Source organism: Schistocerca piceifrons, chromosome X, assembly GCF_021461385.2.
Source record: "Schistocerca piceifrons isolate TAMUIC-IGC-003096 chromosome X, iqSchPice1.1, whole genome shotgun sequence".
NCBI classification, from domain to species: Eukaryota; Metazoa; Arthropoda; class Insecta; order Orthoptera; family Acrididae; genus Schistocerca; species Schistocerca piceifrons.
This window is the reverse complement of record NC_060149.1, coordinates 277,525,110-277,813,467: the sequence shown is the minus strand read 5'-3', so window position 1 is coordinate 277,813,467 and position 288,358 is coordinate 277,525,110. Positions and strand designations below refer to the sequence as shown.

At 40.0% G+C, this 288,358-nt stretch overlaps 1 protein-coding gene and 1 pseudogene across 1 annotated transcript; one reads left to right on the top strand and one right to left on the bottom strand.

Moving 5' to 3' along the window:
• Window positions 1-55,264: 55,264 nt before the first annotated feature.
• Window positions 55,265-201,176, bottom strand: LOC124722310 (annotated as a pseudogene).
• A 67,381-nt stretch (window positions 201,177-268,557) lies between these two features.
• LOC124722309 (piggyBac transposable element-derived protein 4-like) lies at window positions 268,558-270,412 on the top strand. The gene is made up of 3 exons (XM_047247490.1): window positions 268,558-268,576; window positions 268,667-269,108; window positions 269,152-270,412. The coding sequence occupies exons 1-3, from the start codon at window positions 268,558-268,560 to the stop codon at window positions 270,410-270,412; spliced, it is 1,722 nt and encodes a 573-aa protein (XP_047103446.1).
• The last annotated feature ends 17,946 nt before the right edge of the window (window positions 270,413-288,358 follow it).

The window sequence follows — 288,358 nt, the reverse complement described above, 5'->3', positions numbered from 1 at the left end:
ACATTACCTCTGAATGAGGTGGTTTTTTGTCCAGACAAATACCATGATGGAGATCGCTGGAGTATATAGTATCAGACCAACAGTGCACTTACACGTCGCCAACGGTGCAACCTCGTAATAAAATTACCCAATTTAGACTGATTCAGCTAACTAACATGGTATGAGGCCAGTATTTGCGAATCCCTCACGCCATTGCAGCTAGATATTTCTACAGTATTTGTAACGGATTCTGTCTCAATCCTATGTCTGAGGTTAGGTGATATATCCACTGGGCTATAGGCGATTGTTGATTGAGAAGGACCACAAACAGTAGACTGTGTGCTGATTGAGGTCGTAAGAAATGTAGACTAACTTTTCAGATCTCTAATGCTACGCTATCCGCCAGAAATGCTGTCTGGGGTTTGGAATCAAGTCTTTCCATTCAACCACAAACCTGCATTCGAACCTATGGAGAAGTCATTTAATGATTACAGCAACAAGTCAATCATATTTCTGGCACTCTCATATCTCGAAACGAGTCACCTTTATCGAACCTGTCTGCTACAGTAAAATTCCGACATGGTTTTAGTCAGTCCCTAAGCATCCTGCGTGTGCTGCCATTTCCTCAGCTTTGTGCATGTGATCGTTCCAATTTAAGTCGGAATTGTGTAGAAGTCGGCGAAAGCTATATTCACCACCTCATGTAACCCATGTAGAAACAGAACGACCTGAGTTAGTGCGACAGGACCGTGTTTTGACCATTCGGTGGAAATGTGCGCATTGTGGCGTGTCCTCAAACTAGATACAGATACTATAGATCCACGTCCATTCACATCTGTCTCCCCAACATGCTATCTTCGTTACTCTGCACCATACATCAGAGAAAAATTATGAACTATAAAAGCTCAACTAACTTCATCTGACAGAGAAAAAGATTATATTTTTAACGCATCTCTCTCCTGTCATATATGGAAAATAAATACCACATGTGTGCATGCATCGAGCACATGTGACGATCCTATTGAATATACATGTATTGATCAACTGCACAGACCAATTCAAAGTTCCATCACCTGTACTCTAGGGGGATGATCGTATCCCGTTGATTATACTGTAAGTCGCAAGAGACGCCCCCCTGTGGCCCTGTCTTGTTGTTTGAAACACTATTTTCTATCATGGTTTGTTCACTGCTAAACATTTTATTTTTATGCCACAATTTCGAGGTCTGTGACAGGTCCTAAACTGACATTAAGACGTTCTGACCCACGGCCTCCCACAGACAACATCACCCCAAAGTACAGTTATCCAAGACGTTGCGCTATGACGTGACTGACGTCATTCAAGATGGGTGCTGTGACCTCAGCTGATGATGCGAGTACCGTTACCCAAGATAGTGGGAAAGCGCCACACCCCCTTGCTAAGCCCCCTTGGCGGGAAGTTTGAATTTTGGAGGGAAGATAGGTCAACTGGGCTACCTCTACATTTAAACTCATCTGTCACAGTGACGGAATAGCTGATGGCTCTGTGTTCCATTTCAACTGATTCCTCATATTGGACTCATGTACACGATCACTGTTTCGGTGCTAGCAACCCCCAGAAGGTGTCACCCATCCACAGAACTCTTTTCCCAACTCAAACAAGCGCTGTCAGTCAATCATTATGTGGTAACCAACAGCCTGTCAGTGGATGGATGGGATGGAAAAGACACCGCAGATGTACTGTAATAACAAGCATCACAGTTGATAGCGTGAACAATTTTAGCAATTTTACAGTAGTTTCAACACTGGCCAATGATGTGACAGCATGTTTCCCCAATTTCAGTATCATAGCTAAACCACCCTTTCTCTACTTTGCGAGTATCATTGCTAATGTAGATAAATGCCTGTGCAGTACGTCAGTTCATTGTTAATTCTCGAACACATAAATCATCAAAGTATACCAGACAGCGCTCTACATATTTCTAACACCTCGAGCATAGTGCATAATTTATTATCTATCTCTATGCGGATGGGAGTCATAGAGCATTCACACAGTCTTAAGATAAAATTAGAGACTGAAATACCTCCCCGCACTGTATTTGACCAGCCTGCTCTGCAGCACCATTACCGATTCAATCTGCAGCTGACCAGAAACAGACCGCTGCATTCCACGTCTCGTGAATGAATGGAGCTTTCCGAGTCCTCACCCATCCAAGTGCACAAGATTTGCCCAGATGCACCCATGTCGAGGAGGTTAGCACCCCTTATCGGTGTATAGTAACAGATTTGAAAGTGTTGTGATGAAATAGTACAGCATTAAGAAGAACAAGAAACAGGTGATTTTTATGCATGATGGAGCTGCAGACGGATGGAGTTCGAAGCATTTTACGTAAATCAGCTACGCTTTCAACCCTAAAGCATGGTTCTAGAGTCCAGGACCAGAACTTGAAACGTATTGATAAGAAAGAACATAAACACCTGCACTCCTAAGGCTACAACGTTCCGTACATAAAATAGTCTATAATAGTAGATCGCTTGAGTTTCTGACCTATCAGTCATGTGGAATGCAGAGCTGTTAATATTCCAATGTAAGAAATATATTTCCAGCGCATGACATACATCCTTCTTGCAGGTTTCTCTACGATAAACTATGGTAACAAACTGTAAAACACTGGCTCTGTGTGATACATGGGCAGTATAGCTTTCCACAGATGTATACCATCCACTGTCCACATCCGATCACGGTTCAGAAATTATACTATACCCACATCAGTTCTATATAAAATGACCGTTAATAAATGAGAATACCTCTTACAAGGAAACAGATAAATGCATTGCAGCAGTGTCCGACATGTGAAATTACAAGTCAGATATATACATGGGGATTGAAGTGTCTCAAAAACACCTATCGCTAACTTAGTTATGAAACTGAAGAATCGACTTTACACTTAACATGCGACAAGGTAATGGAGTACATCACACAAATCGTTCGTTTAGAGGAATATGTCACAGTTCATCACACATGAGACGGAAGTCCTAGCCGCGCAGGATTAGCCAAGCGGTTTAGGGCGTTGCAGTCATGGACTGTGCGGCTAGTCCCAGTGGAGGTTCGAGTCCTCCCTCGGGCATGGGTGTGTGTGTTTGTCCTTAGGATAATTTAGGTTAAGTAGTGTGTAAGCTTAGGGACTGATAACCTTAGCAGTTAAGTCCCATAAGATTTCACACATATTTGAACATTTGAACATGGAAGTCCTATGATGACTGAGAGGTTTATTGTTAATGATAGCAAGTGGACAGTACTATAAGACCCACACAGAACAAACGGTTATATATGAGCCAAACGCCAGCTATGTCATGCGACTGATGCATCCTGACACATCAGCAGAAAAAATGGTCAAATGAATTGCGCCAACATATCCATTCCTCTCTAGAATGCATCATCAGTCTGCCATTAAATCGTACCTCGTTACAGCTCCATCGCAATCGACCACCCCATCCATTCACTGTTATCCTTTAATGCAGATGCTGAAGAGTGTAAAATGCAGTAGTCAAATCTCGTGTACCACTGTTACCTCAATAGACGTACAGTTGATTGTCGCCTCAACAGAGGACCCACAGTAGACCTGAGTTAACGTTCAAGTGTGGATCCGCCACACGTTATATCCGGAGCAATGTTGAGAAGTGGATCCACAATATGCTGTGCAAGGTATAGGGTTTGAAGGTGGATCTGCCACACACAATGTCAGGTTCCAGAAAGGTAAATCGTTTCAAGATATGAGAGTGCCATTAATATGATTCACTTGTTGCTGTAATCATTAAATGACTTTTCCATTGGATCGAAGACAGGTATGTGGTTGAATGGAAAGACATGATTCCAAATCCCAAACAGAATTTCTAGCGGATAGCGTAGCATTACGGATCTGAAAAGCTAGTCTACGTTTCTTACGATCTCAATCAGCACACCATCTACTGTTTGTGATCCTTCTGAATCAACCATTGCCTATAGCCCAGTAGATATATCACCTAACCTTAGACATGGGATTGAGACAGAATCCGTTACAAATACTGTAGAAATATCTAGCTGCATTGGCATGAGGGATTTGCAAATACTGGTTTCCTACCACATTCCTTAGCCAAGTCAATTTCTAAATTGGGTAATTTTATTACGAGGCTGCACTATCGGCAACGTGTAAGCGCACTGTAGGTCTGATACTATATACTCCAGCGATCGCCGTCACGGTATTTGTCTGGACAAAACACCACCTCATTCAGAGGTACCTCGATTTGTAAAACAGGTATAGCTTTTAACATGGATACTTGTATGCACCTGCAGAACCGAGACTGCTTGTGACAGTGGCATACAGTAGTTGTTGGGATCGAGTTTTTTAACATCTCGTGGCTTGTAAGACGAATAAACCTCTCTTTCTAAGACTTATGAGACATGTCCGCCCATGGTTGATTTCCTCTCAGTATTATTACGTATCGACAGCGATCAGTTATTGACGAAGTATTATACTGTACTTAGTAGTAGGGGGTGCGTGACAAGTTCGCATTTGAACATCAGGCTTATAAAATATGTGATTGTGTTCCGACATGCGCATAGGAAGCGACTACGTCCAGTCGTAAGGATTTTTTTTTTTTTTTTCATTTATTGAATTTCAATTCCCCCCCGAAGGGGGCGGGCTGGCAGCAGCTTAGTACGCCGCTCTTCAGCCGACAGATTTTGTGACAAAGATCAAGAGAACAAATAATAAAAAAACAGGCGATAAAATCGGAGACTTAGAGAGTAACAAGGCGAAAAGAAATCGTGGAACTTAAAACAACAACACAGGGATGATGACGCTAATAAAAATACATACGAAGTAGACAGGGAAAACAATAGACAATTAAAAAAACACGGCGACAGTCTGGATTCTGTTCGCAAAGGAAATAAAATTCACACCGAGCGACAGCATGGTTTCTGTTCGCAACACGAGAAAGACAAACAACACTGAATAGTCACTGGAACACTGCACTAAAAAGTTGGCAAATGTGACACCACAGTCGAGAGCAGGTGGGGGGAAACTGGACAGAAGATGGGAAAACAAAAAAGGGGGGGAAGGAGAGTAAAAGCGAAGGGGGGAGCCGGGAAAGGGGCTGAAGGAGGATGAGGACCCATAAGAGGGGTGGGGGGCAGACGCGACAGGGAGTGGGGTAGGCAGAGGAGGGGAATACAAAAGGACTGGGGGGGAGAAGGGAGGTAGGGAGAGGTTTAGTGGGGAGAAAAACAGGACAGAAGGGGGGGGAGAGGGAGCCCAGGGAAAGGACAGAGGAAAGGAGGGGGATTGAGGATCAGAGTTGATAGGAAGGATAAATGGAGGGAGAGAGGGCATCATCCGGGAGGGGGAGGTGATGGAAGCCACCTTGGGAAAGGAGATGGAGGGTGTAGAGATGGAGGGTAGGGGGGACACAACGGTGAAGACGTGGCAGGGGGCGGGGACGGGAGAGGAGAGGTGCAACCAGGGGGTGAGGGGGTTCAAGACGGCGGGAGGTGTAGAGGATGCGGATATGTTCGAGGAATAGGAGCAGATGGAGGAAAGGAATGAGATCATAGAGGATCCGCGTGGGGGACGGTAGGCGGATACGGAAGGCGAGGCGGAGTGCATGACGCTCAAGGATCTGGAGGGACTGATAGAATTTGGGGGGGGGGGGCAGATATCCAGGCAGGACTGGCATAACAGAGGATGGGACGGATGAAGGATTTGTAGGTGTGGAGGATGGTAGAGGGGTGCAACCCCCATGTCCGGCCAGAGAGGAGTTTGAGGAGTCGGAGGCGGTTGTGGGCTTTGGATTGGATGGAGCGGAGATGAGGTATCCAGGTGAGGTGACGGTCAATGGTGAGGCCAAGGTAGGTGAGGGTGGGGGTGAGGCGAACAGGACGTGCGCAGACAGTAAGGGAGAAATCCAGGAGTCGGAAGGAGCGAGTGGTACGACCTACGATGATTGCCTGGGTCTTGGAAGGATTGAGTTTCAGGAGCCATTGGTTACACCATGCAGCAAAAAGGTCAAGGTGATTCTGGAGAAGGCGTTGGGACCGTTGGAGGGTAGGAGCGAGGGCGAGGAATGCGGTGTCATCAGCATATCGCAAGAGGTGTACTGGAGGGGGGGTTGGGGCATATCTGCCGTGTACAGGAGGTAGAGGAGAGGGGAGAGGACAGAGCCCTGGGGCACACCGGCAGAGGGGTAGAAGGTGTGGGAATTGGCATGATGGACGGTAACATAGGAGGGGCGGTGGGAGAGGAAGGAGGCCACCAGACGGATGTAGTTGATAGGAAGGGCATAGGTTTGGAGTTTAAACAGGAGACCGGGATGCCAGACACGGTCGTAGGCCTTTTCGAGGTCAAGTGAGACAAAAATGGCGGAGCGACGGGAGTTAAGCTGGAGGGAGAGGAGATGAGTGAGGCCGAGGAGTTGGTCATCAGCAGAGAAGGAGGGTCGAAAGCCACATTGGGTGTTTGGGAGGAGGTGGTTTTGGTGGAGGTGGAGATGGATGCGCTGGGAAAGGATGGATTCCAAGAGCTTGCTGAACACCGATGTGAGACAGATAGGGCGATAGGAAGAGGCATCAGATGGAGGCTTATTGGGTTTGGGGAACATCAGGATACGGGAGGTTTTCCACAGGTCGTGATAGAAGCCAGTGGCAAGGATGACATTGTAGAGGGTGGCAAGGAGGGAAAGGAAGGAGGGAGGGCAGTGTTTGAGGTGGCGGTAGGTAACGCAGTCATGGCCGGGAGCAGTGTTGCGTTTAGTGCGGAGTGTGAGGCTGATGTCCTGTGTAGTGATGGGAGTGTTAAGTGCAGAAGGTGGGGTGTGGCCCAAGTACTGGAAGCTAGGAGCAAGGGGAGGAACAGAGGTATTCGTACGGTCCATGACATCAGGGAAGAGGGAATAATCAAAGTGGGGATCATCTGGGATGGAAAAAACATCAGAGAGGTGGGAGGCAAAGTGGTTGGCCTTACTGAGGTTGTCAGGAAAGGGACGGTCATTAAGGAGGAGAGGGTACTGGGGGGTGGGGCGGTTCCCAGTAAGGCGGTGGAAGGCAGACCAATACTTGGAAGAGTTGATGGGGAGCGTGGTGTTGAGTTGTGTACATGTCTGGCGCCAGGCTCGGCGTTTCTTCGCAACAAGCAGGTTGCGGATGTGTCGCTGTCATTGCCGGTGGCGGGTAAGTGTATCCCGGTCACGAGTGTGGAGAAAAGAGCGGTAGAGGCGGCGGGACTCTCGAAGGAGAAGGACGGCCTGTGGAGGCAGGGCGGGGCAGTGAGGGTGGATGGCTTTGGTGGGGATATGGGTGGCGACGGCGTCAGACAATGTCTGGTGCAGGAAGGCAGCAGCGCGAGCGATGTCATCAGGAGACTGGAGGATAAGGTCGTGGCCGTCAACCTGGGTGTGAATGGAATCCCGGTAGGCATCCCAGTTGGCACGGGAGTAATCATGGACAAGTTTAGGAGGGATGTCAGGGCGAGGAGCGTGGCGGGGATGGCGACCGTTAGAGATAGTGAGGAGGACAGGAGCATGGTCACTGCCAATGAGGTCAAGGACATCCGCGGTGATGCGCCCAAGGAGGTTTGGAGAGGCAAGGACCACATCAGGAGTGGTGTTGGATTCGGGCTGGGTGTGCTGAGGCAGGGGAACCAGGTCTCCCTGGAGAGTGGTGAGAAACTAATGCCACCGCCGGAGGTCGGCAGGATCACGGCTGTGGATATTGAGGTCAGCGGCAATCACGTAGGTGGAGAAGGTGCGGTCAATCTGGGCCAGGAAATCGTACGGGATGGGGGTGCGAGGGCGGACATAAATGGTGGCACAGGTGATGGTAAGGGTGGGGAAGAAGAGGCTGAGGGTGAGATGCTCGGCAGGATTGTTAAGGAGAGGTTGGGGCCGGACAGGGAGGTGCTTGAGGTGGCCTATAGCAACTCCGCCACGCACGAGAGGGTACGGGTTATCGGTGCGGTGTAGAGTGTAAGGAGCCGTGGAGACGGAGAGACGGGGACGAAGGAAGGTTTCATTTAGGACGAAGGCATCCACGCGGTGCTGACGTAGGGTGTGGAGGAAGAGGAGCTTGTGGGTGGGCAGGGAGTGAATGTTGTGGTACAGGATACGGTACGCTTGTTGTACCATGGGAGTGGAGAGTTAGACAAGGGAGGTGAGGGGGGTGAAGGTGAAGTGGGCCTGGTTGTGGGAGTATGTGGCATAGGTGGTAAGATGGAAGATGGAACGGGCAGCGAGGGCGATTTGGGAAAGAGTGTGGGAGCGCTGGAAGGGGTGGATGTTTTGGAGCACAATGGTGGTGAAACGGATGATGTCCTCAGCAGTAGGGGGAGGGCGGAGCGAGTTGTTGGGGTGGATGGGGTCATCAACAGGACGGACAGGCACAGTGAGCTCAGGGGTTACTGGTGGAGGTTTCGCTTTACACTTCGAGTAGGTAGGATGTGGTTCGTTGCAAGTGTTGCAGGAGGGGGGAGAGGTGAGGTTGGGGCAATGCTTGAGGAAGTGGGAAGCTTTGCAGTGGGGACAAGTAGGGGGGTTCCTGCAGGCAGAGGTAACGTGGTCGTTGTAGGTGAGACAGCGTTGGCAGCGGTAGGATTGGACGGGGGAACGGGAGGGGTCCACCTTATGGCGCTGATTGTAGATGAGGGCTCCCTCGGTGAGGAGGCAGTCAATGGAGGAGGAGGATTCGGTGAATATCCGCATGAGAAAAGTCGGCCCGGCATCATTGAAGATGCGACGGGCCGAGCGGATTTCAATGTCGGGCCGGGAGTTGAGTTCCGCCAACACCTCAGCCTCTGTGATCACGGGGCTAAGCTTCATGATCACAGCGGTGAAGGTTGGCGGACGCCGGGGAGGTTGAGGCTGACGGGGAGAGGACGGGGTGTGGTAGGTGGTGAGGGTTGCACGTTGGCCAAATTGGATACGGGGGATGCGGGAGAGAAGATCGGTGTGGAGGGAAGCACTGGGGGATTTGATGAGGACCGAGTCCTTGCGAGGAATCAGTTGGGAGATGGGAGCATTGGGGTAGTATTTCCGGATGGCGAGGGTGAGGGAGCAGGCATCAAGGAATTGAGGGTCAGGATTGGAGAGGACAAAGGTGTGGGTGGCAGGCAGGGCGGGGGCGGGGGTCGGAGCTGCGTCCATGGGGGTGGGTGGGTCACGGGGGCTGGGGGTTTTTTTGGAGGAGACTGCAGGGGAAGGGTCAACATTCGGGCGCTTTGAAGGTTTCGTGGGCACGACCGGGTGGAGAGGGGGCAGGGGTACGGGTTGCAGGGGGAGATGGCGGGGGGCAGGACCACCCTGAGCAGCGTATGACGCAGACGGAGGGGGCGTGGGTGTCACTGAGACTGTGGAACGTCGAGCAGAGATCCGTGCTGGCTTGGAGCCTGTCGGAGGCGGTGCGGGGAGCGGCGGAAAGTCAGTAGCTGTCGATGGGGCGACAGTGATAGGGGAGGAGGAGTTGGGGGTGGTTACAGCCGAAAGTGGTGCAGGGTGGGGTGGACAGGGAGAGAAGGAAGGACGGGAAGTGGGGTGGAGGAGGAGCTCCATGTGATGGTGGTTGGGGCAGCGGAGGGAGAGGTGAAAATGATAGTGGTGGTGGTGGTGGGTTGGGACATGGCGGCGGCGAGCGAGAAGGGCGGCGGCGGCGACCAGACGGCGACGGCGGCGACCGGCAGGCGGCGGCGGCGGCGGCGGCGGCGGCGGCGGCGAGCACCGGCAGGCGGCAGGCGGCGGCGGCGGCGAGCACCGGCAGGCGGCAGGCGGCGGCGGCGGCGGCGGCGGCGAGGACCGGAAGGCGGCCAAACGGCGGCGCAGACGGCGACGGCGGCGACCAGCAGCACCGGCAGGCGGCGACCAGGCGGCGACGGCGGCGGCGGCGGCGGCGGCGAGGGCCGGAAGGCGGCGACCAAGCGGCGGCGGCGGCGAGCACCGGCAGGCAGTATGGACGGCAAGCAGACGACACGGCAGGGAAACGGCGGGAATCTTCCACGTCGAAGGTGCACCCTGAGAGTAGCCCAGGCAGTAAAACTCTTCGATGAAGAAGAGAGGGAATCCAACCCTCGAATGGTCGTAAGGAAGGTATGGATTTGACGTGGAGTACTGTAATAGCAAGAGAAGAGTATGTCAAGTCATAAGAATGGGTACCGATATTTCTATTTCCAGAGCCACAGCCGTGAGCAGGACGTATTTCCGATACTTCACTCATTGTCGATTGTCATTTAACTGAGACCGCAATGGTAACATTTAGATGTAAGTACAGGGATCAAATATATATGTCAACGATTTCATAGGATCATTCTGTTTATGCGTGCTTGGCCTGCAGCGATAGTGACCTCTATGGGAATGATTCACGTTTCCCATTAATGGCAGGAGCCGTCCGAATGCAGAGGCCTGTTGGAATGTAGTTAACTTTGTCGTCCTCTAGATGACAGATTAGCGAACTAATACTTAGTGTGTGTTGAGCAGTTTTGTGATCGCGTGGAAAATTGAGAAGACTGAATAAGGACATGTGTTTGCGCTGGACCATTATTCCCTCCCATGTTGTTCAGTTGATTGCTTCTGCACATTTCGCGCCTTTATTTAGTTGTGGGAACATGGATTGTGGTGTGTGCATCTAGCAGGTGAAAGACATGTTTGCTGGTTCTCTAGAGATTAGTTTGACTTTGTAAGTTATAGGGATGATTTGGAATCTATTACAACACCGATATCGGTATTAGCGAGTGGAGATTTCCTTTATTTTTCTCTTGTCGAGTTTCTTTCACATATAGGTCTTCGCAGATGGGATAAGCGCTAAAGTTTCGGGTTTATAGAGAAATAATTTCCAGTCTCTATCTTCGGAATTCTGTTGCACGAGCGATCGGTAGGCAACTGCTGTATGCTTGATATCGAGAAGTACCGCGAAAATGGTATAATATCTCGCAGGGAAATATCTAGTAGTCCGAGGAGTATATACGGTGCTCTCTCTCTTCATGGTATATGTACAAATGATGTCAAAGGGATGTTTTTGTATGGTGAGGATATGAATTGTATGTTTACTACATCGACGGTATAATTGAGTAAGAGTCTTTCCGTATTTTACGATATATGGGACACTTTGCAGCGCTTAATTGTAATATGGTGATCTGTACAAAATACAATCACAATGCTCTATTAATTCACAACATATCCTTTGTGCCAGGACACAGGAGTGGCTGCAAACTACTTCGAACAAGAGTGTAGGTCAGGTGTGTACGGAAAGTTCTGAGAAAGCAAGTGCTCAAAGGCAAGTTGAAGCAGACCATCCATCTCTGGCAGGGGTGCCATCACTCATCTGCCACTGTGCTATTAGTACATCTCCAGACATGTGGCTGTAGGATACAGAAAATTCGGGAGATTTTTCTCTTCTGTATGACAGTGCTTCGAATTCTGCTTGCGCAACTGTTCTGATTTCCCCCCGACTGTGCTTAGACAGTGATTTCTTTCCAAACAACAAGAATGCTTTTATGATTAATGGTATTTTTGCATGAGTGCACAGGTCTTATAGCGGTGTGAACTTTTAACATTTCTGAAACGTATATTCGCAGCACGACGGACATTTCGCCGCAAAGTGTTAGCCGCGCTGGGTACACGTGCACGCTAGACGCAGCTCGCAAGTTCTGTTTGGATCCCGAGGAACGATGTACCCTGTGCTATTCTGGGAAGTATTGCAACATATCTCTCTCTGCGCTGGACCCTATACATCATCGCGCCGGCAACTGTACCTAGATAAATACGTATTTCGGCAGGAATTTCTCAGGTGTCAAGTATGAAATACATTCCGGCGCCTCATTCTTGTGGGACCTGAACGGTTGCGTTGTAACTTCATGGGGACCACTGATGCACTCCAACTCCAGTGTTGGTGTTGGGCGTCGGGTGGCGGGATGTGTTTGTTATTAGCGATCTTTTGTTTAAACTATATTCCTTCTACGTCTATATCTTTAAATGGTGATCATTGCGCAATATGAAAGTTGGTGGTAATAATATATGTTCTACATCCTCGGCGAAGATAAGATTTTGGAATTTAGTGAGCAGCACCTTCTGGTTAGCGCATTGTCTATCTGCAAGTGTGTCCCACTTCAAAGTTTCAATGAGATTTGTAATGCTCTCACGATGGCTAATTGTGAGTCACAAATCTTGCGGTTCTTCTTTCGACCTTCTGTCACTTTAATCAAATCCATCTCGTAAGGGCCCCCCATGCAGACGAACAATACTCTAAGACCAATAGGATACTGTGAATTAAAAAGCAACTACCTCATACATGTGAAGAATATCGATTTAATCAATTTACATAAATTTTTTATCTGAATGTGGTGTTACCAGTACAATAATTAAGGGGAAGCTGTGTGTGAGTGGGTGACATGGAGCAGAACAGTAGGTTAAGTGCAGAACACTAAGTTAATTTGAATAATTTTTATGTAAAACGCAGTACAGTAGTTTAAGGAGGTGGATGAGAGGGAAGAATGCGCGAGAAATGGCGTTCAAAAGCAAGTGAAATTCGAAAAGTATACCAGAAAATGGTGGGAGGAGATAACTAATTACTTAATTTGGTATCAAAGGCGGTACAATAGTTTAAGGAAATGAGGGTGACATGGAAAACCACTTAACAGAACAATAAGTTAAGTGCCGACAAAGACCCAAAGACTATGTTAAGACACCCAGAGTAACATTAGTTTATGCAACATGTTTGTTCCATGTAATTGCTTCTTGTAAGACCTAGATGTTTCCAAACAGCAGAGAATGATGAGCAAGAGAAATCCAACCCCCACAAACTGAATTTTTTATAAATAAACGATATATCCTTTCCATACATTCCATACATTGTGTAAATTGTTTAAACAATATTCCATTCAGAGCACTCGATTTCCCTCCAAATGACTGATCAACTGAGTTTTTTTCCCACCGTTTTGCGGTAGGGAGGAGTGACTGGGAGGGGAGGGGGTTTACCAGAGGGGGAGAGATTAACTAATTGATCAACTTAATTAAGTATTCAATCAAACTGATAGTAGTGCCAGTGGGTATTCCAGTAACTCAGGCCTGGAAGTGTACCTGTAGCAGCGAGGGTAGGTTTCCTGAGGGTGGGGAGTAGGAGAGGGGGGGGGGGGGAATAGGTGAAATGTGGTGACATGGAAAACCACTTAACAGAACATTAAGTTAAGTAAGACTTATGTCTGCCCTATGAAGGACAGGCTGAGTCTTTTTCCAGCCAATTCCTAGGAAGAGGAGGCAGTTGGATGACTTAGGTTAGTGGAGGTAGCCCAAGTGCCCTTTTTTCCCGCCATTTTCTTTGGTTAGTGGAGGTGTCCGTGGTATGTTGCACTGCCCTGATAAAAGTTGGATTTCCCGACATTTTCTGGGGGAGGAGTGAGGGGGAGGGAATTTACCAGTGGGTGAGAGGTTAATTAATTGATCAATTTAATTAAGTAGTTAATCAAATTGATAAGAGTGAGAGGGGCTATTCCAATAACTCAGACCTGAAAGTGTACCTGTAGCAGCGAGGGGGAGGGGGATGGGGGAGGAGGAGGGGGCAGAGGGAGCAATAGGTTAAGTGCCTGTTAATCAAAAGGAAATGGGGGTGATATGGTAAAGCACTTAACAGAACAATAGGTTAAGGACCTGTCAGTCAAAGGGGAACAATAGGTTTGCCCCCGAGTGCACACCTGCACCTGATGTAGGCAACCCGCACTAACAAAATGCACCAGAACATAGCTTGTCCCACTCCTTCTGTCAAGTCTGTTCCTCGTTGAGCTACTGTTCTTTTCAGTTTTCACAAGAGTACGTGTTGTGTTCAACCTGGCTCTTTAGAAATTCATGATTGGTTGGTTGATGTTATCCGTGTTAAACCTGATCAGGTAGATATTGTTTACTTATGATTTGTATGCATTCTTTGTGAAGTTTTATGATGCCATTCAAGTAGAGCAGCTTCCCCCTCGGGTTGGTTCTAAAGGGTTGTTTACACTTCGAGATGGTTCCGTTAGTCAAGACCTCCTTGAAAAGGCGGCACTAGAGTACACTCCAGTTAGAATTTATAACCATCCTACTGAAGTGGCCGATTCATTTCTTAAAACAGCATTGCTTCCGTTTTGAGTAATACGGCATATCCATTGGGAACGCTGGTCAGCACAACATCGCTTCCAGTGTTATAATGGTATCTGGACTGTGGACATGTGCGTTAAAAAGAACAATCCTTCCCACTTAACTGTTTGTGGTTACTGAATCCATGTTACGTATGCAGGACAAGAAGTAACATGTTTTCTCTGTAACGAAAGTGGTCATCTCAGATCTGATTGTCCGTGCCGTACTACTGTTCTGGTGTCGTCTTAACAACAACGTCTTCCTTTAACATTAGCAGACATAGTGTCATCGCAGCCAGCTGTCAGTCAGTCTCCAGCTATAAGCGATGTAGGGGCAACATTACCCCCAACTCTTCGCGAATTTCCACCGTTACCGGCGCGTCCATGAGGGGACGACGGCTCCTGCAGCGCAAGTCGAACGCCAGCGGACAGAGGACAGTACAGATTTCGAGAACGCCCCACTCCAGTCTTGTTCTTCTGATACGGCGTTGACAGAGGGTGTACCTTCTGGCGTTAATGAGCTGTCTACTGACGTTAATTGTGATTCCAGTATTACCAGGGATGATGTAGCTGCTTCTGTTGATACTGAAATTTGTGCTGAATCTGCATCCCCCACTTCACCCATAGACATGACGGTTCCCGTGAGTTCAAATGTTCCCGCAGAGACGTTGCCTGCTGGCCAGTCTTTACAGTGTTCCAGTGAAATACCACCCCTCCTCCACGCTGAGACGGTGGAGCAAAAGGATTCTGCGGGTTCTCTTCCTGATGATCAGGAGATGCAATCCGACACCGGCACTGCATTACCTGTCTCTTCTGTACCTGATGTTAAAAAATGGTTCAAATGACTCTGAACACTATGGGACTTAACAGCTAAGGTCATCAGTCCCTTAGACTTAGAACTACTTAAACCTAAGGACACCACACATCCATGCCCGAGGCAGAATTCGAACCTGCGACCGTAGCAGCTCTGCGGTTCCGGACTGAAGCGCCTAGAACTGCTTGGTCACAGCAGCCGGCTACCTGATGTTGCTGTTAGTCGTTCTGAGTTGTGTTCCCGATTTCCGGTGAGTGCAGTGGCGATGGCTCCTCTATCAAATTGGAGCTTGACGTGCCCCCAACCCTTCCACATCAAGAGTGTAGATTTTCACGGAGTGGTGTGAAACAGCGTTTTCAATCTGCAAGTGCAGCGGCGCGTCGTAAAAAGAAAAACGAGGATTCCTCGGCTTTCGGTGGAAAGGACTAGAATTCTTTCCACCGCCTCCGAACGTTGAGGAGAGCAGAAGGTGGTGAGTGCTTTTTCCTTAGTGTTGTTTCATTGACCTTACATGTGCTAACGGATGCAGGCATATACCTTTCTAACCCTCATTGTTAATACGAAATGTTCCCAATTACGGCTTGCTGCATTACACCAGTTTATTTACGATTCCCAAGCTGATATCGTGTGTTCACAAGAGGTATTATTTTATGCGTTTCGTCTTCCTGGATACTCTATGTTTTTCAATGTTGCGCCCGAAAATTCTACCGGTATGGCTTTCCTTTATCGAGATGGAATCCCGCTGATGGACTTCGCAACGCTAGATGATGGTTGCGGTGTAGACTGTAGTTTTATGACCTCACCTTAATTTTTCTTTACGCTCCATCTGGATCTGGTCATTCATTCGATCGCGCGCGGTTTTATAAGGAAGAAATAGTTTATTTACTCCGACGGAATCCGCGCAAGGTTTGTTGGGGGGGGGGGGCGATTTTAACTGCGTCTTACGTCGTGTAGATCAGATCCCCAACTATAAATTTTGTCGTGAACTTAATGATATGGTGACGTCCTTGCATCTCCAAGATGCTTGGGTATGCAGATATCCTACATTGGTGAGGTTTACGTTTTTTACAGCTACTTCAAGAAGCCAACTGGACCGCTTTTATTTATCTGACCCCATATGTAGTCAGCTTCTATCGATTGATGTAATTCCTGCCAGTTTCGTTTATCACTGTGCTGTTTCAATTACTTTTAACCACGTCCCGCAGCGGCTCCATCTTTCGCGCCCTTTATGGAAGCTAAACACTCTACATCTCACGGACCCCTCTCTGGAAGGCACCATCGCAGACGTATGGCGGCGGACAACCCAGTCCCAGGCGTGTTATTCCTCACTTCTAGAATGGTGGGTTACCTTTGCTGAACCCTGGATTCGAAATTCGCTCAAGCATTTTAGCTCTGAAAAAGTGGCTGAAATAAGGAGAACTAGGGAATTTTATTATGCAGTCCTTCGCGATGTTTATGATAATGCTCGTGATGTCCCCTTGAGAGTCGTCGACGTCCACCGTGTGAAGGCAAAACTTCTACAACTCAAACGTAGGCAAATGGATGGTGTCCGATTGCGTGCCCAGCCTCGTTCAATCGTACAGGATGAATTGACCTCTCTCTGTCATCTTCTTCGGCTTCACAAGCGATCTCAAAGGACGTGTCTTTCTACCATTAGTTCTCTAGATGGGCGTGAGTGGTCCTCTCAATCTGATATCATGCGTGAACTTTACCAGTACTTTTCCGAACTCTATACTGAAGTGGATTCAGACGGTCCACCGTCTGTTGATCTTACCTCCCTCCTTGATAGTGTTCTTACGCCAGCTCTCCAGGAAGAGTTTTTCTCTGTATTCCATCGCTATAATATACTTGATATTGTGGCTCGTTCACCCTCTCACAAATCGCCTGGCTTCGATGGCCTTCCCAAAGAATTTTATATTCGATTTTGGCCCCTGATAGGATATATGGTAACTTCTATGGTGAATGAAGTATTCCACGGAGGCCTTCTCCCGCCCAGCTTTAACGTTGCTAAAATTGTCCTGATCCCCAAATAGCCGGGACGTTTGCGTGTGGATCAGGTCCGCCCGATAACTCTCTTCAACTATGATTATAAAATAGTGGCGCGAGCGGTAAATGGCCGACTATTGGTATTGTTGGCTACCATCATCGCGAGCCATCAAAGTTGCCTTCCGGGCCGTACTCTCCTGACTCCCGTTGCTGAATATCGTGATTTAATTTAGATTGCTTCCACCATTCCCGTGCCAAGCGCTTACTTTTCATTGATTTTCACCAAGCGTTCTACCGCGTTAATCCGGATTCCTTACGCGAGTATTGACGACTGTTGGTTTTAACGATGCTGCACGACGGCTGTTTAGCTCTCTAATTACTGGTATTCGGGCGTCCATTGACGTAAATGGTTGTCTTACTTCCCCCATCGCGGTGTGTCAGGGCGTCCTTCAAGGGAATCCATTATCTATGTCGCTCTACGTGCTGTTTCTGGAACCCATATTTCGGTCTATAGTTGCTCGTTTGGGTGGCTGGTCGCTGTTGGGAGAAAGGTTTATCGTTCGTGCATATGCTGACGACGTTGTGGTTCTTCTCCGTACCCATGACGATATACTAATGCTGAAGGAAGTTTTGGATGCCTTTTGTCGTCTTACGGGAGCGTGGGTTAATGACCAGAAATGTCGTTTACTCAGTTTGCGAGGATCTGACGCTGTTGAAATTCCATGGGCTTTGAAGGTCACCCGATATCGATCGTTAGATGTTATAATTGACAGTTGTTCGCTAAATATGGCTACGATAAACTAGAAGTCTGTCACGGATAAGATTCAGGGAGCAATCATTGAACACGAGCGTCGCACCCTCTCACTTCTTCATAAGGTCCGGGCCATGGAAACGTATGTGTTAAGTAAGGCTATTTTATTGCACAAATCTTTCCGCTTCCCGCGATGATGTACGGCAAGTTGCAAAGTTTAACTGTCAGGTTTATCTGGCGCAACTCTATATTTCGCGTGCGTTGTGGGGTCATGGCGCGCCCCTGTCTGCTGGGAGGTTTGGGCCTCCTTGACATTCGGGTTAAGGCTTCTGCCTTATTCATCCGTCGCACCGTTTTAACATGTCTACGCGCCCCCTGTCACTTATAGCTTGCCTTCATGACTGTATCCGACCGGCGAGTTTTACACCTCCAGTAGATATTGGTAGGATTAGTTATAAACTATGGCCTGTTAAGGAATTTTTTTCTTGAAGTCAGTTATTTAGGAGTAAATATTCTTTCCCAAGCGAATCTCTCCCTCAAAATGCTGTTAAGCCGCTGGCCAAATCCTCATAGTATTCCCTCTGTGGAAGCCCTGTCGCCAGAAACGAATTGGAAGATTGTTTGGCCTAACATTAGTCTCCCGATTTTCCCGATGGAAGTGACGTCCTCGTGATACCAAGTTGTTCATGATATTGCACCTACCAACGTGCGACTTTTTCGTATTAGTCTCAATGTGACGGGTCGATGCGATCGTTGCCATGAAACTGATACATTTTATCATTGGTTGATCTCCTGCCGTCATGGCCATTGGAAATGGCTTCGCCGACAACTGGCTTTTCTCCTCAGGACGTCGGAGGCGGCTATCTCGGGGGAGATTCTCGTGCGTCCCGATTCAACCTTCTTTCCCCGATCGAAGAGCAATGCCATAGTGTGGCTTGTTGGTCATTATGTCCACTACGTGTTGGTGAGTGGATATGACGTAGATCCGTGTGTCTTTTCCCAATAATTGGCCATAGCCATTGGACGTGGCTCAGGATGCCACGTTATCATGAGCTTTTTTTCTAATATGCTGTATCTTGTTTTTCGTCGACAATGAGTTGGATGAGTTGAAATCCCCCTCTTCTTTATGGACACTCATGTTTGGATTTAAATGTTCCACGATGTAGAAGTGACGGAGGAAAGAAGATGTGGGCACGTTAAAATTAACGCCATATTCCTTCACATACGTTTTTCTGATTTAACCCTTTTGTTTTTTGTCGAAATGACTTCCTTTGTTTTATTTTAATTGATCACCTTAAATAAGTGCTTTGGAGGGGAAAAAAATGCAGTGGACAGGGTTTTGGGTTGGCATGCGGGAGGTCGAGGGTTCGATCCTGGGTTGTGTTGCATTTTTTTTATTTGGTAATTTCATTCCGATATTTAAAAAAGCTTGGAAATTCCTTCGTCGTAAAATTCGGCCGCCTGCGCCTTCAACCACGTGGTTACCTCTTTTGGGACAGAAAAGGTGTGATTTTTGTGGATTTCCTGGAAAGAGGCACTACAGTAAACTCTCAAAGGTGTTGCCAAACTCTGCACAACCTCAGAAGAGCAATACGAAACAAGCGCAGGGGAAAGTTGGGCTCAAAGATCTTGCTGATTCACGACAACGCCCGGGTCCACACGGCAAATGCCACTCGCGAAGTTCTCGAATCTTTTAAGTGGGAGTTGTTTCCTCATCCGCCGTACAGTCCCGACGTGGCACCGAGCGACTTCCACTTATTCCCAGCAATGAAGAAGTGGTTGGCTATGCAGCGTTTTGATGACGGCGCACAGCTTCAAGAAGAGGTAACCACGTGGTTGAAGGCGCAGCCGGCCGAATTTTACGACGAAGGAACTTCCAAGCTCGTCCATAGCTACGATAAGTGCCTTAATTTAAATGGCAACTATGTAGAAAGTAGTATTTAAGCGTGGCTTTCACCTGTATATAAAAAAATTTCAATACTTTATTTATTTTTAATTCCAAAACGTAATGTACTTTGTGGATAGCCCTCGTATAATACGTGTAATCGGATGAACTTTTATTAAATTTACAATGTTATTTGGCAGTCTACAAATTTTTATCATCACAAATAATATAATATTCATAACTATCGACTAGTAAACGACCAAACGCATAAAGTGATACTGAAAAATAAGATGGCTGAAATGGTTAAGGCAATTGCTCACAGCAAGTTGGAAATCCATGTTCCCGTCCTCGCCCGGCACTAATTTTCGTATGTCAGAAACAGTTGACATCATTCCAGATTCACAAAACATGAATCCATTTCATAATATTTGCAACTACTCCTGCTTCAATAGGCTACAAAACTCAAGTAATGACGATGAAATGAACTTAGATTTCAATGTGGAATCTGAAGAAATATATTGTTGTTGTTCTTCAGTGATAAATGTTAGTGGAAGTTCTGTTCTGAAAGATTGTGTTGATCAACTTGCTCTGCAGAACATTTCAGGAAGTAAACATTAAGATCAGTTAAATGCTCCACAAGCACAGACGTCAATTCTTCATTCAACTGAAAGTCATCATCTTTTAAAATCATGTGAGGAACAGGGAAAATGTAATTTAAATCTTTATCATCCAACATTTTCTTCCACAATGCTAGTTTCTTTCAAAAGCCTGGAATTTTGTTTTCCAGTTGCAAAATGTTGGACTGCTTACCCTGGAAGGATGCATGAACTGAGCTTTTCAAATATATCACAAAGATACATTAGTACTGTCAACGAACTTCTTGGAACTCAAATGTTTCTCTTGAGTAACATAAATATAACGTTCATCCCTAAGTTCATACACCCTTTTCGAGACATTCCAAGTGAAAACCAATGAGAGTTACTGTAATAAATTAGTGAAATTATCTCAGCCATGGGGCGCTAGGAGCAATGTGGCCTGTGGTACTCTGTCATCAACGGTAAAGACACATGTTGCCCAGAAGCGTCTCGTGTGAGTGCGCTTTAGAGTTCTGTGATGTCAGTATATAATAGTAAATGTATACTCGAAAATAGAAGCAGCTTTCACCTGCGTCCGGCGGCAGCAGATCATGGGTGTGACAGTGCGTGTGGTCCTAAACGGGCGTCTTTGTGTGGTTTGACAGCTGACGGCTGCATCACTTCGCGGGGGAACCGGGCGTGACAGAGGGTGCTTTCGCGTGTCTGCTCCAGGTCTGGAGACTGTGCTATGCATTATTTCGACAGTTTATGAGTACTGAGTGTGTCTACACATCACTGTGCTGCATTATTTAGGATGAGTCTGCAAGTGTGTACTGAAATTATTTCGTTAATTTAGGAGTTGTTTGCGTGTCTAGAGAGCGTTATTTAGAAGTAGTTTTCAGGTCTGTAAGCTGTGTGAGATGGCCACAAGCATGTCAGAGTGTTTTGTATCAGTGTGATAAATGTACTCCATCCATAAATAAAATGTTGCAAAATAAATAGAGTGCACTTCTTCCTTACTCCCCCCCCAGCAGCACAGAGCAGGCTGAGTCATCTTCGCGCCATTTTCCCCCTACAGACCACCCTCTTGGATTACGTCACTGGAGGGATGACAGCACCATCTGGTGGCATTACTGTGTGCTAGGTCAGTTAGACTCTAGATCTCGTGGTTGAGACACTGCCTGCAAAATAAAAACTCATGTTCAATACAGGCAGAGTCGTTTTCCCGCCATTTACACCCACCATACAGGGTTACGTCATGAAACGGACGATAGCGCCCTCTGGTGATGCCAATGTGTTCTAAGCCTCGTGGTGAACACACTGTTTGACGCCATCTTGGATAATGGTACTTGCGTCAGCACCTGACATCATGGCCGCCGTCTTGGACGACAGTGCCCTCTGGTGGTCGCACTGTGTACTAGGTCAGTTGGAGTGCAGACCTCCTGGCGAACACACTGGATGGTGGTGCTGCCTCTAATTGTTTAAATAAAGACTGGTGCATGATTTGGACAGTTGACGATTAGCAAGCATGTTTGCAGAGTCATTTAAATGGATTATTATTTTTACAATTTACGAGTTGTTTGGCTCTCTGGGCGTAAATGTATTGCATTATTTGCGAGTGGTTTGCAAGTCTGTAGGCTGTACAGTGCGTTATTTTTTATGGTTTACAATTAGCAAGCGTGTGTGCAGAGCATTATGTATGAGTTATGGGCTCTGAGCACTATGGGACTTAACATCTGTGGTCATCAGTCCCCTAGAACTTACAACTACTTAAACCTAGCTAACCTAAGGACATCACACACATTCGAACCTGCGACCGTAGCAGTCACGCGGTTGTATGAGTTATGTGGAGTAGTTTGCAGGTCTGTATGCTGTGGGGCATGTCAGAGCATATGTTCTGTATCAGTGTGATAAATATACCCCATCCCTAAATAAATTTCTCCAAAATAAATAAAGTACACTCCTTCCTCTCTCCATCAGCCTAGTGCAGGCTGAGTCCTTTTCCCACCAACCCCTAGGAGGAGGCGGCAGCTGGGTGACTTACGTTAGTGGATGTGAGCTTTGTTTCCCACAATTTTCTTAGGTTGGTAGCGAAAGGCCAAGTGACCTTTCTTTACTGCCAAAATTGAAACTTGGTGCCAGTTCCTAGAAAGAAGTGGCGGTCGGGTGACTAAGGTTAGTGGAGGTAGGCCAAGTGAGGTATCTTCCCGCGATTTTCTAAGCTTAGTAGAGATAATGGCGGTGTGATGCATTATCCTGTTGGAATTTGAACTTCCCATCATTTTTCTAGTGGAGGTCGTGGTCGGGTGACTGAGGTTAGTACAAGTGTACTCTCTTTCCCACAGTTTCCTTAGGTTGGTAGCAAAACACCAAGTGACCTTTGTTTACTGCCAAAATTCAAACTTGGCGCCAGTTCATAGGAGGAAGTGGCGGTCGGGTGACCTAGGTTAGTGGAGGTAGGCCAAGTGAGCTATCTTCCAGCGATTTTATTTGCTTAGTAGAGATAAATGTGGTGTGGTGCATTATCCTGTTCGAATTTGAACTTGGCGCCATTTTTCTGGGAGAGCGGGGGGGCGTGGTACTTTCCCACCAAAAGTCGCCATGTGGGATAACGGTTCCTGCGTCATCAGCTGACGTCATGGCCACTATATTGGATGACATCACGCACTGTTGCCAAGTCTAGACAACGCTATCTAGGATGACGTCATCGACACCGTCTTGGATACATCTGGTAACTATGCAGAGTGAGCCTGAATGGGCTTTATCCCAATACTAACAACACTTGCTAATCCAACAGATATCACTCATAGCTCACACGTTGTTCCTTTATTTCGAAATCAAATAAACCAAAACATTAGTTTTATGAAATCACTGAGAAACCCCTACTGTAAGGACACAACACCTCTAGGAACCATGACACAATGTCTGAAAACCCCTGGCATGTAACGAAACTTTACTTATGGTCCATATAGCAGGAAGACTACATGTTTAAATATGTAGGTGATTTTAGGATGTACAGTAGGTGTGAAATTTAGTACACAAAACTGTCACCTCCGATACGAACAATACCCGGTTGGGTATCAAGTTGAACTGAGCTCAGATAGAAAATAAGTTATGGTTGTAAAATGTAAACTTTCTCGGTCGGAAATGAGACAATTAGTCGAATGGATTTCACCTCAAAACCTGACGTTTCGTCCCTATCCGAGGAGGACATTCTCAAGGGGGATCGTAGCTTTTCTGAAGGTCCGATTTACACCCTGGCTCGCTACTGGCTACAGCAAAACTCCGCTTCCACACAGTGGCGTGACGTCACATGTTTTGGCGAGCGCTATTGGTCTTGTCGACTCCCGTCGTTCGCTGTTGCTATCATCCCATGGTGCAAGACTGGTACACATCTTCCTCAACATCGGAATCCAAAAGTCATTCAGTTTCACGCCTTGCTTCTTCCTACTGAAATTCCTGGGGTGTTTTACAATCTATATAGCCTCTCTGAATAGCCTTTCATAGTAACCGCTTGAGGCTGCCAGTACTTGAGTCCTATCAAAATGAACGTGGTTGTCTCCTGGCTGCAAAGCATGTTCCGCACAGCTGACCCGTCAATCAGCCCTTTCTGCAATTGCCCTTGTGCTCTTCTAGTCGTTTTTTGACAGTTTCTTTTGAAGTAACCACGTACACCGCCCCACAGCTACCAACTACACGGAATCCTATAAATTCCAGCCTTTCCCAGCGGTTGGCGAGCATCGTTAGCCGGTCAGTCACGTCCTTAATGAATGGCAGGAAAACTTTCGATTACACCGGCGCTTGAGTATCGCTGTGGTTTCTAATATCAAGTGTAGAAGGAGGCATTCGCAGTATGGACAAGGTTACGGCTGAAGAAATCCGTATAGAAGCTGTAAGAGTACTGTCTCGTACAAAGCCTCCAAATAGTAATTTAACTATGGGTGAGAGGAATGCCATAAAACGCATGAATGAGGACGCTAGTGTTATAACCCTCCCCGCCGACAAGGGAAATGCAACGGTTGTTTTGAATGTGACCAACTATTATAATAAGATTCGCGACTTATTAGATCCGCAAACATATGGGAAACTAAGTAAAGGCCCCAGTGACAAAGTTATTAGAACTGTTACACGGTTGATACAGAAGTCCTCTATAGAACAGAGAGCTCAGAACAGTCTGTTCAATTCAGTTGCGCCAGCACCAAGACTTTATGGATTGCCGAAGGTGCACAAAGAACATGTCCCTCTAAGGGGGGTAGTGAGTGTTATTGGTTAGCCCACCTATTCGATTGCCAAGTTCTTCACAACATTATTATGACCGTATGTGGGCCGATTGGATTCGTATATCAAGAATTCGGGACATTTTATCAGTAAATTAAACGGCATAGTAATACAACCGGACGACGTATTAGTTAGTTTTGATGTGGAGTTCCTATTTACTATGGTTCCACTCAATGAAGTTTTGCAACAGCTGAATCGTATTTCTCCTCCCGATGGTGCAGAACTGTTTAAATATTGCCTAAAAACAACGTATTTAAAATGGAACGAAGAGTTCTATGAACAGACGGATGGTGTCGCTATGGGGAGCCCCTTAAGCCCTGTTATTATGAACTTCTTTATGGAAAAATTCGAGGAGCAGGCACTGGAATCTGCGAACAAGAAACCGAATATTTGGTTCCGTTACGTGGATGATACGTTTATTTTGTGGTGGCATTGCAGGTAGGAACTGAATCGTTTTCACAAACATCTGAACGGGATCAATCCGAAGATTCAGTTTATGGGGAGGACGCATGCGGAAGATTAAGTTTTCTTGATGTGCTAGTTTTCAAGTCAGTAGCTTGGACCACACAGTTTACCGAAAACCCACGCACACAGACCGTTACCTACACCTGGATTCGAACCACCTCCCACAACAAAAGCGAGGCATCATAAAAATGTTGGCGTATAGAGCAAGGAAAACCTGCGAACCAGAGCTGCTTGACACAGAATTAAAACATCTCTCCAATGCATTGCTCAAAAATGTCTACTCGCTCGCTGAGGTGAAAAGAGCGTTAAGACCACCGCGTAGAAATCATAGCGATGCTCAAGCGCCGGTGAAATCACAAGTTTTCCTGTCATTCATTAAGGACGTGACTGACCACGTAGGAAAAATCTTGAAAAAGCAGAATATCGCAGTAATCTACATAACCATACGGAAAATACAAGATCACGTAAAATCGGCCAATGATGCTCGCCGACTGCTGGAAAAGGCTGGAATTTATAGGATTTCGTGTACTTGTGGGGAGGTGTACGTAGGTACGGTACTACAAAAAGAACTGTCAAAAAAACAACTGGAAGAGCACAAGGGCAATTGCAGAAAGGGCAGATTGACAGATCAGTTGTTGTGGAACATGCTTCGCAGACAGGAAGCCACCACATTCATTTTGATAGGACTCAAGTACTGGCAGCCACAAGCGGATACCATGAAAGGCTTTACAGAGAGGCTATAGAGATCGTAAAACACCCCAGGAATTTCAACAGGAAGGAGGAACGCGCGAAATGAAATGACATGTGGATTCTAGTGCTGACGAATACACTCCTGGAAATGGAAAAAAGAACACATTGACACCGGTGTGTCAGACCCACCATACTTGCTCTGGACACTGCGAGAGGGCTGTACAAGCAATGATCACACGCACGGCACAGCGGACACACCAGGAACCGCGGTGTTGGCCGTCAAATGGCGCTAGCTGCGCAGCATTTGTGCACCGCCGCCGTCAGTGTCAGCCAGTTTGCCGTGGCATACGGAGCTCCATCGCAGTCTTTAACACTGGTAGCATGCCGCGACAGCGTGGACGTGAACCGTATGTGCAGTTGACGGACTTTGAGCGAGGGCGTATAGTGGGCATGAGGGAGGCCGGGTGGACGTACCGCCGAATTGCTCAACACGTGGGGCGTGAGGTCTCCACAGTACATCGATGTTGTCGCCAGTGGTCGGCGGAAGGTGCACGTGCCCGTCGACCTGGGACCGGACCGCAGCGATGCACGGATGCACGCCAAGACCGTAGGATCCTACGCGGTGCTGTAGGGGACCGCACCGCCACTTGCCAGCAAATTAGGGACACTGTTGCTCCTGGGGTATCGGCGAGGACCATTCGCAACCGTCTCCATGAAGCTGGGCTACGGTCCCGCACACCGTTAGGCCGTCTTCCGCTCACGCCCCAACATCGTGCAGCCCGCCTCCAGTGGTGTCGCGACAGGCGTGAATGGAGGGACGAAAGGAGACGTGTCGTCTTCAGCGATGAGAGTCGCTTCTGCCTTGGTGCCAATGATGGTCGTATGCGTGTTTGGCGCCGTGCAGGTGAGCGCCACAATCAGGACTGCATACGACCGAGGCACACAGGGCCAACACCCGGCATCATGGTGTGGGGAGCGATCTCCTACACTGGCCGTACACCACTGGTGATCGTCGAGGGGACACTGAATAGTGCACGGTACATCCAAACCGTCATCGAACCCATCGTTCTACCATTCCTAGACCGGCAAGGGAACTTGCTGTTCCAACAGGACAATGCACGTCCGCATGTATCCCGTGCCACCCAATGTGCTCTAGAAGGTGTAAGTCAACTACCCTGGCCAGCAAGATCTCCGGATCTGTCCCCCATTGAGCATGTTTGGGACTGGATGAAGCGTCGTCTCACGCGTTCTGCACGTCCAGCACGAACGCTGGTCCAACTGAGGCGCCAGGTGGAAATGGCATAGCAAGCCGTTCCACAGGACTACATCCAGCATCTCTACGATCGTCTCCATGGGAGAATAGCAGCCTGCATTGCTGCGAAAGGTGGATATACACTGTACTAGTGCCGACATTGTGCATGCTCTGTTGCCTGTGTCTATGTGCCTGTGGTTCTGTCAGTGTGATCATGTGATGTATCTGACCCCAGGAATGTGTCAATAAAGTTTCCCCTTCCTGGGACAATGAATTCATGGTGTTCTTATTTCAATTTCCAGGAGTGTATTTATTGTATCTTTCACACTTTATTTTATATGTACTGGATTGGTCAAAGTTTAAAGTTCCTGTGTTTTATGATGATTACTCATTCCCACCTGTGTAAAAACATATTTGTAATTTGATTGTGCATCATATGTTTGTGATTTCATTAGATACATAATAAAACAGAATAGTGTATTGTAATTTAGTTCCCCTTGTTTATTTTTCAAATGTTATATCACCATTAATTTTCATGCATTGAGTTTTAAGTTCTTTACCATAAAGTTTTATAGTCAGAGTCAAAGTGTATGCATTGTTTTTCCACCACATTTGTAAGGGTGTCAGTTACCAGTTCAAGTGGAAATATGGTCCAAAAATTGCTGTAAAATTCATTTTATAATTTTTTCCTGACTCATAATAAAAAGAGGGCATCTATCTTGCACAAAGCTTTTGCATAGTAAATTCTTCATGTAAAATGTACTATACTCTGTCTTCCGTTATGCTCATGGTTTCACCTATTTCATTTATCTCTAACTGCTCATTTCCAATACTATTATGAGCACTTCCTTGATGTTTTCATAATTGCAGTCTTGTGTATCCTTCATGTTTCATTCTCAAGAGAAATATGATCACATTTGAATTCAGCAGCACTTTCTTTTAATTGTTAGAAATGAAGGAGTAGACACACAAACTTTCATTAACTTTGGATGGATAAGTGCTGTGAACAGCCCAAACAAAACAAAGAATTTAATGATGACATGATACTGCAGTTTCTTTGTATGAACAAAATAAGAAAAACGTAAGACTTTAAAAAGCCAAAAAAAAGAATCTTCTGCAGATCAACTTGACATTTGATTTATATTTCCAAACATGTACCATCACTATGACAATAAAATGTCTTTGATATGACAGTCATTACTGTGCCAGTATGAGAAATTTTCCTCTTTCCAATACCATTATGAGAACTTTCTTGATGTGAGACTAATTGTAACTCATATGGGAGCTGAACAAGTTAATTTCAACAAGAGAGATATACTATAGAAAATGAACTCAAGAGTACCCCAGAAAATAGGTTATCAGATGAAGCATGGAAAGTGTAGCAAAATGTCATCATGAATTAGGATTTTGAAAACAGTACAAGAATGGAACTTCTTGGAACAGCTTATGTGGTGTAAACTGTAAAGGGTATGCCTGATACTATTAACATCTGTAAAAATATGTGAGTGCTCACAATCATGCCATAAGCTATCATTAAAGTTGAAGATCTCCACTGATTCTGATAAAGAAACCTGCTCATCTGCTTGGGAAGTGTATGAAAGATAAATGGTTGTACAGTTGTTTAGAAATCAGAGTAAAAACCACAGTGCAGTAGGAGTTACAATACATAACTTAAGGAGTAAAAATTTCTGAATATGCGGTAGTTCAAGATGATCATAAAGTAATTAGCTTCCGTGTGACAGTATTATTTATGATCCAGAACGCTTTTTTCACACATCAGCAGCATATACAATGTTTTTTAACATCCTTTTGTAGATGACATAGGAAGCATTTAATTATATGTTACTTATAGATAATTTAGATCTGACAATACGTGAGCCTCTGTCATTTAGAATGATAGTATGAGCCACCTCACCTTGTATGAGCATCTGACAGCTTTCACCAAAATGCAAAGCGTGCTAAGATTACTTTCAAAGTCAACTGTGCTCAAACTTATTGGCACTCTACCTTCTCCTTATGGGATCAAGAAGAGTCCCCCCACTCCTCCATATTTTCGTACCAAAATGAGAGTTATTATGCTAAGTTATTCTGGGAATCTTATAACTCCATGTCCAAATGAATTAGAAGTAAATCCCATAATTCTTTTTTAGTCTGCTCTGACGAAATACAGCAAGTTTGGAATGTCTATGCTTCCCATCAATGTGTATTTGACACTGTTCAATATAAATTAAATAATTCTGAAAGCCAATCTAAGAGCAACATATAACTTTCTACCACTATAGTTTTGACATTTTAACCACTCATACATCTCATTATTTAGTATTGGGTTCTGAAGACACCGATGCCGAGTATCCTTTCATCATCATCATCTAAAAAGCTTGTCACAAGTGACCTATTTTGGAACTTCCACTTGTAGTCTGCACAGTGACCACACTTCATGCCAGTGAGTCAGTTACTGTAATAATGCCAGCACTTTTAAGTTTGTTTCACTATGAGAAAGGAAAATAGTGTTCAAAAGAATAGTTTATCAGCCACTGTAGACAGATGCATAATTGGACTATCCTGTTAGGTGTTTGTAACCAGCCTAATGCCCTCATGACTGGCAGCATTTAGAATGCTGATGTATGACGTCCTTTATAATCCACAAATAACAATGTGGTATTCTGTTTGGAGCCTTTTTTAATTCTTCTTGTATCTACAGGAGACAGGACCTGTCTTTTGTAATAGACAGTCTCCACACACTACTGATGGGGGCTTGTCCAGTTTATTCACAACAAGAGATACACAGGGTGAGTCATGAGTTTTTCGCCAGTTGCTGGAGATATTCCATAGGTTATTTGGAACAAAAAATTTAAATGCAGTAATGTGACCAGATCCACAGTTAAGGAGCTACAACAGAGTTCTGAAACATGGCATGGCATATGGAGCACTACACTTGTGTTCACAGGACACACGATTAGTCTTAGATAGGCAAGTGCAGCAAGTGGTTCATTTGCATAACAACCACATTACCGATACTGCAGTCACTGTTTACTGTTGTTATTTCCTGTGTATAGTACACTTTGCGATGCCATACAAGTTTTCATTGCAGGAGTGTGGAGAGATGGTGTACATTTTGGGCTTCTGTGATGGTCATGCAAAAGCTGCTGTTGCCAAATATCACCATCAGTATCCTAATTGTAGGATTCCGAGTGCCAAAACATTTAGTGGAACATATTGAACATTACTAGAAACTGGTACCCTTCCCAGTATTCGTATCCACTCTGAAAGACATCATGACATTCAAGAATAGGAAAACATTCTTAATTCAGTAGAGTGCTGTCCTTATTCAAGTGCGAGACACCTAGCTACCCGATTGAATGTTTCACAATCTAAGGTAAGTAGGATTCTTCATGAGAATGGACTGTATCCTTTTCATATGGACTGTATCCTTTTCATGTGCAGAAAGTTCACCATTTATAGCCACATTATTGTGCCAAGCATTTGCACTTTTATAACTGGGGAGACTGGCAGCTCTATCGCTTCATAATATTCAGTGATGAGGCATCCTTTACAAGAGATGGTATCAACAACATGCATAACCTGCATGTCTGAGCAGACAAAAATCACCATGTCCTGGTAGTATCTCAATTGCAACACAGATTCAGTGTCAGTGTCTGGTGTGGCGTTCTGTGTGACCAGTTACTGGGGTCGTTTATTCTCCTGGGAAATTTAAATGGTCAGATGTATGGTAACTTTTTATGAGAAGACTTACCGCAGCCTCTTGAAGATGTTCCTCCGGAAACAAAATGCCACATGTACATCCAACATGATGGGGCACCTGCACACTTCCACCACATGGTAACAGCTTAATCTTAATCAACAATTCCCACATCGATGGATAGGTCGCGGGGGCCCTATCAACTGGCCTGCCAGATCCCTAGATTTAAGATCCTCAGATTACTGCATCTGGGGCTGGATGAAAGACATCATGTACGAATTTAAGATGGAAACATGAGAAGAACTGATACAATGCATTTTCGATGCCGCAACATCAATAAGGAACAAGCATGTGAAATTACGAAATGCTACTCATGCGGTTCACTCCCGTGCGAATATTTGCCTTCAAATGCAGGGAGGAAATTTTGAACACTTGCTTTAATCCACTCTGAATGCAAAGGACTGCTATAAAATTGTTTAAATTAATTATTATGTGCATTTTTGTTAGTGAAATCCTACAATAAAAATTTTTTCTGCCATTTTCCTGAGTTTTTCAATTGCTGTAGCTCCTTAATTATGGATCTGATACATTACTGTATTTACATGTTTTGTACCAAATAATCTAAGGAATATCCTCCAGAACCCAGGGGAAAACCTCATGATTCACCCTGTATACACAGGAAGCTCCTCGGAAACAGTACAAGCTACCTTAAGTCCATACTCCAAAGCAAACTATATTCCATATCATATCAAAGTTCCGCTTATGACAAACAGAGCCCACAGTATTGACACATTAGCCAAACAAATGGCACATTCACAGAGCACTCCACACATCACAGCTGACTCAGACCAGTCTTGGGATGGCTTATATGCTGGATTCTGGGGTGGTCTTGTTAGCAGGCACCCGTGATGACAAGAGCCCTCTGGATAGTGATACCATAGCTGTTGAATAATGTTGCACTAGCTATTCAGTTTCTATAGAGAATCAGAGGGGGGGGGGGGGGGGCAGTTGCTACTACATCCTCAACCCTGCCTGACAAACAGCAACCACTGGTGGAGGAAGCACAAGAGCCTAGTGTGGAGTGTCAACCACAAGGAAAAGTGACAGGTCAATGTCCACAGATGTTAATGTGGAAGACTGAGGTAGGATGTAGGATGAGGCCCAATGGAAGATACATGAGTAAAGCAGTTGGGTGCCGACCAGGATGGTGGAGACGAAATTGATTTTGATAGTCCCATAGAAGTCCATGGGCCCATGGCGAACGGACACCATCCTGTGGATCCAGGTTGTGTGGCACTTGAACTGACAGGCCCTCACCAGGGTGCCCACCCCGAAGCTGATGCCTCAGTGAAAGTGCATGCTGGTGGTGGGCACAGCATATCTAAGAGAGTGTGGTGAGGACAGCCACGCAGCTGCTCCGTTAGGCTGTGGTCCTTGATTGGGGTGGCTCTTTAAGTTGCATTAGGTGTGATGCGGGATCTAATTTCCTTATGAAAGATAAAGAGCTTCATATGACTCTTGGAAGCTGGGTGGAAAGGCACAGTTTGAAGTGTTGTACCTCATTGGGAGTGTAAAACTGTTTGAAATCATAGGAGGAAAATGTCATCCCATTATCAGAAAACAAGGTGTGTGGGATGCCTTTTTCCAAGGTGGTGGTAGTAGTGACCTAAGACATGTTAAACACAAAAGGGAATTGAGGATCAATCATGAACAACCACATGGAGCCCAAAAATAGGCCAGCAAAATCTAAGAAGATATGCTCTCATCACAGCACCGCAGTGTTGTTGCAGGGAGAGAACTGCTTGGGAGGTGCAACTTGACGAGTTTGACAGATGGAACATTAGCAGGCCAAATCCATTATGTCAGAGTCAATATGTTGCCAGAATACATGTTGTCACACCAAACGTTTCATACACAACATGCCCCAGTGGGTGGTGTGCAGGAGGTGCACCACTTTCAGATGAAGAAAGAGAGGAATCAGGATGTGACAGTGGTCCTCAAACAGGACCCACAATGGAACCCCTTGGTTTAGGTGTTGGTGATGCCACCATGGTCTGTAGTAATGAAGTTCTCAGGCCTGGGAAGTGTTTTTGGACACCAACATTTTACAAAGTAAGCAAGGAAGCATAACATCGAATGTGTTCAGGTGGCAACTGCAATGTCTAGCAATGTTAATTGAAAGGTTGAAATGACTGAATACAGATTAGAATGACATTATAAACACCCAAATTCATGTTTGTCAAAGGCTGGATTGGGTTCCTTGAGGAATCAGGATGGTGCATCCACATTTGTGAGTAATGTCATTGCCCGACAGTGGATGGAATAATGAAAATTAGACAAGTACAGTGCCCAGTGTTGGAGGCAATGGACAGTCCAGTCTGGTAAGTGATGGTTAGGGCTAAATATGGAAAGCGATGTGTGATGATCATACAATGTAGGCTTTCACGGCTGGTGTTGTCTTCAGTTAAAACTTGGGGGTTGAGAGGCTGTGGTCGATGTATAAAATTTCCACCTAATGTTTCGTCTCCATCTAAGGGAGACATCTTCTGAGGTCATCTAGCTACTGCAGTAGCAGAAGATGGCTCCCGCAGATGGAGACAAAACGTTAGGTGGAAATTTTATACATCAACCATGGCCTCTCAGCCCAGAAGTTTTAACTGAAGAATGTGAGATGATTTGTTTACAAGCTGAAATTTCAGTCCTTAAAGAAATAATTCAAATGTTTGAACTGCATAAATGATGGCAAGGGCCTCCTATTCTATTTGAGAATAGCAGTGCTGAGAAATAGATAAGGCTTTAGAGGCATATGCAATACAGTGCTCAATACCAGCAGGGTATTTATTGGGCTGTCAGATTTGAGGATACTTTGTAGTATTTGAACTGTAAAATGCTGAAATATGGCATTGGCTGAAGAGACCTTGAAAGGTAACCAATTATAATGTTAAAGCCTCTACAGCATATTTAGCACTAAGCAAGCTCATGATTTTACATCCAAGGGGATTTGAAAACATGCCTCTGTGAGATAAAATTTATTGAATAAAGTCCTGTGACCTAATTTTGCAAAGCATTCAATTGGGGTTGGTTGGATAAGTTTCAACTTGTGCATGTATCATTACTTTAAAATCACCACAAAGTCTCAAGGTGGTGTTGGGTTTGCATATTGTTACCAGTGGAGTGGCCTATGACAATAGGGAATAGGTATTAACATGCCTTGATGAATGAGACTGTCCAGCTCTGTTGTGAGGGCATACTTTACAGAAAAGGTTACCACATGAGCTTTGAAAAATGCAGCTTCTCCCATAATCCAGGTGAGAAGACTTGAGTGTATCTATCACAAAGAGTCTTCAAAGTAGTGCAAGGCCCTTCAGATTGCATGGCATACACTGTTTCATGAACCATAAATCCTAAAGCATCAAAAGAGTACATCCCAAAAAATTGTTCATTTTGGGGTCACCTACCACCAAAAAATTTACTAGATGAGTGTCTTGGTTGTAAGTAAACTGGAAACTTTCTGGCAAAGGCACATGGTGGCATCCAAAGGTTCGAAGACTTGTCTTGGCTGCCTGCAAAGGTGACTACCCTAAATTTAAGTAACTGGGTTTGTTTAATAAGGACACAGAAACACTGGTGCCCAAGAGAGTATTTGTCAAGGATGCATCAAAGTACACTTGACAGCAGAAAAAGGCTGTGGTTGAAATTTGAATTACAGATCATGTTAGGCAGGAGCCAGTCACATTACAGGATGTACAGATCTGCTCATACAAGCAAAGAATACTTGTAATTGTGAGCGCAGTAGAACAGTCAACAACTTTTTGACACTTAGCATAAGAACACATCCCACAAAAACACACAAGAAAACTGTGTCGTCTCTCGTGTCATTTGTGGCATTGCAGACCTAGTGAAGGCACTTCATTTTGTAATGTGGAGTAACAAGTGGTAAGAATTACCTACATGTTGGCAGCTTTAGAATAATGCATTTGTAGATCAGTGGCATATCGGCAGTCTAGTGGGCAACTGCCTGGCAAAAAGGTTTGCTTTGGATCTGGGTTAGTGCAATTTTTTGGTGTTACTCCATTAATTTGTTTAGTCTATAGAAATCACAAAATTAACAGAACAAACAGATCACAGTTCTGATTAAGATATTTTAGGCCCTCAAAAGGGCACAGCATGTTGCTTCTTTACCACTTAATAGCCCATCCAGAAGCTTTCAACTTCAATGATTGTCCTCACACTGCAAGGAAGCGAGTCTGTGGGGTGGGTAATAAATCTTTCATTTTCTGCCATATCCTCCCAGGCAGCTAGGGTGACATAGCAAAGATCATCATGGTTTCATGGCATGGGGTCAGGCCAGTTTTTTGCATGGTCCAGTTTTGCCTCTTCCCATTTTTTAAATACAGTTTAGGTCTGTGGTGGAGGAGACTAATCCAGAAGATAAATCTCATGCTGTTCTACAAACCACTCCTGCACAATCACCGACATGTGTATCTGAAACAGATTACTCCATTAGGATATTTGTGTCACACTGATAAGACCAAAATATTACTTACAATATAATTATACTGGGCATCATTGAGTCAGCCATCGATCCTGTGAAGTATTCCAAGTCTGAAGGAACACAGCCAGCCCCAAACTGCCATAGATGATGATGATTCTAAGTAGTCTAGTCTCCCAAAGCCAGTACCATACCATTACCACTGATCTGGCTATTATAGAAGGAATGGCGTGCCTGTTGACCTAAGTTATCATGACAAACCATCAGTCTATTACTGTGTGATATTAATGAAAGTGTGTGAATAATTCTCAAGTATTATATCAAGCAGACATAATAAATTTAAGTTTCAAGTGATTCTCAATCATTTATAGCCAAAATTCCATTGCATCTTCTGTAGGAAATTAGCTGCACATCATTGAAATGTGTTTCGTGTAATACAAAGGAGGCTCCATAAACAACAAGTTGTTGAACCAGAACAATGTCTCTCTCATGGCAAAAAAGAAAAAAAAAATCACATGGATTCAGACATAAGACACTTTATGTATAAGCTCTATATGTAGTTTATTCAGTTACAGTGACCATTTATGAACTTACATCTGATCAGTTAACACGCACTGTATATACAGATAAAACCAGCATATTCCATTTGCAGAAAAGATTTTGTGCCTTCTTGGAACAGATCTGGAACACTAACAATATCAGTTTAATGCAGTTTTTGAAGTAATGTTTCCTTATGTGCATGGTAAACATAAATATATGCAACACTGCATTTCATTCACGTCAGTGCTGTGCTGTTTTTAAGTCTAGCTGAGATTTCTATTGGCCAATTTTTGTGGTTGCAAATACACATTTCCTGATATTTCTGAGAAGTCCGCCACTGGGGGCACACAGTGGGCATGTGACAAAGGAAAAAATGTTTGCAGCCAGGCAATGGTGCTGCTGCTGGCATGGCCCATGACAGATGGTATAGTTGTTTACAGAGTTGTCCTGATCCAGAGCAGCTAAGGCCCCTGCTGAAGGAAGCATAACATCTAGTACAAGCAGAGCAGAGAGCCGACTGCCATGACATGTTCTTCTGTCATAAACAAATTTTGGGCTGCACGTGTAGTTTTGTGGGTTCGCATTACTTGTATCAGAGAATTCTTCAGTATATGGTTTCTCACTGAGTTTAGCATAAGACGCACTTTAACTTCCAGGACTAAAGAGTCCACATAGTTCTGCCCACACAAACATTTAAAGTTGCAATTCCTACTCAATTCATGTATGTCAGTGGCCCAGTATACATAAGATTGATTGGGGCTCTTTTTTTGCTGCCAAAATTCTAATCTTGCTCCAGTAACAGTTTTTTATTAAAAATGTTCTTGGAGTAAAGAAAATAGTTTGGACAACACTAGTTCCACCAGATTCATTAATGGCTCCAATTTTTGTATGAAGTGGTACAGTGCAGGGCTGCCTGACAACAACATCACCTTTTGTCTTCCCGGGTCAGAAATTTGACAAGCCAAAAGAATAACTGCAGTAATTGGAGGTAAGCTTACTATTCTCCACATTGTCCATTAAATGGTGGAAAAGAAGTAAAAACAGATGGTTTGGGAGACATTCCTGCTAAATTCACTGATGTTTTCACTGACTGTAATAGAGCTGTCATTAGCTGATTGAAAACCTGTACTCTCACCTAATTACAAAAATGTTCACAGCCTGATGAACATTTGTTGGCAATGGGTCCCAAGCTGTCAATACTTTTGTTAAAAGTGGCCTACACTCATTATCGGTGAGTGTTCAGCCCAATTTATTCACGAGAGATACATACAAGACGTTCCTTGGTAATGGTACAACCTATCTTAAGTCTGTATCACAACGCAAAGTCTAGTCCACACTGTATCAAAGTTCCATCTATGAGAAGTAGAGTCCACAATATAAACATTTTAGTGAAACCAACGGTGCACTCATTGCACCCTCTACAGATCACATCACAGCTGACTCAGACTGGTACTGAGCTGGCTCATGTGCCACATTCTGGCATTGTCTCTTTAGAGGCCAGTCCTGATGACAACCACTCTCTGGATAGTGGCACCAGAGTGGCTGACAACAATGTTGTACCAGTTATTCGGTTTTCTTAGTGACATCCAGCAGCACCACTACATTGTCAATGCTCCATGTTTGCCTGCCAAGGCACTTCAAAACTCTCAATGGTTTTTAAGCATTTTGTTAATTGATGTCTGTGATATCTTGATATGATATGGAACAGGCCCATTGGTTAGCACAAATGATACAATTCTCAGTGAAAGGATACATAATATCTGAACAATTACTATAATGGTGTTAACTCATCTCTCTCAAAAATTATATTCATGAGATGTTCTTAAGCAAAAATACTTTCAGTTTGCTTTAAAACTGGATATTTTTCTCCATTAGCATCTTTAATTTATTATTTTTAAGGTTAAATAATTTAAAACTTTCTGGCTCAGTGTCAGCTCAAATTGTGTGCAATGGTGGTTTTTATTCACAATACTGTATATGAACCATCATGAAAACTGTAACACCTAGAAATAGCAGTCAAAATAAGGATTTGGAAAAGAATATGAGTAATAAGAGTTTGAAATTGCATAGAAATGGGGAGCACACCAGTCCAACAGTGCACTCTCTTTTGTAACTGGAAAGATCAGTACTGTGCAAAGCTAAATCAATGAAGACCAATCAAATGAAATGGAAATGTGAATACATTGCCAGTATTCCTCAGTGATGTCAAGGGTACAACAGTATTATAATGGCTGGTATAGAGCATGCTGCTATAAAAGTGACTTTTCTGTGGAAGCAGTGGATGGAGGAAGGTAGATATTGCACCATTCAGTCTAATCACAGCATGACCACCATCTTGTCTCCTTTTCGTAACCACCACACAGCTTGAGCCAAAAATGTGGGTGGATAACTCTGTGTCCCCAGTTTAACATTTATGATGAGGAATCTGAAAGCTATTTTCTACATCTACATGTGTACTCACAAACCACCATAAGGTACATGGTGGAGGGCACTTTGTACTGCTACTAGTCATTCTCTTTTCTGTTCCACTCTCAAATGGAATGAACAAAAAAAAAGTTCATACATCTCCTTAGAAAACCTAATTTCTTTTATCTGGTCTTTGTGGTCCTTACGTAAAATGTGTACTGGCAGCAGCAGAATAATTCTGCAGTTAGCCACAAATGTCAGTTCTCTAAATTTTCTGAATAGAGTTTTGAAGAAACTCCCGGGGTTCGCTTTTGAGTTCAGGAAGCATCTCAATAATAATCAAGTGCTATCTCAATAATAATCAAGTGTTAATTGAAACTACTGGAAACAAATCTAGCAGTGTGCCTCTGAATTGCTTTGATAGCTTCATTTAATGTGACCTAGTGGGGATCCCAAACACCTTGAGCAGCACTCAAGACTCAGTTGTTACCAGTGTTTTATGCATGGTCTCCTTTATAGATGAGCTACATTTTCTGAGAATTCTCCCAGTAAACTGAAGTTTGCCTTCCCACTAGCAACCTTATGTGCTTGTTCCTCTTCATATCACTTTGCAATGTTACAACTAGATATCTAATCTATGTGACTGTCAAACAGCACACCACTTGCATCCTCCAACAATTACTCAACAACAATACTTTCCCGTACACTACAGTGTCATCAGCAAACAGTCGCAGACTGCTGCTCACTTTCTCATATTGGTTATGGATATACAGAACAAGAGCACTGCTGAAGATAACTCTGCCTGTGATGAACACTCACCATCCAAGACAATGTGCTGTGTTTTATTACTTAAGATGCACCCACATATTTGGGAATCTATTCCATTCGCTTGGACCTTCATTAACAGTCTGCAGTGGGGCACTGCATTAAACACTTTCCAGAAATCTAGGAATATGGAATCTGCCTGTTGTTGTTGTGCGTACATGTTTCCCAGGATACTGTGTGAGAAAAGAGCAAGCAGTTTTGCATGAGCAATGTTTTTTAAATCCATGCTGATATGTGGACAGAATCTTTTCTGTCTTGAGGAAATGTATTATATTTGAGTTTACAATATGCTCAAGAATCCTGCAGCAAACTGATGTTAAAGATGTTGGTCTGTAATTTTGCAGGTCTGTTCTTTTACCCTTCTAATATACAGCAGTCTCCTGCACTTTTGTGAGTCATTTGTGAATTTGCATTGGGCCAAATACTGAAGGTATTCTCTGTAAATCTGAACTAGGATTCCAACCTGACCTTGTGACTCACCTGTTGTCAACACTTTCAGTTGCCAGGGATGCCCATGTCTGTGTGCTCCATATGGGAATCTATGCAACGGTCAAATGACGGAATGTCTGCACAATCCTCCTTCATTAATGATTTTTTCAATGTGAAATTTAAAACATCAGCTTTCCTTTCATTGTCTTCTATTGCCACACCAGAGTGGTCAACAAGTCACAGGATAGAAACCTTTGAGCCACTTACTGATTTCTTAGGTTCTCAGTAACATCTTTTACTAAGGTATAAGGATGAAAGTTGTGGTATGGTTTGCACATCAGTCTTTTTATGGCTACACGAATCTCTCCTAACTTTTGCCTGTCAACATTTCCACATTCTTTTTTTACCCAAGAATGCAAAAATCTCTCCTTCCTCCACATTTTTATAGATTTTGTTATTAAACTATGGTGGGTCTTTTCCATCCTTAATCAACTTACTTGGCATAGTGTCATTTTCAATCCATTTAAAGTTTGCTCATAATACCTCCACATCTGTAATATCAGAACTAAATGATGTCTATTCATTGTCTAAGTAGAATACTGGGTATATCTGCTTCCCTTGTCTACACGTTTGACTCACATATTACTAATTGGACATGACTGGGATATGGTTAGTCAGTAACTTGTTTCTCATGAACCTCCAGCAACCACTGTTGACACCGTGTTAGATCGGTACACAAACAGCCTAGAAGTGTCTCAAAGTCAGATATTGTGTACAGTTGCAGGAACTTACCCATTTCTGTATTTTCATGTACCTAATATGTGATACAAGGTCCATTTCAGTCACACATACCCTCTTTCATCTTGTAGTTTTCACAAACATGGATCCACAATTCTTTCAGTATCTTATGCAATCTACACTAGAATATGTTACCACCATAAAGAGACTGCTAAGTGTTACACGGTCGATATATCTAATTTAGTTGCTCCACAGACTACTACACATTATGGAATTAGAAAGAAACATAGATATCTCATGCCACGCAAGCACAAAATTTAAAACTTAATTAAGGCTGTGGCACTGACGAAAAAACTGGCCACTCATACACATTAAAATTTATGTATACCAACTTAGATAGAACATAAGGCAAGCTCACAGCTAATTACAGGGATTCCCCTTAGCTGCAAATAGAATACAATTAATGGAAATATGGGATACAAACATTCATAAGCAAAAAGAACCATATACTGGTGGGATCTCTTCCCAGGAATCTATGCAGCCACAAGAAGCACCTCACATGGAGTCTGGCAAGACCTTTTTCTCACATCTCTTTGGCATCAGGAAAGAATGCTGTGGCTAGGCTGTTGACTTCATAGACGTTACCAGTCACTTCCACCCTTTCAAGCCCCCATTGGCACATCACACACACCCTCAACAGCAGTATTCAGTATATAAGAGGTTGGCTCAGGAAGTTATATTATTTAAGCCACATCCCCTCCTGGGTGCAGTGTCCCCTATTTCATCTGCCATCAATTCTCATGTGGTTTAGTACACAGCACAAACAGAAAATATTTTGTGACCTCTGCAAAGAAGAAGGGCATCCTGGATGTTATGGAGAAATTTATCTGCTGGGGACAATACTGTATTGTCTATACAGCAAGGAGGGAATCAGAGGAGATAAGGAATTTTCACACCTGATTGCCTAATCGACTCTTGCACATGGAGGACTATGTTAAGTTCAGTACAATACAGAGTTACTAATTTGGTAGGTGACTCATGAAGGTACAGATGCATGTAGTTGTACCAAACTGTCTACAGTGAACAGGCGTTTTTTGTATTGACACTCAAACTGATTGATAAAGTTTCTTGCTTTCAAAACCCCAATAAAACGATTGGTAACCATGTGGTCAAAATTATTTACAAAGTACATTACAAGAGATATATTATGATTTACTGCTAGGTTGAAGACGATCCTTGCCAGATTTTAAATGGGAAGACGAGATGTTAAAACTTAACATACTGTTGATGACAAGGTTATTAGAAACAGAGTACAAACTCAGGCAGTGGAAAGATGGCAAAGAAAATCAGGAAACCATGGAAAACCTACATCTGAATGGCTAAAGGGGAATTTGAATGACTTTCCTCCCAAATGGAAGTCCAGTGTGGTTTTAAAAGAGGGGCCATGATAGCTTCTCTACACAAGGTGGGTTGTTTCCTCTCAGACTAAATTCTTTTATAAAACCTGAGGAGCACTACTTGTATGTTCTTTTCCACACTGAATCCTGCCTGGTCTTGAGGTGCAATTATGAGAGGCAGCCAATGGAGTATTAAGTTCCCGCATGTCTGGTGGTAGACCTCATCGTTTCTTGAGTTTAAATTTGGTTTATTCGTCTCCGTGGTTTGGTGGTAGGTACAAAAATTCAAATTTTGCCTCTCAAAGGATGTTGTGTCATAGAAATACTATGCCATCATCTGGGAAGTCTCTTGCGGTTACATTGTGAATGCCTTGTTTCTCAATGTGACTGTCAGTTGAAATGCCCTAATTTTTGTTTTAAATGTGCATTACTATTGAGAATGAGATTTTCACTCTGCAGTGGAGTGTGCGCTGATATGAAACTTCCTGGCAGATTAAAACTGTGTGCCGGATCGAGACTCGAACTCAGGACCTTTTCCTTTCGCGGGCAAGTGCTCTACCAACTGAGCTACCCAAGCACGACTCATACCCCGTCCTCACAGTTTTACTTTTGCCAGTACCTCGCCTCCTACCTTCCAAACCCTACAGAAGATCTACTGCGAACCTTACAGAACTAGCACTCTGAAAGAAAGGATATTGCGGAGACATGGCTTAGCCACAGCCTGGGGGATGTTTCCAGAATGAGATTTTCACTCTGCAGCAGTGTGTGCGCTGATATGAAACTTCCTGGCAGATTAAAACTGCAGGAGAGCTTCTGTAAAGTTTGGAAGGTAGGAGGCAAGGTACTGGCAGAAGTAAAACTGTGAGGATGGGACGTGAGTCATGCTTGGATAGCTCAGTTGGTAGAGCACTTGCCTGCGAAAGGCAAAGGTCCCGAGTTTGAGTCTCGGTCTGGCACACAGTTTTAATCTGCCAGGAAGTTTTGTGCATTACTATTTCCCACACTCTCATGTATGAAACAGTGTGGATACTGGTTTTCAGATACTCTTGCCACAAATCCTTTTTTATGTCTGTTTATCCTTCTGGCTCTACTGTCAGTATTTGAAAGACCACTAGGTTCTCTGTAGATTGACCGTTCTTGAACCTTATTAGTGTCAGCTGCCTCTATCCTATTGCAGCATGACAGTGCTAATTCCACTGAGAGGCAGGCTTTCTTCTGTGCTGTGCTGGAGATTTTGGTATGGATTTATTGGTAGCTATGTGCATTAGAATGGTTGTGTGTTCCTTCTCATCTTAGGCAATGTCTTTCTTGCATCTGTCTAAATCAGTTTAGGGAAACCAAAGACTACTTAAATCTGGATGGCTCGATGGAAGTCCAGAGCATCCTTACCTACTGTGTCAACTCACTTGGTACAAACTCTGTGTTGTAGCCTCCTGAAGTGCCAGTTCTTCCTAAAACTGAGCAAGGTGCCACAGTGGGCTCACATTCGGGAGCAAGGCGGTTCGAGTCCCCATCCTGCCATCCAGTTTTTTTTTTGTCCCTAAATTGTTTAACATAAATGCTAGGATAGCTCATTTGATCCCTTTATTAGGACACAGCCAATTTCCTTCCTCAATCTGAGCTTGTTCTCCATCTCTAATGACCTCATCATTGACAGGACATTAATTCCTAATCTCCTTTTTGTTCTTCCAAATGTCGATTACTTGGAGCACGTTGTTATTCGGAAGCCATTTAACAACTGGCACCCAGCAAAATCCCTCAATTACAATGTGCACTTTGCAAGATCAAATATTATCTAAAATTGCAGCACTGCTGAATGAGCTCTGTACACCCAACATTCCATTTCTCTGGATTTCACAATGCAAAAGGACTTGTAAGCCCCATGTCTTGCACACTTCAGCTTAGCTCACTCACTCAACCTTGCAACACATGCACATCACATCAGCATATGGCTTTTACACAGCAAAGTTACACAGCACACTGTAGGGATTAGAACATCTGTACATTTGGCTCAAATTATCTATTAGCAAAGATAAAAAGACACATTTCATTGAAACAGTTTGGAAATCTCATTAGAAGCCTATTGCCAGATAGAAGGTTAGTCTCTCACAACCCTCGTGGATCTACTCTTAAAGGCTCAATGCATCACATATGCAACAGCATGAGGACTTCATTCAATGGCACATTTACAATTTTGTAAATACACAGTATCCACACACAGCACCCACTAATAAGAAATTTCTTTTATTTCGTTCTTTGTGGCAATTCCCTGTCCCAGTCTCTTCTATGGAGAAAGATCAACGTTAGGAAACTTTCTACTGCATTACATTGTGGCATCTGAATATGCTAACATCTTACAACAGTAAATTCTATCAGTTTGCACATGGTGTCTCACTCATTGTTTGAGAATAGGCCTGCTTACCTTGCATCTTCCAAAGCTGTCTCATTGTCCTCACTGGCTTCAAACATTTCTATTTTTAACAGGAAAATTCAGTGGGGCTTTTTTGATCGCTATTACAGTCACTACAATAATGTTCCAAGTCTTCAAGGAAAAGGATGCTACCTTATTTAGGGGCCCAAGTAAAATAAGAAAACAATTATATCCATCAATATAACACAATTGTATGGGGCAGCCCATCAGAATTCTTAAATGAATATAATGATCACGAGGTCTGATAATACTATCTCAAACACCAAAAATATTACACAAAATTTTATTGTATTTGTGGTGTCACCGCCAGACACCACACTTGCTAGGTGGTAGCTTTAAATCGGCCGCGGTCCATTAGTACATGTCGGACCCACGTGTCGCCACTGTCAGGGATCGCAGACCGAGCGCCACCACAAGGCAGGTCTCGAGAGACTGACTAGCACTCGCCCCAGTTGTACGGACGACGTAGCTAGCGATGCACACTGACGAAGCCTCACTCATTTGCAGAGCAGATAGTTACAATAGCCTTCAGCTAAGTCAATGGCTACGACCTAGCAAGGCACCATTAGTAACATTGCATGTATCTAAAGAGTCTCACTTGTATCGCCACAATCTCCAGATGTACCAAAAGGATGGATTAAAGTTAAGTATTCCAGAAGCTACGTACTTTTCTTTATAGCATTCATTACGTATCCTGTTTCAGACCTCACGTCATCCTGCTTTAGCTTAGTGCGTGCCTTTCGGCTTCCTCTCATTATGTCTAGGCTGTCTTGTCTAGACACAACAGTATTCACTTATGAATCTTTTAAAATTAAATTAACATTTTGCAGATCCAGATTACCTGCACCTATATGCATACCAACGAGCTAGTGTACAGTGCACGGCAGATGGTACCTAGTACCACTGTTAGTCATTTTCTCTGCTTTTCCACTTACAAATAGAGCGAGGGAAAAAATGACAATCTATATGCCTCCAAATGAGCTTTAATTCTCTTATCTTGTCTTTGTAGTTCCCACATGAAATGTGTATTGGTGACAGTAGAATCATTCTGTAGTCAGCCACAAAGGTCAGTTCTCTAAATTTTCTCAATAGCATTTTGCTAAAAGAATGTCTTCTTCTTTCCAGGGATTCCCATTTGAGTTCATGAGGCATGAAACCTGCTAGTAACACATCTAGCAGCACACCTCTGCATTGCTTCAGTGCCTTCCTTTAAGTCAATCTGGCAAAAACACTTGAGCAGTACTCAAGAATGAATCACACCAGTGTCCTGTATGCAGTCTCCTTAGTGGTTGAGCTACACTTTCCAAAAATTCTCCCAACCAGAAATTCTGTCAAAGTCAAAGTAACCCAAAGACAATAGTTTCCTGTATACTATAGCATCATCAGCAAACAGTCACAGACTGCTGCTCACCCTGTCTGTCATATCATTTATGTATGTAGGGAACAAGAGTGGTCCTATCACATTTCACTAGGGCACTCCTGATGATACCACTGTCTATGATGAACACTCACAATTAAGGACAATGTACTGGGCTCTATTACATAATAGGTTCAAATGGCTCTGAGCACTATGGGACTTAACATCTAGAACTACTTAAACCTAACTAACCTAAGGACAGCACACAACACCCAGCCATCACGAGGCAGAGAAAATCCCTGATCCCGCCGGGATCCGAAACCGGGAACCCGGGCGTGGGAAGCGAGAACGCTACCGCACGATTACATAATAAGTCTTTGAGCCACTCACATGCCTGAGAACCTATTCTGTACACTCAGAACTTCACTAACAGTCGGCAGTGAAACACCACATCAAATACTTTCCAGAAATCTGGGAATGTGGAAGCTGCCTGTTGCCCTTCATCCATGGTTCATAAGATATCATGTGACAAAAGGGCAAGCTGGGTTCGCATTTGCATCACTTTCACTAACATGAAAACAGCTAGACTATCTGATACATGTTCACATCACAATGACTGGTGCAAGACTAGTATCAGGCTCTGACTGTTTCCTACCTGACCTCACAGGATGCACTTCCATGGTAGTCGATATTCAATAGTGATATAATTCATTTGTTATTGTCTGCAAGTCAATTTCTAATAAGTGACTTTTGGCATCAATTCTGATGTGGGGGTCACTCAAGGACAAATTATACCACTCTCTGAGCTTTCCCACACTCTGTAGTGGGTGAAGATGTGTCATTTGTAAAGTGGGTAACCTGTCTCTCTACCAGCTCACATGGGTATAGCAGTGATTGCAATTCTATATTATCATGTCCACAAATGAGACTAAGTAGTCACTCGCAATAATTCAATACAACACTTTAGCCCTCATTCACAACAGGATAATATGGCATATGTTCTGGACCAAACAATCTGCAAAAAGATACACTGTCTGATCAAAAGTATCCAGACAGCTGTTAGTGGACATTAAGGTGGGATGTGTAAGCCCTTCATCTTTATAATGGTTTGAACTCTGCTGGGGCACTTTCAATGAGGTGTCTGAATGTCTGTGGGGGGATGGTAGCCCTTTCTTCCTAAAGAACTGAAACCAGAGAAGGCAGTGATGTTGGACACTAGGGTTTGGATCAACACCAAATTTTAAATCATCCCAAAGGCAAAATTTCCTGGCAGATTAAAGCTGTGTGCCAGACTGAGACTCGAACTCGGGACCTTTGACTTTCGCGCCAAGTGCTCTACCAACTGAGTTACCCAAGCACGACTCATGACCCGTCCTCACAGTTTTACTTCTGCAGAAAGGCAAAGGTCCTGAGTTCTAGTCTCGGTCTGGCACACAGTTTTAATCTGCCAGAAAGTTTCATATCAGTACACACACTGCTGCAGAGTGAAAATCTCATTCTGGCATCACAAAGACATTCCACTGTGTTCAGGTTGGGACTCTGATCAGGCCAGTCCATTTCAAGAATGATATTATCCTCAAACCATTGTCTCACAGATGCTGCTTTATGAGAGGGTGCACTGTTATGCTAGGAGCATCAATCATCAGCTTCAAACTGTTCCTCTATCGTACACGATACACAATGGTGTAAAATGTGTTATACGCTTCCACATTTAGCATTTTCAGATGTGCAATAAAAGGACCACATCCTAACAACAAAAAACATTCCTTGCTGTAACACCACCTCCTCTGTACTTCACTGCTGGCACTACACATGATTGGAGGTAATGTTCTCCATGTTTTTACCAAACCCAAATCCTTCCAATGGATTGCCATTGGGCATAGCATGATTCATCACTCCAGATCACTCATTTTCAGTCATCCACCATCTGGTGACATCATTCTCTACACCACCTCAAGTATTGTTTAGCATTGAGTACTGAAATGTGTGGCCTATGAAGAGCTGCTCGACCATTGTACCCCATTATTTTTAATGCCTTATACACAATCATTGTGCTAGATGGACTGCTGGTACCAATTTGGAACTCACAAGTTACTCCTACTTATTTCACATCTTTTTTTTTTTTTTACAACCACCCTCTGCAACGCTCGATGGTCACTATCTGTCATTACATGAAGTCTACCTGGTCTTGGTTAAGCTGCGTTTGTTCCTTAGTGTTTCCACTTCACAATTACATCACCAGCAGTTGACCTGGGCAGCTTTAGAAGGATTGAAATGCTCCTGGTGGATTTGTTACTCACGTGACATCCAATGACTAATCCACACACAAAGTCATAGAGCTCTCTTGACCAATCCGGTCTGCTGTTACAGCTTCACTACTGACAACTTCATTCTGAAGACACGTACCAAAGGACAGAACCTGAATGCACACCTACATGCACACCAAACAAGGATGGAATTTTTTCCTCTGTCTGGAGGACTAGCAGCAGCCTTCTACATTGCAGATGCATTGTCACATGACACAGTGCTTGCTCATGTGTATAGATGGCAGTCCAGGTGTATCTCTGTCACTACTGTCAAACACTGCTACATCAACCACATTCAGCCCCCATTGTCTTGCCCTCACTGTGTGCCATCCACATTGTCAGAGCAAGACTATGAGATAAATGATCATCAAGGCAAAAATGTAATGTTGTTCCAGGTTTCCCACCACCACCACCACCACCACCACATTTTTTCTGTACTTCAGCTCATTATTGGAGGCAGAGATGGAAGAAGTCACAACCATCAGACAGGCTTCATCATAGTCATTTGCCACAGGCACCACGTAACTTTTACCCTATGCACACAATTAATTGCTAGGGACCGGAAAAATTTTCATTTTGCAGTAAATGCAAATATAGGTGTGAATTCTGCCTCAAAATGCGAACTTACCTAAGAGATGCTATTTCATAGCAAATTGTATCCAGGTGAACTGTTTTATTAGAGACAGTTTGAAATAGCTTTATTTTCTGTATATAAATACCAAAAATGTAACCAATATTTGGTCATTGGTATTGCACATCATGTGGCAAAGCTCAATTTGGGAAGATAATGTGTGCAAGAATGTTTTTGCACAATAAAAAATGCATGACTGCAGCCACATATTGGTGTGTTCGATGCTCAGGTGCCATGCCAGTTGTGGGTGGTTGAATGGTCTGTATGGTACATACACCGCATAATGCAACATTGTACTCAGGCATGGGAAATAGCATCTTAGAACAAAGAAGCATGTACATTTCTTTGTTTGCTAACATTCAAAACTTGATGTAATGCAGACACAAATGATGTGGCAGTTCTAGGTGTCAGGTATTTTGAACTGTGGTTGTGTCAAATACCACTATGGGTCAGGCCCTGAGCCACCTCGTTAACAGTAGTCTGTCAATCTCAACAAGCAATTGCGCAATTGCCATCCGCGAATGTTTTGTTCTGTGTGTTGCTTCTTGTTTTGTTTTCTTATTTTGAAATGAGTGAAGAGACTCATTCTGGTCCATTGATGGAGTTTGATTATGGCCCTCACAACACTAGAACAAATCAGCAATCACTGTGTCAATGTGTACATTCTGCTTTCACGAACTCAGGTGCAGGCTGCTGCACTGCGAAAGGGACGCTGGGATTGTTTCCCTGCATCACTCCTCTCCCCTCTGGAGGTCAAAATTCCAGTTTGTTTACATTTGTGGCCATCTGCAAATATATAGTGCCCGCATGCTGCACTATACTGGTTGGAAAACAAAACCTATCTCCTGTTTCAACAGCACAGAAACTCTTCCACTAACATTCGAATAGAGTTAATTTCACATCCAATTCTACACTTAGTTCCCTGTCAGTTTTAACTTTAGTGTCGTCAAGTATGGGCCGCACAGCTACGAATCCCCACGAAAGGGCATAATTAATATTCTGTAGATTTTGTAATCACTGAATTGAGTGGGAAAAGAAAAATAATACTGAGAAACACCTTAAATGAGACACACATTCAGTTCACTGGTGGCATGTGCAGATGCTTCTCGATAGAACAATCACTTGTTAAATCTTAAATACGCCAAAATATGGCCACAGAGGCCATTTCAAGTAGAAACCATTGAAGTTTTAGCAAAAGCAAACATTTCAAACAAAAATTTCAGAAACCTGTGCTTTATTTTAATAGTCAATTTGAAAGCACTATGGCCTTGTCTTCAATCATGTAGTGTGACAACCTTTTATATTTGTGTGTCTAACTATTTACAAACAAACAAAAAATGCAAATTTTGCCAAAAGTGGATGTGAATTTCTCCAAAAATAGATGCAAATTTTGCCAAACATAGGTGTTATATTTTCCAGTCCCTAGTCATGATATCAGGCATCAGCAGCAAATCCCAGGCAATCTCAACAGTGCTACAGCTGTTCCAAGCATTTCTATCAATGACATAATGTCACATGCTCCAAATTTCCAGCATCTACTTCCTCTTGAATGCTAACATGAAGTGGTACTCAATTGCCAATGGCCATCTTGAGACTTGACCACAGTAACCGTTTTACATTATTATGTCTCATAGTTTAGTTACACTAAGCCCATCACCAATCCTCTTTCAACACTGTCAATTTTATCCTACTTTTAAAATCAAACCTGTTTTAGATGCTATCTCTGTCATAATCTTCATTCAACTTGTAATAAATGGCAACAGCTAGTTTGCTTTGAATTTCTGGTGGAAACTGAAATAAATTGTAGCTCATTTTGAAAACTTTGTAATTACAGGGTTACAATATTTTGTGTACCAAGTACCTCCCAACCTTATTTACATCTTTCATTTGCTTTCCCATATGAACTTTAAAATCATCCATTAAAAATTTCACAACATTATCAACCATCTGGACTGTGAATTACATTCCTCAACTTCATCTGGATTCATCTCAATTGTGGCATTTGCGCTGATGACTAGGTTGAATTTCTTCTCACTTCTAGAGCATCCCTTAATTTGATAGTCACATCCCTTACTTATTTATAAACAAAAACAGCTGTCACCATAATGATATAGACTTCCTCTCACTACCCAATATAAATTTAAAAATTTTATTTTGCTTGTTCTTGAGATGTGTGATTACATTATAGAATGTTTCAGTGTAACATAGGGTGAAAACTGTGTATATGTGTCTATAACAAAACAGTAAATATCTTCCCACTACTTATGTTCTTTAACACTGGTTGTCAGAAAGTTTCTAAAAAGCATCTTTTAAAATAAACAGCCAAATTTCTCAATATCAATGGCAGAAATTATTCGTTTGTGACTACCTTAATTATCAATACACATCTAAAATATACTTCTGCATGTGGTAGCAGTTAAAAATAAGCAAGATACACCATAAATATGGGACACCTGAACATTGTTGAGATAAAAAAATAATTCAACAGTAACAGAGGAAATTAAATAAGAGACCCAGCTACACAAAATTTACATTTTATTTTGGTTAAAGGCAGTGTTGTTGCATACAAAATCTACACATATCTGATGAACAGCAGAATAGTTTGGCATTTAGCATATCACTCGTTATTTAAAAAAATGATGTCCATTGTGCTTTACACTTGCATGTGCTCCTGTTTGTAAACAGCATGCTAAGCATTCCTGATGAGAGCATAAGGAAAACACGACTCCAACAGATCCATCATAAGAAAAGGTGACTCTTGCACTATCTGCAACAGTATTAAAATAATGACCAATTGGATTTTCCAAATATATCTTTTGGTGCTACGCATAGCTTTCATCTGTATACACAAAGTTCTTACTTAGTAATGAAGAAATAGCTACTGAACTAGTGCATGGTTATGTACTAAAGCAGAGAATATTACAGTGCAATAGAATAGATACTTCCTTTCAAAGAACATACATGCTTAAAACACTTGCAGTCGGCAACATTTTGAAAATTGCAAAGGAAAAGCATCAAGGGAGCACAGAAAACTGGATTTGGAAGAATGACACGCTGACAAAAAATAAACATGTGAATGCTAAAAAAAAATAAAGTGAGTTACATGTGACATTATTTTGTACAGTTCATTTTAATTCCAATATGCAAATTTCTCTACACACAGTGATTGCTGCTTCACATTATGGTATTGCATAATGGTGAGTCGCTTCGTGATAAACTGCCAGTTTCGTCATGGCTAACCAGAATAGCCAGTTCCTTCTGACCATTGAAAGGACACCATGTATCTATGTTACTAAATGACTACCCCAGAGTCAGTTGCAGGCTGCCTATCTAATGGCTTCCAGAGGCATCCAAAATGTGATTTTTAATATTTTGCATAATTATTGACTGAATTTAAAAAATTAACTTACTATCATAATCCACTCATTAAGAGGTATACTCATATGTTAACAGCTTATCACACTAAGATAACTATTACACTTACAAACTGTGTATTTGTCTTGAGGCAATGTAACAGATGGCACACAAACACTCGGACTTTACTCATCCAATATTTAAGAATGAGAACACTTAACTCTTCCCACAAACTTTAACCTTAATTTCAAATCTTTACAAAACTTTTGCTCACTGACACCTGCCACAAAATGATGAATGGAAAAAGAAGTTTATTTCTTAGTACCTTTTCTCTGTTCATGCAGTAAAACTCCTGCATCAGATATGATGTTTTAATTTATTACTTATTTACTATCAACTTTTTGCAACACAATTTGAAGTCCGTATCCATACACACCACACTGCACAACACATAGTTCAGGAGATATGATGTCATAAACAGTGACATGCATGAAAAACTAGCTTTTCCTTAAACTGAAGTGCAAAATACTCACACAATATTCATCCAGTGATTCATGATGAGAACACTTAGGGACTTCCAACATACTATAAGCAGAATCTCAAACCTGCCCCAAACATTTTCTTACTTACATGCGTAACGTCAAATACTTAACACATTAACTCATTTGTAAAGTAAGCAGACATTTGAAGCTGTTTTATACATGACAGTGAGATGCTTTAATGAATCAGGAGTTTGCAGGTCTTTTCTAGATGAAAGTGTTCCCCTGGCACATGCATGAACCATTAATCCCCATTGGGCAACATGTGACAGCAGTTTTTACATATGGACATGATGGTAAGAAGACATGAATAGTAAAATTTGGGAATCTGAATGTAAATTAAGGGGACAGCTTGTAGCTGTGTATGACTAGAAACAACAGTTAGGTGATCCCCATCATGATAAACTACATTGGTTTTAACCTATATCTAAATAATGGTGTTTTGAAGTAGTAGGAAACAATCAGACTTCAATATTTATTTTTTAAGCATCTTCTGCCCATACTGTGTTTTCTGCTAACATTTTCAATTGAATTGTTTTCAACTATTTCAACTCATTATGTTCCGTAAACTAAGTTTTCTATTACCACTATGCTTTCTCCCTCTGACAAGATTTAGTTTTAATTGCCACATTTCTGCCTTTGAGTGCCATTAATAATTTAGTCTTCAGTGCGGAAAATTGTTTCCATTTCTAAAGTTTCTGTTCAGTCTGAGACGTTCTGTATTATTTTTTGAAATACTAATACTAATGCTTTCAGAGCACTTTCCATTTTTCATTAAACAAAAAATTACAACTCTAATTATTATGGTTGCAAGATGAAAGTATTTTTTAACACATTCTCCCCAAGAGTTCTTTCCTTATTCTTATTATTATTGCATTATACAGTCATGTTTATAGTTGAAGCAATATTACATAAACCCATATTTTCTCTGATTTTATCCATTAGAAATAGTTGGTGAAAGCTTGTGACTTTAAAAACAGTGGGGTTGGTTATAAAATATCTTTCTCTGTTACCAGTCATGATTATCTTTTTATCTGCATTTTGCATGACACATTTTGGGTAATGGTTACCATTTTCAAGCTTGTTTTTGTGTGCTGTGCCATTTATTTCTGATTCATGTTGTTCGTTAACACAGCTGTGCAAGTTACCTACCTGGTCAAGAAGTAGGTATACTGACTCCCTGTTTCGAATGGCCTCCTTATCTGCTTCTTGTCCAAGGCGTAACAAGCTTGAAGAAGCAAGCTGAAATATAAATTCCTTTTAGCATAAAAAAAGTAAAACATTAATGAAAATTGTAAATCATGAAACATTATCATCTTGAATGGTAGAGATATGGGGTGGGGAGGAAGAGAATAGCAAGATGAAGGATTAGGAAAGATTGCAATGGTGTTGAGCATGGTGCTGTTTACTAAGGGAGGCCATGGTCAGGGAAAGGGAAAGGGAAAGGGACTGCTATGTGTTTGTGTGTCTATGTTGAGAAAGCAGGAAGATCCAGAGTAATAGAGTGGCATAGGAAGGAAGATGTGGATGGATAGTGTGAAGCATAGTAATAGTAATAGTAGTAGTAGTAGTGTGAGGCTAGCATGAGGACAGTGAAATGAAATGGGATTAGGTATGAGAGGTGGCAAGGGTAAGCAGGGGCAGGCAGAGGGCATTGAAACCACGGACTTTCAGAATTTAGAAAATCTTTGCTGACATGGGGGGGGGGGGGGGGGGGGGGGAAACAACTGACAACAAATGTAAACAACAAATGTAATCTAAATGTCAAAAACCATTCTAGGTGAATCTGTCAGTATGAAAACAGTAATGGTGCTATGTGTGTCAATAAACTGCATTATTAAAAGTCCCTAGTTTCTCTTTCCTTCTTTGCATGAATACAATTTACATGCCACATTTTATGCACCATCCTCTAATCTGTCACTCACAAAGACTGAAATGTGGAATGAGGGTTTTGAAATCTTCCTTCCAGCAGTTCTGTTTTCTTTTGCATATTTTTTCTTCAAAGGAGGCAGTAGTGATTTCATTTATGGGAACAAATTGTTGGATAGTTCTCAATCTGCCTGAAGAGCTGAATTTGTGGGCCTTAGCATAAATTTTCCAGCAATCTTTGTGTTAGTTGCATCAGTAAAAAAATGACTTAGCAGAAAGACCACCAATGTGTGTAAACCTGGTAATTACAAATATTTGTGCTGGTTTCAACTGCTAAGGTCTTGGTAATGGCATTCAATTTTTTAGAATGCTTATCTGGCCACAAATGCAAACAATGATGTCACTACTTGAAATGGCATATCGGGTTGGTGATGTATCTTAAAGAAGAGCCCTAGCTGTTATGTGTTCATGTAATGATGGAGCATTAATAGTCAATAGGAATACTGCTGTCTTCTCCAGTTCATTATTCATTCTCTTTATTATGTTCTTGATATCTTTCCCTTCCTTATTTTCCAACATTTTTATTTATTTTGTATCTATAGAAATAAAATTCCTTCAAGAGGTAACACTTTATTATATTTCTGAAAGAGTGCAACTTATTTAAGACATGGAATTCTCCACATGATGTGGATACACTACACTAAGAGTTTCCATTGAAAGTGTTCCACAGTTAAAATGTTACATAGATTTCAGATTTCCGATAATACACTTCAGGTCTTTATTTAAATACAATGGTAACACCTTTTCAAATGATCCTTCCTCTCTTTTGATCATGAAAAATATATTCGGAAAAATATTCAATGGTCCTGTCAACATTAAGCTGTTTCTTTTGAGCTGATGCTCTCTTTGCTGAGTGAGTGTTATTGTTTCCAAGAAAGGTGCCCCTGTTGCTGAGAGGAATAAGGATTTGTGAAGTGAGAACGATTTTGTCTGTATTAGCAAGTAGGGAAATAAAGGCCAATCCAGAGACACCTATATTATCTGGCCAAGCCAATTACGACTGAATATATTATGACATGTGAGTGTGGCAAGGGTCACAAGGGATGGTCACAAATATTCATTTTGCCTCAACAGCCATCTACCTCATTCAGTCTGAGGCTTTAGTATGGAGATTTCTACTATTCTCATTATCTACACAGGTAAACCAAGATCCCTGATTCCTGTTACATACACTGTTTCACTGTCTGCATGATGGTTCCTGTAGCCTGTACAGAGCTCACGGTAACAGAGAATTGGTGGCTCTGACCCACACTATGAAACCTAGATTCACCAAACTCAACCCAGTAATTCCCCCCCCCCCCCCCCCCCCCCCACTTCCTACACCCCTCTCTAAGATACTTGACATCTGACCTGTCCAGGGGGCATCTGTACCTTATTGAATTACATGGCCATCGGAAGCATTACTTCCAGCCCCTAGCTGCTATAGTGGTAATGCTATAGCACATCCTGATCTGTCAAAAATCAATTATGCTATTTTACAGTTTAATCAACAATGAGGAAAAAAGTTTGGAGGTATGTAATATATATGTTAGATGAATGCTGTCAAAAAGTGTGCCGCTGCAAATCATAAGTAAACAATCTTTCAACAGTTTCAGCTATGTAATAAAACCTTAAATTGAACTTCTATGGACACATCCTGGCATAAACATCATTTTTACAAATAAAGGTTATTAAACTTATTTAAATGTAAACACAAACCATTCTTTTGATTTCGAAGGGCAGCTACAAGAGTGGGATCAACCTTGCAACTCAATCCTGCTGCAGATGCCATTTCACTAACAGCCTGAAAACACAAATTGCATATCTTTATTAGTGATGAGCAATGAATGTCTCCAATCTAATAACAAGAAAATTCATACAATCTTAATCACCGATGTATATTAGAAACAGCTGCATTAGATTACCCTTTAACAGGGGGTGTGATCCATTAAGCTCTGAAATGCTCTGTAGTAATTTGGGGTGTTTATTAAATAAAAAAGGTTTCATTTCTAGACATGAGAAATATCCATATCTAATTCTTAGGGCCCAATTTGAGTAAGAACACAGTGAGTGAGTACAGAATTGTGGACTGCCTTGTCAAGCTGTAGAATCATACATATGGTTCTGTAGCTTTCACAATAAATCATCAAGCTGACTCACTATTCAAAAGAATGATATATCAGTATCTAATACAGGATAGATCATATCGTGGGGAAACGATAAAGATGGGTGTTATAATGGGAAAATGATTATGTGTTCACAAAACACTCAAATATAGCACAACAATGGAATCAAATTGAGTATGTAGCTAACAGAGAAACAGTTAACCAGCAAACACAACAGTACTGAAACATGTTAACATTTAGAAGCTTATATCAGCAGACAGCCACTGTGTCATCCACACCTAACACATGCCTGCCAATGAAAGTTACACACAAAGTGCAACAAAAGCATGTTAATTAGGTGATTATAATTACAGTAATGTTTTTTTATGTGATAATGTCATTTTTCCCTTCACTTTTTCTCACTTCACATTCTGCAGGGCCATATGTTGTTCATCTCTCTTCCGTTCACTCCAGACACATCCATAACCACACAAACATAACACCACAATGTGCCATCACAGTCTTCTTAGACAACAGAGTTACACGTCTGACATGTCAGATACAGAAGCTACCAAAGAGGTGTCTAGTAAGAAGACTGGCATGAGGTTTTGAGCCACAAGGGGAGTAAGTACAGAGAAGGCCAGTGACGGAGGTTACTGCTGTGAGCAATTTCTACATAGCAAGAACTACGTCCTCTTGTCACACCCAGAGAGGAATATACTGCTGGTTTCTTGAGATGGTAATCTGCTTGGGGCCTGGGCACATTTGTCATGCCTGCACATTTTGCTTCGTGCCAGTGTAATTCTTCAACATGGTACTGCCTTTATTCTTTGCAATAGCAACACATATTATGAACTTTAACCATGTTGAGTGCTACTGAAAATTTCAAATCTGAGGCATTTCATGCATTTGTGAGAATCCTTGGGAATACACTACCAGTCACTTGATACTCTTTCACCTCCACATCACCATTCAGGACTACAATGCATGCAGTGTGGCTCGTAAATCAGTGATCACATGCTCCCTGTCACTTTAATAACTTAAAAACACAAACTTATAGACAAAAAAGTGTTCTTCTATGACTAACACAGAAAAATAAAGTACCAATAAAATTCAATGATAACAACATAATACAGGGTGTTTCTGTCATTGATTATACGTAATAATATGCTACAGGGTGTTTCAAAAAGATTTGTCCAATTTCACAAGACTATATCTACTATGCGAATACAGATAGAAACTTGGGGCGGATTTTAAGTTCAACATCAAAACCAGAAGTTTATCTTGGTACCATCCATAAGTAGCCAGTTTATATGATTGCAGGTAGGGGCCTCCCAGATGCAGCTACAAAAAATATGGAAACACCACAAACACAACACATTACTATGCCTAAAACAGTGTAGGAAAACTGTACGCATTGAGAACAGCTGTCAGTCATCTATAAATGGATAAATACAGGTCCTGGATGGGTTTCAAAGGCATCTTACACCATTCTTCCTGTGAAACAATGGCAAGTTCAGGTGACAATGATGGAGGTGAATAGCAATCCTGCACCCTTCTCTCCAAAGCAGACTACAAAGTTTCAATAATATTGAGATCTGGTTACTGTGGTAACCAGGGGAGACATGACAATTCATACTTGTGCTCAGAAAACCATTCCTGGATGATGTGAGGTGTTTGAACAGAGGCCCTGTTGTATTGAAACACTCCATCAGCATTGGGGAACAAACACAGTACTATGGGATGGACCCAATCAACTGAAATGCTCACATAGGCCTTGGCAGTAATGTGACCTTGCAGAGTAAACATGGTTCCCAGGGAATACTGCAATATGACATCCCAAATCATCGTCGCCAAACCCCTGCCATGTCTCACCTTCGTAAACTTGACCAGAAGTTGGAAACAATGTGAAACAAGACTAATCCGAACAAATGACTTTCTTCCATTAGTCCACAGTCCATACGCTACGGCTTCAGCGCCAATTTCCTGTTATGGGCAGTTGCATCACTGACTTGTGGTTTTGGAATTCCAGCTAGCCCTCCAGTTCCCACCTTAAGGAGCTCTCTTTGTGTTGTTATAGTGCCGATATGGTTTGCAAGGGCAAAATTCAGTTCTGCAGTGACTTTTGCAGCTACCATCCTTTTATTTTTCATCACAATCTTCTTCAATGCCCGTCCATCACGATCTCTCAACACACATTTTAAGCCGCATAGTGACTTAGCAGATGAGGTTTTTCCATTTTCCCTTTGTGTGTTATTAACCTTCAATATGGTGACTCTTAAACCACCAAACACTTCAACTACCTCTGTTACGGAAGCACCTAGCATACAAACACCAATAATCTGCCCATTTTTGAAGTCCTTAGCTCCATACAGCTGTTATGAATGCAACTGACACTTGCAATGTATTGAGGACACTGCATTATTGCCATTTCTAGTCAAATACAACAGTGCAGCCTGCAGGCTTGGCTAGCATTTGCATTTATGTTCAAGTATGCTTTTCTCACAGTGTTTCCATATTTTTGTCCAACCCCTGTAGATGACTCACTCACTCGCTCGCTTACTAGAATCACATACCTAGATATGTTGGAGAGCTGGCATTTTTCACAACTGAAAAAAAAGTGTTATTCAATGGGATGGAGCACCACTGCATTGGCCCCTGTATGTAAGAGCATTTCTTAGATACAAGCCCCCTCAGCAATGGATCGGCCATAAGGAGCACATGGCATGTGCAGTGTACCACTGGTCTGCAACGTCACCTGATTTTATTGTATGTGATTCTTTTTGTGGCGGTTTGTGAAAGACTGTCTATGTGCCTACCCTTCCAACAACTTTTGGTCAACCACAATGCAACAGCAGTGAATGCATTAACTCCAGCTGTGCTTGTAAAATTATGAGAGGAATTTGACTGTTGTCTAGATGTTTATCATGCATCTGGTGTAGTGCACATTGAACATTTGTAAAAGACAAATGAAAACTTTGATCCAAAACACACATTATTGTAAAAAGTATCTGAAGGTTGTATGCGCATGCATATAGAAGACACGTCCTTGCACAACCATATGGTTTGATTGAGAATAAGAATATTGTATTCATAAGCAAGACCTTATTTTCATTAATGTGGAAGATACAGACTTCTGAAATTGGACGAATCTTTTTGAAACATCCTGTACTACCTTTGGACATAAATGCACATAACCTTTCCAGTTCAATAATTCTCATTATCACTTTCATATTACAATGTTTCACAACTTTAAGTGATTCTATTGTATTCTGTTTACATAAAATGTAAGTCTTAAACTTCTTTTCACATCCCAGGGAGGTCTAAAGAATATGATCATCTAATGTAATGTAATGCAATGCAATAATTGTGATATCCACACACACAACACTAAAACATAAAAAAAGATCTGCACTAGCTTGTACTGAACCTAGCTTAGGCCTAAAGATGTGTGAAATACACAGCCATAAAACTAATTAATGATCTATCAATAAAAATTAAATGTTTGAGAGACAACTTTAATGTTTTAAGTGACCACTTAAGGTCTTCATCCTGAACAACTCCTTCCACTCTTTGTAATGTGAGCAGTACAGTTCTCAGTCGTTAAAATACTGTAGAAGAAATAACCAATATTAAACATGTGAGATCATCAAAACCTCTTGTAAAAAGCTGGCACATCATAATATTAATGTCCACAATTTTCATTTATTCACTTGATATTTGTACTAAAAGGATGAATGGTGACATGCAAAAGCTACAACATGATTCCTTGTGCATGGAAAAGTAATATCACAAGCTGTTTGTGAACATGGAACAAGTGCTGTATGGTGTTAAAGTGTGTTCCACACACAGCATCAAGTCACATCACAATCACCATCATCATCATCATAATCATAATCTTCATCACCACCATTGCCATAATCTGCTAGTTTCCGCAGTAACTACCATTATCAGTATAAACAAGAGCAAGATTTACTGGAAATGACATTCAGGTACTGAAGAGTATCCACAGACATTTGAAGCCATGTTGTCTACACTTGTTGCCACAGATAATGAAGGGTGGATACACACAGTGAATGCAATGATCAAGTTCATTTCAAAGATGTTCAATTGGATTAAGATCTATAGAATTTGGCCACCATGGGAGCACTCTTTAGTTTTGAACATGTTCTTCCAGCCATTTGCAGAAACTTTTAACCCTGTAGTATGGCAGATTATCTAGTGTTGTGGCTTGACAGCAATTCTGATGGGTCACTAGGGACTATGGATATCTGCTCCTTCCAGTGTGGGCTTCTACTCAACTACAGAGTCACCAAGCAGCGATACCCCCAGGAACTAGCACCCAGCACAGAGCTGATCAATTTTTTAATACTGGACTGGCAACAATAAATGATTAACTTGTCAGTTACTCTCAAGGTTGTGGTATTTGCCCTCAACAGTGATCCACAAACCCTGGAATGGCTGAAATCCAAATTTGGAACTGCGACTGGGACTTTATTACACTTCACTGGCTATTATTTTTGATGGTAAGCAGAATACTCTCTCTCTCTCTCTCTCTCTCTCTCTCTCTCTCTCTCTCTCTCTCTCTCTCTCTCTCTCTCTCTCACGGTTGAATACTCGTTTATTACTCTTTATTGTCTAGTTATTTGTAATGTCATATACCCTTATGACTGCATTTAGGGCAAATAAAGTATCAAGAATAAGAGATAGAAAAAATTATCTAACTGAAAGATATTACCCAACCAAGGGATGTTAACTACGGGTGAATATCAAAGGGCTTGTGATTGTGTCTAGGGCAAATGAAGTACCTAGAATAAGAGAGAGAAAAATTAATTTAACTGAAAGACAGTACTCTTCCCAAGTAACATATAAACTATGGGTGAACATAAAATCTGAGGACAAATTTGTACCCAAATCGAGCAAGCATGCCTTCTTTGTAGATGAATGGTACGGAAATTTTCTTTAGACTATAATACTGCATCCTCATAATTATGTTTTTCCACCATGGTCACAGAGTGATTATTGTCCAATCTTTCTCCCTGGATGTGATCAAAGCCCATCTGTCCTATGAAGTAGAAAACAAAACTCATCAGAAAATGCTACCAGTTGTTAACAACCAGCGGTTCAGTTTCAGTAGTGCAAATACATTTGTGTCTTTATACTGAGTTTTCAGAACAAAGTATGCAGCACCATTTGCTGAAATAGTGTCGTAGGCATTACTTTCTCCTGCTCCATTACGATATTTCGCTCATACACTGTAGAATATCGGTGAGCTCTCAAACCCCACCATAAATAATACTGTTAACAAAAGGCATCAATGGTAAGTGGAGCTCTCCACTGTTCAACATGGTTGTTGACTTTAATGACACTAATCTACTTATGACACACTTTTGCAACAGACTCATGCAAATAAATTTGATGTTTAAGAAATACTGCACCCTTAGGTCCACGGCCCAGGTGTTATCCGTTTCATAACCCAGACAAAATGCCTCCATTACCAAAGACAGCAGTGAGTGATATGCACAGAAACTGCTAGTAACTCCCTCTATACACCTGCTTTGTCACTAGATATCATGTGAGATACAGTAGATATCATGTGAGATATGTCATGAGCTGCTTGTTGCAGGTTTCACAACAGTGTCACTAAACAATATACATTTGACAAGTAACAAGGTAGGAAACAGGACAAAAAAATTTTTTAATAACACTTGCATAAAGAACCATGCATAATCAGAATGAACCATTTCACGAAACTGTCAATGACCAAATAAAAACTAAAACAGAAGATGTGTCAAGCATTTCCACACTGAATAATTGCAAAAATGTGACCACGTGGTGAAAATTATTTGCTTTTAATCACTGTATCTTTTTGAGTACTTCATTCAGTTTATTCTAGCACAAATTTAAATCTCATAATTTCAAGAAAGTCATGGATGCCCCACTTTGTATCTGGATTTTTGTTTTGGATGTGAATGGTAAGATTTTGTACAGTTGCTTATGAATTAAAAATACTCAAATATCTGGAAATCATTTGCAGGAAGTGCTAACAACATAACTATAAACTGAGTTACACTTATATGAGATAAAACTTGAGCTCAGTATCTGGGAATCTCAAACTAATGACACACAATAGTGTAACTACCTTAGAGAAATGATGTATCTTATGGAGATGTTGCTCTGCAACTGAATGTCAAGGAGTGCATGACTAAAAATATAACCTACACAAACAAGGAGAAAATTTCTCAACCTGGTAATGATTATTCTTAAAATTTTCTTACTTTCCAAAGTGGCTTATTTTACATCAATGCACTTTGCCAAAGTGAATAGATTTCATCTCTGGATTGTGATTTCAGGTCTGCAAAATACCGATTTATGGCTGTAAAAACAATCTGTGTAGCGATTAAACACTTCTAAGGTACAAAATTTTTTGCACTTAGGAATGTAATACAATATGGTGCATTTTCTTAATATTTTCATCTTTTGTTGTAGTCTTGTGATTTCCTTGGTGTGGATCATCTTCAAAGAGAACTAGAGCTACTTTAAAACTGAGTTGTCAACTGCTTACATGTTAAAAATTAAGAAGCAGCCTACATGTAAACCATCACCAGCTTTTAATTAATCTTTATTAGTGATAAACCATAGCACAGTATTTCAGTTTATCCATATGAACTAAACACCCATTTAGTTTTAAAGATCATACACATACAATATTCTGAAGGTCAAGTGGGGACTGGACTGACAATATTATGACACATGTACCAGCAAAGAAATATAATTTTGTTTACATCCATACTACACAGGTGCCTGGCTGAAAAAGTTGATCTTTATCTTTACTGACAGTACACACTGAAAATGCTGGAGAAGGACCTCAGTAAAAGAACAGGGCTCATGCGTGTATAAGCTATCTTTTTCATACACAACATTTACAAGCAGAATAGGAAGGGGTTCAAAAACATATCGGTTCCAAATATCCACAGCTGTACACAATGCAGATGCTGTGTTCTGTATATTTCAATGCATTCCACATCATGAGTAGTTTTTCTCACAAGCAAATAAAATAAACAACTCTGCACGTTTTCAACATTTGATAGGAATGGAAGATGTTAGTCTTCCAAAAACTTCCTGCTGCTGTCAACCAGCTGAAAAAAGATATTTACAAAGATAAGAGAAAAGGTGATGGGAAACAGTGAGAAGTCCGGACAGGAAAATGCCTTATGTGCAATATGATGAAGAAGAAGAAGAAGAAGAAGAAGAAGAAGAAGAAGAAGATGATGATGATGTTGATTATTTTTGTATACCGCCTGGAAGGCGGCACGTGGGTCTGCTCCTGAAAACAAAGGTAGGCCAAAGCCAGGAAGCAAGGAGGAGCAGGTGAGGTAGAACTATTGGCACTGCAGTGTGAAACTAAAATCACCTTTACTTAACTTTGCGTACAAGTAGAGGTTCGCCGACTGTGAAATAGAAACAATGTTGCTAGATCGTCTTCTTGGAATCAAATGGGTAGAATCTGCAGTGGCACTCGTAGAGCTCAACAAGGCCAGCTAGAGGGCGCTGTCGTCGGTGTCTGTCGTAGTGCCAACTTAAGAACTTGCACCTACGCTGTGGCACCGTAGCTATCGATACCACAATGATAATGATGACGATGAAGAAATGCAAGACCTTTTAAATGCATAGCTAGCCTGACTGGTGTGCCACCTCATCAGCCAGTAAATAGAGTGGTCACACACAATTTGTCTGTCTCATCTCTCTGTCTGTACTTAATATTTAACATTATTAAAATAACTTAAAATCCTGAACTTTCTGCACAATACAATTTATTTGTTGATCACAGTTTTATCAGAGATGAGGAAGAAAAAAGGTTTCCTTGAGTAAAATTATTTTGGGAACAATTTGCTTGGGCATTACTACAGATTTATTAATTTTAGATAACAATGTGAAAATATGCTGAAATCCAGGATAATTTTGCCAAATGAGCAATTTATTTTTCTTTAATTAGTTCCAGATCTAAGTCCATCTCCATGCTGGCAGTCAGTTTTAAGGTAATTTACACATTTCTCTTGAAGGAAAGTGTTCATCTAAAATATACAAAGTACAAATTGCTTTCTGTGACATATGCTGGATCATGAGACAGTCTAACAGGGTGCACAGAGCAACTTTCACTTTGTGCCACTATAATTTTTTCATGTTTTTATATTTCTACACAATTGTGAGAATCTCAATCCATTATAAAAATAATACTATTTTCTTTTTAAAAAAGAATATTTCAGTTTAAGCACTTACTTGTTACTATGTAAATAGAAGAAAAACTACTAACAGATCTGTTTTACCCAAAACACTTGACATTACCTGAACAACAGCAACTCTAACCATTGAGTCTCCACTAGGAAGATGGTTATAAAAATCAAGTATGGAGCTCAAAAGAAATGGTATTCTTTCTTCTAGAACATCTACTAAGGCTGATTGTGCTAACTGCCGAAAACTCAAAATCACCCCCACAATTGTCATCCTTTGCAACACATTGTCAACATCTAGAAAAAAAGAAGTAATATTTTTTTTAGTTTTTTTACATAAGCAGCTTACACTGAAAGTAACTGTACTAATTAGTTTTAATTATTAGTTATTAGAGATTTTTTTCACAATATTACAATACAAGAAACCAAAGATGAGATTTACTGTCACACAGATTTTATGTTTATTGGTACCAAAATTTAAGAGAAGTTATTTAAATTTACAGTATGTAACAGGATAGCAAAGAGTTTTTACATTTTGAATGACAATGAATCTATTAAATCAATAGCAGAACTTCTATTTTACAGGTTTTTGGCCTCAGATTTGAAAAGTAACACTGAGCAAGGTGGCACAGTGGTTAGCACACTGGATATTATAGTCTGGAAAAGAAGTCTCCTAAAATAACTAGCTTGTAAATTTTCTTTTACATTTTAAAGAAGGGAGAGACTAAGTTACCTTTTAACTCTTCCTCAAATTTAACAGTCTTTTCTATGCTTTTTATTCTGAGTAGTACCTAGTTTGTTTTCCTGGATTATCAATACGTTTTGAATATTTCCCAGACACTTACACCAGGCCTGAAGTTATGATACAAGTACTGCCACCACAGCATCAAGTAGTCACAACATAGCCAGCAGATGGACCAGAGTTGTAATATCATTGACGTAGCAAAAAGGAAGAGTCTCTGGGGCATGGGTGATCTGATGGCTTCACATTCAAGCCACACTTTTGTTGTTGCTTACGTGATTGGAACTGATGCCTTGGCAAAACAAGGATGGGCCAAGCCCGTATAAATGCTACTCATTTCTAGACAGAAGTATGCAGTCTGTCAGTCACCAGCTCCAAGTTGGAACCTACGCTGGTTTACGACTCTCCACGGATCAACTAGGCACCACCGATAAACTCTGCGGCTGCTACCTCCATTCCTGCTGTTTGTGCTCATCCCGATGCTGCTGATCTGCTATGAGCCACAAGCTGCCTCTAGTCTGTGTGGCCATCACTGTGGCTGCCATCTGCTGGTGGAATCACCATCCTGGCCAAGTTGCGCCACCATCACTTCACTGGCCGAAGGATGCTGTGGGCAGTCACCAACAACAAGCTGCTCACTGACCACAGCACCTTCTCACCAACTGTATACAGCTTATGGTCTGGAGGCATTGGCTTCTCCGAGAATCATCACAACTGTTGTTGTTTGATGAGCAATAAACGAATGTTTTAAGAATCCTGTTTTCATGACAAAATGTCAGGTGACAACAAGACATGCACTTGCTGCCCCTCCGCTACCCCACCGACGGTAGTGAACCAATGGCTTCCTGAACTCTGCCACCCCAGTTCCACCATTCACTGTAGTGGCCAACCAACCTCGGCCTCTACGTTTGGTGTCAGACACTAGTATTGACATCTGTAGCTTGATCCAGGACCACATCTCCAACCTCAACATGTATTTTTGATGGTATGAGTTTTTTGAGTGAGGTTTTTATTTTTGTGGTCTTTTTATTTTGTTTTGCATATGGTCATGTTGGATAGAATTGATGTGCATAGAAACATGAAAGTACAGTTTGTGAAACCTGAGGGACCTGTGAATTTGTCGCAGTTAAGGGAAACTACAGAGAATACTATTTACAGCCAGTGAGATGCCAACACTGTAATCTAGCGAGAAACGAACTATCTTATATGCAGTCTGGTGCAGCTACATGTAGAATTTGCCGACGTTATGGAGATGAGGCAAATATGTTCAGAATACAAATGGGCAATGATCTGACATAAGAATTAATATCTATTTTGTTCTTATGCCTGGGTGTTAGTAGTAGCTGTCCTCATTTGGTCAATTTGTGGTACACTTTAAGTGTGTTGTGGTTTTGGCAGATAGAATTTGCACAAATACCAGGGTTTCAAACAAGAGTGATGGTGCAGGAAGTGATTGACTACTTGGTGATAGAGGTAGAAGGCTGAAGGAAATTAATGCTGCTTTACCAAAATAAGTCAATACTTTAACAGCTGATGATGTGCATAAAGAGGGTGAACTAGCTTGGACAGTAGAGGCAAAAGCTCCATTCTGTGTACTTGTCTTTCTGTGGATTCAACTGCAGCTAATCTAGCAACCCCTTCTTTGGATAAAACAACAGAATGAGTCAGAATTTATTGACAATTTGGGAGTTGCTGGAGTCTGGGTGGTTGGTCAAACGAAATATGTTTGCACATGGCCCAGTTATGATTTTTGGGTGAAAAAAAAAACATATGCATTGTATCATGAGGATTTGAACAGGGCACATATATTTGAACAATGCAAGAGTAGATTCTTTCAGCACTACCTCAAGAAGAACCATTCCAGGTTCTTTAGGCAGCAGCTCAATGGTATGTCTCAGAAACGAAATGATTCAATGAAAACATTCTCAGAAACTATGTGCAAATGTATAAATTAATACGAGATGAGGAGATGGATAAAATTATCCAACAAGAAGCAAAGCACATGTTTTTGAGGGAGCTCCCACCCAATTTGCCAAGAACAGTATGGATGAAGAATCCAAAGGATTCAGCTGCTGTCACTAAGAGTGCTACACAACTATGGGAAATAGACATAGCAACACAGGTATGTGATAACCATAGTGTTTTTCTGTCAGAAGTGTTACAGGTGTGGATGTGTAGACTACATTCAGAAACAATGCCACTGACTGCAGAGCAGGATTGTAGCGCAATGCCATGAGTGTGGGGTGGTAGGACACTGCGTGCAGGATTGTCAGAATAAAAAGCAAAGAGAGTGACATCATAGTAAGAGTCCATTAAATGACAATGGGAATTCCTCACAGAAAGATGGTACTCCCAATAGAGCGCAATGCAACTAAGGTGCATGCAGAGGCAGAGTGTTATGTGGTTGGCATGGTAAACAGAACAGAATATAAGCTTTTACTGGACACAGAGGCTCATGTGTTGGTAAGTAGTCTACACCTCCTAGGTGGGAACAGATTTATTCTCTGCAATATAGATTTATGTGGAACAATGTGGCATCATTGGGGTCAGCACTGTTAAGTTTTTGTATTGTAACAAAGAATTTTAAGGAATATACAAAAGTATTGCCCCTTATTGGTGAGGGGTACTGTGCAATTGTGGGCTGGATTTCCCGAGTAAGCATCATGCAAAGACTGATCTATCGCAGCACGCTATCGAACCCAGTGGGACATTATTCCAGCTTCAAATGACTGCTGCAAATGATGCACTGTCAGAAGGTTCGCCAATCATGATGGTGGAGCCAAGTAAACTGAATGCACCATCATTAAAGTTCAGTTCACATTACCAGAGTAGTACAAGGTATGGGAAAGTGTGGGTGTTGACCTACTGATGACGTTTTATGTATTACTGAGTTGTTGGAACACAACTGGATACATCACAACATTTTATATGCAAGAGCATGGCATGCATGCATGCATGCAGGAAGTAAATGGAGAATATGTGGTTCCAGTTTGGGTCTGACGAAGTGGATCTGTCAAAAGGGTTAACGATTTCTGATTCGGACATTCTAAATGATGACGACAATTTAGATAGGGTGAGTGGAGACCTTTGCCACAAGCAAACCATCGAAGCATCTGCATTACGCAAAAAGGTACAGCATTGAAAAGGAAAAGAGATTTGCAGATTTGTTCAATCCTAGTGGACCAGTACCAGCGACACCCATGACACAGTGGGGAATAAGACTCATTTCTATTAAAAAGCGTACAGAATACCTTGGCACTTACATCCGTTAATGGAGGAATTCATCACATATTCTATACCAAATATAATGGAAACAATGGACAACCTGGGTCAATGTAATTATTTCTCCATGATGGGTTTAAAGAGTGGGTATCATCAGTTGGAATTAATTTTCGAAGACCAGTCAAAGCCCACATTTACTGTTCCTTGATGACACTACAAATATCTCCAAAGATCAGCCAAAGCCAACATTTACTGTTCCTTGGAGACACTACACGTATCAAGGGATGCCATCTGGGCTGAAGAATGCATCATCCATGTTTCAGGGGTTATTAGATTCAGTACTAAGAGAGTTAAAACCATATCAGTGTATGGTCTATTTAGACAACATTACATTATTTTCTAGGGATTTGGAGGTACACCCACAAGAGCTGGAGGAGGTATTTAAGAGGTTGTGTGTGGCTCACGTAACATGAAATATTGAAAAATGTCACTCTGCATCAACAAAAATGAATGGCCATGTGATTAGCCAAGATGGTATGAAAACCTACCAAAGATTGATACATGCTGTCAATGACTTATTACCACTGCAAACTGTGAAACAACTCCATTCATTTTTAGATCAAAGTACTTATTACAGAAAATCTGTCAAATGATTTGCTGAAACTGCTAGGCTGTTAATGCATTTGTTAAAAAAAGGGCGTAAAATACGGCGGACATTCGACTGTCATAACACAATTGAGAAACTGAAAGAGGCACTAACAACCAGTCCGGTGTAAATATTTCCAAATTACGAGAAATGGTTTATCCTGTCCTGTAATGCAAGCAACCTAGTGATAGGATGCATTCTAAGTCAGGATGTGAATGACAAGGAGCACAAATGGCATACAAACTGAGGCAGTTAAACAAAGACAAGAGGAATTACTCAACCACAGAGAAGGAAATGTTGAGTGTCATATACCCATTTTCATTGTCACTTGTCCATTAGTAAATTAAAAATATAACAGACCATATGGCATTAAAGTTGTTATTAGACTGAAAGATCCTTTGAGCAGATTAAATTATTGTGCACTAAAATTAAGCAAACGTGATTAGGAGGTAGTACACAATCACAGTGGCAAACACAGCAACATCGATGCATTAAGTGGCAGTGGTTGGTAGAAGCCTTTCAGAGAAGCAAATAGTGCAGACCACTGATGAAGACTGCCAATTATTTAGGATGTAGTCACAGTTCGCTATGCACCACGCACTACTGTAAAGGATGACGAAGTTCAGGTCACGCACTGTGGCACTCGCAGCTCTGAGGAACGAAGTGTTTAAGGAAATGCGCCATCATGTGTTTGCAAGTCATGGGGGATGAAGAATAACTGACCACAGAATCACTGAACAATACTGGTGGAGAACAAGGAGACAGGATATTGAACAGTATGTAAGGAACTGCATACCATGTGCGCACTGTGCAAGGAGGTACTTATATGTAAGGAGGATCCAGAACCCAAAAATATCTTTTAGATCACTCTTATCAACATCTACATCTGTACTACCAAGCTGGGAGTGCTTTATGTTCACTAGAAAAAAATTTAAAAACTGCAAATTACATTATCTTTTGTTGACTTTTACTTACAACTTACTTTTTAAAGAGACACTGATATGTAAGGAAGGTCCTGAAACTGCAGATATTGGATACAGCATTCACTGTGGAAAGTGACTTCACAGCTACAACTTACATTTTTGGTTTAAGTTTAACTGAAACATTTAAAACATTTATGGAATCTGATAGAAGCATTTATTAAATACAATAATTTTTTAAATAAAAAATTTTGAAATATAAAATAACTGACTAAATTATAATATTTTCAAAAGGCTGGCATAAAGTACTCCCTTCTTGGTATTGCGAGGGTTAAACACAAGTCAAAGTTGTCAGCATACAGTAAAGGAGAAATCATGTAATAAAACAATTTATCACATTACTGGATTTCACAATTAAAGACGTGACACCAAGCTTCCCTCAAACAACGTTGATGTAACATACAACACAGGAGTGTATGAGTATTCTGGACAATGTACACTGACACCTTGTGGCCAATTGCTCATGATAAGCTTCAATAATGAGATACACTTTATGCGTAGTTCAAATAACGTTGCAGTAATCTTCATAAACCTATGCAAACAACAAATAGCAGTATATGAATAACAGGAAGAGAAACAAAGTTCTGTGTACCTTTTTACTTTGTGGATGGTTCATACGGAGGTCACTTAACAGAGAAACAACCAACAGTATAATAATTATGAACTGTAACAGTAATAATTACATGCTGTAAAATTTTTGTACCAATTTTATTTATACAGTATATCAGCTTCTCAATATACTGGATAAAAAGATAGGAACATGTGGCCTTACGAAAATCGAGTACCTTTCATTTGTACATAATCATAGATGTAATATTTAAAATGGGATAAAAGTTACAGTAAAACCAGTATACAACAACAACATACACACTAGTGTCCACACACATTTCTCATTATTCTTCTTAGCAAATGCAGCAATGACAACATCCGAACAAAGAGAAAATATTAATATAAAACAGTAAAAAATAAAACAATAAAAAGGTAAAAGATGGGATTATGTACTAAACTGAGTTGGCCACTATTAGGTGTATGCACAAAATCCCAAAACCAGATTACATGGTGCCCCAAATCAGAAAGCTGGGAAAGCATACAAAGACAGACAGTCTCACAACATGCAACATGATGTTGATACATCCTTAAAAATCATCTCAAAATGTAAAGCAAAAGCCAACAAGCAAAAAATGAATATAAACCTAGTAATATTGAAATTAGGCATGGCATGGCAAAGGGTAACATGGAATCAAACAGAGAGCACAGGTCCAAAGTATATGGTATGATATGTAGAAGCAGAACTATATGGTACGACACATAGAAGCAAACTATGAGAATACAACATCAATGTGAAGGAGCAGAAACATTTACTGCACTCTCTGATATTAACAAACGAAACACAAGAAATGCAACATGGCATGTAGTATTCCATCAACATTCTAGAGGAATTTTCAGTTTTGGAATTCAGTTTGTTTAGGATACCAGTAGTCTGTAAAAAATATTGCACATTTTAATCTCCTAGAGAGTGTCTGAACATTCCCTTATTCAGTTTATGAAGGATCTGAATTCTACTGTCGATGTTTGGGGCCTCATGCCCTACTTACCATATCTGTATGCCAAAAGACAAAACATTACTACTACTTGTAAACGCATGTGTTGCTTAAACATGTCATTAATGATTGGGCCTGTATGGCTTACATAGCACTTCTCTCACATTCCATAGCTGATCCTACAAACACCCAAATGTTAAAATGAAGAAATTCTTTATGATTCATTCTAACTGCTATGGAAATCCATGTCTCCAATTTCTTATTAATTTCATGTTATATGTAATTCAGATCTGACATTCCATGGCTCCTTTTCCCATTTCATTTGTTTTTAGATTATGCTAGCTATTTTCCTTATGATTTTGTTTGAAATTAATACTGGAGGTGGTCCCTGATCCAAAGCTTCTTTACTTTTGGCTATCAAGTTATTAATTGTACTACATGCCAACACATAATCCACATTAAATTTCAAACCCCCTATCAAGCATTGTTATTTCAGCTGCTGCAAATTTTATGCCTTTCATGTTAACTACTCTGTGATAAAATTCAAAAGCATATTTCATTTGATGATGTACTGTGGTACTATCATGACTGTGCTGTCTTGCCTCTCACTGATGTGTCGATTCCTTTTTAAGCCTATGCATGACTACTTCACCTTATCATGAAATTGATTTAATTGAAGGTTACATACTTTTGAGACAAATGCTTTGAATTAGATTCACCAACTTGACTTTGTTCCTCTGATACTTAGCAACCTTACCAAAAGCCAAGTGAGGCAATACTCCCAAAACTTTATCATTACATTTTTTTTTCTGTGGTTGTTAAGAATAATAAATAGAAATATGTGTGGTATACTTCAATCCATCCAGTGGCATTGTGGCAGAATACTATCATTCAATCAAATGCTCATTTACTTGAAAATTGTCAGATATATTTGCAGAAAAATTAGCTAAGGATCCACAGTTTATTTTACTTCAATACACATACAGAAAAAAAGAATGATGAGTATCAATGTATTTTTTTTTTTTTTTTTTAGTACTCACACTATGTTAGTGCTAATGAGTGCAAGAATTATACGCTGAAATTTGACAGTAAACATTTTTGAATTGTTAGTAAAACTTCTGAAATATGAGAAGGTGTAAGCAAGTTTCTTTTGACACAGTTACACGCAAAGCTTTCATTGGAAGAAACATGTTAAACATAAATGCAACAATGGGTCTTTTTCGAGATAATATCAAGGACAACAACTTACGCTGCAATTTCTTGAACTGCTCTTTCATTATGTCTGGCTTGTCAAAATTAGTTCGCAGAGATACTAAAACATCCTTATTACCAGTTACCAATTTCTGAAATGGAAAAAAAAAGTCGGATTTAATGAGGCAAACAACAAAGTAAAATTATAAACCACAAATAAGTATCATTCACACATTATCATGCTGAAGTAAGTAATCGTATATCTATATTCTGACATAATTGTCGTAAGGAGTGTGACCAAAATATAACTTACATGTTTATTTGACACTACAACAGTGAAGCCATTGTCACAGTACATAAAATATTTTCTTTAAAAAATGTGGTTACATTTCCGGTTTCAACGAACTACAACATCATTTTCAAATGTATAACATCAGTTGGAGAATATACAATGGGAATTATGAGAGACACATTTCACAAAAATTATGAGAAATAATGAGACCAGGCAACTGAGGTAATGGTGGCACAACCAAGACACTACAAGTTATGCCCAAGCTTGCCCAAACATTCATTCCATGTCCTAATGTAGAAGAGATAAAAACTACGCCAGGGTAAAAATTGCCAAGAATTCTTGCTATGTGTCCTGCTGTGACCTATGTCTGATATAAATTCAAAAGTCATAAGTGTATCAAGTACAGCTATCTTCCATATGGAATGCAGCACATAATTTTTATATGTTCTGAAAAAAGAATCTCGAAACACACTGTACTTCCATGTAGGACTGACACACTAGTAACCATATATATGGAGAGACAACCTGAAATACATCGATTGCCTGTATGTTCACTGTGCATTTCAAATTAAACCACATGCTATGAAGTTGGAGGCACTTGATGTGAAGCATTAAAGAATTATGTATTCACTGGACTATGATATCCAATATTCAGATTCCAGATGTAGGTGACTAATATTGAGTCAGTTTTGTAACGTCTCAGATTATTATACATTGTACTGTATGGAATTGGGGACCTAGAAACGATGGAGAGGCTTCATCCCCGCCATAGCCCTCAGTGGTTCACAACCCTACAACATGCTACAGCATTCCGCTCACCCCAACGCCGCCTCACACTGAAGCCAGGGTTACTGTGCAGTTCGGCCCCCAGTGGACCCACCCGGGAACGTCTCACACCAGACGAGTGTAACCCCAATGTTTGCATGGTAGAGTAATTATGGTGTACACGTACGTGGAGAAAGTGTTTGCCCAGCAATCGCCGACATAGTGTAACTGAGGCGAAATAAGGGAAACCAGCCCACATTTGCTGAGGCAGATGGAAAACCGCCTTCAAAACCATCCACAGACTGGCTGCCATACCCGACCCCAACACTAATCTGCCAGGCAGATTCATGCCGGAGATTGGCATACCTTCCCACCCAGAAAGCAATGTATTAGACCGCATGACTAACCGGGCGGGCATATTATACATAGTCTTTTCTCTTTCTGAAAAATTGTGTGCCCTTCACAAAAAGGGATGAAATGCAAAATGTAAGGAGAGCAGCATTCAGAGGCAAAACATACTGGAGATGGCCAATACATGCATAGCCATTTAATTTGTCTTTTTACAAATAAAGAAAAGAGAAAAGGTAATGATATACCATAGAGTTGAGGTATGCAGTGCGTTTTCTGAAATAGTTAGCTTTGAAGGAAGACATAATCCAAAAGTTAAGGAAAGCATCTCAACTATACAGGAAATCTATTATGTGAATTCCACCCAGGACCTTCTATAAACATTTCTTGTTTTATAAGATGTTAACAGGTTATATCAACAGAATATCTATGCAAGGTGTTAACAAATAACTACTAACACCAGAAATTACTGGTTCTTGCTTCATAAAGAAACCTGACCCACTGCAGAAAACATTATGGAAAGAGGATGTGTAGTAACCTGTAACCAATTAATTCATAAATAAAAATAAACTGTAAATCTGATAAAAACTGTGATTTTGACCAAATGTGAAAAAGAAACCTGAAACACAATAATAAATTCTGCATGGCATGCTAGGACAGCTTTGAAAGCACCTACAATATAATATCCACTTAGTGCAAATACTCTCTCTTCTTAGGTTTAAAAACAACTGAGTGAATAAGTTACTTAAAAACACTTTACAAAAATTGTGTGGGAAAGACAAAACATGCATTTAAAAAATTTTGAAAAGCCTAACTTCATAAACAAATGTTGCTTTGTTTCACTTACGCCACCACCCCCTTTGTAGGCATATTATATTACACAAAATCGCCCAATATTTAGTTCTCCACTTCTTTCTCATGTGACTGTCGCTTGGATACTTATAACGGCCTCTCAGTATCAAGATAGTACCAGTATATGCAAACAAAAGATTTATCTTTTTGTGATCCTAACCTTATATAAGTTAAACATATTTGCCTTCCCATGCAACCAATCAAAGCTGATAAGGTTGGGCAAGCACTTACAAAATATAAAATGCAGTAATTGCACGGAGATCAAAATATAACAGTTGTTGAGTGACACCTGACCCCGACTACTCAACTCACTGATACTTTAATCCAATCAAGGTACAAATAAGGCAACTATGAAACAGAACTAACAAGCTATTTTACTTCCTTGCTAAAGTTCTGTACACCATCAACAACCGAACAAAGGAAAAACACATCAATCTGAGACATAATTTACTCTTAAATACTTATTTTAAGATGAACTGATGTATCATGTACGAGGGCTATCCACAAAATACATTACGTTTTGGAATTAAAAATAAATAAAGTATTGGAATTTTTTTTATTATATACAGATGAAAGCCACACTTCAATACTACTTTTCTACATAGTTGCCATTTAAATTAAGGCATTTATCGTAGCGACGGACGAGCTTGGAAATTCCTTCATCGTAAAATTCAGCCGCCTGCACCTTCAACCACATGGTTACCTCTTCTTGAAGCTGTGCGTCATCATCAAAACGCTGCATAGCCAACCACTTCTTCATTGCTGGGAATAAGTGGAAGTCGCTCGGTGCCAGGTCGGGACTGTACGGCGGATGAGGAAACAACTTCCACTTAAAAGATTCGAGAACTTCACGAGTGGCATTTGCCGTGTGGGCCCGGGCATTGTCGTGAATCAGCAAGATCTTTGAGCCCAACTTTCCCCTGCGCTTGTTTTGTATTGCTCTTCTGAGGTTGTGCAGAGTTTTGCAATACCTTTGAGAGTTTATTGTAGTGCCTCTTTCCAGGAAATCCACAAAAATCGTATTTCTACCGGGTTACTGATTAACCACGTGGTTGAAGGCGCAGGCGGCCGAATTTTACGATGAATGAATTTCCAAGCTTGTCCATCGCTACAATAAGTGCCTTAATTTAAATGGCAACTACGTAGAAAAGTAGTATTTAAGTGTGGATTTCATCTGTATATAATTAAAAAAATTTCCAATACTTTATTTATTTTTAATTCCAAAACATAATGTACTTTGTGGATAGCCCTCATATTTTCAGATGCTTCTGGGGAGAATAACACCACATATCACTATTTACATAAAAGCTGCAAAACTGCAGGACATTGATACATTATGCATCCCATTGGGCAGTGTATATTTAGCATTATCTCTATAGCACATGTTTTTGTACATTCTTCCAGTTTCATACTGCATAGAAAAAAAATTCTTTCACAAAGATGCAGATGAAACAGAAGGCAAGAGTGGCATCTATAAGGACCTGAAAATCCTTCATTTGATTAAAGAGGCAAAGGGGACGGAATATACAAGACTGCTCAAGACAAAGTATGGGAGAAAGATTATTGGTCATCAACCCACTGATGGTCACATGATTAGAAAGTGAAGCTCGGATTGGGCAAACACAGGGAAGCGAATCAGTCACGTCCATTTGAAAGGAACCATCTCAGCATCCACCTTAAAAAATTTACAGAAAGCACAGAAGACCTAAATCTGCATAGTGGATGAAACTGAGTCACATTCTTTCTCAACTGTGAGCGGTGCTAGAGGATTAAGTAGTAAACCGAACCAGAGCACAAGGTCAAGGGATAAATACTAGGCAAAGGTGAGAGGAAACTCAACTCTTCTCTCTTTGCTGGATATAAGACAGAGAAGGACAGAGAGATGCACAATTACATAAGGACTGAAAAATACAATCACCCAAAATTCCATCTCAAGGGAGACACAGCAGATTAATATGACAAGGAATTTATCCCCCCCTCCCCCCCCCCCCCCCCCCAAATTTGCTAGCAGAAGAAACATCAGGTGCAAAAGCTAGTGGTTTCATAATATTCCATTTATATCTGTTACAAAATGGAAATATCTTTACATGAAAATATTCTATTAATTCTATATCAAGTTCACAGTATAAGAAGCATTGCAAAAAGACCCAGTAGATTCAGTAACATTTGCATTATTCAGCTCACTTATATCTATCTGAAAATTCTAGACCATCATTGAGTTTAGTACTGATGAACAACCTCTAATAAAATGGTACTCTGCATGGCAGTCATCGAGGTTACAAAATTTCATGCAATCCACCTTTCTAGCACTATTCCAATAATCATACAGGTAAGGGAAATAGACGGATTGGAAGTTACTTGGCTTTTAAAATGCTTTTCAATCAGTACAGCAGTGACATATACAACTGAAAACAAGTTCATATGGAATATTTAGGTAATATGACACTGGACTGACTCATAACTAATGGGCCCAACAAAGCATGTTATGTGAGATTGCATGTCATGAACAGATACAACACTAAATTTTAGTGTTGCTCGGGGAAACGTGGCAGGGTGACTACCTTCATCTCATATATTAATGAGTTACCACCTTCGATTTCTACACGTGATTATGTGACCTGTGGGAAAGCTTCAAATGAGGTAAGGAAGAGAATGCTCTACATAATCACCCAGTCAAATGACATAGGCGAAATCAATTTTATCTCAATATTTAAACTGTTAAATATCTGGTTCTCTTCTGAGTTGAAAAACTGACAATGCAGTCCTCATATCCACTTTATAAACACGCTGACAATACTAATGTACATACAGCAACAGATTAACAGCCAAAGAGAAGTCACTCAGGCATCAGAGACATGCCGTCCCTGTATACCCTCTTCTAACAGAACTTACGATCACCATCTGGGCCCACAAGTTTAAGCAGCACTGACGAGAGTCCTGTGCAATATCTATTGACAACAGTCTACTTGAAACTGTTGGATACAATGCACAATATAAATTGAAGCTGCTACCACAGTTAAGTAAATCCTTTGACAGGTGGAGATTAATAACATTCTTATTGTCACAATCCCAACATGATGATGTGGCTGAAAAATTTTAGATACTGCAATAATCCAATGAGTGGCCCATCTCATTGCAATATTCAGCCATCATTGATCTACTGGTCTCCAGCAGCAGTGTGTATCACTCATGTTCCATTCAGGAACAATTTATGTTATTTGTTTGACACACAATAGTCCACTCTCACTCCACTCTCTTGTATACTCTTTCCCTGCAAAGTATCATGTCATCCTTCATGTAACCAACACCAGTAACCATTTTCATAAAAGACTTTCTCTTTATTTTTGTGAATATTTTACCTATTTTGATAGAAAAACTCATGTATGATATGAGGATCACATAACTAAACTTTCAGTATTCAGCCCATTGATAATGGAGATCAACCTTCAGCTTACAGAAAGGCAATGTTTCATGCCAGCACTCCTGAATTGTGTCAGAATAATCTGAGGAACACTTCAAGGGCATGAGGGTGTTTGTGTGGCCTTCCAGCTAACATGATTTCAGTCTTATAAAGTACACCTGGTATACCATGGAGGGAGATGTGCCTGCCTTAGCTTAAGCTTCTACCATTCTCTGTGAAATGTGCTTGGCAGTTGAGAGATTATAGATTTGAATAGCTTCCCAGAACCATTATAAAGGTGAAAGGGGTTACAACATACAAGTAAATTGCTGTGTCTAATTTGATTGTTCATGAGTGTATTCAGGAGTATGTGGATGATAGTTTAGCAGTGGACCGCATGGCAATGAAAAATATATCAGTTCTTGAACCATTTCAGTTCAATTGTTGTAAATATACGATTTACTGTGGAGATAAAAAAGGATGGATGCTTCTTAACTTGTTTGCCTTAGTTTGCTGCAAAAATGAAAGCACCCCACAACATGAACTCTACTGCAAGCCTACTCAAACTGTATCTGAAACAAGACATTTATCACCCCTTCAAGACACCTGTACAGAAGACATACATTACTGCTGTTAAAGGCCACCTATATGAGGAACTTGCACATTACTGCTGTTAAAGGCCACCTATATGAGGAACTTGCACATTTTAAGAGAGTATTTAATGATAGTATAATTGATACATGTCATACAAAATGTGTAAGGTTTTCCTGTTCAAACAGAACACAGACCAATAAGCAGAAGAGGACAGGTTTAAAATGATGGATTTCCTACTATATGCGAAAAAAAAATCCTAACAGATGTAAGGAGTATTTCTGCCAAAATAGTTCAGATCTTCACCAAACATAACAATAAAGTAACATTTTGATCAGCACCAATGAACACTACTTTTTTTGATTGCTTGAAGGATGATCTGATGCTTAAAAAGACAGGTGTATACAATATCTCACGTAAGTATGGTCTATAACATGTAAAGCAAACAACACATATTGTTCAAGAAGTGTGAGGCATATTGACAATGCAGTTTTGTGAAGCTTCGGATAAATCAGTAATGACCAAACACTTAACTGAGATAGCCTGCTATGTGGATGATGACAATATACAATTTTTGGTATCTAAATTCTTTTACTGCAATTCTGACGTCAAAGAGGATTTATAATATCATTGTATGAAGAATTTACTTAGCTGCACAGATGGTTTTGATTTGGATAATGGGTGGGATCTGCTACTTTCAGTTGTCTGCTCTTAAAGGCAATAGCATCTTCCTGCCCCCATTGACACTCCTGAGTTACTTTTCTTCATCTGTTAAAAGTCGGTGGCTGCATGTTCGTTGGCACAGTCAGCAGATTTATAAACCACATGGGGTGATCATACTTTAACTTTCAACTCAGAAGATGGTTAGACATTCCATAGCTGAGTTATGTGGATAAAAAATTAATCTGTTTCATCTTCATTCTTGAAACCTTACTGAGCAATTAGTGCCAGGAAAACTTGACGATTGACATGTAGTCAAATCTCGATGATATTTTATCCTTGTACAAAGGTTGACAAACAGTTAAAAATATAGAGAAGAGCAATGCAGAAAATGTTGCATAGGAAAGTGTAGCACTTCACTATAGCATTAACAAGGCCCAACTATAACCAACCACGTAAGAAAGATAACTGAGAGATATGAAATCGAATCACCATGTATGTTTAGTTTTGGTTAAAGTAAATGGCAGACTTGTTTCATTTATAGTATGATTTTCTATAAAAGGGATTGTTCATATTATACTCCACCAATGACACTCAATTATGACTTGATTGTGGGAGTTCATTTCAGACTGGATTAACAGAAGATATAAAGCTACACGAGGAGAAGATTGTTGGTGTGGACATTTTCTTCTGCAAGTATATAAACAGAAGATATAAAGCTACACGAGGAGAAGATTGTTGGTGTGGACATTTTCTTCTGCAAGTATATAAACACTTGATTCTGTAAATTCAAATGCCTGAGAAAATTCAAATGCCTGAGAAAGGTATTTCAACTTACAACATGAAAGAAGGGAAGATTTACAGAACTAATGACAGTCACAAAAATTATGAAAAATTCGAAGTGGTAGGCAAACAAAAAAAAGCAAGAAATTTTAATTTCAGGAGGTGTCTGCAAGTAAAATGCCCCTGAGAGGAAAAATAAAAAAGATTTTTTTTGTCATTATGTGGTTTAGGAATGGGGAGATTGGCCAGCTGCTGAAGAGAAATAACATCAAGTCAATCTTCTGACCTCCAGTTAAAACACACCAACTCATGAGGCCTGTGAAAATGCTGGATTAATCATGAGAGGAGTCTGCAACTACTCTACACAGAGAAATTAGTTGTAGCTCAAAACGCTTTGAAAACAAACATAATGCTGTGTTCAGTGATACCTCTATTATTACAAGGGATAACAGTCTCTGGGATAGCACAGTAAAAAAAGTTAAGAGAGATATAAATATCTAATAACACTCTCAATAAAGAAGGTGGATTGGATGTAAGTACAGTGTAGAACATGGCTATCACAATGTTAAAGATAACACACCTGACATGGGACAAAAACACTGTCTTATATTGTGATGGACTGAGAACCAGTGACGTTGCAGATGGTAACATGGCTATAGAAGGATGAGGCAGTCAGTTACCACTTGACAAAGACTGAGGAGCACTTGGCCAAAAGTTCATGGATGTATACTCACTGGATGTGGTAAGAAATCCAAGAATATTTTTTCAACTGAGAGCATATACTCAGAAATGCCACAAATGAGAAACATAAACAACAAAAGATGCTTAAACATGTAGAAATAAATTGTTAAAAACCATCTGTGAGTATCTAAAATAGGACCACATGAATAAGTATTGTCAGTCTAACAGTGAGATCCACTTTTTGTACCACCTCCACCCCATGGAAAATTGGAAGATGTCAAACTAGTGCTTGATCTTCTTTGTATCCATCAACAAGAAAATAGTAATATTCTGCTCTGGAAAACTTGTTCCACTCTCAAGAAGGAAGGAAGGAAGCTCCTGATTCACAGAAAACTCGTTGTGCTGCCAACATGATCTCAAGTTATATGATATTAGGGGAATGAACTTCCTACACAGGATGAAACAAATTCTCATATCATCAGTGAAATAAAGTTTTACAGTAATGAACCCAAACATTCATAATTGGAATACAGATACCTTTCACAGCCAGAAACTTCTACGATTTTTGAATGTAAGAGCTGCTGATGACACTACAATGCACACACTTCTTAAATCTGATTTCAATAAATTATATATTGAATAATTATGATTAAGAGAGAACAAATGCAGATAGTTACCTTCAGCTCTTGTACCTGACTGGCAATATGCCACATAAGAGTCTCATTCAGTAGTTTCATACCGTAAGGGCCTATTAATTCAGCCAATGCTCATAGCTCATTTATGTCTGAAAACTCTTCAGCATTAAATGGAATTGCACCTTCTGCTGTCAGGCTAACAAAAGCACGCTGAATATTGGAGAAGCAAATATTGCCTGCACTCACTCTTCTCAATAAAACCTCAGAATACCTGTAAAATGTAACAACAGGACTATTTTTAAAAACAAACAAAAATGCTAAAAATCTGTCTAACTGCTTAACATCAAATACTGAGGTATCTCGTTTTTATAAAACCCAGAGTATATTCGGGTAGATTAAGAAGCGACCTTCAAAAAAATAAAATCCTGCTTATATCCGTTTCAGCACTGATAGTTACGTGTTTGACCACTAGAGAGCATCTGGTGCTCCATATATAGCCTAACTGTCATGTTTTGGTTGAGATGGTTGCCGCTAGATATTGTCTTTACTGTGTGCAGCTGTGTATACTTGACAACAAAACACCAGCTTTCAGACTGTCTCCTACATTACACTTAAGTAATGCTTTCGAAAAAGAATCACTGTAGTGATCCTGAGTCCGACATTGAATTTAGCAGTTCAGAAAGCGGCAAGTGCTCACCAGTGGTATGAGATGCATACATCCACAGCCAGCTCCTCCAAGATTTATGTTCACAGGAAATTGTTGCGAGATACATGGTTAGGCTTCATAGCTACATAGAAACTAAAAAATGACTTCAAGTTTAAGGATATTTTAGTCAAAATTCAGTGCATGGTATACTCAGGATTTTATTATTGGTGATTTTCAAATTTTATAACATATTATATTAAACTTCAACAGCTGTCTTTATACGCCTCTATCTACTGTTCCGTTACAGTTTTTTTTTTTTTTTTTTTTTTTTTTTTTTTTTTTTTTTTTTTTTTTTTTCATTAATAAGAAAATATCATTCTTTGGAATATAATTTGCAAAAAAGGGGTTAAAACTGTACGCTTACAGGTTGTCACTGAATGTAAACTAGTAAACACTTTTGTACAAGAGTGAACTCTGTCTTCACTGACTGTGGTTATGCTAACAATTAAGAATTAACAAAGAGATACATTAATAAAATTCAGTGGGAAGACAGACTCTGACAAATGTCCTGGAAAATGATAAAGTATGTGGTGTTTCCATACTTAAGACATTTGGGCTATCATTGTACACTCTTTCACAATCCCAATACTAATTTAAAATATTATAAAACATAAGATCAAAACTTTTATTTAGCACATAGTATCTGTAATATTCAATTAAGTTTAACAGCCTTAAGATTCAGCATGTACTGCTTCACTTGTAACCTGAATTGTCATGATTCTTGTTTGCATGAGATCTGTAGATCTGGACCTGGAGTTGTATCATGGATCATAAGAAATACCCCCATGGCAATGCAATTTACATAATTCATGAGTCAGTCAAAACCATACCAATAAAGTTTACATAATGTAACAACATTCCTCTCCAGCAAAGGAAAAAAAAAATCAGCAGTGACAGAGGAGGAGAGTTTATACCAAGAAACCATTCTTTTAAACTTATCAAGACTCTAAAAAAAAAACTGGTGTAAAATGTGGGGAAAATGTAAATGACGGGAAATTACTTGCTAAGCATAAACGTTATAAAACATCAATAAGCAATTCTGTTATTTGTACTGACCTTTAATTTGAAATCCTTGGCCTTACACAAGTCTAACATTGCATGAACACACTGGGAGTTTTAAGAAAAATCATAATTATTGATTTATCAGTTTTTCTGGTGATTTTTTCCTGTCTTGTTTTCTAGTTCACAAACACATCCAAAAGTTCTGAGGTCTAAATTAAAATTTTAGCCAAAGTCCAAAAGTGATTACAAGGCCTGAACATATGTTACGTACATATATATGACACCAAACAGTAGGTAAGAATTATATCTAACAACGTATCATAAAACATGTTATGTTGTACGGTAAAAAAATTATTTTTAAGGAAAAATATGCAAAATGTAAAATAATAGCTGGGAATTGTTGGCACATTACTTATGACAGTGGAACCAATGCATTCTATAAATGTTGGCATGGCATTACCTGTATGAAGATAAGCAGTGGCACAATGAAATATAATTTTGTAGAATGTGATATTCAGCAGAATATGCAGTTAAATTTTAGTTGCACTGACAGGTCCCAAGGTTCTGTAAATGTTATCACGACTTTACCTGTATGCAGATATGTGGTGACATAATGAAATATAATTTGTAAGACATGATATTCAGCAGAATGTGCAGCTAAATTTAGTTGTGCTGACAGGTCCCAACCTAACTGACACATCATAAACCAGGACACATTTCATTAGAAAGGCCAACAATGTGACAATTATTTTTGTAAGTGTTATTGGTGCTCATTTCAATCACAGTTATTTAAGTTGTGCTATTAGGCCCCAATTAACCTCAGAAATCACTGCATATTCCAAAAAAAAACCTGTACTCTATGCACTGTCTGTTAACGTCTCACTGGAAATCCATAAAATAATATCCCAACAATTCCCACATAGTTCACACATTTTCATACTACTGCTCTAGGTTATAGTTTCCAACTTTTCTTCTGTTGGGACTATACTGAAGTTTGGCTTAAAATAGGGACAGCCAAGATTTCAGTATGCAAACTGTGCACTGGCATGAGTGCCACAGCTGTCAATCATGTTGCCTATCTGGTAACATCTACAATGGACTGATACGATCAAGCATCTGAATGTCACACACATATCTTACACAAGTGTTCTTGCTAGTTAGAGTCACCTGGAGTTTGCTATTTGTGCCGCGATGAACAATGTCACATTAGTAAAGATTTGTAGGATTGAAGACTAGACTACTTTTTGTTTAATCTGAGGTGGAAATATTTTTCTAAATTTCTCGATTGCATGTAGTCAGGAGAAAGGTTTCCTGCAAGCTGCAAAATTTTGTTCTTCCCAACTTAGATGCTCATCCAAAATTACGCCAAGATCTTTTACTGTTTTTTGAAATGCTAATTGGGTACCACTGACAAGTATCGGAGAGATTGATATACAATGAAAAAGGCACTGGACCAGGAACAGAACCCCAAGTGCCTCCAACAAAGAACAATTTTTCCCCTATGACTTCTCCGAAGCACAGCTGATTCGTTAACATTTGTTTTTTAAGTAGCTGTCGAATCACAGTATTGCACTGTTTGAGAAATTTAGTTGTTTCATTTTGGCACGTAATACACTGAAATCAACCATAATGAAAGCCTTGCTAAAATCAAGCAGTGTTAAAATGGTATCTTCACACCCTGAAACATTTTCATTAAGTGAAATTTACAATTATTAAACTGTAAAAGTGGGTGCCGAACTAACATTGGACACATAGAAAATCTGAAGTGGTCAGGGAGGGAGGAGTTGTAAATAGTAGGTAAGCAGTAATTCCATGAATGTAAAAGTGGTTTTATATTGTATTTAATTTGATCTTAAACTATACAAAATGTCTCACATTTGCTTCAAAACTGTTTAACCATAAAGTTGAGCTCCTGCTAATTTTTTGAAGTACATGCAGTTTTTATCTGCAGTTAGGAGGTTTCTATAGGTCGTGGCAAGCAATCTGATCATCTAGAGACAGACTTCCAGCCAGCTCATTTATAACTGAAGTCCTACTTAAGACTTCTAAAATCTTGGTTGGCCAAAATGTACTGCACTGGTCACAGCCGTGATTCACATGGCTACTTCAGTAACATGGATAACTGATGCTATATTTTATATTGTACTTTTTACCAATGAAAAAACAGCTACATTAAGTTCACAAGATAGAAAAATTTTCCCAGCACACTGTCTACTTTTAATGTATACATTTTAGAACATAAGTGTACTTGTGCGACACAGTGTCCAGAAGGAAATAATGTAAGTTATCGAGAGTCACTTCGTAAGTATTGTGAGACTCAACATGGAACAGCATTAATGTTAAAAACAATTAATTCCTGATCTGGTACACTTCACTTTCAATACTAGTAGGTGTGGGTTAGTGAATTAGTGGTTAACTATCAGACTATTATTCCCAAAGTCCTAGGATTTCTTTGTGTCACTATCATTTCTTTCACCTAGGGCAATGATTCACCAATGTGAAAAACAACAAGCTACACTGTGGTTTGAAGTTCACATAAATCTATAGACCCCCAAAACTGGCTGAGTAAGTCAGTTCAAAGGTCAGAGGAAGATCATACTACATATAAAACAATTATGCCTACACATCTATAGAAGCAGAACACCATGCCAGCCCCAGCAGACAGTGCTTTCAACTCCCAATGATGATAGTGAAGATAGCTATTGAAAGTTTGAGTTTTTGATTCGAAATGATGTAGCTTGTAAACCAAGAAGATTTTATTGAAGCATGCCACTGTGAAGGACTCCGAGGACACATGCCTTATTGTTTCTGCTTAAGTTTTAACAACTTTTATATATACGACCTGCTTTAGAGTCACAAAAGATAGCCATGACTGAATATGCAATAATATTATATTACTATTGTGCAAGTTTTGTGTTTTTATTGCAGGACACAAATTTTAGCCATCTGTCATCAATATGTTTTATGTCACTATGCAACAGCGAATAAAATTTGGTGATTAAAAAATAGAGACAGCTCTTTAAGGATTGAACATTCTGCATAGATTTTATGCAGAAATGTTATATGTACTTCATTGACAAATGCTTCTGTTTAAAAAAAGCTGACAAGGCTCATATCAAACTATACATACCACTGAGTGTATAGTGAAGCCACTGTTTTTTCACCATGACTATCCATATTTTGTGTTTGCTGCAGCAACGCATTGTTGAAGACTCGAGTAATGTCAATGTGCACTGCAGAAAATAATAATGATCATAATTAATACATGTGGAAAATACATTAAATGTCTCAATCAATAAAGTTGTAATATTAAGCATTACAACAAGTAAAATCCATAAATATACGTCAATGAAAAAACAAAATAAGTCAAATAAATGGGTAGAAGATGTAAGCTACATAAAAGTGAAAACATATGATCAAATGAACGAGAAAATTATCATAGTTAAGCTGGAAAATGAAGACAGTTTAGCAAAGTGCTAAAGTGTCTAAATAAGTAACACAAACAATGTATATTAGTTACACAAAATTTATGAAATTTATTCACAACTGCAGCATCTTTCTGACATTAGCTGTATTAGGTGTGAAGATATTACCTATTGGTGACACAGGACTTGAACATGGATTTCCTGCTTGTCAAGAGTGGTTGCATTAACCATCTCTGCTATCTGAGCATGCTTCCATGACCAACCCAAACTTCCACATGTCATACTGTCTACAATCCTATCGCTCACAACTTTACATGGATTTCCGCGACAGGGTTTCAAGGAGGCAAACGTATTCAATGTTAGTATGACGATCATCATTTTGCCCGTCCGGGCTTATGTTAGTATGACGATCATCATTTTGCCCGTCCAGGCTTGTAATACTTATTTTTAACAGTGTGTGAAGAAAAAGACATTGGCAACAATCTTGCAAATGTACTAAATTTATGAAATATATTCAAAACTGCAGAATCTGTCCGACATTAGCTGCATTGGTATAAGGATAACCTAATAAATTTAGTACAGCTGCAAGACCATCACCAATGTCTATTTCTTCAGACATTGTTAAAAATACATATTAAAAGCAACGATGGGCAAAAGGACAATCATAATAGTCTCCTTGAAACCCTGTGGCAGAAGTCCAAGTAAAGTTGTAAGCAATGGTGTCCTAGACAGTATGACATTTGGAAGTTTAGGTCAGTACTAAAAGCAAGCTCGGATAGCAGAAATGGTTACAGCGACCACTCACAACAGGCTAGAAATCCTGGTTAGGGTCCCAGTTCGAGACAAATTTTCATGTGTCACCAATCATACCTAAAATGTCAGAAAGGCTCTGCAACTGCACACAAATTTCATACATTTAGTACAGCTGAAAGCTCATCACCAATGTCTGTTTCTTAAGACATTTTTAAAAATAAGTTACATAAAAGGTGTGCCATGTGTTTATTCTAATGAATAAACATTTTAACCTAATACTTAAAGTAGAGGACAGAATAAATAATAAAAAATTAAAGAATCCCTCCAGAAAAGGAATTCATGAACTGAAAAATTTTAAAAAACCTTCAAGGATCAAACTGACATAAATAACATGCTCAGTCACAACTGAAGATGAAAAATAATGATATCCATTGTACATTTTTCAGGAGCTTCATGGATACATAATGAACATTCATACTCATTTTTACTGTATGGAAGAAATTGAAATCAACTGAAAAGAAAAGGGTGGACATGTGGACACTTATAGGGCATTGTAAAACACCTGTCCCAACTTAGCAATAACAATCTTACAAAGAGAACCACAGCAACAAGCCTGACATACTATTAACAATTAAATATTTTTCCCTGATTATTACCTGTTCAGTTTTGGGGAACTCATTCCGTCCATCTATTGGGAAGTGAGAGTTATATCCACTACACGAAAGTTTTATAAGACAAAGAAAAGATGGTATATTTTTTCTGCTGTTAAAAGCAGAAAAAAATCACTTAACTGGATAACTATTTTGAAGAGAGCTATAACAAATTGCAAACAAAGGAAGCACACAAGAGAAATGCTGTAGCAACTGCATTTCTGTTCAGCATATGACTTTGTGAGTTAGTAGCATCAATAAAGGAATTTAAAAAAAATAAGTAAATAAATTACTGATGACTGCTGCTGGCATATTGGTATAGAGGACATCATAAAACCAGTAAGTCACAAAACACCATTATGAGCACACTGACGGTCCTGCCCCGATTGTCATTTGGTGCACATGCAATACAACTGCCTCCATGTAGATGACTTGCATGGGAAATGACACAAAATAGGCCATTTGGCAAAAGTTTGTGAATGCCGTTGAGCTGTGGGACAGTTGTTGGAGGCTCTAGTTTACTCCCTGTCTCCAACATCCCACAAGCATCATGCAAGCATATTTTGCCAATGTTGGTAGTGGATAGACAATTGATTGAGTTTCAGGTAGACTGGAGTAACTGTCAGTCTAATTAAATTAGGTACGTACAGGCTCTTGGGTTGCCTGCATTGCAACAGCCACTATGTCAAGTTGTGCCTTATAGTACACAATGTATCCCTTTCAGTGCAGCGATTCTCCATCTCTGCACATTATAAGAACGTGGATCAGCAACTAACTTTGTTAGTAGTTACTACATCCTTGGTACAAAATATTTTTTGGATTAGTCATCTTATCTGTTTTTGGCTTCCAGATAATCGACAAAGTGCATTTAGTATCTTAAGTGGTCCCCATTCAAGATTTGGACTCTTTTCTGTAGTTGTACAACAAATTGTTTGAGAAAACCTTGGATTGCGCAAAATATTCAAGCCACAAGGCATCAGCAATACCTAAATTTTGTTGTCCCCGCCCCATTCCTTTCACAATGCACAGCAAGGTCAATGCCGAGTTGCAGTGTTAGCAGGATCTCAGCATTGTTTCTCCTATTTCATCTAGTTAGTGGGCTGCCCCTCTGAGTGTGATTCAGAGGTCAGACAGCACTGTATACCTGTTTTAAATATGAGGTCAATGCACAATGTGTTGCAAACATGTTTCAAATTGCACAGCTGGAGGAGGAGAGGAGGAGATTAGTGTTTAACGTCCCGTCGACAACGAGGTCATTAGAGACGGAGCACAACCTCGGGGTAGGGAAGGACGGGGAAGGAAATCGGCCGTGCCCTTTCAAAGGAACCATCCCAGCATTTGCCTGAAGTGATATAGGGAAATCACGGAAAACCTAAATCAGGATGGCCGGACGCGGGATTGAACCGTCGTCCTTCCGAATGCGAGTCCAGTGTGCTAACCACTGCGCCACCTTGCTTGGTGCACAGCTGGAGAAGTTGTTGGGAAAGTTGTCAGGAGGACAGTTTTTTACACTTATCGAACAGTGCGATTAATACCTGCAATTGCCATTGGATGCCACTTCTCAGAACTTTTTACTGTTCAATATCCCCTTGGGGCTTTACCAGTTTAATTGTTTGCCCTTTGGAATTTCAACTGCACCAGGAATTCATCATGGATATTTTGTGCAGGTGGATCAGGACATTCCCTGTTGCATCAACTACCTTGATGACCTCTGCATCATGCGTTCCATGTGAGAGGAGCATTAACAAAATCTGCAGACAGTTTTCCAACACCTTGTAGAGAACAGCCTTCATTGAAAACGAAAAATGTAGACGTCTTCCCCCAAAAGAGTATTTTTTTGGGACATGCTTAACAAAGACAGCTTAGTCCCTATGGACAAGCACATTGAAGCCACTGTCAACCTGCTGGTACCCAAGAATTGTGGGAGCTCTAGTCCTTGGGCAAGATTTCTTATTACACTAAGTTCATTTCCCAGGCTGTGCACATCTGCCATCCTATTGATTGGCTTCACCAAAAGGGTGTCAAATTCATGCGGTCTGTGGACTGTTAACAGAATTTTCAAACTGTGTGTGCACTGCTCCCTATTTGAATTCCTCTGTGCTGTGTAAACCATTAACCTTGGTCATAGTACGGTGTTGGTATGGTTCTGTTGCACAGGAACCCAGATGGCACCGAGCAGCCAATTGCTTAAGTACTGAAGACACTTTATGGAGTGAACTGTAACTACTCGTTTCTCCCCTCCAATGGAGCCAGCCGTGTCAGCATTGTCTTCTTCAGTGGTTGAGCCATTGCTGGAGAATCCTATGTCATGGCTGGTTTTGTGAAAGAGGCTGCAGTAGAAGCCACACCATTTTCAGTGACCTCTTCAGGAGGGAGGGATTTAGACTCTCCGCCAGCGGACATCAAGATGGATGCAGATGAGCTGGTTCAAATGGTTCAAATGGCTCTGAGCACTATGGGACTTAACATCTATGGTCATCAGTCCTCTAGAACTTAGAACTACTTAAACCTAACTAACCTAAGGACAGCACACAACACCCAGCCATCACGAGGCAGAGAAAATCCCTGACCCCGCCGGGAATCGAACCCGGGAACCCGGGCGTGGGAAGCGAGAACGCTACCGCATGACCACGAGGATGCAGATGAGCTGTCACAGTTATCGCAGCAGAATAGTGCAGAATGCTATGACAGAGGGTGTGTGTGAACATAGTACGGGCAGAGCTGCAGACACAGGTGTTTACTTGCTGGCAGCAGTAGGCCTGGTGTGGCAGTTCCTACGCAGACATCAACTACCTCGGACCTGCTCTATGTCTAACACTATACTTTTCACTCTGTGCTTAGTTTATACAGTAGCTCACATTGGAAGCAATATATTTACTCTGTGCTCATCTCTATGCAGTGTTCGGACACACTACTTCACTATGCACCGACTTGTACATTGAGTTTCCTTCCCTCTTCCTAGGTTCAGCTTCCCAGGCTTGTAGTCAAGTTATCATAAGCTAGTATAGTGAAATATTGTGCTGACAGTGATGGTTCCACAGCACTGTCACCATGTCTGTACAGAAAAAAAGGGGGGGGAGGGGGGGGGGGGAGAATATCTGACCTATAAATGTGGAGCAAAATGAGCATGTAGGGAACAATGTAATCACACTGCAATGCCAAAGATTTGCAATGTGAAGCTGAAGTAAGAAGCAAACCAGTCAAAGACTAGCTCATACAGTAACAAAAAACAACATACACAAGGGAACAAGGGAAAAATATACAAGAAGGTAATAATGAACACTTATGTGAATGATTTATTATAACAATTAATAAAATGAAAAACATTTTAAAGAGATTAGTGGATGGAAAATGAGTTAAACTCAACACTGGGGAAATCGAACAAAACACAAATTCCCAACTGAATTTTGAAACTTCAAGCAGCACTCATATGTTTACCACCCAAGTTTGAAAGAGAAACAACTATTCCTAATGCAAAAATTACAAAAAAAGAAAAAGAAAAAGTAGAGCTCTCATAAAGGTCTGTTCTTCATCTACTTCAAGGTAAACATATACGATACTAACAAGGGAACCTCCCCATCGCACCCCCCTCAGATTTAGTTATAAGTTGGCACAGTGGATAGGCCTTGAAAAACTGAACACAGATCAATGGAGAAAACCGGAAGAAGTTGTTTGCAACTATGAAAAAAATAAGCAAAATATACAAACTGAGTAGTCCATGAGAAGATAGGCAATATCAAGGGTAATATGAGCTCAGGAGCGTCATGGTCCCGTGGTTTGTGTGAGCAGCTGCGGAACGAGAGGTCTTTGGTTCAAGTCTTCCCTCGATTGAAAAGTTTTAATTTTTTGTTTTCAGACAATTATTATCTGTCCGTCCGATGCGATCACTTTTTTGGGAGTGATTATCACATCAACAAGAAAACCTACATCGGGCAAGGTAGAAGAATATTTTTACCCATTCGCCAAGTGAACAAGTTAGGTGGGTCGACAACATATTCCTGTCAGGTGATGCACATGCTGTCACCAGTGTCGTATAGAATATATCAGACATGTTTTCCTGTGGAGGAATCGGTTGACCTATGACCTTGCGATCAAATGTTTTCGGTTCTCATTGGAGAGGCACGTCCTTTCGTCTACTAATCGCACGGTTTTGTGGTGCGGTCGTAAAACACAGACACTAAACTTATTACAATGAACAGAGACGTCAATGAACGAACGGACAGATCATAACTTTGCGAAAATAAAGAAAGTAAAATTTTCACTGGAGGGAAGACTTGAACCAAGGACCTCTCGTTTCACTGCTGTTCACGCTAACCACGGGACTACGGCACTCCTGATCTAACATTATCCTTGTATTGCTTATGTTGCACATGGACTACTGAGTTTGTATATTTTGCTTTTTTTTTCATAGTTCCACACAACTTCTTCCTGTTTTCTCGATTGATCTGTGTTCAGTTTTTCAAGGCCTATCCACTGTGCCAACTTATAACTAAATCTGAGGGGGGTGCGATGGGGAGGTTTCCTTGTAAGTGGGATAGATTATAGTGTTTTGTACATGATGACAAGAGTGATCGAAGAACAAAATTAATATTACAATATTGTTAAAAACCATTACTCACCATAATTCTCTACTGTCTGTAGTACATTCATATAAGCTCCAACACTTATCAGAAGTTCTGAAGGTTTAGCGATTTCACTAGTATCTGGATTGTACATCACCATTCCTACAAGTGCCCATGCAAACCTTGTTTCCAAATGCTGTGTCAGATATTCACGGGGTGCAAAAGTGTAATCCCACACATTGATGGTTGAGCAATAGTTAATGGCAAAACATAGTTCAGTCAATGCCATGTGAAGTTTATCCATGCTAAAAATAAAAATTACAGTAACTCTTACTTTCTAGCTAATAATAGAAAAATTTAGTCAGTGGCACAAAAAGAATAGGCCATACAAATTGGAAAATACATTTAAATAAAATGTATTAATTTATAATAATTTTTGGACTTAAGTCTGTTGTAGTATAGCGTACTATTACAAATTACTTTATCACAACAACTTGTACCAGAGACTACATCATACACAATGTATGTTATTAAAGATCCTGAAATTGAATTTACTCGACAACTACATGCATGTTATGCCCTAAACCAAATAATTTTTAATGAGAAAGAAAGATATAATGTACTTTATAAATACATCTCTTGTGTATGGGAAACAACCTGATCCTATTGATCCATTAACCACATAAGCTCATGACACTGTTAACAAAATTGTTGTGTTTGTAAATCTTGTTATTGACATCCAACCATAAGAAAACTCATATTATGCCTTAGCGAGTAAGGAAAATGACAAGCAAAATGCTGACATTCCACACAGCTACCAACTTCTGCCTTAGAATTGAATCAAACACTTTTAGATTCTTCTATATGGTACTGAAAAATCATGAGTGAAGTACAAGCAACAGAATGTGAAAAGATAGCTCAAGGAAGAGAGGAACATTAGAGTTCAACATCCCATTAATAAGATCATTAGAAAAGGAGCACAGAATCTGATTGGAGAATGGAAGGGCAGGGAAATTGGTGATGTCCTTTACAAAAGAAAGGAAGGCACATCAGTGTTTAATGCCCTGTTGAAAACAAGGTCATTAACTTTAGAAAAGAATTATCCCAGCTGTAGTGCTGACATACTTAGGGAAAGCATGGAAAACCCTTATCACAATGACTGGCCAGATATTTTCCTGGCTGTCCTTGCACACAGGTCCTGTGTGCTAACCATTACATGACTTTGCTTCATAAACATGAAGATAACCATTAACTGGTTAGTGCAAGCACACAAACTGTATAGTGCAAGCATTGAGTTGCAAATTGGCAAATAAACATGTTCTAGTTTTTCATGGTTATATAAACCGCTCAATACCTGTATACATTGTGTGATTATCTCCACACATTCTATAGATAGTTTTCTTTAAATTTTGTATGGAAAGTTCTGATTGAGAATTACAAATTATTTAGGAATAAAGGAGACAACTAACCGAAAGGCAGAAGTACTGCGTCATCGACAGGTACACAGACACAAGGTACAGAGCTTTGCCAGCTTTCGGAATGAACTTCCTTTTCCAACCTTGTAGGAGAACACACACACACACACACACACACACACACACACACACACACACGCACATGTCTGTCTCCATATATCGTGCTCAGTCAACTGCCAGCTCTTTCCTGTGCCAGGGTGAGTGTACTGGGGTGAGGTGGGCACCCCTGTACACTCACCGTGGGCCAGGAAAGAGCTGGCAATCGACTGAGCACAATGTAGGGAGACAGGCATGTGCGTGTTTTCCTATAAGCTTGAAAAAGGAAGTCCATTCCGAAAGCTATTGACAATGCAGCACTTCTGCCTTTCAGTAAGTCATCTCCTTTATTCCTAAGTAATTCTTTTTATTTATTTTTTATTTTGTTATCCTGGTGGGCTAAATTAAATCTGTGCTCTCTTTAACTATATAGTGACCTTTGACTGTCACTGACCACAGCTTAATTAAGAGTCTGAATTTCAAACTCTGTGATCAAGCCCAATGGACCATATAATGCCAACTGGCTGCCACATCATTTTCTGCAAATGGTGTCACTGATATTGAGAAGCACATGGTCACATTATCTCAGCTGTTGACATCTTCCTGAGAACCGGAACCACAACTTTTCATTCAAACAGTTCCTCAATTGTCCTTTCCAGCCCTACCTAGTTCCCTCACCAAGGAGAAATTCCTGGCAGTACTAGAAATCAAACCTAGCTCCTCTGCATGGTTGTCACACATGCTGATTGCTTTGATACAGACACAGACAACCTATCCCCTGGCATGGCATAGCTAAACCCAGAAATCTGGATTATTAAAAACTTGACAGATTCCTTCTCATTAAATAGCTTCAGTTTAGTAATGAAAAAATTATTATCTACAACTTATAACTAGCCCTTTTTTTCTTTTTTTCACTGTCTGAGTTGGGTTCAAATTTTCAGTCTCCTACAATTCAAACTGTAATAAAAAACATTAGGATCTCAAAACTATGAAAACACTTTTGGAAGAGACCAAGATGTCTTTATAAATCTGAAACTGTCAGGGACTATTAAGAAAGCATATTATAAATACACCAAGGCAACAAAACTCATGAGATACCTCCCAATATCATGTCCAATCTCCTTTTGCCTGGCATAATGCAACAGCTTTATGTGGCATGGACTCAACACAAGTTGTTGGAAGTCCCCTGCAAAAACACTGAGTCATGTTGCCTATAGCTGTTCATAGTTGCAAAAGTATTGCTGGTACAGGACTTTGCACAATTACGTCCGGTAAATGTTAGATGGGATTGATGTTAGGTGATATGAGTGGCCAAATCATTCACTCGAACTGTCTAGAATGTTCTTCAAACTAATCACAAAGAACTGTGGCCCAGTAACATGACACATTGTCATCCACAAAAATCCTATCATTAAATGACTGCAGATGGTCTCCAAGTAGTCAAATACAACCATTTCCAGTCAATGATCAGTTCAGTTGGACCGGAGGACCCACTCTATTCCGTGTAAACATAGCTCACATCATTATGGAGCCACCACCAGCTTGCACAGTGCCTTGTTGACAACCTGAGTCAATAGCTTTGTGGGGTCTGCACCACAACTGCATCCTGCCATCAGCTCTTACCAACTGAAATCGGGACTCATCTGGCCAGGCCATAATTTTCCAGTACTCTAGGGTTCACAAGCCCAGGAGAGGTGATGCAGGCGATATCACGCTGTTAGCAAAGGCACACTCATCAGTTGTCTGCTGCAACAGTCCATTAACAACAAATTTTGCTGGACTGTCCTAAAGGATACATTCATCATACATCACACATTGATCTTTGAGGTTATTTCACACAATGCTGCTTGTCTGTTAGCACCGACAACTCTACGCAAATGCTGCTACTCTCCATCGTTGCGCGAAGGCGGTCGGCCACTGCATTATCTGTGGTGAGGTAATGCTTGAAATGTTGTATTCTCAGCACATTCTTGACACGCCAGATCTTGCAATATTGAATTACCTAAAAATTGCGAAATGGAATGTCCCATGCATCTAGCTCCGACTACCATACCGCTTTCAAAGACTGTCAATTCGAGTCACGCGACCATAATCATGTTGGAAAACTTTTCACTTGAATCACCTGAGTACAAATGACAGCTCCACCAATGCATAGCCCTTTTATACCTAGTGTACATGATACTACTGCCATCTGTATATGTGCGTATCACTATCGCATGACTTTTGTCACCTCAGTGTAAATACCCCAAGCTCACTGATGACTGACCTGTGTATGCATCATTTTAGGGTTGTAAACACTAACCTGTCTGCATATTAGCTTTGCAAGATGCCAGGAGCACTGAGTATGAAACAAATATTTTTCTGTTGTCATTTTTAAACATTTACATTTAGTTTGCTAGACCATTTGTCATTAGACTGAGTTTGGTCCATTCTTGTCTAGAGAAAACTTTCTACTGCTTACATTAGTTGGACATAAATGTGGTTTCCGTTTCTTTTAGCACTCAATTTTCATTTCATCCAATCTAGTTTACAGAAGACATTAAGATCCCATTTATTAAATTTTGTTGCAATATATTACAATCACCAATACAATATTTTTATAGCTGATGAAGTTTAATGGAAAATTATATCGTGTTTAAACTGTCAAAACATCATGAATAAATTACTCTACTGAGAATATGCAACTGTTCTTAGTGAGCCAATCTCAGTTCTCCAGTAAATCTCTTTTAGTTTAAACATATTTTCAAGTCAATATACTAGACTGTCTGTCAACAGAATTCCAAACAATTACAGGACGCATTTCTTCATATACTATGTTTGAGAAACTTTAACAAGTTGCAAGTCTCATGTAATTAAAAAAAAATTACAATTTTCAATAATACATATGAGGTAGCGATGGTTAATATTTCAGGTTTATTAAGTATTTCAATTAATGTTCTAAAAACTGGGATATTAGTAATAATGGAGTAAATAATGTAATATCACTTTACTGTGTTGAACTGAATTGGATCATGTTTCCAGTCAAAACACAAGCAGTTGTCCTTTCCAAATAGGTACTTTTTAAGTACTAGAAATGTGTGACATTCAAGACTATCAAGTTCTGAATTTTGTATGTCATAAAACATAAACAGCACAAAAATACTGAGAAAGACTATTCACATTAAAGACATTTTTCACTGATTTAATTGACTAGGAGTGACCCATATTCTTAAAATTATATGTGAAAATGAAACTACCAGCACGTTACTAACTGCCAGCAAAAAATATTTCCATCATATAAATGTGGGGAAAAAAAACCTTACGTGGTGAGTTCTTCTCTGGTTTTTCGATAGCTTTCAACTCCAGGTTTGGCTATTTCTGGAGAACTCTTCTTATTCTTGTCTTTCTTTTTTCTGTTTACAACCTGTGATATTAAAATTGCACAGTGTTTTGGAAGTAGCTGAAAAATAAAACGTAAACTTTGAGAATTTTAAAAAGTTAATAGGTTGTTTTAAATACACTAAGAAGCAAATTTCTAAGCAAAAGTCTTGGGAGATCAATTATCAACAGTCTTTCACACTTCCTACAAGACAAAGCTGGAATTTGATATAGCTTTAGATTAAATCTAGTATTGTTGAGAGAAGTTGCATCATTTCATTTCTTCAAGTTCATCATGGACTGTTAGTGAATCAGCTGTTGTAATCAATGTATCTGAGTCTTGTTCCAGTTTAATTAACTGTACTATTCTCGAGTTCACAGAACCTTCTTTTTACTAGTGAATGCTTTGGTTACTAATACTTTATTCCTAGACCTTTTTTATCACATTCACAACATATATAAACATATTTTTTTGCTTCTTTCTTGGTTAGTCCCCACATCTTCAAACAAAGTCAAACTGGACTCCAAACTCAAATCATTTTAAGAATTTGTGCACACAAGAGCATGATGAAGAAATTTTAATTGTTTTCTACACTGTCCAATCAGATTAGTGAGACTATCTGTCAGAAGCCTGAATAACCACCTTTCACAGTGCGGACTCCTGCGAGACATGCAGAAAGAGAGTCAACGAGGTTCTGGAAGATACCAACAGAAACACTGTGGCCATCTGCCCTAAGTTTCCATGGCACGAACAGCCTGATTGATGTGGTCCCACAGATTCTCTATTGTGTTTAAATCCAGGGAGTTCGGTGTCCAAAGGAGTACAGTAAACTCATCCTGGTTCTCTTTGAACCAGGCATGTACACTGCGAGCTGTGTGTGACATTGCATTGTCCTGCTGGTGATGCCATTGTGCCAGGGAAAAACAAAATGCATGCAGGGGTAAACATAGGCCCCAATGATAGATGCTTACTTATATTGAACCATTGTGCTTTCCAGAATGATGACATCACCCATGGAAGGCCACAAAAACATTCCCCAGACCGTAACACAATCAGGGTCTTTGCTTTCAGGTGTTTCACATTGCACACACCAAAGGCCATCTCTCCAATGGAGCATAAAATGTGATTCATCTGAAAAGGACACATGTCGGCACTCAGTGAATGCCTAGTTGCAGTATCGGTGTGCAAATTCCACACTTAATTGCTGATGAACAGCAGTCTGCATAGGCATATGAAACAGACACCTGCTGCAGAGGCCCATACATAGCAACAACTGAACAGTCATTGAAAAGACATTTTTGGTAGCTTCCTGGTTCATCTGTGGTGAGTTTCTCAACAGCTACATGTCTACTTGCCAGTAAACATTACCACAGCCGTCGTTCACTCCTATCATCTATGGCCCATGGGACACCACAGTTGCCTCAGTGCCGGTTTTGGATAGTACCTTTTTGCCATGCATGGTATACTTTAACCACAGTGGTACACAAACAGTTTACAAATTTAGGTGTTTCAGAAATACTTCCACATTTGGACCAAAAGCCAATGATCGTCCCCTTTTGGATGTCAGATAAAAGGCTCTGTTCCTGCATTATGGTACTGACTGTACTGTTTTTCCACAACATGCTTTATACACCCTCCAGTGCTAGTGCTGTCATCTGCCATTTGTGAGTGGCTACTGCACACAAGCATCAAACAAACGTGGTGGTCACATTAATGTGAATGGACCAAGTATATATATCTGATCCACTGTTCACTGTTGAATTTACTGCTAAATTATTTACATTCTGCCAGAAATCTCAATATTTTCTTTCTTTAATGTTGCTCTCAATTAACAAACCTACAGTAACGAAAATCAGATACACAGTAAATAATTTCCACACATTAATTATAGTCAAAACAATGGTTTATTACAGCTGAAAAATACAAAACAACTGAACTGTTAACTGAATGAACAGGATAGTGTTGACAGAATTTGATCAAGTACTGTTACACACGAATGAAGACAAATTTCATTAAAAATGAAGGGAGAAAGTTGCAGACATGACATTTGACAAAATACCAGGGGCACAGAAGATGATAGATTAAAGGCCAAAATACTAAATGTCTTTTTCCAAAGCTGTTTCACAGAGGAAGACTGCACTGTAGTTCCTTCTCTAAATTGTCGCACAGATGACAAAATGGTAGATATTGAAATAGATGACAGAGGGATAGAAAAGCAATTAAAATCGCTCAAAAGAGGAAAGGCCGCTGGACCTGATGGGATACCAGTTCAGTTTTACACAGAGTACAGAAAGGAACTTGCCCCCCTTCTTGCAGCTGTGTACTGTAGGTCTCTAGAAGAGTGTAGCATTCCAAAGGATTGGAAAAGGGCACAAGTCATCCCCATTTTCAAGAAGGGATGTTGAACAGATGTGTAGAGCTATAGACCTATATCTCTAACATCGATCAGTCGTAGAATTTTGGAACACACATTATGTTCGAGTATAACGACTTTTCTGGAGACTAGAAATCTACTCTGTAGGAATCAGCATGGGTTTTGAAAAAGACGATCGTGTGAAACCCAGCTCGCACTATTCGTCCACGAGACTCAGAGGGCCGTAGACATGGGTTCCCAAGTAGATGCCATGTTTCTTGACTTCCGTAAGGCGTTCGATACAGTTCCCCACAGTTGTTTAATGAACAAAGTAAGAGTATATGGACTATCAGGCCAATTGTGTGATTGGATTGAAGAGTTCCTAGATAACAGAACGCACTATGGAGAGAAGTCTCCCGAAGTAAGAGTGATTTCAGGTGTGCCGCAGGGGAGTGTCATAGGACTGTTACTATCACAATATATATAAATGACCTTGTGGATAACATCGGATGTTCACTGAGGCTATTTGTGGATGAAACTGTAGTATATTGAGAGGTTGTAACAATGGAAAATTGTGCTGAAATGCAGGAGGATCTGCAATGAACTGACGCATGGTGCAGGGAATGGCAATTGAATCTCAATGTAGATAAGTGAAATGTGCTGCGAATACATAGAAAGAAAGATCCTTTATCATTTAGCTAGAATATAGCAGGTCAGCAACTGGAAGCAGTTAATTCCATAAATTATCTGGGAGTAGGCATTAGGAGTGATTTAAAATGGAATGACCATATAAAATTAATCGTCTGTAAAGCAGATGCCAGACTGAGATTCACTGGAAGAATCCTAAGGAAATGCAGTCCGAAAACAAAGGAAGTAGGTTACAGTAGACTTGTTCGCCCACTGCTTCAATACTGCTCATCGGTGTGGGATCCGTAGCAGATAGGGTTGATAGAAAAGATAGAGAAGATCCAACAGAGAGCAGCGCACTTCGTTACAGGATCACTTAGTAATCGCAAAAGCATTACGGAGATGATAATCGCAAAAGCATTACGGAGATGATAGATAAACTCCAGTGGAAGTCTCTGCAAGAGAGACGCTCAGTAACTCGGTACAGGCTTTTGTTGAAGTTTCGAGAACATACCTTCACCGAGGAGTGAAGCAGTATATTGCTCCCTCCTACGTATATCTCATGCAGAGACCATGAGGATAAAATAAGAGAGATTAGAGCCCACACAGAGGCATACCAACAATCTTTCTTTCCACAACCAATACAAGACTGGAATAGAAGGGAGAACCAATATAGGTACTCAAGGTACCCTCCGCCACTTGCGGAGTATAGATGTAGATGTAGATTTATAATCTTAAAAGAAAGATTGTAACTTCAACTTGTCTTGCTCTGAACACAAAATGCTTATAACTAACAACATTATCTGTTAGTATTTAAAGGCCCAGTGTTGAAGACATATTAAAAAGTAAAAGTGGAACTTGCACTCTGAGGGTACTGTACAAACTTAATTATGTATATAGATGATAGTAATGACAATAGTAATAACAGTAATAATTAATAATAATAATAATAATAATAATAATAAATGTGTGTGGCTCAGGGGCCTGGTCGAAGTCTTTCTATCAAATACCACTTTGGCAACTTGTGAGTCCCTAACATACCCTAATTATTCAGCCAGGGAAAGTGGATCTACAGTTTAACATGGAATCTGAACCTGATTCAAACCAGCAACCACACAGTTTCCAGGCATGCCCTTTACCACTCGACCACCAGGCCAGATATTTATATATGTAGTTGATCTTTAGGTAGGGACAGGAAAATTTCACAAAAACAATAATGCAAAAAATAATACAAAATTAGCAGTTTTCAGTGAAATAACACAAAATCAATGATTTTTATGAGATATTGCAAAATTCGACATTTTACTGTATAAAAATGTTATAGATCTGCAGGCAGTCGTTTACTAATACCCATAACTGGCAGTTACTGAATGTTAAAATCACGGTTTAACTTCTAATCAAGTCTGAGGTTTATGTATTATCTTAAAACAACACTTCATTTCTGCAATATGTAGAACAAGCTTTGATGTCATGATGAAAGTAGCCCTGAATTTGCTGGAAAAAAAAATAAATAAATAAAATAAAAAATAAACTGACTAATAACAATGATTTTGAACAAAACATGGAATTTGGCAAAAAACACAGAATTGGGCAAAAACAAACAAGATAAAATTTAGGGAAAAAAAGCCACTGAATTTGGCAATAAATAACACTTAAGTTGGAAAAAACACCGACGTTGGAAAAAAAAACACTGACTTTGGCAAAAAACCACAGAATCTGGCAACAAACAACACTAATTCTGGTGAAAAAACAATATCTAATTTAGAAATAACAAATACTGAATTTGGTAAAAAGCACCAAATTTGATAAAAAAAACACCACCACATATGGTAAATAAGTGCCAAATTTCGTAAAAAAGGAACACCAAATTTGGTAAAACAACATTTTTAAAAAAGTAACACCGAACCTCACAAGAAAAAATATCAGCAAATGTGGGGAAAAAACCGAATCTGCAAAAAATAAACAAACACTGAATTTAGCCTTAAAATAAAACAATTCTTTTCCTATCCCTATCTGTAGGTTTTGATAGTGATTCTATATGTATCGAAATGAGTGACTTATGTGCCTGTATATTTGGATTGCATTGACTTAGAACCTTACATTTTTTGCACCACCAAGGGACAAGAGACCATATGTGACATAAATGTCAACCTGATACCACTTGCCATTCCTGAGAAACAAGTGTCTTACCAGTCAGACAGATAGACTAACAGACAACTATGTGATCCTTTAGGGGTTCCAGTTTTACCTATTGAGGTATGGAACTGTAACATTTACTAATAATGTAGGCGGAAGTTGGATCTTTGTTGCTTTCTGCAGTGCTATAGAACTGGGTCCCATTACTGCCATACATCGAGAGTGTAGACAACATTTGGGTTCTCATTTTGGTACCTTGATCAATGTCCTCTACTGTATAGGATGTCTTCAAAGATTTTACAATAATCTTCCAAGTATAATTAATTACTATCCTTATACATGAATTTCAGAAGAGTACAAAATGCAGGAAAAGATGTCCTTCAAACTATCTGGGTGCAGTGTCAACAACAAATCACTTTTAACTGTGACACAGTTATTCATTTCACAATACTACTCAACCACAGTTCACATCATTATGATATTGGAATAGATACAGAGTTTGAAGAAGTTGAGAAAAAGAATGCCAGGATTCACAATGTTTCAGTCTGACCGAAACAGTATTACAAAAATGCGATAATTTTTCTCATGTAGCTACACACCATATTAAATGGTCTACAACAAGTAATATTTTTCTTGGTGGCTAGTTGAATATAAATGTAAATGTAGATGTATTACAATCTAGAGAGCTCCTATAGTAATAGTATAATACAATGTTTTCTGTTTGCATTATAGGTGCAGATAAAAATGCCTGATATAAGCAATTTTCAAGAGATTATGTTAAAGTATACCCTTTGTCTAGTACCTTCCGCCATGGAAGTCAAACACGCGGCACAACAAATGGATGTGGTCAGCCCATAGAGGGCTCCACCTCCGCGGCAGCTATTCCGCGCAGCGAGGGCGCCACCACTAAGCCACGTGCAGACAGCGGCCAATAGCCGTTCCCTCCGGTTTCGTATACAGGGACCCGCTTTGCCCTAGTCCAGCCAGTCTGGTACTCGCTCTGGATTTCGTTTCTATCTCGGCGGTACTGCGTTCTGGTCATTGCTCGTTGTTGACATTTGCCTGGCTCTGGTTCCGAGTGGATTTACGTTTGGTGTTGTGGTTTCCACAAGCTTCCGTTGTTTATCTCTTCCTCGTTGTGTCGCTCATAGTCGGTTGTGGTCGGTTGTTGTCAGTTGTCGTTGGTCTGTCATCCGACTCGGCCTGTGTTTACCCGGTGGTGCATGCTCCACCGCCGGCGGCTTCCCCAAGGCGTTCCCGCTTTTAGTTGTGGTTACTACACTTTGTCCTTTAAGTTCTTGTAATATGGATCCAATGAGCAATTTCTAACCAGCTGGATTACATTGTAGCAAGTGTGTGTGTGTGTGTGTAGGGGGGGGGGGGGGGGGTTGCACGTGCATGGTAGAGAGAGAGAGAGAGAGAGAGAGAGAGAGAGAGAGAGAGAGAGAGAGAGAGAGAAATTCAGTACTCTTACTCTGTAGGCAAATGACATTTCTTCCTATATAAAGGGAGATTCAAGACAAAGTCATTTGACATGGAGCGGAAGTTCAGATTCAGGACAGATGTAAAGAAAATCAGCTAGCCTACACCATTTCAAAACAAAGTCATGGCATTCTCCTGATGTGATTTAGGGAAATTACAGAAGACTTGCATCAGGATGGGCTGACAGCAATTTGAATCACAGTCCTCCTGGATGTAAGTCCAGTGTCTTAGCACTGCAGCACCACACTAGGTTTCTCACCATATATTACTCGCTAGTTTCATCAGTGAGATATTACAGACACCTAACAGTGTTTCATACTCACTCTCACACAGATCATGGTGGAAAGATGTTGCAATATGAATTCCACAAGACACCTGATGAGTTAGGGAGCTATCTTGATCCATGACCACTCAACCAAAGAGATTGGTCAAAGCTGGGTCCAGCACACGCACATCTCAGTTTACGCCAACCAATAGGATTCTGACGCAACTGGGTAGTGATCAGAGTATGTGCTACCTCACTGAAGGTTCAGGTCACTTACAGGGTGTTGTACACGATAACAAAGATGCACATGATTGACAGTCGTATCGGGCCTCCTATTTTACACTATGTAAATACATTAATGATCTGCCTCAATGGTGCCTTGCTTGCAAGCAGAATGCATGTCGTTCTCCTCATAGTCACACTGTCATTGGCGTGTATAAATTTATATAAGGATTCACCACTCTAGATTGTTTTCCACGTTTCAGGGATCCAATGGCTTGGCTGTGCCCATATTCATCTCTGTGAACTGTAATGAGTAGTGGTACAGACACGATGGAGAGATAGTTTCTGAACAGCAAAGCAAAGAGGATATTCTAGATGGCATGGATGCTCACTGACTGCTATTCACTGCAGTGGTGGAAGCTTTGTTGCATCATGATCCATCTACACACTCTTACAAATGGCAGTTGTATCAAACACAGAAATTGTTTTTAACTAAGTTGCTACATAAAGTAATAACAGAAACAGAAACCTTTTGATAAATTTTTACTTCTGCAGTTACAATCTCACCTAAATAAATTTGTTAATAAACCCATGGGACCTAATCTTTACACAGTATCCAGTCCACCAGACTAATTGCACATATACAATGCTGAATAATGAACAGGACATGAGCTAAGACACTATAATAGCCAAAATAAATTTCCAAAACAAGTAACTTTTTTCTGATGAAAATTCCTAACACCAAAAGAGTGTGTGATATATGAAGCTAGCAAAGAAAATGTATTAAGTTTTTGTTATGTAATATACAGATATTTCATAATGCTACCTCTAATGAAAAGTACTAAACTACAAGTTTCAAGAAGAAAATACCTCAAAATTTACCTTATCACTCATTATGCACTGTTCATCACATATTGTTGTTATTATATTCTTTGCTTCTTTTGCCATTTCTTCCAAGAATAAATTTACAACTGACAAACTTCTCTCTCTGATGTGATGACGCTGAAACAAAAGAAACATTTAAAATATCACTCCTTCTTATCAAGACAGTTCAAAGTGAAAAATGACGCTAACAATTATTTCTGAGTAACTCAATATTTTAACTCCCATATCTATTAACTGCCAAACAAGAACAAATTTAACAAAACTGAACAAAGTAAAACTCAGTTAGTTATCACTTGGAGACAAACACTACAGCGAACTCTTTTTATTTCACTGATGGATTTCTTATCATTTTTAAAGACTTTTGAAGTTTCCCACCTCAAGGGTTTCTGACAAGCATTCACATTATTTCATCTTGCATAACTGGCCAATATTGGCTTTACAGTTCATTTTCAAGCACAGAAAATGTCAACATATTCTACAATTATCTGATTATAAAATGGTGGATATAGCTGACCAGTCAGTGAGTACATAACCTGCAAGTATTAGAGTAAAAACCATTAAGCTTATTGCATGCAGTAATAGTCATCTTCATGACTAATTTCATGTTACTATATGTGCTCACTTTCATTGTTGAACATCAACTGTTAATTCTGATACTTGCATGTTATGTGCTCACTTTCTGACTGGCTGTATCCTCCATTTTATAATCGGATAATTGTACAATACATTGAAACCTACGAAGTTTGGAAATGGCCTGTAAGGCCAAAATTTGCAAATCTTGCAAGATGTAATAAAGTGAATACTTGTCAAAAAATAGCTGAGGTGGGAAACTTCAAAATGTCTTTTAACAAACATACGGCTGAGGTGCCCCACATGAAGAAATTGGTCTTATCAGTTAATTTACAGAGCAATGTTTTATTCACTTTCTTAAATGTCATAACAATCAGTTTTCAAACTGCTTTTGATGGACAACCTGTCAATATCACAACCACTAGTTCTATTTGTCGCCACCAAAAACAAAGATACCAATATGTACTGACAAGAAGATTTATGAAGTGCTTGGTGAGGACAAAAGAAATTGGAATCAATAAGTAAATCAGCATTGGTATTATATGAAAAATTGCTCAATATGGTATACTACCTAAAGTAAATTGCTGCTTATAAAAACAGTAACACCCAGAAATGCCAGTCATGAGAATACAACTAATTATTCAAATTAGTCACGACGCAAATGAACTTTTATTTCCAGCAACAGACATGAATATTACGTAGTACTCTGAGAATACTGGTAGCGAATGAAACGTCCACATACAAAAACAGAAGTAAGATTTTGCTTGGGAGCAATTGTTTGCCTTCTCTTAGGACAGGAACTTCATAGTCATTTGTATCAAACGCTACACAAATTTTAGGGTGGAAACTGGTTGTGGTACATGGTAAATCACTCTCAGAAAAGCATGTTTCACACATAGTCAATCTGTGACGTACAGGGTGAACATAGATCCACAGAAGGAGCAGTATATTTTCTTTATAAGACAACTCTTAAGGAGAAAAGAGAGAGGGGGAGGAAGAGAAAAGGAGCATGAGAGAGAACGAGAGAGAGAGAGAGAGAGAGAGAGAGAGAGAGAGAGAGAGAGAGAGAGAGATGAGGGAAGGAAGGTGGGTTGGAAATTGTCTGGTTAAAATACATCACAGGATACTGTTGCAGTGTAAGAGTCTGTTTCATTGGCACAATGTATTTAATGTATCGCTGAACAGTAACCAAACTGCTAATGTGCGCGTGCATCCACCCACCTGCCAACCCACAAATGCACGCACACATGCCTGGGCCCCCACATAGTGCCAGCTGGGCACACAGTGCCCAGATTGCAGTTCAGCAGATGGATGGCTGTGTTATGTCAGATGGGATGCGTAGAGGGACACAGAGGTGGGAGGTACGAAGAGGTACACTACAGCGAACTCTTTTTATTTCACTGATGGATTTCTTATCATCTTATCTAGTGGCTTTGTGGAAGGCAGCCAATTTGCTGCCTATAAATGCATGAAGGAGGGATGGCAGGTGAACAGGCCAGGGCTTTGATGCACAGGTATTGGAGTAAGTGGGGAGTGGACATGTGAATTGGGAAAGGGTGATAGGACAGAAGTAGGGGAAGTGTTAGGTGGAAGGTCTGGATGTGTTGCAAGGATAACTCCTATCTGCATAGTTCAGAAAAGCTAGTGGTGTATTGAAGGATACTGATGGCCTGGGTTGTGAAGCAGCCACTGAAATGGAGCATATGGCATTCAGTTGCACGTGTGTCGCAGGGTGGTCAGCTTTATTCTCGGCCACAGTTCCATGGTGGCCATTCGTTCTGGTGCACAACTGGTTCGTTGTGATCCTGACATAAAGAGCTGTGAAGTGATTGCAACACATTTGATATTTGACATGACTGCTTTCACTGGTGGCCCTGCCTCTGATGGGATAGGGTAAGCCTGTTACCGGACTGGAGCGGGAAGTGCCAGGTTGGTCTTGCACCTGCGTCTTCCACAGTCCTGTGGCAAGAGGTGGGGAGAGGGAGTGGCATAGGGATGGACTAGGATGATGTGCAGGTTAGGCGAGCAACAGAACACTGCTTCAGAAGAGGTGGGAAGGATCTTGGGTAAGACGTCCCTCATTTCAGTACATGATGATAGGTAATCAGTGCCCTGACAAAGGATATTATTCAGTTGTTCCAGTTCAGGATGATTCTGGGTGACAAGGTGAGCACTTGTAACTGATTCTTGTTGGTGGTGACAGGGTTAGGGGTTTGTGAGGCTATGGGGTATGGCACAGGAAATCTGTTTGCAGACTAGGGTTGGGGGTAGGGCCTACTTGTGAAGGCTCTTGTGAGACCTTCACCATACTCATATTGGGCAAGGGAGTTCTTATCACTGCAGATACACCAACCATGGGTGACGAGGATGTATGGGAAACCACGCCTGGCCATCCAGATTTGGGTTTTCCATAATTTCACTAAATTGCTCCACACAAATGCTGGGATGGTTCCTTTGAAAAGGTATGGCTGATTTCCCTCCCAAGTCCTTTCCACAGTCCTAGCCTGCACTCCGTCTCTAATGACCTCGATGACAACGAGAAGTTAAATCCAATCTTTCTCCCTTCCCTTCCCTTCCCTTCCCAGCTCTATGAGAGGGATTTTTTGGTGTGGAAGGGATGAAAGCTGTCGAAACACAGGTACTGCTGGTGGTTAGTGGGTTTAATATGGACAGAAGTAATGGTGGAGCCATCAGAGTGGTGGTGGTCACCACCCAGGCACGCGGCAGGTGAAGTGGATGGGAGAGAAAGTGCTGAGATTGTAAAGCAATTGACCCAGAATCCATATCATGAAGATATCATCAATGAACTTAAACCAGACAATGGGTTCCGTATTTTGGGAGGAGACAAACGTTTCCTCTAGATGGCTCATAAAAAATTTGGTGTAGGAAGGTGCCCATTGCCTTGCCACAGATTTGTTTGTATACCTTCCTCTGGAAGGAGAAGTAGTTATGTGTTGGGATATAGCTGGTAAGGTGTATGTGGAATGAGGTAGTGGGCTTAGAATCTGAAGGACGATGGGAGGAACAGTGTCTTATGGCAGCAAGGTCATGGGCATGATGGATGTTGGTGCATAGGGAGGTGGCATCAACAGTGAGGAGTAGGGATCCAGGAGGAAAAGGGGTGGGAATGTGGAGAGTTGGTGAAGGCACTTGTTAGTATCTTTGATGTGAGTGATCCCACCCCTGAAGTCCAATATAGCCCCCAATCCCTACTGAAATCCTTAGGCCCAGCCCAGTACCTCTCCCCAAGTCCACCTCCCTCTTCACCCCAATGCCACCTCCCAAAACTCACCCTTTACACACTTCCCAAAATCCAAGAACCCAACAATCCCGGATGCAACATTGTAGAGGGTTATTGCACTCCTACTGAAAGAATTTTCACTCTGGTTGAGCAACACCACCCATGGAACACCTGTATCCTAGGCTCTCACAACAAAGATACTAACCACTTCCCTCACCTACTCTCCACCATTCCCAACCCTTTACCTGCTGGATACCTACCCATCACTGCTGACCCCACCTTCCTATACACTAACATCCATCATGCCCATGGCCTTGCCATTATCGAATGCTACCTCTCCCAGCATACTTCAAATCCAAAACCCACTAAGTTATTCCACATACATGTTACCAATTATATCTTGACACACAACTACCTCTCCTTTGAGAGAATGGTACATAAACAAATTCGTGGCACAGCCATGGACACACACATGGCACTCTCCAATGCCAATTTTTTATGGGCCATTTAGAGGAAACATTCTTGTCCTTCCAAAACCCCAAACCCCTTATATCGTTCAGATTCATTGATGACATCTTCATGATCTAGATTCAGGGCCAACACACACTGTCCTCATTGTTTTATAATCTCGACACCATCTCTCCCATCTGATTCACCTGGTACTTTTAAGCCCAATATGCCATCTTCCTTGATGCTGAAATCCATCTCTCTGATGGCTCTATTCACGTCTGTCCAAATTTAACCCACTAACCACCAATAAAACCTGCATTTCGACACCTGTCATTTCTTCCACACCAAAGAACACTTTGCAAAAAGTCTGGCCACCCACACACAGTACAGTACAGTGACGAGAACTCCCTGGACTGGAACAACTAAACCATTTCCATCGCCAGGGCTTTGATTATCTATCATCATTGCCTGAAATGAGGGACACACTGCACAAGACCCTTTCCACCCCTCCTAAAGTGGCGTTTTGTCATTCACCCAACCTACACAACATCCTAGTCCATCCTTATGCCACTCCCACTCCCAATCCCAATCCCTTACCATAGGGATCACGTCCCTATGGAAGACCCAGGTGCAAAACCTGAACAATCCACTAGCCTAGCACCTCCTCCTACACCAGTACTGTCACAGGCTTATCCTATCCCATCAGAGGCAGGGCCACCTGGGAAAACCACAATGTCGTACATCAACTATGCTGCAATCACTGCACAGCTTTTTAGATTAGTATGACAACAAACCAGTGGTCCACCAGACTGAATGGCCACTGACAAATTGTGGCTGAAAACAAAGTTGAACTCCTGGTGTCACAACATGCAGTTGAGCACAATATGCTAGATTTCAAGGGCTGCTTCACAGCCTGGGCCATGTGTATCTTTCCCTCCACTACCATCTTTTCTGAACTATGCAGATCCGAGTCATCCTTGCAACCCATCTTTTGCACGTGTATCCCTCCTGGTCTCAATCTCTATTAACCCACTATTCCCACACCCTCCACTCAACAGTTTTCCCTTCCTCTGTTCTATCAGCCCCTCCCAATTCACGTCTCCATGTCACCTTCATCATGTTCCACTCCCCACTGGCTCTGAAACTCGTGCATCACATGCATAGTACATGCACCTATCATCCCTCCCTCCTGCATTCCTAGCCAGAAAATTTGCTGTCTCCCTCAACCCCACTAGCTGCCCACCTGCAACTGCTCTTTCTGCCTCCTGCATCTCTCCGCCTCCAGCCACCCTATCTGATACAACCTCCACCCCACCATACACCATCTGCCAAACTGCAATGTGGGCAGCATGGACTGTGTAGGTGCACAGGCACGTGTGTGTGTGTCCTGTAGCTAGAGAAAAGGATTTATTCTGAAAGCTAGCAAGATTTCTTTGTTTTTTGTGCATATCTGTCAATGACTCAATGCTTCTGCTTTTTGGTGAGCGGTCTCCTTTAGGGGCAAAATAGTTATATTCTGCTAAAACTTTCCTAAATTTTGTACAATTCCGTAAAAGTGCTGATGGGCAGCTTGTGTTAAATAACAGTATGCAATTATTGTGTGAACTCAGTGACAGTCACTGAGTAATCCATGATGACTCCAATGTATAACTAACTCCATTCTGTTTCAGTCACGTGACTGCAAAATGTTGTAGCGTACTGTCAATGCACATGGCCCTAACCACTGACTCCATGACTGTAGGTAGATTCCCCAGTATGGATGACTACTTGGAGGCAGTAAAAACCAGACAGTTTCATGCCATCACACACTGTATGTGAAGTCCTTCAGTTGTTCATTACGCTCTCCCTGCAACAACGTACAGTGTAGCTGAAGAAGCTCTCACATTTTAAGTTCTCAGTCTCTTACAAAAGTTCACAAATTGTAGACATTATTTTGTAAAATGGCAGTCAGTTTGTGTTAGTCCTGTACTGTGTGCAGCTAGATGTTTAAAATTAAGCAGGTGGGTGATGTGATACATTCCATTTTTGTGTCTCTATGTCCATGTAAAAGTAAACTGTGAACATAACCATTTTCTTATGAATAAATTGTCAACCAAAATATAATAGAATGATAGAGACCAAGAGATTCCCTAAAGAAATGCAGAACAGAGCAGTTTAGGCAGACATATACTGCAGCTTCAATAGCTCTGCAGATTTTCTTTTGACGTATTATACAAGTAAAAGAAGTTACTATTTATATTCTAATAACTTTCTTTGCACCTAATATATGCCTTTCCTCTCATGTAATTATTGACTAATAGGTCAGATTACCTGTAGCTGAATCTATAATCGCTATTAATCTTTGTGCTGTTACATTTGTGCTCTTTGCATTCTGTGCTGAGTCGGCTATTGTTATGGTTATACTGCTCGCCTCATGCCAGTGCCTGTCCTCCCAAAAGGCATTCTGGCCAATAATTTTTCAAAAATTATCAGGTGAAAAAATTTGATTTATGGACAACCTGCAGTCTGATACATTCAATTGATAAAGAACTGAATTTTTTTTCATTATCCATCATACTTACAGAGCTGCATCAAATTAAGTATAACATTGCACAATATTTTAAACATTTTGCAGAGGTAAAAACATACTGTGTAAACCTTGTGTATGGGTGGTTTTAGTTCATACAGTGCAGTGATTGAAATGTAAATAAGATATCAAAATTTTATTAAAACTGAGAGCAGAAGGATATCTCATTTCATTGTATAGTTATTAGATTTTACACCTGGAGGAGGGTCATGCGCCATGCACCCATTCACATCCTGGCGCATCGCAAATCATGGTCATATAACCATCATATCTCATAAATGATTCAAGATATCAAAATGAAATTTTTTCACACAATGAGGCACATAAATTGTATGATAAATACTCAAAACGTGTTTATTCACTGAGATGTGGAGGTAACTCATCCGCAGCAGTGAGAGTTCGACAGCTCGGGACACATTCAGACTTCCATAGCACTGTAGGAAAACCCAAGCAGCGCATGTAGACATTTCCACAACACCTGGGGAACAGCATAGCAGTTCATGTGTGCATGCACACAGCAGTGAAAGGGTTAAGTGAGGGTTTCTGATCATATAAAAAGTACAATGGTCCATCAGCACATTTCTACAATGTTAACTGTAATTCAAGGGTTACTAGGCCATTAACCCCATGCTGATAAAAATGTACTTACTTACACTTCATTAATGTTAATACATAAGTTCACTGTAGTCCTTTAATGTTATAGTGCATCTCAAATTCTGCATATGAAGAACAAAAGTATAGGTCGTTGCAGTTCACTAAGGTTAATATCGATGTTTATTTATTCTTGTAATGTCACAATACCCTTAATATGGTACTACATATGAAATACAAGCCATAGTTTTTTATATATAACTATCAGTAAGAGTTCATAGATCACATACGGTTAAGCAGCACGTATCTGTGAAGACAACTGTAAACATCTACTGGATTCTCTGCTTAATTATTGACAGCTACATGTTCTCTGCATATTATACCAAATCATCATTGCATAAATCTACGATCAGTAAACAGAAATTAAATATCTAGTTCATCAGTATGCAGAATGCACATCACATAGAAACAGACAGAGTACTACGATTACTCAGCTGTATACATCCATTTCATCTTTCATAACAGGTTTTTTTGAGTCATCAGTCTTCTGACTGGTTTGATGCAGCCCACCATGAATTCCTCTCCTGTGCAAACACTGACATTTCACAGTACTTCTTGCACCTAATGTCTTCAATTAGTTTTTGTATCTATTCCACCCTCTGTCTTCTTCTACTGTTATTACCTTCTACAGCTTCCTCTAATACATGGAAGTTATTTTCGGATGTGTTAACACATGTCCTATCACCAGGTAACAGTTAACACTGTGCAAATGTGTTGTATTTGACTATTTTGTATATATGTATGTAAACTGTCAGTTCCATTATTCACTACAGACAAGGCTATTAAAAACACCATCATAGGTGAATGAGGCCTCATAATACAAACTGTACAAAGTTTGGAACTACAGTACTGTGGTGGTTAATCCATTGACAGAAGTGAATGAGGGGTTCTAAATCTCTTGGTCCCAATACCTGTACATGTTCTTTATGATAGGTGTGTAATACCTGTTCCACCTGTATGCTCCACACTGTATCCATTGAACTGTGTGTTTCATGTGCAAGTTGAAGGGTGCTTATTGCTGGGCCATTGGACACACAATCCAACATCATCTCCTCAAAGTCTGGTGTTTGGACTTGTCTTTTGTGGGAACTTTGGCCAGCTCTCTGTAGTGTGAATGACTGCATCTCTTGTAAATGGGTACCCATAGAGATAAACTTCTTCCAATACAAATTATGCCTAACAGAAAAGCGTTCTCTGTACATTCATGCTGTTTTATGGGCACTACCTCCTGCTGTACCATAAAGTAAATGCATGCCTGCCACCTCTCGTGATGAGTAGTGTTCCACAGATTATGCACTGCACACAGTAACACACCTCACCACGGGCACATCACAAGCTGTCTGACGCAATGCACAACTGACACCAGGGATAGTGGTGTGCATGAGGCACAGGTTAATGCACCGGTGCAGCACATGCAGTCATCACATGACACACATGCTATGAGCTAAGTTGAGTACAGTACATCTGTTTGGTGGTCAGGAGCATACGCTGTTTATCACCCACAACCTGTTCCAGTGTACAATAAAACACTCGGGATCCTTGCGAGAGTGTGGCAGAACTGCATCACGCACCACTAAACTACATGCATTGCGACTAGCGGTCTTCGCTTTGATGAATTATGTTGTTGTTATGCTGAGTATGCTGTGTATGTCCATAACACAATAAATGTGCATTTCTGACCATTAGTTCCCTACCTCAAAATAATCGGGTGTGGACTCACTATCACCTGTTTCAATCTGGCACAAAAGGTTTGAGACATGCTGTACATTTTATTTTTAGTGGGACAAAATTGTTTTTATGATTTCATTTTTGTCTTTGCCACCAAAGTAAGAGTGGCGTCATATACGTTGTTGTATAACAGTTGTATGTGAAAGTGTTAGATTTATGTTAACACATTTTTGTGAGCATGTTCATCACAATTCATTGCATCAATAGTCATATCAGCAAATTTATCTTGTGTATTCTGTTTATTATTGCACAGGTTGCCTGATGATTATTTCAATAAAAACCAGCAGCAATGTTTTATCAGCAGCAGTGTTACACAAAAAATTGTTTTCTTCAAATGTTTATGAGCTATGAAGCACCACCTGCACCAAATGTATTAATAAAGTCTTCTGTGGTTCCATTAAGTGGCTACATATTAGTCATGACAAGTAGTCAGAGTTTTATTGGCAGAATACTTAGAAGATGCAACAAGTCCACTAAACAGACTGCCTACACTACACCTGTCCATCCTCTGACAAGAGTATTGCTGTGTGGTATGGGATCCTTACTAAAGCACTGTGACTGCATGGCAGAAGTGCACGTGCAGCACTTGCTACCTATCATTCACTTTGCATACATGCACCTGGCAGTTTCGACACACAGCAGCACATGTCACACACTCACTGAGTGACAAGCACTCACTGACTGACAATAGCTCGTGGCTAAGTAAACACAAACTCTATACAGCTTCATCTCAATGTTGTGGCACTAATAAACTCACCAAGCACTGGAGTGCAGTTGGAAGTGGAATTTCTTTTTAGCTGTTGATTTTCCATGTTTTCTACAGAGAAAATGTATGCTGTAAAACTGAGATGTAGCAAGTATTACAGCAATGACTGAGTGTGATTATGTATAACTAACATTATAGTGATCATGAAATAGTAAATGTAATTGATTATTAATATAACCAAGTGTTGTCCGACAGAGCTGACAACATCTGTGATGATGCAGCCTGTAGTTCATTTTCTAAAATAGAGGAAGGGGGAAGAAAGGGAAACGAGGTAGGTATGAAATCACTGCTCCATGCTGCACAGGACACTGCAATGATTAAAGCTGAAAATTTGGGCTGGACAGGGACTCAAAACCAGATGCTCCATTACTCCAGAATGGTTGCCTCAATCATTTCGGCCACCTGGAGACATTTTCTATCCGACCCAAATTCTCAACTTATCACACACTGCATTGTAGCATCCCTCATCCATTACATCTCCTATACAAAAATACATGATTCCCATAGGGATTCAAATGACATTTGTGCACATTCACCGAAACATATGTCATAGAGCTGATTCACTTGATTACTATATTAATGTAACTGAGTTTTGTCTGTTCTGTCTGACAGATGGAGTTTAGTAACAGAGCTCAAAGGTCAGATAGCCTCCATCAGAGAGCTGCCAATCAGGCTCTTTAATGTGCCAGGTTTGATGCCACCAGCCCACCCGTGGAAACTCATGAATGTGGCGGACCTCCACTACGTCACCATTACTTGGCCTAACTGCAGATTTGTCTGCCTATAAGAATGTTGTGATTGAATTAGCTGGTTGCTACTACAGGGCACTTCACAGTGTACAATGGCTTCGGGCATGGCCACCTCAACAGAACCAGGTATGAAGACTCTGTGAGTTGACATGAGGTTGTGCCAACTGGAGACGAGGGAGCACATTCCAAATGTATCAGTTAAGTTTTACTGTAATTCATCTCCTTGTTATAACAACCCTCATCTCCTTGTTATAACAACCCTCAATTTCAATGGATTCCACACTACCTACCCTGCTAATCGAACCCATAATTCCTGGGCAGGATAGTGGTTACATCATCCTGAACAACCTAAGCAATGCTACCTATCTCTCAACAACGGATCACAGAAGTAGCCCATTATAAATGCTAATCCCAGATTCATTGTACTCTTACCCATTCATTACTGATAGTCCTCTGGAGCTTAACTGCAATTTCTCCTTCTTTTGAAATTAGCAAAGGATATTCAAAATAATCACTTTTTCAGTTGTGGCTTTTTCATTAGTGAAATAGATCATTACATCATTTTCATTAACAATATGCATGTCACACTAACATGCATGTCTAAAACAATCTACAGCTTATGAAATATTTTCAAAATTAAATAGCTGACTCTGAATTATTTGACATCAGCTGTATTAGATACAGATCTACTACCCAATAGTATCATATGAAATTATGTGCCTGGCTGGGATTCAAACCCAGATTTCCTGGTTATCACGAGCAGTCGCCTTAACCACTTTGAGATCCGTGCATGCTCCCTGGACCAATCCGAACTTCCATATGTCACAATATCTACATTCTTATGTCACAAATTTTCATATGTCACTACCGCATAGTAGATCTATACCTAATACAGCTGATGTTAAGGAATTAAAAGTCAGCAAATTTAATTTTAAAAATATTTCTTACAGCCATGGATCAACAATATTTTTTGTTCTTTGAAATACGCATTCAGGTATTACATGCCTAAGTGGGCATATGATAGTAACAACATTGGTCTCAATTCCTTGTTGTCTCATCCCCCATGTTGCAGGAATCCGAATCCAAGTAATGTTATAAGCAGTAAGTGACGAATTTAGTGGACTACGATAAGGATTTAAACAGGGTGACATATGCAAGTTTGGGTTGGTTCGGGGAGCATTCATGGATGACTGAAGTGGTTAAGGCAATCGCTCGCAATAAGTGGGAAATCTGGGTTCCAGTCCCAGACTGGAAGAAATTTTCATAGGTCACTATTGGGTAGTAGATGTATACCTAACACAGCTGATGTCAAGCAATTCACAGTCAGTGAATTAATTTAAAATCTGTTTATCCTTTCCAGAAAAATCAATTTCCAGAATAAAAATTAATAGATGGCGCTGGTTTGAATAGGAAAATACTCCCAAAGCACATATGAGGGAATGCTTGATAATGTATAAAGGTAGATAAACTCATACCCCTTAAGGATTGTTGGGAAGGCAAGTAGTCAACCATGCATTTCATGAGTTCACTAATATGAAGGCTGCCATTCCATTCATTGATGCAAGAAGCTTAGTGCCCAAGCAGACAGGGCCACTTAACAGTACACAAGTATGAACAGTCACTGCTGACAACTCTTTTACAAGAGATCTTTTGCTTGAACAAAACTCATTGAATGGTTTAGCAAGTTAACTACGGATCTCAGATGACCTCCTTGCACCATCACATCTGTGATGGTAGGGCATCACCAGATGGCAATGTGACTAGCAACCCTGCCACCGCTAACAGTGTTCTTCACAACTCACTGCACCTGCTTACTCTGCTCAGTTTGTAACCTGCTCATCAGTTATACTCTGTTTTACAACCTTAGTCAAAACACTTGACTTGTTTTTACTGAATACAGTGCTAGACTCTCTTCACAATATTTGTCATTTACTTGTCTCACCAATCTTGTACATTTTCTACACAGCTTTTTTTTTTAATCCTAAGATACTAGCTGCTTGTGCTATCTGACTATCTCACAGTTATGGTGCTATCATGGGATTATCACTATTGCCAAGTACATAGTTAACCTATTCAAATGTGCAACAATGTCACTCTCCCAAAAAGGCTCTCAGTGGCATTTGGCTTTGATGGTTACATCAATATAATTATCAAGCTTCATGAGTCAACCAGTAAATTTGCATCAATGAAAGAAATAATAATAAGAATGGCCTCTGGATTATCAAGATCATTTCCTATTTTAAGTAGAACTGATATTATTATTTGTCTTGCGACTTGGTTGTATATGGTAATAGTTTCTGTCAGTACTTCACAACCACAAAAATGAAAATTGTTTATTTTTCCACTCACACGTCACTGAGCCCAAAAGCTTGAATATTCTATTATGATGTAATACCTGGAGCCATAGGAGATATTTCCTGTTAAGCTATTTGATATTTTGTTTCCTATTATGTAATGACTGTTATGTTAACTGCTGACACATTTACATTTTACACTAGTATTTTTACATATACTACAATGTGTTTTTGTAAAATTTTGTGTTTTCCTGCTTTGCACATACACAATGGGTTAAGTCATCAATGACCCATCTAAACTGTTTGTCACATATAAAGACGTAATGATGAACACTTCCCCAGTTGGTCTATCCTCTCATCTAATTTACAATATATGCTGCACATTCTCATTTTCAGATCACTAAAATATGTCTACTGCATCTTTTTAATCCTTCAGTCATATTGTTTCCTGCATTACACTGAAATATATCACACTCAGGAATATTTTACGACAGTGAGAAAAAATCAAAACCTGTAACCATCTTGTCATAATTGCAATTCTGAATGTAAATAGTACCATATCTAAATTTCAGGTAGCTGTTAAGTATGATACATTCTGTGCAGACAGACTGAGAATACTCTGTGACAGTGCCTGTGTGCTCTCTGTCTCTCTACCGTGCCACACACTCCAGCCATAGCCTACTCTGATAACTGGGGGCAAGAGCTGCATCAGGTGATTGTTTCTGCTTTTGGATCTCCTTAGAAAAATTTATATGCTCGAAAAACTATTGCTGTCACTGCTTAACATAATACTTGTCGTATTTGCCTTATGCCACCAATACTGAACACTACAGCAGCTAAGGACTGTCACCATATCCACAATAACATGAAAATTATGCTAAACATTCTATGCACACCCTGAAGCACACATAACATACAGGTGCAGAAGAATGACACTACTGGCTGAAGTGTCGCATGGAACGCTGACCTTCCCATTATGTACTGTCCCTGATGCACCTCCTTATGTGCACACCACTATGGATCTGGGCCAAATCCTTTAACGATGAAAACACAAGTACATTAATTTTAATTTCATTTTACCTGCACTAAACAGCATACATTCTTTTTTGCCTGTTTCCATGTCACACACAGTTTCTGTGGAAGTTAATTTTTTCAGAAATTAAAAAAAAATAATAACAATTAAACTAAACTAAACTTTGCCTGAACAGGCCATGAAGGACCAATGGTACCAACCAGCTGCCATGTCATCCTCAGCCCAAAGGCATCATGGTATGCGGATAAGGAGGGTCTTGTGGTCAGCACACTGCTCTCCCGGCCATACGTCAGTTTATGAGACCAGAGCCGCCACTTCTCAATCAAGTAGCTCCTCAGATTGCCTCACAAGGGCTGAGTGCACCCCACTTGCCAACAGCGCTCGGCAGACCGGATGGTCACCCACCCAAGTGCTAGCCCAGTCTGACTGTGCTTAACGATGGTTATCCTGATGGGAACTGGAGTTACCACTGCGGAAAGGCCATTGGCTTATTCAGAATGAAGCAGTGGAAATTACTGGAAGAAACTGCAGTTTCATTCTCTGTCAACTAAAAAATTTCAAGATTGGATAACTAAACAATTCTCAAAGTTAAAATGGTCGTTTTGATGCTTTAGGTATTCTACATACTCTCCTCCCACTTGAGTACAGTGTACAGAATGTTCCTATAACCATGTGAAACTGTTAGAGAAGTCCTTCTCTGAGGTGCTGTTCAACCTGTGCAGCACGTTGGCAGGAATGTCAGTTATGTCATCAGAGTGTTGACCATCACATGAATTTCTGCACTTGTCATTTTGTGGTATTTAGGTTTGTACTGATAATACTACATCTCATCACCTATAATGATTTTTTCCAGAAAAGAATTGTCTGTAGTTTGAATTTCAATCACGTCATGGCAGGCATTCATGTGTTGCTTTTGTTTGAGAGTCAAGATGTGCAGAACCAACTTTGCACACAATTTTCTCTTCTTAAGAAATTCTGGAGAATGTATTGAACACTTGATTTAGAGATGCTATTACACAGCTATTTGTGACATGTTGACACACTACAGCCACATGTCCGCTACTTAATACTGCTTCCTCACAACTGACTGGTCAAAAACACATTTGTTAGTTCAGATATTAGTTTAAGCTGACGTAGCTTATATGCCAGGAATAAAATAAGTCTCAGCACTTTTTGGATGGATGGTGTATATTTTGTCATAAAATTATCACATACTGGTTAAGATCACAACTGTCTCAGCAGCAGTAGCTGCTACAACAAACACACGGGCAACATGTGATGTGCGTGCAAGAAATTTTTTCCACTCATTATAACTTCTTCTATTGCTGTTTTCTTCTAAATCTTGTTGTTGTGTGGGTGGCCACTGCATTTCTTATTTTTCTCTTCTTTTCTCCAAAATTCCCAGCAATATTACAAACTGTTCTGTATTTCATTTGAAAAGTTCCATTTATCTGCCTAAACCATCATTCTATAGATCATTTTTGCTGTTTTTGTGAGTAAATCCCTCCTTATCTTCCCCTGGACTGTCATGCTCACAATCAATCCTCCATGAATTCACTGATCTTTTTCTGCAATGGGTTGATATCACACTAAAAGACTGTACAAAATTAGGCAGACAAGAGTTCCAATTAAAACAACACTACCTCTAAAAATATAATGCAGATGTGCTGGTATCAAAACTGTAGCCTCATGCCCCACAAACAAAAAATTCTACTAACAGTGAAAATATTGTGATAAGTTTTCTAACCTCCTCTGGGCATAGTTCATGTGTGCAGCTTTGGAAGTGTCCACAAATAAGAGGAAAGGCCACAATGTATCGATTTTGTGCGGGGAATTCCAAACACATATGAAATTGATCTTCAAAGATTTTGCTGTAGAAACTGAAACAAGAAATAATATTTAGTAACTTTAAAGCACACACATGAAACATAAAGAACAATACAATTTACTATGACTATTTATGGGACTATTTATTGATTTCACCACTGCATATTAAGCTGGCACAATAGCAGAGATCTGAGACTTGCCCTGTTGAAAGGGCTTTAACATTTCATGTAGGTATTACTTACACTCTCAGTTTTAACATTATTTATTTTAATGCCATCATATTTTATAAGGTGTCAATGTTTACTTTCAATATGCTTGAAAAAGACAAAATGTTGAAATTGGAACTGGAATGTTTTCAACAGCCATAAGTAGAATAAGTAATAATTACATAATGGCTGTGGACCAAGTTCTCATCAAAATTTTGGGTCTGAAAATATGTTGACATCACATGCAATCTGTATCCACTCTTTTTAGTTCCATTTGCCTGATGGTTTATTTGTGCCTACTATGGAAGTATGGAAGTTGTAGGGCAACTTGCTCTGATTTCATACTTATTTATAGTTTACCACTCTAACTGGAGCTCACACTATGACCTGTCCCCATATTCTCAACACTTTTGGTACCATACAGTGATGCTAAATAACAACATATATCACATATGATCAATATGAGAAATTTTATTAGTTGTGTTCTGTATGAGTCAGAACTTTTAATTATTTTTGAGCAGTGTGGATTTTAAGCAATGAAAAAAAAAAAAAACACTCAAAATTGGGGCAAATGAGAAAACCACATATGGTTGGTTGTCATTCACCCAGGTCTAATTGCAAAACTGAGGCACAAAGGAAGGAAAAAAGTAAATACTAAGACAGAAAAATGAACATATGTCATAATCATGGCCTTGACTTGAGAAATCTTACAGCTGAAGAAACAAATCACAGTGTATGCTTACATAAAGTGAACCAAACATGATCTCACAGCGATGGCAATAAATGAAATAAACTGGTTATTCTCTCTACCACAATTTGTTGAGCCTTTTAATGCCATTTGCAAGACTTGGCATCTGTACTTTGTGCACTGCTTTGCCATGTCTCTTGCCATGCACTGGCTGCTAAATACTTCTGATGTATTAATCATTTCTCATTTTTTTAATCATTCCAGGCTTCAGACTGGCAGTGGGAGAGTTAAAGAGTATTTATTTGCAATATTTACTGCAGTCTAGAACAAATCGCAAAGCATAAAAGCAGAATCGACAGAAATCGCAGAATGTACAGTGCAATGTCATCTGTTGAATTTGTAGCAAATCACAAAGCTTGGTGTGAGTACCCCAAAAGCACTAACACAAAACTATCTACAAAGTTGCATACTATACATTGAAATGCCTTTTTTTTTATTACAGAAAATGACACTGTGTGGCGAGATACCACTAGTGATGTTCCAATTAGACAGGCATCATATTCCACCACAGCTAAATGATAAATAAAATATGTTTCAACAACTGCTGTGGTAGCCCACTGTACTAAGAGTGTTAAATATATGTGCCACAGTCGCAAACCATTAAACTACACAAAATTTCAATGAAACTTACTCTTCGAAGAATTCTCAAATGTTAGTCTGAAAAATTCTTGGACTGGATTTGGAAACAAATCAATTTTTCCACTTTAATTTCCACACAATTAATTGCTAAAGCTAGTAATTCTTTTATGAAATGCTTCTATGGACAGCTTCAATCTTACACATACTGTACTTTAAATGATTTAATGGGTTATGAGTGTAACATTACATATTAGGTTCCCAATGCTCACCCAATTTTGTAACGGTGATGGTTTTATTGTGCCAGACTTCACTGTTTATTACTGGACTGTCATCCATCCTGTTGCTCTCTACAGCACCAAGCGTTGACCAGCTACAAAATGGGATGAACAACAATTGGGGGTCATGGAGACTAAGATGCCAAGATGACCAGGTAGCATCACTGGACTGGATCATATCTCAAATGACACTATTAGTGAACATTTCAGGGTCACACCAATCCAGAAGAAAATGTGAGAAAGCTGTTATATTTTGCTGCTTGCAAAAGATGATACCATTGGAAAGACTGCATACACAGTGGAAGTCGCAGGGAAGAGACCCAAGGGTCAGCCTAGACAACAATGGGCTGACACTCTGTAAAATAACCTGAAGGCTGTAAATCTTCATACAGACATGATCCATGACCTAGCAAAATGGAGACAGCGAATCCACTCGGTGGACCCTGCCACCAGGTGGGACAAACCCTATTGAAAATGAAGAAGAAGGATTCACTGTTTAGGGAATCTCTGGCCTGCAATCTGTAAGTGAAGTCTGCTTGTTTATTACCCTCTTTTTAGGATAGCTCTGGTCTGAAATCTGCAAGAGAAGCCTGTTTCCTTTAATATCCTCTTCTTCTGTAAAGTTTGGAAGGAAGGAGATGAGGTACTGGCAAAAGTAAAGCTGTGAGGACGGGGCGTGACTTGTGCTTGGGTAGCTCAGATGGCAGAGCACTTGCCCGCGAAAGGCAAAGGTCCCGAGTTCGAGTCTTGGTCCGGCACACAGTTTTAATCTGCCAGGAAGTTTCATATCAGCGCACAATCCGCTGCAGAGTGAAAATCTCATTCTGGATCTATCACACGCATGTACGATAGGGTCCATGTCTGGAGAACATGCTGGCCACTCTAGTCAAGCGATGTCGTTATCCTGAAGCAAGTCATTCGCAAGATGTGCATGATGGGGGCACGAACTGTCATCCATGGAGACGAATGCCTTACCAATATGCTACCAACATGGTTGCACTATCAGTCGGAGGATGGCATTCACATATTGTACAGCCATTACGGCGCCTTCCATGACCACCAGCAGCATATGTCAGCCCCACATAATGCCATCCCAAAACAGCAGGGAACCTCCATCTTGCCGCATTCGCTGGACAGTGTGTCTAAGGCGTTCAACCTGACCGGCTTGCCTCCAAACACGTCTCTGACAATTGTCTGGTTGAAGGCATATGCAACACTCATCGGTGAAGAGAACGTGATGCCAATCCTGAGTGGTGCATTCGGCATGTTGTTGGGCCCATCTGTACCATGCTGCATGATGTTGTGGTTGCACAGATGAACATCACCATGGACATCAGGAGTGAAGTTGTGCATCATGGTGCCTATTATGCACAGTTTGAGTCATAACACGACATCCTGTGGCTGCACGAAAAGCATTATTCAACATTTTTATGTTGCTGTCAGGGTTCCTCTGAACCATAATCCATAGGTAGTGGTCATCCACTGCAGTAGCAGCCCTTGTGCGGCCTGAGCAAGGCACATCATCGACAGTTCCTGTTTCTCCGTATTTCCTCCACGTCCAAACAGCACCGCCTTGGTTGACTTCGAGACCCCTGGGCACTTCCCTTGTTGAAAGCCCTTCTTGGCACAAAGTAACAATGCAGACATGATCAAACCGCGGTATTGACCGTCTAGGCATCGCTGAACTACAGACAACACGGGCCATGTACCTCCTTCCTGCTGGAATGACTCTAACTGATCAGCTGTTGGACCCCCTCTGTCTAATAGGCATTGTTCATACATGATTGTTTACATCTTTGAGTGGGTTCAGTGACATCTATGAACAGTCGAAGGGACTGTGTCTGTGATACAATATCCACAGTCAACATCTATCGTCAGGAGTTCTAGGAACAGGGATGATGCAAAACTTTTTTGATGTGTGTATTAAAAGCAAACTAAAACATCAAGGAATGTGACTTTTCCATGAAGCAGCTGGGAATACACCAGTGTTTTCAAGAAAAGTCAGTTGAAAGTTAGCAAGAACTGGACTGAAGAAAGGGAGGAGACACACAGAAAATGAACACAAAAATACTAGGTGTGAGGTAAGACTCAAGGAAAGACATAGGTGAAACAATGTCATCCACTGCTGGCAGAAATGATAGAAGAATATCATGACCAACATGGGTATCATGTACAATGCCTATAAAATGTTAGCATTACTTTACACATGGGGTAACTTGAAAAATATAAACATGTAAATATATGGTAGAACAAACTGCTAATGTTAACTTCAGTAAAAGACCAATAACACTAATTCCATGGGCTCTTGCACTCTGCAGTGTACACTGACACAGTTCCCACAAACCCATACCATTGGCATATGACAGAACTTCTAGTGATCTGATAGGTCAAAGATAAGAAGAAAAATAGAAAACAGATAAAAATAGCAATGCACAAACAGAAAATGAAATTTCTTATGGTCCAACAAGCAATTTCAGAAGGGCAAATCTTCTGGATTAAATCCTGAAGTGATAGCCAGTATACACTCCTGGAAATTGAAATAAGAACACCGTGAATTCATTGTCCCAGGAAGGGGAAACTTTATTGACACATTCCTGGGGTCAGATACATCACATGATCACACTGACAGAACCACAGGCACATAGACACAGGCAACAGAGCATGCACAATGTCGGCACTAGTACAGTGTATATCCACCTTTCGCAGCAATGCAGGCTGCTATTCTCCCATGGAGACGATCGTAGAGATGCTGGATGTAGTCCTGTGGAACGGCTTGCCATGCCATTTCCACCTGGCGCCTCAGTTGGACCAGCGTTCGTGCTGGACGTGCAGACCGCGTGAGACGACGCTTCATCCAGTCCCAAACATGCTCAATGGGGGACAGATCCGGAGATCTTGCTGGCCAGGGTAGTTGACTTACACCTTCTAGAGCACGTTGGGTGGCACGGGATACATGCGGACGTGCATTGTCCTGTTGGAACAGCAAGTTCCCTTGCCGGTCTAGGAATGGTAGAACGATGGGTTCGATGACGGTTTGGATGTACCATGCACTTTTCAGTGTCCCCTCGACGATCACCAGTGGTGTACGGCCAGTGTAGGAGATCGCTCCCCACACCATGATGCTGGGTGTTGGCCCTGTGTGCCTCGGTCGTATGCAGTCCTGATTGTGGCGCTCACCTGCACAGCGCCAAACACGCATACGACCATCATTGGCACCAAGGCAGAAGCGACTCTCATCGCTCAAGACGACACGTCTCCATTCGTCCCTCCATTCACGCCTGTCGCGACACCACTGGAGGCGGGCTGCACAATGTTGGGGCGTGAGCGGAAGATGGCCTAACGGTGTGCGGGACCGTAGCCCAGCTTCATGGAGACGGTTGCGAATGGTCCTCGCTGATACCCCAGGAGCAACAGTGTCCCTAATTTGCTGGGAAGTGGCGATGCGGTCCCCTACGGCACTGCGTAGGATCCTACGGCCTTGGCGTGCATCCGTGCGTCGCTGCGGTCCGGTCCCAGGTCGACGGGCACGTGCACCTTCCGCCGACCACTGGCGACAACATCGATGTACTGTGGAGACTTCACGCCCCACGTGTTGAGCAATTCGGCGGTACGTCCACCCGGCCTCCCGCAAGCCCACTACACGCCCTTGCTGAAAGTCCGTCAACTGCACATACGGTTCACGTCCACGCTGTCGCGGCATGCTACCAGTGTTAGAGACTGCGATGGAGCTCCGTATGCCACGGCAAACTGGCTGACACTGACGGCGGTGGTGCACAAATGCTGCGCAGCTAGCGCCATTTGACGGCCAACACCATGGTTCCTGGTGTGTCCGCTGTGCCGTGCGTGTGATCATTGCTTGTACAGCCCTCTCGCAGTGTCCGGAGCAAGTATGGTGGGTCTGACACACCGGTGTCAATGCGTTCTTTTTTCCATTTCCAGGAGTGTAGTTTGTTGGCTGCTTTTCAGAATTTTCATTAGTTATCAATACCCATAGTTACAATACAACCAAAATATGACTAGTTTTCCAAATGAAACTTTCTCTGTGATAGAGTATGCATGAAATCATCCTCTGTGAAGGATAAAAACTGGGTGCAGGAATGATATTTGGAACCATAACTTTCCCTTTGACAGCCAACCATGTCTTACAAAATGACTTGCAGATTCAAACCACTAGTATCCTTCTCCTACTTATACAAATATCACCAAGACTCCCTCCTGCAATGCTCTGGTACTTCACCAATGAACACATTCTCCCCCCCCCCCCCCCTCTTTTCCCCAGGAAAAGATATACCTGAGTGAAGTCCAGGCCATTGCTATCTCATTCCTTGCTATTCCCTTTCCCCATGGATGCTACTTCCGAAAGACATGCACAGAGACCCTCTGTAAAAAGGCAGGCTGAAACTCTACACTGAATTATGAGGCATGTAGATGGATCATGCATGAATGGTAAATATCTGGGTTCAATTTGAAGTTTTATACAGAGTTTTCATTTTTCACACAAATTAAATGTCAGCGTGTGGGGGCTTTAAGCAATGCAAAGAATATCCTTGTGTTACTTCATGGGACAGCACACAGTCCCAGCCAGGAGGCAGCATTGACCACAGCAGACAGATAATGCCTGCCTAACTTGTATGAATGAAACATTCTTTGCTCACTTCAGCACAGCAGGTGGTTGACGTGCTACACTGCATGAGGGAGCGAGCAGGCCACATAACCTGTGCAATATCTTCCGTTTCCAAGAAAACATCAACAATCCATGCTCTATGACATCAATACAAAGTCTGGGCCAACAGCACCTCTCAACAACTGCAAATGAGGTCCCAAGATCTCATCATGATACCTGGTAGCAGTTAGACTTTGCTGATTTACCCATACAATTTCATGAAGAGGTGTTCATCAAGTGGTCAACATAATCCCTGCCCACACAACAAGGATCCTCCTAAATATCAGTCTCTTTCCACAATATTTGGGTCCCAAAATCATGTTCCATGTTCCCTCCATATGTGATTCCATTGAGAATCACTCTCCAGACTAAATTGGGACTCATCTGTGAAAACAACATTGGCCCACTGTTCAATCGCCCAGGTAGCTTGTTGAAAACTCCACTCTACAAGTTCCTTTCTGTGAAGACGCATCAGAGGTAGACACACAGCAGGTGTCCAACAATAAAGGCCACTCTGCTGAAGCCTTCTGCACACCATTTGCCCTGATATAACACGTTCAGTGGATGCTGGCGAGCTCACATGCCAGTTGTCATGCAGAACTAAGGTGGTACTGTCATGCTCTCGCAGCCAAATAATGGTCCTCTCTTTTGAAGTCACATGTGGTTGGCCCTGCCCTGGTCTTCAGTATACAGTTTTGGTCTCCACACACTGTAGCCACATCCAAGAAACAACAGAATGATTCACACTAAGCCATTGGACCACATCATTTTGCGACTGTCCGACTTCCTTTCTATCTCTGGCCCTTCGCAGCAGAGAGTCTGGTAGGCATCTTCTCTGTGTCATATCGTACTGCCTGCAACTGTCTGAACAGTGATTGTGGATGTGAGACTACCTGGCAAACACTATCCCGTTTGATAGGTGCCCTGACGTCATCGTTGGCATGGTTGTCCATTGACTGGAATGCCATCTTCCATGCAGAACATAATCATATGAACAACTGTTGACAATTTGTATGATTAGATCATGAATTAGACACAGGACAGGGAAATAGTGGTTTGTTGCTTCAATTTTGGCCACCAGTATAGATTGTATGTAGCACACTCACTTCTTTTCTTGTACACAAATAATACAGCCAGAGTGAAATATTCATAACATCCATTATGTCCCATAAATGTTTCGAGATATCAAAATGAGTTTTCGGTAAATTATAGTATGCAAAGAGGGGACTATTTTGCCATATGGTTAACATGCATAGCTAGAAATTTCTTGTCTACTGTGATATACGAGTAACTATAGATTTTTTTCAATTAAATAACATAATTTTTTTGAGGGTCATTGATAGCTAATGAAATGAGAATTAGTGTGGGTTTGAAACAGCATAAGCGAAGAAATTACATCTTTATTTTCATATCTAGAATAAGCTTTTTCATAAGCTATTGAGCTGATCAGTCCTCATTTCCTTATTTAATAATACACTATTTCAAGATTTTTTCATGAATGTATCTGTTAGTGAGGTGAAGCTGTGTAAACTCTGCTGTGTTTCAACATCTCAAACCGTTTAAGGTACAAGTGATGTTACGACAATTTCACTCTGGCTGCATCATTTGCATGGAAGAACAGGAGTTAGTGCACCACATACAATCCGCTTTCTCGAGACTGGAAGTATATATAGATCTCCACTCATGTTTAAAGAAAAATTCAATATCTTAATTACATTTCATACGCAGCAACGTATGACTTAACATGTACTGAAAGTTAAGTCATAATGACTCCTATTTTTCACTGCAATCTATCTGAATTTCATGTAGTGTGACATTTAAATTCGAAATATCACAATAGCTATGTCCATAAACTAAATGCTGTTCACTGTGAATATGACAAATGAGACTACCGCATGGGAAAGAATATATCTATTTTTTAAGAACAGTTTCTTCAGTGTCATGTGAGAAAGCTTGCAGGGCAGCCAGAGTGCACATGATGTTCTACTGACACTAGCACTTCTGCATCCTGACTAGTGGGCAAACCATTGTTTACTGTGTTCACCTTCGAGCACACATAACTGCATTTGGTCATACATGGAGTTGGCACAAAGACCAGCAGCTTCCTCTGTGTTCTCAGACTAACAGTAGGTTCCAATATGAAATACGCATAAGCCAACGTACCAGGAAACAACAGTAAACATTTGGCAAGAGACTGCTAATATCTCATGCACAACTGGCAAATGCTAACTTACTTCAAGCGGAAAGGTAAATTTTTATGAACAGTATGGCTTATCACTCTTGCAAAAACTAGTTCTATTATGGAATTGATATATTTTCCATTTCACCACACACAGAAGTAATATATATTTTTGAGCAGCATCTAACTACTGCCAGCCTAATTTATTTTTTACAGCAAAAATTGAAAAAAAAAGAAGAGTAGTATGTTCCCTGGATGAGGAGGTTATCAGGTAACCCAGTAGCACGCAGCCATGTCCTACCAGCATTTGAGCCAGAACAATTTGTGACGTGGCACACAAGCTAGCTAAAAGAGAGCACCATGCACCAGATTATGGATTATGACACTTTGGTGAGCTACAAAAGCTACACTACACCTTGAAACAGAATGTATACAATAAAACAATCATTCAGAAAATCATAAAACGTGGTATAAAATCGAATGAGACAATGAAGAAGAAGAAGAAGAAGAAGAAGAAGAAGAATCACAAATCCCTCAATTGCTATCATTCCAAGCCATATAAGCTGTAGGTGGGATTCTCTGCAACATGTTAGTCTTCCACAGAAGCAACAAAATTTGAGATATGGTGGAGCCACTACAGCAGTTGATAACAGTTGAAAATAAGTTTATGAATATGTGACTATACACTGGTCTACGTCAGTGATACAGAACAACCTAAGAACACATTCCCGGCAGAGGATGAGCTTTACATACAGATTGGTCAATGTAACAAACTGGTGAGAAACAGCACACAGCTCATACAATTTATAGTAATGAATGAGATCAGAATATTCACAAAAAATCCAAAAAAGTTCACCAACCAACATTTACTAACTGCCATCTTGTCCGGCAGCAATTGCACTAACAGTCTACCAAGTTCCCAAATATATTTATACATATACTGTGGTAAGCACATCATTAGAGGGAAAAGGAACACTGTCTGCGACAGTGCTCCATTACAAAGCAACAAAGCATATAGTGTTGTGCTACTGTCTGGTGGGCTCATGGAACAGGTTTACCTTTCTTTTTTTTTTTTTTTTTACCCCATTCAGCATTTTTTCGGTATCTGTAACACTTTCAGTCATTTACAGTAAATACACACAACACAGATTCATTCCCTGCGACACACAAAGCAAAAAATTCATTTTTACAAGTGTACATGACATTTTCAAATTCCGCTATCTGCCAGAATTTGAACCTATAAGCTAAAATTAGTCAACCCAATATTTTTTTGAGAACTGGAGTTAAATAACAACAACACAAAGAGGACAGATTGCTACTCACTATATACAGAAGGTGCTGAAGGGTGACACACACATCGAAAAAAGACTGCTAGATATTAATTAGCTACTGGAAGAAGTTCTCCATCAGAAATAGACAGAAGATAAAAAAATCTACTCACCAAGGAGTGGCAGGAGAACAAATGTATAAAAGGTATTACATATGCAAGCTTTTGGAGCCAGTTGCTCCTTTCTCTGGTGGAAGGGTTGAAGCGGAAGGGAGAGGGGTGAACGAAAAAGACTGGTGAGATTTAGGAGAACACTGGGTCAGGGGAGACTTACTGGATGGGATGAGAAGGAAAGATAAATTGTTGGGGACTGAACGGGCAAGATTTGAATATTTGAGAACTTAAAGATGGAAGATAGACTAATATGCTAGACAGATATTACTGCTAAAACATTGTGCATGAGTTAATAAGAGCAAAAAGCTACTTGCATTTTATGTGACAGAGGGGAGAGGAGAGGAGGACGGTGAAAAACAGACAGGTCAGAAAATGAAAGATGTAGAAAACTAAAGCAGAATGAATAGAGGAATAGTTACTGTGAAAAAATACTGAGACCAAAGAAATTAATTTAAACTAAGGCCATGTGGGTGGCAAGAACCAAGGGCATGTTGTAGTGTCAGTTCCGAACTATGGAGTTCTGAGAAACTGGTGTCTGGCAGAGGAATCCAGATGGCACGTGTGGTGAAACAGGCACCATGGTCATGACTGTCATGTTGCAGAGCATGTTCTGCAACAGGATATTGTGTGTTACCGGTATACACCCTCTGCCTATGCCCATTCATCATAACTGATAACTTTGTGGTAGTCATGTCGATGCAAAATGCCAAACAGTGTTTACATAGCAGCTGGTATATTATGACGTGTCATTTAACAGGTGGCTCTCCCTTTGATAGTATATGTTTTGCCAGTTACAGGGCTGGTATATGTGGTGGTAGGAGTGTGCATAGGGCAAGTCTTGCAGCAGTGATGGACACAGTGGTAGGAGTCATTGGGTACAGAGAAGGGTGCGGAAGGAGCACAGGGTCTGACAAGGCTACTGTGGAGATCAGGAGGGTGACAAAAAGCTATTCTACATGTGGTGGGCAAAATCTCTGACTACATGGATCTCATTTCAGGGCATGATTTTAGAAAGTCACGGCCTTGTCAAAGTAGCAGATTAAAACATTCAAGACCAGGATAATACCGAGTGACAAGTGGTGTACTCCTAAGCCATTTTTTTGGAGGGATCATCAGTACCAAGATTGGATGTGATGGCCCAGGAAATCTGCTTTTGAACTAGGCTGGTGGGGTGACTACATCCAGTGAAGGCTGAGGTGAGAATGGTGGTGAATTGCTGTATGGAGTCAGGATCTGAACAAATACATTTGCCTCGAATGACAAGGCTGTATGGAAGGGAATGTTTGACATGGAAAGGATGGCAACTGTCAAAATGTAAGTACTGTTGTTTGTTAGTAGGTTCAATGATACTGTGGTTTGTTGGTAGGTTTAATGTGAACAGAAGTGCGTAGCTGGCATTGAGTGAGGATAAGTTCGGCATCAGGGAAAGCAGCATAGGATTCAGAATAGGACCATGAGAAATTTAATTGGGAGAACGTATCGAGAGATTCCAGGAATTTTAACGGGTCAGCCTCACCATGAGTCCATATGGCAAAGATGTCACAATGTATCTAAACCAAACCAGAAGTTGAAGGCTTATGGATCCCAGGAAAGCCCCCTCCAAGCAACCCATGAAAAGGTTGGCATAGGAAGGGGCCACCATGGTTCTATGGCCACACCCCTGATCTGCTTGTATGCTGCCCCTCAAAGGTGAAGTAGTAGTTGGTATGCATAAAGTTGATTATGGTTAGCAGGAAGGATGTCATAGGTCTGGAATGAAGTGGTCACTGACAGAGGAAATGTTCAGCAGTAAATAGATCATGTACATGGGGTATGTTGGTATACAGGGAGGTGGCATCAATGGTGACAATCAAGGTGTGTGGTAGGAGTGGGACGGGCACAGATTTCAGGCAATCTACAAAATTCTTGATGCAATAATTTACCAACAGCCGTATGTATTGTAGAAATTTATTTTATTTTATGAACTTCTATGTGCTACCAGTTTCGGCATTAGATTGATGCCATCTTCAGGCCTCACTCGTCATAGTCGTAAAATCGCAATACACAGAAGGAGCCATATAACTGGATCCGTGAATCAATCGTTCTATAACAGCTCTTGGTAACCAGGCAACACGAAATGATTCGTATCTTTAATATAGAAGGGAAACCTCTGTACTATGGCTTGCAAGTGTTGATCAACTAAGACAGATAAACATTTGGTGAGTGCTTTGAAGCCAGGCACTATAGGAAGGCCAGTATGATTAGGTTTGCGGATCTTAGGAAGAAGGTAAAAGGTGAAGGTACATGGTTTGGATGGGGGTAAGGAGTTCTATGGATTGAGATGTTAGCAATGGCGATGAGCCTGAGGTTTCAAGGAGGGACTGCAGGTCAGTTTGTATCACAGGGATGTGTTCTTGATGGCAGATGCTGTAGGTCGATGTGTCAGACAGCTGGTGCAGACCTTCACAAACATACTCTTGTCAGTCAAGTACCACAGTGGTAGATCCTTTGTCTGCTGGGAGGATAATGATGGATCCATCAGCTTTTAGCGAACACAGATCATGGAGTTCTGCAGAGGACAGATTAGGGACATGTTGTAGGGACCTGAGGAAGGGCCGTGAAGCAGTGCTGGATGTGAGGATTCTTGGAAGTTTTGTAAGGGATGATTTTGAGGTAGTGGTGATGGATCAAGATGGGATCGTGGTCAGAAGTGTTCAAGACAGGGTTCAATGTCAGGTTTATTGCCGGAAAGGTTTTGGAATTAGGTTGCAAAGTGATACTTCCAGCTGACAATATGTGTGAAGGAAAGTGGATTCTCACCAAAAGCCAGCTACACGTTTCCGTTCACATTAAATCTACAAACAAACAAGAGTACTTACATTTTGACAGTTGCCATCCTTTCCATGTCAAATGTACCCTCCCATACAGCCTTGGCATTTGAGGAACATGTATTTGTTCAGATGCAGAATCTTTAGAGCAATATACCACCATTCTCACCTCACCCTTCACTGGCCGTAATTACCCACCAGCTAGATTAAAAGTAGATTTCAAGGGCCATCACATCCAATCCTGGTACTGCTGATCCCTTCAAAATCCAACTTAGGAATACACCTCTTGTCATTCAGTACTAATCTCCACAATATCCTGGTTTTATTTTCTTTTATTTACACGTCAAGTTCAGTAAGATCAAATTGAAGAGCAAATCTCCAAGGTCATGGAACGTGTCAGTACATGAAATTATATACTAGCAACACACAATATACTGTTGCAGAGCATGCACTACAACATGACAGTCATGATCCGTGCCTGTTTCACCACATGTGAAATCTGTGTTCTTCCCCCAGGCACCAGTTTCTTAGAACTCCGCAAGTGGGAACTGGCACAACAACATGTTGGTTCTTGCCACCCACCTGGCCTTAATTTATGTTAATTTCTTTGGTCTCAACATTTCTTCACAGTAACTATTCCCTTCTTCACTCCATTTTATTTTTCTATGTCTTCATTTTTCTCACATGTCCGTTTTTTGCCATCCCCTTTCCACCGCTGTCACATACATTGCTTTTCGATCTTATTAACTCATGCACAATGTTTTAAAAGTACTCTCTCAAATCTTGCCCAGTGCAGTCCCCAACAATCAATCTTTCATTCTCATCCTGTACGTTAAGTCTCCTTTGATCTACAGTTTCTGGGTGACCTTTCTGAACTCTAAACCTTTTCCTAAACCTCAGCAGTCCTTTTCCTTCACCCTTCTTCTTCCCCCTTCAACCCTTCACACATATATATTCACTGTCATCTCTGGCTGCTATGGCCCGACTGCGATTCTGTATCAGGTATGCAATGATCTTTGCTGGGGCTGGTAGTGGTGGTACAGAAGAAGCATGAAGCAGGGACGGGGAGAAACAGCAGAGTAGGGGTGGGGGAAGATGCTAGTGCTGCCTGTGGGAGTATGCAGGGACATGGACAGGACAAGATAGGATAGCAGGCTTCTAGGTGCAGCATCAGAAGGCTGCACTGGAAGGGGCGCGTTAAAGGAGAGATGAGGGAAGTAAAGAATTTAAGGGGGGGGGGGGGCAGCTGGCAGGATAGAAGGTCAGTCTGATAGCTAATAGCATCTAGCAGTCTTTTTCAGTGTGCCTTTCTGCCATTCAACAGCCCCTCTATATGGTGAGTAACAATTATCCTTTGAATATTTCATTATTCCATCCCGAATATTTCACTGTTTCTAACTGGTATTAAATGTTCTTCTTCTCACTAATTAAATGGAGTCCTGTCTGCAGTGTTAGTTCACATAAATTACTCTTCGTTGTGACTCACCAATCATTCAAAGTGCCGCTGTGCAATTACACGCCTCCTCTACATGCGGCACTGTCTGCCAGCCATGCAGCAGCTGCGCCACCTAAGCAGCCAGCCGAGCAGCGGCCGCTAGACTAGGACTCAGTGCTCATTCGAATGCTAACGTGTACACATGTCTTACTTGTCGACTTACTCTGTGACTTATATGTGGTGTTGTGTCGTTCCGAAATATATGTGTTAAACTTGAAGTTCTAACAATTGGTGACGAGGTAGTGGATTTTTCCTTTTCACCATTGACTCACAGGGCTCCATGGCTACTGTCGAGCAACTATTGCAAAATCTCCTTGAACAGCATACGCTTCTAACAGCGGCGATTCGCGATTTCGTCGCGGCGTCAAATGAGGGGCGTTTCTCGTCGTTGGCTATACCTCCTTTTCCTCCTTACGACGAGATGGCGGAAGACTGGTCTGATTATGAAAAACGTCTTCGACAGCACTTCTTGGCATTTCATGTCACGGACGAACAACCATGTACGTCTCTGTTCCTATCCTGGATTTCACCTCAAATGTATCGGTTGTTGTCGCAATTGGCTCCTTTGAAGGATCCTGCGTCTTTGTCCTTTGCTGAAATGTGCTCACTTCTGTCTGTCTAGTTTCAAAAGCAAACGCATGTGGTAGCCTCTCGTGTTGCCTTTTATCGTTGTCAAAAAACAACCAAATCAATCCTATCGCGCTTGGGCTGCTGAACTTCACGGCCTCAGTCGGAAGTGTCAATTTGTTACTGACGTTCACAATGAATCCTATGCTGATTCCATGGTACGGGATGCTATTATCCGGTCGGCGCCTGACAAAGAAGTTCGGCAACGTGCCCTTCAGTTGGCGAATCTGACTCTAGATGAAGTTCTCTCAATTGCGCAGTCTTTTGAAATTTCTCGCGCCGCTGGGGCGCAAATAGAGGTGTGGGTTGATGTCGGGGAAATACAACCTCTGTGCGCTGTTGACGACGAGTGCGGCGCGTCCCCGCCGGCCGACGTGGCCGCAGTGCGCTCCCACGCGCAGCCTCGGCCTAGCCATAAACAACCCGCTAAGAAACTGCAGCAAACCCCCGGCGACTTCCTTCATGTCCGCGGTGTTTTACGAAACATTCACGCGAGGATTGTCCCCAACGTTGGGCTGAGTGTCACAATTGCAAAAAGAAAGGTCATGTGTCTTCCGTTTGCAAATCCGACCGCATACATGATGTTCATGAACATGACGCTGATTCTGATTCTGATTCTGTGTTGTCTGTCAATTGCACTTCTTGCCTTTCAGGGAAGTTATTCCTCACTGTCCAAATCCTTGGTCGAGATGTTCGCATGCAAGTGGATACCAGTTCTGCTGCCACTATAATTAATTCTCAGACGTATCTTTAATTCTCAGACGTATCTTCAGCTGGGTTCTCCACTCCTGTCCCCTGTCACTCGGCAATTACAGATGTACAATAAACAGAAGATTTCTCTCTTGGGACAATTTAATGCTGAGGTATCTTACAAATCCGCCGTCCGCACTGTTCCCATATTTGTGGTCGACCAGAGCAACACAGAAAATCTTCTTGGTTTCGATGCCTTTCGTGTTTTTGGGTTCTCCATAGATGACTCTGTCAATATTGTCTCTGACGCTATTCCTTATGCTCAACTGGATTCCTTGTCGACGACATTTTCATCCCTTTTTTCTCCTGGATTAGGCCGTGCAAACGACTTTGAAGCTCATATCATGCTCAAACCCACTGCTCGGCCCAAGTTTTTTCGGGCTCGGCCCATTCCTGTGGCCCTTCGTGATCTGGTAAAATGGGAGTTGGATCATCTCACTGCTTCAGGGGTCTTGCTTGCTGTCACTTCCAGTGAGTGGTCCTCTCCTGTCGTCGTAGTTGCTAAGCCAAATGGTGATATTCGTCTCTGTGGCGATTTCAAAGCCACTGTAAATGCTCAATGCCCCATCGACACTTACCCTATGCCCCATCCTGAAGAACTGTTCACTAAACTTGCTGGAGGCCAGTATTTTTCTAAAATTGACCTGTCAGAAGCTTATAATCAATTTCCTCTCGACGCTGCTTCCCTGCAGTTTCTCATCCTTAACACGCCTTTCGGCCTCTATCAATACCAACGCTTGCCATTCGGGGTTGCTAGCGCCCCTGCTCTCTTTCAGCGATTCTTGGAACAATTATTGCTCCCTGTCCCTGGGTGTATCAATTACATGGACGACATTGTTGTCACTGGCTCCACCACTGAAGAACATCTTCAAAATCTCCGCACACTTTTTCATGTCTTACAGACTGCCGGTCTTAAGTGTAATCTTCAGAAATCACAATTTTTTCAGGCATCTATCACGTACTTGGGGTTTCAACTCTCTCGGGATGGTATTCGTCCGCTTCAACAAACTGTCGCTGCGATCGATGCCCTTCCTCGCCCTACATCTGTTAAGGAACTGCAGGCCTTCTTGGGGAAAATAGCATACTATCACAAGTTTTTACCATCTGCAGCTTTGGTGGCTCAGCCGTTGCATTGCCTGTTGCATAAAAACGTGCCTTTTCACTGGTCCGTGTCATGTGAAGCGGCTTTCCAGAAGTTGAAGACTATGCTGAAACAGGCCCCGTGCCTGGCTACTTATCGACCTGGCCAACACCTTGTTCTTGCCACAGATGCCTCTCAATACGGGGTCAGAGCAGTCCTTGCACACCGTTTTTCTGACGGTTTGGAACAACCCATTGCTTATGCCTCGAAAACGCTCACGGGTGCCCTACAAAAGTATTCTCAAATTGAGAAAGAAGCTTTGGCCATCATTTATGCTCTTCATAAGTTCGGTGTTTTTCTCCATGGCTCAAAATTTCATCTTGTTACGGATCACAAACCACTTGTTTCCTTGTTTCATCCATCAACGTCACTTCCCGACAAGGCTGCACACTGCCTCCAGCGTTGGGCTCTTTACTTGTCCCGTTTCAATTATGAGATTCATTTCCAGCCAACGGCTCAACATGCGAATGCTAATGCTCTGTCTCGCCTTCCCATGGGTCCTGATCAGGCATTCGATAGGGACGAACTTTTGTGTTTCCATCTGGATGTTGCCAAGCAGCGGGTTGTGGACGGGTTCCCCATCACTGGGGACAGGCTGGCGGCTGCTACGGGTTCTGACCTTACCCTCTCCCGGGTTTTACGCTGTATTCAGAAGTGTTGGCCAGATCGCCCGTCCGCTAAGACTTCTGATCCATTGCGGAACTACTACACTTTGCGCTACCGCCTCACGACTAGGGATGGTGTTATCCTCCTCTCCACTGACAATGCTTCGCCGCGTGTTGTGGTACCTGCGTCTTTGCATGCTTTGCTCTTGCGCCTCCTTCACCAAGGGCACTGGGGTGTGTCTCGCACAAAATCTCTGGCGCGCCGTCATGTGTACTGGCCTGGCATCGAGCCTGAAATAGCACACATGGCCGCTGCCTGCGGCCCTTGTGCATCACAGGCCGCTGCCCCGAAGTCATCTTTGTCACCGTGGCCCTCGCCTGAGAAGCCCTGGGAGCGCATTCATGCTGACTTTGCGGGACCCTTTTTAGGTACTTATTGGCTCCTCGTAATTGACCCCTACTCTAACTTTCCTTTCATTGTCCGTTGCACGTCGCCTACCACCGCGGCAACTACCAGTGCTCTCGCCCGCATTTTTTCTTTGGAAGGTCTCCCCTCTACTCTTGTTACTGATAATAGTCCGCAATTTGCCTCTTCCGAATTTGCGGATTTTTGTGCTCGTCACGGCGTTATGCATGTCACGGGCCCGCCGTTCCATCCACAATCCAACGGTGAGGCTGAACAACTGGTCCGCACATTTAAGGCTCAGATGTGGAAACTTCTGACTTCTTCTGCTGCTGATGATGCGCTTCTCCAGTTTCTGGTGTCTTACCGTTTCACCCCCATGGGCGACCACAGCCCAGCTGAGCTCTTACATGGCCGACAGCCCTGCACGCTACTTCATCTTCTGCGGCCTCCCACCTCACAGCCGCGGGTGCCTTCACTTGGCCGCATCTTAAGATACCGTGGCAGACGCCTGTATGAAATCCAGAGGGACACGGGTGTTGCAGTGCGTCATTCGGACCAGCTTCGTCTCGGGTGCCAGCAACGCCTGTTCCGAATGCCGCCATGCCACCTTTGGCTCTACCCGACGCTCAGGATCTTGGCATCTCTCAATACTCACAACGCAGCCCTCTCACCGTCATTGCGATGCCAGCACCAGAACGGATGCAACCAGGAGACGTGCCCATGCAGGAACCGGAGGACCATCCTCTGTCAGAGCAAATCTACTCGCCTCCTCCTCCAACAGACGCCGACACATCGCCCATGTCTCCTGTCATATCAACTGGACTTGCTGCAATGGGCAGATTGGTGCATGGGGCCCCAGCAGATTCGACCCCTACGTCTCCTGTCATCTCGACCCGTTATCATCGGGGACACTTCCGTCTGTACGAGAAGCCTCCTCCTCGAGACTTTACAGCGAGTCAAACAACGCCTATGGACGTTATCCATCTTCAGGACACCTCCATCAAGACCAGTGCAACAATTTCAAAGGGGGGAAAAGTGTTGTGACTCGCCGATCATTCAAAGTGCTGCCACGCAATTACGTGCCTCCTCTACGTGCGGCGCTGTCTGCCAGCCATGCAGCAGCTGCGCCACCTAAGCGGCCAACCGAGCAGTGGCCACTAGACTGGGACTCAGTGCTCATTCGAATGCTAACGTGTACACATGTCTTACTTGTCAACTTACTCTGTGACTTATATGTGTAGTTGTGTCATTCTGAAATATATGCGTTAAACTTGAAGTTCTAACACTCTTGTTTGTTACTGAACACTCTAGAAAGCCACTTCCACTATTCCTATTTAATATTTAATACCACAGTTTTCCTCAGTGAATTTGTAGAATAAATGAAAAATCTAAATCATTATGGGATATTATGAATTGAAATGCATCTTTAGTGTACATACAGTGTGCCAAATAACACCATTTAAATAATAAATAATGTCACTGCATATTTTACTTTGCAGTCTGTTATTTTAGTTTTGAGAAGATACTCAATTTTCACACAACGCAATCTAATTAAAATGTCTGTAATATTAGTCTTACCAGAAAATTGATAAATCAGATGTTTCAACCAACATTTCATCAAGAAAATCAACCATTTTTGTGTGGAAGACAATAATGTCAATCAAGGAAGCGAAGTCTTTATTTTCTTCAAGCACTATTGGTGATTTACTGACTGATGTATAAGCTTGTAATCTAAACCAATCAAGCCGAATTGAACGGAAATCAAACAATTCATTTTCCTCAACTGGAATAGAATTAAAAAAAAAAAAAAAGATATATTAGTGATGTTAAAAATACTGTGTGAAATCAAATACATTTGCAAAAACAAATTTATTTCATAAAATTGATTTTCAACATGAATATTTTCATACAACAGTAAAAGTGATCCAATGGATTATTAATTATCAATGTGAGCTATTTTAAAAATTTTACTCTGTCCATAAAGAGAGAAGGATGAATGATTTAAATACACTGCCTGCCAAAAAAGGTGAGGCATTCAGAAGCAGAGGAGAAAACAAAATGAAACTTCACAGATTGAGACAATATTTTACGTTATTTGATTACAAACTTGGGTCAATTTTACAAAGAACTTGGCAGTATAAGCCCATTTATCAGTATGAAGTTGCACCACCTCTGCCCGGGATGCATGCACTAATTTGGTTGGGAAGGGTATGATAAGGCAAACTGGCCCACAACTTCTGTGACTGGTCCTCGATATTGCTGACACTGGTACTAGGACATAGATGACAGCTGAGCTGGTCCCACAAATGTTCTATCACTGACAGATCTGGGAATCTTGCCTGCTACGTTTGTACTTCAGCATCACACAGACCGTTCATACACACACGCCATGTGTGGATGGTCATTGTCCTCTTGAAAAATTGCATCATGATACAGTAACATGGGAAATAATACGTGAGGACACAAGATGTCCATAACATACCACTGTGCCATCAAAGTTCCCTCAACCACAACCAGCCATGACCTTAAGTCATACCTGATGGCTCTCTACATCATGATGTCAGAATCATTCAAACGAAATCCCTCTAATCAACGTACAAAATCTGCTGAGTTCTTAATGTGATGCACCCACAGACCTACTAGTGGGCTCAACAGAGTATCAAGGAGTTATGCAACATGGTGTGTTGGGGCACCAATGTTACTCACAACACGCCCATGAATGACACCAATTTTTAATAAGTTTTGATGTGGTCTCTCTCTTAACTCACATTCCTCTGCCCAGTTCATTATGGTTAATTGCACTTAGGTTTGGCATTGAATTACTGAATCTATTTCCACAGGTGTTGATTTCCTCTTGCTTTTTATTCAAGGACCCTATCAACAGACAGATGGAGCTGTTATGTGGAGCCCATTGTCACTAATTACTGACAATTTGTTTATAGTAGAGTTCAAGGAATTCACCTTGGAGATGGTGGCATTGATACCTGTGTGTTTTTTCTGATATGTAGATGGACTTTTGTTGTTTGGCCTCTTTAAAGTGAGAATTTAAATGGCTTTTTAGAACATAGAATCCAATCCATCCAAATATTAGCTTCAGAATGGAGGTGGAAAAGAATGGCTGCCTTCCCTTCTTTGATGTGTCGGTTAGGAGGAAAGCTGATCGTATGCTGGGACGTTCCATCTATGAGGGTGGTTTGAAAAGTTCTCGGAATCACCATGAGAGGTGTTGCCTGTAAACATGTGCCACGTCAGTGCTCTTGACAGAGAGCTCTGGTGGTGACGTGGCTCTGCTGTTGTTCCCACATAGTGATATTTAAAGATGGTGAAAATCTAGATCTGAGCAGTGATTAAGTACTTCGTAAAGAAAGGTATGAGAGCAAAGCACGTTCTTGCCAATTTCCAGAATACAATGGCGACTCTGCTCCTCCATACTCAACTGCTGCCAAGTGGACAAATGAATTTAAATTTGGTCAGGAGAGCTTACATGATGATCCATGTAGCGGTCGCCCAAGATGTGTCACTACCGCAGAAATCATTGCAAAAGAGCACAAAATGTTTATGGAGGATCGCTGATTGAAAGAGCGTGAAATTGCTCACGTACTTCCTGGCAGATTAAAACTGTGTGCCGGACTGAGACTCGAACTCGGGACCTTTGCCTTTCGTGGGCAAGTGCTCTACCAGGAAGTTTCATATCAGCGCACACTCCACTGCAGAGTGAAAATCTCAATCTGGAAACATCCCCTAGGCTGTGGCTAAGCCATGTCTCCGCAATATCCTTTCTACCAGGAGTGCCAGTTCTGCAAGGTTTGCAGAAGAGCTTCTGTGAGGTTTGGAAGGTAGGAGACGAGGTACGGGCAGAATTGGAGCTGTGAGGATGGGTTGTGAGTCATGCTTGGGTAGCTCAGATGGTGAACACTTGCCCATGAAAGGCAAAGGTCCAGAGTTCGAGTCTCGGTCCGGCACACAGTTTTAATCTGCCAGGAAGTTTCAATGAAAAAATTATCTACATGATGGGTGCTACAACTCTTGATGCTGGATCAAAAACTCATGATAATGGACATTTCTGAACAATGTTTCGCCTGCTTTAGGAGAAACGAACAAGATTTTTTGCGGTGGTTTGTGACCACAGATCAAACTTGGGTGCACTACTATATCCCAGAGACAAAACAACAGCCAAATCAGTGGAAACGTGCTGACTCTCCACCACCAAAGAAAGCAAAGAGAATTCCTTCGACGGGAAAGGTCATGGCATCAATGTTCTGGGATGCAAAGGGGATTTTGTTTGTAGACTATCTCCCCACTGGGCAAACAATTACTGGAGAATATTATGCTAAGCTCCCGGACAAATTGTAACAAAAGATACACGAAAAAAGGCCGGGTTTACCTAGGAAGAATGTCATCTTCCATCAAGACAATGTGCACCCACACACACATGCCATTGCCATGACCAAATTTCACGAACCTAGGTATGAATTGGTGTCACACCTGCCATAGTCACCTGATATGGCTCCATCAGATTCAAATGGTTCAAATGGCTCTGAGCACTATTGGACTTAACATCTGAGGTCATCAGTCCCCTACAACTTAGAACTACTTAAACACAATTAACCTAACAGCCTGAGGCAGGATTCGAACCTGCGACCATCGCAGTCGCATGGTTCCAGACAGAAACACCTAGAACCACTCGGCCACAGCGGCCAGTGGCTCCTTCAGACTTCCAGCTCTTGCTAAAACTGAAAACTTTTCTTGGTGGACGAAGATTCACTTCAAATGAATTGATAACCGGAACTGACAACTATTTTGCAGGAATGGAGGAAATTCATTTTCGAGATGGGATCAAGGCATTGGAACACTATTGGACCAAATGCATTAATCTACAAGGAGACTACATTGAAAAAAAAAATTAAGTGATATAAGTACTTTTCTTCTATTCCATTCTGAGAACTTTTCAAACTGTCCAAATCCATGTCATCTCAGACCCTGAAAGTTCTTCAGTTGATTAAGCCAATCTTGAAGTTACCTTTCATCAAATTGTTTAAAGTGAAAGACAGATCTGACGCATGTTGCAGTATCGACCTACTGTGAAATAGGTGTGTGATGATGGTAATGAGACAGCATCCAAGTCGAAAGTCTGTTTGCTTACACACGAAGCATTTCCAACAGGACTGTCATATTCTGATGAAATATGATGTGAAATGTGTTTTTCAACCACATAAGGGGCCTTTTAAGATCCGTAAAGGCAGGTGTATGCCATGTTTGTTGCAGTTGTGGCATGTTGTATATTAGTCAGACCATCAGGACCGCAGAGAACCTGTGTACTGAGCATAAGTGTCACACATGCTTACAACAGCCAAGCAAATCTGCTACTGCAGAACATTGCCTTGGCACCAGTAATAATGTGTAATAGAAGAACATGGAGAGTCTGGGATGCACTGGTTGCTATTGGGTTACTGCTATTAAGAAAGTAGTTGAAATTAAACTAACAAGTGATCATATAAATAGAGATGGAGGTTTTTGCTGAAAATCTGCATGGAATCATGCTCTCTCCCTGGTCACACAACAGAGGGATATAGTTAATGATTGCCTCACTGATTGGTTATTTTATGTTGATCATCTTTGGCTGCGTTAGTGTTTACTCTCTCTCTCTCTCTCTCTCTCTCTCTCTCTCTCTCTCTCTCCCTCTCTCTCTCTCCCCCCCCCCCCCCCCCCCTCTCCCTCTCTCTCTGTGTGTGTGTGTGTGTGTGTGTGTGTGTGTGTGTGTGTGTGTGTTTGTGTGTGTGTGTGTGTGTGTGTGAGGGGAGGAGGGAAAGGGGGGGGGGGTGGCACGCACAGGCAGTACTATGCTCTGCATACAAAGATTTTAAATTTTCTTGTGCAGCACATTATCATTGCATTTGTGCCTTGAAAATGTCAGTGTGTGCAACTGTCGAAATATCGACAGCTGTCAAAGGCATCAGCCAACTGTTATTTGAGCATTTTAACTCCAGAAGAGTCTCATGCTTCAAAACATTAATTCACTCTCGTGGTCATTTTACCTGCCACAGAGAACTGCAACTCTAAATCATTTACATACCTGCCAACGGTGCATTCTTGTACAAAGTTATGTTGGCATCCATTCTGGGTGCTGCACTTCTTTTTGTCAGGCATGTATTTTGAAGAGAACTGATGGTTTGAGAAATAACAACACATGAAGCCTCACAAAATTCTATTGCAGGCTAGTAGGCACAGCCTTCAATTTTGTTCCTTTGTTAAAAGTCATCTAACTTATACTATATCCACATACTGTCAAGAAGTTCAAAATAGCCATTGCATATTAAAACAGATAGGTTATGTTTATGCTTCTCTATATTTGGTTGTTCACAACACTACTCTGCAGGAACATTCACATTCTTCTTTTTTATAATATTCTCAGCTGACTCGATATCATTAACAATGTACATATAGGACATTCAACCAACTCAGATGATGACATCAAATGAAATGGACAAGCAGTTATTTGAGATGACACTGGTTCCAATCCCTGCCCATTATGCAGTTTTGCATTTGCATGGTTTCCCTAAAGCACTTATGGTAAATGTGGGGATGATTCCCTTTTTAATGTAAATGGCCAATTTCCTTCAACATTCTTCACCAAACCAAGCATTTGTTCTACGTCTAATGACACTGTCATTGATTGGCTATTAAATCAAAATGCTCCTTTCTTTGGATGAAGGTGATGATAATCTGAAAGTATATATTGAGCAACTCATTGTTGCAAGTTTAGCTCTAAAGCTACTATTCAGTTACAGAAAGAATATTGATAAGTTTTTTAGAAGTATACAATAGCATTCAAGGTTCCCGAAAGACCTAAAGGTTAATTTAGTAAAACAGTCAAATGGTATGCTCATCACTAGAAATTCAACACTATTTGTATTTTTTATGTATATCACTGCTGCTGGTACAAAGCAACATAGCATTTTTTTCAGGGAGTCATTCTTCTGTTTAATATTTTTATAACTATGACTCCAAATATTTCAGAGACATTCCTCTGTCTCACAGTGTGTGACAAATTTGTAAATTTTGCTTCTTGCCTATTCCATTTCATTATGGAACATGTGTAAAAAGAACATGCAACACTACAGATGGAGTAAAAGCAAACACTAGCACTGTTTAGTGGCATTTAGTGGTAGCCGACCAGGAACAATGTTCCTTCGATCTGTACCAAAACAATTGTGCAACACTGGTTTCGTGTTGCCAAGATGTTAACATTTTGCGAACATCAGTAGTCCAGTGCTACCTGTGAACAATGTTGCAGAACATGCTTCAAACTCTCTGTAAACGCATCTTTAGTATGAAGTGGTGACAAATTCATTTGTAGACAGGCTTACTGTGTACCCAGGAAGACAATCATTACAGTCTATAAAATATTTTAGTAGCATATGATTAGCCAAATGCAAACAATACCTTTCTCAACTTTTTAAAAACATCAAATTGTAAAATGTCTATTTCCATATTTTTAAGTAATTTCCTGTAAATCCATAATTAAGGTAATAAATCTGTAACAATTATGGACAATCCATGATAGCTGGCAGCCAAACATATATAATATCTCTCTCTCTCTCTCTCTCTCTCTCTCTCTCTCTCTCTCTCTCTCTCTCTCTACCCCTCTCTTTGCCTCCCCCTTCTTCTTCCTACTTTCTAAAATATTCTGAATAAATGGCATTGTCAAGAATCACATGTGTCAACAGAAGAAGGCACACTTGGATAATCTGAAAAGTAAATAATCAGTTTGGTTTGTTTGAATAGTACCAACAATTCCACCCAAATTCCACCTCACAGGCAAGTATCCCAACCTTGATGAAAAGTTAACCATGGTAAAGTAAGCATTTAACCTTGTTCTACACAAAATTCTGATGCAACAATCTTGATCAAAGTTAAACAGGGAGACAGCTGTGGTTAAATTTGATTGTGGTTCATGCACGGTTTTCTCAAGATGACCAGGGTTTCAGAAGTATAAGGTGTTCAGACAGTAGTGTGTTTCAATGTACTGAGAGAGAGACTTAAGGCATCACTTACCATACCCAATACTTGGGATGAACCCAGAAAGTTTATTAATTTATGACTAAAACTTAACAGGAGTAGAATTAAATTTTGCTTTCACATGTGATCACATTGCCTGTTTTTCTCTAACAAGAGGACCACATGACAGTCAGATTTTTTTAATTTTTTATTTTTATTGTACGTGAAGTTCAAAAGCAATTCAATCCAAACCTCAAAAATATTTCAGAAAATAGACTTCTAAATTGTTCGGCCATGAGTAGTATGCTGAAATGAGGTAGATAATTTTTGACGAGCAACGTGGCTCTGTGATAGCGTGCTTGCTGGCTGTGTGTGTGTGTGTGTGTGTGTGTGTGTGTGTGTGTGTGTGTGTGTGTGTGTGTGTGTGTGTGTGTGGGCGGGGGGGGGGGGGGGTAGTTTCAAGAATTACACAAAATATTTGATTCCAAGCACGTAGCATTGCACAACATAAAAGGTACATGTCATAGTACCACAATTTAGTACTTCACACCAAACTCACCTTGTTTTACGGATAAGTTAGCAATTGTGCTGCACATTGAAGACAAAATAATGCTTTCATCCTCTGTACAAACTTGCAAATTCTGTACCATTTGATTTAAAGCAATAGCATCAAACCCTGATAGGTACTGCACATAGTACCTCTGCATTACTTGGCTGTATTTTCGAACAAGAACTACAATGAAAATAAAACATAGTGAGCTGACATAGTATGTACTACAGAAACTGTGAAATAAGAAAGACTGTACTTTAGGAAATTAAATTAAAGCTTTCAACTATTATTAGGAGGATAAAACCTCAGTAAAAATATACCTTAAGATATGAACAGAAATGAAATTTCAATGGAAAAATACATCTCACAGCACAGACTTATAACACTATTTGAATGGGCAAAATCAGTGTAACACAGCTGATATCGGAATCGACCAACGGAAATTCCAAGTTGGAAACAATATAAGGAAAAGATAGATTGGCACTCACAGTAAAGATGACACTTTGAGTTGCAGACAGGCACAATGAGATGACAGTTACACATTAGCTTTTGGAGATCAGGAAACACACACATATTCATTCACACAAGCAAGAACACCTCCCACACACATGATAGCCATCTCCAGCAGCTTGGACCAGAATGCACCATCATCTACAGTACACTGCACTACACTACATTACACTACAACCGACGCTACCTGGATCTGGCTGGCCAGTAGAATTTGTGCATACAATGGACTGATTGGCCAACTTCCATGCTAATTATCTCCTAAATGGCACAATGTATCAAATTTTTTCTTAACAATTATTTCTCAGTAAAACTTATCCTGAAACACACTCCCTAGTTTTTCAGACTGTTTCTGACCATCCTGTATACTTAACAACAATACATACAGAGAGAAAATGAAGAAAAGGAAATGGCATAATGAATTTGAAAATTGATAAGAGTAAATACTGCAGAACCTTTTTAATGAAAAACATACACAGCGTATCTATAGTGGTGAACTGGGTTCCCTGCAACTCATGTTCCATGGACTTTGGTTTCCCTGTCCACTTGAACTTGTGAATTTAATTGCTCATAAATGTGACTCCTGTGAATTGATCACTATGTTAACTCGCCTTTTGGGAAAAGCAAAGGATGGAAGGGGCGGGGGGGGGGGGGGGGGGGGGGGGGGAGTATAACTCAAATCTTTCTGATAAGAAATGCAATGAAACCAAGATTCTGGCTGTCCACAGAACCCAATGATGTTTGGTGAAGTCTGCATTAATCTAACAGATTTACAGAATTGTCAGCGTTAAATAGTGTTACAGCTAAGATCAAGATTTTCCAAGACATGGGTGACAGAGGGAAGACATCATCTGTGCAGCAAATGGAGGCTGCAGAACGTGAAGAAAGTTCAGTGAAGTACCCATATACAGCAGAAAAAGTAATCAACTTGTCAGAGAACCTAACACAAAAAGATACAGTGTGGAGAAGAAAACAAGTGGGAGGGGGGTGAAGTATATACGATAAAATTAGGTGCCAAGAGAGATAACAGGAAGTCAAAATGAACAACCAGCAGCAAATGAAGAAGAGGAGAAGAACACTGGTGACATCAAAGGCAAAAGAGTCATCATGTAAGAGGGATTCCAGTACATTCTTGTGCTGCCTTTCAGTTGAATTCACTGAGAAGTCTGGTGATGCTATCACACAACTTAAACAAAAATGTAATGAAATGTGCAACTCTTCTTGGAACCTTCTTTATCACTTCCATCAATCCAACTTGACAGGGGTACTACATTACCAAAAATATTCCATAAATGGTTGAGTGAAAATTTTGTATGCTACCTGCTTTACAGGTGAATACAGTTCCTTATGATTCTTCAAATACATCTCTTTTTGTATGCTACCTGTTTTACAGGCGAATACAGTTCCTTAGGATTCTGCAAATACATCTCTTTCTGTCATCTGCCTTCCTTATGGCTGTATTTGTGTGACTCTGCCACCATAAACAACTTCACATAGATGCTCCCCATACCTGACAATTGTGCCTGATTATAAGTCTTTCCAGAAATCAAGAAACATAACACCAACCTGGTCTCCAGAATTCACAGTCTTCTGGATCTTGTGAACGAGTACAGCAAGCCAAGATTCATGTATTTTCACATGATTAGAACTTGTGGAGCCCATATTGACAGCCTCCAGAGTTTTCCAGTGTCCAAAAATTCATCATACAAAAGCGCAAAAAGATTCTATACTTCCCAGCAAATGTATGTCAGTGATATAGGTATGCAACTTTCTGCATCTGCCATGTGACCTTCTTAAAGACTGGGACAACCTACAATCATGTGGGGTGTTTTACTGGTCTAGCAACCTATAACAGACAGATCCTACAAGAGGGGTCAGTTCTACAACGTACGAGGCATGTTTAAAAAGTAACGGAAATTTTTTAATTTCACAACTTTATACATCAGATTAAAAAAAAATCTCTTGTTGGTACACATGTTCCTGATGTATGTTTGCATTTTCAGCTGTTTTGAATATTTACTTTATTGTTGACATTTGAAAAGGTTGTGTTTGTTTTCGAATGCTAGGCGAATTTTTATTGCATCAAATTTTGCTTGAAAAATGAAATAAAGTGCAGCACAGCACTCAACATATTGACTGTGGCTTTTCACAAATTTACTATGAGTAAGATAAGAGTTTACAAGTGGTACAAATGTTTCAAAGAGGATCGAGAAAATGAAGATGACGACTGCCCTCGACACTTTAGCACATCAATTACTGATGACAATGTGGAAGCAGTAAAGAAAATGGTTCTGGAAAATCACTGAATCATTATCAGGGAGGATGCTGATGATGCCCATATATCCTTTAGTTCATGCCAAGCAATTGTTTTGGATGTTTTTGACATGAAACGTGTGACAGCAAATTTGACAAGTTCAATCACATGTGAAGATTCTTCTCACCGTTTTCTTCGATTACAGTGGGATAGTGGATCATGATTTCCTGAGTTATAGTCATATGATCAATAAGGAATACTACTTGGAAGTTACGTGATGTTTGCATGAAGCAATCCGAAGAAAACGATAATCAGAACTGTGGCAAAACCACTCGTGGAAGCTGCATCACAATAATGCTCCCACTCACACCTCAATGCTTGCTCATGATTTTTTGGCAAAAAACAAAACCATTATTTTGCTTCAGTCACCATATTCATTGGACATGGCCCCCTGTGACTACTTCCTATTTCTGAGGTGAAGAGAACCATGAAAGGATGTCATTTTACCACCACTGATGAGATAAAAACAGAATCGCTGAAGGAACTGAACATCATAATGAAAAGTGAGTTCCAGAAGTGCTTCCAAGATTGGAAAAGGGACTGGTACAAGTGTATTATATCTGAGGAGGATCAGTTCGAAAGGGACAAAGTAGTAGTTGTTGTTGATGATGATGATGATGATGATGATGATGGATAAATGAAGATTTTTGAAGAACAACAATAATTCCCATTATTTTTTTATCAAACCTCTTATTCTATATATACTGTAATAGGTATCCCACTGGTTCTAGTGACCTTTCCTCTAATGAGCAATTACAGTTGGTTTTCAACTGGGTCCTGTTATTCAGTTCGTATAATTCCCTTAAGCGAGATAAAAGACATGCTCTTGACCTTATCCTAGTAAAATGATTCGAAAGTACACTGCACTTAGATGCAAGCAAAACAGAAATTTAAAGCCATTCACACACATATCTAGAAATCACAAATCAGAGACAGAAGGCACTGTTAACATTTTTTTATGGTACATAATATATAGGTCAAAAGGTAACCTCTCAGTTCTTCCATGTGAAAAAGCAGCTCTGGCAACTACCTATCCACCAGGTCTTCTGCAGTTTTTCCTTTACTCTTTTGCTGAGGTGGGTTGTCATTATGGCGCAAAAGCCAGTATACTTCATCCCTTGCTAGGCAGAGGCCAATGAAGATTAACAGTGCCTAGAAGCAAGAATTCACAGAAGTATTAACAAGGAAAAAAGTTTCATTACTTAAACATTAAAATTAAATACACTGTCAGCTTCTGAAACTAAATAATTCATGTCTGTATACAGCTGACAACAGTAATGAAGTATGAGCACATTTTTAAGACTATCACTAAGCCAGTCACGAGAAATTTACAACAAGAAGTACAACAAATGTGTGGTTTATAAAAATGTTCTTTTCACGTGCCCACTCAGTATTGTCAGTTCTAAAATTAATATTAGTATGGGTAACAAGATATAAGTTATAAGGTTAAGAATTATAAGTGCCTAACACAAATTGACAAAACACTGCTATGAAGCCCATTTTACTGAAACAACTTTCTTGTTTCAGTTCTTATGCATGATAGGCGAGTCTAGAGCAGTGCTTCTGGCACATTAATCTGCACTAAGACTTAATCAGTATGAGTGATGGATTATGTTTACATGTGAGCGAAAAAACTGCACGTGGGTGAGTGTTTGTTGCCCACATCTTGCAGACATACCTCACTTGTTGATGGACTCTTTAATGCTTTGTGTGTTTGTTTTTTGTCATGAACTGTATACTCTATCTACTTTTGAGTCTACCAATGTGCAGTTATTTCATTATTCTGTAAACAAATACAGTGGGTACAAAATCATCAAACTAGCGGCAGCAACACTAGCCAACGCCGTATTGCAGGAAAAGAAAGGCCTCAGATACCACACCACCTCCAACCTCTCTTTTCTGGTCTGCTAGAAAGTGTAGATGTCTTTATAACACTTATCTATATGTTTGCTTATTAGTTCATATCCATCCAAAAGGTAAAGACCATAGAGAACATTAAAATGTTGCAAAATTATCTTTATATACTGGATTTTCTGTATCAACTAACATTTTCTTTCCAATAAGCATATTTCACCACTACTACAATATTCGTTTTTATCCATATCTACAAATTACCACAAAATTATAAAATACAAATAATTACAAATCTATTGCAATTATAACAATAATTGAAGCTATTTTATCAACAAATGCTGATGAAAATCATCTGGGATGAGTTGCTTAATACAAACAACAGCAGCAACCATGTATTTTCTGCCAGAGAACCAACAGCTGAATGAAAACAAAGTTGGTACATGTTGTAATGTAATCAAGCCAGTGGTATATTAGGAATGTTAAGATACCAGCAGGTATCGATATCTTCATCTGCATAAAGAAAAATTCATATTAGAAACTTCATCCATAAAAATAAATTATATTACACCTACATATTCATATTTCATGCATTTACAATGATGTTGAAGTTTTAACAGAAAATTTTGTAAATTCAGTTGTATTAATTCTACGAATCATATGCCAGCAATTGTCTCTGACAAAGATGTACGCTTCAGCTTCTTCATTGTGTAGAGACTTGGCAGGAAGTGGGCATAAATGAAAGTTGAGCCATTTTGTGAGGCTGCAGAAGGCAGATTTATTATTTCTTTGGTTTGTTCAAACAGTGCTGTCATAATATGTATAATGTCATAGAATACAAATGTTTAAAAGCTCAGACACTTTACTTCATTTAGCATTTCAAAAATTATCAGACTTTCACAACCATTTCATCAGTTAATTTTCTCTGTACTAGAAGAAAACCTGTGGACATTATCATGCCTCCAAAGAAGACAACAATGCCAAAATCAAGATAATCAAATACATAAAACTACATAGTTTCATATGTGGACATGCCTTTTGATGCAACTTACTTCAAAATAATAACTAACATCTGGTATGAGGAAAAGTCATTGGATGTGCACCACTGAACAAGAATATTACAAAGTGCAGATCCACTTTCCCATCTCTCTCCATGCACAGTTTTCTGCATACTCAGGATTTTGGAACCCATCAGATACTACACTCAATTGACCACTGAGGTCAGCAACTCATTTGTAACATGGCTGGCAACTGATTTATAAGTTGCCATCCCATGTCCTCTTATCATGAGTAGTTCAAAATGGTTCAAACAAGAAAGTTGCACATGAAAAATGGGTTTACATGAAGCAGTAACTCAGAGTATATCAAAAGGGAAAAAACTGGATATGTCCATCAACTGCCTGAAATTATCTGGAAAATCAAGCAGTCTACTGGTGTGTAGGGTGCTCATATCAACAGTCACATGCAATGTGTAACTCAATTCTAGAGCAAGTGCAAATTTCAGGCATTAGCACCTTCTAAAAATCAGTTCTGTTTCTGGGATACTGGAGCCATTGTAACAAGCAACATCCAAGTGCACAGACATTTAATTCATTATTAGCAAGTTCACTACTTCTTATGTTGTTCTGTGTAATGCTATTGTGGGCAATTCTAAATCCTCCACTGAATATACCTTAATCCTTTCAGATTAAAAAATGCAACATACTACGCGCAAAAGCTAATAGTATTCTTAATACATTAAGGACTTCCTGGGAGGACTTCCTGGGAGATGAAACATTTGTTTTCTATCCTTTTCCATCCCCCCTGCCCCCCCCCCCACCCCCAAGAAGAAAGTGTGTAACCATCAATGTCATTTTTCTCTTCATTAACTCATCTGCTTTTGCTCCACATGTCCACCCGATTTCAAGCCATGATTTAAGCCTCACGTAACATGCATAAAAGATGCAATGCAGCCCTTATGTATGTAAATGTTAAGCTTTAAAGTGTTACTACCACTATACAAAAAGTGGACAATGGTATTAAATGAAGAAGCACTAGAAGAGACCATGGAGCATTTTGGATAATACACTTTAGATGAATGAGCAGTTAATCTTTTTTTTTTAGGAGTCTTTTGTTTGACATCCTGCAGGCAGTGAGAGACTGGACACTCCTTTGTGGCTTTCCCAGCGGAATCATCCTGGCATCAATGATTATGAAAATCACAAGACATGTACTTCAGGAAGGCATACATAGTTCATATCAAATAGAAGCTAGGTCTTTTCAGCAGACAGTAATCTAGTCGACAGTTTTCCATTCACGAAATTTTGAGTTACATTACAAAAGATACTTAGAAAAGTACTAATTTTTTACTGTTTTGGAAGCAGGATTAAGATTGCATCTCAAAAAGTTGAAATTGCAAACAACATTAACCATTACACAAAAGTTTAGAATTAAGTTATTTTGGACACTAAGCTGAATCTTGTTTGAATTTCAGATGCCACAGAGATATGGGTCAAGTGGTGTGTGTTCTTGTTAGTCTGGGAAGCAAATGTGAACCTGGGCTTAAGATGTTGACACCAAGAATGTCTTCTGCAATGATCTGTACTATATCCTCGGAAACAGGAATTACAGCTCTCCTCCCCCCCCCCCCCCCCCTTCCCCAGGAATCTCTCTTTCTCTCTTACACACTTGTATACTACTTCAGCAGTAAAGAGCTCAAGCCAAGATATTCTACTGCACACTCCAAAAAGCCTCCAAGTTCAGAACTACTTTTAAACCTTCACATTAGTTACTGCAAGTCCATCACAGCAGAACACCACTCATAAATCAATTACACTGTCACCACAGAAATTTCATTGTCTCATAGGAATGCTACAGTGATGTGGTCTACCATGAACCCAGTGCTACCACCTATATTAAAAGCATTCTAATGTTACATAGCTAATAATATAGCAACAATTCAACTTGACGATCATACACTTTTGTAGCTTTCTCTTGGAAGAAAATGATTGACAAATTGAATGTGGTGACTGGGACATAGTCATTTGTTACCTCCCAATGAAGGAGATCTGCTACGCAAAAAAACACAGTGACTGATGATGATGATGATGATGATGATGATGATGATGAAGAAGAAGAATGAAGAAGAAGAAGAAGAGGAACACCACAGAATTGCATTCCAATTGCACTTGGGAAAAATTCACAGCAGTAGTGAGAACTCAATTGACACAAAAGTTGATCATTTTGTTGATAGTGGCACATAAAATAATCACATGGAACCGGAGGTCCTGCAATTCGCTTGGGTCATCTACTTATAGTAAAAAACTTCCATCTGCAGTAGTAAGACAGCATTTCTGTGGAAAGTTCCAGGCTCAGAGGCCATGGTCAATGTATAAAACAATTTACTAAGATTTCATCCCCATCTGTAGCAAGATACCTTCAGAGACAGAACTGGCAATTGCATTGATTGCTTAAGAAAGCCCTGAATTTATACTGCATTATAAATCACATTGCACTACCATTTGTCGGAGTGATGCTGAGCCTGTGATTATCTCCAATGACACCATTCTCAATAATAGTGATCAATCATTTAAGCTGATTTCCTGGTGTGAAGTTGGTGCCCATATTTCATCTTATTTAACTATTTATTCTTTCTGTTAAAATTATCATGTTGTTCATAAATTTCTATTGCCTCTGAACAGGTGCACGTGATAATGTGTTCTCTTGGCTATGATGCTTGGACTTCTAAAATTTTATTTTGTTGTCTCTACATACCAAAGCACATCTTTTGCAGTTCTGAAGGGATCACTTTAGTTTCCTAATAGGTTTCAAAATCATTTAAACCCCATTTTACCCAATTCCATCAGTAATCCTGACAGTGCAAGAGAAAAAAAAAAACTTTGGAAGTTATTATTCCTCATTAGTCCTGTAATTGTCTTTTTGTAGTCACAGTGCTCATTCACCTCCTCACTGGAGTAACCAATTTTTTAAATGCTAAATGTAAGTAAATGAGTTGTTCTTGTAAGTGAACTGGCTCATCAAGTGGCCAGATATGTAGCCTCATCAGTGCAACCTTATGAAAATAGAACTGACTGAATGACATTCACATGGACCAGAGTTGTTGGCAACTTCAGCATCGACTTCTTGTTTACAATTATTCCTCTGAATGCAGCTATTTTCAATATATAAAATACTTATTTCCAGTGAATTTAGTAGCTCTGTTTGGATTAGAGGTGGGTGATCCACTCCTAAATTGACTAAAAGAGCTTGAGCCTTCTACAGAGTGAATGATCAAGGACTCAAAAAACAATGAGCTGTTGCCCTTCATGTCTAAAATACCACTCCTATGAAAATTCTAGGGCAGGCTGCTGCATCAGTGGGCCCAGACTTAGCTGCAGAAAATATGCTACAGATGATGTGTATGTCTTTATTTATATACCTAACTGTTGTGTGTAGGTTTTGCCATCCATGAAAATAACAAAGTTCTTTAGAACACTGCATTAATGCAGAAAACATTTTCTTCCTTTTTTTCTGCTATTGGTTTGAAGATACAGCTTGCACAGAGCTGCCATGGCAGCCCATTTGAGGCTTCATGGTGAGATACAATACTCTGCAGAGAGGAAGCAGTTGGCAGCTTACTTAGGAGCTAGCAAGCTGCAAGGAACTGACTCCTCACTCCTGACTCAGGAGTCACTCTGTTCTTTGTGATATTGACTCACTCACTGATTTAGTTCCCAGCGGTGGCTCACTGCTCCCATACCATTCCTGACATCACAAAGAGCAGGTCACAAGGCAACTCTGAAGACACCCCACCACTCTTTGTACTCTTGGCTGACTCACTGATTCACCTCACAGCATGTGCTCTCCATTCAATATTGGTCCTCCATATATGTTCATTAAATAATAATGTTATGTACATTACATCATTAAATTTTACACATATATTAGTGCATTTAGAGATTACAGAATACACTTAATGTACATTTGTTCTCATTTCAAGTTTTTGTTACTGAAAAAGTGCTTTTTAATAGTAAGCATTTTAATTTTTCCATCCAACATATTTTAATATTTCAGAATATAAGTCAACCACAACTCCTTCGACTAGAAGAGATTCAAGCTGTATATGTATCATTTTACCAAACTGAGTAAAAAGAGGAATATGTCATTTCTGCCAATAGATAACTTCCTGTTTTCCTGGCTTCTCATCAGACCTGAAGATATGTCCAAAGTCCAAGCAGCCAACAGTAACTTTGGAACAATGTGGGTTATGAAGCCAACGCAAATGATTTTTCTGCAGAAATCTGAGAAATTGTGCTAGTGAATTGTCCTCACTGAGGTCTGCTTCCACTTCAGATGACTTTCCCTTACAGAAAACTGAAGTGACTCTCAATCTGTATTCAGTCTGCCATTTTCATTCGGTTCCTATCAGATTATCATTTATTTTCTTTTGTGACACCCTCATCCTAAACTTATTTTCATTTTGCAACAACCCATAAGTAAACCTGTCAGTTTATTACATTAAATAAAATTATGATATTAATATACATACAATTTTCAAAAATTCATAAATATGTTTTGCCCCTCTCTCTCTAATGCCCAGTTATTCAACAAAATTAAAAACGACTTGACCACCGCAGGCAACAGTGGATGGGCAACTATAAATAATAGTTTCTATACATTCATGGCGCATTTTTATCAATCATAAGGCTCAATTGAAGTTTTATTTTCTAGAGTGCTCCCAATATGAAGAAGGAAACACAACCCTTCTCAAATTTGAAATGTTATCCCAAATGTAACATCAAGTTTAAATTCACTGCCTTAATAACGGAAAATGCTTCAAACATGAATTCACTGGATGAGATTTGAAAACCTGAGAGTTTTCAAATATCATCCAGTGCAGTCCCCGACAACCAGTCTTTCCTTTTCATCTTGTCTGGTAGTCTCCTCTGACCTGCAGCACTGGAGACTTTCCTGAAATCTACCTCTTAGTAGACATCTCCAGTCATTTTTCCTTCACCCCTCTTCTTTCCCCTTCAACCCTTCTGCCTGAAAAAGAAGCCATTGTCTCCAAAAGCTTGTCTAATTACATTTTATTTATTTATTTATTTATTTATTTTATCAATCCAATTACCTTATACAGTACACCTGTATGAACTGACACCTTCCTCTCTCTTCTGTTTTAGTTGGAGAAGTTTGGCCTTCCTCCAAAGTGATCATGAGTTTCTCATGAATGAGTTGAAAATGTTGCTTCAGGTGGTACACCTTCCATACCAGTAAAATAACATTAAAAAAGAGCCACTGAAGACTGGTTTGTGTTAAAAAAGAACTTAATATTCTTCTCACTGTGGGTTGAAGCGAATGGATTTGATTGACTTTTGTTTCGAGGATCTTAACTCCTCAGCGTCTCACTAACTTTGTCCTACAGCGAATACAAAAGAGACTTCGATACCGACAAGACTAAAGACATGAAGTGGTCAGGCCATCCGGCAACAAATGAGTGGTGTTAGCAGAGAGGTGGAGGGGGAAGTGCTGGCTGATAGTGCCCATGAGCAAGCAGTGTGGGAACTAACGAGGCCGCCCACACCCGCAATATCGCGTTTGTCCACCCTTGATATAAAGCTTATAATGTGCCTATAAAATCAGGGCCCCTTGAATTACATATGTAGTTGCCAGTTTTTATCTCTAAAGATGCCTCCTGAAGATGGGAGTGAAATGCTATTACACAGTTCTATATATTGTCCAATGGCCACACAGCTTGGCAGTTTTAACATGAGCAACATGGGCAGTGAAAACCTGTGTTAATAGGACAATAGTTAGTGCAGTGAGAGAGATATAGCTGCTGATGGTAGTGAACTTAGTCACGTGACATTGAGGTATCTTTTACTGAATGAATGGCAACTGGCAACCAAAGGCTATATTAATTAAGGACAGATTTAGTCAGATGGTTACACGTTCATCCTATGCTAAGAACTTCTAATCTTAGGTTTGGGATACAATAGATTCATCCAAAGGTGCTAAGAGCTATGACACCCACTGGTTGCTATACACTTGTAATTACAAGCTGGCAATTGGTAGCTTGGTATTATCAAGCAGTAGGCACACAAGGTACCATTAAGCTGGTATGCATGTGACATGACCAGCCCATGTGTATCAGCCACAGAAGAGCGAGGAGGAAGAGAAGGAGAAAGCACAAGTCCCACATCCTGCTGCAATTCTTTACAATTTAACATCATTCTGGAGAAATGTCTGTTAAATTCTCCTACTTCTTTGGTCCAGAAAACTATCAATATGGTCTTAATAAGACATATTAATCCCACTTTGGATCACAGTGTGTCTGTAAATCTGTGGTTATCACCAAGACTCACACAGATCTATATTAGTAGCAATCAATGCTAACCATTAGCCAATGAAATCACTATTGTCTTATATTCTTTTATTTTAATCTTACTGAATATCCTTCATATAACAGCTCTTTTGTTCCATAAACTGTCTCCATTTCTTATCTTACTGATGATCATGTACCCTAGTCTGATTATTACAAATTTCACTTCATGTTCTTGTTACATGCTCTCATTTTAACATTGTCTGGATTCCTGAAGCATAAACTGGAACAGACATATAGTAGGCCCAATAGATTACATCACTGTTTTCCAGTCGATCACCTCTGTTTTCAGTTATGCACATGACATTTAGAAGTAATATTTTCTTTTTATTTCTATGTGACTTTTATTCCTTCCACTTGCCCACTACTTTTTTACAATATTCACATCTGCTCACACCCAGGAATTACTTTCCTGATGGTCACAGTTTCCTGACAGCTGCAGCAAAAAAATTCCTTTCCTTTCATCAAACTCCATTCTGAATTCTTAGATAACTACTTTTGATTTCTGTACCTTGTCACAGCACTTTAATTTCTCTATTCCCCTACATCAAAAAGTCAACAACAAATGTCATTATATGCACAGTTTCTGACACATTGGTTCTAACATCCATTTACAACAACAATGGTTGGTGTGTAAGAGCTTATTTCCTGGTTATAAACCATATATTTACTCTGATATCTGTTCCTTCTTCACATTTGAAGCATAAAACCATGCTATTCTTTAGGACAGATACATAACACCCACAAAGCAATTAAGAACTATTTGACCTTTATGAAATACACTAAAGCTGAAACAGCTTGCTGAGTTACTTCCATAATATAATACACATCAAATTATAGACTTAAATACAGTCTTGTGCTTTAACAATACTGAGTGAAAATTTTCAGGCAATATTTCAGACAGTCTAACTAAACCATGAATGACTTGTCTTACTCTCCTTTTCTCAAATATACAGAACAACAGGTTAAGGCGTTTGTACAAACTATAAAGGAGTGGGAAAGGGTGTGGGGAGCACAAATATAAAGCACACATCAGCAAATAACATTAGAAAATGCAAGATGCAATATTTCTTAGTGTGTTATTGCCACCACAGGTAAGACGACAAGAATGTGAGACAAGTAGGTGTTTGAACTACTTAACCTTTGACACCTGACTACTCACTTTTTCTTCATAGGCTTCATCTCTAAGCCAATACAGTAGGTAAAAGGGTTTGAATCAGTGAAGACTGATGTGCTTGATGCCCTTTCTTTCAGTCACACTGTAATAACCTAAAACGCATGATATTTTGCGTTATGTGCAACTCAATCTTGCATCAACTCATGATAAAATCCTTCTAAGACATTGCACTGCTACAAAATCTCATAGCTGTTTCTTAAAAAAGACATAAAATTACTCACACACAAAACACTGTATTTAAATTTTAATACAAAGATCTACACCTTTTCTTCTATAAAATGTTAGTAATTTTTTGTTGTTGTGCCAGTGTTTGTTTGTTTGTGTGTGTGTGTGTGTGTGTGTGTGTGTGTGTGTGTGTGTGAGAGAGAGAGAGAGAGAGAGAGAGAGAGAGAGAGAGAGAGGAGAGAGACAGAGAGAGAGAGAGGGGCGGGGGGGCGAGGGAGGAGGGAAAAAGAGTGTGGTGAGGAGGATGGAGAGGATAAAGAGAGAGGGGATGAGAGAGTTTCACATAAGCAAAAATGCATATGTTTATGTACATGCAGCTCAACATACATTTGTGATACTTAATAAATTATGAGACAGAATTGCTGGCCTGTACTTACTTTCAGGAAGCTAAATGTTTAGTACTGCCAGTCAATACATATCAAAGCAAACAAGATGGCACTATCCATGGTTTTGGAACTATTAGTTCTTTCCTCTGGTAGGAGAGAGGGATAGATTGTGAAGTTTAACAAGGTAGGTCACTCAGACCTCAGGATGAGAGGGGCCCACCTATAGCAAGGATGAGGGTAGACAAAGATGAAGTGGGAGAGTAGGAGGCCAAAGAGGTCAAAAATGGTATACTGATAAGAACTGTGAGCTTCACTCCAGAGATGATAAGGACAGAGTGAGAAGTAATAATAGATTAGGAAGAAGAGAAATGAATAGTGCAATTAGGACCTAGGATATTAGGAAAAAAGAGAAAGAGTTGAGGAAGGAGAACAAAGCTGAAAAAAATAAAAGTAATAAAGAAAACAAATAAGACATAATATATAAGAAAACAAAAATGAAAGAATAAAAAGTAAAATGAAAAAAGATTTTTTATTGGGGGGGGGGGGGGGGGGCAGATGGATGTGTTATTGCAGATAAAACGATAATTAAATGGACACCCTCGCTGCAAACAGGCGTTTATATACTTCATTGGGGACATGTTGAAAATGTGTGCCCCGACCGGGACTCGAACCTGGGATATCCTGCTTACATGGCAGACGCTCTATCCATCTGAGCCACCGAGGGCACAGAGGATAGTGTGCCTGCAGGGACTTATCCCCTTGCACACTCCTCATGAGACCCTCATTCCCAACATGTCCACACCACTAAAAGTGGTATATCAGGGTGTATACGTGGACAAGGAAAAAAAATTCCCGGATTTTTCCCGGATTTCCCGGTTAAAAATACATTTTCTCCCAGATCAAAATACACTTTTTCCGTGTTAAGTGACAGTATACTCTTCCTCGGTACTGTAAAAGTCATCAATCCTTTGAATGTTTATGGTTTTATATACCAACGTAGAATTTCCAGGCACCTCAGAAAACGAAACTCAGGGGGAAAAACACATTTTGAAAGACCTTTGATGTGCAGCAACATGTACGCTGCATATTTTCGTATTACGAAGGTATAAATTTGAATTCCACCAAATAACGCATGTCACTTTCTGAAGCACTGCAACTGAGATAGCGATGCGCTTTTGTAAGCATCATAGCTCATTCACGTGATCTCACCAGCTGATGACAGCAATAGGACATGTGATGTAGTCAACCAATAGCAATATCACTCTTAAGTAGTGCGAATACACAAATAAGAAAAGTTAATGGCTTAAATTAATATACACAGCATTCACATATAATATTGGTCTCGAAGATTAATAAGTTGGAAGAGAAGCTACTCTTGATCTTTTTTGCACGTGTTGTACCTTAAGATACACACACAAATGTGCCAGTAAAATTTTTAATAACGACGCAAATGTTTCATCTTCTGGGCTCGAAATACTTCTAAATGGTCGTCCTCAAAGAGTTGATTTTTAAATGAGAGTCAAACGCTTTGTGATTTAAGAAATTCATTGTACATTCTCGCACATAATTCATCTTGCGTAAAAGGAAACCTGCTTTGAATGTAACGCTTTTCAAACTACCATTAGCAATATTTTCCCACGAGCTGTTAGAAATAGGTTCGTTTCAGCAGTTGCAAGAAAGTGCCAGATAATGCGTCACCACGCTTGTGCAGCTAGGATGACGCAATAATCCCATATGTTCGTATGTGTAAAACATTAAAAGATCTTACATTATGTCATAAAAGAAACAAGACATCAAAGGATACTTCAAGAGTGTCGGGATTTCGTGAACCATACTAAAGTGCATAATTCAGCTTAAAATACACATCTGCATGTAAATTTTCTTGGAGTACCAGTACTCATGTTTGGTTCTCTATTATAGCATAATTCCATACGTGCACTTCAAATGCAGCGAACAGTTGAAACTAGCCAATAGTGTGAGATTAAACACTTTGTTTCAAATAAATTGACTGCCTCAGTAGAAAGGATTAATAAAAGCTAAATCTCTTTAGCAAACCGCAAAAATAACTTCATTGTTCTGTAAGGCGATTACTGCTTGATTGTGGAAACAAAATCTGAAACTATTCACATATTTTAGCCTGCCGTAATTATACGAACATATTTTAATTCATTTGATAGGCCCCCCCGCCACAAAAATCCCTTTTGTTATCATTTAACGTGAGAGCAATAAATGAAGAGGAACAACAAAATCACTGAACGTAAACACAGGTCACGTGGAGGGGACCCACCTCCCCACCACAACTCGGACTGCTCTGTGCATCAGCCCCGGATCTACAATATTTCCGAACCAGGGCAATATTAAGTAGTAGTGCCCAGTCACACTTGTGTAACCGGAAGCGGGAGAAGGTACTACTCATACGCGACTCAACTGCACATGCACAAGAGCCCGCCTGCAACTGCTCAAACGAATCTAATTTAAACAGTTGTCACGTCACGCTCATAGGAGGCAATTTGTTATAAAGCGTTGCATAGTGTTTCTAAAGCCTTTGACACACTTTACTGTTGGCAGACACTTGTATGAGCACTGTTTTGTTGTTGTATACGACACATTTCCTTTGCAACTTAAGTTTTATTTTCGTTTTTTTTTTCCTCCCATACATGTTTTGTTGCTGCAGTATCATTCTGCAGTTGTGGGATACAATAATATCCTTTGTTAGAGTATTGGTTCTTACCAGTCAAAATCACAAAAATTTAACTGAAAACTAAAACAAAGAAAAATTCCCTGAATTCTAAACAATTCCCGAGTTTTTCCCGGTTTTCTCCCGGATGGAAAAATTCCCGGGTTTTTCCCGGATCTCCCGGGTCGTATACACTCTGTATATAAATGCCCGTTTGCAGCAAGGGTGTCCATTTAATTACCATTTCATTCTAGCAAAAGCTGCATGGTCATCAACGGTAACTGTTCTTTCGGGAACAGATACTACCGTCATATATAGTTAAAATATGGCTTCCCGGCCATTGGCCTTCTTGTGCAAACGCACACACTATGCCTGAACTCGTACAGGACTTGGTAGATTACTCTGCCATGAGTAATGAGTATGATGGGCAAACATCTATTAGGCGCACTACGAATGTAGTGGTGTGGACATGTTGAGAATGTGGGTCTCACGGGGAGCGTGCAAGGGATAAGTCCCTGCAGGCGCACTATCCCCTGTGCCCTTGGAGGCTCAGACAGATAGAGCGTCTGCCCTGTAAGCAGGAGATCCCGGGTTCCAGTCCCAGTCAGAGCACACATTTTCAACATGTCCCCAATGAAGTATATAAACACCTGTTTGCAGCGAGGGTGTCCATTTAATTATCATTTCATTCTAGCAAAAGCTGCATGGTCATCAACAGTAACTGTTCTTTCGGGAAGAGATATTACCGTCATATATTGCAGATAAAGTCCAGGAGGGTGTTGAGATGCAAGGATATGTTGGAGAACAAGTTCCCATCTCCAGAGTTCAGTGAAACAAGTATAGGGTGGGAGGATTCAAATACCCATGTAGTATAGGAAGCACTGAGATCCCTCGAGTCATGCTGCTGAGCATGCTCAGCACCTTGGTACCCAATCGGACAGTTCTTGTATGGCCATTCATGTGCTCAATGAGTTTAGTAGTGGTCATGCCTATACATAACACTGCACAGTTGACACAAGTTAGCAGATAGACAACATATGTAGTTTCACAAGTTACTGTGCCTTTGATATTGTAGGATTTATCATTTGTGGGGCAAGAGAAGGTGGTAGCGGGTGAGTGCATGGGGCAGATTTTACAGAGGAGACAATTGCAAGGGTAGGTATCTTTGGGTATTTATAATGTTTTGGGAATATCATATGGTTTGACTAGGCTGTTACAGAGTTTAGGAGGGCAGTGGATGGTTTGGGGAGAATATGAAAGAGAGAAGATCTCATTTCAGAATTTAACTTGACAAAGTTATAGGATTGACAGAGTAAAGTATTAAGTCATTCAAGGCCTGGAAGGTACTAAGTGACAAACAAGATGCGTCCAAGTTTTTTGGTTGTGGGTAATTGTATTAGTTGGAGGGAGAGCGGAGGATGTTGCAGAGGGAATTTGTTTGTGAATGGTATCTGAGGTATAACTGTAGTGAAGGAAAGCCTGAGAAGTAATTGCTGTTGGTGTAGATGGATTTATTGGTGGGGCAGACACATTTGCTGCAAATGTCTAGGCTGTAGGGAAATGACCATTTGCTGTGGAAGGAGGAGCGACTGAAGTTTGAAATGGTGGAGGTCAAAGTTAAGGAAGGTGGCTTTGGAAAAGCATTAGGTGAATTCAAGCTGTAGAAATAATTAAGTTTTTGCAGGATGCAGAGGAGTTCTTCCTCACTACATACAGACCACAAAGCTGTCATCAATAACTCTGAACCAAGTTAAGGAGCCAAGTTTCTGGGTGTTGGGGAATGGCTCAAGAAAAGATTGGCTTAGGAAGGGCAATCCTGCTTCCCACAGCAGTCCCTGATTTGTTTGTACATTTGCCACTAAAAAGTGAAATAGCTATGGATAATGACAAAATTGGCTTGGGTGACAATAAGATGATTTTCAGGTGGTTATTGGGAAAAGTAGTGTTCTAGGGCTGTGAATGTTGGAGGTTTGTGGAAAGTGAGGTCACATCGATGGTGACAATGAGGTACCAGGTGCCAGATGAATGGGAATGGATTTGAGACATTCCACGAAGTGACTGTTGTCTTTATGTAGGACAGGAGGCTCTGTGTGGTGAGTTAGGGGTGCTGGTCAACCCAGGGCTGAGATGAGTTTGGTGGAAGGTTTTGAGGCCAGCTACTTTGGGACAGCCAGGATGGTTGTTTTCATGTATTTTGGGAAGTAGGTAGAAAGTGAGGGTTCATGGATCAGAAAAGGTAAGGAGTTCTATGGAAGTAGTTTAAGTCATTGTGTGGGGGCTAAGGTTTCAGTATTTTCTCTATCCTAGTCTGGATGGAAGGGGAATGGGACTATCATTAACAGTTTTGTATGATGAGGTGTCCAAGAGCTGATAATGTCCCTCTGCCACATAGTCCTCACACTCACGTACTACAGCAATGGAGGCTTTGTCCAGAGGGAAAAGTTGATGGAGCAGCATGCCTTCAGGACATGGATAGTTCAGGAGTCAGCTTGAGTGAGGTTTGAGATTTTGGTGGTATTTTTCAGGAAGGATTAAGAGGCAGTGCTGGAAGTGAGAAATTATGGTTTTGGGCAAGAGGAGAAGGATCACTCTTGGATGTGAGACAGGGCCTGTCTAGCCAGAATTCAACGCTCACTCTGTTCATTGTTAGTTTGGAGTGGGTGGTGAAGTGGTATTGCCAGGTAAGGTTAGGGGTTCTTCAACTAGGGCAGTGTGTTTGAATTTTGTTGTGGGACTGAAAGTTAGGGCTCTGAAAAGAATGGATGTTTCAAGATCAGGGAGTGATCAGAATAAGAGATAAAGGACTGAATGGACATCAGGGTTATGAGGTGTTGATGATTGATAACAGTTACGGTTGGGGGTTGTGGGAGATGTGTTGGGACTGGGATGTGGGCTTGTTGGCTAGGACGGGGGATGTTGGTGGCAGTGTTGTGGATGGTAGTTGTGGAAGCAGGGGAAAGAGAAACCTTTGTTGAAATATTTGATCAACTGACTGGATAGCTTCTTTAAGTAGCATGAGGCATTTTGCTCATCTTTATTGCTGGCTTCAAGAAGATCTGCACTGAGTATGTTAGCACAACCAGGTGGAGGATTTGAAAGAGAGGCAGCAGTTGTTGGGAATAGTGGTTGGCAGAGGCAATATCTTGATCAGGGATAAGGTGCATAAGGAATAAGGATTGATCAATCTGGAATTTAAAGAGGTTTGGTGGAAGGATGGGTTGCAGCCACAGATGGGGACTTTTAATGCAAGGTCTTTGGGAGCAATGCCAAAGGTTCTCACTCAGTTCTTGCTATCTTTGGAGTGAAGTTGGCACAATGCTTACAGCCTCTAACCTCCTACTCTCTTTAACGCTTCCCCCTTCATCTTTTGTCTAGCCCTATCTTCACTAAAGGTGGTCACTCTCATCCTGGGGTCTAAGTGACCTGCCCTTCCTTTTTAAACTTCCCTAACCTCTCCCTCCCTCTTACCCGAGGAAGGAATTAACAGTTCCGAAAACTGGGATAGTGTTGTCACTTTGACTTTTATTTCTGCCTACAGTCAGTATTTAAAACTCTGTCTCCTAAAGGTAAGAATTGGTTAGCACGTCTGGCTCATAATTTATCTGTGATAGTTATGCAGTTAAATAAATTTACCTTAGGACCAAGTAATCCTGGCTGGTCTGTAAGTATCAAGCCGAGTTCCTTTAAAGTTGTACGCAGAAACTTCCTTCTTTCTTGGTGTCGGTGTGCCCTGCATCACAACATTTTTATGTGAGGAAATAAAGTAATAATTTATTCCTATAAAATGTAAACTTACATATCAGAACGACAGCAGATTAAAACAACAGATGGATAACCCATTTAACAAAGCCTATAGTGAAATTAAAGTACATATATGAAACAATACTAAAGTACAATGATAATGGGTAAAGTCTATTTTAATGCACTACTATAAAATATAAATTACATAACCATACAATAAGTTTAGATTTCAGTCTAGACAATTCACAAATTTTAAAATGCTTGCCCTGCAAATCCCATTATCAATTAAAATAGAGGGCATGTACCCAAATAAGTTTGGTTCTGTCCTCCATAAAATCTGTTTCATTAAAATGGAGCATACGGAAATGTATATTCTACATACATGACCAGCAAATGGCTACTTTTGCCGGTGTAGAAAGCTATGCTTCAGAGAGCATTTCCTTATACTGATACAAGTCAGTGCCACTGCATCCCAAATCTGTGGCTGGAAGGAAGGAAGAATCAGGTTTAATGTCCCATTGATGACAACATCTATAGAGATAGACCATAAGCTCAGATTTGAGACTTCTAGGGAAGGAAATAATCCATGTCCTTGCTCCTGTCTTCCAGTCACAGATACATATGCGGCCTGTTTCCATACAAGGCACTGACCTCTGAAACACAGCTTTTTACACAGGCCAGAGCACCCACTTGCTTTTTGTGAATGTGGAATATGCACTTCAGCATACCACATCTTAACAGAACACATTTTAGATTCTGATGAGAAGGCAGAACCCACCTTATTTGGGTATGTGCCTTCTATTTTAGCTGATGATAAGACATGTGTAATATGTATTTTAAAATTTATGATCTCTATGCATTTAACAGCTTGTTTACTAGTACAGCTCTTATTGTCTGTATTAAGCAATTTTTTGAGCAACTGTCTGATTTATAAGAACTTGCAAGCCTCTCCAATGTTTAGTGTATTTAAAATGATGACAGTGTGTCAAAGGTTCCATCATTTATTTTAATATCAATAAGTACACTGTATGTCATGCATAACATGATTTGTTATTACTAAGTAGCACAGCAAGTATGGCCCTATCTTTACAGGTAGGCTAAAGCACATGGACTTGTTTATTTGGCATGGCGTGAATAATCTCTAATGGATCAAATGAGCCACTGGGAGAATTTTTGTTAAAAACCGAAAATTGAAACAATGGTAAGTCCAGATTGGAATATCAACAATTATGAAAAAGATAAGATTGCTATTCACCATAAAGACAACACATGGAGTTGAAGACAGGCACAACCTACGATGACCTACTGTCCCCACACCCACCACCAAACAGTCTCTGCCTGCTCTGTCCTATCACCTTCTCCCAATTCAAATTTCCTCACCCTCATTATGCACTACTCTCTGCCAGCGAACCCACCAGTCTTTGCCCCTGGCAGCCTTATTCTGCCGTATTCTAGTCACAGCACACTCCACCAGAGATATCTCTTCTCTACCCCAACTGCGCCTTGCTATACCTCCCCCTTCCCTGCCCCATTACAGATAGCTGCTTTTGCTCAACGCAACACTTGCAGTCTGGTCATGGCAATTGGAGACAGCACTCATGTGCAATTAAGGTGTGCGTGCTTGTGTTCATCTGTGTGTGTTTTTCTTTCTTTTCTGACGAAGGCTTTTTCCGAAAACTTAAGATTCCACATTCTCACAAGTGGCTAGGGAAATGAATATCTATTCAAACAAAGACTAGCCCTAGCTAGAACGCACTTTTTGCCCTAACAGTCATACCCGACTGGTACACCTTGAAACTGACTCATCCCCGCCCCCTCCTCGATTACACTTAATAAAGAGGAGCTTTTACCAACATCTTAATCCAAACAGTTACGCAAAGATCACTGTTCTCTGTGACATAACAATACACTGCCATGCCACAATGTATGGTGGTTCCTAAAACATTTCCAGATCCTACAGTTACAAGATATGTTGGAGCTGATCAGTTCTATAGCCCAGGAACCCCATGTTCACAAAATCCATACCCATCCAAAACTAAATCCATACCCATCCAAAACTTGTTGAGTTCCCTGCAATGATCACCATTTGGCATGACCCAGGGAACACACATAATTAAAGAAAAGCATGTTTTCAGTACTAATCATTTTATGTTTTCTCTAAAGATTCGCTTTCAAAATTTACACACTTTTGCAAGCATTCAAATCAATTTTTGAAACATTTTTTCACTCCGATGTTAGTACCCAAAAACATGGTTATCAAAGGATACAATGACTTCTTGAGGTGCATTTTTTGTTTGACATAAGAGAATGAAAAGAATGAGTTAAATGACACATCAGGTGAATATGAGCAATGATTCAGTAACACATAATGGCAACTTTTCCCCATCAAACAATAAATTGTTTGACATGCCATAGTTTTTTCCAATTTCAATGATGACTTTTGCCAAACAAATTTTATACCATTCAGCATTAACTATTCTTCAATTCCCTAAAGCTATGGTCATGACATGTGCCTTTGTAACCAAAGAAACAAGTTATAATTTTCTTGGAACTGCTTCACGAACAAATCACTTTTATTGGTTTCAGTTTATCTTGAAACACCCAAACTGCTGATTACTGCTTATTCTCCAATTCTTATGAATAGAGCAAGGTTCCATCTCCTATTGCTATATTGTTTACATATTTTGCATTTCCTAAGAGGATTTTTTTGAATATTTCCTAACACTAATTGACATGAGCATATTTCAAGCTTCATTTAGATTGTATGGAATTCAGTTTCACTTAAACTGTGTGGAATTCATCAGGGACAGCTCTTTTTCACAGCTAAATGTTCATGCAAATGTATTGCAGTCTTCAGTATGTCTAAGGATACCTTTTTCACATCAATTATGCTGCATTCAGCATCAATGTCTTCTGGAACAACAACCAATTTTTGTTGGCCTTCACACAATTCATTATTGATGGAAGCAAGGCCACAAAAAAATTCTGAAAGTCAGTTGGAAACTGTCTTTTCTTAAGGTGATTGATTACACTGTTCTACATACAAAAAGAACTTTTTTTTATATTTTTGGAGAGAAATGCTGTGATTCTTATAGTATTTTCCCATGGTAGGTATGTCTTTGTGGAACCTTTCTCAGTGTTTATTTGATACATCACTGCAACTCTCTAAGAAGAAGTCAATGTGAGAGTACAGGAAATGCACTTTCAAAGACATGTTGCAGCCAAGATCCTAACAAGTGTCGGTCACTTGATTCACTTCCTTGTTATTTGCAGCTCATCTTCTTCTAAGGAAGTTTTCTGATACTTCATTGAACTTGAACTTATCCCGAGGATTGGGCTGGGTTATTTTGGGGAGGAGACCAGACAGTGAGGTCATCGGTCTCATCAGATTAGGGAAGGATACAGAAGGAAGTCAGCGGTGCCCTTTCAAAGGAACCATCCCAGCATTTGCCTGGAGCGATTTAGGGAAATCACAGAAAACCTAAATCAGGATGGCCGGACATGGGATTGAACCATTATCCTCCCAAATGCGGATTCTTCATTGAAACAGTGCTATGCTTGCAATTCTTCATCAGTCGGGCATGTCTCAAAATTTTGATCTAGCTGAAGCTCCCTGATCTGAGAGCCCACAAATACAGTTTTTATTATTGCTGAGGCCAGATGAGGAAATTTTTCAGCAAAGTGTGCAAACCCACTGCCAGTTTGATCCCTCACCTTTAAAAATCGTTTAATTAATCTGATTTTAATGTGAAGAGGTGGAAGAACAATAGCTTCATGAGCTACCCGATTTTGACACTGAACATTTTTTTCACCCACTTCCCAATTTCATGCGGGCCATTTCTTTTTTAGAATTCTCTCTAAATTTCAGGTGAAAGTGGTTTTCTGCCCACCATCTAAGACTGCAGACCTTCTGGGATCAGAGATGGACAACTTGTCAGTGTAGACAGGTGGAATTTACAAAATACCTTGCCAATGTGGCATGGTTTATGTAAGCCAGACCAAGCATACTGTGGAGAAACATTGTACTAAACATCAGCACCGCACTCACCTTTTGCAGTCAAGCATTCAATGGAATATGATAAAACAATAATTCTGGCCACAGTAACATCTTTTTTGGATTCGATTATTCAGAAATGCATGGAAATATGCCTGAAAGAAAATCTGATGAAGCGTGACAGCAGCTACAAGTTGGATAGTACAGAGAAGACTATTATATCCACGATCTGCTCTAATCAAAGACAACAGAGAGCACAGATGACCACAGTGAGTGGCAAACCTGAGTCAGTTGAGTTCCACAATCCTGCCAGTAAGGATGCTGCCTCCCAAGTAGTTTGGTCAGTCTGCCACCACGATCTTAATGCATGTGCAGAATACTCACAAGCACACTAATAAATTGTGTTGGGGGGGGGGGGGGGGGGGTGTACGCCTTTATGTGTCTTCAGTGACTAACCTTAGGATGAGTGGCAGATGCCCAACCAAAATATCATGGAATGTATTTCATGACAACCGGCTTCAAGCCCAAAATTTCTTTGAACATATTTTATATGGGTATCTTATACTGCAATAGTTATAGCAATATTATTTTGCTCCTTTGTGTGTAATGCAAACTGAGAAAAAAATATTTACAGTAAAAATTAAGACAAAAAAAGCAAAATAGTGAGGGAACTGAATGCTGTCGATATACACCATCTTTAAGTACACCCAATTACAATTTGCTAATTGTAAGTCCCTAAAATTCAGAAGTATACAAAAATGACACTTTTAAGTATAATTCAAACTCATGTACCTGATCCTGCCATCTTGATTCAATTTTCAAGATTTTCCAGAATCCTCCTAACAGGCTTTGGTAAAGTCTTTCCCATTCCTTGTCCATTATTATTATTATTATTATTATTATTATTATTATTATTATTATTAAAAGCAAAATTGGATAAATTCTTAAATTCTGTGTCATTATAAGATTACTAGCATTCTTTTCATTGTTATTTTCACTTGGTATTTAAATAATTCAACATTCACGTTATGACTGTAATAAGTTGTGGATATGATGCCACTTCATCTAAGACTACATGTAATTGACATTACCCCACTTAAATAAACATAAACGAAGATTTTACAGTGGTCTAAGGTGCATAAAAGATTTTGTTACAATGTACCCAAAAGGCAAGACTAGACCAGCTCACACTTTTAATGCACAGAACGAAACTGTTCACTGCATTAACAACGACAGGTTGGCTCACTCTCAAATCCACATATAGTTTTAGGTGGTTCACCACACCAATATAGGTAAATTTTGCCTGGTTTACCAAATAAACTAGCACACCCTTCAACGCCTTCTCTGATTACCAAAACTAATGCATGTTAAAACAATAATTTGTATGAGGAAAGTTATACAGACAAAGAAATGTGTACCACATAGAGAGATATAGAAATATTCATCACTGCGAAGCAATATTTATTGACTCACAGAAAGTCTCCTATTTAGTTCCACTTCATTAGATAAAACATCCACTAATGGAATATCAGAACAGGTTGTGATTGAATTGAAACAAATGTATCTTTCTTAATGGGAAGACATTATAAGAAGTGTGACTGGCCTATTACTGTTCAGTACATGATATATATCGCCCGGCAGACAATGTTAGCAGTTCTCTGAGGCTGTTGGAAATAATGCAATTGTATACAGTAAGGTCAAGTCATTTGAAATTTGTTGTAAAATGTGTGAATGTTTATAAATAATCAGTGCTGATATGAAATTTGACACCTGACTTTCAACATTAAACAAATGTAATATAACGTGGGAAAATTTTAAGGAAATGTAATTTACTCCTGACAGAGTTTGATTGAAAACCCTTGTTTGAACAATTCTTAAGTATTGCTCATTATTCTGGGACCCAAAGAAAGAAAGAAAGAAAGAAAAAGAAAGTAAGAGAGAGAGGTGCACAGTTCTTCATGGATTTGTGGAACCTGCATAAAAAAGTCACAGAAGTGCTCAACAAACTGTAATGGGAGACAGTGAAAGAAGCCACTGTGCATCATGGAGAACCTTATTCTCAGAATTCCAACAGTTCTTGTTCCAATATGAGTCAAGAAGTATACTATTATCTCCAACACATATCTGGCATAATGATCATGATGGTAAACTTAGAGAAATTGAGGTTTACATAAGAAGTGCTGACAATTAGTCTATGAACTTCCATCATGCTGGAATAATTGTAGGTCAGAAACTTCTGTTAATCAGTACAACGAAAAACCAGCCAGAGTTGCAAATTTCACTTTTATTATTCACTTGATGACTACTTTTGGGTTGGGACCCATTTTTAGATCATCGTAACAGATAGTCAAATTTTTATTTCTGAAAATGCAAAAACCATGTCAAAAATGTGAATACGAACAGTTACAGTGCATAGTTATCTATATGTGCTGCAACTGTTCATTTGCACAATTTTGACACATTTTTTGCATTTTTGGACATACCAATTTGACTATCTGTTACAGTGATTTGAAAATGGGTTCCAGTCCGAAACTAGTAATTTACTGAATAAAAAAAAGTGAAATTTGCAACTTTGGCTGGTTTTTCATTGTACTGACGATTATTCTTCCTGCACATCATTTGCAATTGAACAGAAATGGAGCAAAATGGTTTTGGTGCACTATTTAATGTCCGCCACACACCATACAGTACAGATGAGGAAATCAGCTGTGCCCTTTCTAAAGGAACCATCCCTACATCAAAAACTGAGTAGGACAGCTCTCCAACAGCTTCTGTGAAACTGCAAATAACCACTTGTCATAGACAACACCCCAGTTTGCTACCAGCAATTATAAATGAAAATTCTTTAAAATATCAATTACTCACACAAGAAAAACATTATTACATCACTCAAACAAAAATGGTCAACAACAAGAGATTCAGTCTCACCACTGATGGTCCATGTAATGTTCAACAATTTCACGATTTCTGCCAGTAGAATACTTCACACTAATTCAGCAGGTTACAGTCAATCAAATTTATGGGAAGAATATTAAGGAAGTGTAATTTACTCACAAAGGAGATGAATTACAAAATCCTTATTTGATCCAGCCTTGAGAATATGTCAGTGGCCTAGACCCCCACATAGCTTTAAACATGCTGTATGCATTCACATATGGATAAGACTGTCTTGAAATTTATCTGACAGGAAATGTTTAATAGCAGTAAAGAATGGAAAGTGAGTAAACCCCAAATTTGAGTACTAAAATAAGAAATTACAGTAGCAAAGTTACCAACAGCTATGTAATACTGTTACCAACTCATAACTTCAATGATATGAAAAACAACAATTGTTTAATAAGTGCCATCAAAACACATTTAAGTGACTTATGAAACTCACGCTTTCTGGACAGCTTGATTATAGCGCTCTTTTACTTCTGATATTTTCTTCCCATATCCTTTAAGAGTGTCAAAATAGCTCTGAATGTAGGAATGAATGTACAAAACTTCATCTCGGAATAAAGCTATTACCAAGCTTGACTCCAGAGCACTCAGCCATAGCTTATTTGCCTTTTCTTGGTTGACGGCTGAATGGCATAACATGAAGCCAACTGAAAAAAAAGCAGTACATTACTGAAAAATATAAATTTCAAGTGTGTGTTATAAACTAATAACTTTAACCTGATAATATACAGCAGATTTCTGTTTCATGATACACATTATATTCCTTTTCTACAGAAATTTAAAGGTATACTTCCCAGTACTTTACATAGAAAACAAAAGTTTTGAACCACACTGCCATCATAAGAACTATATTTATATTTACAGTTGGCGGCAACTTCAATCTATGCTCGAGATATTGGCAAAAATACATGCTAAAAGTCAGTGGTAGGCATCAAATATCACCCAAAATTGTACTAAATGCCTTCTCAAAAATTATTTTGAATAATTAGTTCAGGTGCAAACTCAAGTGTAAATGGTTGTGAAAACATTCTTGACCCCTTAGCAATACATAATCATGAGATTTATAGATGGCTCTTGACACTGTTCCTCACAAGCAGCTTCTAATCAAACTGTATGTCTCTGGAACATCATTTCAGTTGTGCAAGTGGATTCATGATTTCCTGTCAGAAAGGTCACAGTTTGCAGTAACTGACGGAAAGTTGCAGAGTAAAACAGATGTGATACCTGGTGTTCCCCAAGGAAGTGTTACAGGCTACCTGCTGTTCCTAATCCATATAAATGATTTAGGAGGCAATCTGAGCAGCCCTCTTATATTGTTTACAGATGATACTGTTATCTACCATCTAGTAGTCACCAGAAGATCAAAACCAATTGCAAAATGATTTAGATAAGATATCTGCATCATGCAAAAAGTGGAAATTGAATCTAAAAAATAAGAAGTGTGAAGTCACCCATATGATTACTGAAAAGAATTTGTTAAATTTTGAGTGCATGATAAATCACACAAATCTAAAGGCTGTCAATTAACTAAATACTTAGGCTTTATAATCACAAACAACTTAAATTGGAGCGATCACGCAGAAAATGGAGTGGGGAAGGTGAACCAAAGAAGGCGTTTTATTGGCAGAACATATGGATGATAGAACAGCTCTATTAACAAGACTGCCTGCACTATGTTTGTCTGTCATCTTCTGGAGTACTGCTGCATGGTATGTGGTCCTTACCAGACAGGATTGTAACAGATATCAAAAAAATTCAGAGGACGACAGCTCATTTTGCAGAGTAGCCATGTAGATGTAGCTGAATTTAATTATATGTAGAAAACGAACCTCCATCCATTTCAAGTGACAGATCCAGATGAATTTTATCTTGTAGCTCTCAACCTAGTTGGATCCTGCTTGTAGCAGTATACAGCAATTCTGATTGTTTTTACCTCTACAAGCATTTCGTTAACCCACTCGCTCAATTCCATTATACAAATTAGTAAAGTAGGTAAACTCAACATAAGTGATTATTTTTATACGTATTGTTTATACACATACAGGGTAGATCAAAAGATGCATAAATACTTTGATAAAGATAAGCTTACATATTATCATCAGTATTACAATGGCTCAAAGTTAAATAATTACAATAAGTGTTGAAATTGCAAAGCACCCGCCCCCAAACACTTCTGAGCATGATGCCGTACATTCAAGGACACATCTGTAGTAGCTACAGGAATTGCCTGACAAGCTGTTTCAATTTCATGGCACAATTCTGCTAGAGTGTGTGGCTTCCTGATGTACACTACATTCTTGAGGGTACTCCACAAGCAAAAGTCTAATGGTGTCAAACCAGGAGAATACGCGGGGAACTCAATGAGAACCCTTCATCCAATACAATGACGCAGTGCATTGTTATTCAGCTAAGCATGCACGTCCCTTTGCAAGTGGGCTGGATCGTCATCCTGTTGTAAGAAAAAACGTTTATCAGCAAACAAAGCACGAATGGATTGTAAAATTAGTGAATCCAGCATCTTCAGGTAACTTCTACCAGTACCATACCTACAAAAAAGAAAGGTTCAATCAGTCCCCTTAAGGATAAGTCCTGGAACACTGGCCGCTCGCTTGACATAAACATGTGGATTTTGCGGGCCCCAGTACTCAAAGTTATTCCCGTTTGCGTGCTGTTTAATTTAAACTGTGCCTCATCAGACCACACCACTTTGGAAACAAAATTAACGTCACATTCAACCTACACATGGAACCATTTAAAAAACTAATTACTTCTATCTTGTTCATTCTCAGTCAATGCATGTAACAACTGCAGGATGTAAACCCTAAATTTTAATCTGTGCTAAATATGACTTACGCGTGCCCTACTCATGCCTGCTTCATGTGCATATTGTGTTGCCGATTTTTGTGGAAAGTGTGTGAATGTCCTTCACCTGCTGCTGTGCGTGGCTGGCCTGATCTTCCCTTATGCATATCTATAATTGTTCCAGCAGTTTCAGATTTATCACGAAGTGAGCAATACTTATGTGTGTTGGTAGTTCAGTTCCATATTCTTGCCTCCAATGTCATCGTGCTTCACAGATGCTCTCGAACTTCCGATACCATTTGAGAATGCTATTTCGCTGCTTGAATATCAGTTGTGTTTGTACTGTGGCCTCACTGTGTACACTGACACTGACGCATCACAACACTACAGCCATCTGTTGCTCAACCACTGTACTACCTGTTCAACCCATGTCCATTGTGATTTCAAAGCATATGGTTTGAATAGCCAGTCTTAAAAGTGTGTATATTTTTTTTTATCTTGTAAATAAACTCAAACAAAATTTTAAAGTTACTGATAATACACAGAAATTCACTTTTAAACATTTCTCCTTATATCGGCAGCATCTATCACACAAAAATAGTTTCAGTTGGTTTTTACAATTATTTTCAGTATCTTTCAGTACATTTAATTCACATTGGAAGTGGTCAAACATCATCACAGCAGTCTAATATACTCCTTCCTGCTGAATGAATGTACAAGGCAGGCAATACCTAAGGGCCAAGATTAAGGTTGAACACCTAATTGGAAAATATATTGCTGATCACAAATGGTCGGCTACAAACCCTGTTTCACAGTTCATATCTGCACCTTACTCATCCTAACTTCAATTTTTCTTTATAATTTTAGTGTGCTTTATAATTCTGTACGTCTATCCTCCCACATAGAACTCTCTCATCAAGTCTCCCTCTATTCCAGCCTGCTCCATCCCTCCTCCCCCCCCCCCCCCCCCCCACCTCCTCTGAATTTCCATCTCTTACACCACCACCATATAATACAAAATAAAACATATGCCTGCACCAGGGCAGGCTTTCTCTGGTGTCAAACTCCTATCACCTCTCCTCGGTGCCCCCCCCCCCCCCAAATCTCTCTCTCTCTCTCTCTCTCTCTCTCTCTCTTTCCCCTTGTCTCTTCCTTGTTCACATCATCTGCACCAAATAACACAACCCTTCCCTTCTGAAGGACCACTACAGCAGGACTATGTAGCCTTGCATACACGTGCTATCTCTATGCTCTGGGGATGATTTCTACCTTTTTTGGCTGTAATATGAAGTCCGATTTCTTATTTGTGAGTCTGTCTACTGCTCAACACCTCCATAATACAGCGAGTGGTTTCTCTACTCCTTTCATTGTTTATGTTTCACCTAGGATTTTATAATATTATATTACTCATTTCTGAGCCAGCCATGGTTACTGGCACTTACTTTCATTTGGAGTGTTATATTTATAATTGATACTGTTGTTTAACAATTTTAAGTGGTTGTTGATGACAAGTTTTAAAAATAAGAAATCCCTTGTGATGATGTTTTCAGTTTTCCAAGTTGTTATCTATGAATGGAAGGGTGTACATCGCATTTTAGACTCACTATATGTTTTTATGAGGGAAAAGCTTTGTCTTTTATAAAGAACTGTCCCAGAGCAGCATTCTTTATAACATTTAAGGGCGACAGTATACACTTTAATATAACTATCTAATATTTTGCTTGACAAAAATCAGCAAATGCAACAATAGTTGGTGAACCTAAGTCTATAAGATGATGATAACAGTTCTAAAATTCGTGATAATACACATACCCAGGAATTTTAAACATTCAATTTTGCTTATTGCTTTCCCCCTGGCCTACTATTCACAATTAAGTAAGTCCTTCTTTGTAAACTATTCAGTGTAGCAAATTTTTCACTTAATTGATAATATATTTTGTAGTATATATAGTATTATTAAAAAAGGGAAAGTCCAATATGGAATAATAACAATATTATGAAAAGGATAGACTGCTATTCACCATGTAGAGGAGATGTTGAGTCGTAGACACATACAACAAAAAGACTACTATGTATTTTAGCTTTCAGCCAAAAAGACTACTATATATTTTAGCTTTCAGCCCCACTGTCTCTACTGGCCACTGTGGCCACAGCAACCAGAGACTTGGCCAAACGCTATAACGTATAGAAGTATTTTTGTTGTGCCCATCTCTTCTATATGTTGAGTATCAATCTATCCTATTCACACAATTGTAGTACATATTACGATAGATACAGATATCTCTCCCTCTGTTCTCTTATATTCACAGAGATTCAGAGAGGTAGATACAGATACCTCTCCCTCTGTTCTCTTATATTCACAGAGAATCTTAATTCTGTTGATTGTGATCTGTCTATTGGATGAGGATGTTAAGCCCAGTGGTCCCCTTGACGCTATTCGAGAGGAATAGGCTACATACCAGCCCTGTGTTTTACCCTCTTCCTCCTCTTATCATCATCTCATATCATCATCATCATCATCATCATCATCATCACATGACACAAACACAACACCACACTATACACACATCCATTACACTCACCTGCATTCAATATACACAAATATGATGCAATACTCACATATCCACAAGGAAAAAGGCCATTGTGTGCAGATGAAGGAAACCCTTTCTAACTGCGCAGCTGTGGCTCTCGGCCAACAATACCATGTGACTCTACTTTAGCTAGCCCAATAGATTTGCATAGCACTCACCAGTTGTCACTTTAACCTCTGCTAGGTAATCATTAGGAAGAAATCCTTTCACATCACAGAAAACAATGACCATCCTTTCCATCAGATGACTTACCCTTTACCTTTTCTTTTACAGGCTCACTTGCTTCGTCAACTAGTTTGACTGCTGCTACTTTTCTGTTGTGACCTACATATAGTTCATAGCAACTAACTGGAACACAAAACCTGTTGGATCCTGTTTAAATGGTCCGACCATTACAGAGGATGTCATTTTCGCATTTGATATTGGTCAGTATTCAATGACTGCAACACCAGCCTTGCACAAAGCTTTCTCTTAACTCTTTGTGTAAAATGAACTGTACTGTCTCTTCTCATATTAATGAGCACCTATTATTTCAAGCACTTTTAATCACTAATTATGCTCTACAACTTCTTGATGTGTTCATCAGAGATAGCAGTGTTGGGAGATCCTACATGTTGACTGTCTTGAAGGCCACATTTAAACTTGTCACTTACTTCTTAACTGTTCAAGACAAATCAGCAGACTTCTGATAATCACTAGCTTTGTGTAAATTTCTGTTTATGAGAAACAATTAAAAACAAAGAATTTTATGATCACAGTATATTCCACTCTGTCATACTGAATATAGCTCAGATATCATGATTACTTCAAAAAGTCATATAAACAAAACTACACTGGTGTCCAAAATAAAAGCAACAAATGGAAATTTTGCAAGATAGCATTTATTTTGCCACAAAACAGTATAAACAGATGATAGCAAAGTAGAAACAACATAAAGAATACGAAACATAAACAAGTGCAACATACATAATAGCAGACGAAAATGTTGTTCGTTTTTTTTTCCAACTTAACAGATTTGCACACACATTTTGACAACTGGTTAATGTGCTCACTATGGCGTGTGACCACCTGTGGCACCAATATAGGCCTGACATTGATGGGGCATGCTGTGGATAATGACATCAGTGCCATGTTGAGGTAATAATGCTCAGTCTTCCTGCACAGCTGCTCGCAAGTTTTGGAGAGTGGTTGGTGGATGTTGACACGATACAACCTGTCTCTCTAGTGCATCCCAGATGTTCCCTATGGGATTCAGATAGTGAGAGTCAGCAGACCGTAACATGCATGCAGTATATTCTGTTTCCAAGAAAACATCAACCAATTATTCTCTACAAGGTCGAGCACTATCGTCCATCAATACAAAGTCTGGGCCCACAGCACCTTGCAACACCCGTACATGAGGTCCCAAGACCTCGTCATGATGTCTGACAGCAGTTAAACCTTTCCAATTCACCCGTATAATTTGATGAAGAGGTGTTCGAGTGGTCAACACAATGCCTGCTCACACCATTAGCGATCCTCCTCAATATCAGTCTCTTTCCACAATGTTCGGGTCTCAAAATCGTGTTCAGATGTAAATCTGTCGAGAATCACTCTCCAGACCAAAACAGGACTCACCTGTGAAAAGAACATCAGCCCACTGTTCAACAGTCCAGGTGGCATGTTGACAACTCCACTCCAGACATTCTCCTCTGTGAAGATGCATCAGAGGCACACACAGAGCAGGTCTTCAGCAATAAAGGCCACTCTGTCAGGGCCTTCACTACACTGTTTGCCTCAATGCAACACATACATTGGATGCTGTGAGTTCAGATGCCAGATGCTGCGCAGTACCTTAAGACGGTAATATTGTGCACCTACAGCCAGATAACAGTCCTCTCTTCCTGATGTCCCATGTACCCAGGTCTTTGGGATACAGTTTTGGTCTCTATAAACTGCCACCACATCCGAGAAATGACTGAACAATTCACGTTAAGCCATCAGGCCACATGAGTCTGCGACTGTCCTGCTTCCATTCTTCTCATGACCCTCCATTGCAGAGACTCTGGTAGGCATCTTCTCTGTGCCATACTGCACCAACTGGGACTGTGCACACAGTGAATGTGGATGTGGATGTGGGACTACGCAGCAAACACTACTCCTTTTGATAGACACCTGACGTCATTGTTTGTGCGGTTTCCACAGACTGAAATGCCATCTTCTATGCAGATTAGGTACGAATATCTGTTGACAGTTTCTATAATTATATCGTGAATTAGACACAAGGTAGGGAAATAGTGGTTTGTTGCTTTAATTTTGGACACCAGTCTATTTCCCAGATCAAGTTCACATGAGTCATGTTACTGGAAAACATGTGTCTTCTCCTCCCTCCTACACCCACCCTGACAACACCCACACAAATCATTGATATCGGTGTCATCTCTGCAACAAAATGTGAAATCTTCTTCCGGCCTTTGTACCTTTGGAAAGCGTCATCAAACCTGCTCATTCCAGTTCGTAAATTTTGTAAACTATTGTTTCCTCTGAAACAATGTTATTTGAATTTGCTGTTTTTGTTAACAGAAATGTATTCATGATGGTCATTCAGTTATACACAAGCAATCAACATTGGAGTTTGTTTTTTATACTTTTCCAACCTTTTGATTTTGCATTTCTTGCTTAATGTAACTCAAATGAATATTAATTATTATTGACCTACATTAGTTTGAATTCACTAACATAAACATATTTACTTCACTTTATCCTTACATTACATATTTTGAAGAATAAAAAACAAAGTTTTAATCTCTATCACAACAAACTACTACTCCCAATACATATTTGGTATGTAGCAATCTCTGCCACTTATTTGAAGTTTCAGAGGTGAAAAGAACACTAAAACCAAATATTTTCATCCTCATAATATGAAACAGTGCTATAAAATGAAATGATTCAGTGTACAGCAAACTATGGAACTAACAATGTAAAATACGCATTAAGACTGACACCACAGCACTACTCGTATCGTACAGCTACTAATATAGAACTAAGAACTAAATCTGACGTTAATGTTCACTACAGCTACAGAAGTATAGACATGTCTAACTGTATGTGTGCCACAGAAATTGATACCACAGCACAGGGTAGCAACTTCAGTAGCAAAAGAACATAGGGCATACTGAGGTAGTGCACCTGCTACGCGGTGGTTTGTACTCCAACACCATGTTTTCTGCACAACCCATTGTGCAACAAGTGCACCATGGTGGTAACATATGTTACACTTTCTCTACAGTAATTTTAGGGGCACTGTTCTCCATTAGGATATCTTGCTGCATAATCTGTCTAGAGAACAGTGTTCACCAAGTACACAGAAGTACCCCAGGGAGAGGGCGCTGTGCATGTACAATGTTCTTGTAACCATCAACAGCCGTAAAAGAGTTCAACATTTAGCAAATCTTCCTGAGCCATCTCTGAGCAAGTCTCAGCCACAGTTCTTGTGGATGTACCATCATGTATTTGCCCCCAGTACAGGATTCCCATGAGGGTCCAGGCAAGTTCAGGAGGAGGAGGAAATTAGTGTTTAACGTCCCGTCAATAACGAATGAGGTCATTAGAGACAAAGCACACGCTCAGATTAGGAAAGGATGAGGAAGGAAATTGCCCATGTCCTTTCAAAGGAACCGTCCCGGCATTTGCCTGATTCGATTTAGGGAAATCATGGAAAATCTAAATCAGGATGGCAGGATGTGGGTTCTCCAGAACGTCAGTCCTGTGCGCTAACCACTGCTCCCCCTCACTCGGTAGGCCATTTCACTTAGCATTATTGTCCTAGAGGCAACATAAAACCTCTTGGTGGAATCCCCCGTAGGCTGGTAATGCTACTGACCATAGCAGACTCACAACAAATAAAAGCAATGGTAACACAACTTTAGTAAATGACAAATTGATATAGAATTGTACGATATAAATTAGCATGCCACTACAACACTTGGCTTGAATCACTGACACATTATGTGCCAATTTAACATCTATAAATCCACTTCTAAATAATAGGAAGCAATTTATACACGTTATGATGTTACAAATTCACTGGCTCAGTGACACATGTTTTATACAACATTATACTGAAGAAGTGTGTTTATTATCTATTCCATTACTCCACATCATAGAACACAAAACTTGACATTGTAACTCTGTAGTATAGAAATACATGTAGCTTGGCACATATCAAGAGCCTGAACTTGGCTGTAGATTTCAACTTTAAGTAAACTCTTCGAGTCTATAATTATTACTTTTTACAAATACTGACATATCCTAGTGAAGAAAATTAGCATGAGTTACACTGCTAACTGAAACAACTGACTCTATGACTGCAATATCAAAATCACATGGAATTTCAGTTTGCTTTATGTTTGACTACCTGTATGCAACCTACAGTTTGAGCAGCAGTCACTTTTTAGAAACTTCACATTATGAAGTCACCAGCTACAAAAACTGACAATTATTGCCAGCAACAAAATAAGAACCAAGACAGGTATATATGTCAACAGTCACACACTAATATGCACGTTTCTTCACTACAGCCATCTGTTATTAAATCAGCTGTAATGGTTACACAAGAAGCCAACATAGATGTTTGTATAACATATGACAGCATTTCTCTTATTTCCTATTTTAATGCTGTCAGTCTGTTGAAGTCACAAAGTAAAGCAATTTATTTATAAAATAACTCAAAATTTCATTTCAGTCAGTAAATAATAGGCATTGACCATGAAATGTATAAAATAAAGACTCAGTAATACCAAATAGTTACTGTAAAACAAGAATTAGGCACAGGAATTCAATATCTGATTCTTGCCTTAAAAAGAATAATTGCTTCAGATGCATAAGAATTAGGCAATGCAATTATGTTAATTCTTACCCCTCCAACTGACAGTTTTACACTGTTGAGAGGTGGACTGACATTCTCAAATTCTGTTTCGACTTTAAAATTCTGTTTGAACTCTGTAATGATAACAAATACTTTTCTGGTTATTAATAGCATAATGCTGCACTTGAGAGCTGTGTCTAAGGTTTTATCACATTGGACATGGCATACTGTAAGTTATAAGCATATTTATGTATAAAATTGATTAAGACAATAACTTAGAACCTTCCAGAATTGAAACACAAAATGGATAATGAGTAAGCAAAAGGAGGAGGGACAAGCACATGCTACATCTACATCTACCTACATACTCCGCAATCCACCATACGGTGCGTGGCAGAGGGTACCTCGTACCACAACTAGCACCGTCTCTCCCTGTTCTACTCCCACACAGAACAAGGGAAAAATGACTGCCTATATGCCTCGGTACGAGCCCTAATCTCTCTTATCTTATCTTTGTGGTATTTCTGCGAAATATAAGTTGGCAGCAGTACAATTGTACTGCAGTCAGCCTCAAATACTCGTTCTCTAAATTTCCTCAGAAGCAATTCACAAAAAGGATGCCTCCTTTCCTCCAGAGACTTCCATCCGAGTTCCTGAAGCCTTTCCGTAACACTCGCATGATGATCAAACCTACCAGTAACAAATCTAGCAGCCTGCCTCTGAATTGCTTCTATGTCCTCCCTCATTCTGACCTGATAGGGATACCAAATGCTCGAGCAGTACTCAAGAATAGGTCTTATAAGTGTTTTATAAGCGGTCTCCTTTACAGATGAACCACATCTTCCCAAAATTCTACCAATGAACCGAAGAGGACTATCCGCCTTCCCCAGAACTGCCATTTCATGCTTGTCCCACTTCATATCGCTCTGCAACGTTACGCCCAAATATTTAATCGACGTGACTGTGTCAAGGGCTACACTACTAATGGAGTATTCAAACATTACGGGATTCCTTTTCCTATTCATCTGCATTAATTTACATTTATCTATATTTAGAGTTAGCTGCCATTCTTTACACCAATCACAAATCCTGCTGTCCAAGTCATCTTGTATCCTCCTACAGTCACTCAACGACGACACCTTCCCGTACACCACAGCATCATCAGCAAACAGCCACACATTGCTATCCACCCTATCCAAAAGATCATTTATGTAGATATAAAACAACAGCGGACCTACCACACTTCCCTGGGGCACTCCAGATGATACCCTCACCTCCGATGAACACTCACCATCAAGGACAACATACTGGGTTCTATTACTTAAGAAGTCTTTGAACCACTCACATATTTGGGAACCAATCTCATATGCTAGTACCTTAGTTAGGAGTCTGCAGTGGGGCACCGAGTCAAACACTTTCCGGAAGTCAAGGAATATCGCATCCGTCTGATACCCTTCATCCATGGTTCGCAAGATATCATGTGAAAAAAGGGTGAGTTGCATTTTGCAGGAGCGATGCTTTCTAAAGCCGTGCTGATGCATAGACAGCAACTTTCTGTCTCAAGGAAATTCATTATATTCTAACTGAGAATATGTTCGAGAATCCTGCAACAAACCGATGTTAAGGATATTGGTCTGTAATTTTGAGGATCTGTCCTTCTACCCTTCTTATATACAGGTGTCACCTGCACTTTTTTCCAGTCACTCGGGAGTTTACGTTGGGCAAGAGATTCGCGATAAATACAAGCTAAGTAAGGAGCCAATGCAATACAGCACTCTCTGTAAAACCGAATTGGAATCCCATCAGGACCTGGCGATTTATTTATTTTCAACCCATTCAGCTGCTTCAATGACTTAAGTGAAGACAGTGACTATTATCTCAGGGTAAACACCAATTGTGAGGGAATAATTGCTGCAAAATCTATAAAGACACAAGCAGCTCAACAATTACAAATACCTAACATAACCACAATGTCATATCATGGCACTTCATTACAGCTATTACGCCACCATAGAAAAAAAATAAAAATAAAACAAACACATACACAAAAAATGGTATTTTCTTTTAGAATTGGGCACAAACAGCAGAGGAGCTGGTGTCAAAAACACAAAATTAGCATTTTACAAATGTTTTAAGGAAGCTTTTAAGACTAGCAGAATTAAGACATCACTACAGAAATTGAAAGTCCTGATGGAATGTAAACAATACGAGTAGAGGTAACAACTCACCAAATAGTAGGCATGTTGCATCATCAAAAAGCACATAAATGAGACAGAGAACTTCTCACACACACACACACACACACACACACACACACACACACACACACACACACACACACACACACACACCTGTATAGTTACATTGCAAATTAAGACATCTTTAAAGAGGGCCTATTATTTTCATTGTTGTTGAAAAATTCATCACAGGAGATTTCGCAACTGTGTTGAAATTTAAAATTTACCCTTTATTTTAGCATCTAATTTTGATCAATATTTGATCATCTTCAGATCTATGTAGTTCCACAAGCAACGAACTATCACCATTCAGCATTGTTGGGAGATTTTACGTGTGATATTGTGATGTGTACTTCTGTATGGATAGGACAGTTTGCTTAAGTATATACATAGATCTGAAGATGGTCAAATATTGATCAAAACTAGTCATTGTAAAAATAAAAGTGCAATTGAGAAACTGAAATAAAGGCTGAATTTTTAAAGGGTGTACTATTTTTTGAATGTCTTCTGCAATTCAAACTGAACTAAATACTAATTCCAATCAAACCCACCTCCAAGAAATAGTCTACATGGGTTATAAATCAGAATAAATGACATTGGAAATGTACCAGTGTGCTAACTTATATTTGATGCAGCCACCCGTGCGTTGGCTGCTAAAGCTGCAACATGTCGCGAATGTTTCCAACAGCAATCCATGGAGACAAAACTTATGCAGTATCATAATCAAATCATTTCATCCATGATCATCTCAATCAACACTTCCTGGTAATTCTTTTTCTGCATGGTCTTACAGCATTTCTTGCAAGAAGTGACTTGGTATAATGTCCACTGGACAACATCGGAGTTGATGGTAGTGGGCTCAATTCTGTTCATTATGTGGCAGACAAAGGCAAGTCTCCAGATTAGTAGAACTCAAAAAGTAGTATCATAAATTGATGTTTTGGGGAAAGGAAAGTATTACTATTTATCACAAAGTTTCTTGTTCAGTACACAAAATCAAATACTCATGATATTAAACTCGATTTCAACATAATCTCTGTCCAAAGTCAATGTTACTTATTTTCAGGCTACACCAATAAGAAATGGTATTTTGTTTAAGTATATAGATGTCATACATTCTTCATTTCATAAGGACACTATAAGCAAGGCGAATGCACTTAAATACAGGTACAACAGCCTTTGGGGAGAAAATGAATTTACCATATATGAATCAATCAGATATACCAATCTTCCCACAATGTATCAGGTCCCCCACAGCATTAAAATAATTACAACACAGTCCATAGTATAATCAGTTTTCAGAAAAGCAGCCACCGGCTATTAAGTGCAGTATGAACATGAGACCAATTTCACTGTCAACTTGACAGCCATAGAACACCACAAATACACATTAACATGTTTGATGTCAAAAACTTATGTCGTCGGTCTCACACTATACATAGCAGACAGTTCTAAGATAATAGGCTACTACAACATATGGATTAAAAGAATTCTGGAAATATTGCCCTACATTATTGCCCAGAATACCAAAGCATGTCATTCAACAATGTGACATGGCAGCACATACAGAATGATTTTTACGCAGCAGACACATAGTTAGCTCACATGCCCAAATTCTCATTTATCTTCCACAGTTGCCTTTCCAGATGAGATGTGAATGATGAAATCTAAATTTCTGCATCACAGTTGAATATTACAAACAAACAACGAAGTGTGAAATCATGGCCTGTGCAAGGCAAATCATACGATGAGGATTTGAACTTACTCCAACTCCTGAATGATTTTCATATTGTTTCCTTCCTCTGTATTTTCCATGATCAGGAAAGTAATGAAACTAATTTCTCTTTATCACTGCTAACAATAAAATTAAATAGACTCTGAAAATAAGGACACTACATACAATGTTAGAGCACAGATTACATTGGAACTGCAGTATGTAATGATTTTCAGTTTCAAACTGAAATAGAAATCACATCAGAAAGAACAAGGAATGCAGAGAGGTGTTCCTTTTGTTCCTTTTTGTCTTCCTCTTCTTCTTCTTCTTCTCCTCCTCCTCCTCCTCCTCCTCCTCCTCTATCACACACACAAATGGTTTGCTTTTATTCAAATATTGCTCCTAAATATTACTTACATATTATCCATCTTTCCATTGCGTCGAGAGACAGATATTCACAGGACATTGACTCAGTTTGTGCAGATTTTAAAAGTTGTCCAGGATTTGCTACAAGGCTCAGTTTTTGATCAGCCCTGAAACACCACAGTAATGTATGCACAATAATGACAAAGCAATCTCTCCAGATCATTTGACTACTACAATCAGCCACTTAGGCATAAAATAACATACAAAATATGATAAGTGCGAGTAAAATGTAAAGAGAGCATTTGAAGTAGCAGGTTTGCGAAACAATAAAGTGAATATAAAACAGCAGAAAACTTGCTTCATATTCACTACAAACAAATGGATATTTCTTTGAAATGCATGACACAGAGCTATATTAACACTTCTTTATTAATACTGGTTTCAGTATTGTACCATCTTCTCATATCTGTATCAACCAAAACAGAGCAAAACCAACTACAGAAAAATATCGATACACACTGATGGAAAAAAATCTCAATGCCAAGGAGTTGTGCAACACAAACGAAAACTGGTAGGTGTGTGTCTACATCTGAAAGATGATGTGTATTCATATTCCGTGCCAGTCACACACGAGTGGCACTGTTGCGCTGTCTAGTACCACTATGGGGATGCAAATTAGGTTTGCTTTAAATACATGCTGTAACAGTTGTGAGCATTAGTTACCTTTAACATTGGACATGGTGAGTTCATGTCAGTCAAGAATGCCTTTGAGGTGACAAAGATGCCATTATCAACAACTCACTGAGTTTGAACGATGTTGTGTAATAGGGCTACAAGAAACTGGATGTTCCTTCTGTGATGCTGCAGAAAGACTTGACAGCAATGTAGCCACTGTACACATTTGCTGGCAGCGGTGACCGTGAGAATGTACGGTCACAAGACAACCGGGCTCCAGACAGCCATGTGGCACTACCGAGAGGGAAGAGCATTGTGTTCGGCCTATGGCTCTAGTGCATCATACTGCATCTGCAGCAGCAACTTGAGCAACAGTTGGCACCACAGTGACAGAATGAACTGTTACAAATCAGTACCTTCAAGGAAAAGCACTGAGCCAGACACATCTACATCTACATCTACATCTACATTTATACTCCGCAAGCCACCCAAAGGTGTGTGGCGGAGGGCACTTTACGTGCCACTGTCATTACCTTCCTTTCCTGTTCCAGTCGCGTATGGTTCGCGGGAAGAACGACTGTCTGAAAGCCTCCGTGCGCGCTCTAATCTCTCTAATTTTACATTCGTGATCACCTCGGGAGGTATAAGTAGGGGGAAGCAATATATTCGATACCTCATCCAGAAACGCACCCTCTCGAAACCTGGCGAGCAAGCTACACCGCGATGCAGAGCACCTCTCTTGCAGAGTCTGCCACTTGAGTTTATTAAACATCTCCGTAACGCTATCACGGTTACCAAATAACCCTGTGACGAAACGCGCCGCTCTTCTTTGGATCTTCTCTATCTCCTCCGTCAAACCGATCTGGTACGGATCCAACACTGATGAGCAATACTCAAGTATAGGTCGAACGAGTGTTTTGTAAGCCACCTCCTTTATTGATGGACTACATTTTCTAAGCACTCTCCCAATGAATCTCAACCTGGTAAACGCATTACCAACAATTAATTTTATATGATCACTCCACTTCAAATCGTTCTGCACGCATACTCCCAGATATTTTACAGAAGTAACTGCTACCAGTGTTTGTTCTGCTATCATATAATCATACAATAAAGGATCCTTCTTTCTATGTATTCGCAATACATTACATTTGTCTATGTTAAGGGACAGTTGCCACTCCCTGCACCAAGTGTCTACCCGCTGCAGATCTTCCTGTATTTCGCTACAATTTTCTAATGCTGCAACTTCTCTGTATACTACAGCATCATCCGCGAAAAGCCGCATGGAACTTCCGACACTATCTACTAGGTCATTTATATATATTGTGAAAAGCAATGGTCCCATAACACTCCCCTGTGGCACGCCAGAGGTTACTTTAACGTCTGTAGACGTCTCTCCATTGATAACAACATGCTGTGTTCTGTTTGCTAAAAACTCTTCAATCCAGTCACACAGCTGGTCTGATATTCCGTAGGCTCTTACTTTGTTTATCAGGCGACAGTGCGGAACTGTATCGAACGTCTTCCGGAAGTCAAGAAAAATAGCATCTACCTGGGAGCCTGTATCTAATATTTTCTGGGTCTCATGAACAAATAAAGCGAGTTGGGTCTCACACGATTGCTGTTTCCGGAATCCATGTTGATTCCTACATAGTAGATTCTGGGTTTCCAAAAACAACATGATACTCGAGCAAAAAACATGTTCTAAAATTCTACAACAGATCGACGTCAGAGATATAGGTCTATAGTTTTGCGCATCTGCTCGACGACCCTTCTTGAAGACTGGGACTACCTGTGCTCTTTTCCAATCATTTGGAACCCTCTGTTCCTCTAGCGACTTGCGGTACACGGCTGTTAGAAGGGGGGCAAGTTCTTTCGCGTACTCTGTGTAGAATCGAATTGGTATCCCGTCAGGCCCAGTGGACTTTCCTCTATTGAGTGGTTCCAGTTGCTTTTCTATTCCTTGGACACTTATTTCAATGTCAGCCATTCTTTTGTTTGTGCGAGGATTTAGAGAAGGAACTGCAGTGCGGTCTTCCTCTGTGAAACAGCTTTGGAAAAAGGTGTTTAGTATTTCAGCTTTACGCGTGTCATCCTCTGTTTCAATGCCATCATCATCCCGGAGTGTCTGGATATGCTGTTTCGGTCCACTTACTGATTAAACGTAAGACCAGAACTTCCTAGGATTTTCTGTCAAGTCGGTACATAGAATTTTACTTTCGAATTCACTGAATGCTTCACGCATAGCCCTCCTTATGCTAACTTTGACATCGTTTAGCTTCTGTTTGTCTGAGAGGTTTTGGCTGCGTTTAAACTTGGAGTGAAGCTCTCTTTGCTTTTGCAGTAGTTTCCTAACTTTGTTGTTGTACCACGGTGGGTTTTTCCCATCCCTCACAGTTTTACTCGGCACGTACCTGTCTAAAATGCATTTTACGATTGCCTTGAACTTTTTCCATAAACACTCAACATTGTCAGTGTCGGAACAGAAATTTTCGTTTTGATCTGTTAGGTAGTCTGAAATCTGCCTTCTATTACTCTTGCTAAACAGATAAACCTTCCTCCCTTTTTTTATATTCCTATTAACTTCCATATTCAGGGATGCTGCAACGGCCTTATGATCACTGATTCCCTGTTCTGCACTTAAAGAGTCGAAAAGTTCGGGTCTGTTTGTTATCAGTAGGTCCAAGATGTTATCTCCACGAGTCGGTTCTCTGTTTAATTGCTCGAGGTGATTTTCGGATAGTGCACTCAGTATAATGTCACTCGATGCTCTGTCCCTACCACCCGTCTTAAACATCTGAGTGTCCCAGTCTGTATCTGGTAAATTGAAATCTCCACCTAAGACTATAACATGCTGAGAAAATTTATGTGAAATGTATTCCAAACTTTCTCTCAGTTGTTCTGCCACTAATGCTGCTGAGTCGGGAGGTTGGTAAAAGGAGCCAATTATTAACCTAGCTCGGTTGTTGAGTGTAACCTCCACCCATAATAATTCACAGGAACTATCCACTTCTACTTCACTACAGGATAAACTACTACTAACAGCGACGAACACTCCACCACCGGTTGCATGCAATCTATCCTTTCTAAACACTGTCTGTGCCTTTGTAAAAATTTCGGCAGAATTTATCTCTGGCTTAAGCCAACTTTCTGTACCTATAACGATTTCAGCTTCGGTGCTTTCTATCAGTGCTTGAAGTTCTGGTACTTTACCAACGCAGCTTCGACAGTTGACAATTACAATACCGATTGCTGCTTGGTCCCCGCATGTCCTGACTTTGCCCTGCACCCGTTGAGGCTGTTGCCCTTTCTGTACTTGCCCAAGGCCATCTAACCTAAAACACACTGCAGCATGCGTTCCACTCACCCCAAATCACCACCCTTTGCTACTACAATGGTGTCAAGTGAAACCTAATTGGAGGGCAGGGTGGAGGTCTGTTGTGATGGCCTTGTGTCGGTTAGGGGAAGGCCAGTTGAGGGCCTGCAACCAACCTGTCTGCACACTAGACACAGTTGACCTACACCTGGGGTTATCGTCTGGGGTACAATTTTGTATGAAAGTAGGGGCACTTTCATGATTACCCCATGCACCCTGACTGCAAAACTGTATGTCAATCTGGTGGTTCTACGTGTTGCACTGTCTTTCATGAACAGCACTCCAGGGGTAGTTTTAAAACAGGATAACACCTCACGCACATATCGCTGCTGAAATCAACATGTTCTAGAGACTGTTGACATGTTGCCTTGGCCTGCTTCATCACCAGATCTGTCTCCAATCGAGTACATGTGCAACACCATTGAATGACAACTCCAGCATCATTTACAAATAGCATTAACCACCCCTGTATTAACTGGCCATGTGCAACAGGCGCACAACGCCATCTGACAAACTGACATTCAGCACCTGTACAACACAATGCATGCACATTTGCATGCTTGCATTCAACATTCTGGCAGTTACAACAGTTTTTAGTGTACCAGCACATCACATTTGCAATGGCTTATCTTGCACTTTCATTGACCTGTGATCTGGCAATTTACCTAGACACATGTGCACCCGAAATTTCATTATTTATGAAAGACAATATTATCTCACATGTCATAATAATTTATGTCATGGAAAACCACATATTACATACAAAATCTTCACAGTTATGGATGTACAGATTGGTAGTGAGTGCTTTAATGCAAAAAGAGTATGAACCATTAGAATAGTAGATAACAACTGTCATGTAGTAAACACACGTACATAATAGGTATCGACAATGGTTAATACAAGCAGTCAATGAAGCAGAGATGTATCTCAAGCTAACTCCATATAGTCGATTTTACAATATTCTTGGGCTCTTTAAAGGATATAAATGAGACTTGGAACCAGCAGAGGAATGCCGTGACAAAACCAAGCCACTGCCAAATCCGTTGCAGTTGGCGAGGGTAACATGGTGTCAGCAGCGTCACAATGCCTCTATGACTACAGACCGCACTTGCCACCAACGTGTGCAGGAGTACTGCAGCCCAATTACAACAGCTGGTGGTAACTGGCACATTCCAGACAATTCAGCATGTAACATTAACCAATGTAAACAGCAGAAATCAGCATAAAAAAGTAGTATTTAATCACAGCCAAAGCAGTTCGTTTGGCCAACTAGGCACTATGTGACAGTCTGTGTCAATTGTACCCATCACCGTAGCTCTGCTGCCACTGGGTTGCAAATCAATGACCGTCACTTTTCTGCCCAGCCCAGGTGGTCAGCACTCCACTAGGTGCCGGTCCTGCTCTCTCATCACTGGTTCACGGTCAACCCTCGTCAACACCATCAATGTGCCAGTGGGATGCCCCAGCCTGCCGTAAAGACAGGAGATGATCCTGGCTGGCATTGTTCCACACTGCAGAGATATGAAGCTTTGTACCACATCTGTATCACCACTGCTGAGTCGGTACACCAGCTCAACATTCCACTGAGTAAGCAGCTCACATCTCTGCAACACTGGCCATTAATGTAGCTGCCATGCTGTGGGAAACAGTATGTGAAGGAGGGAATGCACTACAATGACTTTATTAACCAGAGGGAATAATTAAACACTTGTTCATGTTCATGGAGGAGTCAAATTGAATGATCAAATAAAGGACTGTGTGTATGTGCACAGCTGGTCTGACTGACACTTTACCACATATCTCCCCTGTCTCACAAACCATCTATGGACCCTACTGTACTCACAGGCAGACACAAACCTATCCTGTCCTGCATGAATGGCTTGTGTTTTGCACCAGTTTTCCCACAGCTATCCCACACCTGCTATAACATACATAATTACTGCTGTGCTTCGTCTACTAAAAAATAAAAATATGCTATAACTTATCCATTTCATTGGTTGTTGAGCTCCGTGGCTGTGGATTACTTTATTTTAAGAAGTGCAGAAACCAGTCATATTTTTACATATTCTTATTCATACCAATACTTGTATCAGTCTTTCACCCATTTCCAGTTGACGTAATACTTATTCAGTCTTCAGATGTAAACTGTTAAAACGTTGACAGCTGCAGCATCCAAATTGCTCTCAGTGTTTTAACAATGTACAACTAAAGAGTGAATATAATTGGATAGATAAAAAATCTACTCATGAAGCAACAGCAAGAGAAAACTCTTATAAAAATGTTACGAAATATGCAAGCTTTTGGAGCCAGTGGCTTTTCTTCTGGCAGAAGGGTTGAAGGGGAAGGAGGAAGGGTGAAGGAAGAGGACTGGCGAGGTTTAGGAAATGGGCAGAATTATGGGAAAAGTAAACCAGAACCTCAGGTCAGGGGAGAGTTGTAGGATGGGATGAGTAGGAAAGACGGGTTGTTAGGGGCTGCCCTGCACGAGATTTGAAAACCTGAGAGCTTAAGGGTGGAACATTGTGCTGTGTCATCCAAACAAGACACAGCCAGGGAAAAAGCACCACAAGTGCAAAGGTGCGAGCTGGTGCCAGTGCCATAGAGACTCGCCATTTGCGTGAATTCCACTGGCACCACGGGCAGCGCTGACAATGAAGATATCGGCTTCACCTTGGCCAATTTGTGGCCGAGTACAAACCGCCAATGGTTGGGTGACAACAGAAGGTAGAAGAGCAGCTCTCGCCCACTTGGTTACAGATCATCACCCAGGGCTGACAGACAGGAAATGTCATTTAGCGAGTTCTTAGAAGTGATCAGATAGTTGTTGTAAATTGCATTTGCTATATACTGTGAAGTTTACCTATGATTATTTGTACTTAGCCATTGAGGGCCTTTTTTGTGTTATATTACATGCAGTGTTGAAGACTTCACTATTCAACAAGTCACAAAGGTAAGCAAACTTTTTTAACTCATTTGTGTGACTTAGTTACAAATTTGTTGGAGTGTTGTAAAACCATTCTCCTATCCTGTTACCTGACATGGGGCACAGCTGTGTGAGAGTGGCACAGAGAAATTATCTTAGCGGTGTACTGCACCAGACGCCATATCATGAACTCACAAACTCAGCCTACCATAACAACAGTGGCAACTCAGCGTCCACAGCAGTATCAACGAGGCCTTTACAAAACTGGTGACAAGGGTTTACAACAGATAGGGTGATAAACAAGACAGAGATTACTGACAAAACAATACCCTGTATCACAGCATGCTCTACAACATGACAGTTGTGACCTAAGTGTGTGTTTGACCACATGTGCCATTTGGATCCTTCCCCTTGACACCTGTTTCTCAGAACTCCACAGGTGAAAACTGGCATTATAAAATGTCCTTGGTTCTCACCACACACCTGATCTTAATTTACGTTAATTTCTTTGGTCTTAACATTTCTTGTCAGTGACTACTCTTTACTTCATTCCCTTTTAGTTTTGTATATATATTTTATTTTCTGACCTGTCAATCTCCCCTCTCCCATCCCTCCCCTCCCCCCCCCCCCCCCACCCCCCCACCTCTACCACATATAAGCACTTAGCTTTCCACTCTTATTAACTCCTACACACTGTTTTGTCAGAAAACTCTGTCTTGCATGTCACCCTATCTTCTACCCTTAAGCTCTCAGGTTTTCAAATCTTGTCCAGTGCAGTCTCCAACAATCAGTCTTCCCTTCTCATTGCATCCGATAAGTCTCCCCTGACCCGGGGTTCTGGGTGACTTTTTGTAACTCTTCCTATTTCCTAAACCTCACCAGTCCTCTTCCTCATCTCTCTTCCTTTCCCTTCACCCCTTCTGCCACAAGAAGAAGCCACTAGCTCTGCAACCTTGCACATTTCTTAACTTTTTTTTTATATGAGTGTTCTCTTGCCATTGCTTGGTGAGGATTTTTTTTTTATCTATCCAGTTATATTCACTCTTCAGTTATACGCCAGTAAAACATTGAGAGCAGTTTGGGTGCTGCAGCTGTCAATGTTTTAACAATTTAATCTGAAAATTGAATAAGTATCACGCCAATTGAAGATGGGTGAAAGCCCGATACATATATTGGCATAAATAAAAATGTGGCTGGTTGCAGCATTTCTCAAAATAACTAAAATATTTTGAGACATTTTGTACAATGGATTCAATGTATCAAAAATGATCAGCAATAACAACAAGTTTGGCTCATGGTTAACAAATTCCAGGTTTATAGATTTCATGTAGCAGGAAATCCAAGAATTTTATATAAAAAGATGCCATCATGAGAAACTTTGATCTCATGTTTGATCACCATTTTCTTTCAAACTTTCATTGTGCTGCACACCACACAAGCTAGACGCTACGTTTCTGATGCCTCATTTTATATCTAATGTGTATCTCAGTTACTTTTTAAGTCAAATACAGCGCAACTGCAAGTGGGAGATGATCAACCTACACCGCTGCAACATTAGTCAAAGCAAACTCTCTCATACACATTCTAATGCCATATGTGAAAGACATACAACACAAAACGTCTTGGGCCAAATCCTAAAGCAATGGATATTAATCTATCACTTAGCCAATTAAGCTGTAATGCGCACAACATAGTTAATAACAAGGAATGTTCACATATTCGCTTATCAGAATCAAAAATAAAACTGTTAAAAATTTAGAGGAGATGAAAATATGAAGAAACAGTGACAGTGATGGTACTGATCAATTGTAATGAGCAAGAAAATGCTTATTTTCTAATGTGACAATACAAAGACAGCAATAATCAGAAACACAATAGGCATAACACAAATTAATACAACGTAAAAATTTCTACTGTTGAAACGAAACTAATGTACCATCCATTAATGAAAACTGTGAGTAATCTTTATCCAATCTGCATGCACAATTCACACTCACACGTAGAGAACTGAAGCGACAACTCATAAAAAATGCTTCAGCTAAACAAAAAGTAATCAAAATTTGTGCATCTGTTCAGTACATTTGCAGTGAAAATAGATATTACTGTTACACAGACTTTTAAAGTTAAAAAAATGAGAAGTAGTAAGAAACACAAAGAAACAAAGGAATTTAAGTGGTGCCAGACCCAATTCCTGTAAAACTGAATAAATTGCAAGATGTGTTAGAAAAAGAGTTAGCTCTTTTCATACAAAGTTACTAACCTCCACTTCTCTGCAGTCACATTTCGATTCATATAAACTGCCGACAGCGACATAAGAGCACTGCAAAGCAGTTTTGAATGAGGCACAAATTCTTCGGAAAGTTTCTTAATAGGTGGATCGTAGTCCATTATCATTTGCCCTAGACGAGGAAAACTGGCATCACTGTTGATAAAATAAAAGATATTAAGAAAAATTATATTAACCGAATACACAACATTTCACTCTCCATAAAATTCATACACTTAAGACAAAATGCAAATGCTGACAGAACATAAAATAAAATTACATCTCTCTTAGCCTTTCCCCTCCCATTGTGGATCTTACATGTGGTTCACCATCAGGTATTCTCTTTTTTATTTAGCTGTGAACGCAATTATGGAGTGAACATGATTTCCAATGCCACATGTAAGGATAAATCTCTTAGCACACTTTCTCAGGATAATCCTAAAATGGTTAGCACTGACTGACTTCGGAAGAGCTGCAGGGAACAAACTATTGATTTACCATGTATCGGTATGTTTGTGAATTACAACCAAACAGAAGCCTAATAACTGACTAATCTGGAGCAACTTATATGACTGGACTGAGCTACTTGGTAAAGCAAAAAGTCTATTAACACAAACATCATTAAGTAACATACACACTATTCAGTTCTTAAAATAAATACACTTGTGCACAATCTAACACTATACACAATGAGATGTGAAGCTTTTTCTTTCTGGTTAAGAGGTCACTCACAGATTAGAGACCAGTTACCACTATTTCAGCTTTCATTTCTGTAAGTACACACTGCACTTATTTAATTTTACCAGTATCATTATATCAAAAACTCTTTGTATTAGCAAGTATGTAAAATTTTAATAGTTGATTAATTTCAACTGAAATATGTACTTTTTGAAATAGCAGAAACTCCAAATAGGGTATCAACTATGTAGGAAAAGATAAATTGCTACTTATCATAAAAAAGACATGTTAAGTTGCAGACAGGCACGATTAAAAGACACTTACACAAAGCCTTTGACCTTCACCAGCAAAACAAAAAAAATTGCTGATGAAGGCTGTGGCCAAAAGCTTTGCATTAGTGTCATTTAATTGTGTCTGGCTGCAAATTAATATGTATTTTTTGCGATTTTTACCTCATCATCATATTCTACAAGTAACCTGACAGTAAACACTTCTTCATATGTCTCTTTCTTCCCTACCCTCCTCATTTCACTTTGAAGGTGGTTTGCCCTCTCAAATATTTTGAACACTTTATGCATTTGACAATATACAAATAATATGCAAACACTTTCAAACTGCAAAAATCAGTGAGTGGTATCATTATACCATGAAAGTTTCGCATGAAAGTCTAAATGAAAACAAGAAATTATGGTCAACATTTAAAATGACGGAAGTCATCCATCTTTTAAAACTTCTGTTCCTTACAAGAGTAGCACTCATATGACAACACTGAACCTCTAATTTACATAGTAGGGAGTTCCTTCTTTGGATACTAAGGAAAATGTGTTAGAAGAATGGAAAACTGGAGAAAAATATGGATAAGATATTTCTACCTTCTTCTCCCAGAGAAGAGGCTTGTGGCTCCAAACACAGTATAGGTCACTATTTGCATTTGTAAAGCATGAATGTCCTAAGTAATTTTGTCTGCCTGTCCAATCAACTGTAGCTTTACACTTAATTCATAGTGAGATTATTCTGGCTAGTATATTCTCGTTGTTCTGTTTGTTGTACCAGGATTTCATCTTCTGATCAAAATTCTGTTGGAGTGTGAATTTTTCTGAATTAAGAAACAATACCACAATTAGCACAGAGCTCAGTCATGCTGTGTGGTTAAGGTTTGGTAAGTGTTCACCTTTTCAGCACTGTCTTAATACCCAACATTGCCATAATGCAGTCGAACATAACAGAATCTTCATGTACAGTATCTTACAACCAACATCTCTCAATGACTTTCCAGATGTCCTGGGATTTCAAATACTAAAAAATGATGTTATTGTACACTGGCTGATTCTTGTAGCACTTTAATCAATGTAGTATGGAAAACGAATAGGAAATTTCATTTCACAGAGAAAGTCATCAAAATGTCTGTTTGTACTGCAGAAAATTACTTGAGAAGTGTAAAAACAATAAATCAACCTTTGCTGGTGAAGCATTTCATGGGCAGCATTAAACAATCCAAGAACAGCTCTTCTGTCTTCCACTCTTGACAAGAGCACCATTAACGTCACGTACGTAACAACTAGTTCCAGGTATGCATGTGTCAGCTCAAAGTTCAGAGTCTGTAAAATAATTCGAATTTCAGTTATAAAATATCTTTTTATAAGTAGCTTTAATATTTTTAATGAGCATATACTTACAATATCAAGGTGCACCTGGCACGCATCCATCGTTGTCAACAAATCACAAACATTATCTCTGAAGTCCAGCAGATCCACAAATGTATAATAATACAATGAAAGGGATTTTATTATATCATTTCGAAGCTGGTTGATAGCTTGGAGCTGAAAATTATTTTAATTTTGCATTTAAAAGGAAAGCATACATTATTTATACAATATAACATTGATGAAAAGTAGTTACTATCCAAAGTGGAATTTACACAGTGAAATTACGATGAACTACAAAAACAGTAATGAATGCTGAAAAAGTGTGTATGTAACTTTGTTATGCTACAATACGATGATACATGTACATGTATACAGTTCTCACAATATTAAAAATGGTAAAATGTAAGTACACAAATATTTGCATTATAGAGTAGCAGTATTCTGTAATAAGATTATAGAAATGAAATTAAGATACAGACGAATGATAAAAATAATGGTACAAGAACTGTGACCAAACAAAATTGGACTGGATTATTACACCGAAGATAGTGTGAAAGTTACACTCCATCTTCATTTATGCAGTCCAAAAACTACAAATAGTGGCTGACAAGTACATGCCAAGTTTCTTGCCGTTTGGAAGTTTCTTGACACTAACAATTAATTAATAAGACACACTTATAGGTCTGCTATTAGACATGTGACTGAGTCAAAAGATTTATTGTCAGGTAAAACACAGTACGCACTTTTAGATGAATAATCATCAGTGTGATGGAATAATGGCCATGCCTAAGGGAAATTTCAAAGCACCCTTGCAACTGATGTAATTTACAGAACATCAGAAATATTTTTACAACGTTTGGGATGTAGCCCTCATACCCAGACATGGGAAAAATCCACATAAAAAAATATATCTAAAAGTGCCTAATTATTTTAGTTAATAACAAAATAATAATTTACAAAGACCTCAAATCACGACAAATCTCCTCCACTTTCTTCTATACACATGTGCATTCATTAATTGACTATCCCACCCTTCAAATACCCCCGGAAAGTGTCAAATGGTTCTGCAAGCTCTCATGGCACACTGATAAAACGTTTCTGCATTCGGAATGTCTGCTATAAAAACCAAGTGTTTTAGGGGGAGAGGGGGCCAGAAACAAGAATCCAAAGAAATGCAGTCAGTGGAACTGGACCTCCACAATGTGTCCATTTGTCATATAATCCATTGTATATCAAACAACATGACTATAATGTAGTGGCGCTACATCAGACAAAAAAAAAAGTACTTGCTTTTGTGAGCAGGGGCAAAAATAAGGAAGGCAGTTATGAATAAAGTCCTTGTAGATAGCACCTGAAAGACATGCCTGGAGAACACAGGGGACTATTATTCCAGTCCCCACAATATGGATACATCAGTTGCCTGTATGGTGACATAATATTTATCACATGCTGCAGCTATGTGTTATGCACTGATGCGTGGATCTACTGTGTCAGCCTACAGAAACGTTCTTTTTGGTCAGTCATGTGATTGATTCATGGTTTATCTCGATCCACAGTTTGGGGTATTAAAGAAACTGTTTCAGTAATAAGACAATAAAAACTAGTAAAAGTTGGAAACCCATTTTGATGCATCAGTGTAGCCTCACACTCATTACCATTTGCATAGCTGTACATAATAACCACATATCTCATCTCACAAAATAAATATCCTGCTACAGTTTGAATGAAAACTTATTAAATAATTCAATACAACTATGCAAGTGAACTATTCAAGCCAGATTAGCAACGAATGTACCAAACGTCAAAATATCACAGCAACAACACATTGCCATCAAAGATACACTGAGTGTATCAGCAGACTTACTTGTACCAATATTATCACTTGATTATTGAACAAGATTGCTGGATTTTTCCTTGAAATGCACTTAACATATACTTACATTAACAATACAAAAATGAAGGATTTTAAGACTTTTCTTGGTATTTTGGCAAGGAGAATTTGTGTGCAAAGTTTGCAAACGTATTTATGATACACTCTGTATGCACAGAAATTGCTAGACAATGTCATTAGCTAATTAAGATTTTTCAAAGATGATGCCACCATTCATAGTATTGTTCCCCTGTGAAATCAGGAAGATCTTCAGGAAATATATACCTTGTGAATCAACTGACATGTGACTCTCAACAGATTCAGTGAAATTTAAGTTAGCAAATAAATAATAACACCATGAACTTTCTTAGTATGGTATCACTGAGTTACCCCTAAGACACATGATGTGGCTAATCAGAACAATAAGAGCCTCAATAAAGTTTGACTGACTGGAGAACTTAGAAATGTTTAGCTGAAAACGGAAATATTACAGTGCAATAATTTTTCCAATACTAACTACAAAGTTACATGTAAGGATCTCTGCTAACTTGTCTTTGCTGGATATTATAAAAATGTTTTGTTTCCCTCTCATACCTTTCTCTACACAAATATCTCACAATAGGAAACATTACAGCTTATGCAGAAGTACAGACAATTGTCAACCATATGCAAAAGACATGAATGGAACAGTAAGGACAATAAATAGCATGTATACAATTGACAGCAAAATAATTGGACCACTGTACTCAAAACGTCACAAAATTTGGACCATATGGCAATAGCAGCAGAAAAACTGGTTGGTCTGCTGTGTGTCACCAGACAGAGGAAGAAAGTCACTGATATGGGAAATGCGAGATATCTCATGCTCACTTTGGAATCCCCTATGCAATGTGTGCTATGGATTTAGCTAACTGTCAGAGGGTGCTCCAGAACTTCTAGTGGTTGCGAGACAGTTATGGACCTGACGGGATCACTGCGACAACAACTGGATACAAACATGTATGAGCCAAAAAGGCTATAAAACTTTTACAAGTGTGTTTATAAGGGCTCACTGTCTACCATTCAAGCTTAACAGTGTGATTGGAGATAAATAAGAATGAAAGTCTCATTACACCTACACTTTTTTCCCCTAAAACTAACTATTCTAGCCTTTTTCAAGCTGATATTCTAACTTTGTACATTTTGAAATGAGGAATAAAGCCACAAAATCACCTTTGATGAGATTTACGGAATCTTAAGTTCAAGGAAATGACTTGCATCAATTTCTTGGGGTGAAAATACAAAATGCAGTGTTCAGATCCCGATGTCCTCATTTATTTTATAGTTTCCATGAACGAATTCACTAGAAAGTAAAGGGTGGCAAAATTGTGGAGTTTGTTTAGCCCAATTATGCAATCAGACATAAGAGTAACGAAATACCTGACCTTAGTGAATATCAGCAGTGCTGTAATTCAAATATGTTTCTTCTTCAGAAAGTAGCAATAGATATGGAGTCTTACGTCAGAGTAAGGATTCAACCACAAAAGAAATTTTTGATAGTGATTCTTAAAACAAAGAATCAAAAATGAAAATCATTACCAGTTCAGCATAAGAAATGTTATAAATTTGTACAGCTACACCTAATAGTTGTTATCTGTAAGTGTTTAGAAGCAGTGATTACAATTTTCCTATAAATTAACAATGGCCTTCTCCAACCAACAGTGAACTCATAAAGGTATAATGAGTGCTTTTGGACCTACAAACAGCTATTAAATGCATAATGAACGGGCAATATTATCAATTTAGTAACACTGTCTTGCTGAATCACTTAGTTGCCAGAAAATAGCAACTGTAAGAAATGAAGTCTCTTATGGACTTCTAGAAATAAATTACGCCTACAATGAAAGACTTTGTAGCAGAGTTAAATGTTTGTACCTCGAGTTATGATGTGGTTACAGTTAATGTGTTTTCATATTCAGTATATTTCACTAAATGCAAACCAAAAATTAGGGTAAATAATTAAAGCAGTAAAAATCTGGTCTAGTTAAGTAAAATGTATCAAAATTTATTATTAACACCTGCAAATCTCATCCATCACATGTGCCAAACTATTATTTCACTTTCCATGCCTATTACTAACATGCATGGGTACCATCTAGAATGATGTCAAAGCTGTGAAATTCTACCACTGCTATGATGAAGTCCCCAATTTCTTCATGGAGTTTATATTATTACTCTAGTTTTCATCATACACAGTTTAAGCGTTTGACTTGAATTCTGGAGCACGGTATATCATGTGGATGTTCCTGGGATTAGTTATAAACACATTAACAGACTAACTGCACCTCAAAGGATAAAAAAGGGGAAGACGAGGAAGAAGATCGTGAGATGAGCTACTATCACATGGTGGACCACTGTAACAACGTTCGCACGGACACAGTAAATCAGGAGAAGTCAGGAGAGGCCTCTAAACAGCAGAAGAATATTAACTGCACGTAACAAGTGTAACAAATACACACAGACACACAAATAAAACACTGGATGTCATCTCTCATGCTCTGCGTTGAACTCAAACTGGTGACCTCCAGTTAAGAGTAATATGCTTGTGGTGGTGATGGTGGATGGATGGCCGTAAATGAGATGTTGTCGAAGAGGATTATCACTTTGTCAGGCATAGGGTTGTGTTTGTATCACTTATTGAAGATGTTTAAAGCAATTTTCTTTGATCGCACAGTCTGTTCTCTATTGCTTGGCTATCTGCAGTCACATCAGAATAAGCCGACACCTGTGGTGGGCAGACAAAGTGATTTACCACATACATTGTCACATTTCTTGCAAGTTTATGCATTTTTAAGTATTCTAGATTCACACAACAGTCATTAAGCAGCAATAACGTTTACTGCCAAAGGCTAAATAAATTCACCTGAAGGGTTACGGTGGAAATGGAAATTGCCTTCATATCACGAACTGTGGATTAAATATAACTCCACATGAAAGTAAGAATCTCAGTATACGCAGGGCCTATTCCTAGATTTGATCTCCAGACCCCATGAACACATGGTACTCAGGCTAAACCAACAACATCCTCACACACATTACATATATGTTTATTGTGGCTATTTCCAGTAGACAGGATTCATTCTTCTTTTGTTTAAGAATTCAATGTCGGAAACACATGTGTGACAATGGTTCATATTCTCAATATGGGTATTTGACAATTAGACCAAACATTCATTCACTGGGTTTTGTCATTACTATTATCATTCACTAAATATGCAAAGAGACAAAACAAATATTCTAAGAAAATAACCATGCCGCAAACCAAATTCAAACAAATAACTTCCAACTCAGTTTCATCTTCTGCAACAGGAGGTTGGACAGACAGGCTTTTCTTACTCGCCCTTGGGCGGCACCCCCCACCCCCACACACACAATACATGATATCCATTTGGCATTTTGTTATGTTATAAATATGTGACCCTCAGTTTTTCAGTTAAGCAAAATTTGATGTGTAATAGTATCAAGAGAAAGAGACAGTTTGATGTTCCCGGGGGATAATTTGAAGGCGTTATTCTACATTTACAATAGCCTCCCATCTCTTCTGACTGGTTTTGGACATGCTGTAAAGGGCTGAAATCAAGTGACTTCATTTCCAGAAAGAGATTTTCACTCCGCAGCAGTGTGTGCGCTGATATGAAACTTCCTGACAGATTAAAACTGTGTACCAGACTGTGACTCAAACTCGGGACCTTTGCCATTTGCGGGCAAGTGCTCTATCATCTGGGCTACCCAAGCATGACTCATGACCCGTCCTCACAGCTTCAGTTCTGCCAGTACCTCATCTCCAACATTCCAAACTTCACAGAAGCTCTTCTGCGGACCTCGTGGAACTAGCACTCCTGCAAGAAAGGACACTGTGGAGACATGGCTTAGCCACAGCCTAGGGGATGTTTCCAGAATGAGATTTTCACTCTGCAGTGAAGTGTGCGCTGACATGAAACTTCTTGATCTGTCTCCGCAATATCCTTTCTTCCAGGAGTGTTAGTTCTGCAAGGTTTACAGAAGAGTTTCTGTGAAGTTTGGAAGGTAGGAGACAAGGTACTGGCAGAATTGAAGCTGTGAGAACAGGTCGCGAGTTGTGCTTGGGTAGCTCAGATGGTAGACCACTTGCCCGCGAAAGGCAAAGGTCCTGAGTTCAAGTCTCAATCGAGCACACAGTTTTAATCTGCCAGGAAGTTTCATATCAGTGCACTCTCCGCTAAAGAGTGAAAATCTCATTATGGAAATATCCCCTAGGCTGTGGCTAAACCATGTCTCAGCAATGTCCTTTCTTCCAGGAGTGCTAATTCTGCAAGGTTCGCAGAAGAGCTTCTGTGAGGTTTGGAAGGTAGGAGATGAGGTACTGGCAGAACTGAAGCTGTGAGGATGGGTTGTGCGCCATGCTTGGGTAGCTTAGATAGCAGAGCACTTGCTCGTGTAAGGCAAAGGGTAGCTTAGATAGCAGAGCACTTGACCGCAAAAGACAAAGGACCAAAGTTCAAGTCTCAGTCCGGCACACAGTTTTAATCTGCCAGGAAGTTTGATTTCATTTGTCTATCACTAATTTCAGTGTCAGTGTTATGCATTTCTTTTACATCTCTCTGTAAAACAAAGAATTATATTCATAAAACAAAACATTAGATTAAATCTAGGGACATAATTTACATGCTCTTCACAAGTTGTGGGGTTCAGGATTGGGTGATTGTCTGAAAATCTTGTTAATTGCCTCCTCTAGTCTGCTACAGATGAAATTAAGTCATCTTTATATTTAACAAATTATTCAGTGCCTCTGAGTAAGAAATCAAATTGTGTATTAAAAAAATTAAAAATTTGTTAGCTGAAACAAAAACTGTTGGTATTTACAAGTGCATAGTGCAGCAATTTCATAAGTATTTAAACTTTAGATCTATGGGGTACTGAACAAGGGTTATGAGACAACTGCAATGTAGAGGTTTTCTTAAGATTTCCTTGAAAATTTTCTACTGGCTGTTTGCAGTTCGGTTACAGAGAAGGAAGAAAAAAAAAAAAAAAACATAATATACCAGTGTTCCAGCCAGACTGGAATAGAGACCTAATGCAGCCTTTGGATCTGATGGTGGCCACATTACCACTGAGCTAGTGAGCAACCACTGTATTTACTACTCTCTCATCATCACAGTGATGGCTAAGATAGATAATTCACAATGTAGCAGACGAGATTAATTGTATCTTCCATGTAGAACAACCTTCCTGGACTCAAAATCATAATTTTGATAACATCACTCAAATTCTTTAATGAAAATGACAACAAAATACCAAGTGAATTTAGCACAATAATTCTGTGCTATTCCAGGAAGTAACTTGATGACTGAAGAATGCCAGACATATTCCATAATGTTGTTAACTGTACTAGTGGCAAGAAGAATACATTTCCACAGCCAATGCATTTCCTGAGCTGGCTTGGAAGTGAGGAGCACAGCTTGTGTGTCTAAGACACAACCACTGAGTTGACTGAGGGCCAAAATACGAAGCGTAAAAGACAATGACTTTTACTCCCATTTCTGTAACTAGGCTTAACAACTAGAGCCTAGTTACCGTTAGTATTCAAATACACAGACTGCAAGCCGAAAATCATACATCAATACCTGTCAGAATTATTTCTGTTTTCCTTCTTTATGTGGACTGTAAATATAAAAGCTTATGTGCTGGACACGATTCACTTTTTGAAGCATCTGCAGTAGTTTAAAGGTAAACATTTTGTTTAGGTAACAATCTTTTGACCATTATAGACGTAATACAGGTTTTTCTCAAGAATGCTGTCATTAGCACTGCACCCAAAACAGAGGAACACAAATGAAAAATAACAACACAGCACTGACTGCAAAACACAAACATTCACAGATAAATTTGTTAGCTACAAATAATATAAAGCCTTAAATCAACAAAGAGTGAACTGTGAAAAGAAACAATGTGCACGACTGAGAAAGCCTACTGCAAAGGTATAACGGGAAGGGGGGAGGGGAGGGGGGGAGAGGAGGGGGGGAGGGGGAGGGGATTTAAAAAGGTACACAATGTGCTGACAGTAGAGTCTTTAATCTGCCCTTCTAAACTATAACTGTCATTCAGTCTATAATAATTGAAAGAATGGAAGTAACCTCTACCCCTAATAATTAAAAAACAATCCCTCCAGATTCTTTATGCATAAAAGTAGGGCATGATGAAAGAGCTACTCAATTTGCAGTATGCTTATGACAGGGGGAAACCAAAACAGCAGTAAGATGTTCAACTAATTGATAATGGGGAACATCTTCAATGCAAAACTTCGCAGCAGGTAAAGTTTGTTCTTAATTCACTGGTTGATAGATTCACGATAACGATGATGAAAAAGTTGAACATTGGAGTAGTATTTCTGCCCAGCACCTTGCAGCAAAATTAGGGAGTATGAATGGAACTGTACATATTGGCATTGGGTGCTGGAATGTGTAGACCCTATCCAGATGGTATTAACTCATTATGCCAAACTGCAAAAAGTCTGTACATTCAGTCACTGTGAGCCAGATTATAACCCACACTTAATTTCTGTCAGTGAAAGAATTGCCCAGCAGTGTGTGAAGAGCATCTACAGTTCTGTACCTCTTACACAACACAGACCAATCATGTGCTAAGTATTCACCTTTCTGTAGACACATTAAAGATATTGCTTACCACTGGTAGCTAAATTCCAACCCTTGAGGTGTTTGACATGTCCCAAACCAATCAAAAAGGCAGCACATAGCTTTTGAGCACATTTAGTTTTCTTCAGATATTATTGCTCATAATCGTATTTAACTGAAAAATTTAGAGTCATACAAATAGAGCAAAACCAGACCGACAAGTAGACATGGAAACTAGTGATTTCACAGCTGACATCACCATGGACAAACTTGAAAAACATATTAATAAATCAAAATAATGGTGGAGCAACAGATTTCGATGATATTGGATAAGAATAAAGTAAATATTTCAGCAGTGAAACAAAATTAATTGCTTCTGAAAGTTATTTGATGATGATTTGGGCCATATTAGCGATAAGTTCACTAACCACTGATGTGTGTCTTGTGATTATTGTAACTGTATGACAGTTTTAGTTAAAAATGACATACTGAAAACATTATTCTCAGCATATTGTGTTCCTGTTTACATTTCTTACTTTCATTTCTTTATGCCTTTTCAGTAGGCTTTTTCAATCTTGCTCACTGTTTGTTTGCACAGTTCACATTTTATTGGTTAAAGGCTTTATGTTATTTGTATCTTATGAATGAACTTCTTGTGGATGTTGTGTTCCACTATTTTGGGTATGGTACTAATGGCAGCATTCTTAAGTAAAAGCCGTATTAGGTCTATAATGATGAAAAGATATGTTACTAGCACATAATGTTTACACTATAACTACTGCAGATGTTCCACAAAAATGAATTGTGTCTGGTGAATGAGCCTTCCCTTTTATAGAACATGTAAAAAATGAAAATAAAAATAATTGTGGCAGCTACTGGTGTACGATTTTCAGCATTTAGTTGGTGCATCTGAGTACTGTTGGTAACTACGCTCTAGCGTATGCCTAGTTACAGAAATGGGATTAAGAGTCACTGTTTATATTTTTGGTATTTCGACCTTCAGTCAACACAGCAGATGTGTCTCAGGGACTTAAGCAGTGCTCTTCAGTTCCAAGCCTGCTCAGGAAACAAATCGGTTGTGGAAACATCCTTCCTGCCTCTAGTTCAAATGGTTCAAATGGCTCTCAGCACTACGGGACTTAACATCAGAGGTCATCAGTCCCCTAGAACTTAGAACTACTTAAACCTAACTAACCTAAGGACATCACACACATCCATGCCCGAGGCAGGATGGGAACCTGCAACCGTAGCAGTTGCACAGTTCCGGATTGAAGCACCTAGAACCGCTCATCCACCGCGGCCAGCTCTGCCTCTACTATCATTGGCAACATTGCAGCATATGTTTGGCAACCCTGTGATTGTCATGACACTTCCTGGATGACACAGAATTATCATGCTAAATTCACTTGACATTTTATTGTCATTTCCATTAAATACGCTGAGCAATTCTCACTTAAGGTGTGACACCGAGTTATCAAAATTATGATTCTGAGTCCAGGAAGCTTTTGCCTCGAAGACAATACTTCTAATCTCGTCTCTTATAATGTGAATTGTCCGTCTTGGACACCACTATGACAATGAGGGAAAGATGAATAACACAGTTGTTCACTAGCTCTGTGGTAACGATGTTTTTCTTTAAAGCAAAGCCTGCATTACCTCTGGTTCCAGTCTTGGTGGAGATCAGCTTTTTACCTTTCCAGTGACAGAGCTATGTGTAGCCAGATTGAAGATCAATATGGAACTCTTAATAAAACTTCTCCACTATCAGTTTCCTCACTACTTTCGGTATGGTACTCCATAGTCTAAATAATGGAAAGAGTGAACTGGAACCTGTGACTTGTCATCTTCAGTGCACAATATTTACCACAAGACCAGCATATTATAACAGCTCAAGTGGGAAAAAACACTTCGTCTATTGTTGCCAGTTCATGCACTTGGTACTTACTTTGAGGGTTAGGTAATTTCATTGACACTATAAGTGAGTGACTCGAACTTAGTTTCTGTGGCAGCCAAGTTTTACGTCAAAAACTGTACATAATCTGTCTCATAGCCATCAGAAGATATGAATTACACTCTGTCAATCAGTCAAATAAGCAATCTTTAGCACACAGGGCATAGGTGATTATAGAGGGGATATTGGCTATCATTCATTTTCCGAATTAACAACATGCTTTCTCTGCCTGATGTCATACCTTGGTCCAGTTTTTCTGCTGCTGGTACCAAATGGTCCAAATTTTCTGCCATTTTGTCTACAGTGGTCCACAAATTTTTTGCTGTCAAATGTACAAGGCACCCTTTACAATACTTCTAAGGATGGCTGGTTATATTTTAACGTAGATTAAGTTAAACTGTAGTTGCCAGATCAAAAGAATTTCTCTGAAGGGTGAAGTGGGGAGTAGAGAAACAGTCCTTCCCCTTACTTCCCTCTGGCCAGTGGCAGCCTATGCTCGGTTCTATTGGCCGTTCAAAAAAATTTCCTTGCAAGTAGACTTTATTGTCTGTCTTGCTGGGTTGTTTTTCACTGCTTGCTGTTTGTTCTTAGATTACAAGTGTTTCAGTAGTTCCTTGCATAGCCATCATCATTTACCAGATCCAGTTCCCCATATGTGATATACTAGTTCTTGCTTGCTTACATGGTACCTGTGTTAATAAACAATTTATGCAGCAGCAGCTAATGTTACCATAGCCACACAAATTAAGAATTCCATTGATGTTATTAACAAAGTATCAGTGTGCTTGAAAGGCATGACACATTTAATATATTTATGTCACTTGAATCTCATCTCCTTAGTCATACTTCCAAACTGATATGAGTACAATTCATGAAATCATTTTTTGAGCAGCACATACCATTCTGCTCTAGACCACATCACAATACACACCTGACTGGCTGCAGAATTCCTGTTGTGTATATTCTTCTTATAAGCAAACAGTGCCTATATCTATAAATTGTACCCCTTTGTCCAAAGTTGGGTGTAAGGCATCTATTAGCTACATAATTTATCTCATTTCTATGTGTTTTGTGAATTACATGTGGTACAAAAATCAGCTACTATGTGTGTGTGTATAAAAAGGTTCTAATCCTAAGGTCTTTCGCTGAAAGATAAGAACACCACTCAAAGCAGTTTGGGAACCTGAGGACATAATACCTCTCGTGAAATTTCCCTTTATAGTGCATCCAACGTTGCCTATGGTTCTACTGAACACTGGTAATATAGTAAACTGTTCCTACAGTCCATATGACAAGATAAGATCCCTGACAGTTAAAATGGGTTTGGCAGGCTGCGTGCCTGCCACGATCAATCACATAACACAATTTTGTTTACAATTTTATGGCAACGCCTTGGTGTTGCTGCATTGTTAGGCAGCTATGGTTTTCAGTCAGTGTTGCAGCAGTTGTTTGCATGTCACACACGAAAGCTTGCAATGGAACTTTTAAGTGTCATGGGTCTCCTCCCGCTATACAGATTATAGCCATGAAGATTTTATTTAGCTATCTAGAGGATACATATTTGAGAGCATTTTAACAAAACAGCCATTGTAATGCTTTCACATTATATGAGAAAGGAATGTTTACATTAGCGATGCAGTGGACTGAGTCAACAAAGTTAAACAGAAAGAATAATGACATGAAAACTATTAATAATATTGCATATCACATATGGTCAAACAGACTGCTGAAATTCTAATACAACGACAAAAAATGAGCAAATGTTTCTGCAGCTAGAGACAACAATGCAGTTATACTGTCCATTTGGGTGAACACTCCCAAAAAATCTTACATAAAATAATATGTCTGGCATTTAATATTCTTATAACAAGTTGTTAAAGAATAAATTTCATGAAATAACAGATATATTAACACAGGCAGGTTATCAGAAATGAGCTATACACATTTCTGTAAAAGCATCTACTGTGTAGAGTATGTGACTGTATAATTATTTCATTATAAAAAGTACTTAAAAATAATTTAGTTTTATGTACTACTCTTCTGAAGTTCATGCTTTATGCAAGGTATACACATACATTGTAGACTAGGCAGATAAGAATGTTAAGTGATTAATCGTCGGCCATGTGCTCATGATCACAAAAGTGAACAATGATAAGGAAAATAGTAGCAATATTGTTGTGTTTCCTATACTTCACAGAAAATGCTTATTTTCTTCCTGTCACCTATCACAAATCTTGCCCCCCCCCCCCCCTCTCCTCTACCATTTTTCAACACTTCCCTACCCCCTCTTCTTCCACACATCTTTCCCCCACCCCACCATACTGAAACAATTCTTCCCATTCCTCCACCCCTCTATTTTTTTATCAGACAAACCACTGGACAGTGGTTTACATTTAAAGAAATGTGCACAATTCTAAAAATATCTTGTGTTACTAGCCAACATCTGGAAGGTGGGAAAGAGCAAACTTGTTGGTCCCAAAAATAGGCAGATAATGTTCATTAATTAGCTGGAAAAACTTACAAGTCAAGTATTTTCATTAGGCTGGGTGGGAAAAAGCCCTCCAATTTAAATTACACCTAGTAAAGCCTACATAACCTGGAGTGTTTAATCAGGCACTAAAGTGGAACACTTATTCCTGAAATTCTAGTCTTCACATAAACAGTTAGGTGCAATTTTATTATTATTATTATTATTATTATTGCTATTATTATTTGAATTTGGAACTCAGGACCACATAAAACAGATGATTTATTTCCTTTTGTCTGCTTCACTACATTACTTTGCTATTACTTTCTGTTGTTGTCTTCTTGCTTCTGTCAATGTTCCTCCTCTTTTGTATTTTCTTTGGGACACTCTTTATTTTTTGGACCTTTTCCCTTAATTCATGTCTGTTCTCTATGTATTTGTTTGTTATTCCCAACTTCTGTAGATATTTCTTCACTTCTATAAACCATGAAATTTGAGTTTTGCCAATAAATTTGAATACTTTTTTGTCAGCCTCTTGTCAGCCATTCTTTTTAAGTATCCATAATATGTATCCTTCACTTTCTCATTGTATCTACCATATCCTCAGTTTTTTCATGCACCAATCTGTTGCTTCTCAAGTTCCACATCCCATTTTCATACTTTGGACCCAAAATTTTTCAATTTATTCTTCTTTATTTCTTCTTCAAATTATTTAAATGTCTGACTGTGTATATTATGAGGTATACTGAGTCACAAATATATGCAATTTCAACCATAACACTGTAATGCTTTAATTTTGTATTAATCTATAAGGATTTTTTATTATATTTGTTCATTTTAAAATTGAAGACCATTACTATTTTTCTGGCTTCTTTGTCCATAGCATTTAGCTGAGTTACTTTTCCCAAGTATTTAAATTCTGAGACTTCCTTCATTTTTCCATAATTTGTCTTTGTATATTTTGTGCACTTTTAGCATTGGTCATGTACACAGTTTCTCAAACAAAATTTGTAATTCAGTTTTTCTGCTTCTTTGCATACTGTAGGTCCTCTGCTAAGACTGCGAAATCATCAGCTAAAGCTAAGCAGTCAATTTCAAGATTCTCTCTCTTTTCTCCTACTTTTTGACTTTATTCATTCCCTCTTCTTCCATTCTTTTTCTCCAACCTCATACCACTTTCTACAACACACAACTGAATAATAAAGGATACAGTCCATCCTCCTATATCACACCTGCTTTAAAAATGTTTTGATAATTCATATAATATAATCCATACAGTAATGTCAGATTATGCACATTACATTTACTTTTATTGTTTTATAAAAGATTGTTTTGATAAACAATGATTTTCCAACTGTAACTTCAGTCAATAATCTTGAAACTTTGTTCTCCCCTCTACCAGATCATTAGCTATCATTTTAAGGAACAGTACCATGGCCACAAAACTATTCAGAGCTGATTTTCATAAAACACATCAACATTTTATAAAAACACTTATTGACCTCCATGATTTTATGGATAGGTATCTTTACAAAATCTTGTAAAGGGCGTATTGTGTTGTTGTTGTTGTGGTCTTCAGTCCTGAGACTGGTTTGATGCAGCTCTCCATGCTACTCTATCCTGTGCAAGCTTCTTCATCTCCCAGTACCTACTGCAACCTACATCCTTCTGAATCTGCTTAGTGTATTGATCTCTTGGTCTCCCTCTACGATTTTTACCCTCCACGCTGCCCTCCAATGCTAAATTTGTGGTCCCTTGATGCCTCAAAACGTGTCCTACCAACCGATCCCTTCTTCTAGTCAAGTTGTGCCACAAACTTCTCTTCTCCCCAATCCTATTCAATACCTCCTCATTAGTTACGTGATCTACCCACCTTATCTTCAGCATTCTTCTGTAGCACCACATTTCGAAAGCTTCTATTCTCTTCTTGTCCAAACTGGTTATCGTCCATGTTTCACTTCCATACATGGCTACACTCCATACAAATACTTTCAGAAACGACTTCCTGACACTTAAATCTATACTCGATGTTAAAAAATTTCTCTTCTTCAGAAACGATTTCCTTGCCATTGCCAGTCTACATTTTATATCCTTTCTACTTTGACCATCATCAGTTATTTTACTCCCTAAATAGCAAAACTCCTTTACTACTTTAAGTGTCTCATTTCCTAATCTGATACCCTCAGCATCACCTGATTTAATTTGACTACATTCCATTATCCTCATTTTGCTTTTGTTGATGTTCAACTTATATCCTCCTTTCAAGACACTGTCCATTCCGTTCAACTGCTCTTCCAAGTCCTTTCCTGTCTCTGACAGTATTACAATGTCATTGGCGAAGCTCAAAGTTTTTACTTCTTCTCCATGAATTTTAATACCTACTCCGAATTTTTCTTTTGTTTCCTTTACTGCTTGATCAATATACAGATTGAATAACATCGGGGAGAGGTTACAACCCTGTCTCACACCTTTCCCAACCACTGCTTCCCTTTCATGCCCCTCGACTCTTATAACTGCCATCTGGTTTCTGTACAAATTGTAAATAGCCTTTCGCTCCCTGTATTTTACCCCTGCCACCTTCAGAATTTGAAAGAGAGTATTCCAGTCAACATTATCAAAAGCTTTCTCTAAGTCTACAAATGCTAGAAACGTAGGTATGCCTTTTCTTAATCTTTCTTCTAATATAAGTCGTAAGGTTAGTATTGCCTCACGTGTTCCAACATTTCTACGGAATCCAAACTGATCTTCCCTGAGGTCCGCTTCTACCAGTTTTTCCAGTCGTCTGTAAAGAATTCGCGTTAGTAATTTGCAGCTGTGACTTATTAAACTGATAGTTCGGTAATTTCCACATCTGTCAACACCTACTTTCTTTGAGATTGGAATTATTATATTCTTCTTGAAGTCTGTGGGTGATTCGCCTGTCTCATACATCTTGCTCACCAGATGGTAGAGTTTTGTCATGACTGGCTCTCCGAAGGCCATCGGTAGTTCTAATGGAATGTTGTCTACTCCCGGGGCCTTGTTTCGACTCAGGTCTTTCAGTGCTCTGTCAAACTCTTCACGCAATATCTTATCTCCCATTTCATCTTCATCTACATCCTCTTCCATTTCCATAATATTGTCCTCAAGTACATCGCCCTTGTATAAACCCTCTATATACTCCTTCCACCTTTCTGCCTTCCCTTCTTTGCTTACAACTGGGTTGCCATCTGAGCTCTTGATATTCATAGAAGTGGTTCTCTTCTCTCCAAAGGTCTCTTTAATTTTCCTGTAGGCAGTATCTATCTTACCCCTAGTGAGACAAGCCTCTACATCCTTACATTTGTCCTCTAGCCATCCCTGCTTAGTCATTTTGCACTTCCTGTCGATCTCATTTTTGAGACGTTTGTATTCCTTTTTGCCTGCTTCATTTACTGCATTTTTATATTTTCTCCTTTCATCAATTAAATTCAATATTTCTTCTGTTACCCAAGGATTTCTATTAGCCCTCGTCTTTTTACCTACTTGATCCTCTGCTGCCTTCACTACTTCATCCCTCAGAGCTACCCATTCTTCTTCTACTGTATTTCTTTCCCCCATTCCTGTAAATTGTTCCCTTATGCTCTCCCTGAAACTCTGTACAACCTCTGGTTCTTTCAGTTTATCCAGGTCCCATCTCCTTAAATTCCTGCCTTTTTGCAGTTTCTTCAGTTTCAATCTGCAGTTCATAACCAATAGATTGTGGTCAGAATCCACATCTGCCCCTGGAAATGTCTTACAATTTAAAATCTGGTTCCTAAATCTCTGTCTTACCATTATGTAATCTATCTGATACCTTTTAGTATCTCCAGGATTCTTCCATGTATACAACCTTCTTTCATGATTCTTGAACCGAGTGTTAGCTATGATTAAGTTATGCTCTGTGCAAAATTCTACAAGGCAGCTTCCTCTTTCATTTCTTACCCACAATCCATATTCACCTACTATGTTTCCTTCTCTCCCTTTTCCTACTGACGAATTCCAGTCACCCATGACTATTAAATTTTCGTCTCCCTTCACTACCTGAATAATTTCTTTTATCTCGTCATACATTTCATCAATTTCTTCATCATCTACAGAGCTAGTTGGCATATAAACTTGTGCTACTGTAGTAGGCATGGGCTTTGTGTCTATCTTGGCCACAATAATGCGTTCACTATGCTGTTTGTAGTAGCTAACCCGCACTCCTATTTTTTTTATTCATTATTAAACCTACTCCTGCATTACCCCTATTTGATTTTGTATTTATAACCCTGTAATCACCTGACCAAAAGTCTTGTTCCTCCTGCCACCGATTTTCACTAATTGCCACTATATCTAACTGCAACCTATCCATTTTCCTTTTTAAATTTTCTAACCTACCTGCTCGATTAAGGGATCTGACATTCCACGCTCCGATCCGTAGAACGCCAGTTTTCTTTCTCCTGATAACGACGTCCCCCTGAGTAGTCCCCGCCCGGAGATCCGAATGGGGGACTATTTTACCTCCGGAATATTTTAGCCAAGAGGACGCCATCATCATTTAATCATACAGTAAAGCTGCATGCCCTCGGGAAAAATTACGGCTGTAGTTTCCCCTTGCTGTTCGCAGTACCACAACAGCAAGGCCGTTTTGGTTAGTATTACAAGGCCAGATCAGTCAATCATCCAGACTGTTGCCCCTGCAAGTACTGAAAAGGCTGCTGCCCCTCTACAGGAGCTTTGTGCTCATGTGCGGTGTAGTACGGTTGGAACTGGATACAGTCTTTCTTTCTTTCCTTTTATAGATTTTTTCTTTTGTTTTGATTGTTGGTTGACAATTTTGTAAGAGCCTTAACATGAATAACAATGAAAGAGAAAACGTGCAATATTAAGTGCGGCATTTCGTAAATTATCGAAGGAAAGGCGTGGACGAGAAGCCAATGTTCTAAATCCGCTTGGCAGAGTAGGTAAACTTTTCGCAAAAAATGTTGCTGGTTCGACTTCTCGAGTTCAATTAGTACAGATGATATTTCTGGCACTGCAGCTGTTTTAGAAGTAAATACAGACGAAACAAAAGTTAAAAATGAAGAAAAGCAAATTGTTCCTGATTTCGAGTTTCACGAAAAGCTAAGTGTCGAGTCTGACGTTACAAAAAGAAATAACCTCGTTAGTGACGATCGTGCAAACTGGTGTGTCAGTGAATCAACAATCGACATTCTCTTACAACGTGGCATTAATCAAAAATGTAACGGTGACTTTTCTAATTCAAGAAGATCAGTAGGTGATAAAAACAGATATTTGAACAAAAATGTATTTTACCGTAAACTTTTAAATGGTGGATCAACTTTGCGTGATTTTCTAGTATACACCTGTAGCACTGGTGCTGTTTTTTGTGCATCGTGTAAATTGTTCGGAGGTAAGGCTGCGATTGCTACTAATGGTAATACAGACTGGAAAAATATTTCTAATATTTTATCTCTTCTTGAGAAGAGTTATCACTCTTAACAAGATAAAAGTCACTTGGAACAATAGATAATCATTTCGAGTCATATGTTCAGACAGAAAAAATATACTGGCGTAGTGTGTTGAAAAGGGTGTTTAAAGTAGTGAAGAAGCTAAGGACTTCCCCTGCGTCGACACACTGAAAGATTCAATTCGTTACATGATGGTCAATTTATGATGTCTCTTGAACTTACAGAAGAGTTTGATCCTTTTCTCACAGAGCACATTGAACGATATGGAAACCCAGGGCAGGGACATGCAAGTTGTCTTTCTTCAACAATCTGTGATGAAATAATAGAGCTTCTTTCTGAGCTAATACAAAGAATTATCATAAGTGTAATAAGACAGGCCAAATATTTCTCTATAATACTAGATTCTACAGCGGACATTTCGCATATTGATCAATTATCTTTCATATTAAGATATGTGAATGAGAATGGTGAACCTGTTGAACGTTTCCTTCTGTTTTTACCAAACCCGGGAGACAAGTCCGAAAACTTAGCTGAGGCCGTACTGAAAGTCCTGTCTACAAATTCCACTGATATTACTGACTGTAGAGGCCAGCCATATGACAACGCAAGCAATATGTCAGGATCCTACATTGGTTTGCAGACACGCATTAAAGAACGAAATCCGAAAGCGCATTATGTGCCTTGTCCAGCACATTCTTTGAATTTAGTCGAAACTAGTGCTGCAAGCTGTCGGAAAGCATGTTCATTTTTCAATGTAGTGCAAAACCTTTATATAATTTTTTCTCTGCTTCTACACAGCGCTGGGACAAGGATACAAAACGGTAAAAAGTTTATCAAAAACACGTTGGTCAGCAAGAGAGGAAGCGTGTGTAAGCCTATATGAAAACTGGGAGGACGTTATCAATGCCCTCACACATATTGTCAGTAGCACGTTTGAAAAACCGCTTGTGCAAATTGAGGCTTCGGCTTTATTGAATCAACTCAGCAGACTAGAAACAGTATTCATGATAACAGTTTGGAAGGACATACTCCAGAGATTTAATAGCGTAAATCCGAAATTGCAAAGTGTAAATATTGATACTAAAATACTGCATGAATTATATGAATCGCTAGTAGGATTTGTTGCATCTACTTTATGAAAATAAATCCATGGATATTGTGACTGATAGAGACTACAAATGCACCTATTAAAAAAAAATACGAAAACGCAAACTTCATGGTGACGAAGAAGCAGACTCTCAAGAAGTTTTTCTGACTGGAAGGGAAACATTTAGAGTCGAAACATTTCTCCCAGTACTCGACAACGTGTACGCCGAATTAGTGAGGAGAAAGGAAAGCTGTAGAACACTGTTGGACTCCTTCACAGGTTTCAGTAACCTTAAGAACAGTTCACCTGACGATATTGCTGAACGTGCAGCAAAATTCCAACTGTCACAGGACACAGATTTAGGGCCTTTCTTCCCTACTGAACGTGTACATTTCGCGGAACTTTTGAAATCTTCTGAGATTAGTGATACACCAGTCTAAGTGAGTAAATTTTTACGAAACGAGAGGTTACAGTCCGTGTTTCCAAATGTTGACATTGCTCTTAGAATATTTCTATGTCTGGCACTTACAAATTGTTCAGCAGAACGCTTGTTTTCGGCTTTTAAAAGACTGAAATCGTACCTACGTTCTACGTTGAGGAGAGATTGAACGCCTTGTCCATTCTTCACATGGAAGCCGACCTTCTAACTGATAACCGTCTGAACTATGAACGTATAATCAACGAGTTTTCTGCCGTCAAAGCCAGTCGCAAACTCTGCTGACTGGTGAGTTTGTTTATTTATTGCCGATGGCAGAACGCGGAACTAAACCTCGTTTACGTGACCGAAGGCGCCCGGCAATACTAAACAATACCCGAATGGCGCAGACCGCTCGGTGCTGTACGGTCAAGTCATACTGATACCGTAGTTATTACATCTGATTCGTATTCTTGGCGTCTGCTGAACTGTACAGTTATCGCGGAAATATACTTTATCGGAGAGTAAGCTCAGATGAAAAAATGTTAATAAGTAACGTAGTTCACTTCTGTCTATACATAGACTACGTAAAAGCTTTGCTAATACCGTTAGAAAGAGCTATGGTGAGAGCAGCAGCTGCAGTACAAAACTGTTCAGCCATTACATGGGTTAAAGGTATTGTGTACACTTATTATGCAACATCTACGTAAACAGACCCTAATGCTTTACACTTTAACTATTAGATTATAAAACAAATTTGATTTTTCCACACTAGTCTGTAAAATTATGTAATAACAAATCCAGTTCTGTGTTTGTTCGTCTGTATTTATTAGTTCGTGCACCGAAATCTCTATTTCGTTTTCATTTCTTACGCTTTCCTATACATTCACGTATTAATACCGAACGTGTTTCTTTTATCTGCTACACATTCAAGTTATTAGATAGTAAAACGACAGTTTAATTTAAATTTTGAACGCATCTCTGTAAAAGTACGTATTTTCTAATGTATGACACGTTCGCTTCAATTTTTAGATCGTAGCACAATTTTTTTTATTTCATTTTCAACGGTTTCGTGAAAAGAACGTATTAAAAGTGAATGTATAAAAAAAACCGTTGTCTCCTACACGCTCTGCTGAATTTTTAGGCCATAAAAGAAAAGTTATTTTCCTTGTGTTCGTTTCTGTTGTCTTTAGAAAGAAGAATGTGTTAACACAATGCAGTTTTATCCGCTGCCGTACACCAAGTACAGTTCAGGAGCCATATCACATTTTGATTGACTGAGCGCGACTACACCGCTGACGCGTCCTTCAGAACAGCGAATAGCAGAGCACGGAAACAGCTCACAGCCCTCCCACTCAACACGGCAATTGTGAAGTGATGGGATAATAGTTATTATTTAAAACATGTTTTTTTTTTGGGGGGGGGCATATAATATGGTGTGCCGAATGGAATGAACAACCTAACGAGTACTGAATATGGATTGAGAGTAAATCAAGGAAAGACGAAAATAAGAAGTAGCAGAAATGAGAACAGCGAGTGACATAACATCAGGATTGATGGCCACGAAGTAGACAAAGTTAAGGAACTGTACTACCTAGGCAGCAAAATAACCAACGATGGACGGACCAAGGAAGACATCAAAAGCAGACTAGGACCAACAAAATGGGCATTCCTGGCCAAGAGTAGTATGAAACATAGACCTTAATTTGAGGGAGAAATTTCTGAGAATGTACATTTGGAGCACAGCATTGTATGGTAGTGAAACATGGACTGTGGGAAAACTGGAACAGAAGAGAATCGAAGCATTTGAGATGTGGTGCTACAGATGAATGTTGACAACTTGGTGACTGAGAAAGTTCTGCACAGAATCGGAGAGGAAAGGAATATGTGGTAAACATTGACAAGGAGAAGGGAGAGTATGATAGGACATCTGTTAAGACATCAGGGGATGACTTCCATGGTAATAGAGGGAGCTGTAGAGGGCAAAAACCGTAGAGGAAGACAGTGAGTGGAATACTTCCAGCAAATAATTAAGGGCGTCAGTTGCAAACGCTACTCTGAGATGAAGAGGTTGGCAGAGGAGAGGAATTTGTGGTGGGCCACATCAAGCCAGTCAGAAGACTGATGACAAAAAAATTCGAAGGAAACAATGTTTTCAGTGATATAGACTTAGGTTTCAGATCAGTTTGGGGCACACTTAAAGGCAATTTTTTATTTCTGTTATAGTTCATCAACCAACTGAAAAATATACCATTGGTTCCAAGTAAACTTTTGTATTAGCAAAAGCTTTTGACCCAGTGATCCACAAAAATATTATGAAATAAACTGAAATTCTATGGCTTTACAAAAATTCCTGTAGACTTTAAGCAATAGAATGCAGAATCTTGATTTAGTGTAGAGTCCGTGCATATATTACTGACTTGCCGTGTGACATATTGAAATCGGCTACTTACAAATAACATCAGAAACAGTAGATATCTTAAAATATGAAGTAGATCAAACCACTGGTAAAGCTGAAGTTTGTTGTAATGAAAGCTCCCTCCGAGTCAGAAAGACAAACAAACAAAAGGTTGGTAATGGGTTACAAAACCTAAAAATTAAATGGGGGCTGCAATGGAAGAAGCTTTTGACAACTTCCACAATGAAACTCTGTCTTGAAAAATGGCAAAAAATCCTAAGACTTTCTGGTTTCATGTAAAGTAAGAGTGGCAAGATAAAGTCTGTATCTTCACTGCATGATACCAAACGTAGTGTAACAGACAAAATTACCACTAAATCAGAGTGACTGAGCATGGTTTTCTGAAACACATTTACCAAAGAAGAGGAAGTAAAAAAGTACAGAATTTGAGTTAAGGAAACATTCAAATTTCAGTAATTTAAAAACAGGTCCCGTTGGTACAACCTTGCAACTTAGATAGGAAATTCATTTTGCACACATTGGATTCTAATGAAGTTCCTGTTAGAAAATGCTGCTGAAATAACTCAACTTTTAGTTATCCTATACAGCTACTGGCTTGATGAAATATCTGTGTCTGGAGAGTACAAGGTTGCACAGATAACATCAATACACCCAACAATAGAATCAATTCACAAGCCTATAGCCCCATCTCATTAACACAGATTCACAGGCACACTTCAGAACTTATATTGATTTGAAATATTGTGAAATAGCTAAAGAAAATGATATATTGTCACTCAACAACCACAAATTTATGAAATATTATTCATTTGATACACCAGCTGGCTCTCTCTTTGTAAGTAGGAATGAAATGTAATGGTGGGGTTCTGAAACTGATTTCATATTCTTAGATTACCAGATAGGTTTTGACACTGTTCCTAATGACTGCAGCTAGTTATTTCAGCGGATTCATATTTCCAGTGAGAAAGATAACAATATGCCCTATATGTTAACTGACAGAAATTCAGTTAATGATTTGAAAGTTATATCTGGCAGTCCTGTAGAAAGTGTGACTGATTCTGTTGCTGTTCTTGATCAATGTAAATGATTTAGGGGACAGTTTGAACAGTTCTTGGTGTACCTTCACTCATGACATGCACAATTTCAGAGATCGCATGTCCACATAGTTCACAGGCCCACTTATAGACGCCACCTGTATCAGCCCCCTGGCACACTCTTGTGAGCCACCAAAGAAATATTATTTAAGCAATTGCAAACAAGTGCTCAGTCTATTCTGCACCCTGTATTACTGTTTTCTAGTCAATGTGTTCAATGCTATACACAACCTGTACTACATTGTATCTTAGGTGTTGCTCACTGTGTTCCATAAATCATGTTTGTTCTTGCTATAGCAGTCCTCTTGACAGTTTGCAGATGTTGGTATCATTTACCATCTATTTAAGTCAACAAAAGATCAAAATCCATCCTAAACTCATTTATACAAGATATCTGCATAATTTTAAAAGTGCCAACTATCCTTGAAAAATAAAATGTATGAGGTCCACCACATGGCTAAGAGAAAGCTCTAGAATTTGTTACACAATAAACTATGCAGATTTAAAGGTTGCTGATTCAACTACACTTAGGAACAATATAAACTGGACTGATTTTATGAACAGTGTTGCAAGAATGGTGAAACAAGGACTGCATTTTATTGGCAGAATGCATAAAAGCTGGAACAAATCCACAAAAGAAAGAGCTTTTATTATTCTTGTTCATCCTCTTCAGCATAGTACATGATCTTTATCGAGTAGGTCCAACAAAAGACGTACGAGAAGTTTAAAGACAACTGGCTCAACTGTATCATCACAGAATAGGGGAAAGTGTGTCACACATGTGATGAATGAGTTGGCATGCCAATCATTAAAGAAAGGTTGTTTTCATTGTAGCAAATTCTTTTCGTGACATGTCAATGGATAATTCACTTCTGAGGCTTCTAAAATATTCTGTGACCTCTCACCTTCATTGGGGAAGCAATAATTGCAACACTGTCACTGAAATGAGAGCTTGCACCAAAATACTTAGATGTTCATTTTCCCATGTGCTATTATAGAGTGGAATGGTAGATGTATTTGAAAATGATGCCTTGCACCCTCCACTAAACACTCAAGACTGATTTGACAAATAATCATGTAAATATAGATACTGATGGGCTTATATGTTGTATTGAATGATAACATAATGACTGAACAGAACTTCTTGGGATAATAATTGATTTCAAAGAGTGTTTGCATAATCACACCCACCAGGGTAGCCGAGAGTGCCAACGAGCTGCTTCCTAGACTCGGGTAGGCACGCCAGCCCCGGATTGAATCCGCCCGGCAGATTAACGATGACGGCTGGTGTGCCGGCCTGCCTGATGTGGTTTTTAGGTGGTTTTCCACATCCTACTAGGTGAATACCTGGCTGGTCCCCCTGTCCCCTGTCCCGCCTCAGTTACATGGCTTGCAGACATTTGAAACACATTCACACTATTTCACAATTTACACTAGACGCAGACAGCTGGGGTACACTACTTCTGTCCCGGGGGGTATGGGATGGCGGCAGGAAGGACATCCGGCCACCTGTTAAAATTAAACATACCAATTCCGAACTTAACCCTGCCGACCCTGTGCACAATGCTGGATAAAGGCAGTAGCAAAAGAAGAAAGAAAGAAAGAAAGAGTTGGCATAATCACATAGAGATAACTGCATCTAAAATTAACAACAGCGTACTTTTTCTGGCAAAAATATACCACTTTGCCAACATTTCCTTATCAGTCATTAACTAATCATTGATACACAGTCATATACCATATGTTACTGTACTTTTGGGGTACTAGAAGAATAACATCAATGGTTTTAAACGACAACAGAAAGCAGTGAAGATGATATGCATCATGGCACCCATCTCCTGAAAACTCTGAATTAGCTCTCTACCATCATTACCAGTATTTATTTTACATTGTGTGATGCTTGTTAAGGGAACTACCATAGCCACTGATAGTGGGACATGTGCTGAATGTGCGGTAGCAGCAGTAAGTATGACCTAATACCATTCCATTGTAGCTATACAATAATGTAAAGGTGTTTTCTATAGTGAACTTTTTGGTGTCAAACTCAACTTTGTGTCAAACTCAACCCTGAAAGCTCTCAGACTTCATTAAGAGAGTTAGGAAAGAGGACAAGAAGTTCTAATTTTATTTCACCAAGCACAGATCAAAATTAAGGTATCTTGTACATTTGAAGTAAACTTTCATCTGAATCATATTTATATACTCTAAAATGATACTTTAAAATATTGCAAATGAGCACCATAATTTTATTTCAGAACAAATCACTGCAAACATGTGTTGTACTACTCAGTTTCATTTACGCAGTCTTAAAGTTAAATAACACATTTTCTGCATTTGCTACGGAGCTCCAAAGTAATGGAATACAAGTGACAAGATTAATAACAACATACAAAGCAAATCTGAGGCAGCATCAAGTTCACATTGTTTAAAACACAATTATGATGAAGAAATTATACATTTCATGAAAGCAATTGATTACTACAATAAATATTTTGTGTAATACTTTCTTTACAAATTTCATTTTACAGGTGGATATGTTTATTTTGATTTAGTCAACCAAAATGCTGCTGAAAGTACAGTACATCTAATATCTCCAGTGATTGAGGCAACTGATGATTGGCAGCTGTGTTTCAGCTTTTGGTTTGCTGCATTTGGCCAGGGTGATATGGCAGAACTAAGAGTGGTCAGACAGGATAACAATACTTCTGGAGATTATCCTCCTGAGAAGGTAATGAAAACCCATTCTGTTGTATGCATAGTAGTAATTTCTGTGGTCTCAAAGAGATTTAAATTTCCCATTAGTAAGTGATAAATACAAATACTTATAATACATAATTAATGTTCCATTCCTACTGTTTATCTTGTCATGTGTATGAATTATTGTACAAATGAGGTGAAAGTTTTCATCTTATATTTCAAATAATATTTGTTTTTGTCAGAGTTGTGGACACTATCAGCAGGAACATTGGACACTACTAGAGCTGTATGGACACCAGCACAGGTCACTGTGGAGGCTGCATCAGATTTTCGAATTGTGCTGGAAGGGCAAGCAACAAATGGCGGCTTTGCTGTAGATGAGCTTACATTTTCAGATGGCTCGTGCAGCAGTAAGTTATGCAGAAAAAACCTGCTTGTATAATAATCAATCTAGTGAATTCTGAAGAATCCTTCCTTTGTAATCGTATCATCAAATGCCTTGACACAGACTTCTCTTTTGACATTTAATACTCATTGCAGTTATATTTTCTATCCTCAGTTCAGAAAAAAGTAGTCTAAAAGGTATTTTAATTGATTCATTTTAATATTTTCATCAACTCCAAAAAGATAATTTTTGAAGGCTTTATATGCCTTCTTGGCTCCAGAGTACATTGTAAGTTTTTCCATCGTAAGCTACTGCATTTGTTCTCCTCTGTGAACAGTGGACAACTCTGCTCCCAAAATTAATTATGTTCTTCACAGACTTTAGGAAGAAGCTGGTGATTTCTGGCTCATGAATAGCTGCCCATATTTCCCATATTTTGCCAGGTCTTTACTAGCTGCTGTGCTGTGAACAAATTTGGAATTTAAAATAATTCACCTAATTAATTTTGAAGAGAATATAGGCAACCACTAGTGTAGAGGACATCAAAATTAAGGGAATGCTTTCTTCAAGTTTGTGCTTAACATTTGCACTTCCTAATTTTGTTCATTTATGTAACTTCTGTTTCCACATCTTCTCAATGTTTACTTTCTATAAATGCAACAAAACTGTATCTCATTATATATATTTATTTACTACCCTTTTACTTGCAGCTTTATCAGTAGATGCACACAGTACATACATTACACATCTCCTCCGGCCTGGCCTCTCTCTGACCATGTCCTCCACTCCTTCCTCTGACCACCTCCTCCACCTCGTCTCTCTGACCATCCCCTCCTCCCTCCACTCTGTCCATTTCCTCCTCCCTTCTCTCTGTCTGCCACATAATCCCTGGCAATCTTGCAGAGTAGATGTAGCTGTCGGGCTCATGGGATACCAGGATATGGCTGCCCAAATCATTACCAAATCCCCACCTTTTTTCACGCCTGGGACATAAACTCAGCCAGAAATTGGAAACGGTGTGAAACAAGACTTATCTTACTAAATGATTTTTTTCCATTGCTCAATAGTCCTGCTTTTATGTCTCTGGCACCATGTTTTATTGTTAAGGGCATTCACATCACTAAAAATAAATGTCGTGTGACTAGGGTCACCCATCGGGTAGACCATTCGCCGGGTGCAAGTCTTTCGATTTGACGCCACTTTGGCGACTTGTGCGTCAATGGGGATTAAATGATGATGATTAGGACAGCACAACACCCAGTCCCTGAGTGCAGAAAATCTCTGATGCAGCTGGGAATTGAACCCAGGCCCTTAGGACTGACATTCTGTTGCGTTGACCACTCAGCTACCAGGGGCGGACATTCGTATCACTGATGAGTTGGTTGAAATTCCAGCTCATCCTACAATTCGTTACTTCTGGAGGTCCTTTCATGTTGTTACGTGTTGACATGGTTCATGACTGTGACATTCAGTTCTGCAGTGACTTTTGCAGCTGTCGCCCACTTAGTTTTTGTCACTGCGTTCCTCAATGACCGTCTGTCATAATCATACATCACACACTTTCATCCACATTGTGACTTACCAGATTATCATTTTCCCTGTATCCTGTATCTTCAGTATAGGCATTGAAATGCCAAACACCTTAGCCATCTTGGTTACAGGAGCACCCACCATATGAGTACCAACAATTTGTCAGCATTCAAATTGACTTATCTCTGACATAATACACTGAAAACTACACAGAACACTGTTCTGACCATGACTGACACTTGCAAATACTGATGACATTGCACAGATGCCATTTATGGTCAAATACAACAGTGTAAGTTGCAGACTTGACTAGCATCTTCATTTATGTTCAAACACATTTCTCATAGTGTTTCCATACTTTTGTGCAACCCTTGTATATAAGGATTTACTTATTTATTCTTTGATCATGGACTCTAGCTGATCATTTTCAGCTGGGAGTATTGTACAATTTTATAGCAGACAGCTAAGACAGATGTAACATCTGTGTTCAAATTGCATTTAGCATGTTATATTAAATCAAGGCTTAGGTCTAATACACATTGAGATGACAAAAGTCATGGTATAGCAATATGCACACATACAGATGGCGGTAGTATCACCTACACAAGGTATAAAGGGGCAGTGCATTGATGGAACTGTCATTTGTACTCAAGTGATTCATGTGAAAAAGTTTCTGACTTGATTATGGCTGCACAATGGGAATTAACAGTCTGAACATGGAACAGTAGTTGGAGTTAGACACATGGGACATTCCATTTCAGAAATTGTTTAGGAATTCAGTATTCTGAGATCTGCAGTGTCAGGAGTGTGTTGAGAATACCAAATATCAGAAATTACCTCTCACTATGAACAACGCAGTTGCTGACAGTGAACACTTAATGACTGAGAGCAGTTGTCAGTGCTAACAGACAAGCAACACTGTTTGAAATAATCACAGAAATCAATGTTGGGCATACATTGAATGTATCCACTAGGTCAGCGTGCCAAAATTTGGCATTAATGGGCTATGGCAGCAGACAACCAACGGAAGTACCTTTGCTAACAGCATATCATCACCTGCAGCACCTAACCTTGTCTTGTGATCATACCACTTGGACCACAGATGACTGGAAAACCATGACAGGGTCAAATGATTCCTGATTTCAGTTGGCAATAGTTGATGGTAAGACTCGAGTGTGGTGCAGACCCTATGAAGCCAAGGACCCAGGTTGTCAACAAGGCACTGTGCAAGCTGGTGGTGGCTCCATAATGGTGTGGGCTGTGTTTACATGGAATGGGGCTGGATCCTCGGTCCAACTGAACTCATCATTGAGTGAAAATGGTTATGTTCATCTACTTGGAGAGTATCTGCAGCCATTTGTGGACTTCATGTTAACAACTTTTATGTAGGATAATGTGCCATGTCACCAGCTCACAATTGTTCGCGATTGATTTGAAGAAAATTCTGTACAATTTGAGTGAAAGATTTGGCCATTTCATTGAAAATTTATGGAGCATAATTGAGTGGTCAGTACATACACAAAATCCTGCACCGCTATGGAGGCAGCACGGCTCAGTATTTCTGCTGGGGATTTCCAACGACTTGTTGAGTCCATGCCATGTCGAGCTGCTGTACTACACAGGGCAAAAGGAGGTCCGACATGATATTGGAAGATATTTCATAACTTTCCTCACCTCAGTGTATATTCAATAAATGTACAGTAAAGAAAACTAGGTTAAACCTTACAGGCACATAAAGAATTATTACATATATTCTGTTACAATACAACATCAATACTTAGTTTCATTTTTAATACTCGCTCATTCTGCAGTTGAATTTCTGTATTTGATACAGTTTTAAACAATTTTCAAAAGTTTTTAATTCGTTTCCTTCCTTAACTGGGAACGGTAGCTTCTTAACCTGGCGGTGCATGCACCTGGAAACAGGACGGCAGTACACGCAGCGGGTCTCACAGACCCTTGCAGTTTCTATCTTTCTGAATTTGCATTTAGATGTATATTATGGAGGGAAGCGTTATTAAATGAAGTAATATCATTAAAAATTAGTTTAGTCAATATATTTAAGGGATAAATTTAATATTTTGGTCAAAAATATTTACACAAATGGAGATACATAAAATTCAGCTGTTACCAAAATAATGTATGTATTCAATCAGATATTTTGTCGATACAGCCTTGGCACACAGTAACAGAATGTTCAAGGCAAATGTATTTCTTGCAGTTCTTACAAATATATTTAGTAATCGTGAAAGCGTTACGGAGATGATAGATAAACTCCAGTGGAAGACTCTGCAGGAGAGAAGCTCAGTAGCTCAGTACGGGCTTTTGTTAAAGTTTCAATAACATACTTTCACTGAAGAGTCAAGCAGTATATTGCTCCCTCTGATGTATATCTCGCGAAGAGACCATGAGGATAAAATCAGAGAGATTAGAGCCCACACAGAAGCATACCGACAATCCTTCTTTCCACAAACAATACGAGACTGGAATAGAAGGGAGAACCGATAGAGGTACTCAGGGTACCCTCCGCCACACACCGTCAGGTGGCTTGCGGAGTATGGATGTAGATGTAGATGTAGATATATCTCAATTTTCTGTTTTTGCTTCTGCAGTCCACACACCATCTTCACGAAGCTGCAGTTGATTCTACTTCAGAAATTTTCACACTGCAAAGCTCTCCAATTCTCTCAGTTATCTTCCTTGGCAATATTTTTGACATTACTCTTTGCTGAAGATGATCATGCAGAAGTGCAAAAGAAAGCTACCTCAAAAACTCTGTTCTTCTCAGTTGTTCTTTCTGATTTGAGTTGAAAATAATAGCAGCATTTATCACAGCTGTGTTCATGATGCTATAAAAAGTATCCATTGGCCATCTTCTTGTGTTTCTAGCTACATTATATGTTGCACTCATTCCATCTACAACGTCAACTCCACCCTTAGTAAGGTTATAGCAAGTGATAATTTCTGGTTTTCTATCATTCTCTGTATTTTTGTCAATATTTCCATTGTGGTGCATTGTTGACAGTAGTAATACCACTCTATTTCATTTCGGCACATAAGAGACTAAGGTGCAATTTTTATGAAACCCAAACATAGATGACTTTTCTTTTCAGTTTTTAGTGTTAATAAATCCCCTTGGGACTTGTCTCTTGTTCTTCCTCAGGGTACCAATGATGGTCGTCTTCTTCGTAATCAATGTGTTTGCATGCTCATAACTTGTAAAATAATTGTCGCAAGTTACGTTGTGGCCTGTATTCAGGATAGGTTGGCAAAGTCTCTGAACAGGTTCAACTGGTCTGTTGTCCTGTCTGTAAGGGCCTTCAGGCTGTTGCCCAACATAGACCTCCATGTTGAATGTGTAAAACATTCTGGCATCCACTGCTGCAAAAATCTTTACTCCATACTTGTTTGGCTTATTTGGCATGTACTGTCTGAATCTGCATCTTCCATGGAATGCTTCTAGTTTTTTATCAACTGTCACGTATTCAGAAACTGTATAAGCCTTCTGAAAATTTTCAGCAATTAGACTGAACACCTGTCTTATCGCCGCCATGTGATCTGTTTTCTCCCTTTCCATTCTCATTTGTTTATCGTCAAATCTGAGGCATCGAAGGAGAAAACGAAATCTGTTTATGCCCATTGTGAGATGAAATATTTCAACTCCTGTTCTATGTTCACCACAAATCTTGTAGACTTAGTCGATGGGCACACATTACACCAGTGTAGTACAATAATCCCAATAAGGCCTTTATTTCAGTTTTATTAGTTTGTTGTGCATCTCTTTCCCTTGAAAAGTTTCCCTGGATACTTTGAATGTACCTATTAGTGCAGTCAACGAGTATGTGTATAATGTTTTCATCAAAAAACAGTTCCCAGCACTGTAGAGGATTTGTAGCACTTTTTGCTGCACCTTTCACACCTGGTAAGTGAGTTATGATGTTATGACAATGTGTGCGGGAGTTCTTTGGCAGAGCATGTGAGTTCTATGCTGTTCTGTCTTTACCGACAAACACATCACTGTCGGCACCACAATCACTGTCTTCTGATTCATCACTCGACGCTTTTTGTTCGGTGCCAGAATCACTTTTCCACTCTGGGTCCTGGATTTTTTCAAAGTTGATTTCTCCATCTTCAGAATCACCAGCGTCACTTTCAGCCATTACTTTTTCAATCAAGTTCCTAATTCTCTCCTCCTGTGCCTCGTAAGAATAAGCCATGATGCAGTTACAACACTTACAACACACTAAAATAAGGTACAAAGCACGAAAAAATCTGCTCTACCACTAAACTAAGTAGATACCACAAATATGCGTGCACGTGAATAACCTTGGTGGAGCTAACAATAAACTGACACAAGTACACATGGCTAGCCTGTGAGACCCTAGAACTCTTTGTTGTGAGCTAACCGGAAGTGCTATTGTAGAAATAGCAGATACACCACACCAAACGACTCCTATTACACTCACTTAAAGGTACTGAGAAGATAGCATCTTGGAAACAACTTTCAGACATTGCATTAATGTGAAAATATTCTCCTTGGTCTGACAGACCACCTGCATGTACTGACGGGTTAAGAACCCTTTTGCCTGCTCCATCTGGAGCACATACTGTCAGTTTGATATTTTGCTGTGTTCTGTAATAATTTTCCTTTCCTCATGTTGCATGTTAATCTATGTCTTTATTTAGAAGGTGTTTATCACTGGCTGTCACTGCCATAATATTCTTTATATATGAGCTCTTGTGCACCATAATGTTATGAGAGAGTACTCACTGTATATGTAGAATGTTCATTTTAACTGAAGACATTGAAATATCTCTAAAAGTACACATTGGATTGAGAAAAGTTATAACTCCAATTTGTTTGTCTTGGAGGGGCTTTCCAACGATACTACACTCTACCTACCACCCCACCCCATGCATGGGGGCCGGGATACAACTTTGAAATCTTTAGTGGGAATCTCCTTTTTCTAGTAGAGATTGATTCCACAGCAAAATCTACATACGTTTTTTCAGAAACATTTTCTTCATTTGGCCACAGATTGTGCTGTAATCGGGGGAATAGAAACAGGTGCAAATTGTAATTTACGACATGCTACTCAATGGCTCTTGAATATCTAATGGCACATAGAACCCCCACCTCCGTGCTGTGAGTGTAGACAGACCAGTGTTTCATAACTTCTGACTGGAAACCCCATTTACAGCATTGTATTCCTCTGATATATCAAACAGGGGACTACTTGATGTGCCACTGCACTCATGTAGTGAACTGTGATGTATCATAACAGGCAGTACACTGTGACCAGAGGTCAAGTATAATGTAGACAACAGCTATAAACATTATACTTGGACTGTGTTTATTGCCTGCACACCTACCTATCATTTAGAGAACAGACATGTAAGTGGATGATGAATTTTGCAACTACAGAAGAAAAAATTTGAAATGATCCTGATTGACAGAGAATTGTAGGGGAAATGTTGAGGCTGCTGTTGCCTTGTGTGCCAAGTGTTTTCCAGAGAAAGCTCACTCTCATTCATTCTTTTACAAGGTTTAGGATGCCTTTATGTCTGATGGCAGCATGCAGACCGACAAAAGGACATGAAGCAAATGTGTTACAGAAGAAGCTAATGAAACAGCTGTAGTAGTGGCAGTGCACAACAGTTCGCAGATAAGCACCCGGCAATTACACCATGATCCCTGTATATTGGTAGGTAACATTGTTACAGTACTGCATTGTCACATTTTATTGATGGCACATTGAATGGGCGCAGATATCAAACATTTTTGGAAGAGGAACTGCCAGTTCTACTGCAGAACATTGCCCTGGACATTGGATAACGTATTTGGTTTCAGTATGATGATTGTCCAGCGTATTACGCAATTGAAGCACAGGAGGTATTAGATCATGTTTACATTTGTCAATAGGTCGGCAAAAGTGAACCTATTAATTGGCCTGCTAGGTTGCCGTATTTCTTTCTGTGGGAATATTTAAAAGATAAGTTGTACCAGCAAGTGCCAACAGGCCATGAGGACATGGTGGACCGCATCAGAAATGCCTGTACTGACATTCCCACAGATATACTTCTGTCCTGTGCATGGTCATTTGAAAAGTGAATCACTAAGTGTATTGAAGTTTGCGGTTGCACGACATTTTAACAAAGGGATATGTAGCGCAACGTTCATCTCGAACCATGGCTGCAGTGACACGTCAAGTAGTCCCCTGTTCAATACATCAGAGGAATACAATGTTGTGAGTTGGGTTTCCAATTAGAAGTTGTGAAATACTGGCCTATCCTACTCTCGCAGCATAGAGGTGGGATCCCATGTGCCATTGGATACTCAAGGGCCATTGAGGAGCACGTCATAGATTATGATTGTGTACCCATTTCTATTCCTCTGATTATAGTGCCATCTGTTACGAAACGAAAAAAATGCTTTAGACAAAACATATGTAGATTCTGCCATAGATTCGTAATGTGCAATAAAAATGTGGATTCCCACTGAAGATTTCAAAGTTTCCCTCTGCCACCCACACATGGAGTGGGGTGAGAGTGGAGTGTGGTATCATTGGATGTCCCCCTCCTAGACAAACAAATTTAAATTATATCTTTTGTTGGTGCAATGTGTAGTTTTTGAGATATTTCAATTTTTCAGTTAAAATGAAATAGTAAGTGCACTTTCATAATATTATGGCATATAAGAGCTTGTATACAGGACTTTCTGGGTCATATACAGGGTTATTACAAATGATTGAAGCGATTTCACAGCTCTACAATAACTTTATTATTTGAGATATTTTCACAATGCTTTGCACACACATACAAAAACTCAAAAAGTTTTTTTAGGCATTCACGAATGTTCGATATGTGCCCCTTTAGTGATTTGGCAGACATCAAGCCGATAATCAAGTTCCTCCCACACTCGGCGCAGCATGTCCCCATCAATGAGTCCAAAAGCATCGTTGATGCGAGCTCGCAGTTCTGGCACATTTCTTGGTAGAGGAGGTTTAAACACTGAATCTTTCACATAACCCCACAGAAAGAAATCGCATGGGATTAAGTCGGGAGAGTGTGGAGGCCATGACATGAATTGTTGATCATGATCTCCACCACAACCAATCCATCGGTTTTCCAATCTCCTGTTTAAGAAATGCTTCTGCTTTAGCCTTTTCTGTAAGATTTTCCAAACCGTCGGCTGTGGTACATTTAGCTCCCTGCTTGCTTTATTCATCGACTTCCGCGGCTACGCGTGAAACTTGCCCGCATGCGTTCAACCGTTTCTTCGCTCACTGCAGGCTGACCCGTTGATTTCCCCTTACAGAGGCATCCAGAAGCTTTAAACTGCACATGCCATTGCCGAATGGAGTCTGCAGTTGGTGGATCTTTGTTGAACTTCGTCCTGAAGTGTCGTTGCACTGTTATGACAGACTGATGTGAGTGCATTTTAAGCACTACATACGCTTTCTCAGCTCCTGTCGCCATTTTGTCTCACTTCGCTCTCGAGTGCTCTGGCGGCAGAAACCTGAAGTGCGGCTTCAGCCGAACAAAACTTTGAGTTTTTCTACGTATCTGTAGTGTGTCGTGACCATATGTCAATGAATGGAGTTACAGTGAATTTATGAAATCGCTTCAATCATTTGTAATAGCCCTGTATTTGTTATACAGCTCATTGCTCTTTTTCCAAATTTTCTCTTTAAGTGGCCAGCTTGTGCACTTCCCCATACATGAACTGAGGGTCAAATATAGAAACTTGAGTCCATTGTACCAGGTGATCAAAAAGTCAGTATAATTTTGAAAACTTAATAAACTACGGAATAATGTAGATAGAGAGGTAAAAATTTACACACATGCTTGGAATGACATGGGGTTTTATTAGAACAAAAAAAAAAAAAGTATTGCTAGACGTGTGAAAGATCGCTTGCGCACGTCGTTTGCTGATGATCATGTGCTCAGCCGCCACTTTTGTCATGCTTGGCCTCCCAGGTCCCCAGACCTCAGTCTGTGCGATTATTGGCTTTGGGGTTATCTGAAGTCGCAAGTGTATTGTGATCGACTGACATTTCTAGGGGTGCTGAAAGACAACACCCAAGCCAATGCCTCACCATAACTCCGGACATGCTTTACAGTGCTGTTCACAACATTATTCCTCAACTACAGCTATTGTTGAGGAATGTTGGTAGACATATTGAGCATTTCCTGTAAAGAACATCATCTTTGCTTTGTCTTACTTTGTTATGCTAATTATTGCTATTCTGATCAGATGAAGCGCCATCTGTCGGATGTTTTTTGAATATTTGTATTTTTTTGGTTCTAATAAAACTCCATGTCATTCCAGGCATGTGTGTCAATTTGTACCTCTCTATCTACATTATTCCGTGATTTATTCAGTTTTCAAATTTATACTGACTTTTTGATCACCCGGTACATCCTTCTGAGAATTTTATCATCTAGTGCTGGACACAATAAAAATCAAAATGTGCCAAACAGTAATTGTAGCAAAAATCATCATTTTCTGTGGATTTCAGAACCAATAAACCACAAAAACGACATGCCAAAGACAGTTTTGCCCATAAATCATGCTTCATATTTCTAAACAACTAAAAAAGCAGAATTTAGTATGTTATATTAGTGTTATATTATATTCAATTTTCCTGTATTTACCTCTTTCAGCACGACCTGACATTGCAGATACAAAGCTCCGAGAGAATGAAAATCTGTAATCTGCGTTAGCCGGTCCAGTTTTATGCACCTGCATAAAAATTAACTATAAGACAACAACAGATGGTTCTTTGAGAAGAATATAAGACATGTTCCAGAAAACACATTGACAGTACTTCACAGAGGACCCAGGAATTACAACCAAGACTCTGCAAATCAAAGCAGATGCCATCTGTAAAGAAGGTTGCTGTGAAAGTTGGTGAATAAAAATAGTGTGCAGACAACGCCATATTTGTAACTCATTGATGTTCTATTAAACTAATTTTAATTGCAGAATGTGGTGATACCAGTACAGGAAGATCCATTCTTTGTGGGACCTTCAAAATAAAGAGAAATCAGTCGAGTTTGTCTATATTAGAGCAATACTTTTCATATTCAAATATTTACAGCTATAAGACGTATTCAAAATTTACTTCCCAAAACTTGTCTGCACAAGATCATTTTCCATGATCCTTCATTCTAATTGTGGTGTTTTTATTATATTTCTCTACTTCATTTCCTCAAACATATTCCCAAAAGACTATGAATGTAAAGATGAACACTAATTTACCTCTGAAATTCATGCACTTATTTCAAATTTCATAACTTGGAACATGTTTCGTTTACTCATATCATTCACATATAAACTTTGAACTAAGAGACTGACTTCCATGACAAGAAGTACCTATAAAAGTTATGTAAAAAAGTGTTTTCAGCTTCTAACTGTATATGTATGATAATAAACAATCACAAATAAGTACAATACGCCACATAATACTATGGTGCATAGTATCTTACACAATATCACATTCAGAATTGCACATACAACTATGATTAATTACATAAAGAAATGAAAAATATTTTTACATGGAATACTTAGTTGACATTCACATACAAACACATAGTAGTTGTAACATTTCTGTTCAAAATTTTCATTCAGATTATAGCAAACACTTGGTTGAAAATACAACTGATTTTGACTATGACATATAGTACATGAATCTAATTATTTGCTAATAGGTTTTCACAAGTACTTGTTTGCATTATAATAGCACTTGCTCATTAAAAATTTGAACACTGCTTCCTTAAATGAAGACTTTTTTTATTTATTTCATCTGTGCCAGAAGTTTGTTATACCATGTAGTACCTTGAGTGTTTGTTTGTTTTTGTGCTAATGCTTGTTTACTCTTTTTATATGGATGTCATTGCACATTCTTGTATAATACAAATGCAGATCTGAGTTTGTTTTGAAATTGTTTATGTACCTATTTGTATCAGTTACACTTTTTATATTTAGAGGCGTGATAAGACTAGAATATATAGCAGTTAAAATAAGTGCTTGAAGGTGTTAGCCTTGAACTGTTGGTAATTATTCTAACAGCTTGTTTTTGTGGTGTGAAAGTGGTGATTAGGTTTGTCGTATCATGGCCCCAGAAAGTGAGGCCATATGTAATAGCAGAATGGATGTAAGCATAATAGACGATTCTGCTACACTGTCTACTACACACAATATTTGTTACACATTGTGTGAAGCAAGCAGAAATTAACTTGTTAGTGAGACAGAGGATGTGGGCTTTCCAGTCTAAATTTTCATCTGTGTGGACACCTCAAATTTTGTAACAACTACCCTCACAACTTCTTTATTTTGTATTCTGAAGTCTAGATCATTATGTGATGATGTTTTCCTGGAATGGATGTAATTAATTTTTGAAATACTTTAAGTTAACTTGTTCATTTCAAACAAGTTTTGTAATACTCCAAAACTCTGGTTGCAGATGTTGGTAATACCTGGTTTATATCAGTTACAACAAGAAACATGAAAACAAAAATTGTTGTCTTTATTTACTGCATGTTTTTTGTGTGATCATCATTTTCACTTTACTCATGATCATGTCTGTATGTCTTTGTGTATAAAAGTGATACTAACCCATTTATAAATGTCTGTCATTAAAAAAATGTTTTCATACATCAATAAAACTGTTACCATAACTATAGTTTCATTAAAAGAGGACCTGCATTATCAAAAAAATTAATACTAAAATTAACCAAACAGGGGCAATACTGAATATACACAGCTTTTCAAGCATAGACTAGGAACTGTTACAAATTGAGAACGAAACTACACTGACGGGAAAATAATTGAAAAACCAAAAAGTTGGTAGGCATTTTTCTACATCTAAAAGATTATGTTTACTCAGATTTTGTGCCAGTCTCATAAAAGTGGTGCTAGCTGTGCCACTATGAGGATGCAAATCAGATTTGCTTTAGATACATGTTGTAACAGTTGTGAGTGTAAGTTACCTTTGAGATTGGACACGGTGAGTTGATGTTAGTTAGGAATGCCTTTAAGGTGACAAGATCCCATTTTCAACACCCCGCTGAATTTGAACAATATCGTGTGATAAGGCTACAAGAAGCTGGATGTTCCTTCTGTGATACTGCAGAAAAACTTAGCAGGAATGTAGCCACTGTACATCACTGCTGGCAACGGTGCTTACGGGAATGTACGGTTGCAAGAAGACCAGACTCTGGTTGGCCATGTGGCACTACCAAGAGGAAAGAAGACCAACGTGTGCAGCATATGGCTCTGGTGCACTGTACTCCATCTGCAGTAGTAATTTGAGCAGCTGTTGGCACCACAGTGAAACAATGATCTGTTGCAAATTGGTTACTTCAAGGACAGCTCTGAAACAGATGCTCTGTCGTGTGCATTCCACTGACCCCAAACCACCTCCACATGTGACTTCAGTGGTACCAAGTGAAAGCTCATGGGAAGACAGGTTGGAGGTCTTTTGTGTTTTCTGATGAAAGCTGATTCTGCCTCAGTGACAGTGATCGGCATGTGTCGGTTAGGAGGCGGCCAGTTGAGGGCCTGCAACCAATCTGTCTTGTGTGCTAGACACACTGGACATACACCTGGAATTATGGTCTGGGGTGCAATTTCATATGACAGCAGGAGCCCTTGCATGGTTATCCCATACATCCAGACTGTAAATTTGTATGTCAGTCTGGTGATTCAACCTGTTGTGCTGCTGTTCGTGAATAGCACTCCATGAGGTATTTCCCAACAGGGTAACACTTGCCAACATACTGCTTTTGTAACCCAACACGTTCTACAGAGTGTCGTCATGTTGCCTTTCGCCTGTTCGATTAGCAGATCTGTCTCCAATCGAGATCATAGGACAACAACTATAATGTATTTTGGATATTCGAGAATCCAGCTGGATATTCGCGTCGTTCTCACACGATATTTCAACAGCGCACCTCGCTGTCTTCTTCAGGTGCTACCTGTTGAAATATCGTGTGAGAATGATGCAAATATCCGGCTGGATTCCCGAATATCCGAGATGTCAACAGATTGCCAGGAAAGCATGAAGAATTACAACTCTAATGTAATTCACAACCATTATTAACTGTCCCTGCATTGACCGACCAAGGGTAACAGGCTTGGAACACCATTCCACAAATTGATATCCAACACTTGTGTGACACAATGCATGTATGTATGCGTGCTGGCATTCAACAATTTGGAGTGTTACACCAGTTATTAGTGTACAAACATTTTACATTTTCAGTGGCTTATCTAATGCTTACATTAGCCTGTGATCTTGCAGAGTTAATCACTTCAATCTGTTGCCTAGACAAATGTATCCCTGAGATTTTGTTACTCCATGTTAATTATTTTTTGGTGTTGTAATGTTTTCTCGTCATTGTATGAACAGTTTGCCCATGTCATGAATAACTTCTTGCCAATGGTTAGCAAGTTAAATCAAACATTTGTTGGTGCATGTAAATATTTAGAACACTTGAAAATAAGTTTTCTGAGATAACTACACCCCTTGCAGCTACAGGTAGGGGAAGGGTGGCTATATTGCCACACTAAGGGAACATGATGTTTTTTTTTGCCAATAAGTAAAAATTTATACAAACAAATAAAAGTTAGGCATTAGTTAGCTTAAATATTTATGTTTATGTGAAAATTTTCACTTTTTCTGTATTTCAGTTTCTTTTTGTGAAAAAATAGTTTGAACTTACTCTGGAAAATGGCCAGTTTTCCCTATTGAGTATGGTAAAATGGCCACTGGGTGACCACTATGCCCAATATAAAACATAACAGTTTACCTGCCTTTTGTGAAATGAGTATTTTTTCAAATAATAGGAACTTTATCATTCTACAAAAAGATTTAACAATTTACAGTTTATTTTAAAATTATGTCCTAAGTTGAATTAAACTGTTTATAAAATGCATTTTAACATTTCTCCACAACACTTCTTTGGCTATTGTTTTTTACAGTTTATTTACAGAGATGAAAGATGAACTCATTGTGTTCTTCCTCACAGCCGGCACAAGCCTTGTGTGTCCAATTTAGACAGTCTGAGCACCTTATTCAGCCTTCATTTTCCCTGGACTTTGAAGATAAGTCCCCACAATACAGGCAATCAGTCATTGATGTCAGAGCCTTGAAACAAAATTCATTCTGACACTTTTGATTTCTTTTTCTTGACCTTCTTTCTTCTTTATTAACTTCTTGTTTTTGTACTTCTTCCTTTTTTATTCGTATTTTGGTTTTCTTCAGCCAATCTCTCATTGCTTCCAGCTTTTGCTGTTACAAGAACAATTTTGTAAGGAGTCGAAATTAAAACTGCTACTGAACCTTTCTTTTGCTTATTTTGTCATTTGTTAATGTTTACTATTGGGATTGGGACAATTATCATGATGGCTTACAACAAATGAGGTTGACCTGCTGCACGTGGAGAGTGGGCGTACAACAGATGTGTTGGGCTTTTGTGGGTGAATTAACTGCACATGAGGTGCAAGGATTTGATGAATCTTGAGAGATAAGAACAAACCCATTGTTGAGGTCTCCCTAATCTATAGTAAATGCCTTGCTGCCATCTCCAGAAAGTGCGGGAAGTGCAGTGGTGGGTTGAGGGTCTGCAGATACATTATCAGTCTCAGCAGAACAAGTTTCTTGTAGACCTGTGAGACCTGACTGTATTCAACTGGTAGGCATGTAGCAGATTTAGATGGATTGTGAACTTCTGTGGTTATAGCTGCTGCAAAATCCTAATTGGTAAATATGTACCTATTGATTGGTAGGATGCTACACCTTCCAAATCCACTTACATCAACAGCAGGAGTAGCTGCTCTTAAAAAATCCTCCCCAAGTAGGCGAGACACATGATATTGAGTTACTTGCCTACCAAGGCCTTTTCACAAGAATCTCTCAACAGTCTGAATGCAAAAGGTGTTGAAAGGCCCCATAAAAGATATGCCCAATGGCTGCAGCTTGCGGCTGCACTGTTACAAGATGCAAACTACAGTTGTTTGGTTTTTCCTAGCCTTTTCAATGAATTTGAGGGTCTTCATGTGCATAACATGTCCACCAAGTATTAATACTATGGGGTCGTCCTTTGCTGGTTTAGCATACTTCAAAAAAATTGTCAAACCATTGTGTAAATATCTCACTTTGCATCTACTCTGACAGGTGAGAAACAAAAGCTGTCCCAGGTGGAGAACCATCTTAAAGAGCTCTACTTTCATCCACTGTCCAGGAAATTTGAAGAAGAAAGGAGGGATAAAAGTCACTTCTGCAGATATACAAATTACAAACAAAGAGAGAATGACTCTTTTGTTAGATGTAAGGGAGCCAACTTGCCCTCTAACTTTTAGTACAAAAACCTTAGACAATTTAGATTGTACAACCAAAAGTCCCATTTCATTGATGCTGTAAACCCCATGAGGAGGATATAAGTGACTTTTCTGAACATCCTCTAAAATTTCAAAGAATTTAGTAACATTTATTGCTTTCAGAGAACAAATAACACCTACCTGCAACAAAACACAATGTATTCAGTTTCTGACATGGAGCTCCTGTAAAACCAACATTTTATTTTCCCAAGTCCATCAAACAGTGAAATCATCTGTTTTAATCTCTTAGGACTGAGAATAGATGGAAGACTTTCTTGATAGTATCACATTCAGGCCTTGTGCAAAAACTGAACACTGTTATCTCCACTATAATGTGATCCGTGTGTCTAACACTGAAACACAGAGGCTTTGGAAATATGTCATATGTATACTTCTTGTGGATTTTTTTAAGAAACTAGTAATTTGATTTAATGTCCATAAATTCACATTTCCAAAAGTCTTAAATTTTAAGTTTGATGAAAACCACACAGACTGAAGAGCAAAAATGACTGCAACACATGGAAGTCAGTGATGCAGCTAATTCTAATGTGTGAAAAATTATGGGACTACGCCATGGGTGCAGAGGAGGATGTAGATACATGGACAATTACTCTTTTGCATGAGGACAAATCTCTATATGCACATATGGAAAACATAACAAAGGCAAAATTAGCTCAGGACACCCTGGAAAAATTGGTTGCTGGTAAGAATAAAACTAGGTTAATGGATCACTAGGATGGTCTGTTGGACACCACATTATCCACATTTGAAGGAAATACTTAAAATTACGTTTCCCATATTCTGGATTCAGCCAAAAAAACTACAGAGCATGAGCAATCCAGTGGATGATGGACTAATTCCACTCATTATGCTGAGAAATTTACCAAAAGTTTGTCTGCTTTACTGAATGAGCATATAATCCAGCACACCAGATGAAAATTTCGCAGTGGAAAACATGAAAGAAAAGTTGTTAAATGGAATAGTGAAAGGATAGTTCAACTTGGACAAAGATGGTGGTGAGAGTGCTTCATTCACAAAGGATTGCAAGAAATCAGAGCAGCAGTTTTCCAAATATAAACAAGAAATTAAGAAAATAAAATGTTTCAATTGCTTGAATTATGGTCAACTCAGATCATCAAAGAAGGATTCAAAGGGAGCTGACAAGTCATTGTTTTGTGCACTGTGTGTCAGATTTCAACAAGAATGAGTGGATCACTGACTTGACTTCAAGAAAGGTGTGGTTTCGAGATTTTGTGCCAGAAAATTGCAAACAAAAAATTGTAGTGTGCTGATAATGTTTAACTAGAAAGTGAAGGGAAAGAAAATGCTATTGTCAGTTATGTTATTCTTGTCCCTGGCTTTTCCAATAAATTTTTGTCGGTGTCTCCTTTGGTTAAGAGAGGCATAAATATTGTTTTTGACAAAGATACATGTAAAATGCTCAAAAGGGGTGAACTACTTTGTAGCTGATTGGAGTCAAATGGCATCTATTAACTAAAAATGTTCAGCCTGTGTCAGTTGAGCATGCTCTAGCTGTTAGTAAAATTAGTAACTTGGAACACTTAGGATAGAGTACACTTGGTCATGTCAGAGTTGACACAGGACTTAAATCATGTTTACAGAGTGGAGGCATAAAGTTGGAGTGTTGTGATTCTGTCTTTTTGATAAGTGTAACTCATGTGTGCTTGATAATGCGTCTAAATTTTCATTTCCTATGACTGGAGCACAGAGTGCACCTGAAGTGTTTGGCTTAGTGGGGCAAATATCACATGGTTTGGTTATGTACATGTATTTACTAGTGGATGACCATTCTAGAATTCTGTTATTTTCTCAAGAGTGAAGATCAAACATATAATTTTTGCTGTGAGTTTAAAACTTGGGCAGAAAATAGGATGGCGCAAACAACAAAACTGTTTGAACAGACAATAGCACTGGCTTTGTGAACTCCTAGGTTTGATTCATTTCTCTGTGAGAATGAGACTGAGCATCACATTAGTGTGCCCACAGTTCAGAACAGTATGGTGCTATGAAAGGAACCAACAAATCAATTTATGAGATGGCATATTGCATGTTATTTGACTCTGGTCTACCTAGCATCTAAAGGGCAGAGGCATGCAATACAGTTGCATACATAGAGAACCATGGTCCTCATAGAGCACTTAAACTACTCCTTCCATAAATCCACAGGAGTTGTGGAATAGTAAAAACATCTTTTTTAACAGTCTAAAAGTATTTGGTTGTCAAGCCTTTCCTAATATACTATATCAAAATAAAAGGGAGTGGGAGACCAAGACTGACAAACTTATCTTTTTATGTTATGATGAAAGGACTGAAGGTTACAAACTAACTGATCCACAGAGACCCAAGAAAATAGTCAAAGGCAGAAATGTCATTTTTCTGGAGAATGAATGTTCAGCTGACAATATCAGGGCACCACCTTTAAGTGAAGATTATTGTGTGTTGCGGCCAAGTGAATGAGGTGCTGAATGGGGTGAGGCAGAGGAAGTAGTGGAAGTCATCAATAGTGGGAGTGATACTGCAGGCACTGATCACGACCTGGACTATATCCCAGATGCTAAGTCAAGGGTAGACATCGAGAAGATTCAGATGGTGCTGATGGACCTCAATGTTCCAGAAGATGACTGACAAATCAGAAGGTCAGCCCATGTAGTCAAACTCAAAAAGTACCCAAATTATTTCACCTGTGTAAGTGCAAGTGGTGTTTCTCGCTCAGGAAGAGATACTTTAAATCTGGAAGATGCCATGTCAAGGAGTGACAGTGAAGATTAGATAAAGGCCATGGAAGTGGAAATAAAGTGCGTCCAGAACAATGGTGGTTGGGGACTTGTGGACCCAATAAAGAGTAAAAGTATCATAGATAACAAATGAGTATTTAAGTTGAAAAGGGGTACCGATTGCACAGCATGCTATAGTATTAGACTTGCTGCTAAAGGGATTTATTCAAATGTTTGGTATAGATTATGATGAAACATTTTCATCATTTGTGAGCTGAAATACTCTTAGATCTCTTGGTAGTTTAGCTGTAAGTCCTGATTTTAAGATTCATAATTTTGTATCATAAAACTCCCCCCATGAACCATGGACCTTGCCGTTGGTGGGGAGGCTTGCGTGCCTCAGCGATACAGATAGCCGTACCGTAGGTGCAACCACAACGGAGGGGTATCTGTTGAGAGGCCAGACAAACGTGTGGTTCCTGAAGAGGGGCAGCAGCCTTTTCAGTAGTTGCAAGGGCAACAGTCTGGATGATTGACTGATCTGGCCTTGTAACAATAACCAAAACGGCCTCGCTGTGCTGGTACTGCGAACGGCTGAAAGCAAGGGGAAACTACAGCCGTAATTTTTCCCGAGGGCATGCAGCTTTACTGTATGATTACATGATGATGGCGTCCTCTTGGGTAAAATATCCCGGAGGTAAAATAGTCCCCCATTCGGATCTCCGGGCAGGGACTACTCAAGAGGATGTCGTTATCAGGACAAAGAAAACTGGCGTTCTACGGATCGGAGCGTGGAATGTCAGATCCCTTAATCGGGCAGGTAGGTTAGAAAATTTAAAAAGGGAAATGGATAGGTTGAAGTTAGATATAGTGGGAATTAGTGAAGTTCGGTGGCAGGAGGAACAAGACTTCTGGTCAGGTGACTACAGGGTTATAAACACAAAATCAAATAGGGGTAATGCAGGAGTAGGTTTAATAATGAATAGGAAAATAGGAATGCGGGTAAGCTACTACAAACAGCATAGTGAACGCATTATTGTGGCCAAGATAGATACGAAGCCCACGCCTACTACAGTAGTACAAGTTTATATGCCAACTAGCTCTGCAGATGACGAAGAAATTGAAGAAATGTATGATGAAATAAAAGAAATTATTCAGATTGTGAAGGGAGACGAAAATTTAATAGTCATGGGTGACTGGAATTCGAGTGTAGGAAAAGGGAGAGAAGGAAACGTAGTAGGTGAATATGGATTGGGGGACAGAAATGAAAGAGGAAGCCGCCTGGTCGAATTTTGCACAGAGCACAACATAATCATAACTAACACTTGGTTTAAGAATCATGAAAGAAGGTTGTATACATGGAAGAACCCTGGAGATACTAAAAGGTATCAGATAGATTATATAATGGTAAGACAGAGATTTAGGAACCAGGTTTTAAATTGTAAGACATTTCCAGGGGCAGATGTGGACTCTGACCACAATCTATTGGTTATGACCTGTAGATTAAAACTGAAGAAACTGCAAAAAGGTGGGAATTTAAGGAGATGGGACCTGGATAAACTAAAAGAACCAGAGGTTGTACAGAGATTCAGGGAGAGCATAAGGGAGCAATTGACAGGAATGGGGGAAATAAATACAGTAGAAGAAGAATGGGTAGCTTTGAGGGATGAAGTAGTGAAGGCAGCAGAGGATCAAGTAGGTAAAAAGACTAGGGCTAGTAGAAATCCTTGGGTAACAGAAGAAATATTGAATTTAATTGATGAAAGGAGAAAATATAAAAATGCAGTAAGTGAAACAGGCAAAAAGGAATACAAACGTCTCAAAAATGAGATCGACAGGAAGTGCAAAACGGCTAAGCAGGGATGGCTAGAGGACAAATGTAAGGATGTAGAGGCCTATCTCACTAGGGGTAAGATAGATACCGCCTACAGGAAAATTAAAGAGACCTTTGGAGATAAGAGAACGACTTGTATGAATATCAAGAGCTCAGATGGAAACCCAGTTCTAAGCAAAGAAGGGAAAGCAGAAAGGTGGAAGGAGTATATAGAGGGTCTATACAAGGGCGATGTACTTGAGGACAATATTATGGAAATGGAAGAGGATGTAGATGAAGATGAAATGGGAGATATGATACTGCGTGAAGAGTTTGACAGAGCACTGAAAGACCTGAGTCGAAACAAGGCCCCCGGAGTAGACAATATTAAATTGGAACTACTGACGGCCGTGGGAGAGCCAGTCCTGACAAAACTCTACCATCTGGTGAGCAAGATGTATGAAACAGGCGAAATACCCTCAGACTTCAAGAAGAATATAATAATTCCAATCCCAAAGAAAGCAGGTGTTGACAGATGTGAAAATTACCGAACTATCAGCTTAATAAGTCACAGCTGCAAAATACTAACACGAATTCTTTACAGACGAATGGAAAAACTAGTAGAAGCCAACCTCGGGGAAGATCAGTTTGGATTCCGTAGAAACACTGGAACACGTGAGGCAATACTGACCTTACGACTTATCTTAGAAGAAAGATTAAGGAAAGGCAAACCTACGTTTCTAGCATTTGTAGACTTAGAGAAAGCTTTTGACAATGTTGACTGGAATACTCTCTTTCAAATTCTAAAGGTGGCAGGGGTAAAATACAGGGAGTGAAAGGCTATTTACAATTTGTACAGAAACCAGATGGCAGTTATAAGAGTCGAGGGACATGAAAGGGAAGCAGTGGTTGGGAAGGGAGTAAGACAGGGTTGTAGCCTCTCCCCGATGTTGTTCAATCTGTATATTGAGCAAGCAGTAAAGGAAACAAAAGAAAAATTCGGAGTAGGTATTAAAATTCATGGAGAAGAAATAAAAACTTTGAGGTTCGCCGATGACATTGTAATTCTGTCAGAGACAGCAAAGGACTTGGAAGAGCAGTTGAATGGAATGGACAGTGTCTTGAAAGGAGGATATAAGATGAACATCAACAAAAGCAAAACAAGGATAATGGAATGTAGTCTAATCAAGTCGGGTGATGCTGAGGGAATTAGATTAGGAAATGAGGCACTTAAAGTAGTAAAGGAGTTTTGCTATTTGGGGAGCAAAATAACTGATGATGGTCGAAGTAGAGAGGATATAAAATGTAGGCTGGCAATGGCAAGGAAAGCGTTTCTGAAGAAGAGAAATTTGTTAACATCGAGTATAGATTTAAGTGTCAGGAAGTCATTTCTGAAAGTATTCGTATGGAGTGTAGCCATGTATGGAAGTGAAACATGGACGATAAATAGTTTGGACAAGAAGAGAATAGAAGCTTTCAAAATGTGGTGCTACAGAAGAATGCTGAAGATTAGATGGGTAGATCACATAACTAATGAGGAAGTATTGAATAGGATTGGGGAGAAGAGAAGTTTGTGGCACAACTTGACCAGAAGAAGGGATCGGTTGGTAGGACATGTTCTGAGGCATCAAGGGATCACCAATTTAGTATTGGAGGGCAGCATGGAGGGTAAAAATCGTAGAGGGAGACCAAGAGATGAATACACTAAGCAGATTCAGAAGGATGTAAGTTGCAGTAGGTACTGGGAGATGAAAAAGCTTGCACAGGATAGAGTAGCATGGAGAGCTGCATCAAACCAGTCTCAGGACTGAAGACCACAACAACAACAACATCATAAAACTCTTCTCACAAAGCAACCAGAAGGTTTTTGTATGAAAAGGTAATAAAATAGCTGAGATCATCTGTGGTTTAAAATAGTCAGCTAGACAGTGGAATGAAAAGGCAAAAAGTGTACTGTTAGACCTAAATACTCATGAGAGCTGTGCATACATTTAAAGGTCAGGTAAAAGTCTTACAATTGTTGCTTTGTACCTTGATGATTTTAATGTATTTTGTGATAATACTGTGTTGAAAAACAAACTGTTATCGAGACTTAACTGAGCATTTTGAAGTTAATGATGTAGGAGGAGCAAAGCCCTGTCCAGGCATGTGTATAACTAGAAACTGGGAAGTAAGTGTGCTAATTTAAAACTTGACAAAGAGCGTTATATCGGAAATGCTTTCATATCTTTGATTGCATTCCCATTGAAACATCAATATAGGCTGTATTAAAGCTTTGGGGTGTTCAGGATGGTAAGGTTTAAGTGCCATTTGTGAGATGTTTACTATATGTGAATACCAATATAGGACACAGCACATCCTATGCAGTAAGTAGTGCAGGCCAATAAAACTATCAGTTTACTAATGTGCATTGGAGGGCAGCAAAGGAACAGGCCTACTTCATTATCTTGAGGGGTCAAAATTATGTCCAGATGTTTCATCAGATCTGCGAAAATTTCTGTTTCTTCCAAAATATTAAGCAGGATATGCATTTCAGTAGTAGAAATAGTAAGTAATACAAAATACGGTATGCTATAGGTACTAAAACGTATTTTGAAAGACATTTTGTTTTCTGTAATGCAGATACTACACTACTGGCCATTAAAATTGCTGCACCACGAAGATGATGTGCTACAGATGCGAAATTTAACTGACAGGAAGAAGATGCTGTGATATGCAAATGATTAGCTTTTCAGAGCATTCACGCAAGTTTGGCGCTGGTGGCAACACCTACAACGTGCTGACATGAGGAAAGTTTCCAACCGATTTCTCATACACAAACAGCAGTTGACTGGCGTTGCCTGGTGAAACGTTGTTGTGATGCCTCGTGTAAGGTGGAGAAATGCGTATCATCACGTTTCCGACTTTGATAGAGGTCGGATTGTAGCCTATCATGATTGCGGCTTATCGTATTGTGACATTGCTGCTCGCATTGGTCGAGATCCAATGACTGTCAGCAGAATATGGAATCAGTGGGTCCAGGAGGGTAATACAGATTGCCATGCTGGATCCCAACGGCCTGGTATCACTAGCAGTCGAGATGACAGGCATCTTATGCGCATGACTGTAACAGATCATGCAGCCATGTCTCGATCCCTGAGTCAACAGATGGGGACGTTTGCAAGTCGACAACCACCTGCACGAACAGTTCGATGATGTTTGCAGCAGCATTGACTATCAGCTCATAGACCACGGCTGCGGTTACCCTTGACGCTGCATCACAGACAGGAACGCCTGTGATGGTGTACTCAATGACGAACCTGGGTGCATGAATGGCAAAACTTCATTTTTTCAGATGAATCCAGGTTCTGTTTACAGCATCATGATGGTTGCATCCGGGTTTGGTGACATCGCGGTGAGCGCACATTGGAAGTGTGTATTCGTCATCGTCATACTGGCGTATCACCTGGCGTGATGGTATGCGGGGCCATTGGTTACACGTCTTGGTCACCTCTTGTTCGCATTGACGGCACTTTGAACAGTGGACATTACATTTCAGATGTGTTACGACCCGTGGCTCTACCCTTCATTCGATCCCTGCGAAACCCTACATTTCAGCAGTATAATGCACGACCACATGTTGCAGGTCCTGTACGGGCCTTTCTGGATGTTCGACTGCTGCACTGGCCAACACATTCACCAATTGAAAACGTCTGGTCAATGGTGGCCGAGCAACTGGCTCGTCACAATACGCCAGTCAGTGCTCTTGATGAACTGTAGTATCGTGTTGAAGCTGCATGGGCAGCTGTACACGTACAGGCCATCGAAGCTCTGTTTGACTCAATGCCCAAGCGTATCAAGGCCGTTATTACGGACAGAGGTGGTTGTTCTGGGTACTGATTTCTCAGGATCTATGCACCCAAATTGCGTGAAAATGTAATCACATGTCAGTTCTAGTGTAATATATTTGTCCAATGAATACCCGTTTATCATCTGCATTTCTTCTTGGTGTAGAAATTTTAATGGCCAGTTGTGTACTATTTATGGATAAGTGCCTTATACTAGTATGAGTAACTGAAAACACAGATGGGAAATCCCAAAGATCACTTACTGCAAGTGCTAAGGAGAAACAGTCCAAACCACAGAACTGAATACGATTTCCAACACAGAAAGGGTATTCAAACTACAAAAGATACACGAACTGATGTGGCATCTCTGCAACAAATGACCAGTATTTCATAAATGTAAAACCATGACACTGCAACGTGATTGTTTCACCAGAACTCTTGTATGTGGCTGAAATCACAGTAATTTGAGGGATGATATAAATTCATGACATTGAGACACAAGAACTCTTAGAAAAGTCCATGACACTGTTCTCAGAGACAGAATTTGAGTAAGTTAACCTGCAAATGAACACTACAAATAAGACATCAGATATAAGTTAAGGAAAAGATGCCCACAGCTGCACATGCACCTATGTATGATGGATTAAAAAAAAGACTTACTAGGAAAAATTTAACATCATTAACAGAAATAAATCAAAGAGTAGTTAAATGAAAGAAACACAAGATGACCTGGAGTTATTGAAGCTCTCAGAAGAAGAAATTAAGGACAGAAAACAATTCAGAAATAAAATCAGAAACTCGGAAATTGAACAAAAATCATGGAGATAAACAATAAGAAAAAAAGGGACAGAGAAAAGGAGGGGAAAACGGTGAAATAATTAAAAGGTTTTTGAAATAAAAGAAAAGAGGAAAGAAACTGAAACTCTGATTGGCTCAAGTTCACATGCTCTCCATATATACACACTTCCAATATTTACAAACCCCAGAACACACTTCTTCAAGACATTCTTGAATACTTTGCCTACTTTCATTCTATTATCTTGCGCAGTGTTATATTTTGAGGAGATTCTGTGCCCTCACCAAGAATATTCCTAGCTCAGAAAAAGACTGTCTTATCTGAGGTGTCAATTTGTAACCTGGGTGTAATGAAAAAGGGTATAACTATGTGAATGTATAAGGCTATTGTTCTGGTGTCTCAGAACTCTAACTCCGGCATCCATGTACATATATCCCATCATAGGATTTGCTGTTGCTAATAGTGACTCAGTCAGAAAACATTGCAACATTCATTCAGTGAATGCTAGGCAGAAAAATGATATGCACTTGGGTAACACTTCCTCAAGCAATGGACAGAAAGATGTGCACCATTTAGCAGGTTTCCTGTTCAATAGGCTTCTCTCTATAATACTAAACACCAGGAATTTAATATGATTTGGGCTTTGCACATACATAACACAAGAAACAGTCACTTGCTGAATTTACCTTCTTCAAGGTTTCTCCTCATTCATAATACCTACAAATACAAAATTTTGCAAGTTCTGACATTGATTTCAATCATCAGCTCAGTCACCACAATTAAATAAATGCAAGTTAGTATTAGAATCTTGCCCAAAATGCAGTAAATTCTACTCATTTGAAGAATTCTTGGAAATTAATTAGTTAATAATATTTTATGCTATCAGTATAATCTCTCACCAATAGTTATTTATGCATTTTACTTTCTGTGTACATGGATGTATATGATTCAATTACAAAACTTTTCACAACAGAATACTTCAATTTAGGTAATTGTTTGGAAAACACTGTAAGATAATAAATATCCTGCTTCTGCAATGTATTGCAACATGAAAATATTTAACATCTGTGACCAGTTTTAGAGAAGAAACTATGGTGGTGAGGAAGAAAAGATATATCCATGAACATGATACAAGACAAAAGGAAAAGTTTCATGTCCAGTCAATAAGGACATCAGCCTATAAAAACTCTACAGTAAACACAGTAAATACAAATTTACAATACTTGTTTTGCAAATCAAACTGAGTTGTCCTGCTGTGTTATTAATCCCATACACGTTTCGCCTTCTCGTTTTCTAAGGCATCATCAGTGGGATCTATAATGATACAGTTTTGTTAGTTATATATTATCAAACAGTTCACTTCACAATTTTTTGTAAAAATGTAATTACTTACAATTTGCTGATCAGTGTTTCCTCACATTTAGAATAGTCTTCCATATAAAGAAAAAGACATATCATCATTGTTGCTCTTTTGTAAAACCCTAAGGGCATTCTTATTGGATCATTGCTTCTATTCAGTAGCAGAATTTCTAGATCATTTAAGATACAAAAGACTTGAAACAAGACAGTGCAGCTACTGCAAGAACCTTTGTCAATAATATGTAAAATTATTTCAGCAGATACATGAATTTTAGCTTTAACCACAAAGTTTACAAAGTCTTTTACTTTATACGGAAGACTATTTTAAATTTGTATATTGTCATTTACTGTGGAGGTTTTATAGGCTGATGTCCTTATTGACTGGACATGAAACTTTTCGTTTTGTCTTGTATCATGTTCATGGATATTAAAATTTTCATTTACATCTTTTAAATTCTTTTTAATATATTCACAGATTTCTAGTACATACATACAGGGAAGAGGGAGAATTGATGACTTTTGAAAGAGGGATTCGCAAGAATCTGTTTTTCGAGCATGTTGCATTGCACTTACAGTTCTTTTATGAGTTAAGAAGATGACTGAACTAGGTGGTGTATTACCCCAGAATATAATTCCATACAGTAGGATGCTGTGGAATTGAGCAAAGTAGGCAGTTCGGACAGTGCTATAACTTTACTTTGACAGAGAGTAAAAGCACACTGTAATATATTTTATTTAGTGATCCATTAATTTTGTTTGTATGTGTGTGCCATTGGAAGTTATTTTGAAACCATAAATCTAAAAACTTTATCGCATGTGAATAACATGCTAGAAATTCAAAATTTATTTGAAGCAGGAAATTGATCTGGGGAGACTGCGTAACACTTACCTCATACATGTTACAGCAAAATACAGGATGTCAAAATGTCCAAAAAATACACACCAATTATAGAAAACTGCTTCCCAAACTACAGCTTCCATCATCGTCAGCACTCTCAGCACCACACGAGCATTCCATAGTGTACAGTGCTAGTTAGCAGTCTGTGAGTTCCACAAGTGCAGTGGAGTTTTATATCAAGGTGCTCAAGTTGGCCAATATATATTTGACAGCTAGTAAGCCTGGACACTCTGGTTGAGTAATGGATAGAAATCTACCAGAAATGTTAAATTTACTATTTACATTGTAAAACACTAATGATTCATGTGAGGAACCACTTAAAAAATGATGATTGGAGTTTAACATTTCATTTCCACCAATATCAAATTTACATCACCATCCTATGGCAAAAATCAGTGTTAGTTAAAAATAATATCGTCACCGATCAAGACTGTGTGAGTGCAGCTGTCTGAGAATCCTTGATTATGAGTTTACTACTACAGTTAGTTGTGAACCTGTTGCAGTGCATAGTATGAATCTACCATACTGAATTTGCCATGGGGGCTACTGCTCGAATCTGTTGAATCAGCTACAACGACTAGTATAGTACTATACCAACTGAGCCAAAGTGACACATATGTTGGTATGAACTATTGTAGCACATTTTCCTCTTCAAGTACCATTACAATTCATCACAAAGGAGAGGTGTGATGTGCAGTTTCTGGTGTGCGGTGTTAAACAATTTGAAGTTGTTTCTGCTAAGCCCTAAATCTTAAAATATCTACAATGAATACTCTGCATGCATGCATACAACACATTGTGGAGAACATCTTATATCACTGATAAGTTGGTCCTTTTGTAATTCCACTTGCATATGGAGCAGTTGGAAAGTGACATGAAAAACACCTCTGTATTATGTTTTACTGAACATTGGCTTGACAGAGAGAAACTTCATATGCTATGCATTCCAAATTTTGTATTGGGTAGTTATTTTTGTCATAAATTGTATAAACATGGTGGTAGTTGCATTTATGTTAAAAATAGCATAAATTTTAAATGTATGCCATATGTAGAAAAATTATCCATAGAGAAAGATATTGTGGTAAATGGGATTGAAATCACAGACGAAAAAATTGCTATAATTTGTCTATACAGGGCGCCAACTGGCAATATTAACATTATGTTAAAGAACCTTGAAAATATCTTACACAAGACTACACAAAAAATAGAAAACTAATTATATGTGGGGATTTCAACATTGACTTTGCAAGTGAGTCTAATAAAAAAACTGCTTTACTGAACCTCTTAGCAACTTTCAATTTAAAGGCTACTATAGAAACGCCAACACACATCACAAAAACCTCAGCCACAATCCTTGATCAAATATATACAAATGTGCCCTTGAAACATACACACAATACAGGCTTTGGGGACCACACAGTCCAAGAAATTAGTATAAGATTAGGAAAACCGCTTAGTTCAACTGAACGTCTAACTACTAAATCTAGGAAGTATAATGACCAGAATATACAACATTTCCTTAACTATTTGCGTAAAGAAACTTGGGAAGACATCTATGAATGTGAAAGTATAAATTATAAGTTCAATAAATTTCTAAATAGTTTTACCTATTATTTTGAACTTTGCTTTCCACCCCATAAAAAGACAGTCACAAAAAAGGATCTGAAAATAAAATGGGTCACAACAGGGATAAAAATATCTGTGAAGAAAAAGAGACTACTTCATGAAATATCTAGACAGCACACCACATCCCCAGAGTTTGATTCCTATTTTAAGAATTACAAAAAGATTTTAACTAAAGTCATAAAAGAAGCAAAAAAAATGGCAAATAGTTCCTTTGTAGCAAATGCACAAAATAAAATGAAAGCCATATGGGAGATTGTAAGGCATGAAACAGGAGTAAAACGGAGAGAATACCATAATATCAAACTGAATGAAAACACTTCTGTAATATCTGATCCCCAGCAGATAGCAAATAATTTTAACTCATATTTCTCTGAGGCAGCTGAGATTCTGGTGAAGCAAAACTTTCAAAATGCTGTCACTGCAAATCAGATTAAAACTATCCCTAGTAACAAGTCTCTCGTCCTACACCCAACAGATGAACAGGAAATGCTAAAAACAATAGGGGAGCTAAAATCAAAATTTTCCTCTGGTACTGACAACATACTAGACCATATCATTAAAAAATGTGCACCCTTAGTAGTTAAGCCCATGGTAGACATATGCGATAGTTCACTTTCTCAGGGAATCTAAAAATAGCTAAAGCGAAGCCATTGTTCAAAACGGGTAAAAAAACAGATATAACAAATTATAGGCCAGTCCCTCTACAATCTGTTTTTTCTAAAATAATTGAAAAAATATTTTATAAAAGACTCATAGATTTCATTGAAAAAAATAAACTTTTCTCAGCTACACAGCATGGTCTCCGAAAATGTAAATCCACTGAGACAGCTATTATCGATTTCTTAAATGAAGCTTTAAATGCATTAGATAAAAAAGAACACATAGCAGCAATATTCCTAGATCTTTCAAAAGCATCTGACATCATTAACCATGGTCTTTTGCTTAGAAAGCTAGGAAATGTTGGTGTCAGAGGCCCAGCCTATGAATGGGTAAAGTCAAATCTACAAAACAGACACCAAATAGTTGAAGTCTTGTACAAAGAAGGAAAAAACTTAACTTCCTATCAATCAGAAAAACAGTGTGTTAAATACAGTGTGCCGCAGGGTTCCATACTGGGACCAATCCTGTTCTTGCTTTTTTTAAATGACCTGGAATCATCCAGCCCTAACTATAAGCACATTAAATATGCCGATGATACAAATTTACTTATCAAAGGAAAGACCCAAGAAGAGCTCCAAAATGAAATAAAAAAAGAGCACTACACATGTATCAAAATGCTTCGCAATGAAAAACTTGATAATAAACACACATAAAACAAACACTATGCATCTACACACAGTGCAGAATAAACAGGCTTTAACTGCAACCATAGAACTGTTAGGCAAAAGACTTGAAATTGTAAATAGCACCAAATTTTTGGGAGTTGAGATCCAAGATGACCTAAGATGGCAGAAACACACACAACACCTATGTAGTAAATTAAATACCATTTGTTATAGTATAAAAATTCTTGCTGGATGCACGTCAATGCAAGCCATAAAAAATGTGTACTATGCCCAAGCAGAATCATTACTAAGATATGGTTTAATTTGCTGGGGAAATTCACCACCCAGCAAAAGCTGTTTTATTGCACAAAAAAGAATTATAAGAGCCATGGAAGGCTTAGCACCTCAATCTTCATGCAAACCCTCATTTAAAAAGCTTCATATTCTTCCATTACCATGCCTATATATCCTAGAAACAATAATGTTTATAAGGAAGATTGTAGATGAAAATAACAAGATTGCTTCAAAAAAAACCAAAATATCCATTCATACAACACAAGAAATAATCAAGATTTGCATATGCAGTTTTCACATACAACACTAAAACAAAAAGGACCCTTGCAAGCAGGAAAAAAACTGTATAACAAATTACCTAAAGAAATTAAGGCAATAACTGGCATGCATAAATTCAAAACTGCAGTGAGTGACTACTTGCTACAGAATTGTTACTATAGTGTTGATGAATTTTTATCTACAATGTAAATATGTGAAAAATTTAAATAGTTTATACAATTAAGGCCAAAATAAGAAATGTGCACTTTAGATTTATCTGTGTATTATATGTGGTCTATTACATATATGTGTGTGTGTATAATCTAGGCCAAAAGTATGAAATGTGTGCATGTAAAATTTATTTGTGAAATGTTATTCCCATATGTTAGAGTTATATTGCTATATACTGAAAACCATACAACAGCTTTTTTCTGTTAAACTTTATTGCAAATTATTTGACTTGTCCTGTATCATTATGTACCCCTGTACAGTGTATTATTCACAGGACCAATAAATATATAATACAATACAATACAATGGTAGAACAAATATGGACCACTTTCAAATAACTTTCAGCATTCAAGTGTGGTGAACCTGTGTGACTTGGACTCTGAGATATGGATCCCTATGGAGATACTCAATGTAAGGGGGACGTTTCTTAAACTGCTTTGCAATTATATTGTCAAGTATGTGTTGGAACATAAGACTAGTGTCCATGACTTCTGATCAGTGTTAAATACAGAGTGTGCTGCGATCTGGCGTCTCACACTGGTGGCTGTTTTTATGTTGAAATGTTGTGTTGCAATGTATTACTCATGTATGATGTCGCTGTGTCATCACAAACATTTTCAATTGCTGATTATCATTTTATAGGAATGATATGAACACCATGATTTCCAAACCACAACTGGACGTGAATTTCACAAACAGTTGACTTTACACACCTCCAGAAAGCTATAAATAGCTTGTGTGTCAGACAGAATTGCTGTTGTATTTGGTGTACAACAGTAATTTCATCCTTTAAAAAGTCTGTAACCATAGTGTGTGGAACATTCTGGCTGAATGTATGTTTAAGGAGTTTAGGGTGGCATTAAAACATCATCAGCACATTCACACTGGGTATGTCCTCCACTCTCACCTTGCATGCATACATCTGATTCAGTAGGAAGGTTTTACATCTGAATATATTTCACTCCAGAAAGAGGAAAAAATTGTCTACCAGTTAAAAAAGTCTACTGCTCACAATATATTTGTATGGAATGTTCAGATTCCAAGATGTAGTGGGTTAGAGACTGTGGTAGAAGTGGGGACACCTTAAAATGATAATTCAATGGATAGTACTATCACACATCAGAACTACACCTGTTCTGTGAGTTCCAAGTTATAGGAGGAATATAAAATGTACAGTGTGAAGTACCACTGAATTGACGCACACAACCAACAGTTAAAATCACTGGTGATAATCAGATGATGAGTTTTGGCAAATGTCTTATGCTCTTTCTTGAGACTGAATAACAATGTGTATTTCATAAACATTGATTATGTGGAACTTGGCTCATTCTGTTTGTTCATGAGATGCAGTAGGCAGTGGATACACCGATGCAGTTCTGCTCTATTTATTTTACTTCAACATATGAACCAAAGGACTGTTTGATGATGTTAAATCATCATCAGGATGTTCATGACTAGAAAACCGCACAATAAGAAATCTGTTGCATTTGTAGGATGTCCTATGTCCAACATGAAACATTTATGGTTTTGGTGAGGTTCCATCAGCTCTATGCATATGTATCTCTAACCATTTGCTTGACAGCTATCTTTTTCTGTGTGTTCATGAAGTTAGTGCAGCATGCTGCTTACATGTTGATGTAAAACACTGAGACTTCCAGAGAACTGAAAGGTGTATCAACAACTAAGTACATAAACAGCACATACCTAGTATCACTTAACACGTGAAATTGTGTGAGCGATATCAAACTGTTACAATGATGATCATCACAGTTAGAGTTGAGGCATTCCTTGGCTTCCTAAGATTTATTTATTTATTTATTCATCCGTAAACAAATTTCTTTGTATGGATGTCATCATTATACATACATATGTACATTATTTTGTCACATAAGATAATGAAATACAAGCTATATATGATAAATTCGTAATATATATATGTATATTACACACACAATTTATCACTGAATTACATAATGCAGAAGAACCTGCTTCAATCAAAAGAAATAGATCACAAGACTCCTTTAATACTTGTATGGGTAAACTACAAACTAGAATGTCCACTTTATAATAGATTAACCTGATTATTTACTTATGCCAATTTTATGCTACATGAATTCTCTAATCGAGTAAAAACTATTTTTTAATAAATATTCTTTAAGGAATGCTTTAAATTTACAGAGTTCCTTTATGTTTTTCATTTCTTTTGGCAATTTATTGTATATCTTGACACCTTGGTAAAACATAGTGGTTTGGGTTTTAGTTTTATTCATTCTGTCTAGATACAAGCAATTACTGTTTCTGGTTTGGTGATCATGTATGCAGCTGTTTGCTAAATATTGCTCAATATTTTTGTGAATAAAAACTGTAGTTTGCAAGATATGTTCACTTGGGATTGTCAGAATACCCCATTTTTTTAAATAGCTCACTGTAGTGTGCTCTTTTGTGACTCTTGATCATTATTCTGATAGCTCGTTTTTGCAGTCTGAACACATATTTCACATTTTGGGCATTTGCAACCAGAATGTTATGCCTTAACTTATTATAGAATGTATGTGTGCAAAATATGTCATTCTCTGGCATGAACTATTACACACAGTGACTAATATTCGAAAGGCATAGCATGCTGTGCTAATTTTTTTCCCAAGCATCCTAATATGTTCATCCCATTTTAATTGTTGATCAACATACATACCCAAAAATTTTGTGCTGGCTACACACTCTATGGTTTCGTTTTGAACTTTAAGTTTTGTCATATTCGGTTTTTTCTTTATATAGAAGTTTATGTTATTAGTCTTTTTCACTTTGTTGTTATTTCACCAGTTGTGAACTGCCATAAGTGCCTTTTCAGCTTTTACATTAAACATTTCTGGTGTCCTGTCTGTAATTATTATATTGCTGTCATCAGCAAATAACACTGTTTCACCTTGCATTACCCACTGTGGGAAGTCATTAATATAAATAAGAAACAGAACTGGGCTAACACACTCCCTTGAGGTACTCCAATATTCAAATATTCTTCATCTGAAAGATGTTTCACTAAATAATTTGAGCTACTTGAAATTTGAGATACCTCCACCTTCTGCACTCTGTCCGCAAGGTAAGATCTAAACCATTTATTTACAACCCCCCTGATTCCTAGTGCTTCAAGTTTATCTAGTAGTATTTCATGGTCAACTGTATCAAATGCTTAACTGAGATCTAGGAAAATGCCTGTCACTTGTTCTCCTTTATCTAGGGCTTCTACAACTACTCTTGTAAATTTTTCTATAGCTACTTCTGTCCCCTTTCCAGTCCTGGAACCAAACTGTTCTTTGCATTAGAGTTGGTATTTATTTAAGTAGTCCATAAGTCTGTTTTTCATAACAGTTTCCATTATTTTTGAAAAAGAAGACAGCAGTAAAACTGGTCTGTAATTCTCTATATTTTCTGTATCACATTTTTTGTGTATGGGAAGAATTTTTGCAAGCTTTAGATAATTAGGGAAGCAACCTGATAAGAACAACTCATTTATAACGTCTGCTAAGGGTTCTTTTATGCTGCTGATGCAGTCTTTTAGTATACACATTGGAACTTCATCTAAACCTATGGATGATTTACTCCTGAATTTATGTACAATGCTACTGATTTCCTCTCCATTGGTGGGTAGCAGTAGCAATGTGTGAGGTACATAGTTCTTTGTCATTGTGTGTTGTGTTACAGTACAAGAGAAGCAGATGGAAGATTTAAATCTCTCAGGAATATTAACAATCTGTTACATCACTAGCACCAGTATTCATCACAAATGTGTGTAGAACAGTTTCCTAGTTGTAGTTTTGGATCTGGATCTGACTCTGGATCTGTAGCAGAAATGGGAATGATGGACGTACCCTGGGGAACACCACATGTAATTAATCCTCTATCATATGAAGACTGAGTGCCTACTCCACATTTTGCAATGACACACTTTGTTTCCCATTAGTTAAGTAAGACTCAAATTATTTTGCAGCACTGCCAGTGACACCATAATATTCTAATTTACTTAAGGGACTGCTGTGATTCATGCAGTCCAAGGCTTTTGATAGGTTACAGAAAATGCCAGCTGACTGATTTGTTAGTTAATGAATTAAGTACATTCTCTCTGTATGTGTAAATAGCTTTCTCTGTATTGGAACCCTTACAGAAACCATGCTGTGACTGGGACAATATATTATTTACTGCCAGTATCTTAAGAAGATGCTTGGACACATCCTTTTCAAATATTTTTGAAAAAGCCAGCAAAAGTGAAGGCAGTTGATAATTTGCTGGTATCTCTTTATCCCCCATCTTATACAGAAGCTTAACTTCAGCATATTTTAGCCAGTCTGGAAATGTTCAGCTGATAAGAGATTGATTACACAAATAACTTAAGACACAACTCAACTCAGATGAACATTCTTTGATTAACTTTGTTGATATGTTATCATAATGACTAGAATACTTTGCTTTTATGGATTTTATGATAGCTGCTATTTCCTTGAGAGAAGCGAGCGCCATTTCCATTTTAGTGAAGTTATTTGCAAAGATTGGCCTCAGATATTCCATTTCACTGTTTACTGAACCTGATAACCCCAAGCTGTCAGTAACATAAACAAAGTATTTGTTTAATAGGTTAGCAACACTACATGCACATTCAGAAGCCTACTGTACTTCATTTCACTTGAGTCATATACAGTCTTCGATATCATCACCTGTTGTGCAGTACACAGACACAATTATGAGTTTTAACATGGGCAGTAATAATGTCTCTGTTTCCAGTAAATTTTCTATACAGTAATCATTCACAATATAGGCACTGCAATGCAAGTGTATGCCACTACTAACATATATTGATCACCCATCCCACTCAGTTTTGTGTTTTCTACAGTAACCTGTTACTAAGTTAAATCATGGTGATACGCAACTGCATTCAACATTCATTTAATCACTGTCTATTAATCTATATTGTCATTCAGGGTGTTTCTGTGACAAAGTATAAAAATGTAACAGGGCATAGAGAATGCTCTTGAACAATTTGAGATATGGAATCTGGGGTTGGAGAAGCCAGCTTAAGGAGATATGGAAGTAAACTTGTCTATTGCTTTGTCTAGCATTACTGTTTTCCAGCTGATTTACAACTAACATGCGTACACACTGTGCTGTTTATTTACATGTACATTCTTCATTTCCCGCAGGGAAACATAGAGGACAAGCCTGATTACTGGGAAGTCACGATGCAGGTTTTGTTTACTTTACTTGTCCATGTGGTAATTCTGTTGTATCATATTTCTTGTTCCACGACAGAATGTGCTATGAGTTAACGACAGAACCATTCATTACTCAGTGCTATTCAGAGATGTACAGTACAATGTGATGGAGTAGTACCGATATAGTATTTCCTGGTCGCTGGATTGGAAAGGGAGGTCCTATTCCACAGTCTACGAGATCAACTGACCTGAATCCCTTTGATTATTTCCTATGGAGCTATCCGAAGTCACTTGTGTATGAGACCCCAATGGATACAGATATGGAGTTAGTTGCCAGAATTGTAGCTGCCTGTAATGTGATTTGAAACATGCCAGGGATATTTGTAGCGTGCATCACAATCTTGTTCACCGATGTCATGCTTGCATTGAGGCTGATGGTCATCAGTTTCAGAACATTTTGTACAATACAGTACAAATGCTATGTTCATTATATCAATGATGGTATTTGCTGTGAACAAATGTAAATAAAAAAGAACACAATAAAGTGATTTTATTCCTCTTATCTCCTGATTTTATTCCTATTATCTCCTTAAGTTGGCTTCTCTGGCTCCAGGTTCCCTACCTCAAACTGTTCAGAGTGTGGAGTGGCGGGTGGAAAATATTGTATTATATATATTATTTGTTTGCCGTTCTCAACACAGGCTCTCAATGGTTACCCATATCAGCTATTGTACTATCAGAGTTGTTCAGAGTCTATTGTGTGGATCCTATTATTCCTAGATAATGAAACTGTTCAATAATTGAAATCGATGTAAATGTTCAAAGTGAATTCTCACCAAAATTTGATGTTAATACTCATCAAATGCCATGCTAGTAATGGTAGAAAGTCTGTCCTGCGGCAACACGTGAAAATACGACATACGCAAACTGAGAGTAAATCACTGGAGTTATTCCATAATTAACACTTTAGCCCAATGCAAACTCATTGTTAAGTGCATATCGAGTTACGTAATACGGTATCCAAGGCTGTTCCTGGCAACTGCACAAACGCGACGTGGCTTCCGACATGGAGTGCACGCAACCCCCCCCCCCTGCCCCATCCCATATGGGCAGGGGAGGGCTGTCAGCAGCACAATCCGCCACTCTTCGGCAGAGTGACATGACAACTAAAGTAAGAATAAAATGTTACATGCATAAGGCGAAAAAAAAGGGGGAACATAAAACAGAGTAAAGGGAGAAAATGGAGGTAAAAATAGACTGACATGGAGACAATCATGGGGGACAGTTAAAAAAGTCACCAGAAAGTTAAAAAAATCAGTTGGCGATTCTTAAAACACAGAGAAGACACTGAATGGACATGCACAGGTTAAAAGTTGGCCACAGTAGTAAAAACACTCCAGAACAACATACTTAAAACCAACTTGTAGCACACACAGTGAAGAATAAAACTGCCAGGTGGGACCTGCCAAGGGAAAGGTCTGAGAGGATGGGAAAGAAGGGGAGAAAAAGGGGCAGCAGGGGAAGCGGCGGGATGAAGAGAGTAGGGACGTCAACGGGTACACGAAGAGGCAGGAGACACATGGGGTGGGTGGGAGATGAAGAGGGAAGACAGGGCAGGAGGGAGTGCAGGGACACTGAAAGGGGGCACAAGAGAGGGAGGGGGAGTAGGAGGGGGAAGCCGCTCAGGATGGGAGAGGGGGAGGAGAGGGAGCCCTGAGGAGGAGGCAGGAAGATGGGGTTAGAGTTGGTAGGAAGGGTTAATGTCAGGGCAAAGCTCATCATCTGGGAGGGGTACACGGTGGAAGTTGCATTGGGAAAGGAGATGGAGGGTGTGGAGATGGAGAGAGGGTGGGACACAACGGTAAAGGCGCGGCAACTGGTTGGGGGTGTAGAGGAAGGGAGACACCAGGGGGTGAGGGGGATCAAGGCGGCGGACAATATATAGTGTGCGGTTGTGTTCAAGGAAAAGGAGAAGGTGGGGGAAGGGGATGAGGTCATAGAGGATGGGCGTGGGGGACGGAAGGCGGATGCAGAAGGCGAGGTGGAGCGCATGGCGTTCAAGGATTTGGAGGGCTTTATAGAACCAGGGGAGGACAGAAATCCAAGCTACGCTGGCATAACAGAGGATATGGCGGATCAAGGATTTGTAGGTGTGAAGGATGGTGGAAGGATGCAGACCCCACGTCTGGCTGGACAGGAGTTTCAGAAGGCGGGGGGGTTGTGAGTTTTGTTTTGGATGGTAAGGAGATGGGGAGTCCAGGTGAGGTGGCGGTCAAGTGTGAGGCCAAGGTATTTGAGGGTAGGAGTGAGGTGGATAGGACGGCCATAAATGGTGAGGTAGAAATCATGGAGGCAGAAGGAGCAGGTGGTGTGGCCTATGATGATCGCCTGGGCCTTGGAGGGATTGATACGGAGGAACCACTGGTTGCACTAAATGGTGAATTGGTCAAGGTGGGTTTGGAGCATACGTTGGGAGCGTTGAAGGGTAGGATAAAGGGCTAGGAAGGCGGTGTCATCAGCAAACTGGAGAAGATGAACAGGTGGGAGAGGTTTGGGCATATCAGCAGTGTACAGGAGATAGAGGAGAGGGGAAAGGACAGAACCTTGGGGCACGCCGACAGAGGGATAGAAGGTACGGGAGTTGGAATTGTGGATAGTCACATAGGAGGGACAATGGGAGAGGAAGGAAGCAACGAGACGGGTGAAGTTGATGGGGAGAGCGTAGGTCTGGAGTTTGAAGAGGAGCCCAGGATGCTAGACACGTTCATAGGCGTTCTGGAGATCAAGGGAAACAAAGATAGCAGAGAGACGGGAGTTAAGTTGGGCGCAAAGAAGATTGGTAAGGTTAAGGAGCTGGTCGTCGGTGGAGAAGGAAGGCCAGAAGCCACATTGGGTAAGGGGAAGGAGGTGGTGCTGGTTAAGGTGGCGGTGAATAAGGTGAGAGGGGATGGCCTCGAAGACCTTACTGAACACGGAGGTAAGGCAGATGGGACCATAGGAAGATGTATCAGAGGGGGGTTTGTTAGGTTTAGGGAACAGCAGGACACGGGAAGTCTTCCACAGGTTGAGGTAAAATCCAGTGGAGAGGAGGACATTGTACAGGGTAGCAAGGACTGACAGGAAGGATGTGGGGGATTCCTTGAGGTGGCGTTAGGTGACGCCATCATGACCAGGGGTGTTGTTGCATTTGGAGCAGAGGATGAGTGTGATGTCTTGTGCAGTGATGGGAGTGTTGATGTCTGAGGGGGGTAACTGATCGAAGCGGCGGGGGGACAGAGGTGTCAGTGTGGTCAAGTACAGTGGGGAAGAGGGAGTAATCAAAATTGGGATCGTCAGGAATGGAGAAGACCTTGGATAGGTGGGAAGCAAAATGGTTAGCCTTACTGAGACTGTCAGGAAAGGGTCGATCATCATGGAGCATGGGGTAATGCGGGGTGGGATGGCTACCAGTAAGGCGGTGGAAGGCTGACCAGTACTTGGAGGAGTTGACAGGGAGGGTGGAGTTGAGGCGTATACTTGTCTGGTGCCAGTCCCGGCGTTTCTTTGCTGTAAGGAGGTTCCGGATGTGTTGCTGTAATTGCCGATGGCCGGTGAGAGTATCCCGGTCACGGGTGCGGAGGAAGGAGCGGTAGAGCCTGCGGGATTCATGCAGAAGAAGGACGGCCTGTGGAGAAAGTGTAGGGTGGTGAGGGTGGATGAGTTTGGTAGGGACATGAGCCTCCCTAGCATTAGTTATGGTCTTCTGAAGGAAGGAAGAGGCATGGGTGATGTCATCAGGGTGGTGAAATTTGAGGGGGTGGCTTTCGACCTGTAAGGCAATGGATTCCTGGTAGGCATCCCAATTGGCATGGTGGTAGTCATGGACAGACTTTGGAGGGGCAGCTGGGCGGGTGGCTGCAGGGGCGGGACGGGTAGAGGAGATGGTGAGAAGGACAGGGAGATGGTCACTACCAACAGGATCAAGGACATCAATGGCGATGCGACCAAGGAGGTTGGGGGAAGGATAACATCGGGGGTGGAGTTACCTGCAGGACGGGTGTGCTGTGGGAGAGGAACAAAGTCACCAAGGAGGGTGGCAAGGAACTGATGCCACTGCCGAAGGGTGGCAGGGTCACGGCTGTGGATGTTGAGGTGAGCGGCGATCACATAGGTGGAGAAGGTACATGGGAAATGAAGTCAAAGGGGAGAGGAGCTGTGGGGTGGATATAGATAGTGGCACAGGTGATGGTGAGGGAGGGAAAAAATAGGCTGAGGAGAAGGTGTTCGGTCGGGTCATTGAGGAGGGGTTGTGGCTGGACAGGGAAATGCCTGAGGTGGCCTCGAGCTAGGGGAAGGGGATTGTCAGTGCAGTGCAGGAGATAGGGGGAGGTGCGGACAACGTGGTGGGGTTGGAGGAAGGTTTCATTAAGGATGAAGGAGTCAACCTGGTGCTGGGAGAGGGTATGCATGAAGAAGTATTTGTTTGCAGGGAGGGAGCGAATTTTGAGGTAGAGGAGACAATACTGTTGACGCGTCAGGTGGTTGGAGGTGGGAAGGATGCGGGAAGGGGAGAGAGGGGCTTAACCCCGAAGTGGGCGCGTGGTGGCGTACAGTGCTGCCAATTTTGTTTTCATTCAATAATTATGTCATCGCGCTGAGCACACAACAGTGGTGCTAGATATGCTTCGCTTGTTTAGTCACGCACCAAACTGCATTACTGCACCATCATTATACCCACCATAACAGCTGCGACTCACCTGTGAAGTGGACGACTGCGCCGAGATGGCACTGCATACCGCATGCGCCTGGTAATGTAAGTACATGTAGCCATACCATTGTCGAATGTTTTGATGGTTAGAAGCAATGTTTTACAACTCTGTGGGTGAATGATGATTTAGTTATTAACATTGCTTTTGTATTAGAATTATTGTATTGTCTCCCAGATCCGTACAAAGGAAATGACTAACACCAGAAGACATTGAGCGTCTTCTTCTGCAATCATCTGATGAAGAAAATTATGCAGATTTCTCTGACAGTGATGAGGAAGCAGAAATAATTGAAACTGCAGATCATTCCAGCGAATCTGAGCAGTCATGTGTTGACTGGGATGAAGTGAAAGGAATGCCACATGATGGCTGCCATTTTTATGTTGGTAAAGACCAAGAAACTTTGTGGATAAATAATGCATTAGCACTAACAGGGAAACCAAAACGAGAATATAATCAACCTGGCCCAAAATGCAATGGTAGAGAAGCTAAAACTGAAACTGAAAGTTTTCTCAAATTGTTTGATTCTGAGATAATTGATTATGTCATTGCAAACACAAACAAGTACATAAATAACAAGAGATCATCTGTGAATTACTCAAGGGCTAGAGTTTGCGAAAAAGAACAAGAAGGAAATTACTCCGTAATGTTTGCCCAACAGATCGCGAGAAATTGGAAATTGTCTTTTCAGATTTCAAGATGAAATAACGGCTCTTTTAGGAGCACTGTTTCTCATTGCTGTACAAAAAGGGGGACGCACAAATATATTAGAACTGTGGGCATCAAGTGGAACAGGATTGATTATTCTAAGGGCAGCATTTAGCTACAAGCACTTTCTGTTCTTGCTCCGGTCACTCAAGTTTGATGATACTTCTACAAGAAAAGAACAACTAGTAACTGCCATTGGCAATCTCCACTCAGCATTTCTGATCAACTGCATAAATAACTATAGTCCCGGGGAGTTCACAACCATAGACAAAATGCTTGACCCATTTCACGGACGTTGTGGTTTTGTTCAGTACATGCCCAATAAGCCCGTTATGTATGGATTGAAGTTGTATGCATTGTGTGATAGCAAGACATTTTATACTTTTAATTTTGAAGTATACTGCAGCAGACAGAATCCTGGACCATATTTTGCACCTAACCAGCCAATGGATATTGTGAAGAGATTGGTTGAGCCAATCAAGGGAACTCACAGGAATGTAACTACGGACAACTACTACAGTAGTTACCCTGCAGCCTTGCATCTCTTAGAAAATGGGCTAACATTTATTGGAACATTGAAAAAGAACAAGAAGGAAATTACTCCGGAATGTTTGCCCAACAGATCGCGAGAAATTGGAAATTGTCTTTTCGGATTTCAAGATGACAACTGTCTTGTTTCGTGCCAAACAAAAAGGAACAAGGCTGTGCTTTTCCCATCGTCAATGCATGGAACTGCTGAAATCGACACCGCTACAGGCAAGTCTGTTGTAAATTTGGACTACAACACAACAAAAGGTGGAGTCGATACTGTTGATTATATGTGTACATCCTACTCTACACAAAGGACCACAAGAAGATGGTCCTTAGCATTGTTTTTTCGTTATCTGGATATTGCTGGGATAAATTCCCAGGTCTTGTTTTTTGCAAGCAATCCAGAGAAAAGAACCTACTTAACAAACCTGGCCTTGGCTCTGATGGACTGCCATTTGAAAGAAAGGGCTCAGCTCTCTACTCTACCACGAGATATTCAAGGATATCTGTCACCTAATCAACCAATTCCCGCAAATCACGATGAGACTGTGAGAAGGTGTGGGAGGTGCCATCTTTGTAGTGGTAAAAAAAAAATAAAACTACTGTCACTTGTAATAGCTGCAAAAGATTCATTTGCAAGCAACATTGCCACAATGTTGTTACATGTAATGATTGCAGAGCTTCTCCGGAAGAAGAAAGTGTGTCATTCTTGATATGTATTTACTGACTGCCTTATTATTTATTATTACTGCGGAGTTTTTGTACATATTACACGTTTCTGTAAAACTTGCTTTAACAATAGTAAACAATCGAATCATATCTGTGGCTATAATATATTTAGAATTTGTTATTAAAGTAGCACTTACGAAATATCCTGGAAACATATGTCAGATATGAAACTTCCTGGCAAATTAAAACTGTGTGCCAGACCGAGACTCGAACTCGGGACCTTTGCCTTTCGCGGGCAAGTGCTCTACAAGCTGAGCTATCCAAGCACGACTCATGCCCCGTCCTCACAGCTTTACTTCTGCCAGTACCTCATCTCCTACCTTCCAAACTTGACAGAAGCTCTCCTGCGAACCTTGCAGAACTAGCACCCTGAAAGAAAGGATAATGCGGAGACATGGCTTAGCAACAGCCTGGGGGATGTTTCTAGAATGAAATTTTCGCTCTACAGCGGAGTGCATGCTGATATGCTGTGATTTGCTGTGAGGACAGGGCGTGAGTCGTGCTTGGATAGCTCAGTTGGTAGAGCACTTGCCCGCGAAAGGCAAAGGTCCCAAGTTCGAGTCTCGGTCTGGCACACAGTTTTAATCTGCCAGGAAGTTTCATATCAGTGCACACTCCACTGTAGAGTGAAAATTTCATTCTAGAAACATCCCCCAGGCTGTGGCTAAGCCATGTCTCTGCAATATCCTTTCTTTCAGGAGTGGTAGTTCTGCAAGGTTCGCAGGAGAGCTTCTGTAAAGTTTGGAAGGTAGGAGACGAGATAATGACAGAAGTAAAGCTGTGAGGACGGGGCGTGAGTCGTGCTTGGATAGCTCAGTTGGTAGAGCACTTGCCCGCGAAAGGCAAAGGTCCTGAGTTCGAGACTCAGTCCGGCACACAGTTTTAATCTGCCAGGAAGTTTCATATCAGCACACACTCTGCTGTAGAGTGAAAATTTCATTCTAGAAATATGTCAGATATTCTGTAACAATTTTAATTTTCCCATGCACCTTGGATCATATTAAAAGTTGCTGTTAAGAATGATGTTATATACACTAAATAATTAATTCCACCAAAAAATTAAAAAAACTGCTTTCTTACGTATTTAAATGTAGGCGGCACTGAGTGCCGCACGCGCCCGCTGACGCAACAATCTTAAGCATGCCTGCCGCAGGGTTAAACGAGGGTGTCGAGTTGGGTGAAGGTAAAGTGAGCCTGGTTGTGGGAGTGGGTGGTGTAGGTGTTTAAGTGGAAAACAGAGCGGGCGGCAGGGGAAATCTGCTGGAGTGAGTGGGGGCGCTGGAAGGGGTGGATGTTCTGCAGGACGATGGTGAGGAACCGGATGATGTCTTCTGCTGTAGGGGGAGGGTGGAGGGAATTGTTAGGGTGGATGGGTGGGTCGATGGGGCGAACAAGGACAGTGAGTTCTCGGTTGGTTGGAGGGGGCTTGGCTTTTCATTTGGAGGAATAGGTGAGGTGAGGTTCATTGCAGGTGTTGCAGGACAGGGGGGAGGCGAGGTTGGGACACTGTTTAAGGAAGTGGGAGGCTTTAAAATGGGGGCAGGTGGGTGGGTTCTTTCAGTTTTGGATGAGGTGGTCGTTATACAGAAGACAGCGCTGGCAGCAGTAGGATTGAGGAGGGAAATGGGGCTTTACTCTAGCTCGCATGCTCTTATTTTTATAGCCGTGGTGCGGACAGCTGAAGGAGCAGCCAACAACATTTGCCTTACTGACTAGCCGCTGGGGCTTGCAGAACACCACTTCAAGTTACTAAATAATTAATTGCTTCATTTGCTGAAGGCCAATGAAGCACTCGATTTAATTGTGCACTCAGCAGACAGGTAAGTATCTATAATAAAATTCTAATGTGGCTAGGTTAAATACGTTTGGTGAGAGAATTACTTTAATTGCACTGCAAGCAATAGATGAGCTCTGAACTTGCCCTTTGGAGAGATGCTACAGCTATAGTTTTATAGCTACGTTTTTGAAACTTCTCACATCTTTCTTATTATAGCGTATCTCCATTCTACCTAAATCTAAACATCCTAGCTTTATCTAATCACTTACTTAACCTATCTTGCTTCCGAACTTTTAGGACACAAAAAAGAAAATCATGAATTTCAACCAAAATATTACTTTGTGAGATCAAGCATGCTATTTTCATTAAATTACAATAAAAAAGGAATCTGAATATAAATTTTGAAGTTTCTAGCTCCTTCCTGTTGCGCCAATGATTTTTATGTAAAACGTCCAAATTTCGAAAACTGTTAAAGATACTAAACTAAAACTTAACACATTATCATTTTAACATCACTCCTGACATGCTATTAACTTTTCAGATTATTTACTTTATTTTTGAGGTATTGCACAACATTCGTGACGTCATAGCTAGTTACAGTGGACTGGGCTGGCACACAGTGGAAAGCATATGAATTTTATAAAGTGTGAGTAGGCTGCTTCCCTACATCACCCTCTACTTAATTTTTTTGAATGTAAATGAAGAAAATTAATTACAAAAAAGGGAACCAAGAGTACAGCTTAACTCCCTATGAAAATGGAAAAATTGAAATTTAAACATTTGGAAATATTAAAAGAAAACTTATTATGTACTTCAAATATCTAGATTGCTGGCATGTTCACTGCCTCTTAAGCAAAATTTTAAAACTGATAAGAACATTTATAAAATACATAAATTGCAAGTCTTCAAAATTCATGGCACTAATGCCTTGCATATTAATTATTCATGGAACATGTATTAAATGGACGGCATGATACTGCCTAGAAATTCACTCAAAATTTTAAGTAGTTTTGAAAAACAATAAAATAATTTGGCATACATATTGCCTCAAATACATAAACACATAAACATGTAAAATTATGAAAATGTCTGGCTCAAGTTTCACTTAATTAGGTGAAAATCTTAAACCTATTCAATTGTCTGTTTATATTTTTACATACATGGGTACGAAGAAAATTACATGATTATTCTAGTGTACATAAATAAACAATGAAATGTTGGCAGTCTTTTCTACACCTGAAAGAGAATTTCACAAAACATAACATTTTCATTTTTACATACGTTGTTGTAGCCACTTTGGCTGGCGTTCTACATTTTAATTCACAAGGGTACAGGGAGGAAGTTGCTATGGTGAGCGTACTTCACATCCACTCTATACTGCAATGGGGAAAGGGGAGGGGTCACTGTGAGTTGTGTCCAAGCCACTTCACACTTTCACGCAGCTACCAGGCTGCCATTATCTGGTTTGTCCTGTAGAAAAACAAAAAGAGTGCCTCAGATTCCATTCACTTAATAACTAAAGGAGGGTCACAATACAAATGGGGATATATACATTTTACCTATCAACTCGTTACTGAAACAAAGTTAACAGAACGGTTTTCTATTTCAGTCTCATGGTTACTTTACTGTAAGTAAATCAGTAAACTAATGGCTCAATATGCCATTAATCACGTACTAAAGAACAATTTATGTCCGAGGCATACAGTCATGAAACCTTTAAATCTCAAATTATTATTTCTGGGCTGGAAAACTGAACCAATTCTCGGTACATTCCTGACATCTGTGTTTATTTACAGGCTGACTCATCATCAACTATCTCATTCTCAGAGACGGTATGAGTATACTTAATTATTAGTTCTCATTTTTAGCTTCTCTGTACATTTGAGTAACTTGTGGTAATAGGAGCACAATTGCCAAGTGTTCAAAACACACTATGATTAGTCGATTACTAAATTAGCTTATTGGTCTTTCGCTGCTGTATCAGTTCCACATTTCATTGAAGTTTAATTATGCTGAGCTATTAATAATGTTTCACGTCTGCATTTATGTTATTCAATTATGTTGCTAGTGTATGTACTTATGTAATACTCACTCTATTAACAATTTAAAGCACAGGATAGCACATTGATTTCATTTCTATGGTGTATTGCAGCTGATCAGTTTGCTCACGTGGCAGTCCATTTCCACTCGATCGGATGCTGAAACCACAGGTAGTCTCTCTCGACTACCACTAAAGTGCATTAAGTAATCGTGGATATGCGTTATGCTAAATTCCTTAAATCTATTGGACACCATGAGCTGCTTTGTCTCGTCTAACATTAGGGTACCTACGGTCACATTCACGCCTCCAACTCATGACCTTAATATGTGTAGGTGTGTCCTAGCACACACTAAACCAAAATAATGGTCAACGCCAACCTCATAAATACTTCAAGGACGTGTCCTTCACGTCTCAATCACAAACACTTTTCAATTCCATTATTATTGCCATTTGTTGCCATTCCTAGCTATACAAGGTGAGTTCATCATTACAACTTACCTGCATATATTCCATAACACTAAGCAATCCCTTCCGCTATTTACAGTTAGCTCTAATGCAGACAATAGGTCTCACTGCAACTTCAGCTTCTGCTTACAAACGAATTTGCATATCTTTTTAATTTACTGTGGAACCATTTCCAACAAAACAACCCTTTGTACTTATAATATTACTGAGGTTCTTCCTATATATATACTTGTTACTCACATACATTTACGTCTTCATATCTTCATACCTCTCTATTGTTTACTTGTCACTATTAGGTTTGTCACATCCAGTAGTTTCTTCACTAATCGGTGGATAGAATAGTTAAAGAACTTATGGGAAGAACAAATCGAAATCTTGGGAATAGGAAAGATGAAGAATGAGTGAGACCTGAAACGGGGAAAGAAGATCTCACACAGCTGGGACTGCACAGCTGCCACACTGCATAGAGGTTACAGAACAACCTCCTCCCTACAGAATTCATTGGCTTATTACTGGCTTGATAGCCATATTGGAAAATTTTAGTATTGGAAAGAAGGGGTCGAAACTTCGGTGGATAGGAAAGGTGAATAATGAGTGACACCTGAAATGGGGAAAGAAGATCTCACACAGCTGGGACTGCACAGCTGCCACACTGTGTGGAGGCTACAGAACAACCTCCTCCCTACAGAATTCATTTACTACCTATGAATTTCTTTAGGTCGATCACGTTTCTGAAGCCTAATTCTTTTTTACTCTTTGGGTACTCCAGCCTATATGCATTTCCATGCGGTTTTTCTATAATCCTGAAAGGTCCTTCGTATACGAACATGAATTTCTTTGTTTCTGCTTCTCCTGTGTTCAAACTACCTTTACTAAGATTTTTCAAAACTTGCATAGGCAGCTCCCAAGTCTCATCATTAGTTACTATATGTTTGTCAATAAATGGTACTGTAATTACTCCAGTTATTGGCAAGACCATTTTTAACTGGCTTCTTTTAAAGTCAATAACATCTTGATACTTTGACAAGAAATATTTGCCAATTAGAACCTCAATACTGAGATTGTTTACTATTAGGCATGGATGATCAATTACATTACCATTAATATTAAAGGGTAGCAAAGCTTCTTGCTTTACCATTTTTGACGCCTTGCCAGTAGCACCAATTATTCTCAGTCCTGATACCCTCATTACTGTAAGCTTACCTTTACTAAGTAATGCATCAAAGAAAGACTGAGACAACACACTCATCTCACTGACACTGTCTAAGAGGGAACGTACATTGATACCTAATATATTTACTAGTATTATAGGGTGGCTTATTCTAGGTTGTACAGGTGGTTCCTCAAATTCATCCAGTGGTTCCTTTTGGATTTGTCTCCAGCTAAAGTGATCGACATCTGTTTTCATTACATTTAGGTCAAGGTGTGTAGGGGTTTTCTGAACCACATTTTCAGCTGCCTTTTCCAGTTGGTCTACTAATTTCAGATCAAAACACCCCACGATTTCATTATATTTAGTTTGCTAAACATGACCCAAATTATTGTGGTTGGAGCGACTCTGCACCTCCAAAGTGGGCATAACACTAGTTACAGCTAAAACCCTTTCATTATTATCATCAGTTTTCTTCTCAAGTGACAACTGGTCACAGCCACTGGGTTCATTGGCCCACAACAGGCTACCCTCTACATTTTCACTTACCTCCTGCCCTAAATCTATCAGCACAGTATCAACATCCTACACAGGCACTTTAGATAAGAGCACATCATTCTCATCGTAAATATAAGCATGAACTTCTTCTGCTTCTTCACCTGACAATTCAGTACTTTGTAGCTCTTCCCTAACATTACGTTGCTGCGCCTTCTCTTCCTCTTACCACTTAGAAAGCATCTCTAACATGGTATCAACTAAATACTATGAGTGGTTTAATATCATTGGATGCCACCGCCTCATCATCTGAATGCTCGGTTTGAGTATTTTGATCTGTCTTACCAATCGCTGTAATTACTGGCTTAGGATAAGTAACCGCCTGGTGAGCACCAGTGTCCTCATAGACGGGAACTAGTTTTCCTGCCTCTGCCAACTATTCTTTCCTCTCTTGCCGTTATTGTTAATGGGAACAGCATTGCTTTCAACATTGTTGTTTACCTGCACATTTCCACTATGAACAAAATTACTATCATCAGGTTGCCATTGTTCATTATGGTTATTATTTCTCCATTACCTACCTTTATTAGGATGGCGAACACCTACTGTCTGGATGTTTACATTGCCATTCTGCTCATTCTTAAAATTACTATTAGTGCTGTTACTGTTTCTATTATTACATGCCTGCACCTCATTGACTGCAACACGCTCTATACGTTCCAAATATTCAATGAAACGGTCAAGATTGTCTCTAGGGGTGGATATGATTCTAGTTTCCCAATACCATGGCAATTTAGCTTCAAGACCTATTATTACGATTTCAGGTTTCAGCTTTTCATCAAATGTGACAGACATGAAATCCAAGATCTGACAAACTCTTTGATTGATTCCCTGCCTGCATTGAAGCGTTTCCCACTCCAAAATTCTCTCAACACCTCATTCTGCTTATGACTAGACCAGTATTCATTAATGAAAGCAGTCTTAAATTCCGCTAATGTGCTACACTTCAACATGACATCAGCTGACCAACGCATTGCATCACCTGCCATATGACTTCTAACAAATGAAATTTTCTCGCGTTCAGACCAAACTGATGGAAACACATCTTCAAAATCATTCCAGAAATCTAGCAGATGGATATTTTTGTCTGGATCGAACCGTAAGAACTGCCAACACCCGATAAAAGCGGCGTTTGCAGCTACAACTTGTTGTACACTACCATTACCAGAAGCTACTGGAGCTACTTTACTCTCAATTTTCGCAATGTTAGCGCTAACAGTTTCTACTTTCATTTCAACATTACCTACTCTTTGCACAACATGAGTAGTATCAATCTTAAGTGCTTCTACCTCTGCTTGACATATGTTCACTTTTACATTAACATCTTTAAATCTATGCGAGCACAGTTCAGATTCCTCCTCTATCTTTTCTGTTAACTTTTGCTCCAGTTTTGCATCTTCCTTTTGGAAGTCTTTGCGAATTTCAGCAACTTCATACTTTACCATTTTGTGCAACTCAGATAATTGCTGAGCAACCTTTCCCTTAATGTCAACATGGTTGGAAACAATCTTATAATTTAAACTGTCCAGCTCTGCTTTGAGCTCAGCTTTTAAATCCTCTTTCAACTTATTGCAACCAGCCGTGAAGGTATTGTCCATTACCTCAAACCTTTTATAAAAATTAGTTTGGCTGGCCAAAATTCTGTTATTTAAATACTCTTTCAACTTATTGCAGTCAGCCTTGAAGGTATGGTCCATTATCTCAAACCGTTTATTCAGATTAGTTTGGCTGGCTGCTATTGCCTGCAATATTACATTTAAATCAATTGCCCCAGTGTCTTTGGGTTGCTCATTAGCTGGTTTATCATCACACTCAGGTGATGTAAAACTAGACCCAATAGCAGCATCATCAAAATATACTGAAACAACTGATTGATTTGTTATATTCAACTTCTCCTTTTTAAACATTACCACCTCTGATGACTGTTTTATTTTTAAATCATCAGAGAAACTATCATCCAGTAAATTAACAATCTCTGATTTCTGCTTTACTACAGGGGTTTCTGTCATTGAATCATTGCCTCATTTCACATTATTGTCAGGGGACAATGGTTGAGATTTCACTTTAACATCACTATTTTCAAGAAGATTTACATTTGAACTGTTGTCTGGATTTGCACTTTCTTCATCAGACATTGGTTCTGATTTAATTTTAACCTCAGATTCTTTTAGCGGTTCCATCACTGACAGTCTTTTACCGAAGGTTATTAAAAAGTTGAACAGCTTTTCACTTAACTTAGTTCCTTCTGCACGACGTATGGCGATGCCGGGCGGCGTACCAGGATTACTGATGCGGTGCAGCATGTTGAACTGCAGATGGCACCTTGACAGCTGCTCTGTGTGTGTGTGTGTGTGTGTGTGTGTGTGTGTGTGTGTGTGTGTGTGGGAAGGGGGGGGGGGGCGCAACAGCAGGCGTGGCTCCGGCCCCAATGGACGAGTGCAGTGAGGCGAGACTGCTGGCTTCTTGCGATGCCGGTGGCACAGCTAGATTCAGAGCCAGCTTCATCAATCCAGATGCATTGTAATCCAAGGCATCATTAATCCTATTGCGTCATCAATGTGCACATGTAACACTGTTTATCACTGTTCTATTGTTCAGTTGTGTGTCGCATTTCACTTCCGAGTTTGAATAATTAAAATCACTTTCACTCTGTTTAGCAGTGTTTTTCCCGGCCATTTAGCACCATATGTGGGGTGGCGGGTGGTAAATATTGTATTATGTATATTATTTGTTTGCCGTTCTCAACACAGGCTCTCTAACTACAATGTTGGCAACCAGAAAGTGATTAGCAAAAATGTGATGCCTGCAATTAAACTTCACTGTGCCCACTCTGATGGAGAAAAGTTATTGATTATTGAAGTTCATTGCCCTGAGGACTTAGGATGATATCTGGGATTCATAGAATATGCAGTTTACTATAACAATTTTCACTATATTCTGAAAACGATAAAGCGTAAAATTCCAGACAAATCATTATCCATATCAGCTATTGTACTATCAGAGCTGTTCAGAGTCTATTGCGTGGATCCTATTATTCCTAGATAACGAAACTGTTCAATAATTGACATCGATGTAAATGTTCAAAGTGAATTCTCACCAAAATTTGATGTTAATACTCATCAAATGCCACGCTAATAATGGTAGAAAGTCTGTCCTGCGGCAACACGTGAAAATACGACATACGCAAACTGAGACTAAATCACTGGAGTCATTCCATAATTAACACTTTACCCCAATGTGAACTCACTGTTAAGTGCATATCGAGTTACGTAATATGGCATCCAAGGCTGTTCCTGGCAACTGCACGCTACAGCTATAGTTTTATAGCTACCTTTTTGAAACTCCTCACATCTTTGTTATTATAGCGTATCTCCATTCTACCTAAATCTAAACATCCTAGCTTTATCTAATTACTTACGTAACCTATCTTGTTTCTGAACTTTTAGGACACAAAAAAAAGAAAACCATGAATTTCAACTAAAATATTACTTTGTGAGATCCAGCATGCTGTTTCCATTAAATTACAATGAAAAAGGTTTCTGAATATAAATTTTGAAGTTTCTAGCTCCTTCATGTTGCGTCGATGATTTTTACGTAAAACGTCCAAATTTCGGAAACTGTTTAAGTTACTAAACTAAAACTTAACACATTATCATTTTAGCATCATTCCTGACATGCTATTAACTTTTCAGATTATTTACTTCATTTTTAAGGTAATGCACAACATTTTTGACGTCATATCTAGTTACAGCGGACTGGGCTGGCGCACAATGGAAAGTATATGAATTTTATATGGCATGAGTAGGCTGCTTCCCTACAAGTGGTGCATCCTCTATGTCCTGTTAAATTTTTGCACACCCTTACGAAAACACCCTGTATAAAGACAAGTCATCATTTAACAATGTTACAAATCAAACTGGAACTGTACTTGACTGATTTACTTTAAATCTTTTCACAACTCTCAAACAAAGGCTCAGATGAACAGAGGCTACATGTTTTTTTTTAATATACAGAGTGTTTGGGGAGGAAACATCAACAGCTTGATGCTCTTGAAAACAATGTTACAGAGAAGTACAGTTATGTTACACATTTTTACATAATGTTTATTTACTTTGCATGTAGTACATAATTCATTACAACATGCATGCTACAGGTATTCAATTGAAAAGGACATACCACATCTTTTACAAACGGCTTGAACACTTATCGAACAGATGTTTTACAGTTCACAGAACAGGTTCAAATATTCCACCATGAACTTCAATACACTTTTGCACTCTAGTGATAACATGTTGTGTTGCTTGTTCAGTTGCCTGTGGTTGGCTCCTAATCAATTCAGCAGTGTCCATGATGCGACGAAGCAGTTCATCTCGGGTATTTACCTTCACTTTGTGCACCTCTGATTTCATGCAACTCCATAAACAGAAATCTAAAGGTGTAAGGTCAGGTGATCTTGGAGGCCAGTTAATAGCACTGCCATGGCCAATCCAGCGATTAAGGTAGGTGCAGTTGAGATGGTCCCTCACACGTAAGGTAACATGTCGAGGAGCACCATTACATTGAAAGTACATTCCAGTTCACTTGGCTAAAGGAATGTCTTCCAATACTGCCACAAATGAGTTTTCCAAAAAATGCAGGTACCTTTCTCCCATCAATCACTAATTGATAATAAATGGATCTATCAAAATGCTACCAATCATGCTGCACCAAACATTTATGGCAAAACGAACTTGGAAATTGCTATCCACTGAAGCGTGTGTATTTTCCTGTGACTATCGATGATTATTGTGTGTGTTGTTTATTCCATGTCATGAAAACTGGGCTACATCAGTCAATAGTACGTATGGAAGCAAATGACTATTCTCAATTACCCAGTGACAGAACTGAAGTCATTGGGCATTGTCATCAAAGTGGAGATTTTGGACACACTGTATGTGAATTGCATACAGGTTTCCCGCATGTAATGTTTCCCATACACGTATCTGTGGGACATTCATACGCAGGGACATTCTTGTATGCTCATACCAGGACTTTTCTAAACAGTTGCAATAATGGCTTCCTATTTTTGCAAAGTTTGTTGACGTGCATGCTCAGACGAAAAATGTCTACTTGGAAGAGAATCTGTTGCACACAAAGTGATAAACACTTTGGTAAACACCCTGCGATCAAGTAATTGTCAAGTCAGAAAGCGCCTGTAGTATTCTTCTCTTGCAGTGGTAGCACTACCATTGCAGAATCCATTAACATACACCATATCTGCATATTCCTCATTATTGTAGACATGTGGCATTGTTAGCAGAGCTTGTACAAACACAGTTAACACCGGACACTACACAGCTAACCGATCCTTCATCGGTACTCTACACACTGCAGCTTACGTGGCACAACTGTGCAAACAATGGGTGATTGTACTACGTGCTACATATGTCACATGACCATAATACATGGTATGTTGCGTAGTGTAAACATGGCATGTACCCATGCGTTGTTTGCAAGAAAATCTCGATGTGCACATCAATTTTGCAGAATTAAAGTTCCTTTCAATACCCATACCTCCCTAATGAAGCGTTTGCAGACCTATGTTCATATAACATTTTTTATTCAGAATTACTTATACTATCACTGTTTAAAATATTGATCTTTCCTCCACAAACCCCAAGTATTTGGAAAGGGGAAACAATGTTAGCAAAAAACTCAAAAAGTTCTTTGCTGATTTTCTTGATATTTTTACACAATACTCTAATAAGGGAAACATTCCACGAGGGAAAAATATATCTAAAAACAAAGATGATGTGACTTACCAAACGAAAGCGCTGGCATGTCGATAGACACACAGACAAACACAAACATACACACAAAATTCAAGCTTTCACAACCAATGGTTGCTTCATCAGGAAAGGGGGAAGGAGAGGGAAAGACGAAAGGATGTGGGTTTTAAGGGAGAGGGTAAGAAGTCATTCCAATCCCGGGAGTGGAAAGACTTACCTTAGGGGGAAAAAGGACAGGTATACACTCGCACACACAAATATCCATCAGCACATACACAGACACAAGCAGACATTTGTAAAGGCAAAGAGTTTGGGCAGAGATGTCAGTCGAGGCGGAAGTACAGACGCAAAGATGTTGTTGAATGACAGGTGAGGTATGAGCGGCGGCAACTTGAAATTAGCGGAGGTTAAGGCCTGGTGGGTAACGAGAAGAGAGGATATACTGAAGGGCAAGTTCCCATCTCCAGAGTTCTGACAGGTTGGTGTTAGTGGGAAGTATCCAGATAACCCGGACGGTGTAACACTGTGCCAAGATGTGCTGGCTGTGCACCAAGGCATGTTTAGCCACAGGGTGATCCTCATTACCAACAAACACTGTCTGCCTGTGTCCATTCATGTGAATGGACAGTTTGTTGCTGGTCATTCCCACACAGAAAGCTTCACAGTGTAGGCAGGTCAGTTGGTAAATCACGTGGGTGCTTTCACATGTGGCTCTGCCTTTGATCGTGTACACTTTCCGGGTTACAGGACTGGAGTAGGTGGTGGTGGGAGAGTGCATGGGACAGGTTTTACACCGGGGGCAGTTGCAAGGGTAGGAGCCAGAGGGTAGGGAAGGTGGTTTGGGGATTTCATAGTGATGAACCAAGAGGTTACGAACGTTCATCCTATGATATCCCCAAAACACCTTCCCTACCCTCTGGCTCCTACCCTTGCAACTGCCCCTGGTGTAAAACCTGTCCCATGCACTCTCCCACCACCACCTACTCCAGTCCTGTAACCTGGAAAGTGTACACGATCAAAGGCAGAGCCACGTGTGAAAGCACCCATGTGATTTACCAACTGACCTGCCTATACTGTGAAGCTTTCTATGTGGGAATGACCAGCAACAAACTGTCCATTCACATGAATGGACACAGGCAGACAGTGTTTGTTGGTAATGAGGATCACCCTGTGGCTAAACATGCCTTGGTGCACGGCCAGCACATCTTGGCACAGTGTTACACCGTCCGGGTTATCTGGATACTTCCCACTAACACCAACCTGTCAGAACTCTGGAGATGGGAACTTGCCCTTCAGTATATCCTCTCTTCTCGTTACCCACCAGGCCTCAACCTCCGCTAATTTCAAGTTGCCGCCGCTCATACCTCACCTGTCATTCAACAACATCTTTGCCTCTGTACTTCTGCCTCGACTGACATCTCTGCCCAAACTCTTTGCCTTTACCAATGTCTGCTTGTGTCTGTGTATGTGCGGATGGATATGTGTGTGTGTGCGAATGTATACCTGTCCTTTTTTCCCCCTAAGGTAAGTCTTTCCACTCCCGGGATTGGAATGACTCCTTACCCTCTCCCTTAAAACCCACATCCTTTCATCTTTCTCTCTCCTTCCCTCTTTCCTGACAAAGCAACCGTTGGTTGCGAAGGCTTGAATTTTGTGTGTATGTTTGTGTTTGTCTGTGTGTCTATCGATCTATCGACATGCCAGCGCTTTCGTTTGGTAAGTCACATACATCATCTTTGTTATTAGATAAATATAATATGTAATAGGGAAACATGGTTACCAAAAATCTCATAAAGTTCTTGACCAATTTATTTCAAATTCTTACTCATTACCCTAATAAACATTCAGTCAGTCATAGACCATATATTTTTTTAAAGATCAACATACCGGTTTTCTGTTAAAATGGACTGTGAGAAAGAAAATGTTTGCCATGTTCCCCTGTGAAAAGGTACAATTTTGTTTTCTTTTTCCCAGTCCGTTTCAACTATAATAGAGGGCACTTGAACTGTTACACAAATTGTTTCTTCATTACATGTTCTTTCTCATTATATAAATTTCTGAACACAGTAATGTGCTGTTTTGTTTTATGCCTTGCAGTTGGTCTTACAGTAAACAAGAATGATGTGTTTATTTACTATGAAATCTGAATTTGTAGTAACAAACAAGACTCGAGGTCAGAGAGAAAGGTGGAGAGAATATAGAAAAGGTGAGGGGGGGGGGGGGGAGGGGAGTAGAGAGGAGGTGCACAGAGAGGAGGGGGCGGGGAAGGAGATTAGGATCCATACCCGATTCCCACACTTATTTAGCAATTATGAAGCACTGCCAGGTTCACTGGTACATAATATAATAATTTAATTTATTTCTAACAAAACTCTGAGAACATCAGTTTTATTTTTGAAGGACTGATATTTATCTGTACAATTAATGAGTCGTCCCCACAGAGAGTAGCTCTGGTTTGTTCTATAGCAGCACATCAGTATACTAACTTTGTACATTCTTCTTTCACTAGCAGATTGTATGCTTACATCTGTGGCTAGTTTCTTGATCACACTGGACTTATATGGTGGTGACAAAGCAATTTCCCCAGAGCCTGCCATTAAAAACCACTGCTGCTCTTTGGAACTTTACTTGTCCTAAAATACAAATGTACAGTAGCTTATTTGCTTTGACACATGTACTGGGTACTTGCAATTTTTTTTTTCACTTTCACAGCTCGATTATTTACACACAACAACTGACCACTTACTTTTAGTGTCTTAGCTTGACTGTTTTTACACTGTCTGGTCACTTGCTTTTAACAGATCCACAAGGTCTGGATATGTCAACTTGCCGTTTATATGGATAGTTGGAAATGTTCAGTTTTCTTCCTGCAGTCTACTGGCACCCTGTTATAATCTTTTGCACCTGAATACAAAACTCCATTTTGAACCAGGAGGGAGAAATTATTTCTACTTGTAGCACTGTAGCTGTGAACTGCTGGGTTCACCCTACACTTATTATTATCCACAAATACCATTTGGGAATATATGTATTGGCATTAAGTGTAAGAATCCCAACATCTCTGAAGAGGCTTCAGTCACGTATTCAGTTATCAGCTTTACTCATGAAGAAATTCACAGCAAGCAAATGTTTATCAGTGGATCAAAATAAATAAACACCTTGTCTCCACTGAGCATTTGAATTTTGTGGACAAATGATGGAGGAAGTGTGTTGGTTCCAGTCTTGCATGCGACTTGGAGTAAAATTACTATACAGACAGAAGAATGTTTACAGTACTTGGCAATGTTAACACAGCAGTAGGGCTACTACTCAAAAACTTCTACGACTGTGGTGAATTGGACCTATCTCCATAGACGAGGTTGGTAACACACACCTGTGTGATGCCTCTTGACTTGGATGTAAGTCATTCTCATGGTGGAAAATTTTCACCCCCAGTATTTGGCTGGCAATGTGAACGAAGGTGATGGTTGGCTGGTTGAATGGGGTTGAAGGGACAAACAGCGAGGTCATCAGTCGCTTGTTCCAAATGTGGTCCATTCAGACAGTTTGACATCTCAGAAAAATCAGAACGATAAAAGGTAAAAGACTAAAAAGCATAAAAGTACAGTCATGTTGTCAATGGTAAAAAGAAAATGAGGGAAGTTAGCAAGAGAGCAACCCCAAGGCTATGCTAGAGGAAGGAAATATCCCACCTCTGATGCAGTAGAGGGAAGACCACCTGCTATTTAAAAGCGTTCAACCGCTAGAATGTAGAAGTGCGTATTGTAAAAGGAGACTAACCAATTCTAAAAAGTGATAAAAACAGTGTAAAAGGGAGAGAAAAGAGGATCTTGGACAGGGAGGGGAGTCGGGAATCTCTAAACACAGCTTACAGCGGGAGACAACCCAATCTTCACTGCCTTGCCCCAACACCAGAGTGATACTAAAAACCTTAAAACTGAAAATAAAAACCACTTTCATGGAGGAAACTGAGAACCAGTTTGACCATCCGGGATACGTCAGCCAACATTAAAGGTAAAGTGAGGGGAAGTCTGTACTTAGTACGCAGAGCCAAAAGAAGTGGGCATTCCACCAAAATGTGGGCTACTGACTGGAAGGCTCCACAACCACAAAGTGGGGGTGGCTCATTACGCAAAAGAAAACCATGAGTCAGCCTGGTATGGCCAATGTGGAGATGACACAGGGTGGTTGAGGCCTTTCGGGAGAGGCGGAAGGAAAGGAAGAACACCACGGGACAGGTGTCACCTTAATCACAAGAAGTTTATTAGACAGGGAGGTAGCCTCCCAAAAGATGGCCCATGATTGGGCAAAGTGAGATTTGATGTGAAGCCATAAATCCGCTGCAGGAGGGATTACAGCACGGGGGTGGGGTGGTGGGTGGGGGGGTGGGGGGGTGGGGGGGTAGGTGACTGTTGCCCCAGCAAGCTCATTACCTGGGATACCCACATGGCCAGGGACCCAATGGATGTCAATGGAACGAGCATCACGGTGAAGATCAGCGAGATGGTCATGGATGGCCGAGACCAAGGGATGGCAGGAAAAACACCAGTCAATAGCCAGAAGGCCACTCATTGAGTCCGTACATAACAAAATGCTGTTGAGTTGGGACTCTTTAATAAAGGTAAGGGCCAGGGAAATTTTCATCAGTTCTGCAGTATACACCCCACATGTAGGAGGCAGGAGATGATTTTCCATGCCAGCAGAGAATGTGAAGGCATATCCCACATGATCAGCAGATTTAGAGCCATCGGTGTAGAAAACAACAGCATCCCGAAGCTCCCACAAAATTTGGCGGAAAAAACAACGGAACACCATGGTGGGAATGGGATCTTTTGGACCTCAGTGGAGATCCATCCGAATTTGGGGCCAAAGAACTAATCAAGAGAGGGGGAGGGATGTTGGGGAGGGAAGGTGGGAGACAGGACAAAGAAGGAAGCTGAAAATCACGGCGAAGAGATGCAAGGCGGAGCCCAACTGGTAAACCCGCCCAAGGGCGGGAATCAGGTGGGTGGCGTCCATGGTACGGGAACAGGATAGAATAGGAAGAATGGAAGAATGAGTGGAAGAGGAACGGACAGCAATTGCATAAGAAACCAGAAGCTGGGACTGCCGAACAGAAAAGGGGGGGGATCCCAGCTTCAACCAGGAGACTATCAACAGGGCTAGTAGGGAAGGCACCGGTGGCCAAACGGATACCATGATGGTGGACCGGATCCAGGAGATACAGTGTGGAAGGAGCAGCCAAACCATAAACTTGACAACCATAGTCCAAGAGAGACAGCACTAAAGCCCGATAATGGCAGAGAAGGATGGAGCGGTACGCACCCCAAGAGGTGTGGGCAAGGAAGTGAAGGACATTGAGTTTACGGAAACGTCCTACCTTCAGAAGTCTAATATGAGGCAGCCAGGCGAGCTTGTTGTCGAAAAGAAGACCCAGAAAACGAAACTATGGGACCACAGGTAATTGTTGTGCATCGAGATAGAGCTCCAGATTGGGGTGGATCATAGTACGGCGACAGAAGTGGACCACCTACAATTTTAAAGGAGAGAATTGAAACCCATGTGAGAGGGTCCATGCAGAGGCACACCAACAGCTCCCTGGAGCTGCCACTCTGCAGAGGCCATAGAAGAGGAACTAACCCAAATGCAGAAGTCATCCACATACAGAGCAGGGGTGACCAAAGGACCGACAGAGGCCAGGAAAAGAAGTACACTCAATACGGAACCCTGTGGGATGCCATTCTCCTGGGTCCATGGAGAACTAAAAACAGTACCAACCCGAACCCTGAACGACTGATGGAACAGGAACTGATGGATAAAAATTTGGAGTGGGCCCCGAAGACCCCACTGATGAAGTGTAAGATGTGATAGCACCAAGCCGTGTCATAGGCCTTGCGAAGGTTGAAAAATACTGCAACCAAATGGCGGCGCTGGGAAAAAGCCTGCCAAACTGCGGATTCCAGGTGAAGTAAATGATTGATCGGAGACCATCCCTCTTGGAAGCCACACTGGTAAGGGGACAATATACCTCGAGATTCAAGAACCCAATTGAGCCAAAGAGCTACCATCCATTCAAGTAACTTGCAAACAACATTTGTCAGACTAATTGGCTGATAGCTTTGGACAAACAGGGGGTTCTTACCAGGCTTAAGGACAGGAACCACGATGCTATCC

Excerpts from the sequence above, each read along its gene's own strand:
- LOC124722309 (XM_047247490.1), top strand. Across the intron at positions 269,109-269,151 it reads GAAGGAAATTACTCCGTAAT|ATTTCAAGATGAAATAACGG; the intron begins GTTTGCCCAACA and ends TTGTCTTTTCAG.